Source organism: Phaenicophaeus curvirostris, chromosome 14 (genome assembly GCF_032191515.1).
Source record: "Phaenicophaeus curvirostris isolate KB17595 chromosome 14, BPBGC_Pcur_1.0, whole genome shotgun sequence".
Taxonomy (NCBI): Eukaryota; Metazoa; Chordata; class Aves; order Cuculiformes; family Cuculidae; genus Phaenicophaeus; species Phaenicophaeus curvirostris.
In genome coordinates this window covers 7,914,691-8,159,487 of record NC_091405.1, presented here as the reverse complement: position 1 = coordinate 8,159,487, position 244,797 = coordinate 7,914,691, and the positions used below count along the sequence as shown (strand labels likewise).

At 40.3% G+C, this 244,797-nt stretch overlaps 2 protein-coding genes across 5 annotated transcripts; one reads left to right on the top strand and one right to left on the bottom strand.

Annotated features, from left to right (window-relative positions):
- Positions 1–3,129: 3,129 nt before the first annotated feature.
- On the bottom strand, positions 3,130–27,188 carry CA5A (carbonic anhydrase 5A). Of its 2 annotated transcripts, none has more exons than XM_069868289.1 (7): positions 26,911–27,188; positions 17,388–17,585; positions 13,332–13,450; positions 12,494–12,589; positions 12,259–12,321; positions 10,297–10,452; positions 3,130–8,230 (listed from the first exon to the last, which is right to left on the bottom strand). In XM_069868289.1, the coding sequence occupies exons 1-7, from the start codon at positions 27,035–27,037 to the stop codon at positions 8,051–8,053; spliced, it is 939 nt and encodes a 312-aa protein (XP_069724390.1). In that variant the 5' UTR covers positions 27,038–27,188; the 3' UTR covers positions 3,130–8,050. The 2 variants fall into 2 exon arrangements, with proteins under 2 accessions (XP_069724390.1, XP_069724392.1); XM_069868291.1 differs by lacking the exon at positions 26,911–27,188 and adding an exon at positions 19,611–19,720 and having other exon boundaries at positions 3,131–8,230.
- A 6,784-nt stretch (positions 27,189–33,972) lies between these two features.
- On the top strand, positions 33,973–172,032 carry BANP (BTG3 associated nuclear protein). 3 transcript variants are annotated; one of them, XM_069868287.1, is made up of 13 exons: positions 33,973–34,087; positions 47,258–47,402; positions 48,848–48,942; positions 50,245–50,444; positions 67,686–67,808; positions 68,545–68,720; positions 78,439–78,678; positions 93,496–93,660; positions 103,172–103,305; positions 107,073–107,135; positions 109,187–109,231; positions 167,846–167,989; positions 171,247–172,032. In XM_069868287.1, exons 2-13 carry the CDS (start codon positions 47,333–47,335, stop codon positions 171,316–171,318), a joined length of 1,527 nt encoding a protein of 508 aa, XP_069724388.1. In that variant the 5' UTR covers positions 33,973–34,087; positions 47,258–47,332; the 3' UTR covers positions 171,319–172,032. The 3 variants fall into 3 exon arrangements, with proteins under 3 accessions (XP_069724388.1, XP_069724387.1, XP_069724389.1); XM_069868286.1 differs by having other exon boundaries at positions 107,064–107,135; XM_069868288.1 differs by lacking the exons at positions 47,258–47,402; positions 48,848–48,942; positions 50,245–50,444 and having other exon boundaries at positions 34,018–34,087; positions 107,064–107,135.
- The last annotated feature ends 72,765 nt before the right edge of the window (positions 172,033–244,797 follow it).

Genomic DNA, 244,797 nt, shown 5'->3' with positions numbered 1-244,797 from the left:
CACCTCGCTGCTCACCATTCATTCTTCTGCCCAGGCTGGAGGAGAAAAGTCTGTGTGTGTAAACCCAGTGTCTTTCCTGCACCCCAAAAAGACCAAGAAGAGGGAACAGAGGGGCCAAAGCAGCCTCCAGTGCCAGCCCTTGGGTGCAGCAGGGCTCCTCGCTGCCAGCTGCCACGAGGGGAGTTTGTCACCATTCATTCTCCTGCATAGACGGGAGGAACAAGTCTGCACGTGTAAATGTACATTTCGCAAAACTTGCACCCCAAAGAGACCAAAGCGGGGTAACAAGAGGGACCGAAGCAGATCCTAACCCTGGCCCTGGGATACAAGAGTGCTCCTCGCTGCTAGCTGCCACAAGCAGGGTTTGTCACCATTCATTTTCCTGCCCAGACTACAGGAGAATAAGTCCATGTGTGTAAACCTACGTTCTGCAAAATCTGCCCCTCCCAGTTCCCCCAGCCTCACCTGATTTAAGTGCACTTACCGTACTCTTCTGTTTGACACATTCATAAAATCATAGAATCTTTTGGTTGGAAAAGACCATTGAGATCATCAAGTCCAACCGTACCTGTCCACTACTAAACCTTTCACACCAAGGCCCCGTTGCTGCATCGCCTGCACTTCTGCAGAAGCACTGCAGAAATCTGCCTGTCATTTCAGACACCAGGAACGCCAAAAATACTTGTTTGCAAAACCAAAAATAATAACAAATCGCCAACCTGGCAAGCACGCAGGCAAAACAAGCACATTCTATTGCACTACCTCGATGCAGGCACAGGTTTTGCATCCAAAGAGACTTACTCAGATACTTCACAGCACTGCTCAAGAAAGCAATTCTTTAGCAAATTCAGATTTTCTCTTGTCCTTGTAGGATGAGCTCAGAGACAAAAGCCTGGAAGCCCTGATTCTCACCAACAGCCATTCCCATTGAGAGATGGAAGCGGTACCTTTGAGGAGATGTTTCTCAGCAAGCAGTTAGCTGGGGTTGCACAAGAAGTCTTGCCCAAGCTCTGAGACCCAAGGTCAGCATCCATCCTGCCGGGACCACCCTCCTCCTTGCAATGTTCAGGCGTGCTTCAGTACTGGCAGGACAGCAGGTCAGGAGGTTGTCTGTAATGTAGCTCAGAGAAACGCGAGATCTGCGTTCTGGGGAAAGGAATAACATTTTAGAGTGTTTTCAGGACCCTCACACTGCTAACTGGCATCATGAGCACTTCCAGCCATTACAGGAATCCTGAGCAACCCCTTGAAGCGCTGATCAGAACCTGACACCCAGTGGCCACCAGACACAACAGCCCAGAGGCTGAAAAAGCTGTTCATTTTTCCATTTATATAAGCATCCAAATTTGGAAAGAAAGATCAAACAAAAATTACCTTTGCATTGAGCATGTTCTTCTGGTTTTTGGAGAGAAATGAGGTCCTGAAATAGCTGCAAAGACTATGAAAATTAATTAAAAATAAACAGCAAAACGTATTTATCACACAATTTTCCTGAAGCCCCCAAAGCCTTCCGTTAGCTTTCTAGCTTAACGTCAGCCCCATCACAGAGGTTATGTAGCTGTAATCCAAACCAGTTATTTCTCAGTGAGATTTATGAACATTTACTTGTTTCTGTATTTCATAAACTGCACTAGGCAAAATGATCACAGGAACATAAAATCCAAAAAATGCAGGTACCTACAACATAGGGCATTGTCTCTCTGCTGGCCTCATTACATTGGGATCCAGCAGCCAGGACTAAAAATGAAATATGATGTATGCTTCGTATATTTTTAGATGAATGCTAAGATTCAGTTCTACAATTGTATGATCAAAATAATTCATAAATTAATTTCCTTCACCAGTACTCTAGGCTAAGTTCTTACCTTAAGGCAAATAAACTACCTGCTCGATGACCAGAATTTCACACTCAATATCAACCTAATTCACAGAAATTCCCATTAACTTCCGAAAGAATGGACTAAGTTATCTTCTCTCTCTGCACCCAATTCTTCAGAACAGTAATTTTTTTAATGGACTGATAGCTAAAAATTTGCTGACTCCAGTCTCAGTTTTGACACCATTTCCATTCGGAAACCCTGGGATCAAGAAACAGCAGAGCAGCAGCCATTGAACCCGATTTAAAGTCAACCACATACTTGACTGTCTCACAAATTAATCAGTCTGAGTTAATTCTGCATCTGTTTCTCCATTTGTATTGCTGAGAAAATACCTGCTTTGCAGTCATGGTGTTAGGGTGTGTTCATATAGTGCTTTGTATCTTCAAAGCACTTCACAAATGCTAAGTATTATTATCAGTTCTGACCACGAACATTAACTCTCTTCAGGCCCCCAAGTTATTCCGCAGAATCTTTGAAGACTATTTGATTATACAATCAGTTCTCCATATGCTAATACTCAGGCACTTCGAGTTTGTCACATCAAAAAGACAGATAGAAAGAATTATTTGTCAGAAAGAAATAATTACCAATATCAGAAGTAAATTGGCCATTTGTTAGAAGTAATGTGTATGTTCTTAACCATTTATCAGGAAAGCTGCCTTGATCAAAATAAGAGAGCCTGCAACCAAATAAGCCATTTCTTTAGCGAACACCTCAGCTATACTAATACAAGAGCTTCTAAGCTTTTTGTTGTTGTTGTTGGGTAAATGGACATGGTAGTGGCTTCTAGAACCCTTAAATAGTAATAATAGGGGAGCTGGCCCCCACTCGTAACCCATGCCACTCTTTCCTCATGCTGAAATGGCTTGCCAACCACAAAGTGCAACAAATAGCATGGTTTGGGAAGCTTTTATATATAAAAGTATTGATTACAATTATTTTTGAGGTGAATTCCTTAACCAGGAACATAATCTCCTACTTTACTCATCAAAAGAAGTGGAAACTTGTTTGAATGAAATCAGCTAAGCATAACATAGCTATATGATATGTAGACTCTAAGCATGGCTAAGCAGTGAGACTGAGAAAGTAATGCTTCTTTCACCTGATTAGCCAATTTTTATTGATAAAAGTGATTTATTTTACTCACAAGTCTTTTTGGGGGGGTTATTTGAGAAGATTGATGGAGCCACAACCACTAAAATGTGAAACTCCTGAGAGTTAACCCACACTCAGATCAATGCTCAGTTTTATCAAGACCAGTTCCACAACAGAAAAAGGAGCTTAGTAGACAGGTTGAGTTTCATGATCAGTGTCAAATGAAGTAGTTTAGCAACAATCCTCAAAATTTGGAATCTCAGTTTAGACAGCCTGTTGCATCTAGTTGAGTGTAACAAATAATTAGATGTCCTTCCATCAGTACAGAGGCAACAGAGAGGTCATTGTTCATTCTTTCCAATTATAATACAGTTCAGCAGAGTCTTTCATAGTTTTTCAGTATCACAGAATGTCTCACATCTGATTAGACTCTACTCGATGAACTGGTTCATTCTCAAGGAGGAACTGTATTATTTTCTAGATAGAAAAATCTTACATTTTAACTTGGAGAGCTTAATTACACAATGAGATACAGACACAGGCTTCTCTGTGTTTCTTTATTGCATAGTTGCACACTAATTTAACAGTTTAAAATACAGCAGCTAGAAGTTTCTCTACATCAGGTTAAAAAAATGAGGGAAAAGGCCTGCATCCTAGGAAAACAAAAGGCATTCCCTGTTACATATGCTGTGCGCAAAGGCAATTATTTCAGTAAATTATGATTAGGCAGATAACATACATTAAAATACACAATATAATTGCCAGAAAAACAAGGTGCACAAAGAAAAGAGTAAAGGAGTGCCAAGAAATACAAAATCAAGACATTCAAATTTTAAAGCAAATACTATTAACTATAAGTTGACCAGTAAAAGGGACCCTTCATCATAAGTAAGCACTGCAGAATACCAGTACTCTAAAACCTAAATTATCATGAGATCAAAGCAGTCTCCGTTTCTATAGATTTCAAAGCCAAAAGATGCAGTCCTCTCAGACTGGCAGTAAAAACACCAATGCAAGGCACTCATGACCACACACAACAACTGACTGGTCAGCATTATGTGGTGTTGGACACCTGAAGAGCACTGGTGTGAAAGTTCTAGAATGTAGGAACATGGATCAAACATTCAAATACCAAATGAAGTTGTTCCAACTAAGAAGTCACTGAGAACGAGACCTCTGATAAAAGTGATATCTAACAGAAATACTAAAAAGCAGCTGGAAGTCAGACCAACACAGATACAGACCTATGCTCAAAAACTTTCTACTCCCTTTAAAATAACCTGTCCTCAAAATTATTTCTATGAGTCTAATTCCTAGTACGCACTGCCACAGGAACTCCTCTCAGTACAGTATCAAGTAATGGAAGCATCTACTACACAGGGACAAATACAAATGTGTGCTTTGACCCTTTTGTATTGTACCATCCAGAAGAAGAGCCTAAGGATTCCTATACAGACACCTTCAAACAGAATTTAATTTAGTTGTGCAAAATCATTACAAATATTAGCTTGAGTCCAACAAATTGGTTTTCCACTCACACAACTGGTAGAATAAGGCAATAGAATCATCCTGATTTACATAAATGTGCAGGTAGACAGAACTGTTTTTCTGGACGTTAGTTTTTGCAAGGCCAATATGGTTCACTGTAACATAAAAGCTAAACACAAACACACAAAAATAACCCCCAAAAGCCTTTCTGTTCATTTCCAGCCTGCTAATTTCAACAATCCACCCCGCAACTGAGATACTGTCTACCTTAACCAGAGATGCTAAAACACCTATATGTAAATGCAAGATTCAAAAAACAGCAGCAGAACTGTAACAGAAAATCCCTGTAAAGCTTATTCTTGTAGCACAATAGAGTTAGGGTTTTTTTAATGTCAACTCTGTTTCTGCATACTTGAAAGTGTCAATGCTGACGCTGAATTTAATTAATTTTATGTTAAAATATTTAGATGTGATTTTATCTAAATATGTATAGAGTATACTTACTAACTCTAGGACTGGATAATATATTTATTCTCTTGCAAAACTTACATGACAATACTTTTAACAAGTAAACCTCTGTAAGAATTTTAAATAGATTCCTGAAAATAGAATATGTAACATCATGTCTGATAGATGCACGGTGGTGAGAGTGTTAAAGTTCGAGATTCACACAAACATGAAGAAAATTGGTTCAGTGGACCAAACCTAACTCATGAGAACTTAATTGGGCATGAGCATGCTATGGCATTATGAAACATCTGAAGATTAAAACACTTACACCACAGTAGTTCCCTAAGAAGAAAATGTGTATTCTCTATTTGCATATGCTAGGACAGCTCTATTATCTAGCGAAACAAGCCTCAGTGGATGACAGGAACACAAAAGCTTGGTGATAATTATCCAGGCAACTAAAAAAACTTTAACAAAAATTCCATGAAGCTTTTTAAAAGGCCCATTCACATATGATGGGACAGATGGTTTGCCTGGTTTTAAGAACTTAAGCTGATAGCCCCAAGAAAACACTGCCTTTTACATAAGAGATTATATACTAATTCAGAGATGCTGCCCTAACTTGCAACATTAAGCACATTAAATTTTCATGTACTTTTTTAGCTGGCAATTCAAACTAATGCAATTAAACAGGCAGTTCCCTTTATACGCTCAAAAGTTTTCCTCCATCAGTAAAGCAAATGGGTGTCTTTTCACTGATCTGACGGAGCCCGTTTCAGTTTACTGTACTGTACCCTACTCAGTATTAATAAGGCAGTAGTAATTTTAAGTATTTTAATGCAGACAAGCTACGTACAGCTAACTTCATCACCTGTAAAGGCAACATTAAGATGACTATATTACAGTTTTCCTAACTGCTATTAATGAGTAAAAAAATTTGAAAGATCAACAAGATATGTGCCAGTTCAGAATCACTGCCATCTTTTTGCAGGGTCCTCCTCAGAGAAGTGGTTGCAAGGACACCACTGAATGAAACTCTCAAGCTTAATTACTAGATCAACCAAAACCATACAACTTAATTGCTGGATAAAGTACGCAAAGGTAGAAAGTAAAAGAATTCTTTTCCTATGGCCAGAACTGCAGATGTCCCTACCAAAATTATGTTGGATCTCTTCCTTCTCTGGCAAAATCATCAGTGAAGTGATTCTGCAGATCAGGACCATAGTAAAAAGCCTTGTCTGATTATGCCAAACACTTTAGTTTGATTGAGATGGTAAGTTTAACTAAGCTGGTATAGTTCTACAGAGTTCAGCCAAGATGATAATGTTCAACCGATCAGTAAGGGCTTAGGAGAGGTAAGGAAACTGAAGATAACATACTGCCATGTTGAATATACTATACAGTACAAATTATTGTACTACACTGTGACAGAATAGAAATTTTCTGACATTTACCATGTAGAGTCACTCTAAGGTTACGTGGCCACACTTCAAATTGCCATGGGAGAAAGGCACAACTGTTGCAACATAGCAGCGTGAGGTAGAGCTACAAAGGAAGCAAAGGCAAGCCCTAGGCCCTTAAGTAGTTACACAAGAACATTCAAAAGCCTTAAAATCATCAGGGTTCACTAAAAAGTGTTGAAGTGCTTTTAAACTGAAAATTTGGCCTGTATAAGAATTAATCCCAAAGTTCTGAATTAAGCATTGACAAGCTACCGTCCTGTCACTGCTTGTGCTGAACCACACCAGCAACCAGTGACTTTGCTTACTGGCAGAAGCAGACCAAAATACCTTTCCTCCAAGACTCCTCAAATATAATCAATCAAGATCACATAATGAGTTTACAGATCTGCTCCTCATCGAAAAATCTGACCATACATTTGGTACGTTAACTTCATGCACAGGCACGCTCAAATACAGTAAAGTATAAAAAGACAGTGAGAAAGGTGCACAAGAGAAAATTATAGCTAGCAGTAGCATACTTCAGAGGTAGATAATACTTGTGGGAATTGGACCGTAACTCTAGGATAAGACTCCACAGCTGGCAGCTTAGAAGACAATTTTTTTCTGGTCCACACAAATAAATTGCAACCACCATCTAACTTTGTTTCTATAAGGTGCTATAAATACAATCTGGTCCCCAGCTCACCCAAAGCTAAAGAACTCTTCTTGTAAGAAAGTACATCCTAAGACAAAACTTTAAAGAGAGTGCACTGGTGCTCTGAGTTACTGAAAAAAAAATAAATCTTTCACATATCCACATGCCGCATTTTGTCCATACTCTCCTAGCACTGGATTAGGTTTCAGATTTTTTTTCCCCCAAAATCCCACTGGGAGAGTCAGCTAGAGCTTACCTAGTTTTGCTTCCCTTCGATGTGATCAACAACTGGACATTTTTGCCTAATTTGCTGTTCTTGACAGTCTTGAGATACTGGTGCATTCTCTTCTGCTCTCTCCTTCTGGCACATTATTAGTACAGAAGAGTAAGAAAGGCCAAAGCCAAAAGCTTCTACGTTTGTAGAAAAAGTCTTCTGGCTTGTGGTGCAGGCAGAAAGGACATTGTGCCATCCATATCAAACATGGATCATGCAGTTAATAGAATGTAAACAGGTTAGATTCTATAAATCATTTTTTCCCATCTCCTCTTGTCATCCTAAGCACCAAGAGAAAAAGGAAGAAGATAAAATGTCTCTGTCTATGTGAGCAAGAGAAGCCAGCTCTCCTCCCAAACCTTTGAAACACATCCACAAAAGGACCTAACAGATTTTAATACTTTTCACTTTTTCACACTTCCTGCTAGCTCACATGTTTTCAGATGGGATTATTAATTCATGCAAGACACCCAAAGAGCATCTGAAAAGACACAGAAAGATTCAGGAAAGAGTCAGGAAAAAGATCTCCTGCCATTATTTTTCCTTTAACTGTTGTGTTAAGTATTATTTACTTCTTTATAAAAGCAACACTAGAAACCTCCACAGCTTCTCTGCAGAAGGTTAAATGGCACTTAAAACTGAAATGGTGAACTGGCTGGCTGAAAACTGTATGGCATACACACACTACAGAAAAAGGAAAAAATAATAAAAATTAACGTCAGTTATATCCAGGTTTTGCAGTCTGGACTGACATTTCATTGGCCACCTATGGCCTGATCTGCTCAGCATGGTCCTTGGGTTGTACTTCAGTATTCAAGAGATGCCTGCTTTGGAAGGATGAACGGACGGTTCGATTCATTAACGGCTGAAGAGGGCGAAAGTTGTCTACCATTCTCTTTTCTTCTTCACCATCTGAAGTAAAGAGCAGCATCCGAAATGCCTCCAGCTGAGAATGAAAAACGTCCAATTTTGTGACTTTACTAACTGAAGAACTGTTTGAGTTCAAAACAAAACACAATCATTTGTGCTTAAAAAAAAATATCAAAGGTATTACTATGTTTGTATCCTGAGAAATTTTAGCACAAACTTCTGGCACTTCTTTGTCACTCCCTGGTAAAGATTATGCCATTATCCATAAAAATGCAGAGGATTAACTGTCACTCATCTGTAGTCATTAGTCAAACTAAAACTCAAATGTGGCATGTCCAAGATGGAATCGATTCCCATTCAAATACTAGAACATGTGCCATCTTTCCAACCTTAATTTACACCCTTCCTGGAATTTTGTTATCACAGAATCATAGAATCACCAGGTTGGAAGAGACCCATTGGATCATCGAGTGATTTGGGCTGGAAGGGACCTTAAAGATCATCCAGTTCCACCACCCTGCCATGAGCAGAGACACGTCTCACTGGATCAGACTGCTCAAAGCCCCATCCAACCTGGCCTTGAACACCTCCAGGGATGGAGCAGCCACCACTGCTCTGGGCAACTTGTGCCAGTGCCTCACCACCCTCACAGGAAAACATTTCTTCCTAATAACTAATCTAAATCTCCCCTCTTTCCGCTTAAAATTGTTACCCCTCATGCCATCCCTGCTCTCCCTGATAAAAAGCGCCTTTCCCAGCTTTCCTCTAGGCCTCCTTTCAGTACTGGAAGGCTGTTGTAAGGTCTCCCCAGTGCCTTCTCTTCTCCAAGCTGAACAATCCCAACTCTTGCAGCCTGTCCTTCTACGGGAGGTGCTCCAGGCCTCTGATCATCTTCATGGCCTCCTCTGGACTTGCTCTAATAGATCCATGTCCTTCCTGTGCCAAGGACTCCAGAACTGAATGGTTATCGTATACAGACATGCATTTGCTGGCACCAAGAAAGGTAGGAACCTCAACAACCAACCACCTACAAAGCTGTTGCTCTCAGTAGTTTATAACTGGGGATTAAAATAAAGTATGCAGCAGATCAGCTTTCAACGCTTGTGAGGCCATGACAACGTTAAGTAAACTGAACTTCTCTACACCATAAAAGAATGAGTGAAGAAGAGCCTGAGGGTGGAGGGAGAGAGGAGGTGGGAAAAAGTTTCAACTGGAAAGCAGAACAATACACTAAGCACTCAGTTCTCTCCTCTCTCCCAACAAAACACACAATCGAAGTACAATTCCTATGAGTCCTCCTTCTGACTGTTTTCTACTTGTCCTTAAGTCTACCAAGGAATAACATGGCATTGAAACACAAAGTACTAAAATTAAAAGCAGCAGAGGGCATATGGTTACAAGTTAGGGCAGGTGTCTGACCACAAACTCTTCCACTTGAAATAACTTCCGTGATACAAACATTTGCTGAAACCGTTGTTTGTCCTTTTTTAAAGAGAATTAAAAAAAAGGAATTCAAGGACAGTACAGGCAGATACAAAGTAAACATGCCTACAAAGGCAAAGGAGAAAACTCAGTAAGAACTCACTCTCTCACCATCAGAAGGGCATGTGAAGGACTCTGAGCCACCCACCATCCTTCAGAGTCCTCCCAGTGGAAGAACAGAGGACTAGCGGTTGCAGGTTGCAGCCTCTGCAAGATCTCTGTGCAAACGCACGTGGCTATCAAAACTATGCACAAAAGGTCAGAGTTTGGAATTTCACTAAACTTGCCCCTTCTCCTCCCTCCCATCCTCAAAATGGGGCTGCAGCCTGGTAAGGAGAGCAAAATTATGCAGTGCTGCAATAAATAATCTGAGGAGTTTTCAAGGGGCAGCTTCTAGCAGAAGGCATTGTTTACCACAGATCAAGATAAAACTCTATCACAGAGCTGGAGAAGCATCTTTAACTGCTTCATGAAGAGATCTCAGTTCTTTCAGTATCATCTGTTGTTAATGCCAAGATACCTCCCCAAATACTGGGTGTGAAGCAGCCAATGATCTCTGTGAATACTGGTACCAGTAAGCAATTACTTCTGTGCACCATTCCCTTCATGGCAGCAGGCAAAGAGGTATCATGTTATTTGAAATGTAAGCATGAGATTTACCTGATTCTCATCAACCTCTATCGGCTGCTTCTTAATAATCCACGTGACTGATTCAGTAAGTGGAGGAGTAGTCAAAGACCCCGCGTAGGTCCAATAATCGGGGCATGAAGGTAGCAAACAGGAGGGATCAAAGACATCAAACTCGATAACAGTGTCCTAAACATCAGAAAGAATTTATTTTAGAAAATCGTATTTTGAAAAAAAAACCCAGAATGACAGATGCTTTAAAAAAATCTTAACAATGTGATTAGATACTGTATGTGTTCTGTATGCCTATGCAAAATTAGGTACAGTGAATATTAATAATGACCTACAGAAAATAATAATTAAAAAACCCCCAAACTTGCAGAAAACTGGTAAGCTGGGTTAAACACAGAATAGGCAGTCAGTGAGCAGACAAAACTGAAATAATTGTGTTGTCCCCAGAAACCATTAGGAATTCATTGCAGAACAAACAAGGGGTACTAAAGAACAACTGATTATGTCTTTGTAGGAGCTAGAAGCAAACAGGAAAAAGAAAGCATAAGTGGTAGAGTAAGTTCAAGGAATTCTGCCAGATATACTTAGACAGCAAACAATAGTGATTTTAGGCAGTGGGGAGAGGGAAGACGACTAAAATTTTACTTAAATCACATCAAGTATTCATGCCTCCAGAATGTGCACTCCCACAAGTGAAAGAGATACCAGACAGCACGCAGGAGCTTCAGAGTCCGCTCCTACACAAGCGTTTTAATTCTGAGGGTGCTTCCAGGATATACTGGCAATGCCTAAAGGAACACCCTGTTTTCTCTCAGACAGGCTTTATCAGTTCCCCACTGAGAATGAGAAATGTTGCAGTTTTTTCAAAAATAGGGAGTTGGACAAGAGATTCTAGATGGAATCATGTGAGAGAAGAAGGTGCAAGGACATCAGAATGGGTATTCTTTGACCTTCCTCCTCCTCCTCACCAGGGCAATCTTTCTCCTGGTTTGGTGTTTAAGTCGGTGATAACGCTGGCAAAGCAACAGAAGTTTTCAAACATTTTAAACAGAGTGCTGATGGGTTGCTGGGTGACTGACATCCTTCGGAAATGAGATCACTTTCAGAGCAGCCCACACATGGCTCGATAAGACTAACATTTGATATGATTTTTAAACATCTGGACTTCAGTGTCTTCCAAATTTATGTGCCGTGAAATATTACGTTCTCATAATAGACGTGTATTTACAGATTTCTGTAGGTCTCTTTTTTTTACTGATCTGACTTTCTTGGCATTTATCTATCAGAGTTTTCACTGCTCTTCATAAATATTTTTATTTGGATAAAAAAAAATCCTTACTGTGATAAATAACAGCACGAGGACTTCAACTGGATGTGCTTACAAGACAGCAAAATTCGTGATAAGTATTTTTTGTTTGTACGGGCACTTGGAAGATCATGAGCTGCTTCTGAGCACTATCAGAGAGGCAGCACTCCCTCTCCTGGCAGAAGAGTCAAAAACCAGCTTTCCCTAGTAGATGATCTACAGTGTTGAAAAAGAGGCACAAAATAGCCTCCGCCTCAAAGATCTCACAAACATCAGCAATCCTTAATGACACAAGAAATAAACTACCACTTTACACAGCACAGAAAACTCCTTCCAGTTAAATAACATCAGAACATAATCCAGTGGTAATTGTTTTCATAGAAGAAGGGCAAGTGAGAGCAAACATTAAACATGTTCATAACTTTCTAAATGGATCTAATCAAGAGCATAATTAAATCGTGAGGTTTGGAAAGCTTGAAGTATATAATTACTCCTTAAAACTTAGCTCCCCATCAAGTCTAACCAAAAATTCATCCAAGGTGTCAATTGGGCCCCTTACTGACATTTAAGGAAGAAAGCTTTTATCACTGTTTTGGTATTCTCAAAGTAGTCTTTATGTTGAATGACTTCATTAGCTACGCTGAGTCATAACTTGCGGAACACTTAAAAATACGTACCTTGTGTTTAACTGCTGGCAAGGCATCAACCACTGCCTGCAGCCCTTCATGATGTGCTCCCAGCTGCAGAAGACAGGCAGGAGTTAGAGAACCATCAAGCTGACATTCTACATATCTACCTTAATCAGTATTTCTGGAAAACAACAACAATCTAGAGGTATTTTGTCCTAAATCAGTTTTAACAAAACGAAAATAAAAAGGCATCGTCACAGCTTATTACACAAAGAGAAATTACCTTTAAAAACACTCCAATAACAGCCAGGCCGTTACCTTCCATTACAGCTTCTTCAAAAGTTGGGTACACAACAGCATTCCAGTGCACTAAATGCAACTGAAATATAAATAAATGAGAAATCAACACATGCACAGAACACAGCCATTGTATCAAAAAAAATTACTTTTCAACTTTGGCTCTGGCATCAAATACACAAGACAGTTATTTCATACAGGGTAAGCAGGACCAGGCTTCTGGAGTTACAGGTATGGGTGTGAGAATTAAGTAATCTTCCATTTGCTCTTTAAATATTTTTTAAGAGTATGTAGCATGTGCTTTGTTTCTCTGCAAGCATTTAGTAATAATGAACAAAGTGACTTTAAAGCAGTAACGACTGGGAGATTTGGAGGTCCATTAGAGACAGCAGCTGAGATGTGGTGCATTCACCATACCCCCAAGAAAAGAGATCGTACACCTCATGTAAGCCCTTAACTTATTGTGGCTCAGAGGTAAAGCACTTAGAGTCTAATTGAGATCTGAGTTTGCACATTTACCTAATCTTTGTTGCCCACCTGATCAGCACCCCATTATCTGGGACCTGGGAGTTCATAAAGACCAGACTGCATGCCCTCAGTCTGTTTTGTCCCCTCATTTTGCCCTTTAAAAGGAGGAAAGACAAGCACAGTTTTGCCACTTCAGCTGGACAGAGCTGGAATAGCAATGATACTTCATTGTCTGCCACTGGCTTGTAAACTGCAATTCTTCAGACAGGGAGTTTTCTAACAGGCAATAAGAGTCACAGCCTGAGACCCAGCTGCCAGTCCCCACAAGTACCTGCATTGTGCATTTTATCTCATACCTCTGCTGGGTAAAATTTACTGTCAACTGTGTGCTCTGAACCCCACTCGTTTATAGCTCCCCAATGGAAGTGGAACTGCTTTAGCCTGTATTGGTTTTCCAGAGGACCACCAACGATTACTAGAAAACAAAATAAGATACACACATTAATAAATACGATTTAGAATTGTCCATACAAGTAACACAGCGAGATCCTTCTTGAAATAAATTTGGCCAGGAAAAAAAATCAGGTGGAGCAACCATCTTAACTGGAAGAGTTCCCTATTGCTTGGCCACTTTTGCAATTTACTTTGCTGTCACCAAATCGTACAAGCAAACACTATTTTTCCCTGCAGTCTGAATCAACTATATCAAACTGAAGCTAAGTTAAATAGTGTCTTCATCCATCTCCCCTCGAGGGAATTTGTTTTCCAATTCACATCAAGTCTGGCAGAGTCACGGTGATTACATATTACGTTCTATACTCTCCTCTTCAAGCAGGCATATGAGAACTGCTTTACCAGAAGAAACATGTGTGCTGACAAAGTGATGAATACATCTACTAAATGACATCCCCGTGAAGCCTCAACGTCTGTGAAAAATACTGGAATTCCCCATGGCAATACAAGACTATAAAAATTCAATTTTGCCAGAAAAATCAGTACATTGTGTCAAATGTTCAATTCTGCTTTTTTCAAGTTACAAAAGTCCAGATACACTATTCTGCTTCAACACAGCTTTCAGACTGCATAAGCAGCACTCCACAAGCATCTAAAAATTACAGTCTGCCTATGGACAAGACTCTGAGTTTCAGGGATCTTTAATGCACTTTTTAGCCATAAATAAAGATAAACCATGTCTGCTTTCTTGATTTCAGGAGGCCTCTCATCATTGTACAAATACATGAACGAAAAAGCCTATGCCCAGCTTTCCACCTACTGTTGGGTTTTACTTATTTCCTCCTAACTGAACCAGGAACATCCTGCCAAGTCTTCTTGCTAATTATTATATCACAGCACCTGGTAAATGAGAGACCATAATTACTTCCAAAGGGTCTACAACAAATATGTAGCTGTAGAGACCCATTTGCTCATTTATATTTAACTGTTTGCCATGGTTAAATTTTAGAGCAAACCACTGTATAAAGTACATAATCCCAACGTTACTTCTGAAACAAGTTAATCACTTTAAAGCTAAGGAGAAAACAACAAGAGGCATTAAGAGCTTTTCTTGTATTTTCTTTTCTCCCTGAAAGCCAGCCAGCAGTTTTGAAATTCTAACTAGATAGACCTGCTTGTGATAAAAAAGTAAGCCGAAACAAGCTATGCAAATTGACATGTGTTTTCATCCACTGCTGCCGAGCTCTTAGCATAAGTGCAATACTGACCATCAATGAAAAATCATGATGGAGAAAGAAAACTTCCAGGGATGGGATGAAGATGTAGTCCACGCTGCCAAGTCTTTCAGAATCAAAGTCTCTACACTAACCCTATCCATTCCTGATTATGTGATGATGCAAACCCACAAGCAACTACATTCATGTAAAAAAATCACATTCACTTGAACGTTTACTTCACGAGTAAAGTTAGGCATGGGTACACATATGCAGCAAATCAGGTTCCTACAGCAGATACTAGAAAGTGACAGGAAACAAAGAGGAACTTGCAGTCCCTTTACAAGCATTCTGCCACTTCATTTCCTCTCAGTTCCTCAGTGCTGATAATTTTGGAAGATAACAAGTTTAAAGGATCTCTAACAACAACCAGATGAAAGAATCACATCAGCCTTTTCTAGTTAGCCCTAGACCTTTTCCAGTCTCATTTCCTTGCAGCAGAGGGCATTCACGCACACAGACAGGACCACATTCTGTACATACCTTCCCCACACCCTCTTTCTTCTTCATCTTCCTGCTCTGCTCATAAGCAAACACCCCATGGCAGCACTAACTTCATCTTTGCCCATGTCTTGTTTTGCCTCATCTCAGGAGTTGAGGATTTTTGTCTATCCTGGATACATGTTTCATTTTGTCTTTTTCATCTTCTGTTTCAATTTTGCTGCTTTTTTTTGTTTGTTTGTTTATTCATAAGCTTCCTTCTCTGGGTTTCTATTATTGTTAGATAGAAGCTGGCAGAAGAAAAATCAGAAAAAGCAACAGTAAAGAGAAAAAAGGTGGAAAAGAGAGGTAAGCAGTTGAAAACCTGGCCATTTATACAGTCACATCCCACAATCCATTGTTTCTCTGTCATTTTGGAGTCCTGTCACTGATCATTTAATTCCATCCTCCACTAGCTGTCATCACCCTCCACTGAATTCAATTCATTTGAGGAAGATGATGATGATGATGAAAAGGCAGCCATCTAAAAAGAGGCAGAAAGAAGGCTCACACTTAAAAAGATTTACCTCAAGTGGTCAGTCTTGCAGATAAAGTGGATAAGATCTTTCAGAGCTGTGATGCTTTGAATAGCCAGCCTCTGAAAGACCAGTACCCTTCTAATTTACAGTCCTAATGGTTCCATGCATGCCTCTCTATCACGAAAACCGTCCCTATGTTTTTAAATGCTGCATATTTCTTAACCTTCTGCAGGCAATTCCCCTCCATTACATCAACCCTTTCAGAAAAAATGATTTTGTTATCCATTCAATTGCAAATCTTTTAAGGAACACATCCTCAACAGATTGTGGGGTATGGCTGTATGAAGTAAGAGACTGTTAAACTAGAAGCAAAACCAATCTAAAGTCAGTAAGTTGAAATCATCGATGAGCTAACAAACGATGTGTCCATCTTAGTCCCTCCCCTAACCTCACCTCAGTAACGCAATAGCAGTTTCTACAGTAAAAACAAAGGGGCAGGAAATCGGTTTCTTCATTACAATAACAAAGCTCTGAAACAAGCCAGGGCAAGAACGTTTCCTTGTGGGAAACTCAACATTCTGGGTAAACAGCTATAAAAACATCAAAACAAAAATAAACCCCAAACATCACACTTGTCCCTGAAAGCCTCACACGTTCCACCACCATTTTTGCTGTATTGGTTTATCAGCTTTTTTCCAAACATCAACCGAAAATACAGGTATCGGAGACAAAGCATTCCCAACAGCATTACTAAATCTCCTATGAGGGTCTAGTAACTCTCACGGTAAGGAGCTATCTTAAAAACATATTACTCTAACCAAACAGGTTTAACTTGCCCAGGGTCCCTTAGTTTCTCCCTCCAGGACAAGCTGAGTAATTGATGTGAACCATGCGCTTCACAATATTCCTGACCAACTGCTACCAGTTCACCTGCCTTTAGGAAATATCACCTTTATACATACCATCAATGTCCTCTCGTAAACTCAACTTTTAAAAGCAACAACACACAGGAAATCAGGAATTTGGTAGCAATATCTTGCTTTTAAGTCACTTGACTCTGTAGAGCATTGAAAAAATTTAGCTGCTCTGGTCAGTGTGCTTATTCACACCAAACCGCTGGAACAGGTAACTGGATTTTGCATGCATGGACTCCTGCTTATACTAAAACAACAGGACCCGATGCACCTGCTCCCTATGGCAGCAGCTCAGTATTGTTTAATTCTTCAAAAGCTTATAGAGATAAGTATGTATGCTTTCCAGCTGAAAGTAATTTTGCTGCTGATTATTTCAAATGCATTGAATATATCTGTTAATACCACAAAAGAGGTAAGTGGCAGATTACTTTATTAAAGAGTAATAATGGAGTCTCATTTAAAAGTAACTAGATACATGTCCGTATGACTGAAGATTGATTAATGTAAACAAAGCTGTGGTATTATATGACCTAATGAAAAAGGTAGGGCATTAAGGCTTGTGCAAGAAGAATAAGTTTCAACCTACAACAAAGGATTTGTGCATAATGTTCATGGTAAATACACAGTAAATACAAAGCCTACATAGAACTTCTGTATTACAATTCCCATCATTGTAAATCTGTGGTTAGCTAAAATATTCTTTCACTGTACATTTATTTTCAACACTCAACCTGAAATTTTACACCACGCAAATACTTCTCCTCTCTAAGCATTAGTAAGACATTAAATAGATTTTTCTGTGTTTTGCTTACTTGATCTATCAGTAGAGTCATCAAACTCAACCAGGAATGAATATCCATTGTTCCAGATGTGAAGACACGTTGTTGGGTCGTAGTTGATTCTCAGAGGCTTGAGAAAGGGGTCATAAACACTGTCCCTCCACTGGATATTGATAGGAGACTGTCGGGTGCCCCCAGGAACTGTAAGCGGACTCTGCCAAAGCGGATGCACTGAAAGATAATGAAGAGAGTCAGGCTCTAATGCCCAATAGAAAACTTCCAACTAAGTCCTTCAGAATTTTTGGCAAGAGAAGGTGTTTTGGCATATTGGCTCCAAAGGCTAATTCAAGTCAGCTGATGTGAAAAAAATGAAAAAAAGAAATAATACATTCCAGTTGCGTGACTCAAAGCCACACAGGGAAGTGCAGCAATTTGACTTACAACTGTATTGATACCTTTTTGCATTTGCAAAACACTCATCAAATAAGCCTGTCCCCTTATTTGCCATAAAACACTTTTTTTCTTTTATTGCCAACTGATTTCAAGGGGGCTTCTTTTCTACAGCTTTGCCAGAGTCTCAGCACACCACTTCAGCTCTCCTCATACCCCAGTACCATCAACTGACGGTGGATTGCATCAGACAAGGTTAACTCCCACTAGAAAGCAAAAATATTTTCTTGAAGGTGCCGGTCTTTTTCGTACATGTGCTCAAGGATTACACCACCACTGAGGGCGTAGTGCTCCTGAAGCACCCACACCAACATTGACCAAGACTACAAGATCTACAGCCATGGCAGGGGCAGTGGATTTAGATGATCTTTAGGGTCCCTTCCAACTCAAAGCATTCTATGATTCTGTGATACCCACGCCTGAAACATCCTATTTTGGAGGTCACCTTGTGCATCTCAAAGTGGTACGAGCAGGACAGACACATCAATAATTTCCAGGGGACTTTATTCTGCTTAAAGCCAGAGCTGAGATGCATATGGACTTGGGGAGCCCTGGTTCACCTGCTGTTCCCAACACCCACAACCCACAGACAAAGTATGTGCCCTGCCCGTGCACCCAGCCCAGAGCCTCTGCTGTGCTGCATCACTGCATGCCACTGCCTGTGGGCTTCCAAAAGGAGGAAAAAACCCACATAAATTAAAACTTATAACAACGAGGGACAGCTAAACAACCTCCCCTTGCAGTTTCCTCAACAAGGGGCAAACCTTATTGGCCAGTGGAGGGTCACCCCACCCAGGTAGCACAGAGAAAAATATTGTCCCCAAGTGCCACAGCTCCGTTACTGTCGCTGCCATTTCCTGATGGCAACGGGGCTGAACTTGGCATCCCCACCTCATCCACACGAACACTGGAGGCACCGGCTGCCCCTCTGCCCAGGGCGGGGGGGGCTGGAAGGGACAGAGGGACAAGGGCTCTGCCCCTGTGGGGGCGTCATCGCAAAGGGAGGAAGGGGTTCCCGTCCCGAGGGAAGGGAAGGAAGGAACTCTCTCCCCCTAAAGGGAAGGCGTTCTACCCCCCCAAAGCAAAGGAAGGAGTTCTCTCCCAATGGAAGGGGTTCTCCTCCGCCCCCGCCAAGGCGAAAGAAGGAGTTCTCCCACAAGGGAAGGGGTTCTCCACCAATCCCAGAGCAAAGGAAGGAGTTCTCCACCAAGAGAAGGGGTTCTCCTCCGCCCCTCCAAAGCGAAGGAAGGAGTTCTCCCCCAAGGGAAGGGGTTCTCCTACCCTCCTGAAACAAAGGAAGGAGTTCTCCTTACCCCCCCCCCCCACAAAGCGAAGGAAGGAGTTCTCCCCCAAGGGAAGGGGTTCTCCACCACTCCCAAAGCAAAGGAAGGAATTCTCCCCCAAGGCAAGGGGTTCTCCTACCCTCCTGAAACAAAGGAAGGAGTTCTCCCCCAAGAGAAGGGGTTCTTCTCCCCACCCTAAAGCAAAGGAAGTTCTCCACCAAGGGAAGGGGTTCTCCACCACTCCCGAAGCAAAGGAAAAAGTTCTCCCCCAAGGGAAGCGGTTCTCCTCCCCGCTCCTCAAAGCAAAAGAAGGAGTTCTCCCCCAAGAGAAGGGGTTCTCCTCCCCACCCTAACGCAAAGGAAGGAGTTTTCCCTCAAGGGAAGGAGTTTTCCCTCAAGGGAAGGAGTTCTCCCTCCCCTCCCCCAAAGCGAAGGAAGGGGATCCCCCTCAAGGGAAGGGAAGAGGTTCTCCCCCCACAAAGCGAAGGAAGGGGCTCCCCCCGAGGGCAGGGGCCGCACTCACGCGCGCCCCGCAGGCGGTAGGAGCAGCAGGCGCCCAGGCTGCAGGCCCGCGCCCCCCGCCCCGGGCCTGCCGCCCCCCAGGCTCGGCGCAGCAGCAGCGGCAGCATCGACCCGCGGAGCCGCCGAGCCGCAGCCCGGCCCGGCACGGCCCCTTCCGGCACGGCCCCCGGGCCGCCGCTCTGCCCGGCCGAGGCGGGGGCGGCGGGGCTCGCCCCTCAAGGGCTTTTCGCTTTCCCCAGCGCGTCAGCCCCGGCCCCGTGCCTGGAGGGGCTGGATGGGGCTTGGAGCCCCTGATGCCGGGGGAGGTGTCCCAGCCCGCCGCACTGGGGGGGGCTTTGAAGTCCCTTCCAACGCAAACCATTCTATTGGTACGAGGACTGGCTGTTATTCCAAAAAGCGGAATATTTTGATTTAAGCTGAAGTTTTATGTAAATAATTATATTTTTTAAAAAATTAGTATGTCCCTCTGACGGCACGTTTTATTTCAGTGTTTTCCCAGGCATTGTTCATTCTTCTGAGAGGAAAATGTGTTGCGTTCAGCATGATCTGTACTAAACAGATGTGTCTTTCTGTAATCACCTCTGTTTGGGGTCTTTCTCAGTCTCAACTGCAAGGTCAGGCAGAGCTGGCTAAGCCTTCTTCCAAGTGCAGTCCTTTTTTTTGCATAGCAGGATTCAATTGCAAACATAATTAATCCTTGTTCTGACTCTCAGTGGTTTCCAGAATGGCTAACCTTACTGTCCTCAACATATTCCCTCGTGTAACTTAAAAAAGAAGAGGTAGGTACTCAGTGAAATTTAGAACAATTGCTGCTCATAAACATAATTATTTATTTAAAGTTAATCCTTGTTTAAAAGCCTATTGGTCGTGGTCAGGCAACCGCTTGTAGCACAGGTCAGATGAGCCTGTTGCTGAAGTAACAGGGAGCTCCTGACCATGAGGACGGCCCATATGAGGTTCGTGTTTAGTTGAAGCAGGGAGCTGAGACATAGCCTCAGATATTTTAATATGGAGCATAAACAAGAGATACTGAAGGTTAAACTCGTTTACTAACAAAGCAAGGTTGTAATTCCTTCACATTCCATTCTTTTGTGACACGTCCTCTAAATGAAATTGATAACTTTGGGCAGCTTCAAAGTCACATCTACCAAATTAACTCACATAGGTATGCCCTGTATCATAGTATAGATGCTTACTGTTGCAGAGCACTACTTTGTTTCTGTACAACTATCACTTTTCTGTATGTTAAAAACAGTTGAAAAAAAAAAAAGCCTCAAGCTATGCTGCTTTACACTGTGGCATTAAGATGACCAAACTTCGTGAAGTTTTTTTAGGGATTTGATCCTGCAAGGTTTTGAAAATGTAAAGTTTATTATAGCGCTCCTAAGCTGAACAGAATGAGTCATTTCTTGTGGGCTGAACCAAAGAAAAGTTCTTATGGCTTACACTTTTGGAAATGATGGCTGTTTGTGTGTAAAACTGAAGAGGAATAACTTTGACCTACCACACTTTCGTTTCCTTTCTGAATCATTCATAGGATCTGCGTCCAGTTTTACGTGCACATGCTATTTGTTACTGAGCAGAAATTTCACTTTGTTTAATTGTATTGGAAGCTGCAAGCAGAAAAGCAAAAACTATCTGTGCAAAAGGCAACACAAACCCTAAACCTTGTTCCCAGCACTCAGCCAACGTTCAAAATCTTTTTTTTTCTGGACCATTGCAGAAATGGAGTCTCTCCTTGGCCACGTCCCACCCAGAGATGGTGGTATGCGCAAGACAGACATGGCTCTTAAGCAGTGAGCTGGTGAGAACAGCAGCCAGAAACAGTGTCTCCATTGTTCTCAGGTTTTTCCACAATTCCTCCATTTCTGGACCATTGCAGAAATGGAGTCTCTCCTTGGCCACGTCCCACCCAGAGATGGTGGTATGCGCAAGACAGACATGGCTCTTAAGCAGTGAGCTGGTGAGAACAGCAGCCAGAAACAGTGTCTCCATTGTTCTCAGGTTTTTCCACAATTCCTCCATTTCTGGACCATCTGGGAGGTTTTAGCTATGCTCTCTCTTGTTCCTGAACTGAGAGTCATTTCTGCATATAGGGAACACTGCGACCAGAAGTCTGGCAATTGGCCTGCTGAATAAGTTAGCGATACAGAATCTGTGTGGAACGGGAACGAGAAACCTCATCTGCTACATCTGTTTTCAAATGTGAAAACTAAGAATAAAAGTAAGAATTAAGGTAAAAATGCAGTTTGCACACTTTGCTTTCTGCAGCCCTCATTTAGACCGCTGAAGAAGAGTCTAGTCTATTATTTACCTTTGTTAAGTGTGTATCTATGGTATTGTCAGAATATTTATAGTAAATATTGTAATGAAACAAGCATGACCAACATGTGAGTCATCTGTGAAGGGAAATCCGCCACAAATGGGCCTAATCTGTACTTGATTTATTTTTTTAAAGCCTTCCAGACAGACACAGTGATGCTCCACTTATTTTTATAGTATTTAGAGGCTTCTTACACTTTCACTGTGGTGTTTTCCTACCTTTCCCAGCTGAAGCAGATATATAGAGACAATAAAGTAGTCCCTATCTTTTGAATTTCTATAATTAATTGCAGCTGTGGATGCTTTAACAGGTCTGTTTGGAGAAATTGTTAAAAATTTCATTTAGCATTGACACAAATATCCAAAGCTTTGGGGTTGGAGTCAAGATCCTGATGAGAATATAGGCTCTGTATATTAGAGGGTTATCGTAATTAATAAACACAATTTCCAAGAAAATACTTTGAAGGCTACAGTTTTATGGTACAAATCCAATATAAATTCAGTTAAACAAAAGGATTTACTACCAGTTTACACTGTTATAAATTTCATTTGAGGAGACAAAACATTTTTCAATGTTTCATTTTTAAATTCCCTTCAAGTATCTCTGAGAGGAGAGAGTTCTCATATATGGGTTACAAAATTAGGAGTATGAAAATTAATTCATGATATTGTCAAGTAAGAGTAACGGGTAAAATGACTCAGCGTCAGGAGATTTCAGTCTTGATGGTTTTAATCTCTTAAAAAAAATAAACCCTGTTGAATAAACCACTTTGATTTGTTTACACAAGGACTTTGAAACAAGCTTCACACAGCTCTGAAATGAAGCAGGGAGGATGGCACGGTGGGAACAGTTGAGAAACCCCACTCACTTAAAGGAAATACGTTTCTATCCTAAACTGAGCAGGGGTGCTTCCCATAGCAACACATTCTGGATTAGAAAAATAAGAACAAACATATTACTGAAACACAATTAACACCTTTTAAACTTTAAAGGACCGCAGCTCTGCTTCAGCCACTTGGATTTAATATTAGAGAGGAAGTCCAAGATAAGTTGATTTCTTTGAAGCTTTTTGGTATGAATCAAGATTTTGGAGGATAACGGTGGTTGGCTGAGCTCCATTGTGACAAGGTGTTGAAAGTTCTGCTGAGTTGATGTCAGATTTGGACTGTGATGTAGGCCGGTTTATTGATAAACAGCCCAGTGCTTTTTTATCAAACAAATGCAACTGACAGGGCACTCTAAGCTCAGCAGGAAAGCGGCAGCAGATTGTGAAATGCTGACCATTTCTCTGCTTCCAGAATGTTTGGCGGAGATAGGAGCCAGGATGAGAAGGCAGTGGCTGAGGCTAAGTCCAGATAAGGAGGAGGTAATTCCAGCTGGCAAGGTAAAGCAAACAGAGGCTTTATCTTTTCTGTATAAAAACATTTGCTACAATTATGCATGCAGGCTTTGTAACTGGGGATGGCAAGGGCTGAGAAGATACCTCACAAACTGTGCAGTTACTGCAATTGTATGTGCAGTCCTGGAGGTGGCACACCTGGATTGTGTGTCACTGCTGGACCTGTACAATTCTTAATAAAAACCTTGAAGGATTCTGCTTTTCTTGTAACTTCTAAAAGGATAAGAAAGAGAAAAGGCATTTAGGTCTGCTTTGCCAATACGTACTAGGGTAAGGGCATGCTCCATAAACTTAAAATCCCTATGAAGAGCATTTCCAGCAACATCCTCTCTATTGTATTAAAAGGTATTTGAAGGCCTTCATGTATTGTTACAAGATACCACAGAGCTTAGTACAGACACCACTGCGTTAGTCCATGTCACTAGAAATTTATACAACTCTGCCATGAATCTCAGCAATGTTTCTACAGTTCTTTCCCAGTGAAGTGTGGTAAAATACTTTCATCCTTGTAGGGGACACAAGGGGAACCCAGAAAAGGCACTAGAAAGTATCAGTCTTTGAATTGTTTAATCTATGCCCTCACAGCAAGTGTCCGAGTTAAGTCCTAAGTGAAAGCATCACCACCCAGCTTGGTAGGAGAGTTCTGTGAGTGGCAAGGGTGCAGGGAGAAAGATAAGAGATGAAGTTCAGGGGAAAAAAATGAACTTTACATTGAAAACCATTACTCAAGGGCTCAACAGTCCCATTCTACTATTTCTTTGATCAAGTTTTTGTCATTAAAGGCACTGTGTGTACCATCAGCTGCGAATTAGGAAATTTAATTGAATGTGCTTTTTGCTTGGAATGCCTGTTATGAGCAGAGTCTAGTCACCAGATGGAGGAACCCACAGGCTGGCTTATTCAGAGCTTGTCTCTATTCACTGGCAGCTGAAACCAGCCATTCCAAAGATAGTGTTTTCCTGAAACAGTTTGTTTTGGCATTTCCTGCATGGATGTCATGGAGCAGAGAAAGGTTTAAGTAATAAATAGCATCTGTCTTAAATAGTAAAAAGAAATGATAGTAAAAAAAAGTGATAGCAATTGTAGTTAATGTAATCAGTAACGGCCTTCCGATTGAACAGCCTTGTGTGACCTCTTCCTGGAACATTTGTTACCATGAAGTGTGTTTTGGTTTCTCAGTAAGTTCCCCATGGACAAGTATCCGCAGCAACCGAGGACCATGAGTAACCATATTGTTTCTCCAGTACATGTGGAGATGCAGAGATCTCGGCTTTCTCCAGTTTACCTCCCTACTCCATTGAAAAATTTCCAAATGTTTTCCTATAATAACACTTTCCCTGATGAAACGGAAATGTAATTCTTAATGGTAAAATGTTCCATCCCTGAAGTTTTAAATTCTACAGGCCATAAAATACTGAACGAGCAGAAGGATTAGGAATTGTGTAGAGGGATTCTGTGCTGCTGATTCATGGGTTTCATTACTTTTTTAATGAAGGATGTTGATTTATATTGTTTATGTGGCTTCCGAAATTGGAAGTCGTTGGACTGGCAATGACTATTCACATGCAATCTTAGCTAATGTCTTCAAATATGAAAATAACAAATAAATAATAATTACAGATTTTTAAACAGCAATTACAGTGGATTCTCTGGATTTCCCCTCTGAAGCGGTAGTTCGTGTCACTGCATATGATGACAAGGATCGCATGAGCCCAAGCATTACTCATACTGGCCCAGGTTTTGGTTTTAGCTGTTAGATCCCCAGCACAAGGTTGCTGATAAATTGCAGATAAAGAAGTGATATAGAGATTGCTCATGACTGTTAGAAAATATTTTCTCATATGCACACATCCTTGCGTGGAGTGAGTGTACATACAATTGTATAGACTAATTAACACACCTAATTAATATGAATCAATTAGAAAAGCTGCTATTGCTTGCACCTAATTAGTAAACATAATTAATATGAATTTGTTATAAAAGCTACTATTTTATAAGGCTGAATCATTGTTTTTGTAAACATTACTGTAATGCTTTTCTTTGAATAGATAAACAATGGGTTTTTTCCTTAATGTGAAAAATGAAATTTCTCAACATACTTGTAAAGAAAAAAGTGGTAGGGAAGGAAGTAAAAGTTTTAAGAGACTTGGGCTGTGCTAAGAAAGCTCTACACAAGTCATAAAAGAGAAAAATAATGCCATGGATGCAGATGTGACTCATTTTAATTCTGCGTTAGGAATTAACTTCTCCTTGTTGTTTCAAGAGTAAAATGATTCACAAGAATTAGGTATCTTCTATAGATTTAAAGGGCACCTTTTAGAAATGAAGGTGAAGTGCTGTATTAACAAGTTATACTACAGGATTAAAGTACTCACTCTGCTCTAAGCTTTGAGAACATGATTCACATCTTCTATTCTGAGTAGCAAAAAAGTGGAGAAAATTTAGATAGAGAACTCTGAAAAACATTGCAAATGCTGTATCTTTCTAAAAACTGCTCTGAATTATTTCTGATGTCCCAAGTGACAGGGAAGGTCATGTGCTGTATATAAAGCTTCCACGTCTTGGAATACATACAATTCATTGCACTCGGCAGCTGATCCACCAGGCTCTTTGAAGTGCTCATCACTCAGTGGCAGTATTTTGGTGTCATCTTCCAAAATGCATTTCAAACACTGAAAGTTACCGACTGTTTCTTCTAGTTTTCAATATAAATAAAGATTTGTGCTTGTCTCCATTCTGCTTTAGATTATATCTGTCAAAAAATCAGCTGTTTTCTCATCAGTTAAGTAAATACAAGATTTGTTGCTTGATAATTTAAATAGAAGGAAATGACATCTCCGTATTCAAGAAGGGATCTGGCTGTTCTTTGGGAAAAGTTAGAGAGCTAGATATATTTACAGAGAAAAAAAATGGGAAATATAAAAAATTACTCTTTACTTTTGCTCCAGCTGACATGATCTGCACGCAAGCGACCAGACAGGCAGTCTCTGGCTGCCTTCATCTTATTTATAGATAAGCTAATCAGTGTTTTAAGTAACTACATTTTGGACATCTCCCAGTAGTGTCTTGCACCTCAGGAAGTAATTTATTGTAGTTCTCCCATACACCACATTTGTAGCTTTTTGTGGTTTGTCCTTCTATTAGGCCTCATTTTCAAAATTAAACACTGCAGTGTCTGTTTAATTCAAAGTCACTCAATCAATTTGCATTAAATATTCTTTGAATTAGACTTATAGTTTTAATTGAGACCTCACAGGACAAAACACAAAATTAATTGCTGTATTGTCTGTTTCTTCATTGTAGTTACAAGTGAAAGTTGCAAACAACCCAGTAACACTGACACAGCAGAAATAACAATGTTCTAATCCTGCATACAGAGATAAATCATGCAATTCAATAAGACATGTGTGTCTCTAGTTTCTCCCATCCTAGTCACTATTTTTTCTTTAATCTTTCCAGTTTGGTTTGCTGAGAAATAAGAAAGAAGAGCAACGTTTAAGTACATTTGTTGTGTCTGTATCTCTGCATCTCTCTCATGCAGGTACCTAGTGCCATTTTGATAAAATGAAATACACTTACATGCATTGTTCCTGTTTTTACGAGTGCAGGCGGCCAGACTGCAGCGTTGTGCTGGCACTGCTGGACTCCAGACAGTTTTCAGCTGCTTGCATAAATGCACCAGGGTATTTGCTTTCACACTATTCATTGCTATCACCTTGGCACTTGAAATCTTCAGTTTGTCAAACAGCTAGAGGAGGTTTCCAAAGCCTAGCAGCCTGTCAAGAAAGTAGAGGAAAACAAATTCTGTGGATATACAGCTTCAAGATAACTGAGGGGTCTCCAGACTTATTTATAACAGATTTTGAGAGCACCCTTTCTTGACTGGAGAGGTGGAGCTAATCAAGTGGTTAATTTTCAACTTGTCCCTGGACTAGCTTCTTCATTGGCTCTGCATTTTCTTGGGAGGCTGGTTAGTTGATGATTATTCTATGTGTGCTTTCCAGGTTGTTTCTGATCTGGCTTCTAGAACACCAAGAGGTTATAGAAACCACTCTTTTGTATGCAATGAGAGGTTTCTTATCATTTCTTCTTGCATACATTTCTTGAATTTGAGTAGTTGCATATTTGAATACTGATAGCTAAGACTTGCCGTCATTTACAGCTCCAGTTCTGAGGACTGGTGACTACTCAAACTGAGGCAGTCACAGAAATGTAGTAGATAACAGAGCTTGCCCAGAAAAACAGGAAAGGGAGCAGCCTCCTGCAGAAGAGTATTTCAGTTCTGAGCACATTATAGAGTAAAAGTGCAGCCTCAAGGTAAGGAATTTGTTCTTCTGAACTATCAGGTGCTTAATAAAAGGAATAATTTTGTATAGACTAGACCTAGAGACAGACATAAGGAACCATCATTGCCACTCCCATCCAGTTCACACACCACTTTGACCCAGCTGAATTTTTTTTTTCTCCAGTGGGGTGAATGGATGGAGATGTCTTACTATTTCCATATGCAATTCCAAAGACTTCGTTATCTTATGTGAAAGAGCTGTATAGAAAGCCCATCCTTTACTCTGGGATGTTTGCTCTTTCTCCCATAGCTGCAATCTATGTAAATGGCCCAAACACCAGAGCTTCTGAGGCAGAGCTGTAGTTTCTCAGGCCAAGCACAGGGACACAGGCAAACAATTCATTCTCTATAGACTTCTCATAATGTTACGGATTGTAGTAGGCCAAATGGGAATGAATTATAGAATACCAGATTGGAAGGTACCTCGAGGATCATCTGATCCAACCTTTTAGGTAATATATAGTTTAAATGAGACAGCCCAGAAGGTGGAGAGCCATTTCAGAAGGGGACCTGGCTGTGCTAGGGAGTCAGCTACTCTCCGAGGACAGGGGAGCGGGGAGCCAAGGATGACCCCAGCACTGGCAGAGCCTTCACCAGCAAGATGCCACCCCCCAGAGGCACAGCAGGCAGCACTGATCAGTGGGAAAAGAGTCCATAGGCAGTTCCAAGCACTGCAAGTGTCAAACCAGGTCCGAGGTCCAACCAGAGAGACCAAACCATCAAAAGGACACAGAGCCAAAACCAAGTAACAACAGGGGTTCAAAGTCCTTCCTAGAGATAGGGCCAAAGACAAACCTGAAGACAAGTACCCTAATAACAGAGCCCTGGGCTTGAGCAGGTTTATGCCCCTTGGCTGGGGCTGTGGGTGGAAGCTGCAGATGAGGCTTTTCAAGGCCATTAAGACTTGTTAGTACTCTCAGCACCAAGACTGTACAAAAGCATTGAGGGGCTTTAGTAGTTCTTAAGTAAGTACTTGCAAAATTCATGTGATTATTTTCCTCCCTTATGTACCTAGGAGGGCATATTTTGAAAGCTACAGAATCTACTAATGACAGAGCGAGCAAAAATGACAACTATTAACATTCTGCCATTAAAAATCTCTCCTTTCTCATTCCATAAAATTAGCCATGAAATATTTTTCAATAGTTGTTTATTTTACTTAACAATTGTTGGTGTTTTGAATTAGAAATGCAGTTGCTTGATGATATTTTCATTAAACACATGCATGTCTGTCATCTCTTATCACACAGGGTATCAGTGCAAGGCTCAGGTTCAGGGAATCCTCTTTGGCACAGAGAAGCCTGCCACTTAAGGATAATACTTACTATTCCAAAACCTACTATTTAGGATAGTCTTTTGTAATGCTTGTCATTTTTTACCTCAGCTGCCTGCTCCAGAGTATCAAAAACCAGCCATTGTCAGCTAGGAGTTCTGCCCAAAGAGTTTTTGATAATCCTAGCGGTACCTGACTGAGTAAACATGGTCCGTGGCAGACCTGAACAAAGCCAGGCAAACTAGCAAATACTGGGCAGGGATACCAACTAGGTAACAGGGCAGCAGAAACAGCTGTGAGCGTGATCCTGGGAACATCACAGTTGAGTAAAGCAAATACAGAGCTTGTTAGAATGGTGGATTTCTGAGAAGGGGAATAGTCTCCTATCATTTTTTTCCATGGTATATAGGGGGAGATGGAACAGTATGTAAATAAACAAGAGAACTTTGAAATTATGCCTGACCCTTTTCACCTCATATCTCAGACTGGTAAAAATGACCTTACAAGACCATGAACTTTGGTCATCAGCCAGATGACCAAACATGTAATGATGTTTTTCTCTCTGCAGTGGGAATTCAAGGCTTTTTCTTCCATGCTTGTTCATGAAAATTAGGAGTATCTTCATTGAATGAAATTGAGTTTATTCAGAATAAGTCAGAAATGAGATCAGAGTTGGAATAGAAAATGTCTGTGTCTTGCCCTAAGTCATAAATCTAGCTGAAGCAGGATCAGGAGCAAAATCCACTTGATTCTGACCTGCTTAACATAATAAAATCAAAGAACTATTCTGAGAGAACTGAAAATGCACATGGTAACTGAAAAGTAAGTGATGAGGAAGTATGTATTTGGAAGAGCAAAACTGACAACAGATTTCAAAGGCAGAGAAGTTTGCCATTGATAGAAGGAAAAATCCTACAGCAATTTTACAACTAGCATTAATATTACTGTTGTTAAAAGTGTATTTTATATAACTTCTAATTAAGCATCACTGTATCACAAGACAGTGCATGCTGTGTTCGCAAGGATGTGTTTAGTCCCTCTGCAGTTATGAGAGTTGGTGTATACAAAATGAATAATGTAGCTCAAACAGAAAGTGAATAAACAGAGGAACTTCAAGTACTCTCTTTGTTTGTAATAGCAAAGGATGTGATCAAGGATTTATTCACGGGAAAGAAAAATATCCCTACGGTGTTCTTACAGCAAATACCCTGGAGTTACTTCTGTGTCCTGATCACATCTTCTGTGTTCTTCATGCCTTTGTTTCTATATTCTCATGCTCAGCTGTGAGTATAATTATGAATGCCCGTCACTTGTTTAAACAAATGCTTTGTTGGCAACCTTTGTCTTCCTGCTGCTGATGCAGCTGCAAAACTGTGTGCACAGTGTGTTAATTTTTTACCTTTGATGCTATGCTAAGTTTTTTTTCCTAACAAAAAAAGGAAACCAGTGAATGAGATACCAATCTCTCTTGATCCACACAAAACATGCGAAAGCAGCAACTTCCTTATGAAACAATAGTAAAAGAATGCTACAATATTATTTTACAATACAATGGTAAATAAGCTGGATATTTCCTGGAAACAAATGATTCTTCTTAATATGAGAGAGAAACGTTAGCAAGTACAGAAAATGCAAGAGGGAAAGAGACTAGATAAAGAGGATTAAAAAGGTGAAGAAATAAACCAACAAAGAAATATTTTGTTATTTTATTTGGGACAACAATCTAACAGGGCAACAGGATGCATTTTCTTCTATAAAATTAAAAAAAGAAACTGATATATTAGAATCATTAAATTCTTACTCATTTTTATAAGGAGGAAGGACAATAAGAATAGATTTGATGTAGGCATTTGAGCAAGTTACCACAGTTTAAATTGGAATATAACTTACAGTGTGTCAGCTCGTTCCTGGTGCTTGCTCATGGGCAGTCTCTTATCCCATGGTAAAGTGAACCCTTAATTTACTAAAGGAACACTGAATTTCATTACATTGTTGCAGAATACTCAGGTGAGCACATTTTTGAAAGCTTTTAAAGCTCAGGATATTGTGAAACACATGAAACAATTATCTTTGGGCAAGCCATTTGTGTGTTGGTGCTGTTAATTAAAGACTAAAAGCCAAATTTGGGCCTTCTGATTTAAGCACGAGGGAGGTCTCCACTCCTAGCTTGTGAAGCTACTTATTCTGCTTTTTACTTATGTTTTCTGTCATACTTTATGCTGTGTGAAGAGTATGTCAGATCTGGCTGTGTCAGTCTCAAGGGGAACAGAGGATAGGCTGTGATAGCAGAGTCTCTTCATGATTTATTGGTGTTATTCAACATGTTAAAAGGAAACGGCCCCTGCTTTGGAAGAAATGATAAGGAAAGAAATCTAAAATCATATCTCTGGCAAAGAGGGAAGAAAAACCTTACAAGAGGTAAGTTAATTATACATTCCAGATTGCTGTAATGATGAGAGCAGACTAACTCGCTTAGCAGAAGGAAACACTGCAGCCGTTCTCAGTTATCAAGTTCTATGGGGTTTTTTTTTATTATGTTCCTATATCTGATCAAAGATGCAGACATCATTTGGATCCTGCCAGTATTTCCTGCAGTTAATTTGACAACTGCAGGTGGATAGTATAATTGGTTTAGAACAATTAAAGTTTTTCTGTTTTGGGTTGTTTTAGCTGAAAAATTATTTATTGGCTATATGGAGAGGAGCGGATCTCATATCCTCAGCAGAATCTGAGTTAATAATCTCTGGGAGGGAATGTCCTAACAAGGAAACAGGACAGCTTTTGCATTGGATTTTGGTTTAAGATGGAGAAGGCTTTTACCAGTAACTTCTCACAGCAGGTAGTACTCTGATATTTATATCACTTTTTTTCTAGCTAGGACCTGGCAATTGCTTGAGTGCAGCAGAAACTGGCAAATCTGTTGCAGGGCAAATCTGTGCAGCAAAGCATGAAATAATCCTGTGTGAAAAGTCAGTTTATAAGTAGTTTAACCTTTGAACTCTCTAATCTGTTTGTGAAGGAAGAGAACACAAAAAATAAACCAACAGACTCAGCTGAACAGTTACGAATCTGGAAGCAGAAGGAGGGCTCATAACATTCCCAGGCTCATAACAACTGTTTATTACTGAATACACCAGCTTCAGAAGACACTATGAGCACTTCTGAAGAAAAACAAGGTGCACATGTCTGTGTTAGAGTAAATTTCCCTGCCCGAAACATAAAATCCCTCAAGTCCTGTTCTCCGATACCATAACTTCCAGACAGATGAGCAGGAGGAATTGCTGGTCCCCTGGGGTCTCAAACAGAGTAGAAACTGGAGCTTCTGTGACATGCACCATTTAATTTCATACAGGTACAAAAGTCCTGCCGGGGTTACCTCGAGTTTGAACCTGACAAAGCTAAAGACTCTGAGAACAGCATTTCAAACCACTAGCCCAACAGCCTCGGGCAAACCTGCATTCAGCCATCAGTCTGTAGATGTCAGGGTTGCCAATTACAGCTGAACCAGAGTGGATTGATTTGCATGTCATGACACTGCAGAACAGAATTAAGCATCTCATTCATGGAATATTTCTGAGGCAGAAGTCTGAAAGTCACTACTGCCTATGCTGAAGCTGGAAAATCAAATATGATGATGGCCTTGTACAGGCAATGCTGTGGTACATAAGGAGGTAGTAAAATAACCTAATATTTGTCTTCTTTCAGAGCTCTTAGCATACTTTCTCCACGCTTCCTTTTTGTGCTTTTGCTTCACGTGGTAACTCACATTCAGAACATCCCATTTCAGTGACACAAGTGCACAGGAGCCATTTGTGCACGGAGAAACTTAATGAGAGTTAGGAATGGGCAAAGGGAATGCATCGGTTTGCCCCAAGGTGCTGTGAGAGAAGGGATCGCAGAGCTGTGCCCATCAGGACATGATCGTAGGCTGCGGGACACCACTGCACAAACCATGTGGATGCATTGACCAAAATGCAGACACCATCCTGGGTCACATGGCAAAATCATAGAATAGTTTGAGTTGGAAGGGACCGTAAAAGATCATCCAGTTCCAACCCCCCTGCAGTGGGCAGGGACACCTCCCACTGGACCAGGCTGCTCAGAGCCCCATCCAGCCTGGCCTCGAACACCTCCAGGGATGGGGCAGTCACAAGTTCCCTGGGCAACCCATTCCAATGCCTCACCACCCTCACAGTGAAGAAATTCTTCCTTATATCTAGTCTAAATCCGCCTGTTTCCAGTTTATACCCATTTCTCCTTGTCCTATCTCTACAAACCTTTGTAAACAATCCCTTCCCAGCTTTCTTGTAGCCCTTTCAGGTAGCGGAAGGTTGCTATAAGGTCTCCTGGGAGCCTTCTCTTCTCCAAAACTTCAAACTTCCCCAGGTTTCTCAGCCTGCACTCGTATGGGAGGTGCTCTGATCATCTTCCATTCCAACAGCTCCATATCCTTATGTTCAGGATTCCAAAACTGGACAAAATACTCCAGATGAGATCGCACAAGAGAGGATCAGAGGGGCAGAACCCCCTCCCTTGCCCTGCTGCCACACTTCTTTTGACGCAGCCCAGCACACGGTTGGCCTTCTGGGCTGTGAGCACACACTGCTGGCTCATGTCGAGCTTCTCATCAATCAGCACCCCCAAATCCTTCTCAGCAGGGCTGCTCTCAATCACATCATCCCCCATCCTGTATTGAAACTGGGGATTGCCCCGACCCGGGTGCAGGAGCCTGCGCTCGGCCTTGTCGACCCTGGACTGGATGAGCCTCGCCGTCCCGCCCAGCCCAGGCCGCTCAAAGATCCTACAACACGGCGCGGGGGTGTCTCCCGGCGCGGACTACAACTCCCAGCATGCCCCGCGCCGGCCACGCGTGTACTACAGGTCCCGACCTGCTCGGCGGGGGCGGCGCCTCGGAGCCGCCGCGCTGCCCTCTGGGAATTGTAGTCCCCGCGGGCCGCCATCGGCTGAAGGGCGGCCGCCGGGGGGCCGCGCGCGGCGCGCGCGTGCGCGGGCGCCGGTGGGGGGGCGGGCGCGGCGCGGCAGCGCGTGCGCGTTGCGGGCGGGGGGCTCTCTCGCGAGGAAGGACGCCATTATCGCAGCCGCTCCACAAACACCACGAGAATTCGGCACCGCACACGGTAACCACGGCGCCCCGCGGCCGGATGGCTCGCGATGAGCTCCCGAGGGGGCCCCGGCTCCGGGCGGAGACACCGGGCCCTCGCAGCCTTCCCGCTCCTCACAAAACACCGCGGGACGCGGCGCGGCGGCTCCGGGGCGGGGCCGGGCTTTGGGGGGGGGGGGGAGGGGGGGCGCGCGCCCGCCCTCATCGGGGTTGGGGGCGGGGGGGCGAGCGGGGCCGCGCCGCCTCCTGCCGCCGCGGGGCCGCGCGCGCCCTGAGCCCCGGGGGCGGCTCCGAGAGCCCCGGGCCGGCCCTGGGCGGGCTGCGAGACCGTGATGGATCGGGGGGTGTGGGGAGGGTGGCTGATGTGACCCCCACCCCGGCCCCGTGCCGGCGCCGGGGGGCTGAGAGACCATGCTGGGTCTGCGGGGGCGAGGAGGGTAGCTAATGTGACCCCCGTGGTGGCCCCAGGTGGGCGCGGAGACACCGTGCTGGATCGGGGCGGGGGGCTCTGACACCCCAATAATGGTCCGGGGGGTGGGCCCCGGTTGGGGCTTAGACCCCGGTGCTGGATCGGGGTGGGGGCTCTGACACCCCTATAATGGCCTCGGTGGGTTGGGTGGTGGGCGCTGAGACCCCCGTGGTGGCTCTTCCCCGGCAAAGGGGCGAGTTAAGCTGGGGACGCCGGTTCTGCTGCTTCTTTTCCTCCCCACTGCTCGCAGGTAGCGGAGATGGAGAGGGGCTGCTGCTTTTCACGTTCCTACTGGCAGGGAAAAAGTCTCTTGAGGTGCCGTTTTGCCCCTGTGGTCATACAGTCATAGCCTGGGTTTTCCCCATCCCTGTCGGGGTTGGTGCTTCCTAGGCTCTTCATGTTAGTGACCAGCCTCACAACACCACACACTCCTCCCTTTTTCCTCGTTTGCAATTCAAGTGTTGCTTTTTAAAAATTTTATCTAAAAAAAAAAAAATCTCTGTAGCGTGAGAAATTGTGTGCTTAACCAAATATAGTGATTTTATCCTGCTGGGGGCATACAGTTTAGGTATCAGATTATTTTTAGAGCTCCCAAGGGAAGATTTTTTTTTCTTTAAGTAAACAAGTTTGGAGGGGTATTAGTGGTGGAGTGATTGCTTTGGTAGAAGCAGCTTTCAGATTGTTGTAAAATGATAGTTCAGAGCATTTTTTGGCAATTCTTTTTGCCTTCTCCGTTAGGTTACCTTAGGTGTAGTATCCTGTTGATATCAGTCTTGCAAGCAGCAAATATAACGTTTGTTGAATTTCAAGTACTCAGAGAAGATTTTGAAACAGACAAAGAACCCAGACAAAAATCTGCTTTTTTCCTTATAATTTTGTAGCAGTGTCTCTTGAAACAATGGATATTCTCTGTTACAAAGTAGTAATGTATGTCTGAAATGAATGCCCATAGAAATCAACCAGAATAACAAGAATTTCATTCTGTAGCTGCCTGAGTTTATTTGGTACATTAAATGACATCTTGGCAGTAGTTTCATTTTCAGTAACGCTTGGCAAGTTGTTACGAAGAAAGGCTACTTAATTTATTGAAGGGTGTGAAAAGATTGAGTTTAGATTTCAGAAATGTTCAGTCTTCAGAGGGATGCAAACATTTTGTAACGTTTGTCTTAATTATCCAGCCATGCTTAACTTGTTGTATGGTTACAGGGCAGGTTTTAAATTTTAGTGACTTTAAAGGAGTAATTGAATAATAACAGTGGGATTATGGCAGCAAACTGAGCGCTAATTATCAGTGTTCACAGCTGAAAGATTCCAGCAGCACATGTTCTTTCAAACATGTCTGAAAAAGTTTTGTTTCCTGCCTGTGCCATTTTTAAAACGGTACAATGTACATGTTTACTCTGTTTTGTACTGATAAGGTGAAGAAAGATGAGTTTACAGTCATAGCTCCATGTGAGAAGTGCTGCTTGTAGGTTCACCTTGATTTTTCAAGGAGATGTGCTGTGGGATTGGGACACACATTGATTACAGGCAATATGCTCACATGTGCAAGGGCCTGAGGTTGTCTTGGGTCTTTATTTTGAGCTTTTATATAAACTTTTAAAACATCATTTGTGCAGGAAGAACACATGTCTTTATTGTGTCAGAACCTTAACGTCTTCATGTCTTCCCTTGAAGAATACCTTGAGCTGGAATTGCTGTGATGCTTCTTAAAAAGTAAAGACTCTTGTTAACATTCATTTTGAAAGGAAGAGATGGGCATTTCTCTTTGCGCACAGAAGCCCTTGTCCCAGGGATCTACAGAAACTGTTCACGTGAATTGAGCAGAACCGCAAGAGCTACTTGTAGGTGGAGACAAAGCGAAGCTCGTGATTAGAATTAGAACAACAAAATGTCTGTGTATTCTGAACTTTGCCAATAAAATGTTTTGCACAGATTTGATTTCCTCTAGTTTGAAACTTGATATTTAGTCATTTACTATTGAAGTAGTTTTCTTTTTATGTTTTTTTTACATATTCATTAAAAGGCTAAATCATTTTTTTTTTCCAGGAGAAAATAAAATGTCTTTAATGTCATGTCAAACACTTGTTTCCTTGCAGTTTTAGGTTTTTAAAGCTACTGTTAAACGCTTAGTTTTGCTTACGGCTTGTTAGACTGCATGTTAAGATGTTAAGCAAAAGTACACAAAAGATTAACTTTATGAAATCCTCTGCATTTGGGACTTCAAATAAAACGATTTGTAATGTTGTCTTTTGAACAGAATTATTTTATCTTGTTTCGTGTTTGTAAAACCTGACTTAGACTACTTAAGGGAAAAATACATTGTTTAGATTTTGTTCTGAAAATTGGAGCACCTGTGTTTTATGATGAAAAAAGGATGCATCTATCCTACCCACAGAGTGAATTCATAGAAACTGAAGTTAAACACCCCTTCCTTCCCTGCTGCTTGGACACAAACGTGTCTGTTAATATACCAACTTATTTCTCTTTAACATCTTATGAATTATATAATCTTGCAAGTTTAAAACTGGAGTTACTTAATTTTTTTTCTAGGGGAGGGATGGGGAATGGTGAAACATGGTCAGACTGTGCTAATTAAAGTATTTCAGAATGGGAAGAACTAGCTCCATGTTTTTCTACTGAAATTATGCTCTTAATTTTATTCTCGTAAGCATTTTTGGTAAGAATTTAAAAATAGTGGTGTTATCCCTGTGTTTTAAAACAATGCTGAGGTCTGTTTCAGCAGCTTGAATGTAGCTACAGGAGGTAAATCTTAGATTAATTGTACGTTTCATGTTGGCCATCATGCTTTTTGATAGTAGAAGTCTGTGCTGATACTGGTGTCTGTCCTTGTTTCCTCCAGAATTGTTAAATCAGAAAGTTTTTCCAGTGTATGGAAGATTAGCAGTGCGCGTAATAAGAAAATATAAAAGGATAAAAATATATACATTGTATTATTCCCTTTTGTTGCAATAAATTCTGTTGTAGGTAAGTCAAACAGATAAGAATAAAGCATTTGCACAAATTTCCCTTAAACTGGTGCCAGGTGCTTGTCACAGTGCATACTGGTCCTGGGGTGTCTGCTGTGTTTAGGCTGAACAACTTCCCAAGGCAAAGCTTCTAAGTGATGTAGCAAAGCCTCTTTCCTGTAAAGAGGCCCTGGAAGGTTACAGTATTAGAAAGTGTTAATTCCTTCTGCTAATGAAAGACGTGCGCTAAGCAAGGGTGTCTTACCAAGCACACTGAAGGAGGTGAGAGTGAGGTCTATGTCTTATTCCCACAGCCTGCCTCTGCATTCATTTTTGTTCCTGTAGAGGAGCTAATTTTAGCATAGTGAGTGATGGTCAGAGTAAAACAGATTCTGGCCTAGTGTCTGCGCTTCAGTGCACAGACTTCACCAATGATGTGTCATGGGAGAGTGACTCGCAGCTACTTGGAGCTGAGGAGAGCAGCAGCTTTGGGCACAGAACAGTTTAGCCAGATGGAAGTGGTGTCTCAGCAATGCTGTTTTGTTGCAAGCCAGCATGGGGCAAGATGTTTTCCTCCCCATCTCTTCTGGTGGGAATTATACTGCTGAGCATTTTCATCATGCGTTTGTAGTCCTAGCATAGTGTGGTGTTGGCAAGGTGATGGTCATGGTGTGGGAGCTGTGTTTGTATTTCTCGGGGTGCACATAGGTCAAGAGTATAGCTGCAAGGTGCAAGGCTTAGTTGTGGTTGCTTTTGTTTTATCTAGACAGTGAAAAGTCATTTCTGCTGTGTGTCTACTTTCAGAAACACATGCTGTGAATTTAGGGATATCTTTAACTCTTCAGAACAAATAATAGTCTCCAACCTAAATCTGATGTTTATAGAAGTGAATAATTAGGCTTTCTTTAATTAAATAAAAAGGTCTAGCTTTGTCTACCATGATATAAATAATTATTTTTTTTTCACTTTTAATGCTCTTTCCTCACAAAACATGATTGTGGGTGTCTAGGCCCCCCTCCCCCCTTTTGGATAATTTCTAATAAAGAAGAAACTCCTTTAAAACACCCCTCCCCCATTATCATACAGCAACATATAAGTAATAATTTTCTATTTGCACTGAATTGCAGTGTTTGGTCTGTGAAGTGAAGTAATATTTGCTTTGGCAGAGTTAGTAATATAAGGTGTGTTCTAGGAATTCAGTAGGTCAATCCATCTGACAGAAGTCTTGGGTCAGCTTTTTTCTATATAGTATGTTTTCTTGCTTATTCTTCACTTGGCCATTCCTCTAGGTCTCTTTATAAACCTGGAAGAAATGCTGTTGGAGGGTTTGAAGAATCACAGGCTCTTCTGGTAGTGTAACTGTTGGCACATGGTCATTGATGCCAAAATTGGTGATAAGCCTTTCTGTGGAGTCAAGTCTCCTGTAATACTGGTGCACCTTTTCTCACTGAGGCCCAGCCCCACAGAAGGTTGGTTTTTGTTTTTTTTTTTAATTTTAGTCTCGCTATTGAGATTTCAAAATGTTGTAATATTGGTGTCCTTTTTTTTCCCTTCTCCCTATAAATGAGGAAACCCAAATTTGATAGAGAAAATATTCTCCAACTTTGCTCATGCAAGTCTAGGATCAAAGGGCTGGTGATAAACCTCGTCCCGGTCTACACATCCTTACTGGGGGAAAATGTGCTCCCTTGATCCCTCATGAAGTAACTTTTGTGCACATAATGCAGGTCCCTCTGTTGCAAAGGAGACTTGCCTGAAAAGGGTTATGTTCCCATGTCTGTAGAAGATACTGGTACTGCTCGTACCCTTCCTCCAAGTGTTTGATTCCTGGCACAGGGAGAAGACTTCACAGCTTCTCTCAGTCACCTTCTCTGCTGCTTCTGAGATCTTCTGAATAGCAGCAGTGAAGCTCATTTACCATCTTGCTTGTGAAAATCAGAGTGGTGCAAGAATTTTGGGGGATACTTGCCCTGAGTTGGTTGATTTCATAGCTGGTGATACTTCAGCTGCCAGTGTTTGCTGGAATATTTGCTTTCCAAAGACAGTTCCTTTCTTTTTCCCCTCACCTTAAATTGCTTCATAGTAAGGGCCCTATGAGATGTCTAAAAATCACTGTTGTTTCCTCTCTGCTTCTCCTGCAGGAGGAATGATACCACCTGTTTTAAAGTAACACTTTTTATTCAGGAGCCAGGCAGATACTGCACCTCTTTTATGGGGAGAAGCAGTTCCATTTTTTTTTCTTTCCCGGATGGGAAAAGTGAATCTTGAATAGTGTGTGTTCATTCCTTAGTGGACTAATGGCTCACACCGTACTGGACCTGTTGTTGCTGAAGTCTCTAGACTGTTGTGGTTTCTTTCACATGAGACACAGCAAAACGTTTTAATGTCCATTGAGTTTTGTGATGGAGAATAGGAAATGAAGCACTCCAAATTCAAATATTTAAGTACAGTGTTTTGACTGCTGTGTAATCCACTACACTTCAAGCAAAGTTTTGCTCTTTCCAGTATACTTGGTGTTCTGGTAAGCCTTTTCTGCTTATGGTCAGCATGGCAATGTTGTTGGCACAGTTGTATTTTTGTTCCATTCATTGTTCTTGTTTGCTCATGTTTCAGCTAGAAATAGCATTAGTGGAGTTTTTAGGTTTGATTTTACCTGCTAACCAGGAATGTCATTTTGCTAGGAACATGTGACAGTACTCCTGGATAGGAAAGTTACAGCAGTAAACTTACTTTCCCTGAGGAGAGCTTCTGGTGTAGGAATGGCCAAAGGTACAACCATCTCTGTGTAAAAACACAGGCGCCGTGGGTTATGTGTGACATTTTCAGGTATGCTTTGAATCTCACGATAATTGGAGTACAATCTGCAAGCATTCAAGTCATGCTGATAATCTCACTAAAAATACGTCTCTTCCCCCGTCTGTACAAATTTTTGAAGTTTATTAAGGCGCAAAAGAAAAATGTTTTTATCAGTGTTGCAGTTTTTGTAATTATCTAAGATGTGCCCCAAATAATACTGTTTGTGTTAGGCAGTGGTTTAAATTCCCAAAGTCGATATGAATTATCACAGAAAAATAGATTAAAAGGTTATTTAAGAAAAAAAAAAGTAATAACTTGCAACTTGAAATGGGGGCACAATTACCAGGACTACCTTTCTCAAAAACCCTCCAGTCATGGGTAGAAGTTCTTTAAAGTTGGGAGATGCTTTTATACAAATAATATGAAACTAGTTCTGGAAGTTTGTCCTTTGAATTAAGATACTTGCAGGGTTATTTTTGGAGTTATCGATGGAGATTCTCCATCTAGTGGATGAAGGCTATAAAGCAACATGACTATATCTGGTTCTGTGTGCTGCCCTTGCTGTCTGGGCAGTTCCCGTTTTGTATTTGGTGGTTTTCAGTCATGGAAATGACTGGCTTAATGATGTGGCTGGCTTAATGACCTAAGTCCTGAACAATTATACCACGATGCAGAAAACTCACCTCTGCCCTCAGGCACTGAATCAGCAAACACTTCTGTATATCCAGTCTGTATGGGAAGTCTTGGTGAGTTCAATGGGATTATGTATTTGTAAAATTACATTCTGACATTTTTACATGTCTAAATGCCTGAAAGTGTGGTTTTAATAGGTGTTAACATAGCCTTCCTAGTTCACTTGGGAATAATTACATCAAAGATGTGGCAGTGCAGGTGTTAGCCCATGACAGCCACAAGAGTGTTTATACAAGGTCTGCAGTGAATTTGTTCTTGAGTGGCTGGTGTACGTGGCCACACACTCAGCACTGTTGTTCCTTGGTCCACAGCATGTTAAGCTGGTGTGAGTACACTGGAAAGCAGGACAGTGGTATTTGTTTTGTTTATGTACATTGTGTTAGGATTGTGGCGAATGCCAGCCTTTTAAAGGAGGTAGAAAAAGACATCCAAGCAAAACAGTGACTTGAACCAGGTAGAATGAAAAAAAAGAGAGGAATGGTTCTAGAAGGAAAGCGACAAAACAACCATAATAATTTGAGCTTTCATAGTAATATTTGAGAATTTCTGCCTCCATGCAAGATTTTGTACTCAGAAGAAATTTTGAAATCCTTTATTCTTGGAGTAGCTGTTTCCTTTTTTTCTGTTGCTATCTGTATTTTAAGAACACGTACTGGAGCCCATCAGCATAGCATCTCTGTGAGTGATACTTATTTTATATATCTGTCGCCAGAATGTTATGGCTGGTGTCCGTGCTTTCACAGATAAGGAATGTGTCTGTTGTGTTTCAGGAGGATAGACTTATTTATCCCTGATCTTTGGCTGAACCAAAGATGCCTGTATATGGCTACGCTAATTTTTTAAATTCTTAGGCTGAAGTGCTTGTGTATTGCCTTTCAAGGTGGATTGAGAGTAGGGATGGAAGCTAAACAGATGCTGAGAAAGATAAGAGTCTTCTTTATAGTTTTTAGTAGTAACAAAAGAAGTGTAAATTGTGCACTTTTCCCTCTCCCATTCTCCCTCTGAAAATAACTTCCAACTTGGTGTTCTGACAGACTGCAGCTTCAGAGAGTTAAGGCATAAGAGAGGCTCTTGTATTTACACTGCATTTAACCCTGCGTGCTATTAAATTCTTGCTTTTTATTATGTTACTCTGCATCTGTTACAGTGCATGAATATTTACACTGATGTGGCTTGTTGAGGAGTTATTAATTAGCGTAGGAAGACTGTTCCAGCTGTCAACTAAAATGAAAAAGCCAGACCTGGGGATTATGAGAATGTTGCAAGTCACAGAGCAAGACTAGAAGAGCATTGTTGAGCTCTAGACCTTGTAATACCCACGAATAACTTCTTGTATCAAATTGTATGAAACTGTCCTCGTTCTTTCCATGGGACTCTAGAGATTTTCTGTGAAGACATGACAGACTTCTCAGTGCAGGAGATCTCTTGCCAGCTCATCTGGGGTTATAACCTGAACGTACTGGTTGTTCTTTGTTAAGTCTATCATTTGCAAAATTTTTTGTACTTGGAGTGCCTTTTGCTGGTTTTGCTTAATTTGCTTCTGTAGTGGATTAAATTGAATGGCACAAAGGCATTCCTTGCGTGAATTATTCTTTGCACAGAGGCTTAAGGCTCAGTGGTCCTTCTAGATGGTTTTCTTGAAGGGAAAAGAGCTTGGGGAACTTGAACTGACTTCGCTAAAGCAGTAGCGTTAATGAGCATTATGTCCCCTCTGGATCTTCATTATCTAAGTGAAGATGATCTTTATGCTATAATCCCTTTATGGCATAAGGTGATTTTACTTCTGCGCGATGTTGTCGTAGCAGAGAATTAATACACTTGCATGGATGTGTAAAATATATTCTTATCATTAGGTTTGCCTTTGTGTTCTAGCTGGTTTGCTGTTTTGGAAAACTTAAGTGTCAGCAAATCGGAGCACTTTGCAAGATAAAGACCTTTGTTTGTCCCATTCCTGGTAGATGTTAGGCTCAGAGAAATGGGCTGATTGGCTAACAGTGCTTGTGTAATGAAGAGTATATGTTTGTAACAGAAATGATGTATCTGAAAATCGTCCTTAACTGATTTAAAGGGAAAGTGAAGAAAATAAAAAAAAAATTTGAGGCTTTTAGCTTGGGCAAAGTAAAATGGCATCCTGCAGCTTGTTTTCACACAATCGGAAGTAAACTTTTGTCACAGTGCAAATTGAAGTACGAGTGAAGTTTTGTCATTTAACAATAGTGCTGAGAAATGGTAGCTAGGGTAGTGGTTAGTTAGTTAAAAACAGAGATGTTCAATTAAATGCTCTAAGTAGACTAAAGCTTTGGCAAATTTTTATTTTTAAATTAGTATTTACCTTCACTAATTAGTATGAGAGAGAAGGTTTGTTTTGTGTGTGTTTTTGTATGTTAACAAGGCATTGGATGTTTTTGATTGTACACCTTGGAATGATGCCCTGTGACTTTGTAAAGCCATCAGATATTTCAGTAAATAGGTTTGTTTACAAGGGATTGCTCAGAAGAATTATTCTGAATTAATGTTTTAAAATAGATTAATTAAATTCCATTAAACTTGTGTGTGGAAAAACTAATCTGGAATTCAGGTTAATTTAATTTAGCTGCTTACAAATACTAATTTACTTAATTAAACAAGGGCTACTTTAATTCTGTGTTAAGTTTATAAATTCTGAGTATCGGCAGAGATATTTAATGCACCTTATCTAACCTGCTTTAAATCTATACCTTTAGTTGTCTGTGGTTAGTTTTTCTGAGTGTTTCAGTACCTGAGCTGCCTCCTAGCAAGTGGTTGTAGGAACGTGCAAGCCCTTTTGCTCCCTGTTTTGGGTTTCTTTCTGAATATGAAAAGCCCAGAACAGGGAGGAGTGTTTGTCTTCACTTTCAACTCATCCTACATAAATTACTAGTTTTAAGTTTTGATGGGTGATGAAATAGACTTTATTTATTGTTCTGCTGCTCCATATTGATGCTTGTTCTGTCTTGGAATCTTAGGACTATTTTCTCAAGTTTTGAGAAAATATTTCTCCTTTGGGAAGCAAGAAGGAGCTAATGCCATGTGTTTGCTGTGTGATTACTTCCATTATTCACTGTGGTTAAGATGTGAGACAATTTTCAGTTTGTGCTGCTTTGTACAACAGGAATGGGTTTCTGGTGGGTTTGTTTGGCAAGGATTATTGAACTAGTGTCTAGCCTGGGGTGGGGAAAGGGTGGACGGTAAAAGCTGGTTAGGGAACTGGCTCTGTGATGCAAGAGGTCCAAAGAGGTAGAAACATTTGTGGTAACTGAGGTTTTGAATGTACCCAGGCCTGAAGTGGGAACGGAGGTGGGAGAAGTCGCTCTGATACACATTGTGACCTGTTTTTCAGTTTCTGAACTGAAACTGTTGCTTCCAACCCCAAAAAAAAGCTTTCTGGGAGAAGTGATGAGTGCGATGTAGATCCACCTAAATAGCTCAGCTGGAGTCAGTTTGAGTTTGGCTGGCCTAGGCCTCCTGTAGTCTGTGTGTTAATGAGATATTTTCCATTGTCTGGAATAAGCTGCCTTCCCATACCCCTCCTCCAGATAATGGCAAATTGACTATGAAATACTGCTCTGTTGATCCAACTTACACATGCTGCTTGGGAGAGAAAAAGTGGGTGCATTTCATATCTCTGTTGTAGTTTATCCTCTGCTTCCTGGATTTCTGTTAATATTTCTTTATTATAGCTTAATATTTGTTCCAGGTAATATTTCAGCAGTGGCTTCTTAATGCCAATGCACACATACTTAATTTAGAATTAATGAGGGCTAGGATTTCAGCCAGAAGAAGGAGAGGAGAAGAAAGAAAGCTGGAAACATACAGCACATTTCAAGAGAAGTGTCTTACTTGAGGAAATGCTAGTAAATACTTCACTGGGTAAAATGTGTGGAAACTGTATTGGCAAAGTTACTCTGAATTTGTTGACTGAGGCTTTTTAAAGCTGATAAACTAATCTAACTCTAATCCTGTTAAATTTTATCAGGCTTTTACCCTTGGTTCTGTGAGCAAGGTTAGTTCACTGCTAAAATTTCCTATTATGAATTGAAATTCTGAATTTGGAAGATGAGCATTTTATCAGGTTGTGATACTGTGTAGTTTACTTGAGCACTACCTTCCTAGTGTACACCTCTAGCATTAATAACAAATTTATTTATTTTCCTTTATGTTTTCATACCAGAGGTCACTGTGGCTGATGACAGCAGTTGTATACTTTGCCTGTTGAGAAGGCCAAAATGTGTTCCATCAGGATGTTGGCTAATTGCCTGTGAGCAGTGTCTGACTTACTGAAATTGTAATAAAGTGTGTTTAAATGGAAACAAATATTAATGTTAGGAAGCCACACTACTTTGTATATGTGGTAGCTGTTCTGCCAGTCAGAGCTGGGTTGTTATGCCCTTGTTTTGAGGCTCTGTGACAGAATATTTTGCTACTGCTTTCCTGATGTGAGGTTGAATTCTTTCAGACTATGACCCACGAGAAGTGGAGAACAGATATTAGAACTGTGAAATTATTTGTTGTTTGTGTTAGAGATTTAACTAATTTCTGTGATTTTTTTTTTAATCATGAATTTTAGAATGCTAGATATGTCCATCACATGAAGTATTAAAGTAGATTTAAACAAAATTCTTTGGAATGTTTTGTAAAATATTGATGGTTTGAATGCAAAACACAAAGTATCAGTGGAACCTTGAATCGTGTGAGTAGATGAAGTTTTAAACACTGGGTTTTGTTCTAGTTTGCCCTTTTTCAGTGTTTGGAGTCGGTGGATGCGTTCCTTTGAGTTGAGCGCAGGGTTCTTAATGTTACTAGCAGTATTCGGTGTTATGAAACCGTACAGCACAGCTGTTTTATTATGATGGGCCTGGCTGGTTAGCAGGATTTCTCAGAAATGGCAAATCAGATTTGCCAAAATGGCATCCATATGCACTAATGTATTGCCAGGTTTTGCGGGCGCACTGCCACGGTCTGTGCTGTCCCAACAGTCTTTCACCATCATCAGAATTTCAAATGACTCAGTATTGGCAGTGCTGTTTTTTTGAGTAAACAGTTCTGAGATGTGGGGAGTCCTTTTAAGATGGGCTTTCACAGCAAGCCGCAGTTCCTCAGGCCGGTCTCAAAATCCTCTGTAGGTCTTGTCACTCTCTTAAAAAATTTTTGTTCCACCTGCCTTGCTTAATGGCTTTCCCATGCTCAAGAGGAAGAGGGAAGGCAGAAAATGGATTTGATTCAGTGTCAGTGTTAAGGGATGAGTTACCATTTCCATTGGTAAACCTCAAATTATCTCTCTAGTGTTTTTTGCTTGGGGTTAAAAAGGGAAAAATGATGTGATCTCTTGATGTTCTTTGTCCATCTTTTGTAAACTGTGAGAAAGCCACAGGCATGAATGGTTCCAGTGGTTTTAATTCAGTTTTATAGGCTGAAGGTTTCTCTTAAAACTCGGAGAAGTAAACTTGACAGAAAATTCCAAGGGAGCAGGGCTGAGAAATATTTTGGCTTTAAAATCAAGACCATATTCTGAAAACAGTTTTGTAAGAATTGGTGGAGAAAAAACAGGCAAGTTGAATAGCCAAGAACAAGAGTCAAGTTTTGCTTGAAGTCTTGCTGTAATTAGCTGCGAGGAAGGTCCCTGTTCTCACTGTATGTTCACGCACTTTCTAAAGGCCTGTTAAATTCATGCACGTAAGAATCTTGTGTGCATATACTTCTGCACAGGATGCAGTAATTGCAGATCTAATATGGCTTGTGAGCTTTATGTGCTTTTGTGACATCAAGACTGAGTACTAAAATCTGCCCAATTCCAAGAGATAAGTAATAATTCGTAGATTAAGACTCTGCAGCTCCGGAAAGCTCTTGTATGCTCCTAAAACTGTTAAAACAAAACAAAAAAAATCAATTTAAAAGAAAACATTGTATTTTATACTGGTGAGCTGCCAAATCTCTGAGGCTAAATGTTCGCTTTATCCATTGGAAAAATGCAGAAAGATGGATCAGCAAGGAAAGTTTGAGATCTTGTCTTAGTCCTAGTATAGAAAGATTACTCATAGAGTGGTGCAGGTAGTTCAGTCCTTGGCTCTTTGAAGAGGCTACCAGATAGAGTAACAGTCGATAGCACTGAACGGTCACTCTGTAGGTTGGTCACTTCTGTTAGGAATTGCATCTCTTTTTATAAGAGGAAGAATGAACAAATAATTGCAGTACTGGTATCATGTATATCTGTATTAACACTCTTCTTGCTGCTGTTTTTCAGGATTGCATGACTTGTAAAATTACGTATTTGGGGGCCTGCAGTGGTGTTTGACTGGATATCGCTGCCTGGTTCTGAATGATGTCAGAACAGGATTTGGCAGATGTTGTTCAGATTGCTGTTGAAGATTTGACTTCAGATAACCCAGGTACAGTGGAGATAGTAGGGATGGCACTATGAAGGTCACTTATAGTCTTGCTCATTGACAAACTGGAAATTGCTCCTGAGTTTTTCTTAAAAATATAGAGTAGTGCTGCAGGTTTTTTTTTTCTGAGTGGTGCTTGTTAAGATTGCATACCAAATTTTCAATAACTTAACTTGTATATCTCCAATATCCTTTAGGTCAGGTTAATTTTTTATTTTATCTTTCTTTTTAAGGCTTTATTACCTGGGGCTTTTTGTGCAGAGATTGACTAGTGCCAAAAACTTGGAACGAAATATGGCCTCCTGCAATATTTTGGTTTTTTTCCAGACAAAATACATGTTTTAGGCTTTCCTTCAAATGAGAACAGTCACCCATCTATTGTGGATTGTTGTTTAACTTGTAAAATCGTTTCTCTCATACATTATTAAAATTCTTTGAATGCATAACAAAATGAAAGTAAAATTGAAAAACACTTCTGAAAGCAAATATTGCTATATCCCTTGCTTAGAACATGGCATACAAAGCAAAAATGTGTTGATCTGCTATAGACATTGATCCTGTCCTGCCACTACATATCCGTGAGTGAGCGAAAGAACAGAAACTACAGTTATGGAAAACAGAAACATATATAAAAAAACTTTTTTGATGCAGAGCAAAAAAGTTACTTAAGAAATGTTTCCAAAGAGTTGGAGGAGAAGCTGGGATCTGCATGTTTTAGGTTATCACCTATGGTATTGCAACCTCAAGCAAGTCTTCCATTGCTCAGTTTGGTAAAGAACTTTGAGCCTGGTCCTATCTCAGGTGATGCTCTGACTGTCAGGCTGTTCAGGGCTCTGCCTCTTGATTTTATCAGCCAGGCCTTCTAGTTCTAAATTCAGTTCTTTTTTGTTACCGTTTTCTTCAAAGCGTTTACCTTTAGATGGAAGGTTGTTAGAGCATACTGGTCTGCAGATGATTTTGGGTTTTGGTAGTATTTATTTTGGAAAGCTTGCAGGATTTTGTTCATCTGTAACAGGGAAAAATAACCTACTACTACACTGAGTAGTGGATGTAATCCTGTCTTTGTATGTTACTTCATTGGTGCTTCATTTGTTTTTGTATAAATGTGAGAGCATAGAAGCCTGTAGAATCTGTCAAAGCAGAACAGCTCATGCTGCAACGCTGCTACCTTGTGCTAAGTTCCTAAAGAAAAGAATCCAAAGGAATGCTTGAGTGTTGCATCCTTGCTGTGTTTGAAATGGAGTCTTAGATTTGGTTTAATATGTTTTGAGAAGCAGTAAACCATTGTCATATATTCAAGAGAGAACCCAACTGAGTGTGAAAGGATACATAAAATACGTTAACTAAATGTCGTTGGTATTTTTTTTGTTTATCCATTTAATATATTTTTAATTTGAGCCTTGTCCTCTTGTATTATAAACTATGGCCATGCTTATTTTTCTTCACAGTTGTGTTGGAGAACCATGAAGTGACAGATGATGATGTAGAGCCCACTCTGAAACGTCAGCGCATAGAAATTAACTGCCAGGATCCCTCTATTAAGGTTATGATAAAGACTTTTTCTGGTTTTATTTATAATACCAATTAAGTTAGCTTTCTTGGGGGAAATATATTAAAAGAATTTAAAATAAACTGTTTATACATGGTACTAGAATTACTCATAGCCTTCTTGTAAATATTAGTTCCTTTTTGTGCATTAATTTTAAAGCCTACATGATTTTGTAGTCTTCCAGAATAAAATCAGTAGTAAGAATTTTGTATGCAGTGTAAAATGCCATCAGAATTAATTCCAGTAACTCATATATCACTATTGCTACATTTTTTGATAAAGTGAATAAAGTTGACCTGAAAGATTAACTTGATCGTGTATTTGCATTCAAATTTGTAGATAATTTTAGCATGTTTTAAATTACTATTTTAGGTTAACAATTTTCTCCTAATAGTGGAGCCGTGTTTGTTTGGTCTCAGAGTTTTCTATATTTGCAGAACTTCCCCTGCTGTTCTCAGAAATGTGCTTTAGGTAATGGTTTTGTCTTAGAGCATAAATTTGAGTAGTATTTTACTGCCACACCTGTTAAATACGTTGTAATTCTTTATTTTTGAAGCAGTCATAGAAACTGAAACTCTCTATTGAAAGCACTGAGGGAGCAGCACTGTAACCCAGCTTGAAATTGGTGTGTTAGTTGTAATAGAGGGCCACAAGATGGCATCGTTGCTGTTTGCAAAGGAGAATGTGTGTAACGTTACCCTTTAATGGCCTATTATTTGCAAGAGAAACCAAGTTGACTATGCTTTCTTTTTGAATAAAATTGCTTAGGAAAACAGATTTTATTTATTTGCTTTTCTTGGTTTGCTGTTCAGGAGAAAACTGAAGTAAGCAGCATTAATTGTTTCTGAGGTTATTTGTGTTGATGTAATTTCCAGTGTAATCATCTGAATTTATCTGTGAGGGCAGGAAAAATTCTTGTTTTAACTTCATCCAGGACAATGCGTTCATAGATTTATAATCCTTTTGTTTTTACATGTATTGAGTGGAAGACTCTGGCATGTCATTTTAAATGACTTTGTGGTGTATGAAATCATACTAACAAAGTGCTTAGGTGAAAATGTGTTTGGCTTGGATGCTTTTGGCCTCTAAATAAGGATCTGGAAGAATTCGAGAACGCTAAAATGCTCCTGGATGTCATCAGTTTTGTACGTGGCTGAATTTTGTCACTAGCACATTGCTAATTCCTTTAGAATTGTTTTCCAGTCACGTTTATCTGTAGCTTCCTTATGTGTGCGCTGCCGAAGATAAATGTTTAAGTCTTTAAAATCAGTTTCTTTTGCATTCTCCCCTTTCTAGTCATTCCTGTATTCCATTAATCAGACAATATGCCTGCGGCTGGATAGCATTGAGGCAAAATTGCTGGCTCTAGAGGCTACCTGTAAATCATTGGAAGAGAAGTTGGATCTTGTCATGAACAAACAGCATAGCCCCATCCAAGTCCCCATGGTGGCAGGTTCTCCTCTTGGCGCTACACAGACGTGCAATAAAGTGCGATGGTAAGAAAAGAACAGATTTTTCATCAGTGTGCTTTTTAAAATAACGTAAATCCGTTTCTTTGGCATCAAGCTTTGCAGCTTTTTGTAGAGCTGTCAGAAGCTTGGTATGCTGTTTATGAATGTAGAATTAATTTATCTTGAAGGTAATTTTTATACCAGTTTCATGATGTTACTTAAAGTTAGAATGGGACGCTGGTCCATGGATAACTCGCAACTATTTCCACGTTTCATTTTGAGTTAAACCAGACTGATTCATCCGTCCTCTGGAAAAGTCATGTCAGCTATTTTAGACAGTTCTTCAGACTTCCTTTACCTTTATTTATGTGGCTGTTTTGAGTTAATGAGTTCATCCTCATTCTAATTACTTCTCATTTTACTTTTATTCACCAGAAATACAATGGATTTTGCTTTATGTGCTTGCTTTCTAAAAATTCTTGCCAGAATAATATCTGTGCTTATTTAGGGGTTAGAAGTTGGAGATGGAAAAACAGTTAAGTAATGTAACCTGCTTTGATCAAAGAGCAGGTTTGACCTGCAGTACCTTTATGTATGAGTTGGCTAATATGGTTTTAAGTTTATCTAAATCTTGATGTGCCTGTCATTTTAGCATGGAGATGATTCCAGCTGGAGAAATATGTTTATCAAAAGACTTGTTTGTCCAACAACTTTTCCCTCCTAATTTGTATTTTTATAGCTAGAAAAAGCTTTTCTAAATAATTACTTTTTTTTCTTTTCTCCACCGTGGAAGTGTATAGGCAACTTTCACATCATACCATTCTAGCAAAGATGTGCTACTTAATTAATCTTTTATGAACCTGTTTTTCTGCCCTCTCAGTTTTTCATTATTCTCTTTGAGCTTTGTCAATACCTGAAATCTATTTTGAATATATTTTTGGTATGCTGTTCTCAGTGCAGTGTTTCAGGTGTGCTACTTGAGCTCTGTAGAGAAAAATAGTCCCTTGCTTTATGTTGTGGTACTCATCCATGTGAGGTAAGGAAAAAACCCCAAACCCACCACAAATGTTACCCTTTTTCCACTAGGGCACTACTTGGTCCCTGTATTCTTTTTTTTCTTTTACTTTGACTATTGCTGTTTTTATAATAGATATTTTCAGTTAGAAAAAAGTATCTCAAGGTCATAATCACATTTTATTATGATATCTTTCAGTTCATGCTTTTATGAAAGCCTTGCTACCCTAAATGTTTGGAATAGAAGATTTTATGTCAGAGGGATGCACTTTGCTCACTCTTAACTGTGCCTGTTGCAGACCGTTAACTCATAAATGTTCACTGAGCCTGGTTATTTCTGATGAGTGTAGTCTAATCTTTTTAAAAATTATCTTATCTGTAAATAAAATTTATACAGAACCCAAAATGTTTCTTGATCTCTATTTTTAAAACTTCAAATTTCCTTTTTATTTTCAGCGTAGATTTGAGTACTCTGCTCCTTCTCCTGTAACCGTCACCTCTCCAGTTGGGAGCAGCCGATGTCCTTGAAACAACTATACTTTTTAGATGTCCAAATACAATGTTTGTCCCCAGTTCAGAGTTCTTTTATTGATCTTAGTTCCTGTGCTGCTGATGAATATCCTAACCCTTAGACATCCTCATTTTCCCTTTTACCATTTGATTTTACTTTAACATAGGTGCTGTGTCTACATTTACCTATGTTTTTGAAGGCTTCCCAGTTGTACATTGAAGAAGTCAATTATGGCTAAGTTCTATGTCAAAAGGAATACAAATAACATGGAATAACTATCTGGATTATAGAGCAAGTTACTAGAATATTACATAAACATTTTCACTAAATATTATTTTATCAATCAGTGTTTCTCAAGGAACCTTTTTTAAATCTGTTAATAACTTTTTTTAGTCATTATATTAGAGGTCTTTAGGTTCTTGGGCATAAGCTGAACTTCTTACTGAGGTTTGTGCACGAAAAGCTTGAAAAAACATTTTCAGAAATACATGGCTCCTTTGGGATTCTATTAATTCATGTTCCCTGAATGCTTTCCTCTGTAAATAGTACTATTTTGAGTTTCGTATGGGATTTGTCAGACTGAGGTGGTTATTTTTTTTAATCTCTGTAACCATTGGAAATCTGTCCTGTGGGTTAATGGTGAACTTGGTGTTAAATCTGTTGTTTTGGGTGTACGAAGTCACGGTGATGTCTTCTCAGATAGTCTGAATATAATTTAGATAGAAGTCTTGAAGACTGTAAGATTCTCTGCCCCAAATAATTGTTAGTGTTGGTATGAAGTTGCACATTATCAAATGCATCTTGCCAGTAAAGCACTGAGAGTTTTTATTTATGTTAGCAGTGTGTGGCCTATAGAACTCAAAAGAAAACAGTTCGGGGGGGTATGTGTTTAAATTGGCATTAGTTAACATTTCAATTTCACAGTGATAGAATATTTGACTGAATTCCCAGTCTCTCTTTCATTTAAAGCTTTATCACTTATCGATTATTTCCAGTTAAAACCTGCATGGACTGTTGTATCAACTCGGCATTGTTCCCTCTGCTCCTTACAGAATCACAGAATAACCAGGTTGGAAGAGACCCACCGGATCATCGAGTCCAACCAATTACAGATGGCAATTACAACCAATTACATTACAGATGGCAGTGGAAAGCTGCCAGCGAGAGTTTGTATTATTCTGAAAGAGATTCCTCAGCCTTTTCTTTCTGCCACTGCAATAATACCAGGTTTACCACTCAAACAAAACATAGTTAGCAAAAGTACGTCAACTGGGTGGTGCTATATTGCCAGGAAAGCAGAGTCATTCTTTTTCTGATAAATGCCATAGAGTTTGTGATGTTTTCTCTTCCACTATAGAGTGAATTTTGTTTGCAGTTTTTCTGGTGATTTAGTGTCTCGTGCAAGTTTGGTGCAAATTTAATAGGAACAAAATTTGTTTTACAGCAGTGCACACAGTAAAGTATATGAACTGTGCATGGTAAATTCACACAGTTTGGTTTGTGCTATTTGTGCTTTTAACATTAAATTAATTTTTGAAGGCTTGTCAGTTTGAAATAAGCTTAGGTCATCATGTGATGAAAACAGGGGCGTCTTGGACAGAGGAGCTTTCTTCTGTGCCATCTTGTCATGGAGTTCTGTAGTTACAGCACACCAGATGACTTCACAGCTATGCGCCATGATTGACCTTGACTCTGAACTAGAATTTTATGCTGTGTGCAGCACTGTACACTGTAAGATAGAGCAGTAAAGTATAATGTGTCTATAGAGCTGCATTAGGGAGGCAGGAGTCTCACTTTGCAGTAGTCAGACTAACATTCAATGACAAGTTGTCTTTCTAGTAAACTTAACACATTGATTTATTGGGATAACTCCTACCTCTTTTGAGCCAAACTGTTGTTTCCAAGTTTTAAAAATTCTTATTAGGGAAATGAAGCAGAAGTTTTCAAGGAGACTTGCAATAAATCAGAAATCACTCCATGTTATTAAGTCCCAAGATAGAAATGCAGAGCATTTTAGAGTAACCTTCTGCTTTCTGTGTCTGTATTAAACACATGAGGAAATCTTCCTACATCCTTTTCTGGCTATGTGATTTTTGAAGGCTTGCTCATGTTTTTGGAAGACTACAAAATGCTGAATTCAGAAATCACAGCACTGTGTACCATTCTTGATATTTTGTGTAAGCACATCTTCATGAAAGCTGGATTGTGTTCTCAGTTCTTCTGTTCTTATTGTTTACTCTGATGGACTGTTGTGGTACTTCATTATACACTAGCTAACTGCTGCACAGATAAGGAAGGAAATAAAGGGTACATGGTGCTGCGCAATGAGTAACTCGTATGAACAGTTGAGATACAGAGGAAAAATAGGTTAACTTTTAGATCTCCAATTAAGAAGTTTAAGGTAAAGCAAAAACTCACAGGCAAAAACTTCTTTTGAAAGGAAATCATTCTGAATTTGTAAGATGCCAGCTGTGTTGTGGGGAACAGCAATAGGCCTTAAACAAATGGAAAGACTCCTAGCTGTTTTATTTCAATAAATCATCACATGAAAAGCAGAACCAAACAAGCAGTTTCCTGTAGGTTTTTGTCCTATGTCCTCTACCTTTTCATCGGACAAGCCTTGTATTTCCTCTGTGGTCCATGATGCTCCCTGCTTTGGGATTTTGAAATCTTCCAAGCTGTTCCTGTGACAATAGCCTATGTGACTACCAGAGGTAGTCGTTGTGGGGTGTAGCCCTTGGGCTTGTCTTTACCCTAGCCACAGTTTTTAACACGTTTTTAAAATCTCTCAGACCTGTCTCTTTTTTTGCCAGGTTCATTCATAGACTGGAAAGTATTAGTTGGGATTGGAGAAACAGCTCATTGTTAAACCTCACTTTCACTGAGGTGCAAAAGACCCCTCAGTTTTAAAATGTACTTTCTCAATGTTTAGTGGCTGCTGCTTAAAAATACGTAGTTGTCAGATTTACCTTCAAAGTGATAGTTGTGTTTTTTATGTGTTTTTCTTGAAGAAAGGCTGTCAGAAGGTTTCAGAACTAGTGGAACGGATGGCAAAAATCCTTAGATGGCAGAGAGTTATGTTGAACTATACGGAACTTGAAAAGAGCTAAGAACAGTAGTAAAATAATGTAATAAGTTAGTAATGGGAGTATGTGTATTGTCCTGGTGTTCTGAGCTTTGTCCGGCTTTGTGTAGCATTAGTACAGCCCTGCTTTTCCATCCAGGAATTGATTGTCTCTTTTCTTCTGTCTGCAACATTTCCTGGCAGTATGGCTATTAAAAACCTCTAATTTCTTTTCTTTATGAGGTACCATGCTGGTAAAAAATTCCAGTAGCTGTTGAAAGCTTCTTGGATAGGAGAATTGGTGCAATGCCTGATGGCCTTGTCAGTATGGCAGACTCGAAGGATAAGTTTGAAATTTAGCTTGTGCCCAGGTCTCAAGATTCATAAATTGATGAACACATGGTGTGACAGCGCGACTGAAATATTTTATCTATGTCTTAAAGAATATATTTCATCTGAAAGATTTCAGTTCAGAAACAGTGCTATTTTTGTAAATGTCTTTCCATTAATCATTTTTCTGAGTGGATAAATCCAAGTACAAATGGTTAAGGTTGATTGCTTCAGATAACATAGGAATTTGTTTTGGTTTCACAGAACACTCCATCATGTGGGTTTTTTATGGGTGTTTTCTGCAAATACTGCTTTGTACAAATCTGTTACTTTGGAAATTTGTTTTGGGAAAACAAATGTAATTGAGAGCAGTTTTAAATAAGTATTAATTTGGGAGAGGATTTAAATTTAAAATTGGTTATTTTTTCCATACGTAGTAAGAAAAGGGCTTCTGCTGGAATATGGAAATTAGTAGGTAAATGGAGTTTTTCTTTTGTTCAGATATTTTCCTTGAGCCTTTGTTATGGAAAAGTTGAAATACAGACCATATTTATCTGGTTCTTCATCATATGCATTCATGGCATCTTGACGAAAGATGCTCATTGCTAAGCGTAGGGATGAAATTGCATATATTTTTGTCTTTAGTGGGGGCTGCGGAGTTAATGAAATTGCAGAGTTTAATGCCCTTGGTTATTGTGCAAAGACCTGTCATGGTGTCCTTGAACAAGACTTGTTAGAGGGTTAGACATCAGCTTGTTAAAGTGGAGCTGGTTCAGAAAGTCTCATCTGGAGTTACTTGTGGTGTTGGTAGGTTCATTCAGCTGGTTTTAAAACCAGCATTTGTCTTGTTTGGTCTTAAGATGCAAACCAAGTTTTTTTTATGTGCAGAAGAGAAGTCTTCATGCAGTTGTGTACCAGATGAGATGTATGAACTTGCTTTATTTTTGTAGGTGTAGATCATTAATGTGTTTGTTTTACCATTAAGTTTATTCAACAGTGTGTAATAGGCCTTGATGAACAGGATTTGTTCATCCACTCTGTGCTGTGCCAGTTGGCAACCCTTTTGGCTCCAGATTTCCCAAGTTCCAGATTTTTTTTCTGGTGTGTGATTGTTTCTGTGTTTACAAGTGGTTTTGTAGTCAAATAATGCAAAATTGAGAACTGAGGTGGTGTTAAATGAAGTTATAAAGCAGGGGGAAGGGGGTGGAAAGAACCGTACGATGTCAGTTCTTCTGGAGCTAGAAAAACTATTGTTGCTCCTACAGAAAGCCTTTAGGGAAAAAAAAAAACAAGCAAAACTAAAGGAATATTATGAAGGTATTGGTATAAAACACAAAATATCTAGAATTCAGGTTTTTGTAATTATATTTTTTCTGTGAGTTACAAGACTCTTGGCCCAACCTAATTTCATGTTATCAGGTGTTGAACAGCTATTTTTGTTGCATTTTTATGGATTGTAATAAACTATCTTACTATGCTCATCTAGGCTTTTAAAAAGAATAGTAATTCTTCAGTAAATAGTGGCAGTTGTTAATACTTTTAATTGAAGTTAAGAGCTAATTGTCCTTTCCTGGACACCCACCCTTTTCAGGTCTGAAGACCCTCAATTTGCAGGACCCTCAATTTTTTTTACCCAAGTAGCCAGTTTGAGACAAAGCACGTATTGAGGAACATAGTGTCCTGAAAGATGTATGGTATATAGTTTATTTTCAGGTTGCAGGTATGTTACTCTGCCTGCTGTGAGCAGTGAACTCTAGGCCTGAAAAAATATTTCACTGGAAGCAAATTCAGTCCTCTAGGCAGTTAAGCAAAAGATGTAAAATTAAGCCATGTTTTAGAAGGTGAGAGGGAGTGGAGTGTTACAGATGATGTCTTGAAAATACTGTCAGTGGTTTGGGGTGTTAATTGGAAGGTATTAGAAAGATTTTATTTGGAGAAGCTTTGGAGTTCATCAGGTTTTCAGAAATTCTCTTCAGTTTCTATAAGCAAGCCAGGTTTATTTATCCTACAGTACTAGGTTAGAGCCTCATCCAGCTCAGCCTTCAGTGCAAACCTCCAAGTCTGGGAGTGGCTGACAGAAACACAGATGAACTTTTGTCATTGTTTTGGACTGGACCCTGTGGTATCAATAAATTACCAGCCTTTCCCTGACACTTTCTGTCATCAGTCAATGGTGCTGTGTGCTAACATTTATTTTAAATTACCAGTTCAAGTGTCATGTCCATTGCTTCAGCCAATAAGAGTTCTGTTTAAAACTAAAGGGTTTGTTTTGTGAAGAATTGAGGGTGATTGTGCTGCCCTGTGTGAATAGCTCTTTCATGCAAGTCCAGTCTGTTTATGTCTGGGCATGGAAAGCACTGAAAGAAAATGGCACAATTATCTGTGATCTGTTTTCACCATGTTCATTTCAGGTACACTTACAGGTAGGGAACAAAGTCAATATTAACAAAATGTAAAGATCATAATTAAAAATTCATGGTTTTGGAGGATTTTACCCCTTTTTATGAATTTTAAAAGTTTATTTAGAATCTGAAGTTTTTTGAAGAAGCATGTAAGTACAAGCAAAGTGTCGATATTTTGATGAAAAGAATTCTGATAAAGTGGAAGTTTGACTAAGTGAGTTGGAATTTGAAATGCCACGTGTGATTGCATCGATTGGTCTCCACAGTGCTGTTACTTTTCATGTCTTTTGGGCCTTCTTTCTGTTCTTTTATCTCATTGTTTTTTAAAAGTAAAGCAAGTGATAAAGAAGCTTTACATATGCATTGTGTATAAACATGCACACACACACTTGTGCTCATTTTCAAGCTGAATGTGTGAAGTATGTTTTGTATGGGGTTTTTTTTTTTTTAAATGAAGGAAATGAGCTACTGTCGCCTTGTAATGCCAGCAGCTCATCAGCAGGATTTTAGTCTGGAAGAATTGTTGTGGCTTGAACTATATAAGTGGCTGGATGAAAAACCCAAATATGTTTATCTGAGAATTGTGGTTGTCTTGCATTCAAAAATTTAGTTTATGAAACTGAACTAATTAAATAAAGGAATTATTTGATTAGATGTCAGCCCCTTTTTTTTATTATCCAGAGCTGCACAGCATTAGTTTCTTTGGCTGCGGCATGAAAAAAGAAACCAGCTTGATTTTAGATTCCCTGGAAAACATGATGGTGCTTTCCAGAGTTTCCTAATTTGTCACAAGAACTTGTCAACCTCAACATCTTGAAATTCATTCTAGTCCTGCTTTAGCAGTAAGAATAATAATTTATATATTTTTAATTTACCTGCATTGAAACATGAATTTGCTGTAGAAGCACCTGCTACAAATTAGGTCGACTTCAGCAATTCCTCATACTCATACTTACGATCAATACAACTTTATATTGAAATAGATTAAGAACTCTCTTGACTGATTTTTATCATTATTTGCTGTATCCTGCAATATCTACAGCAGCAATGCAACAAACAGTGGCAGTTCATACTTTGGACATTTATGCTGGATACTTAAATATTTTGAAATTAAGCTTGCTGTGTTGGTTGTCTCTCTGGAGGTTTTGTTACAGACCTTCAGGAAATGAACATTTTTTTGTTACAAACCATCAATTTGTGAAGATGTAACATTTACTCCTTTCACTATTGTGAGTTAAAATTCACAGAAGACTAAGGAGAAATGGCATCTTGGGTTTAAGAAGCCTGTACTGCAGTGTTCTTACTGGAATTTTGCATTCCATTATTGTTGCACTAAGATATTGAGGAGCCAAGCATTTAGTAACTTGTTATTGGGATTTGATAAATTCAGAAACAATGTATAACTTCCAGATTACATTTAGGTTGAGAGTGCAAGGTCAGTTATGGAATTAAAATAGCAATTCAATACCAACATTTCATCTGTGTTTTGGAGGGTTCAATAAATTATGCATGGATAGGATGGAGCTTAATCTATAAAACTTTTCAAACTGACCAACATTTGAACTGTGTTGATTAATTCTCCCAAGTCTAATTTTTCTTAAGTTAATGGTTTCTGATGAAATATTGTTTATAATAGTGAAATAATTCAAATGAGAGCCTAGGAATTAGCAGTTGATAACTTACGCCTGAGAAATGGATACAAAATGTGAGGCTTGGATCTTTTTAATTGTGATGGTGTCTAAAATGTGCTTGTGACAAAACATTAGAAATGATCTTTCAGAAATATAAAGTTTTGAATTCTTAAATGTAATGCTGGCTACAAATTTCAGCAATATATGCTGAAAAGAAAGTCTTAGGTAATAAACTTCAAGATTTAGACAAGGCTTCAGTGTTGTAGATGAGTGACAAGGCTTATATTTTCTACTTGTCAGATAATTGTGTAGTAAGTTTTCTTAGTTGGTCCTCTTAGCCCATGACAAGAGTGGAAGCCTTTAAATTAGGAGGTTTAAAGTACTGGAAGTCATTTTTGCTTGCTGTGAACCACATGTGGGTAAACAGTTTATTTATTCCTGCTTAGCTAATACACAGGAACTTTGTTCTGTGTCTGAGATGTTAGTGAATCCTTTTATTTTCACTTTGTAAAAAAAAAAAAAAACAGAAACACAATTGTGTGAAGTCCCTTGTGGTGCGATAGATTGCCCTTAATAATAATCAAAAGAAACAAGAGAACTGAATGTGCACAGAATTTGCCTCTTGTGCAAGACGTCTTAGAAATCAACATCCTTTAATTGTAAGGGTCTCTGAGAATGAAAGAGAAAAGCGCACATGGGGATCAAAAAGGCTTTGAGTTATATACATAGATTATGTGGATGTTTACTAGTGTAGTTAGTGTCTAAGAAATTTTAAGACTGATTATAGTAGTATTAAAATGCAAGTTAACCTGCCCCCTTGCCAAATCCCATAAGGCTGTATTAGATGAATTTTGGGGAGGGCAGAACATTTACTTTAGTTCCATGGTTCCACGAGCACAGCCAGCTATTGCGTTCAAGAAATATATGTAAAAGGAGCATGACTTGAAATTTGGTTCAGGACAAATGCCTTTGTGTGGCTCATGCTCTTCTTTTTTCCTACAGCAACAATTGCAAAGAATTGCTGTTATTTAATGGAAGTGGACAGTTTTTACCTCTTGAATATTGTAATATGGATGATAGTGATTATTAGGATTATACTTTGATGAAACTCTAAAAATCACAATATATTTGAAGCAGTACACTGGATTGTGGAAGAATATGTTCGTACTGTGTATTTTAAGAAGTAATTTTTCAAGCATATAATAAACAGAAGGGGGCAGAAAAGCCTTGTATATTCTTTTGGATTCCAGTTTGGACAATTGAAGTATTTTTAAATGTTACAGTCTCTGGAAATGCTTGGGAGTTTGATAAATCCAGCAGTAAGAGCACTCCCTGAAAACTTTCCATATAAGTTGCAGTATTTAATTCTGTGACAAAATGAATGACCGAAGAGGAGAGGAGCTAATCAATTTGTGATTAAAGGGGGCAAGTTTTCATGTTCCATTGGAAATGATAGAAATTTAAGTTTGTGTTTGAAAACAATTTGCATACCACTTTACACCAGCATAAAATACCAGTAATAGTATTTTTCAAAGTTGCAAAACCAAATGGTCTCATTACTTATGGAAAATAATACATTGTAGTATAGTTCTAAAAGAAATGATCTACAGTGTTTTTGGAGAGCCCTCCTTTTACTTTTCAGCAAGGTGGAAGAGAGCTATGGATGGATTCAGAGCTTCAAAAGGATAAAACAGTGTAACATCTAGCAAGGTCTTGGTGAGTTTGGTGAGATGGCAAAGAGCCAGTCTTCCATCTGTTTTATTTGGCAGCAGATGCTATTTAACTGATACATTTCCAAACGTAAAACACACAGTTTGGAATCTGAATGTCTTTCCAAACAGAATTTTTCCTTTTTGCAGAACTGTACATTTTTGCATATCTTTAGTTCAGTCTCTTTGTTCCATATTGAAGGGTGGAGTATGAGACAGGAAATCTGCTCCTAATCACTTTTAAAATTGTGTTCTTTGTAAAAATTGAAGAGTGGTGTTCCTTTAACATCCCTTCAGGGTCTGTGGAAATTAAACGTTCAGCAGCTCTCAGAGCAGCAGCATCCTTGGACTTTGTATAAAAATGTATGTGTGGTGGCAAGTGTGTATGTATCTGGTTGGGTAGTTAGGAAAAGCAAGAAAACCTTGGATTAACCTGTTAATTATAAGTCATGATCTGTCCTAGTCTTGTCGTAATCCAGAGCGGAAGACTAATAACTAATGCTGTTTCTGTTAAAGTATTTTTCAGTCCTAGTTTTCTCTCTTGCACATGGCCTGGATATACTGGGTTTTGCTGGTTTTGTTTATCTGCTTAGGCCAAAAGGTTTTTTGAGACTGTGTTTCACTCTGTGTGCATTTAATTTTTGTGGAGTTTCAGTTGTGTTTGAAATAAGAGAAGTTGTTGGTTTTTTTTTTTCTAAAAAAACCCAAACAATACCCCAAACAAACACTGGGATGTGAAGTTGCTTGTGTACACATATAGGTGTTTTTAAACCCCCTGAAGTAACAAGCTTGAAGAGTCACTCTTTAATAAAGAGTCACTTCTAGCACCATCTGACTGTTGGTTAGTTGGTGAACTAGTTGGAAACTGGGATATTTTAGCCTGGAGAAGAGGAGGCTGAGGATGGGCTCTCTACAACTGCCTGAATGGAGGTTGTAGTGAGCTGGGTTCTAGTCTCATCTCCCAGGTAACAAGTGTTAGGATGAAAGGAAATGGCCTCAAATTGTGTCAGCGGGGTTTAGATTGGACAGGAGAAAAAATTTCTTTACTTGAAAGAATGGTGAAGCACTGGAAGAGATTGCCCAGGGCAGTGATGGAGTCATTATCTCTGGAGGTGTTAAAGAACTGTGTAGATGTGGTGCTTGGGGACATGGTTTAGTAGGCATGGTGGTGTTGTACTGATGATTGGACTTTTCTTAGAGATCTTTTCCAACCTCAGTGATTCTATGAATTATGTTTGATAGGTCTGTTTTTTTAATAGAAATAGTTGGAAACACATGTTGTCATGTATGAATGATTACACTAGGTTGTACAGGTGTTCAGGTTTTCTCAGAGTAGAATGATCCACAACAGATTTTAACAGCTTTTAAAACTGATTGATAAAATTGGTCTTAAAGCCAGTAATTCATGTCTTTCTGATTGTCAGCCAGTTCGGAGGCTCTCTCTGTAGGTAAGACTGAGTACAATAAACTCTACATGAATGTATTTTGTAACTTGGAATGTGTCTGGCTCTTGAGCTGAAAATTTGATGTTAAATATTCCTAAACTGTTAAATGCACCATTTATTAAAACATATTGTTACTTTATCTTTAATATAAATTGATTACAGCTTTCTCAGTGCTCAGATCTATGAATCTCGCTCCAGTGATGGCTGGTGTACTTTGGCTTGTCTTTTTACAGGACCTAATCATTAATGCTATCTTTATAATGTCTGCTCTTATGTGATGTTCCAGATGCAAGGAATCCAAAGATAATTTTTGATGACTGAACTCTTACTGAAAATGATGGATAACACTGCTGCTTTTCTGGCAATTGGCTGTGACTTGGCGAGTGCACAGTTTAAAGATGTTAAAACTTTAACTATTCAAGTGCCCATCCAGTGCTCTACCCTAAAGCAGGTGTCCTGCAGGTCTTTATCCTGGCAGGTAGTTTGGTTGTTGGCAAGTTTTTTCTCTCCTGTGAGAAGGAGCTGCATTAACTTTTTTTTTTATTTGTCATAAATCCAATGTAATTTCATGCATGCTTTGCCAGTTTGTGGGTTTGTTCATGTATACCCTAGTGTAAATGCAAAAGTAATTTTTTTTGTTCCTGTTTGGATAGGGAGTCTTAACTGCATGTGCAGAAGGCAAAGGAAGCAGGTGGTCATCGAGAGGAAGGAGCGTTTTATTGTTGTCTTCCTAAATAGTGATGAAAAGATCCAGAGTGTGTCTGTTCTTACAGATGAACACAAGTGTTTGTGAAAGATAAAAAAGAAGGGAAAAAAAAAAGTGAGGAAAACACCACACTTTTTCTGTATAATTTGAAAAACACTCTGATTTTCTTCATGGCAGGACTAATTGTAATAATGTTCTAGAGCCCCCACACATACATGAGTTATACATTGAAGCCCTCTGGTTAGCCCCCAGCAGTAAACTGGAAAATACTAGAGTTCAAGGCCTCTTTCCCAGACTTGCTTTCCTTAAGGCTATGTTTGGCAGGAGTTGGTTAGTACAAGCAGTCTGCCAGCTGTAACTCCCATCTCCTGCCTTCCTGATCTCTCTTTCTGCATCTCCTTCCAATATGTAAACTGGAGGAAGATGAGAATGGTATCCTCGGGAGCCCTGCCTCACAGATAAGCATCACACCCTGTGTGGGCATTGAAATGACCACACAGTATTATATTCTGTAGACAGGAAGCAACAGTGCACGTGGATGTGGCTGGCTGCCTGTCTCTAAGCTGAGTTCTGTCTCCCAGATCTTATTTACCTACTTGCAGTTCACATGTGCGAAGGATGCTCAGAAATGGTCTAAACAGAGGACTCTCTTCTTTCTTTTCTTTACCTTGTCGAGCACTGCTATAAATATTCCATTAACTCATCTATATTAGTGTGTCTAGGAAAACAAGAAGAAGAATAGCTTCTTGTCTGAAAATTTCAGTCTGAGTTTTTCCACAAGTAATTTTTATCCATTTGGAGAAATGCTTTTGATCTTGTACCTTGTAGAAAACAGAAATGTCAGTTAGTTCCTTTTGCTTTATTTTTCTCTCTTTCTAAATGAAAACCTCATCTGGGAAGGGGCGGAGATGGTGATCCTGGTATTGCCAAGTTCTTTTATGTCATTGGCTGCATTCTGAGTGATTGACGGGTTTCTGGCAATGAAAAACCAGCAGTTAAGACTAATGATCATATGTGACTCACACGTTTTCCACACTGAAAACTGCCTTTGGCAGCAATTTTCTTATGCAAAATATTAAACAACCTTTTATGTTAAAAAAAATGCAGAAGCTAAATTTATATGATTGAAGATCTTTATCTGGTATGTTTATTCTGTTAGAAATATTTTAACCTGTCATTTAACAGATTCTTTGGTAAGCTACATTTAAAAAAAAAATCCCTAAATTTAATATCTTTAGGTTGCCTGCATTTTAAATTTCTTACAAAGTTGAGGAGTCCAAGAATAGGCAAATGGCAGAGCCAGACTCTGCAAGTTCTAGTGCTTATGGGGAAAGGAATACGTGAACCCAAATGGAAAGTACTGTAGCCTGTACAATAACACTGCGTTTCTGACACTCCCCCTGACCCCTCTTACTATTTTCTTTCCATCTTCTTCATCAGCATAGCACTGGCAGTGCTTACAGAAAGAGCTGCTTCATTTGGGATCTGAATGAATACCGGAAGCTTTCCTCCTTCTTCGTGATTTTTTGTTTTCTCTGTTTTAGTGAATAAGTAATGTTTAAACTTGATTAATCTTCTCTATAAGATGTACAGACTGAAAAAAAAAATTAGAATGATCTGGTATAAGGATACACTGGGCTGTAAGAAGTTTTAATGATTTCATCTGATGGAATTTGTCAAGTTGGCCGACTATTTTGACTTTGCATAGATTTCCTTGTTTAATTTCATGTAAATTCAGCAATTTCTTACTGTTCTTTCTTCCTTCCAATCAATTCCTACTCAGGCAGGTTAATCACTAAGAAAGGTTAACTGGGGGTTGTATGTTTTGTTGTGCTGTGTTGAACACTTCCAAATGCTTATTTTGGCTGTTCTCTAATGCTGTGCTATCTGTGTGACAGTTTTCTCTCCAAACTGCTTTATAGATTGAATCTTTACAACTTGATAACAGTTCATATTAAAATGTAAAACAATCAATGAACAATTTGACAGGCTTTGTGGCTTCTTACAGAGGTTTCCCTGTGCTGTCTGGGTTTGCCTTCACACTATATAGCCTGGAAAATAAAATATGTGTCAATAAAATGGTAGCTTAGCTAGTGCTTAGTCAGTGGCTCCTCCCAAAACAATTGTGCAGGTAGATTTTTTCCTGTTGATAGTCTGCTTTGCTAACTGGGAAAAGTTAATTCTTAGAGAGGAGATGGTGTTTTTTTCATGGGTGTTTGTTTAGGGGTAAATTTGAAAAAAGAAGTGCATTGAAGTAAGGGATCTTGAATGTGCATTGATGCATTGAAGAGGGGATAAATCTGTGCTAGTGGGTTGTATTAAAGTATTTCCTTATTCTGAATTTGCTTAAATTAGCTATATGCCATCTGGCTTACTCTCCAGATTGTCTTCCTTAAAAATTAATACTCTTAAGAAAAAAGGCAGCAACCTCCCCCTCCCCCCAACCTCTTCCTTATTTTATGTCAATTTTTAGTGCTAAGACTCTTTTTCAAATATGAACTTAATAGGAGCAAAATCCTAAGGACTTTATAAATGTAATTTTATTGCATTTATCTCTACAGCTGAAATTAATTATTCAGAGTGTTCATTAAAAATAAGCTTTGGTAAGTGACATTTTAAACAGGGATTGAGAAGTGATTGCAAGAAACATGGTGATAAAGAACAATGCCTAAAAGGAAATGTAAAATTCCTGAATATTTTTAACTGGTCTGTAAAAGCCTCAACTGTAGCAATTTGGACAATTTGGGAAATGTAAGGAGAACACGTATTGCTACTAGGCTGGGGGGGATGACTGCCAACATCATCACGGACTGGTATTTTGGCAAGTATTTGGTGTGGTTTATTAAAAATTGCAGTGCATCGAGAAAATAGTGTTTTTCTTAAAAGATAAGAAATGTGTGTGGTTTTTTTCCTCTTAGTAATGGAGAAAATGTTGTAAAGGTGGTTATGAAAGCATCATAAACCCTTAAACTCTAGATAAAAACTAAAGAAAACCCAACAGCAACCCCCCATTTATTGCTCAATACAATTCAAACTTCACATACATATGAAAAAGCTGTAGTACACTCTGTACTTGTCTGTGATTAGAAAGACATCTTCCAGAGCTTCTCCAGGTTTGCAGTCCAATAGGTCATTGGTGGTCCATGAGGAATCCTAGCAACAGATGCAGTTACTGTAAGAGCAGGGCTGGGCATTAGGCCTTGGGGCTTTTTGTGTCCAAAAAAATTGTGGTCAACAGTTTTATCTGTGCCAAAGTTGAGATCCATTTATTGTTAGCTCTTAGGACAGCTTCTTGTCTTTTCTTTAGGTCTTAATGATGGATATTGTGATCCTTAAAGTCTTATGTAAACACATGAATATTCAAGCAAGCAGGCCCTCTGCTACAGCTGAAATAAACAGAGTTGCTGTCATCAGATTTGTTTAATTTGTGTTTCAACAATTAGCCAAAGAATACAGTTAAGAAAAATGAATGACCATGAGTTTTGTGTAAGATGTTGGACCAGTAAAAGCAATAATGGACCATTTACTGTGGGAAGAAAAGAGGAAGAAGAAAGCCTTCTCTGTCACTAAAATACGAATATTCTTCTAAGTTGCTTCCTTAAATTTACCAGGAACACAGTGGCAACAGTGTTAAATATCAACACCATGTCTCAGAAAATTGAGTAATATTGTGGGAATAATTGTAATAGACTGTGAAACCAAATAAGAGGATAAGCTGCATGCTGGAGACAATTATTTACTTCGGGTTTACTTTTGTGTTATAGGGCAGACTTGGTATGTTTTTCTCTGTGAGCTTGTGTGGTTATTCTCTTCTACACTGTCATTGTAGGTGACAGACAAGGCTTTCTGGTTTTTCACATGCTAAGTGACACAACAAATAGTTTACTCCTGTCGTTATTTAAATTTACAGTTAGTCCCTTTTCTGCTCCTATGCCCCTGGTAGCACTCATGCCTGCCTGCCCTCAGCCCTTGAAAACAGTACAGAGTTTTTAATTAAGCTCATCATCTAATTTTGCAATAAATATATCTATATTTTTTTCCCCTAGGAATTATCCTACTAAAAATGATGCATTACTGTGTAAGTTTGCTGTAGTATACTTAGAAATGCTCCCTCTCAGACTTCTCAAAACAAGAGTTTGGTGGCTCTTTGGAGCTGTGATTCTCAGACTTCCTCCTGTGTTTCTTGAGTTGATGAATTGTTTATTGCTTTGCCGGGGTCGTGGACTTTTATATAATTCCATTGAAGCCATCCATCCTCTGAAAGTATTTGAGTACTTGAAGTGGTACAGATGTCAAATTCGATGGATTACCAGCTTTAGCATTTGATACATAACCACAGTGCTGGGAGAGAGAGCAAAGCTTAGAGACAGTCTCTGGTTTTAAGTAGGCTATTTAAACTGTAGGACTGTGTTAATGTATTATTTATAAGGTTTACTCTTTTACATTCCACTTTCCTCTGATTTTTGTCTTGTAGCGTTGTCCCTCAGACCACAGTAATACTGAACAATGACCGTCAGAATTCAATTGTAGCCAAGATGGTTGGGCAGGAGGAGCCACTGAGCAGAGCAGCGGATTCTCTGGAAAATATCCTGAGCAAGTCAGTAGCAGTTGCAGGAATCCTCCCCCTTCCTTCCATCCTTTGACAGATCAGTATCAGTCTCTGCAGCAATTCAAAGTGCCAAATGAGGGTTGTTCTAGGTAGCACTGGGTTGGGGGGAACACCTAACAATTCTACTTAGGGAAACCTTGTATCTGCTATAAAGGTACAGAGAAATGCTTCACTCCTCATGGGAAGAGATCATCTAGAGCAGTCTGGGATTTGTTCAATGTTAGTTGACAGCTGGCAAGAAAGCATGCCCATAGCTACATATTTTTTACGTGGATGCATGATCACTTGGGAACATGACGAGAGCTTGTATTTAACCAGCAAAAGAAAGAACATGCAGCAGCCCAGTAAGGCTTGTTAGAATTGGTAATGTCTAAAGCAAACTTTAAATTATTTGGAACTGGAAATTCTGGGTAGAAAGTGTTCTTAAATAATATATTTTTATAAGTTACTGAACTTCTTTTGGTTTGCACCCTGGTTGTAGACTTAACTGTTGGTGCAAATTGAGAAAGTCAGCTTCTAAAATTTTTTATTTCTTCTCTTGTTTTCCTGCCATTTTATTTTGCTGGATGGCTCTGAGATATAAACAGGAGCAGGCTTGTGTAAAGGAGTATGCTTTTACAGTTTAGTTAATTTAGTCAATTAATGGTTTTGATTCCCTTATAACAATTCTGTTTCTGATGAAGACTTGTGTTTTCCTAAAGTTATGTACTTTTCTTCTCCATAGTGCTGTTCCTGGACGCAGGCAGAACACCATAGTGGTGAAAGTTCCAGGGCATGATGACAGTCACAATGAAGATGGAGAGAGTGGCTCTGAGGCCAGTGACTCAGTTTCCAACAGTGGACAAATAGGAAGCCAAAGTATTGGGAACAATGTCACGCTTATTACGCTGAACTCCGAAGGTATGGTAAGACTGTAAGGCTGCTTGAAAAAATTAAATGTAGTGATGGAATAAACCAAGATTCAACTGGAAGCTTTAGAGTTTATATCATGGATCCAATCTTGAATTGTTAGACGGTGCAGCAAGCATCAGATATGAGTGAATGAATTGGAATGAATTGTTTGGTTGCTTGGTTTGGGGGGTTGATTATTTATTTTAGCTATTTATTTACTTGTTTCACAGGCAGAACAGCTCATTTAAATGACTTGTAAAATTTAAAATGTTAGACCTACTATAACAGTGGAGCTTTGTAGTTTACACTATTTAAAGTACAACATGCAACCCGCTGGATTCCCTGTCACTAAGTTGAAGTATTGTTTCAGGAAAGTAAATAACTTCTTTGAGAAATAATATCTGCTAGTCCATCCCTTCTCTGATAGCATGCCAGCCTACTTGTGTAATTCTTAAAAATGTAAAATAGTTATTTAGCAATGTAAACAATTTTTATAAGGAAATTCATATTAAAACCAGACTGTTAATAGGTTAGTGTGTAGTGTCAATTTTTTCTGAAAATTCTTTAGATCTTGGGCAGAGAAATCAAAAGTGGTAAAATCTAAGTATCTTAGATTAGCATTATAAAGATAATCAGTATTTCCAAGTACATAACATAGAAATGAATGTTAGTTGCTAAATCTTAATCACAAACAAGATGATATAAGGGACACTGTGTTAGGTGAAAATAACATATAAATTATGTGTTATTGTTAGTTTGAAAGTATCAGTGGTTTTTGTTTTAATGCAAATGTAATTTGAATCCTAGACTTCAGTTTAATAGCTTTCCTAATTACTATAAAAATATATTTATTGAACATTTACTTTAGTGTTATTCTGGTTGTGGCAGTTACGTTCATGTACCAGAGAAGAATGGTTGCAGCAGAATGCACTTAAGAGATGACCTTTGTACTTAAGAGGTAATTGCGTTGTCTTTTTGATCTCTGACAATGAAACAGAAGGACTCTAATTCAGGAGTGATTTAGTTTCTTCTGCATGATTTCCAGCCATTGGTAAAAGCATGTTGAGTACGAACAGGTTAGGATACAGTTAGTGGTGAGGAATAATTCAAGATGGCCTGAAAGGGAGCTTTAAAGAGTGCACTCAAAGGTTGCATTCGAAGAGTGCATTCAGAATTGCTAACAATTCAACGAGATGCTTTAAAACTTTGATACTTAGAAAACTTCAGAAGTCAGTCTACTCAAAGTCTCATGTACCAAAGATTGTTTCTAAGGCACGTGAACCTAGGATTCTTTGGCTTTTATGGATACTCATGGAACATATGTATATAAGAAAGAGCTTTTGGGTTCTGTCCTGTATGTATGTTGTGACACAGAGTTGCTTCCAAAAGGTATTTCATTTTGAGCCAATGGGGAATTAAAGGAGACAGAGGCTGTCTGGGGAGTACCTCTCCAAAAATGATCGGATTGCAGAGAGCACTGATGTTTCCATGTGAAAATAGAAATAAAATATACTCTTTGTGGTGTCTATAATATTTCATACGGCTCTGCGTGAGCTCTGCCAACAATAAAGTTTCTAATATTAGGAAGTTATTTGTTGTATAATGCCCTTTTTGACTTGGTTGTTTGGCACAGATTTGCACAGACAAATGTGATGTTGGCCTTTTATGCCGTTGTTGTATATGTAAATTTTGAAGAAACAGCTAATCCATTAATGTCTTCAGATCTGATTTTCTTCAGACCTTTAGAACACTCATCCATTAAAAATCTTTCTGAGATTGATGAATGCTCTGAAAATCAGATTAGTAATCCCCCACACCTACCTCTGCCTGTCCTCATGGTGATGAGAGGACTGCTTGCACAGAAGGAATGCTAAGTGAACCAGGCTGCAGCATGTCACAGAAATTAAATTATTAATAAAGGAAGTGATGAAGAAGAATAGGTCTGTTGTGCAGGCTTGTTTTCTTCAGCAGTGAAAGGCAAGAGTTACAGCACCTATCAGCTTGCTTTCATCATTTGTATAAGAATTCTGAGTGACTTTGAGTTGCTCAAAGGAATTTCGATTGGTGGTAAAATAGAAGGGGTTGAGAATAGCATCCTTCAGCCCTTACAGACTGAGACTAAACAACAGGTTTCCAGTATGACCCCATCTGTCCTCTTGTGTCCTGAGAGCAAAACTAAACCATGTTTAAAATTGGACTTTAGCTGACTTTGGATTTGTCATTGACCTGTGGATATTTTCAGAAAAACAGATTTATACAAAGGAAGGCACCGTTGGCTCTCTGCTTGGCTGTTTTCAAGAGCATTTAATTGCATGTGGTGGTTTACAAAATAGTAGTGTTATTGCCTTTATAGTCCTGAAAAATAATTATACAGAAACATAGAGCCCAGTTCCTGGTTCCATTAATGCTCTGGAATAAGGGTGGGTTTTTACTATCTGTGACTTTATTCCATCTGCAATTGTATGTTCCTCTTTGTGCCTATGCAGCAAGGCCTCTTCTCTTTTCTTTGAGCAAGGGTTTGATCCTTTCTTTTGCTTTACAGAAAACTGAAAACACTCATCCGTGTTATAGGTACCATTAATGATCTGCTTGTTCCTAGTTACTGCAAATTTATTGCATTCTTTTGGATTTTGCCTTCCACAGCACAAAAAACCCCACACAAACTGTGAGGGACACTAGATCCATGCTAGTTTTGAATTACAGACATTTTAAACCTATGATACTAAGTACCTATATTGTTTTCTGACTTTAATGAATTCTCTAGTACTGGTATGTGACTCTAATCCTGTCACGGGTTGATTTTCAGTTGACTAAGCTACAACCTGGCAGCCGTATACACTTTAATGCTCACCACAAATCTGTTAAAAAATATTCTGACATTCTGAAATGTATTTGTCTGAACTTTTTAATGGAAGAGTTTTAGCATTAGCTGAAGAAAAGCAGGTTGCAGTAGCTGTGAACAAGTAAGTTTTGGGAAGAGTAGTGAGTAGGTTTTCAATTGATAACACTTAAGAGTAGCCTTTTATGTTCTTAATTGATAACATCTGAGTTTAAAATAACACTCTTCTTCAAGTTTCTGTTAAATTTGCTAATTGTTTTGATAAATAAGTTTTGCTCTGATCAGGCAGTTTTGTTTCTTCTGAAGGTGTTGAATTCTATTTTGAAAACATTTACAAGGACTCGCTCTTCAAATTTTCCTATTAGAGTATTTGTAGAACAGAATTTACTTTTTTATGCAGCTTATGTACAGAAAAAAATTAACTTAAACAGCTCTTTCAATTTAGCTCAACAACGCTCTGATGTTGAATACTCGCTGTTCAACTAAAGAAAAAGCTGTCTAGAGGTGCTATGATTATTCTATACTTGCACATCTCTCTAGAAGAGGTGTGGAGTGCATTATTTTGCTTAATATTAAGTGTTGCTTAAGATACAATGCGTTTCAATATGTAAGGAATAGTATAATAATACTGATATTAAAAATATTCAGTATATGGTAACATTTAAGATATTTAATCTGTGACTTGCTATACAAACAAGAGGAGCATCTGTTTCTAAAATATTACTGCATATTATGTTATCCTTTTAAACCTTTCACAATAGAGTTACTGTCCTATTTTTAATATGGAAGGGAAAAAAAACAGGGCCTCTCATCTTTGTGGTACAAGAATGTCCTGTTCAGCATTGCCCTGCTGCTTTAAAGGCAGATATTTTTAAAATGTCTATGTTTGAAATTTCTGAGAAAGAAACACACTGTCCTTAATATCGCCCAAGTATGTGAAATGCTCTTGAGCAGAGCTCCATGAAAGCTGTTTTTAAGTGGTATAAATAAAAAGGCGAGATCCATTGTTTTAGAATTTGGTTCAGTGAACTTTGCAGTTGATACACTGACATATGATGTTTGGCACCATATGTGATAGTTTTGTATCACATCTGTTTTCTCTGCATTCCTTTTACTGATTTTTAAGACTATCGGAAATACAGAATTTGAAATGTAAACATGCGTATTTTTTGAGAAGATAAGGGAAAACTGATCTACATAGTGTGTTAATTAAAGGATGGGTAATATTTTTCCGAAGAAAATTATGTAGGCACGTATTGTTTCTTCAATTTTGCATCTGAAACAGTCATTTGACAATAATAGTATTAAATGGTGCTCAGACTTGGCTTTCCAAATGTGAATCCAAGCAGCTATTTGTATGTGTCCCAGGCTTATCTGTCTGTAGGATTTTCCAGCTCACTGTACGATCAAGTCTCATGTTACGGGATCATTTACAGCACTTTGCTTTTCCTGCCAAGCTCCTTATGACCAGATAGAGACAGCAAGAATGAACTTTTAAATAGAAAACTTTTTGTGTCTTAAAACAATATATGTAGCTGATATGCAGACACTGATGAGACTTTGAGAGGTTCAGTGACTTATTAAAGCCAAAGAAAACTATCAAAGTTGAGTTGCTTTAATTTTTTTTTTCCCGTTTTTGATTATTGTGAGCAAAGAAATGAACAATGGTTTCTTCCAGCTATCTGGCACAGTGATGTCGGAATTAACAATCTGATCCACTGTGTGATGTTAAATATAACAAGGAGGCAATAAACAAGAAATTTGGCATAATCTAAATTAGAAATCTGATTTTTTTGACATGAAACACATTTTCTAAGGGTCTAAAAAGCCCTGTAAGTCCATGGATTTTCATAGTCTCAATTTTGTCTGAATTTTTCTTTTAGCTGTTCTTTTTAAATTACAGATGATCACATAATTCTCATTTCCTACTTCTGTTGAATAAATGTCCTGGCTTTCCATAATGCATAAAGTAAATGGATTTAACAGTTTACTGAAACTGAGCCCTTATTTTTAACAAACAACTGATGTCGCTGATGCTCTGGTGAGACTTCTGTGCAGACCAGAGCATTTGCTGAGACAAACATGCTTTGGTACTGCACGCTGTATGTTCTTCTGTGCTGAGTGTTGTCTGTTGGACAAGCGAAGAAACCTTGAGTGCAGGAGAGCGCAGGATGTATTTTCAAAATGTTTCGTAGCCCTGGTTCCCTAACCACAGGGGCTTTGGAGCTAACTGGAACTGTGTTTGTTAGCCAATTCCTTTGTGCCACACAGAAGACCATACTTGGAGCATGAGATTCTTCTGTCTATCTTTTATATTTATGTGGAAATGAAACCCTTTTTTCCTTATGAGAATAGTCAAGTGAAAAGCTCCAGTTCTTTGTCCGGGGACTCTGGTGTTTGTGGACATGTGGTACGCCTCCTTTTGCCGGATCTCTCAGGGTCTGGACTGCTTTTTGTGGTGAAAGGAGGTTTTGGTGAACATAAATTTAAAGCTATTTCTTTAACTTTTCTTTTAGCGCAAGCTTTAAATCAAATGGCTAGGTTTGTAGGTTAACGTATAGTGTGATTATTGCTGTGTTCCTTATATTTAGTGATTGTTGGTACAGGTTAGGGCTCTGTAGGCTGTCAGTCACTACCCCTGTGAACTCTTGCATGAGCAAAGAATTCCAGCTAATTGAGAGAAGTTTATTTAAAAAGATGATGCAGAATCTCCTACACGTTGGCCAAAATATTATTTAATTTCTTTGCAAATGGGGGTTTATTTTTCTAGGTTAGGAATTGGGGTTTCAGTTTTCTTTTTGAGGTTATTTCATCTTTTTGCCTTTGTGCTGCAGCTACCAGTCGTTTCCCTCTCCTACAGATGCCAGATTTACACCCAGCCTTTTTAGTAAAATAAACACAACTACTCTGAATAATGGAACGTGTTAATTCAAGTGTTTATGTGGGTGGGTGTTTCCTTTTGGTTTTCTTTGCTTTGAAGGAATGACTGACAGCACCTAGGGAGAGCAGGGAGCCCAGCTTTGCTTCTTGTCTTACTGCTAATGCTCACGTGTCAAATTAGGGTTGTGCAGCCCGATGGAAAGATGTGAGCAACAGTTAAGTGTCTGTCATCTCCCTGGGTGGGAAAACACATACACACACGTCGAGAACGAGTCTGAGAGGCGCAGTGACTCTTGTCTGTTTTTTGTTTTCTTGACATAGGTTTTCTTGATACTAACCGTAAAGCTTGCTCGTCCTGTTTCCATAGAAATGCTTGTTTGCGTAGCAGCCCCAGCTGCCTCTCATCTTCTCACACGTCCCTGCCGGAACGGAGGAATGGTCAGCTGTGTTGAGAGATAAAAGAAATGGACTTAATACAGTAAAAAAAGATTTAAAAACAGCATTGAAAAGCCAAACTAGTTCTGGATTCAGTAGAACTGAGATAAAGACAAATTTTCTGATCTCTAAAAAAACATTGAAGAGGAGCTAGAAATTAGTCTGTCATTGAAATGAGCTTCTGAGTGCAGAGAGGAAATCAGATTAAAATGTCAGGACTTTTAACACTGGAAGTAGAAATGATCAAGAGCCACTTCATTGGTGATAAAATATTTGGTTTAAAGAAACTCAGGGAATGCCTTTCCACATAGCACTCAAAATGCATTAAAAATGCAGCAAGGTCATCAGGAAAATTCAGGAAAGAAAAATACATTAGGGTAAAACAAAACGAAATGCATGATTAACTGAGTTACAGGTGAGTGTGGGCATTTATATTTCATTATTTTTAAGAAAAGTGTGTTCTTCCTGTATTGTTCTTCCCCAGCTTTTAGCATTATTTGTGTTTTGGTAGTCTTTAGGCACTGTAAGAAGTTGTGTTTAGTTGTACAGTGCCTAGTAGAGTCCTCATCAGTATTAGGCTATTGCAGTGTACGTACTAAATAACCTGACTCATCTAGATTCTGTCTAGATATTACATATAATACCTGATAGCACATGTAAAGAACCATTACAGTAAGTATAAAAGGATGTTTGAGTGCTAACAGCTTCAAACAATGTGGCTTTAATCAATACTATTTATGTACTTAATTGTTCATAGAGAACTTCCATCAAACTCCTAGTCTTTTTTTTTTCCTCTCTCCTTATTGAGTCTATTTCCCTTACCATACTGCTTGTTCAGAGCAGATCTGCCTCCCTCATAGCTGGCACTGTACTTCCTTTTTACACCATTTTTTTGGTGCTGATCTCATATTTACTTTGTTCAAAGTGCCAGATGTGTTGGCAGGCTGGTAGGAATTATTTATATGTACGATAAGGAATAGTTTAGCTTTTGTGCCCTCAAGTAGCTCCAGTGAAATAGTAGAGTCATGGTTAACTTTTGTCAGGCGAGTTCCACTTAATGCAAAATGATTATAAAGCAAATTCCCTTTCTTTTGATATTTTTCAAGCAGGAGGAAAACGCAAAAGGTGATTTAATGTGACCTTTATGTTCACAGGTCAGAATAACAAGATAGTGTCTTTTTTCCAGTCTGTTAGCAATAAAAGAACAGTTGCATGTGTTAAAAACAGTATGTTCTGGACTCTGTGCCAGTAAAAAAAAAAAAAAAAAAAGATTATTTTGCAGATTGAAAAAAATCTTTAGTTAATGTGGGTTGGAAGCATTTGTTAAATGTGTCTGCAGCTGAAGGGTGTTCCATACGTAGTAATAACTAATAATAATTCTGTGAACTGGTAAAGAAGTAAGATTTTGGTAGGATGCAGAATCATTTACTTAGGCTTCCTAGAATTTTTTTAAGAAACTTACACACATTTATCCAGAGATGTTTTTGCTTTGCCAGCTCTGCCCAAATTCTTATAAAACAGTTGATTTATCTTCAGGAACATACTGTTGTTTCCCCTGATAATGTTAACCAGACTTGTGGTGAGGCCAGACATGGTGGCATTCAAAACCAAGTCATAATTAATTTGAACCACCTTATTTTTCAGGTGGCACCTGGTACTGTGAGCAGAAAACAGCTAGCGTGCTCTACTGCATAGTGCAGGATAAAAAGTAAGGTTCAAATAAAATATGTATTAAAAAAAATTGTGAGTGTATAAAAATATTTAGAACAGAACAGGAAGTTCTGATTTAAACAGAAAAAAGCTTGAGAAACTAACTGCTACGTACATCAGCAATAAACATATTGTCCTTACAAATTATTACAGTTGATAATCTGATGTTTATAATGATATATTGGTGTTGCAAAATCTAACATTTGTTTCACACCGTCATTATTCATTGCAGTAAATTTGCATCTGACATGTGGTATGACTCAGCCCAGAGGTCATGCTGGAAAAGTGTTTTTTAGTGTTTGAGTTGCTTTTATGTTATATTTCATTGCATACTTTTGGCTTGTAGTCTAGTAAAGTGCTGGCTGCTTGACGTGTGCCAGTGCTTGGAAATAAAGATGCTGCTTGCTCAGAGGTCCTGTTCAGTGTGAAAGGGACATGCTCATCTGTCTGAACTCTGTCACCCTGCTTTGTCACTGGAAGGGTTGCAGAAATCATGAATTTGTGGCTTTGTATGTACCTCAAACCTCTACTTTAAAGATATTTAATGAAGAATAAATCATGTAATTGAATGACTTGTTCATGTTTTTACCACTCTGGAGGTGTGTGAAACAAGTGTGAAGTACTGTAAAGCTCTAGTATGGAAGGGCTGAGCGACTGTGAAGTCAGGGAGCTTTGTTTTACTCCACAAAGTTGAGCAAGCATTGAAATTGAATCCAAATGGTCTGTGTCAGTGAACACTGAAATAGTACTGGAATGTTATTCCATCCAATTCCTGTTAGCACTGTCAAGATTTGTACTGGAAATTTTGTTTTTATCTGGAATGAAAGTTTCATCCTAGTCCTGTGTTGCATCCCCCACTTCAGTAGGGATTGGTCATCCTTATGAACCCTGTTCTGCAGTCTTGAATCCACTAAGTTTTGGCATTATCTGCAAATGTTAATTTCAAGTGAGGACTCAGTATTCCTCTTAAAATAAATAGCTTATTTTTTCCTGCTGAACTGAGAGTCTAGGACAAAAAAAAGAAGTTCTTTATGTGTAAAATAGATGTGTGTTTACACGAGAACTGAGGTGTAGTTCTGTCAGTGGGTAACATTAAAATATATTCTGCTGCTAATGACCTTATACTTGAATGGAAGGAAAGATGCTTGTAGCACATGATTAGTGATTGATTCATTATTTTTGTGCTGAGCCTGTTCCTTGGTAAAGTGTGTGCGTGTGTTTAGGAAATAATGTAGACTACTGATCAGTAAATCTGAAGGAAGACCACAATTTTGATTTGGGTCTCTGACTGCATTTCGAATGATTGTCACTGCTTGGAATATTCTTTTTAAGTGATTAAACAAGTTACTGATTGCTATTGATTATAATTTCTTAATTTAATAATCTTGTTTAGACTCATTTTAATCTGATGCTTTTGGGGAAAAATGTGGTGAAAAGCTGTTAGTGCCTTGAAATTAGCTGTATTTTAAGACTGTTATGAGGTTGCAGTAATCTTCATTTTTAGGGGATGACTAACTTGATGAATGGGAACACTGTGAATAGAGTGTGCTCTTTCAGCTGTTGGCCTCTAGTATGAGAGACTTCAAAAAGTTATCTGAGAGCGAGTTAGACAGAGGGACAAATTCTACCAGTTCCTCGTGTAGGCCAGAACTTTAATGGCAGAGACTTTTGGTCTCCATTAGTGTGGATTTGACTCTATTAGTCAAATTGACTCTATTAGTCATGTCAAAGTTTAAAGAAGTTTGTGGAGGCTATGAAGAAAACTGGGAGAGCTCATGATAATTTAAGATATATTGACTGTAACTTGAACCTGACTGTTTCATTCTGTACCACAGTAAGAATTTCCACAATCTCTTTTTTTAGAGGATTACCCCAATGGGACATGGCTCGGAGACGAAAATAATCCTGAGATGCGGGTCCGTTGCCCCATCACCCCAGCTGACATGCTGCACATCAGCACAAACTGCCGCACAGCTGAGAAGATGGCACTGACGCTGCTTGATTATCTCTTCCACCGGGAAATTCAGGCCATCTCCAATCTTTCAGGTCAGGGGAAGCATGGGAAGAAGCAGCTCGATCCTCTCATGATTTATGGAATACGCTGTGAGTATAATACTGAAACTTCTGAATTTATACTGTGTATATAAGGCAGAAACTGTCTGCTACTTGCAGTTAAACTATATCCCATATAAAAATGGGGTATGTATTGTTGCCAAACAGATGTTTTGTTAGCTTTAGTTTATAGAGGAATGGGCTCGTTTGATTTAGCTTCTTGCATGTGTTCATCAGAAATTCCTCAATCTTGAAATCTGAATTCAGATTTCTAATAAAACAAACTATACATATTTAAATGTTGTTCAACTGTTCAAAACAGTGTGGTTCTTGAATCTTATTTTTATACTTCCTGCTTACATGTATTATTTCAAAAGACTTGCTGACATTGCGATGGAGGAAATTTGCTGTCTCTACAAAAGGAGAGATTAAGCATCATAAAGTCTGTGGATTCATAACAGGAATGCACGTGATGCTAATGTACTTCTGTCTGCTCCAGTGTGTATGAGTTTCTTGGTTATTAAAGCTATTATGCAGTAATGATTAGATATTATTTTTATTGAAGATGCAATTTTTGGCAATTTAAAGGGAATCAAATATGTTTTGCATATAGAATGTAGTAGGCATAGCCACTAGTTGTTAAGAATCTGGTTGCGTGCATCTTGCTATGATATGGTGCCTTCTAGTAGGGAATTACTCAGTGAATATATTGAAGACAGCCAAGTCTGTTCTGTGCTCTGTGGTGCAAATATTTTCTAGCAAAGGAGGTAGGTGACGGCCTCTCAGTCAGCCAAGCATCTGATACAAGTGTATGGCTCTCGTGTGCTACCTTTTCTCTGCGTGCAAAGAAAGAACAAATTTAAATGTTAGCGTGGAATTGAGAGAGAGTCTAAAAATTACCAACTTTACTAATCGAAATAGATTTCACTATACCAGTTGATCACACTGTTTAAAGGTTCTTTATAGTCACATCTTATGTAGGTCACCAGTGGATTAGTAGGGTGGGAATAATTTGTTGTACCGGAGTGTTTTGTATGCAGTTGCAGATTTGAAATGCCAATTAAGGCTTAAGAACATAGCCAGAGAGAGCTTATTTGGAATGGTGTTTGAAGAATTTGATGTTTTGTTTTTATGCTTCTGTTAGGGCAATGTGTTTGATAGTTACACGGAAGAAAACGTGAAAAATATTGATGATGAGACTGCTGTGCTTTCTTTACACTGAACTGAGCTGAGGAAACGCAGTCCTATTGACCTGCTTTTGTTCTTAGCAATTTGCTGGCTGTCTTGGGGAAACTGGCAGCCACAACGAAACCATTCAGTTTGCTGCATTAGGCCAGTTTTTGTCTCATAACATACCTGAAGGTGAACCCTTCAGGCTTCTACTGCAAATATGTGTTTTTAAAGGAGATTATCTTTCAAAGTAACTTTGATCTCCAAAGCCTTTTAATCTATCAATCTCATCAGTGTAAATTACCTTGTTCCATTGTGTTTTTAAACTTAAGATAGATTGTTATTGACAATAGGTTTTAGAAACATGAAGAAATTAATATACTTCTTCCCGTACTCCAGTGTCGAAGCATGTCACTAGCAACCCTCTTCCCCATCCCTTAAATCTATGAACACAAATCAAACGAGTGAATTTATAACTATTTGTGTAGGAAGAACCAGTTTTTTAAAACGTGAGGATGAGGAAGGAATGTTCCCCTGTGACTGAATGCTCAAGCTAGGGATTGTCATTTATATGAGGCATTCTGACTGTGAAGAAATTGGATTATAGACATGATGGAAAAGTTCTGCAATGGCAGAAACATAGCAGCAGCAGATCATAAGCAGCAGTATTCTGAGCAGTGGGTGCTGAAACCATTGTCTGTCTTTGATGATGTAAGCATGTTTTGGAAGGTCTGGGATCTAGGAATCTGAAGCACATCTTTATTCCTTCACATTGAATAGTGTGTTGCTTTCTTTAGGGAACCAGTCTATAACAAACTAGGGATTGTGTATGCCTTCTGGAAAAAATACACCCCATGTTAATCTGATCAACATATACTTTGTTGGGTAGCTGAATGGTTCTTAAGATTTCCTATCAGCAACTTCAAAAGAATCTTGTGGCAACAAATAATAAAAAAAATGGATGTAATCTTGATGAAGCAGCAAATTTAATAGTAACAACATTGGTCCAGAAATGATGATTTCAAGTAATAAATTAGTATGTCATCACTGTGAATAATTAAATTCAAATGAAATTTGATTTCAGTAGCCTGCTTATAAATTTGCTGTGATGTGAGTGAGCATGTGGCTGACTTGTAAGTTGTGAGAATAAGATTCCGGCTGTGTTGAGTTCAGTGGCAGAACTCCTGTTTAGTTCCGCTGTGCCATGATGTCATCCTTAAGATTTGTTGGAGAGGTTTTGGGAAGAGCCTCTCCATGCCATATCCGTTTTGCTTTACCAGGCCACAGACCATCTGGTTTTTATTGGTGAGGTGTTGTTCCATCATCCACCAAAAACTGAGTGCAGCACTAGCGTGGGAAATCAGTTAGGTTGTTGCCCTAAGTGTGGTTTGCTTCTGCTCTCATCAGCTATACTTGGATGCATTATTTTAAACTTAAAAGAAAAACCTAAAATTATCAGCCTCGTATTTGCCACTTATTGCTGAAAAAGCTCAAACCAAAATAAAGGATTTTATTTTTCCTTTTGTTTCAAGTTTCTTAAAGTTTGTAACTGGGAAAATGTTCCTTCTTTTTCTTCTAGAAAAAGAAAACACCAACCAAATCTGTATTTAATAGAGAGAATGTTTTGTATGATATGCAAGAACTATAGAAAATGGAGAGATGTACATTTATTAAAAATTCTTGATATGCTTCATAAGGTTTACCGCAGCAGAGATGAAAGTTTGTCTTTGGAAGAATAAATTTTCAGTTGTGGTATAAATCTGCTCGTGGAGTGGCAGTGGTATTGAAGAGAGTTTCGGGGCAGGAAACCAAAATGACTTAAACACACTGTGTGTCATTAAGTAGTTTATTACTTCAGCCCTACTAAAAATGTAGGTGAAAGATGATACAAGAGCATCTGCGGTTCTGATTTTCTTTGTGTAACAGAAAATACAGGTTTGGCTCTTCTGAGATTTTTGTAGCAGTTTCCCCAAGTGAGTTTGATGAAACAGATTTCCAAATCGAGAGTTTTACATTTATAAGAAACTTTATAACACAAAGGATGATTTTACATGTTTTCTTGGAAAAAACTCAAGGGGCATTTCTGAGGTTCATAAAAGAAAAGCTATCAGTAGTTTTTATTCTTTAAAATGATCTAAGTAATTAAATGAAAACAAAATAACCTAAGTAGTTTCCTGTGTGTGTAACTTCATTACAGTGTCATTTCTGTGACAGTGCTTACCTGAAAATACTTTTTGATCAAGTCTGATTTTTAACGATATGGTAAATAATATGTAATCAGCTTCAAATGTCATAGAATCACCAGGTTGGAAAAGACTCACCGGATCATCGAGTCCAACCATTCCTATCAAACACTAAACCATGCCCCTCAGCGGGGGCATGTTACTTACACAGATGCAACTAAAAATGTGGAATAGAATTCAGTGATCTAGGCTGGATGTTTCTATTATGTCATAATATTGCCCCCAGGAGGGATGGGACCACCTTTCTATTGTATTACTTGAAAGAGATATTAATATGCTTTGGTAGAAGAATGAAACATAGCTACCTTCTCTTCAGAGGGCTGTTCAAATAGAATTAAGCTTTATAGAATTCATTGACACAATACTACTTGAGAAGCAGGCCACCCACATTTGTTTTATAGGAAACACATTTGACTCCTGCTTGATTCTGTAATGTTTGTCAGTTAGATTGGTGTATGTATGTATATATTCATGCACATAACCCAAACAGAATGGAGGTTGGGCCAGTTGAAGCAACTTGTTACTCGTGTCATGTAAAATCTGCAAACTGCAGTCAGTCACTACTGTTTCAGCTTCTCATTTGCGTTCAATGAAGATTTTGATCTTAATAGCAATGCAGGATAAATAACAAATCTAGAATCATAGAATGGTTTGGGTTGGAAGTGACCTTTAACAGCCATTGAGTCCAACCCCCCTGCAGTGAGTAGGGACATCCTTGACTCGATAAGGTTGCTCAGAGCTCCATCTAGCCTGACCTTGAATGTTTCTAGGCATAGGGTATCCAGCACTTCTCTGCGCAACCTGTGTTTCCAACCCTTATTGTGAAAAATGCCTTCTTTATATCTAGTCCGAATCTCCCCTCTTCTAGTTTAAAACCAAAACTCCTTGTCCTAGCACAACAGGCCCTGCTAAAAAATCCTGCAGTAAGTTCTCCCTGGAGCTGAATGACCAGGTAGTAATGAAGGGTAGTAAGTTGCTTCTCATTGACAAACTGTTAGCTCTAATGTTTCTCACCAGTGGATTTGTTCTATAAGATACTGCAGACTGTTGCTATTTTACAGAATGTTTCTAAATAAATAAGCATGACAGTTACTGCAAGTGTACCCTATAAATACAGTATGTATTTAGTAGTTTGTGTTTTTTTCGTTCTTCCACTTTAAAAAAGCCTATTTTTTACTGCTGTATTTTTATAAGCTATATCCATTTTTCGCTTTTTTTTTTATTCCTTTCTAATCTTCGTATATGTTTCTGCACCCTCGCTGCCTTCCTTTCATTTCCTGTTGATGATTTTGGCCTTCTTGTGTCTCATTTCTGACTATTGTGCCAGTCACTAACTGTCAGTGTGCAGTATATATATACAATGGTTTAAAGCAATGTTTTCAGTCTTGGTTATCAGCAGTTGTAGACGTACATCTGGACCTTGGGTTCTATCAGGTGACTGCTCAAGAACTAAAGGAAGAGTTACTAGCTTTTTGAAATTGCCATTTTGCCCTCTCTCTTTAATATTTCATCAGCACTAGAAATAGATTAATTTCCATAACTTGGATTGCTGTGACAAATTGCTAATTGTCATTTCAATCCATCCCCTTGACAGACCAGCTAACGCAGGGATCAGTCATTCTCTGGGGTACTTGTGAGGTTTGGGGGGAAGAGGAGTGGGTTAGTGGCAGTGCTCAAGCTAGTAATTTGTTGAGGATCTCTGTTTTCTGTTTAACCCATGCTTCTGTTTCTTCATTATATAGGACATTAACTTCTGAGCTATAATAGTCTGAAAATAAGTTGTGTGGTTTGTATCCACATGGATGAGCTAATCTTGTGGTCCCTGGAAATATTTTAGCCAACATTTTCTTCTGCTAGTAATAAATACTATGAGCTGCAGCTCTTTGGAAATAAAAATATGCTTCAGCCTGTGTCTTTGAGGACTGTGGTGTTATCAGGTGCTGTAGTGCATCTCTCCTCAGCTGCCAGATCATGGCTTAGAGGTAGGACAAACTTCATATTACAGTTTGAAGGGGTTGGGTATAACCAGACAAGAATTTGTGCAATTCTGTGTCATCGTCCCTGTGGCAAATGGGGGAATTGAAGTGAGTTTGCCTGAGCACTGCGCTAATCAAAGCTGCTACTTTGAATCTACCCGGTGGACCCCCTCCATCTGACCATTTCAGCAAAGCTACCTTGTGTTTCATTCTGAAGTCCTGGAGTGTGGTGACTGTTGGTAGGGCAGACCTTGGGGAGAGAGGAGGGAGAATTTGCACAGGCGTTGAGCTGTCTCGTACTCAAGAAAAGAGTGAGAAGGGAAGTCTGAGACTTCAGTGCATCTTTAAATGGAAAAAAATGAAATAAAGTACTTCTGTTGTGCTTTCCTCATATCCTAAAAGCATTAGGTTTTTTTGGTGTAGCGCCCTGGGGAAAGGCCTTGTGATGCAGTGCTGCTATTTTCAAACATGTTGTCTTCCTCAGAGCTGCAAAAGTCTGGCATCAGTTCCAAATAGCTGCTTCTTTGTGAATCAATTAAATGCTGCCACATGGAGGGAAGTGATAACCTCTTTTGAGGCTAGGCAAGAAGATAATATGAGAACCCATTGAGTTTATCTCATCACTGCAGTTCTCATAAATGGCATCAGTGCTGGCACTTGCTTATTGACTTTATGTAAGCACTGTAATTTAATGCTGGCTGTTGTTTTCTTCTTTCCTGGGCACTTACATTTATTTCAATTACTTTTCTGGCTGGTTACTGTTTAATAAACTGAAATAAAGGCAGCAATTTTGGGAAATAAAATAAATTTTTGGCATTGTGATTTCCCCGTCCTTCTCACAGTTCTCTTGTTGTTCTTGCATTATACAAGCAATGAATTTAATTTTCCGTTCTTGAACATTAGCATCTGCTTAGCCTGTCAGTAGCAACTGTGACTGCATGTAACTTGATGGTGCATGATGTGCTGTCAAGCATTTGTGTGTTTGTAGGCTCTACAGAAAGAAGCAAACTAATGCATTGGGTCACTTGGACCATCTCTTTCCAGCCATGGCACAGTTATTCCACCCTGTCGATACTTTGCTGCTTTGGCCAGACTTACTTAGAGTATGAGCTGAAATGCACCGGTCCCTGCTTCTTAAGAGGTAGGATAAAACCATTTAGACAAGTCTGTGAGCATGAAAGCAGTTTTCTTAGTGACTTTAAATGTTGCTTCAGGAGTGTATAATGAAAAAAGGGTCAAGTTGTATTATTTGTAAGAAAGATGCGGTCATTGGGAAAGTGACTGCCACAAATATGATAACTTAGGTTGAAAGAGTGCTGTTGTTTTTTTTCCAATGAAAATCGAGGGAATCTTGCATGGATTTCGGAAGTCTTTACATATTCACATGGTAACAAGCCACAAACCCTGATATCAGCAAGAAGTATTGGACCATTTATAGTCAATGTGTTGAGTGCGATATCCAAGGATCATCTTTATCAATACTGAAGATCCATCCAAGCTACAAAGTTACAAGTGAAACGGAGGACTCTATCATGGTTGTACTAATCGCTGTTTTCTTTGGGCTGATTCCTTCACACATGGAACTTCTCCAGTGTTAGGAGTGCCTGCAGGGGAGTTAGGCTAGCGGGCAGTGATGTTGTCCTTCCAGGGCTTAATTCAGAAGGATGCGGAGTGTTGCTTTACTCTCACTGTCTGTACAGGAGGCTGCCAGTTGCCCAGTAATACTCAGGGACTGTCCCTGCGTAAGTATAGTATCCTAATGAACTTCCAATGGACTTTATGCAATAAATATTTTCTTTACCATCAAAGGCCTATTAAATGACAAAACTGAACTGTTATGGTGTGGTTTCAGAAGACACGAAGAGTCCAAGAAAGTACTTGATCCCTGGCATTTTGAGAGGAAAAGCAACTCAGCCACCAAACACAGATTGATCAGCACAAGAATAATGTACCTTTGTCTGGAAAAGTCATTGCTGCATTCAGGGAGATCTCTCAAAATCTCATAAACGGGATTCCAGAGAGTTGCATAGCTTTTCCTGGCCTTGAACTTACTTTCTCCATTTCACAAGGGTTAAAAAGTGAAGTGAGGAGATGCCTCAAGCTGACTGCAACTTAAATGTAAATAAATTCCTGCAGCATTCAGGTTTCTGTCCTGCCAGTCCTTTCCAAACCCACAAGCTCCTTCGGAAGGGGGGACATTTTTGTTGTTGATTCATAAGTGAGTTTTTCTTGGCGGCACGTGTGGTGCATTTGCCATCCAGATGGGCTCCCCAGGCACCGTGGTGAGGTCTTATGTAACGGGATGTCTCGGGAAGGGGGTGGTTAAAGCAACAACCCTCCTTTTCCCATCGGTTTTGCTGCTGGTTCTCTCAGATCACATTGTGCTGCTGTGTAAAACACAAAGAGCTATTTAATCAACTTCTCTGTAAAACCGTGGCTATCAAAAATGACCTGATGTGTGGTTATTGGCAACGGCTCCTTGAAAACAGAAGCATTTGTTTTAATCAAGAGTTATTGCTTCAATTTAGGTGATTCCATTTGTTTTGAGCATCAGACTTTGATTTCAGACAGTAAGTTGATCCTTTGGCAATAAACACATCATATATTTAGGTATGTTCCATTCCAAAACAGAATGACGTCTGATAAACCTTGTGGGCTTGTTTCTCCCAGTGAGTAAGAGAAATAGCAAGGTATTTGCTTGCTGACTGTGACCATAAATGAATGCTCTGATATTTTGAATGTGTGGAATTAAAAGGTAAAGTTAACTGAAGACTTAAAAGCTTAATTTCCTGTCTTTATGCAAAAAGAAGATAATTGCAATCATGAGCTCATTAGGTATTTTATTTGGAAGGAGATTATTAGTGGCTTGGCAAGTCAAACAAGCAGAGTCTTTAGGTTCTAATCTTCATGAAAAGGCATTTCCAATGAAAATGCATGTGCAGTCTGTATGGAATGCTGCCACTGCAATTTTTAGCTGTACAGCTATAGCTGTATGAAGTATGCAATTGTGCTTTCATACTGAGACCCAAATGTTGCATGAATATGTGCATTTTGGGAGGAAATGAGGCATAGATTTTTTCCAAGGAACCTTGTTTTGTTTGCTGTGTCTTTTTGCATTTCTACACTTTTAAATTTTTTTTTTTGAGCTTGCAATGTGTTTTCTTTTGAAAATGGGGAAAAAAATAGAAGCAGATGTAAGTCATCTGACCAATATCATCATATAGGGGTACAGCTCTTGTAATTTGTGAACTCAGGCAAGTCTGGAGTAAATGCCATGAAGACTTTCTGTTTTCAGATTACAAAACCTCTGATTTGGTCTAAAATAATTTTCTAGTGGGGTTGATTAATTCATTTAATGAGTTAGACGCTTCATGGTTTTGCTTATTACATTTATGCAGCTGTTGATATTCTGTCACCATCAGAGAAATGTGATCAAAAGATCCCTACTGCCACTACTGTAACACCCGACATGGAACTCACTTCAATCAAAGCGTGCAGCCAGGAACATCAAAAATACTCTATTTTTGTAGCGATTGATTCTCTCAGTTCCATTTCACAGCCTGTCTCCGGTTCTGCAGTCCCGCTAACCTTTTGTAGTACTTGGCGTGTGCTGCAAGGGAGGCAGAGACGGAGCGAATGTGCACATGCACAGAGAAAAATGCTGTTGTTTCTTGCCAGAACGGTAAATTTGGTGCTCCACTAGATGGCATTATGTGCATGCTTATGGGTGTCTCTGGAGGAGTCAAAATCAAACAGGTTCTGCTTTTGGTAAAATAGATTAAAATAGACTGGCTAGGTTTCCAGAAAGGTGGCATGGTGTGTCTGAATGTGGGAGAAGTTCTATTTTAGAAGAGGATACATTAGTGGAATTTGGAGATTCTAGATGCTAATTAATTTTATTTGATTTTGAAGCCTCTGGTAGGGTCCTGTAGACCCTGCGTGGGTCCTTTCAATTTGTAGAGCACTGGCATTTAAGATAATTTTTAATTTCATGTTTCCTCTGGTTATGTGATTTGTTAGAATATTTACCTGCATATTTTATTTTTAGGTAATACTAGTGAAACATTCAGACAAATTAAGTTTTAATAAAATAAAATCAGATGTAAAATATTCTCAGAATTGGAAGCTTTTCGCAGCTCCCCCAATCTCTTTTTGGATGTTGTGTAGCCTGTGTTATGGAAAGTGTGTATCTGGTGACATGAGTGACATTCACAAGCATGTGATGTTGGAGAAGCTGCCGTTCCACTGACAGTAACAGGGCGAGCTTTCTTTGAGTGAGGATGGTGTTGCCCTCCCTTCCTGCATCCCTTTGCCCAGCTCTAAATACTTCTGAGTTTTGGAGGAGGAATCTGCCTACCAGCTGTGGAGATCATACCTCCCCCCTTCCAGCTGTCAAATGAGTAAACAATTACTCTCTTTAAAATTGTTTCAGTATGGTCAATGTAGGACCATAATTATGTTTGAAAAATTGAAGCCTGAAGGCGCAAGAAGTAACTTCAGAGGTGCTTAATTTTTTCCTCTGCTGTTCCAATATTCAGTACAGCAAATTTTGTTGTCATACGCTATTCGTTTAATAAAAAGAACTCCAAATGTATGACCCATATGTGAAAAAATGCATTTTGTTAGCCAACCCCCCAAATAATCGCCCTTCTTCGTGAGTCTGTGCAGGCAGAATCTGAAGCCCTTGCTTTTCATAAAATCCATCATATTCTTGACAATTACAAAAAGATTCTGTTCATCGGTTTAATAATTGAATTTTGAATATGACTGCGTGTTGCTTGTTCTCTAGACTTTAGAAACGATATTGAATTTGAAAACGGCAGGAACAGTTAAGCAAATCTGTTTGGATTACACGTTTAATGTAAATACGCCTGTATTTTATCCATGTGGCTGTTGGATTCTCTGGGGGTAGCACTTTCCCTCATTTTTCGAAACTTAACAATAATAGAGAGAAAGTCTGTGCCATCTCAGAATAAAGGGAAGTTGCCAAGTCCATGGAAATAATGATTTAGCTTTTAATTTTCTAAAGAAACCTGGTGATCATGGAGAATCGGAAACAGTACAACCTAGCATTGCCTAAATGCAGGCAATTTACATGAAGTTTGTATTTGAGGAGACTGATTTTGAATGCGCTATCAAGATGGAATATTACATGTCTGGTTTTGATATTGCAGATGTCTCTTCTTCCTCAATTTGTTCTTAATTAAATTTCTTTACAATTTAATGTGGATTGTTTCGTCTGCTGACTGACTTCTGACCTTTAAGAAAGAGAGGATTACTTTCTTAGGAACATTGTTTTCATGGAGTTTGGTTTGTTTTTCGTTTTTTTTAATTAGACCTGTTTTTTTAAAAACCCAATCCCTACTACCCCTATTTTGGACATCAGATGTCCCAAAGTTTGTGAAAATATATATTATTTCACACACTACTGCTGAAATCATTGCGTTTGTGCCAGGTAACCTTTACTCATTTTCAAGCTTTTTTCCCCCCTCATTGAATCACAGAAAGATTTCTCTTGCAGTGCGCAAGAAGAATTCTAGGACTTATGTCAGTTGTCTTTTTAGTTTTATAGGAACTTTGGCAAAAATGTGCTGTTTCTCTAATCTAGGATCTGGAAAGCAGACCTCAGCGTGGTGCACCTGCTGGCTTTTAAGCTGATTTTTTAATTTTCCTGGTGCATACATGCCTTCCTCCTAAGCTTTTGATTGACAAGATTTGAAGGTTGGTTCTTACTTGCAAACTGAAGTGATTTCCTGTGTGTGTGTTTCAGAACAGCCCATGTTTCTCTAAATTCTCTGTGCAGACCTTTTTGTCTCTGAGGCTCTGCTAGTATGTATCTGCTCTATAGAAATTGCTCAAGCCTTCGCGATTTATTTAATAACTGGACTGTTTTAAGTCTCTGGTGTGTTTTCATAGAAAGCTTTGTTTAGGAAGTGAGGTTCCCAAAGCAAACTTTAGACCCTAAGCCTTTAAAAACAAGCACATCCTTTGTTTTGAATGTTACCAGCAACCATCCATTGTGCTAGAGAAAAAGATTGCTAAAAGCAGTCAGCCGTCCTTAGATCATCGAAATCCTTTACTTCACTCTCCTTGTATAAGTGCATCTGCCTTCCAAAATCCTGTCGTCTTTTTGCCAAAGTGCTGAATTCTATTGCTGAATGTATTTTTTTATGTCTTTTTAGCAGAATTATTGCGTGTCTTGCAGATATTGTGCTGCTCACAAATTACACCACGTCATGCTGCTATTGACTAACAAATGTTCTGAAAAAGTCAAATCCCTTCTAACTGAAGTATTGCTGTCTTTTCTAATATGGACTTTCCCAAGGTAAAAGTCTCATTTTTGCAGCACCTTGCTTTTGTGCTGGTTTTGTAACTTTTTTGGTATTTGACATAGTCTGAATGAGACAGCTGAGAGCTCTCCCGCATGTGATCATTCCTGGATAGAGAACAGAAAGTCAGCAAACTTCACTTTGCTTGTACACAGATGTTTATGTCATATATGCCTCTACTAGAGGTAAATCATATTTCTAATGTTATAGTGAACTTTTTATCTACTTAAAAATTACTCCACTGTTGTTAGCATTAGGATTTTCTTCTGTCATTGTTGGATTGTTATGAAATGTGGTTGCTAAAGACCTGTTCATAGAATAAGATCGTAATACTAACTGGATAGATTTATACATCTGAAATTCATTTAACCTTTATATCAACCATCTTTGTACTTAAGGGCAATTTTTCATGCCTAATTTGCGCGTGCAGTTACTATGACGGAGTGTGCAGTTATGGTACAGATCTGTGCAAACAGCACACGTTTTGTCTATACCAGTTTTATACCTTTGACCACTATAACCTCTAAGTAGGAATTTCATGAATAAGGGAAAAGAAATAATCGTGCCGGAGTGAAATTTTGTGCCTGATGTCTTAGGTCTCTAGCCTAAAATCTTCTCAGACTACCCTGTTTAGCTGGTTATCTATTTTCCATGTGTTCCTCTGTAGTTGTGCTCTCTGCATGAAGGTAGTGGTGTGTCTATCCAGTATTTCATGAATATTCCTTATTACATTGATCAAATGATGCCTTTTGTGATCAGTACGTAGAAGAGGATCTGTTCCTGTCTTCCCTCCATAGAGAAATTTCTGGGATGTTTTATGTCATAGCTTAGGCATTTATCATCTTTCTCAAGCTCTTGTCCTACATAGCTTGGGTCTTCTCATATGAACAGCTCACTGCACCTGAGACTCTCCTGTCCCAAATAATTTATATCAGTTTTGATTTTTCTTTGAATTAAGTGACATCCTGGACTATTCCTAGTTAGACTGCTTTTCTATGAGAATTTTCTCTGGCCTGTAGTTGATTCAATCACTTCTCTAAACAGAGCAGCATTCAGCATGAAAGTCATTAAAATGTATTTATGAATTAAATATGGACATGTTTTCAAAATAACCACAGCTCACATGACTGTGTTTTATGTGGGACTACACAAGCACTTTTGTATGCAATGACAGCTGAAGTCGTGTAAAGAGTTAAAGCACAACTATTTTTATTGGACATTGCTGCAAACATTTAGAAACCCATTTCTCTATTCAGTGCACATTAGTAATAGATTACAGTGAGAAATGTGGTCTCAGTATTTACAATACAGAATGTGCTTTCCTTTTGCTGACACCTATGGAAAGGAAACTGTTGCACAGCAGCAGATGATAATTTCAGTCAATTTTGCTTCTTTCCTACTCTCACTACATTTTCGGAGACAGAGTGTAAGGGTTGAAAAGCAATCTGTAAGTAACATGTTTGCTCTCACTTGTCAGTGAGAAATCTTGGGGCCTTTAAAGTGCTTTTCTGTTAGCTTTTTTGATGCTAGTGTTTTCCTCCTGTATGTTCTCTATTTCAAAGTGCTTTTTGAGCAGATCTATTAAAATATTTAAAGCATCGGAAAATAAATGTTCAAAAAATGATGACAAGAGATACAGTACTCCACTCAACACTGTTGAATCAGTAACCTGCAAATTTCAGTTTCTAAGGGCTCTTGGCTCATTTATAATACTAAGAAAAATATGACACAAAGCTCTTAGTTTGTACAAACCTGGAATTTTGCAGCTGTGGGCTTCAATTCATTTGTCTTGCAGGACCAGACCATATCCTGTCTGTAGAACTATACAACAGCTTAAGCAAGTACTTCACAGGATCGTGATCCTGTTGTGAGAGTAAGATTGGAAACCGAGTAGGCTGGAAAGATTATTTTACTTTGCAGGGTATCAACTGATACCAAAAGGAAAATAAGAATCTTAAAGAGATCCTTCAAGCATAGTCATATTGAGTAAAAACATATATTATAGCTTTGGACTGTTTAACTGCAGTATTGCACGTCTAAATCTATGAGGTTCAGAAGTACTGAAATTTTAGAGAATGTTAAATGTTTGGTTAGTTCTCTTTCAGTTCACCAGTTTTGAACCTTTGGGGTTTACTTTTTCAAGTTTTTTCTGCAGTCACGGGGTTTATAACTTTTTCTTTAGATAGAGTCAAATGCCCTCAGCTGTTGGTGCTTTAGGTAAAATATAAATCGCACTGAAGCTTACAATTAAATGGTGAAAGTATGTATTAACAGCAATATGAAGAGGACCTTGAAAGAGCTGACAATGCACATTTCCTTCTCAGTTTTAAAGTTATTTGTCCAGATACTGAAACAAATATTTCTTGTCATACCTGAAATGGTCTTTTTGCTCCCTCTGTTTCTTGTATAACGGGGCTTCCCCTTCAGTACAGAACTTGCACCTGATGATGAACCTGATTTGAGTTGGCAGCAGGACTCCCTCTGTAGAACCTTTGTTTCGAAATACTGAGTTCAACTCATGAGTCAATGTTGCATTTACAGAACAGTTAGGCAACTTAGCAGCAAATGCTGGGAACTGCCTAATGTGATTTTTTTAACTGACTTTATACAGGTAGTAATACTTTCAGAAGGTCGATTTTTGTATTGCATTTTTATTGGATTGTGATAAATTTTGAACTGAGCTTTAAAAAAGGGTTATTATATGGAGTTTTATATGGCTTCCTACTTATCAGACTTGTACATGGTGTGGCACTATCAGTGACAAATAAAGCTTTATCCAGCTTTGGCTTGGGAGTGCTGGTTCCTGCTGTTGGTCAGCATTGCACAGCTTGGATGCAGTAGTACAGTTTGCATGGATAGAGGTGTAGATTGGAAAATTTCATAGACTGCTAACGCTTTGGAATACATAACTGCATATGTATGATGGTGTAATTCTGTGAGTAGTTATTGAAATTGCATCACTTTCTAGCTTTGTTGTTTTTGTAATGTCATTGTCTTCCTTTAGGCAGCGTCAAGCATGAGGGCAGTTCTAAAATTTTCAGAGCTGCTTTGTTCTCCTTCTGTGTGTGAATGTGTGTGTCATCTATGCTTGTTCCTGAAAACACGCATTTATGCTGATTTTCACCCCTTTGCGTGTCTCTGTAATTACAGGTCACCTCTTTTACAAATTTGGAATCACAGAATCTGACTGGTACCGAATCAAGCAGAGCATAGACTCCAAATGCCGAACAGCTTGGAGGCGGAAACAGCGAGGGCAGAGTCTTGCTGTGAAAAGCTTTTCCAGGCGAACACCATCATCGTCTTACAGTGGTTCAGGTAAAAAAACCAAACAAACCCCATAAAACCTAACCAAACCCCAATGGAAACTTACCGTAATAGTGTCATTTGTTTTTCAATATACCTGCAAGTTATTTTGGTCTTAATTTATATTTTGATAGGAATGGTTGGACTCAATGATACGGTGGGCCTTTTCCAACCTGATAATTCTATGATTCTATATTTCCAACAGGTCTGTGTATTACCCACAGATACGCATTTTTGTGTAGGAAAGATAAATGGAGAAACATATATTTCTCACAATTGAATTTTTGGTGTGGATTTTATATTAATGCGTGTTTTATCTGAAGTACCATTCGTCATTGGCAGAGGCCTCTCTGTTACAGTGTACATATGTCTATGGTGCTCCTGAAGGAGTGTGTCTGTGTGCTAAATGAAGGCAAGCACTTGTAGTTAAATCATCATGCACCTTCAGTGCAAGCCAACCACCTCCTGGTACGTTCAGGGTCCTTCAGAGCCTCATGGGGCTCATACCAAAGTAGATCCCTGGTAGGATGAGCTTGTAATTGTTTCATCTCCAAACTGCAGTCACGTTTCTGGTTGCAATGCATTCATGATCCTAGAAGAAAGAGAGATACATGCGTTTGTTCACAAAGAGAAGAGGAGGAAAGGAGTCTCTATGAAACAGTAGTAAAATCCACATTTGCCAGAAGTGACAGTGTAATATATTCCAGTGTGTGAGAGAGATTGGCTTTGTTTGTTTGTACATTATCTGAATGCCTGGCTTCACTGAGGTGCTTGAGAACGTTCATCCACATGTGTTAACTGAAAAAATTCAGCATGTGCAGCTGAATTGTATGGGTTTTCAGTTTTTTGAGTAGGAGGTTAAAATGTTTCTGCAACTGATGTTTGTAAGAGGAGTCAAGAGAATAAATCTTTCTCGGTGTGTTCACACCATTTAGTGGGACGTGCTAAGTTTTGTTCCCAGTGTATTTTCCTCTGAAGAAGTTAAATATGTTGTAGGTGATTCTATATTTCCATATAGGTATGCAGGCATGAATAATAATAACAAATGAAAAATACTGACCTAAGAAGTGTTCTCATAGGACATTTCTGGCTCATGCTTTTAATATAAAGCAGTGTTACGGGACATTTGTACATCATATATTAAAAACAGTGTTTTGGAAGTGAGCCCAAAGAGAAGGAAGTAAGTTTATTTGCCTGCATAAAATTTTGGTTGCATGTTAACACTAACCACTGTATCTCATGCAAAGAATGCCAAAATCTGCTTTCAATGGAAAATTTTATGTGCTGGAACTAGGAATCATATCCAAATTCCCAAATTAAAACAACTAATCAACGTAATGATAACCATAAGCCAGATGTGTTGATGAGATTTTTATTTTCAGTCTCCTAGCAATCAGTGTTTTAGACTAAAATTGCAGTAGTAAGTGGATATTATGGGCCTGTGATCATCAGAATGTACTCTTTGACTGTTGTTGAGATTTATTAATAATAAATATTAATCTTTAATCCTCTGGTTTGGAGATGTGAGGAGACCAGTGTAGAGATGTAAAACACAGACTCGGGCTCAGTGGATTCTTGTCTTCAGAAGGCCATAAGAAAATAAGTTTTGGTGAGGTTTTTTTTTGTTGTGGTTAAGTTGAAAACTCATTGTTCCCCCCTGGTTCCACTGATTTGCGCATAAATTGTTCTGTAAGTACAGGGACACCTGAATTAACGCCTGGGATTTCAGCATCGTGCTAGCTGAGCGGGTGGGAGTAGCATGGTACAGACGCTCATGAGCTGGTTCTGCAAGAGCCACCTGGGTGTTCTGGGTTGTGTGCCCAGGGTAGCTCATGTAGCTGGAGTTGTATTGGTGGCCTTTGGTGCATCAGTCTTCAGGATGTTCTCAGGAGTTTTTATGCCACCTGGGTCTCCCACTGTACAGGCCACCTCATCTCCCAGTTCCCTTATATAGCAAGGAGGTGTCTACATGCCCTTATAAAGATGTCTTTGGTCCTGAAGATGATGAAGGTCAGCTGAGGCACCTTGGCATGTCATTGGCAGGACTTGTATAGACTGCAGCCAGAGCAGAGTACTGACAATAGCTTTAACAGCTGCCTTTGGTAACAGTATGTGAAAATGTTCCCATGGACTCAGTCTTTTGTTAATTTTGTTTAAAATATTACTCTCAGAAAGTCATTGGCATCATTTTCTGGGAAGCTTTAAAGATGTTAGATGAATTCACCACTACGTTTGCACCACTATGAAAAGTCTCTTAGAAATACAGACTGCTTTTCAGAATCAGGCGGTCCTTTGAAAAACTAATTTGCATTCCAAACTCAGGTGGGAGTGGTATTTCACTTGAAGAAAGGTGTATGAGGAAAAACAGGAGAGTGGGTTGAGAGGCTGAATGAGTGTATAGGGAAAAGAAAGACAAGGAAATATGCAAGGAAAAAGTGTAGATTCACACAAGTTTGGAAAGGTAACTTTTGCATGATAGGTCTGTAATTCCACCACTCTGTTCAGGTAACTTCCTGAACCGCTCAGGCTTTGCCTTTGTGGTTTGACATCCCTAGAACCCCTCAATGGAATTACAGCATCATAATTCACAGGCATCTGTTCCTTATTATGCACACTCTATGGTGGATATAGCAAAATTCCTGCTGCCAGCTAGCAGGAAAGAGAAGTAATATTTCACAGCTCTGAAGTAAAGGAGGTCTGTATTTCACAGTTATGACAACGTAGCTGTCAAATATGGCTTTTTAAAGTGTTACATATGAACCCAGACGGTTTTTATGGCAGCATTTGTTCCAGGGGGCAACTTAAGGTGAGCCTTGAACGGTCTGGAATTCAGCTACTTGAGAAACTGTCTTTCCCACTATTGTTAGTTACAGCTAATAAGATCAGCTTCTAGATGCTCTCTGTCAGGTCTCCACCCAGCTGTGGTTGCTGCCGTCGGCAGAGGAACGGAGTTTGGTTTCATCAAGTAATACCTTGCTCCATGCCAATTCACAGATAACAGGCATTTGAGTTGTTTCTGTTGAGCAGAATGTAGTAGCTGCATCTTACAAAAAATATAATGGAAAAAAAGGCTCTTACAGGATCATTAGTGGCTACTGTATTGTGCTTACACCGTGAAGGATGCAGGGTTATGCAGTGCAGTTTCTGTATAATATTCTCTTGAGCTGTTCTTAGAAGTGGGTTTGGCTCCAGTAGCTCAGCATAAGACTATATGACTCCTATTCAAAGAAGCTATAATTATTTAGTTTGATCAGGAAATTTAGAGCATGGTTCTGAGAGTAGTCAGGTTAGAAGATGCACTGTTGCTCTCAACAGATGCCTTCAGTAGACGCAAAGTATTGCAGCGTCTGCCATACAGCTAGGGTATTCTGAAAACATCATTAAGAGATTTAAATACTATTTCAGTGTCCTGGGCGTGAATGAATGAGCACCACGTTCCCCTTGTGAACTTTTTACAGAGTTTGTAAGGTTTTTCCACTTCTGAATTTGTGATTGTAGTGTTTCATATTAAAACTGTGACCAAGAGATGCTACAAAAAAAAAATGGCTCAAATCCAAACCTTTGTGTTTGATTGGCTTGAAGTAATATTATTTTTCATCAGTGGTCTCTAGGGGCTGATAACAGCAAGATAGCTTTGTTATGTCATAGTATAATAACACATGTTTCAATCAGCAGAAGTTTATTGGCATTTTATTCAAGTGTTGCAAGGGCGCACTGTTCTCTTTTGTGTTACAGAATATTTTCTTAAATGCTGGTATACTAAAAGTCTAGAAGAACTTAGTATTTTCTGTTTGGCAGTGAAAATTGTTGAACATCTATACATATCATTTAAAACAATATTTTTGTTACTCCTGAAATAGTCTCAAATCAGCACGGTCACCGCCCTGCTGGCCATCCTCCCCTGTGAATTAGGGGACTTGATTTTCCAAAGCTGTTTTTTAGCAGCAATTAATTTGCCTCATATTTTTTAGCAAAATAAATATAGCAGCCTGAAACTCACTTGCCTGTAACCTGATTTTGGTTTCTCTGGCTCCGAGAAATCTTGAGAGTGGCTGAACACAGTAACTGGCTGTTCAGAGAAGCTGCAGAGACATCATCCCTGGAGACAGTCAAAATCTACTTGGGCACAGTCTGAAGGAACCGTTTCTGGTTGCCCATGCTTTGAGGAAGGTCACTGGATTAGATGATCTCCAGAGGTCACTTCCAACCTCATCTGTTCTGTGGTTTTATGATATTTATGAGTTACTGCGCATGTACTAAATTATTCTGAATATTTATATTTAAAGAATATTGCTGTTTTTGAGCTTCATTCTTACGGACTTGTTGGACATGTCAAAACATTTAGACTTTTTCTGCCTGTTGTGCATAAATGTTTATGTAGCACATGGCTTTGATTTGAGTCATGCAGTTCAAAACGATAACAGATTTCTTGTCTGCTCTGTTTGTCGTACAGAAAAATTAGCTATGCAGATACCGTAGAAAAGCAGGAGGCTGAGCACATCGTCCTTACGTAGCCTTAGAAGGTCTTGGTATTGTATTTCTGCAATATTGTTGAAGTGTTAAGAGCTCAAGAGGAACTGGTCTGCAGGCAGAAACATGTCTAAGGAGAAGCTGGTAGGAGATTATGAATGAATATCTCTGTCATCCGTCCCTGAAGATATCAATTGAGATAGATCTACATTTAACTGACCGTGCAGCTTTACAGTAGCCAGAAGATTTATGGGTTGCATAAAGTTGTGGTAGAGACTCTTAGATATATGCAGGAGTTTGTTTTCCCTGTTTTATCTGACTCTTCTGTTTGAAGCTGTTGCCTTTTGTTGGAATTGAGGTATTAATTGCTGTGGTTTGCTCTGCTCTTCTCAGAGCCAACACTTCAGTCCTTAATGTGCATCTTCCTTTTCATTTTTTTCTGACAAAGAGTTGTACACATGGCTTCCGTGATAATTTAGATAGATACTCTTTTTGAAGACGTTAGCAGTCTGTGGAGGGAAGACTGTAGGAAATGAGGTTTTGGGGAGGAGGATTAATTGAAGAGTGCCTTCTCCCTTTCTTTTAATTTCTCTTAAGATTGTTAAAGCTGTTATCACAGTTTTCCATGGTGGAATTTTTAATTAGTTCTATGACTTTGGGATTTATATGTAGATTTGGGCTGAAGTGCTCAGCCTGTGCAGAGATGGCACACATGAAAATGGATGTGCAGCCAAATCTTCAAAGCTGTTCTGCAGAACTGGAGGTATTTAACACTGGATGAGTCAGGCTGAGATAATGGTTTTCTGTGTGCGGTTTTATTTCTATTAATTGTTCAGTAATGGGGGTTTTTCTTGCTTTTTTGTTTTTGAGGACTGCTTTGCTGCATCTGCCCATTAACCTTTCCTTGCTAGGACTGCACGGCAAGGAAGTGAGAAAATAACGTCCTTGTTTGGAAGCAGAAGGGAGAGGCTGGGAGGCCTGTGCACTAGGAAACCAACTTCAAATAACAACATACAACGAGACTAAGCTTGAATCCCCTCTGCTACAGCATCTGTACCCTCCTACGTTTCCTCCCAAAATGAGAAGCCAGATGCTCAACTGATACACATGAAGTATAATGAGAGTAGGAAAGAATTAGAAAATGCCAAAGGTTTTCCCTTTGAAGTGAGGGGGTGTAAAATTGATCTTAGTTGAGACTTAAACTCACATATTCTTGAAACAGTTACAAATTACATATGTCAGACAGATCTGATCTTGCTCGACCATGTCTGAGGAATATTTGCTTTGAGAGATGTGACAGAAGGAACTGCTTCACTGGGGTCATTTTGCTGGCTCTTGAACATGTGGCACAGGAGACAGGCTCGCCCAGGCTAAATTTTCTTTAAGTCATAAGCACATGCAATGAAGAAACAGAAAATGTTAAAAGGTCCAGTTTCAACCTGAGAAGAAGGAAATGTTCAGCAGTTGTGATACAGGGGGGAAAAAGCCCAACTTAATCACGTGCAGAAGGGTCCATGCAGCATCTTCTATTCGACCTGTGGCTCCAAAGCTGGTCTGTGTAGTGGAGGGTACTTTGGCAATGGCAAATGGATAATGTGCTCAGGAGTAGCGCTACATAATCTATTCAGTTCATGTCAAAGTACCCATTTATAAGTAGTACAATGGGAAATATCAAAGCAAGAGTTCAGCTGCAGAGCTTCTCAGTGCCAGGGATTCTCTAGTATATCAAAGTTGTAAATGTGAGGCTAGATGGTTTACATGATAGTGATTTATAACTGTTGACATATCCTCTATTCAAGCTGTGTGCTATTCATGTTTGTGTTTGTTTTTAATGGGCAATGTTTAAAAATGGATAAATATTACTTTTGTCTGGTCACAGATTTAGAGGGGAAAAACAATGCTTACAAAGGATGTTTTGTTTTTAGACACTGTTGAATCCTTTTTCTTCTTTCTTCCTAAAAAGAAAAAAACACCTCAAAAATCCAACAAAAAAAGAAAGAGGACCCAACTGTGGCAGTTGCAGTGGAGCCAAACTGAATCTATTTATAAGTGACCACGCGAGATGTACAGTGTAATTGTGCTCAGTCTGTGCTTCTCATTCCCACCTCTGAAAAAGCATAATAATTTCTAACATCTGTGCAGCAAAAGATGGCTTTTTGACTTCACAGTAAAAAATGCATTTCTATGTATGCATATAATATGTATGTAAATAAGCATTTTTATATGCTGCAGCTCATATGTGTTTGATACTCTTTTATTGCATAACTTTCTTCATCAGAAAATTAATACTCAGTATAAATGCATCTTCATGTTTTGTCACAAGTACAGCATTGCACTTTGTGTATCATTACTTGTCAGCTACAGGAAAAAGACTTCTAGAAGGTTGTTAAATCTGAAAGTGAAACACATCTTAACCTGGCGTGTGTCCCAAGCCCAGTTTTGCTGCTTGTGTATGTGTATTTCCATTTACACTATATATGTTTGAACATATGAAGTTAGGTATGTGTGCATATGAGTGTATACACACATCGAAGTGAAGGATTATGTGTTTTGACACTGTGGTTTGACCAGAAATTGAGTTGTAACTCAACTCAGCTGTTGAATTACATAGCAGGGAACTGGGAAGCATGATAGAAAGACAAGACCACAATGGAATGGAATAGTGGTAAACTATAAGAAGTGAGATGAATAACAACTGGCATTCTTAGCCATTTGGTATCCTAACAAAATGCTATTTGTAAAACAAAAAAACCACAGAAAATTAATTGCATAAAATATTATTAGGACTGAAGCAATGGAAATGAGAGGAAAAAGTGAAACACAAAGAGGCACAGGTAAACAATCTTTCTAGAATATCTGTTACTTTCAGTGACCGTGACAAAGCCACTGGCAATGGAAAGCATGATCTAGTATCAGAATTTGAGTAAAACGTATTTTTATTTGGTTGGTGCTGCAGTTCTCATACTAAATAATGGGCTTTGCCAATGGTGATTTGTTAATCCCATCCGGGATTCTGTACAGCAAAATTGCATTGTACAGGACTATGTGCAAGAAATTATAAATTTTCTGGAGTTATCTCCCGGTCCATGGAAGGTATTAATGATGTATAGCCAGGAGACAGCAAAAGCAGGAACTTGCTACATTTAAGTGTTCTGGTTGTAGTTAGGTATTTGCAGATTGTTTGCATAATTAGAGCTGTCTAGCTGCTTTGTTAAGCAGCTAAACTTTTCAACAAATTAGTAAATACTAGCTTAGTGGTTTTGAGCTAGTTTCAAGTTCCCATGTTTAGACTGAAAACTCAAAATTATCTTCTTCCACAAACATTTGTAGACAGGATGAAAAAGCCAAATGAATGATTTTATTAGAGAACATTTCCATTAAAATATGTGTGAGCGGATAAAGCTCATTCTTGCAAAATTCTCTTTTCAGTATAAATATTAAGAGTATTAAGTAGTGGTATTAAAATTGTATGAAACATGGCTTCCTGTTTTGTTGGTTCAAAAGAACCACCATCGTTTTAAAAATCAAAATATATCCACCATCGCTGATCTCTGAGCAGGGTGAGGCCCATCCAGTGCTTATTGAAACAATACATAAAATCTTGTAAGGAAATGATCTACAGTGGAAGTGCACTGCTCCTTAAATACTTTCATTATAGTTTCTAGTCCATGGACAGCTTGAAAGCCCCATAGTATTGAATGTTAATACACGTTACATGTTCATGTGTTTTGCGTTACCTTGTACCATGAAAGTCATTGTCAGAGCAATAAATGATTTAGAAAAATTGGAAAACAGTTAAGGCTTCAGAGGTTTCATTCAATGTATTTTTGTGGAATAGCAAAAGAAAAAATATTCAATGTTTTTACAGGAATACTGTGTGTAAAAAGTACTCCTTCAGATACACGATTCTGAGAGCGCTTTGTGAGAGTCCAGTTATCCAGAATGTCTCAAGTGAAAAGGAAGAAATCTAGGACTGGTGCTGGATCTTAGTAGGATACCAGGACATGAGGGTTTTTCCTTGCAGTGCTTACTTGAACTTGTCACATGTGCTGCAAAAGCGGCATTGGTCAATAGCCTTAGGTTTTGGTTCCTGATTCTTAAAAGGACGTATGGTATCTAGTGAAATATTCACCTGCTAGTGCTGTCTTAATCTGCAGGAAAGCCCATATGTACCATTAGTCTCTGGTCCATTGGATTCCACTTCACGCTTTCAGTACAGAATTACTGACATTGTCAGTCTTTCAGTATCACTTGCACCAAAAAAAAGTCATATATTTTTTAAAAAAAAGTATTTGAGTGGTTTTATGCTAAAAAAATTAATAATTTTGGCTTTTACCCTCCTTTTGCCTCTTACATTTATAAGAATCCTTTCCCTGCAGCTAGAAAGCCTAGAAGTGAATCAATGATAGGTGTATTGCTACTGCAAGTTGCTCTCCTCTTGCAGTCATGTGATGGCTTTTCTGGTGGCTGTCAGTGTTACCCGAAGATAACAGCCAGGTGTCTTCCATTTTTTAGAGGCATCCTTGGATGGCCTTACTTTGCAGTGTAAGGTTGTGATTAAATTCATCAAAGTCAAGAAATCAACCTGCCATTTTGAGGCTAACAAAAAATTGTTCCAGGCTTATGTGTGTCAATGGATCTTGAAAAACAACCGAGAGATGTCCTTAATTTATAAGGACAATTTACAGGATGGGTTTTCAGATGCACCCTCGCAGGGGTGGTGGCAGTAAGAATTCTCAGCTACAAAGAGTTGAACTGCTTAGGAAATGTACCTGGGTTTGCTGTGGTGTGACTTTTACAGCTGTGCAATCTTTAATGTGGATTCAAAAGTTGCATTTTAAAAGTGTGCTGGTCAGGGACAGAATGGCCTTTGGAACTCTTCTGGAACTTGTAGCAAGTCTACAGATGAGTCATAAGAACGTTGATGTGTAAATGATCTGCATCTACTTACTGACTGCATTTGTTTCCCACAGTTTTTAGGTATGCATTGTTGTGTGGCCACTGGCATGAGATATGCACGTATAATAAAGGTGGAATTTTGTCTCTCTTTCAGAGGGTTCGCAGAGTTCAGTTTCAGCTTCTAATGAGATCCAGCAGAACCACCAGCCCCAGGCACTACACTATGCACTAGCCAACGCTCAGCAGGTTCAGATCCACCAAATAGGAGAAGATGGACAAGTCCAAGTAGTATGTACTCAACTTTTTCTAAATTACTCAATTTAAACAATTGAGATGATTGCAAACTTTGCTTCAGTTGAAAGTATTTTTTTTCTTTATAAAAAAATGACCTGTCATCACTTATTCAGCGTGATCTTCAGAAAATAAACATTGAAGGCTTCTGAAAAAAATCTAGAGGTATTTGGCAAAAATCCGCAGGCAGGATTTTCTCACATAATTGTTGCAAATCAATGCATGTTCATTCCTGTGTATAGAATTCACTAGTATCTACCTGGCTGTTTGCGTGTGCTTGCTATAATAGCGATATTGGACCTACTAAGCACATGATTTATACTTCAGAAGTAGTTCTAGCTATCGTTTTCAAAACAAGAATACATTTATTTATTTTCATTAGAAAAAGCCACCATTCTCAGGCATTTTTTAACATCTGTTAGCGGAGTACTTAACATGTGCATTCATTTAGATGCGTGTATATAAGTAAAAGTTATAAATATTGACATTTTTTAAGCCTGAGGCTCCTACTATAACTCAGGCCATGATTATTTTTATATATGATTTTAGTGTACTCTGACAAAAGCTAACTTTGGCTTTAGTTCCTTGCCACAGATAGACTACAAGGATTGTTTTAAATTCAAATTTAAAAAAACAAAGTAGAAAAAAAGCCTGAAATAATGGATTGTGTGGCATTTCTGACATGTGGCACTTAAAAATGGCAAATTATATCTGCACACAAATTTTGTGGTAGAAACCTGAGAATCTAATATGTGAAATCTGTCTGTCATTAGTTTTCAAACACATCGGGCTTTGCAGTTTACAGTGTTTATGCATGGTTTTATAACATAGAGATTTATAACACAGCGATGGCGTTAGTGTTTTGAAGGTGCCTAGAAGTCTGAGTAGGGGACAGTGCTCAGCTGGGCCAGGCAGTATTGAAGCACGGAGCAGAAATAAATGTACACAGGCACGTCTGTACCCGTTCTGCATGATAATCACTGTACTCCCCTTTCTTTAGAAAACAGGCTGAAGAAACATATGGAAATGGGCAAACAAACAAGAATTCGTGAGAGATGTTAGTTAATATAGATTGTAGTACCCAGTGTCAGGCTGTTGGAAAGGTTTTAGTCAATGCCATTACAAAGAAGAATCTGAGGTAGGGTAATGAGGCCTCTTTAGTAGAACTTTATAGTACACTCTCCCCAGGTAAGAGAGGCAATTGTGCTCAATTGAATAATTCACACATAAAGAAAAAACTCTTTAAGCACAGGGATACTCAAGTCTGGGCGTTGAAAAGTGCAGGTAGCATGGAAGTGAAGTTGCTCAGAAAATAATGAAGAAAAAAGGGCCATGATGCTTTTTGGGATGTTATCAGAAATGTCTGTAAGAAGTGCTGAAGGTTTACTGGAGGAGCAGTAGAAGAATCGGAGAAATGTGTCATGGAACATGGGTGAACATTTCAACATGTGCGGCACAGTGTTGAAAGCAATGGACAGAGCTGTAAGCTTTGCTTAAAAGGAGGACTTGAATATCAGCCAGAATACTTTTTTAAGGAGTGTGTGGAAGTGGAAGGGGTTTGACATGGAAGTGATTGAGAAGAACTCCAGACAGCAACCATAAGGGTTGTGGAGAGGAAACTGCAGTGGAGAGCAGTTTTTTTCTAAAGTGGAAAAGGTTTCCTGTAAAGTAAGACAAAAGAAAGAGCTGGAGTGTGGATGTAAAGGATGCTAGGAGCCAGTAGCTGAGAGAGTCAGATAGGATAGGAAGGTCCAGGCTGCCCCTTTCGTTTTCGCAAACCTATCCTGCTGTGTACCTGGATACCATATGACTTCAATGACTAATTATGGAGAGTGATTGCTTAAAGGAACTAGATCTGAAGTACTTTGTATTACTGTTCTCAGACTTGGAAGAGGAATAAAGAGAAGTTCAATAAATTAACTTGCAAATGTTTTATTATCAACTTCTGTCAGTTGAGGCCATCCTCAGTGAAATAATGCTTTTGCTGCAGGAACTGGGTACAAAGGTTCCATTTCCATTTCACTTTTGCTGTAACTGCACAGTATTATCATGTGAATATCTTTGTGTTTTGGTTTCCCTACATATTCTAAAGAGCACATCTTCTTAGCTGCAGTATAGATCTTTCTATGAGATTTAATTGATGACTGAAAAGTATCTTTTAATTCTTGAAAGACAAAGTAGAATGGAAAATTATATTAAATACATAGATATAATAGACAAACCAGTTATGTTTATAGGTGTAAGTGATGAAAGTTTGCCTGATATTTAGCCCTGTCAAATATCCTTTAAATTGATTGTGGAACCTGAGAAAAATGCACGATGATCCACAAATTCTGTCTAGGTTGAAACAGATGAAAATGGTATTGCTTTTTCAGTTCTAGAGAATGATAGATATAGATCAGGCTGAAAGTCATTATTAAGGTAGTCGTTATTTATACTATATATGTTTAAGAAGATCAGTATCAAATTAAATTTGTGAACAGCCCAGCGATGTATCTGCAAAAGATGCGTAAGCAGTTCTTTTTTGGGATTCTGTGTGATACAAAGGTGCATAGAAGTCACCTTCTCCCCCCTCCCTTTAGTCAGAAAGGATTGCTTATATTTAAAAATACCATAAACAGATCTTTTAAATGCACCATGCTATTTCCTGGGAGCCCTGAGAGCTTCATGTTAAGGAGGGAAAGTGATTCTAATCTCAACACAGACTGGGCTGTGCTCTAATTTTATATACAGTCCTTATTGTCAGTGATAGTTTCACTATGTTTCTTTTCCCTATAAATGGACAGTTTCCTTCTAAAGGAAATGAAACTGTTTGAAATAGAGGGATCTGTGTTTCTTTGAAAACCACATGCAATTGTTCTTGTGTTATAAAATAAGAAGAGCCTTTGACAGAATTCCAAATGATTATCTTTAATCTCTGTCTCATGAAGGCATATTAAAATGAACACAAAGCCTTATAAACCCCCAAGTAGGTTATTTATCCAGTCTCCCTTCAGGTAAATCACAGTATCAAAGACTTTGCTGGGCTAGTCAGGATGCACAAGGAATTCCGTCCACTCTTATCCATGTTTTGATCAAATGGTAGACTTGATACCATTCTGAAGTGGTGGGTATGGTCAGCCATATGAAATATTAATGTTATTAAAATGGTTAGGGAAGATTTTCCACTAACATAAACCAGTGTAACTGCATTAAAGTTAATGACTTCATGCCAATTTATTGCAGCTAGAGAGATAGTCTTTAGTGTGGTACTGTACTTCACCATAACTATGTGAATGTACAAGAATGTATGGATACTTACAGATACCGTTTAAAACCTCACTCTTGGCAAGTAGTTAGTCTTGGTGCTTTTGTTCTAAAAACTGAATTTCCAAGGTCTTTACATGGGTTTAATGTTCCAGGCGCAATGCTGTTCTACCAAAGCAAGTTCATCCCCTGCTTTGTGTATCAGTCAAAAATGCAGGTACTTTGTCTGTAGAGAAATGCACTGCATAAATGTTATTTATTATTATGCCTATTTTATTTCCTTTTGTGTGACAATGAACCATTCTTTCTTCAGAGCCACTCTCTTTATACTTTGCATAAAAAAATGGGGAAATATGGCTGCAATTTATTTTGTTAAAGGTATCTTTAATGTTTTTCATTGAATAAGCATTTTGCTTTTGTATGTTAAGCTGTATTGAATCCAAGGTAATAGCTTCTTCCTCTAGTTATGATTTCCTTCTGATGCTCCTTCGTGTTTTCTTTTGTTGCGGATCCCACAGGGCCATCTCCACATAGCCCAGGTTCCTCAAGGCGAGCAAGTCCAAATCACGCAGGACTCTGAGGTGAGCCAGAAGTTTGACTGCTTGTGGAGCAGATTGTTGGCCAGAACTTGTGGCCCTGATTCTAGAACTGTATCTCTGAAACCTGCTACAATACACTACAGAGGCCAGTATAGGTAGACTTGAGAGCCTGTGGTGGAGCCAGGATGGGCTTTAAGGCAGTAAATGCAATATGCTGTTTCTGTGTCTGTGTTCTATCTTGTTTTCTTTGCCTTGACCAGCCAAGACAGCTCTGTGTGCGTGTTACACTGATGATTGTTGTCTATGGCTGAGGGGCTGTGTTGGAAATTTAGTACTTGGAGTATTATAAGAAGCCAGCTTAGGTTCTTGAACTGCCATTGAGAAATTAAATTATTTTAGTTAGAGTTATGAACTAAATGTCTCAGTGTCTTTAATTGTGAGAACTGTTGGACAGAAATTCGAGAAACCTTCAGATGCTGTCTGTTAAAGATACATTGCAAGCTGAAGTGAACTTACCTTCGTTACTGAGCAAGCAATCTGGCACTGCAGTATATACACTTCATAAGTTTTTCCATAAAAATAGTACAGTAGAGTGGAACTAGATCAATCCAGTACTGAACCCTCCTGTTTTGCCTTTTTTTTGCCCCTGCACTCAGGCAAAACAGCTTTTAAAGTCAGCTGAAGTTACCTGAATGAGAGTGCTTTAGTTATTTAAGAACGTGTAGAGACTACTGAGGCTGCTGTTAGTCTCTTGTGTGCTTAGTTTGTTTACATGAAGAAGCAATAGCAAAATAAGGTTAAACATAAATGCAGACTACAGTTTTGATCTGTATGATTTCCTTGTAGAGTTCTTTTACTCAGTGTTAAGCATATCTGCTTGTAGGTTAGTTTAATCATTTTCCAAAGTACCCTAAATCACATGTCATAAAGCCACTTTTAGCGTGGAGGAATACTGTTAACTCAGGGAGCTATTGTAGAATAAATATTATCATAAGTATTATCGTAAATATTATAGTCAAAGGCAGTCCCCTTTGAAAAGCTTGTCAGACCTAGAGAGAAATAAGAAAAGATCAAAATGTTCTGGGTCTAGCACAATGCATAGGGTGCTGCAATAAAGCTGGAACAGTTCTTGGGTAAAGAGCCACTGAAAAAAATACGATTCAGCAGATGCTGGGTATAACTGATCCTGAGGTTCAGGCACAGCCTGGTGTCCACTGGCTTCATCTGAAGTTCCTGTATGTAAGACTTTTCAGAACTGTGTTTGCCCCTTACAGAGGAAAACATCTGGTTTTAAATTTATTACAATGTACGCAGTTTCAAATAAGAGGAAGTGCTGCCAGCAAGAGAAAATGCAGAAAACATGCAAATCAAAGAATTGGTATTTTTTTCTCAAAGAAGTGTGCTATTTCACTGCAGGTCCCTGTGGCTGGGAAGCTGTTTGTTCTGAATCTAGTGTACGTTTTTGAAAAGACATCTCTCGGCAATTCATAAAAGCCTCATTTTGTAAAGATGCTGCTTTCCTTTTAGACTTCAAAGCTACAGTTTCCTTTAATATACTTTACAGCGTGGACAATTTTTTGTAATAAATGTAATTCCTGTCATAGCACTATGTTAGTCTTGAATATTGAATTTTGATAAAATAAAAAATTCTATTAGCACAGGCTAACAGAAACAACAAACAGTAAATACTACTCCATACATGTAGAAGTGTTTTACTGCTAATCTGAGTTTATTAAGGGTTTAACTCAAATTCGTGGTTTTATGTAAGTAAGGAAACCCAAAAATCTTACCTCAAAAACCATACAAACAAACTTTGCATAAAAATACTGTAGATTATACAGTAACTTTCAAAAAGCAAAACATAGTGGTGCTGAAAAACCTTCCCTTTCAGCCTGCTTATCCTCTGCAGTTAAAGTTCTGACCATTGAATTGTGGCTGGATTGCCAAAATAACCCTCAGCAGAATTTTCTAAATTAATAGATTTCCTTGATATTGAATTGTTTAATAATGAGATGAGAAACAGGCCTTTTCCAGGACAAAGCAACTTCTTAAATTCCAAAGTTGTGTTTATTGTCAATGCTCTTATTTTACAGGGAAACCTGCAGATACATCAAGTTCACGTGGGTCAAGATGGGCAGGTAGGAATAGAACTGAGTTATAAGCAGCATTTTGCTTTCATATTTAAAATTAATGTTGCGGTTAGAATGGTCTCACATTATTAGTGGCTGTTTTATAGGGCAAAATCTGTTCTGGCTGTTCTGTTTAAATAAACAACTTGGAAAATGATAAAAGTAAGCTAAGTATTTATCTGTGGACTCAAAGTGTTTGACCAAGCTTCTTTCATTACTCCTGCAAGATACTTTATCCTTGTGTTTCAGACCTTCTTGTCTTTGGCCTCTTCACTCTGACATTTACTCACTGGATTGATAATATTGTGTACAGTGTGTTCTTTTCTCTGTTATCAACTGTCGCTATGGCCAGATGTGGGCTGCAGTCTATGCAAACCTAAGAACATTTATTGCTGAGGTTTAAGCAGCTATTTTTTCATTATATGTCTGTCGTGGGAGAAACAGATCTTTCACATCTGCTTTTGTTCTTTTTGATAAGATGGCTTTATTAGGTACTTATGCATGCATGAGGTAAGAAAAAGAAGCTTTTACTTTGAGTGATGAGACAATAAGTGAGTAAATTAACAGAATTTCCGTGTCAGGTGTCAGCAAAATCACAAATAATTGATCTCTAACAAACTTTACTAAATGTTGACCTTTATTAAAATATCTGTAGCACAAAAATATCCCTGAAAGAAGCTTTGCAGCCAGGCCACTTGACTAAATGTGGTACGAATATTTTTTGTTCCTGTTGAATGTTAATAAGTTGAGACATATGGCTAGAACTTGAATGCTTCCCTGAATTGAAAAGGCTTGGATCATGAAGGGTCTTGAACAAAAAGGCCTTGAGAGGCTACTAGGACTCTGAACTTTTGACCACGTTCAGTATATGTATTTAGCAAATAAGAATGAAAAAACCACTTTAAGTGTTCTTTACTGAGACTTTATTCAGAAGTACTTCCACAGAAATGAGACTAGGAAAGGTGATTTTCTGGAGACATCTTAGAAGTTTTTTTCTTTGCTGTCCAAACTACATCATCTTTAAAGACTAAGGTTGGGCAGTGTTACATCTCTTCAAGAGTAGCATGTAGATTAAGTTGCATTTTTAATATGCATAGCCTAGTAGCATTATTTTCCTATACCTTTTCATAACATATATTCCAAAAATTGCATCTCTTTTTCTTAAATAGAACCCAAGAACATAGTTTAAATTGCTGTGAGTTCGTGCTGCTTTTAAGGGAAATGCCTGGATGACTGTATTTTGCTGAAACCCCCTATGTTAGGCAGGGGAAGGTGAGTCCTTTTATCCAACTTTAGCATTCAGTTGGGTCTTGTCCTAGAATAGTCATGAAACAGAAAACTGTGAAGTCTAGAGCAGTAAAAAACTTCCAGTCTCTGGATGCCCACAAGGAATCTTGCTGATTGTTCCATTAGTTCATGCGGAATGAGTCTATGCTGGAGGAAAGGTGTTCTAAAAGTATATGTAACTGTGCATATACATCTGTCTGTGCATATGTATGGATATTGGGTAGATGTTTGGTGAGGTGTGTGAGAGCGCACACAAGAGAGGGGAGAAAAGAATGATTTAATTGACTTTTTGTTGAAATCAACATCAGCTTATCTACATAAAGGCAGCATCACATTTGGGACAGTCTTCGTTCAGTTTTAGGCAGCTGTGGCTGAACATGTGTATGCAGGAAATCAGTTTTATGCATCCAGTTTTTGCTTTTATAATGAGCTGTACTCCGGGCCCTGCTTTTAAACTTTCCTTGGAAAAAAAAGTGAAATGCTGGCGGTTTTAATTTGCTGCTTAACTATTTTCCAGTGGACCAAAAAAATAAGAGCAAGCAAATATTTAGGGGATTTTTATCTCCATTCTGCATTAGAAGTTGAAGCCTTGATCAGCAGTTTAAGCCATGTGGGCTTGTTTTGCACTGGATGAGTAGAGCTCACATGATTCCTTGCAAAAATTCTCTGCGTGTGTGTTATGCGAGGGGGTAAAGGGGAGGCCTGTGGCTCTACTGCCTTCTGCTCATCAGCTGATCTGTGTTAAGTGATCATTTTTTGAGCTATTAGCTCATAAAAACAGTGGAGGAAAATGAGTTAAGCTGAACTGTGTTTGTGGTTTAAGAATGGAAGTTAAAACCAATACATTTTCCTTGGCACCTGTAGTGGGATAAGAGCACAAAAACCTGTCATACGATATGGTTCGGTGGTAACGTAGGTTATAACAGTACAGTAGCTTGCAATCATCTGTACATGACCTGTGATCAAAGAGAGTTCTGTAGTTGTCCCACTTGCCCATTACTTTTCAGGAAAGCAGCTTTTTCTTCTATGTTTTGAACTTCAATGCACTCTGCCAAGGGACACTGAAGAATATTGATGATAAGGAAAGTGAATAACATAGCACTTCTGAGACATTAGTTATTGAATACTTTTAGCCGACTAATACATACTTAGTAATGGTATTAGGCCTTAGCTTGACTGCTAAATATTCCCTTTGAAAATTCACCTCGTGCTGCTGTTTTCCATATGTTATTGTACGCTTTCCAGATGTTAGGTGTTCTCTCTCCTCAGATGAGGTTTAGCGCTGCCACCTGATGCAGGCTTTCCTTCAGAATCACAAATGAAAGGCTTACAAGAAGCTGGGACTGCAAAGCATGGAGTTATTAATTTCATATTAATTAAAGCAAAAAATGGTGTAAGTCTTCTGTGAATTTTTATCAGTAAAATTTCCAGGGTGATCGATAGGGTTTAAGCCATGTAATACAAGCGATAAATAAGAGCTTACCTGCATGACGCTGCCTGTTGTTGATTTTAACCCCTCCTTCCCTACCCCCCTCTTGAATTGCCTGTCCTGATTGTAGCACTGAACTCAGATCTTGTTTTTCTGGCATCATTGTTCATGGAATGAATGAAATCATGCTAAAAAGAATGCTTTCTACCTACAGATGTGTTCTATTAGCTGAAAGCTTCACATTTTGGTGCATGTTTAATAAAAATACCAAACTGCAAAAATAATTAGACTTAATATTAACAAACACTTGAAGTCTTGAGCCAGTGGGAATTTTTTTAGCCTTTACATTTTATACTTCTGAATTACCACATAGTTTTTAAACTGTCTCTTTCTTTACTCTGATTACCTGCCCTCCTTTCTTCCTTTGAACTTCAATGCTCTGCATCCCTGGATGTTCAGCGTGTGTCCTGCACAGGACATGCTGACACAGTGCCACAGTGTTCAGAAATATATACGGGGTGTAAAGAGGTAGAATGGGACAGTTCAGTAGTTTGACATTCCTTAATTCTGCATTTTAGAAATTCCATTTCATACATCCTCACAGCCAATGTTTCTCCAATTTAGAAATTAATTAAAATGACACCAGGCAAATGGTCTTCAACTAATAGCCTTAGTTCTTAAATTAAAAAGTTAATGCACTCTCAAATCTAAAATACGATCATATGTATTCCCGGACAGCTGACAATTTGTTCTGCTAAATGAACAAAAATTGGATAAAAGTTAGCAGCATTTAGTTCACTGACTATCGGTAGGTAAGTCAGAAGAAGCAGGAGAATCCAGGATAAAGATTGTCTATGACAGATTTGGCAGAAAAAACCTAGCCAGTGTGAATTGCTTTTGTAATATTGGGCTTCTTACTGTATGCGCATGAAATGAATGCACAAATTTGCTTCTGCTGCATTGCATTTTTTGAGAAACTTGGCATCTTATATAGTTGTAGACACTGCGTCTTCCAGATAAGCCTGTAATCGAAGTGGTGCAGTGAGACCCATACATAACTGTTGAGTTACATATACATAGAGAGCGAGGGGATCTCATTAATAACACATATTTCTGCTGTTCAATGAAGTATTTGTATGGAGAAGTGATTGCATTATCTTTTCCTGAACTTTTACTCTGACCTTGCTGTGGGCTTTATGGCAGCTCTGAGGTCCTGGAGAGTTCAGATACAAGGCTGGGGAGGTAGCACGCCGAGTAAGCTTTAGAAGAGCAACCTCATGTGTGTAATAATCATATGAGAGTATAGGGATCCGTGATCAGAAAAGAAGATTCTTGGAAAATTGCTGTAGTGATGGAGAAAATAAAGCAGAGTTCAGTGCTGCAAAGTAGCAGCTTGCTGCTGTTGGACCTGAAGGGTTAGAATATAGATGTATATGAGAAACGGATCGGTGCGAGTTTGTCTTTAATGCCCTCAGGAGGAGCATGAATCTGATGTCTCACTCAAGTCTGTTCAATACAGATGGTACATCCTGTAAGACTGGGGTAATGTAATAAGAAAGAGATATGACCTCATCACCTGTGTTTGAAACATCTGTCCTGTTTCTGTACTCTGCTGCAGTCTGAAGTGAAGGGCAGGCTGTTTAATCTTAGAGGAATGGAAAAGGAGGAGAAAAAGTTGCAAATGTTCAGTGGAGGGGCATGGAGGGGGGAGCTATTCTAGTAATTCCATGTAATATCCAGTAAATCTTACTTGTGACTGGATCAAACTGAAACGAAAATAGGTTTGTTTGTGAACGACGTTATTTACAAGCCTGTGGAACAGTCTTAAACCAACTCTTCTAACAGCTGGGTTTTGTGCCTCTATTTCCCTCCCTGATCATTACTGAAATACTCACACCTTGCTTCTCAGTGAGGGTACTACATTTTTTTTTTTATGGTCCAATTTAATTCATAACTCAAACATGTTTTTCAGTTATAGAAGTAAAAATGTGTTGACAGATTAACTTAGCTTCTGCTCACTTATATGTATTTTGCAGATTTCATTTTTATTGTGAAAGAGACTGCTTAATATATTTTCTAAATATGCATTTAAACTGCCTTGACTAAGCCTTTGAAATAGGCACTGCAGGTTCTATCAATACTCGCAACTTTAATAATAATAGCAGTAATAATAGTAATAATGATAAATCCAAAACAGAGGAAAGAACTATCTTACACAGGTCTTAAATTTCATATAACACATCTAATTAAAAAGTTCCAGAATTCTAGACACTAGACTTCTTTATTCAAGTTCCACAGTCAAGAATGAATGCGAGTTCTTTTGCTGCCCCTAACTTCTAAGCAGTAGAGGGCAGTAGTATTAAGATGATTGTCAGTTACTTTCTCTGTGAAAGCTTGAAGAAATGAGGAAATTTGAAGTGCAAGAAATGTGTTGCTCCGACATCAACCTTTTAAACTGTCATAGCGTGGGGACAGAGGCACATTCACAGCGTGAGTCTTTCTGCATGCATTGCTGCCATAGGGTCTGTGTGTGCACGCGTGTGTGCTTGTGTGCAGCCGAAAGCAAGGAAGACGACCTTAACTTCTGCACCAGCTGCTGTAGTAGATTGAAAAGATTTCTTTACTTGTTTCAGCACATCTGCTTTGAATAATATGCATGGAGAAACAAACAGGATTGTTAGAGGAAAAACAACAAAATTAAAACCCCAATATAGTACAGCTGGAACTTACAAACGCTTGCATGGTTTGGAAAAAAAAAAAATTATTTTTAGGTGATCCTTCTTCAGGACTCGGTTATACTAAAGTCTTGCAGGTCTCTATTTGCTCTATTTAGGAGCAAAAATAAAGAGAATAGTTTTGAAACAAAGTGTGCTTTATGTACATTTTGCATAGAAGCAGAATGTATTCATGGCTAAAGTAAGATTGGTTAAAATACTGAAATATGAGCATTTTAATGATGAGATTTTTCTTTTTGTTGGTTTTTTTTTGTTTTGTTTTGTTTTGCATGACAGTATTCCTTTGTGCACATGCACTTATTGATGCTGCATTCCATAGAGCAGGTGCTCTGCACTTTGACAGTTCCTCAAAGTAGATCATCAAACCTCCTCACTATACTTTTTAGTTTGGAAAACTTAGTTTGCTAGAGAAAGGAGTATTTTATCAAATCAAAGTTGAGAAATTTAATTTTAAAGTAGCTATGTGTATGAAAACTTCCAAATGTGTATGGATTTAAAAAAAAAAAGAAAAACCAAAAACCTGGGGAAACCTCATACTACTTAGGTCATCAGGAGATAAAATAGCTCTAGGAAAATTAATATTATAAGAAAAATCAGTAACTTTAGTTACTCATGCTTAACACCACAAATAAAGTAGCTGTAAATAAGCTGTGTTAGGTGTAGTTTAACTCCTGAATTTAAAATGCGCTTGTAGAAGATTTGCACCTTCTTTGTAATTGTAAAGCAGAGCACAGTGCTGTCCAGTGTGATTGTGACTGCTCTCCAGAGGTCCTTGCTGTCATCACTCTGTAGAAGATTGCTGAAACAAAACTATGCAAATTGTTTACTCCTGGTTATTATATTAGACGATAGAATAACAGAATTCTGCCCCAGTGTGAGGAGACCGTATTTGGGGAGAATGCAGTCTCCTTCACTGGGGGTCAACACCACACAGCCAAAAACCACGGAGGGGAACTGCTATGTAAGAGATGTCAATGGGGAAGTACATTTTGCATTCTATTAGTTACAGAATGCAAAACTAATTCTGATATTTAACTGACAACGCCATGTTTTTTTACTACATAACATTTATCCACTTTCAGGGAAAACGATAAGTGACTTAGAAGCTCATTGAAAGTCAGCAGGCTGTGCTCTGTAAATGAGTTAATGTTTTTGAGAAACACCTGCCTTGCAAATCCAGAGATTCTATATCATTTCATTAAGACTTGAATTCTAATGTAGTTACAGTGAGAGAATCATTTCTTTCCATGTCTGTGCCGCTGACCTGGGGGACCATTCTGCCTTTCAGCTGTCTGGGAGAGTCTGAAAGTGAATGCACTTTTTTATAACAATGAGAGTATGTACTGGTTCTGTGTGTCCAGTTGTAGTTCTGTCCCTGTTAACTATGCAGAATTTCAGAAATGAGGTTTTAGATGACTGAGGTCACTAATCTGTATAGAAAGCTGTATTGGATACATCCAGGATATTAGTATAGCACATTTGAGAGAATGTGAGAAAGCTTGCAGTTACCTTTCAAGTCAACTGTTGAGGAATCTTTTTCTTCATCTACTATATATCATTAATTACCATATATGATAGCTATGCAGTGTCTTGTTTTTTTCTTTTTTGTCGTTTCTGATTTGGGACCCAGCCTACCTTTGTAAGCTTAAAAAGAAAAAAAAATATATCTCTGTTGAAGGCAAAGCAAAGTTTCCAGCAGTAAAAACTCATATTAATGGCATTTTTTTGTCACTTCAGCTTTTGGCAAAGTGCAGCAGTATAGAAACGGCTTCCTGTTAATAACACAGGATTCAAATTTGACCCTGCATTCATGCTTCACTTTGGTGACGCAGGTAAAGATTTGTTTTGGGAGCAAACAGTAAGTTCCAGCAGATACTTGGCTGTAAGCACATAATATATGATGTCTGTGTTTAAAACACAGTGTTTTTCCTAGCACTTCTCAAGGTTTAGACATTATGTCACACAACTATTTTTGTCTTCTGTTCAGAAGTTCCAGTTCCCAATACTTTGTCTCTATCTGTGACCTGCAAGGCCTTGCACTGTTACCTTTGTCACATCACAAACTGGCTTGTTTTTCTTTGGCTTTCTGATCGAAAGTAGTGAAACATACAGAAACAGGTTAAAATCTTACATTACTTTTTTCCAGGTTATTTGTTTCCATTTGTAAAAACGTTCTGACTGATGGAAGGAATTAATCAAGATGATTTGTTAATCTCTCATAGATACTTTCTTTGATACAGTCCCTGAGCAACAGAGTCGAGAGAGTGATCTGTGGTGGTTATAAAGCAAGGCTGTTTAATGAAGGTTTTGGAAAAGGATAATATTTTCTGTCATCCTTTTTATTTTTCTCCTAAGAGGGTGGGTTGTTCCATTAAAATTCCATTCAAGCGGACTGGAGCATTTATAATGCTCCAAAGAATATGTTCTCTATTTTGGAGCATATTATGTTCTTTATTCACCCAAATCTTGTTTTAATATTGCTGTAAACTTAATAAGAAGAGATGAGATATGAAGTGATAATCTTTTAAATATAAGGAAAATAATTTTCTCCACCTTCATAGAAGGCATAGGTCTAAGCTGTCTCTTATTAGAGATTTTGGTAATAAAAATCTCTGCTTGTAGAATAGCAGTCTCACAAAGCTATCTTGCTCTGCTAATCTGGAGAAATCATTTCTTTTTTGTTTTGTTTGTTTTTTTAGTGCTCTTCATTTATGATTTTTCTCATCATGTGATATGAAGCGTCTTTATGCTGCAGATTTGCCCTTATCCCATCACTGATCCATTTGGTATGCTCTAACAGTTCCACGCTCTGTTATTTCGAGTATTAGGATGCCTCTAGCATCATGTGTGTTCAGAAATCACCGTCCCACATTCCAAATTCCAGCTCAGGAAGGATTTGGGGAATGGTTGGTACAATTGGACTGTCAATGCCCATGATGGGTTGTTACTGGATACATTATAATGCTGTATCCTTGACTGGATACCAACTGCTTGCTTGCTGCTAGCAGGCTCAGGTGCTTGCTGAGCTGTTCAGTGTGGAGAGATCCTGTTTCATCCTCATGAAATGCCAACTAAGTGTGTGCGAGTGTTGTCAGGTTACTAAATGGCAAGTATAGTGTTCAGGCCATTAGCAGAATTAATCTTCCCGCTATGTTAAGCGCAACAGTAAATGTTGATTACTTAAATCTGTTTCCAGATTCCCGCATTCTCTGCCTAGGTTAAACGATCAGTGGGGTTTTGTGGTACATCACAGTGGCAGTCCTGACTTTGGCAATCTTTGACTAATTTAAGGATGTGGAGGTGAGGAACGGCTTCCCTCTTTTGTGTCCTCTCCGTTAAAGCAATTGCTTTTTGCCAGCTTTGGTCGCAAAGCAAATCCTTTTTAAAAATTAAACCATGGTGGCTCAATTGCAAATGAAGAGTGAGCTGATCTTTTTAGAAGGAAACGTGCGTGGTTTATACAGAGATTTCAGCATTTTGACAGGATCAGGTTAAACATAGCAAGATTTGACCAGCTGATTGACTTTTTTGTCTGTCATTCCTGTATTTAATTCCTTCCATAGTTCAAATATATTTTTAGTCCTATTTTCCAGGATCCTTAAAATACTTCAACCAATCTGAGCAAACATCTAATAAATCAGAGAAAGGTGATCAAAGAGCATAATTGTGTGATTTGTATGCTGACTTGGAAAAACCTATAGGATACCGTGTAGTTCAGTGTATTTTTTAATAGTTAAAATGTGTTTCTATTTCAAGCACATACATTAAAAAACCTACAAGATGACCACTTTGTTGCTTATTTTAGACATTGAAATCCCACATCAACACTACAGTTTTCTGTTCTGATCTCAGATGCTATTTTAATTAGCTGAGATATAGCCACTTTATTCACAGTACATCTCTGTATTCTGTGAGTAACATTTGGAAAGTATGTTTGGAAAACCATCTGCTTTAGCTTGTCCTAGCCATTCCTTTAATGTTTTGTGATCGAAATTCTTCTTTGTGGAAGTACTTTAAATTATAAACTTGCTTCATTTTATTTGATCCAGTCTGCTGGGATTAATTGTTGTATACTGGCTCCATCAATTATTCAGCTATCAGTTCCTGACTGATCTGGATGCGAAAAGCAGCACTGCTTTACACGCAGATATTCTTTTTCTTTGATGGAAACTCTGGGCTTCAACCAGGACTGAGCTATGAATGAATCTGTTTTATAAATTGCTTAATTTTTATACAACTATTTTTATTCCTGAAGTATGTCATTCCATGCTTCTGGAATGTTGCTAAATATTTGTGTTAAAAAGCAGGAATGTTCCAGAGTTCACCAGGAGGAAATGTTAGAATTAGGTTATTTATCATGTTAGTGTGATTTTTCCATTTAACTGTTTTGTTAGAGGTGGCTTGTAATGACGCTGAAAATGAGATGTCTCACTGTGGTGACACGCAAGTAAAACTGTCCTTAAATCCGGCCCATCTTACATTTAGTATGCGTATGTTTTCCAAGACTCACTCTGATTTGCTTCTGAGTTGGTACTACAGTGTTGACTCTAAAACCAAACCTGGTGGAGATGCAAAGGGTCCAGAAGTTGCTGTAATGCATCAAATTCAGTCAGAGGCAAAATGTCAGTGGTGCCAGTCAGTAAGCAGATATCATAGTTAGCAATGAAAAAATACTGATCAGCATTTCTAAATTACAGAAATGTGACGTGAGATTTTGGGGTTTTGAGGTTTTCTTTACGGAGAAGATGGTATTACAGCATTTCTTATAAATAACAGTGGAAGAAAATATTGCATAATTCAAGGACAGGGCTTGTGCTGTGCTGTAAGAATGATCAAAAGAGAAGTCCATGTAGAGAGGAGAAAGCTGTAGGAAAGACCAAACCAGAAACGATGCTCTGAGAAATGAACAGGATTTTCAACAGCAGCACTGTGACTCTTGTTGTTGACTTTGGTGGGATCATGTTTTCCTTCAAGGAAGGTTTGTTTTATAATAGGTCCATATACAAAAAAGACCTTGTCAGATGGTAGAAAGTGGTACTAAGTCTTTAAAAAAGCAAACGTGTTGCAGGGTTGCACACAGAGGCATTTCAAAAGTCGGTAGTGAAGGTAAGTGTTTTGCCTATGATATTCCCTCTGCATGTGTCTGGCACAGCCACGTGCTACCGGGTTACATTTGAGTGTGAACCCAGGTTGTAAGTCTCCTGAAGGAATGACTGTTCTGTCTGTGTATCTGTGTGTTACCAGGGAACAGGATGCTGATCTTCAAAGGCACATGGTAAAATACCAAATGGCTTTACTGTTTGTTGTGTATTTTTCCTTGTCGATGGTGGTATGTCAGAGAGATGCTATCTGAAATCTGAAGAAAGAAGTGATCAGTGAATCATCTGTTCCGAATTAAACAAAATATGACTTAGACTTGCATAATGGGAATGGAGCTGTCAAAAGCATTTGTCATTGGCCTAATTCTATTCCAAGTGATGCTAACAGTTTTACATTATTTGGAGTCCGTTTAATTCAACACTGAATTCTTAACAACAACAAAAAATCGCTCATGAGTTTCGTGAGTGTATTGCACGAGTGTTTATGTAAGCGTGTACTTAAAAGCCCCAGACACAAGGAACAGATGCTTCTTCTTCCATGGAGATTTTCCAAATTAGGATGTTTCTCATTCAAGTCCACGTACGTTATTTGGAGTAGATATGAAGTAGCTGAGGAAATCCAAGATTCTAAATGGTTGACCTAGATGCAACTAGGGGGCACTTTATTCTGTTCTTATAAAAAATATCATCATATAGGACATTTATTAGGTATATTGGTTGCAAATGTCTTCAGTAGAAATGCTCTGTCCCTTTGGGAAAATTTCATGTAGGTAATTTGCTTTGAAGCATGAGTCTTGGCTTACCGATATCTATGACTTTCTGGAGTCACTTTATTGAAGATACCCTGATGCTTTAGTTTTCCATACATTGAATAGGGGATTTTTCATTATTATGGGAGGTAAGTGGAAGATATTTGGAGACTTCTGTCAAACTTGATTGTAGTCAAAATCTTTCACTGACCTTTAAAAGAACAGAATCATGGCTCACTTGTGATAGTGTAGATCGAGACTGACTCTGTTAATGAAAAAGGAATGACGCATTTCGAGTCAGAATGGCTGAAGTCTGAATAGGGCCCTCTTTTTCTGTGAATATATCTTTTTTTAGTAGCACAATGCATTTAGTAGCTTGCATCAGCGCTAGAAGCCACAGTTAAATACCGCTAAATTTTAAATGTCTTCCTTGCTGTACAATAATTCCAGAGCTTTTCTTGGAAGCTCTGATGAAAACTTGCAGCAAAGCTAATAGAGGAATAGAAGAATTCCTAGAATGTTGCAAAATAGTTGACCAAATGGCCGGTATTGCTGCTTTTGATAACATTGCCAGCAGCAGCATGAGTGCATTAATAGCAGGCTCTTGTTTCCTGCAGCACTTCTCAGCGTGCAGTCACGCTATAGCGAACCGTTAACGAAGTCCGAGCCTTGTTAGCTTTTGGTCAAGGCTGATGACAGCTGGGCTGTGCTACAAGTCAGTGCCTTACAGAGTGGAGTACTGATATGCTGTGTTTTTAACATGGTTTTAATATTATTTCCTGTTCCATTACATCAGACTAAGCCAGATTGTTTTATAAGTATTTACTGTTAGTTTTATAATTTTTCTCCTGCCTGGAATACTAAGCTTTTCCTTTCAGCCTCTATCTAAAATCTGTATAAACTGTAAAATCATAACAGTGCAATCCTGCTTCTCAGACTTTGTCAATACTGACTGAGAGAGATTTTGGCGTTCCTCATTGTTTCTCTCCGTAAATAACTGATATTTCCAAAGAAAATCTATAGTTATTTTTCTTCAGGATTTCCTGTAATGAAAAGCTCACATCCTTTTCACTGCAGACTAGTGCATAATTGTAAAAAAGGGGAATTATATTGCATAAAGACAATCAATTCTATTTAAATTATCTCCTGAAAGTGAATAGTATCTCTTTAAATCTGTTTTGCTTAGACTGGGAAAATACAACTGATAGGTTGGTGATTTTCCCCAGCTCCAATTCTGTAATGGCACATGGCATTCAGCAGCTCTTATTCCAAGCATTTGCAAACCCTAACGATCAAGAAAAGAACTTAAAAGTCACAGACTCCAGCCATTGCGGTTAATTGGTTTGTTTTCTATTAGTCAGACCTTGATGTCTGTACCAGAACTGACATTTATTTTGAATATTTTCTAAATTCATACAAATGCCATATTAATTCCAAATGTTAAATTTGTTGACAATTGTGTTCTCTATTTCAAGTAAAGCATTTAATTAAAATGATAAATTGATTTGTCATCTGTTTGCATTTTTACTGTAAGTATTATTCAAGGAGAAGTTGGTGCAAAATGTCTGAATGAAATAAAAATTCTTACTTTTTTCAACTCCACTGAATACAAAAATCAAAAGTTAAAAATTCCCAGACTACTACTTCCTGATTTGACAAGTTCTTTCTGTATTTGCTTCAGTGAGAAAAACGGCAATATAGCAAGCAGTAAAAGTGGGGAAAGAAACGCACTGGAAAATGTGGAAATAAAGCTATTTAGTTTTCTGTTGTTCAAACCAAACAATGTTGAAATGAAATGTTTCTGGGAGCGGGGGGAAATAAAAGTTAAAAAAAATTTTTAGTGTTAAAAAAACCAAATCCACTTTGCTTTAGAATCATCTTTTTGAGAACTGTAAACTTAGGCAGTAATAATAATGATAGCTGCCTCCTGTGAGGCTATGGTGTGTATGTACTTTTATGGCTTATTAAGTTTTATGGTTCATGTGACACTGTCTGCTTTGTTGCTGATTGCATCTTACTAGAAGGGATGATTTGTGCTGGGCTGTACAAGCAGCAAGAGCTTGTGTTTAATAGGCACTGTCTGTGTTACATTTTACTGACATATGTGGTCCTTATTCCTGTGAAATTAAGACCAGGTACGCCAGCAGATTGTCTCAGGCGTGTATCCTGTGTAGCTGTTCTGCAGGTGGAAGTTGAATTAAAGACAGAAGAGCGCAGCAGTTACTTCTTGGTTGTGACCAGGCTCAGCATGATGCTGTGGCATTGAGTTTTTCATACGTTCTGAGAGAAAATGACTTCAAAATTAGACTTTTTCCTTCATATCTGTAATTGTTAGGGACGGTATAAGCGTTTAAGTCTATAGCTTAGAGGAGAATCGTTTCGAGAAGAACAAGTTGGAAAAAAGAATAAATTTGGTGGAACATTTCCCACATGCCTCTCAGTGAAGCCTGTCACTGAACTGCTGTTGGGGAGTGATGGTGTCACAGCCAGTGCAGTAGTTACAAAATAAAAACAAACTTAGAATTCTTTTCTCTGAGCAGTAGGTGCTGTGAGGAATTAAAAGAACATTTTAAAGGCATAATTTGGTTGCTGTGGGCTTTCTCAGAAAGACTGAATGGACTAAAGGAGATGTACTGTTGAACAAACATATTTTGTATCAGTCCACAAAGTTCCCCAATCTCACGATTTTATTGTTAGGTTAGAAGAGCTATAGGGCAATGATGGCAACTGAGTGGTGTTCTGGAGTGTCTTAAGGCAGTTGCGTTCCTCAGCAACATAAATGAATCTGCCTGGGGCGGTTTTGAAACATGTTAACTGTGCGTCTTCAGTGTCGTTAGGAAACTTTCCTCTCAAATGTGAATGTGAGTCATATTTGAGACCAGTGCTTATTACTGATCAAAGGAAAATGTGTTCCCTCCATTAGAAAATACATAGTGAATATGTAACACACATGTATATGGGTATAAGAGAATTTGGTTGGATGAATTGCACTTATGCCATCTGGATAGCAAAGCAGTTTGTGATCACGTAGAAGTCAGTGGCATTATTTGTTTTGTTTTGATGCTAACCAGCACTTTGGTTACTGAGGCTTTTCATTGTTTCTGTCATTGTGGTATTTATTGGTGGACACTAGGTAACATTTCTTTGAAAATTTCTCTTTTAAATTGTGGAAGAGATGTAACGTGTCTTAAGGCGTGTATTCCATCGTAGCCTCAAATATAGAGGAGCTGAACAGAGGCTGGATTGGATGCATCCCCTCAGAAAAGCGTAAGCCTTATTTTTGTATTTTGGAATCAGTGTTGGTAGGGAGCTGGGAACATTTCTTTTTGGAAGTATGGGCTTGACTTGCACAGTTTTTACACAGACTTCCCTGGTAGTAGAACATTGTGTTATATATGAACTGTAAATTTGAAGTTACTTTAGAATTATTTTGTCTCTGGATTTTTTTTGCTGTGGGAAAACAGGCATGGATCTTCTGAGGACTACATAGCACTATCTTAAGAATTTGCTTAAATAAAAAACTTCATGTTTGTGCTGTTCTTTGAAGCCTTTTTAGTTCCTCTTTTGAGGTCAAAAAGTAGACTCTCAGTACTCCCCTACATTTTATTTACAATAGTCATCCATATGTCTAATCATGGGCTTGTTTCTCCCTCAGGATAGTCTTTGGCATCTTTTTTCTTTAGTTGCTCCAGGAAAACTTCGCCTCCCTAAGAACCTTCTTGTTTTGACTTTGCTTTGGTTTCCCCTTGTCTCTGTTCTCATAGCCCCATCAAAGGCTGCCTTCCTGGCTCCTGGCTGTCCTGAGATTCCTTCTTGGTTGTGCTTTTTTGCTGAAGCTTCATGAATATGCTGCACTAGTGCTTTTGAAGTTCCCCCATGCCACTTTTCTGTAACAAGTTTCAAAGACCTAGCAGCCTTTCTCAAATTCAGAGTGTTTTGGGCAACTTGGTCCCTTGGGTTCCTTAGTGACTGCCAGGTAAACTTCAGCAGCTTGATCGCTGTCAGGCTTCCAGATCTTTTATCCAGTGTGGGCAGGAGCACAAAGGATCTGGCACAACACCATAAATGTGATCTCAAATTATGACTTCATGCAACAATCACAACATTTGAGTGTGAGCGGTGACTGAGATCAGAAAATACAAGGGAGTGCCACTTCCCCCTCCCCCTCATTTTCTGTACGGTGGTTTGATATTTCTGTGTTGGTGTCATTTCAGCTGAGTTGCTCTGGACTGCTTTCATCATCAATATCATATTTGTCATTAGAAATCTATCTCATCAGTGTTGTGTTATGTTATGTAGTCGGTCCTTCCTCTACAGCCTTTCTTGGTAGCAGAATGAAATACTAAAATATTATTACAGGAAAAAACTTACTTGTGCTGGGTCATCCTGCAATGACCAGCGCAATGTTAGGTACAGCTCCTTGGAAAGCTGAGTTTTTAAAACAAAATGTAACCAGCAGGTCAAGGGAGGTGATTATGCCCCTCTGCTCCAGTCTTGGGAGACCTCACTTGGATTCCTGCATTTGGTTCTGGAGTCTTCAGGAACAGGAAGGACATGGATCTATTGGAGAGAGTCCAGAGTTGGCCACAAAGGTGATCCGAGGGCTGGAGCGCTTGCCGTACAAGGACAGGCTGAGAGAGTTGGGCTTGTTCAGCCTGGAGAAGAGAAGGCACCGGGGAGACGTTAGAGCAGCTGTCCGTACTGAAACGGGCTCCAGGAAAGCTAGAGAGGGGCTCTTGATCATGGAGTGCAGGGACAGGATGAGGATAATGGTTTTAAACTGAAAGAGGGGAGATTTAGATGAGATATTAGGAAGAAATGTTTTCCTGTGGGGCTGATGAGGAACTGGCCTAGGTTGCTCAGAAAAGTCATCAATGCCCCATCCCTGGAGGTGTTCAAAGCAAGGTTGGATGGGGCTTTGAGCACCCTGATCCAGTGGGAGGTGTCTCTGCCCATGGCAGGGGTGGTTGGAACTGGGTGATCATTCAGGTCCCTTCCAACACAAACCATTCTGTGATTCTATAAAAAAGGCTGTAGAGATTTGTGAAGGTTTGTGGTTATTTTGCACAGCCAACTTGGAACAGGATGTAGAATTTAAAAAACCCAACACAAATGCACACTTGCAGTCTTTCAGAAATCTCATTTTCTTTCAGAAATCTCACTCAGCTCCGTGTGGTACAAAGCATAAAAAGAAGATATCCTCGGTGGGAGAATGGAGGATATAAAACACGTGTTGGAGTGGAAATTTGCTAGGTGTACAGGAAAGTTTAAACAAGAACTGAGTAGAGCAAAAAGAGCTGTGGTTGAACAGAAATAGCTGGTTCTGACACACTTGAGACACTTAGTTTTCTTTCAACTCTGAAAGAGGAAAGTAACTCCAAAATTGGATCTTAGAAATTGGAAGAGTGCTGCATTCCAGTAAGATCTGAAACACAGGGAAGAGATGCATTTTTACCTTGTAAGAGAGAAAGTGCTAAAAGTTGTTGAAATTATAGAAAATCCTGGGAGTAATCAACGTCTCAAGAACCATTTATTCAATTTTGAAGGATTTTTAAATTTTCTGTGCAATCAGATTGTGATAGCAATCTGAGCCTCACAAGCAAAATGCTTTCTAAAGCAGTTGAATTTGTCCATCAATGCAAGCCACTTGATTTGTGTTAAAAACTTTGGATACGACTCTGCTGCTGTGAGTGTGAGGACGAATACAAAATACTGCAGAAGAACAGACCTGCAGCCACAAATCATGTGGATCACAGAGCTGAAGTCCAGCAGAAATGTGTGTTAAATGTTTCATTTTGTTTAATCCAGCAGCTCTGCCTCCTCATGAGGAAAGGAGGCCATAACAAGAGCCCATAAAAATCATAATTATATTTGTATTTGCATTTTAATCTTTTCAAAAGAAACAGTTTTCTCAAGATTACCATTTGAGCTCAGCTCAACACCAGAGATGCTCTGTTTAAATGTACAACATAGTTTTGATAGCATGGAGCAGTGATGGCCAATGGACAGCCCAGGGGGACAATTTGGCCTGCCAGAAATATTTATTGACTGGACACATGGTCCTTGCAACAGTCTCGTCTGTATTCATGCACTAGAAAAATCTGTTTTGAGCCTCAACAGTGCTGTCAGTATATTTTATGTACTCAGCTGGGATGAAAGGCAATAAATAACGTACTGGAGTTAGTCTGATTTATGGCCAGAGAGCTTGCGTACTGGAAAGGGCCCCATGGAGAAGGCAGAAGATGGCGTGTGGCTTGAAGCTAAGGGGTTCAGGTTGTGAGTCGATTTGTGCACTGGGGAAGGACTGATTGCAGAAGAGGAGAAGGTAACACCTGGTGGTGGGGTGAGCCTGGGAGCAGAAGAAAGAGCGAGAGCCGGGAGGAAGAATGACAGGGCACTGCTCTTCTGTGGTTTCACAGCATGTGGTGTGGTTTGGCTTGGATGGATCCAGGACCGGTAACTGTGGGAGGAGAGGAGCTGCATTTGAGTGTCTGGAGTAGTGGGTGTTGGAATAAGCAGTATAGCTGAATTTAAAGTTTAAAAAGAGATGAGAAAGAAATATCAGCATAAAGGGTCAAACTCATGTAATGTCTGTAACTTATTCAGAGAAGCGCCGGAGCGTGCAGAAGGGTCACGCTAGAGATGTAGCTATTACTACTGTGCTGTCTAGATGGACTAGGAAGAGATGCAGAAGAGATTCCTATGTGAGATGTTGTCTGAATCAGCAGCCTAAGATTGCTGATGGGTAAAGATTGCTTATGAACTCGATTGTAAATCCACAAATTTACAGGGGACAGGACAAGAGGGAATGGCCTCAAGCTCCACCAGGGGAGATTTAGGCTGGACATGAGGAAAAAATTTTTCACAGAAAGGGTCATTCGGCACTGGAACAGGCTACCCAGGGAGGGGGTTGAGTCACCTTCCCTGGAGGTGTTTAAGGCACGGATGGACGAGGTGCTAAGGGGCATGGTTTAGTGTTTGATAGGAATGGTTGGACTCGATGATCCGGTGGGTCTCTTCCAACCTGGTTATTCTATGAAATCCCCTCCTTTCTCCATGCAAAAAACCCCAAAACACCAACCAACCCCCAACAAAGGAAGCCCCAGGACTCTGTCATTACTGAAATTACTTCAGCTTTCTGCCTTTGTCCACTTCTTTTACCTCTATGTAATCAGAACTGAAGCTCAGGAACTGGTGTGTGTAGTTGCTAAAAAAATAATTATGCCCTGGTGCAGTCCAAAAAAGGAGGAGGTTTTGGCTTTGGTACAGCTGTGTGAAAAGCTTTCATGATTTGTCTTTGGGAGGCCAGCTGACCATCAGCCACGATCTGGTATTGCCAAATAGAGCAAATGGGTGATATCCCACTAGAATATAAAGATTTCCCTTTTGACTGCACATATACAATTAGCCAATGAAATACTAAACTATTAGACATCTTCTGTTTGCAGACATTTTTTCTAGAGCTTTTGCCAAAAGCACAGTGGAACAAAGACCGGAGTTAAATTTAGTACATGTCAACCTGATCAAACCCAACTATACACAAACGCAGCCTGTCCAGACTCAGACACAATGCAGCCTGTACTTGCCAGAGCTACCACAGAGGTTGGGATCTTGAAGAAAATACTTAGAACTGTTACAGCAGGAGGCTTGAGGGCGCCTATCTCCAGTGTCAGAGTGTGAATTCAGGAGGCTTTTAATGACTAGAAGAGATTTTATTTAAAGCGGCAAACCAGGATTTTCATTGTTTTGTTAGAACTGAGTGCTTAAAAAGATACACTATGACTGTTCAGTCTTATTTATTTGTTTCAATCCAAAAGTTTTGGGTAGCCTCAGATCCATTAAAACCCTTGCAAGCCAATCCGTACTGTATGTGGTTAAATTGTGGAATAAAAGGAATGAAGCACTGAGAATCACCTTTTGACTTTTTATCCAATGGAAGAATGAAAGTGGGGATGCCTGCACTGCATTGGAGTTCTCTGAAAGATTTAGACAGAAAGATCTCATGAGGCTAACATAATGTTTTTGGGTTTGTCTTCTGAAAATGATACTGTGTGGGTCTGCAGTGGGAAGGAATGGTTACACGGAGCGGGAATTTCTCATGAGCTTGTCCTGTGGTTCTGTGTGAGAGTCAACCCGAACAGACACAGTAACAGAAGATGGATGCACAAATTCTGGGAGGAAAGAAGTTGATTTTGCCAGAAAACATTTTAAACAGGCAGAGGTGATAGGATGAGACTATGAATGCCAAGCCAGGGGACCAGTAAGCAAGCCCCATTACCTTAGCAGTACCAGGACTTTTGAAAGAGCCCAGGAGGTTCAAGCACTGGCACAGAAAGCATTTTCCTAACTGAACAATAAATTACTTAACCACAAGGTTGACTGTAAATATTTCATGTTATGTTAATGTTGGTCTTTAAATCTTTTAATGTGTTTCTAAGATCTAACTTGGAAGAGACGTGATGTTAGGGACTTTTAACAGCTGAGCTTCCCTGGCCTGGAGTCTGGGCAAGGTGTTGTGAAACACTTTCTGCCTGTATGCAGCCAATTGGAAAGAAAGAGTGAAGCCATAATCCAGCAAGTGTTTCAGCACTGAGTGAGCGCAAAAGCACCACACGAGACCAGCTTGTTCCAGCTCCTTAAATTTTCCTCTTGAGCTGATCTTTTAATTTAGGAAAAATAAACTCTTCCAGCTGTACAGAACAAATTGTGTTATCTTGTCACCTTTCCCTTTGAGTGCTTCCTGTCTGTATCTCATCGGCAGGGGAAAATGATGATCACTGAGTTCTCACAGCTTTCATGTCTTCCTTCTGAAGAGATAGATCTGTTGATAAACGTTTTCACTTGTTTTGTGTCAATTAACACTATGAGATTGTTCTTAGGGTAACTTCAGACACCTTTATCTTTTACATCTTTATGGTAGTGTTTGTGTATTAGTGTTTACAGGGAATTGTCTTCACAACAGTCTGTATTATCTCTAAAGCAGATTTTATTCATTAAGCCTCTCTCAGCCACAGAAGTGATCAGAATATGAAGTATTTCACAACAGAGTAAACAAAGGCAAGTTTGCGGTCACAAGTATCTGACATGTTCTCCCAGAGAGGCTGGGAAGCATTGGTTTCACGTTCTTGTCATTGCTGTGGCTTTTCATTCCCATTGCTTGCAGGCTCATTGGAGCAGGCAGGGTGAGGATGGAAGATACCATAAATTTCTTAGCATTTAAACTTGGGAAGTGTGAATCATTTCTTTCTTGGAATAACTTTAATAGAAAAGTAGGACCAACCTGATGAGAAAAACGTGCAGAACCTTTTCTTCCTTTTTATTCCTATTTAAATGTTTTTTTTTTCAGACTATTTTTATCATGAAAACATGAGCAGTTTGAGAAACCTAAGAAGCTTTGAGTTGTAGCACTTATAGAATTAGAGCACTTTAAATTGTTTTGTTAGGAGTTTTATTTAAGGAGCAATAGGGTTCCAGCCAATTAGAGAAGAAAATTATTTGTGTCAGGGATAGTTTGCATTAAGTTTAAAACAGTTTCTGCAGCCTATGGAAGGTTAGAAATTGGTTGGATTTCCTTCTGAAGAGATGTAACATCATTTCTAATATATTTTACAGCAACATCAGATGTCAAAAGCATGAGAGAGCTTGTATCTCAAGGGGGCAATGCCAGAAGTATAGTGATGCATTTAGTAATTCCCTGGTTTTACAAGAAGCAGTGGATTATGTTCACTTGAACCTTATTCACTGACTCCGTCATTCTTTGGACATTTTATCTTGCTGATTTTGAAATACTGAACAAGTGAAAACCATAACCAGCTCAGTGAAGATCAATTTAGTGGCTGCCGTTCCTAAAAGAAATATTGACATACTTTGTTGTTTTAGGACTTGAATTTATGGTTCTTTGGGATGTAGTCCATTCTTTCATGTCATGTAATCTATGCTGAACAGAAAGCCAAGACTGCTGCTTCTCAAATCCTGGGCCTGCTGTAGCTAAGTGTAGCTTTAGGAAAAAGTACCTTCACTGTTGGTATGAAGGAGTACAGCCACTGATAGTGTTTGTGAAAGTTGGGAGGCTACTACTGCATTACAAAGCTTCTTAATATGTACTGTTTTATTGTCATAAGAACTGAGCCAGTCCAAAAAGTTTGCACACAAAACATGAAATTGTCCAATGTGGGGTGTGTCCCAGCACAGAGTAAGGATATGTACCTGCACTCTTTGTGCAGCTGCAGATTCTAAGCCTTCCTTCTCCCCCTCTGTTGTGTGAAAAGGAGATAATAAAGGGTACCTTGAATCTGGCTTAATGATTCTGAAATTGTAGTCTTACAAATGATTACCATGTTATAAGTTATTAATGTGTGACTACTTGCATTCAGTTTGCCAGGTGGGATTCATTCTGACAAGTGGAATGAATTGAGGGCAAACTATATTCCTTTCTAAAAACTTGAAGTGTTACATGACTCTTTGGCTCCTCCACCCAAAATCTCTGGGCTTCCTTGGCACTTGTAGCTTTGGTGAATTGACAGATTGGCAATTAATAATCAGGAAATTGTACATCATCTTTTTGGATGCTTTTTAAATCATCTCTCAAAGTGTCCAGCATTGCTTTTTAACTCCACAGGATCATCCAGTGGTTCTGATGCCCAATACAGAAACCACTGTTACAACACAGCTTGGCAGAAGCAGATGTGTCATCCCTGCACCATTCCATTTTTGGGGCACTTTGAGCTGAGCAGGAAAGGTTGGAAAATGGTTTATGTAGGAATTAATAAAGACCAAAGAAAATGGAACAAAAATTCTGTTTGATTTACAGATTTACCGTGAGTTTCCACATGATCTTTTACTCCTCAGTGACAGACACTTGAGACAAAAATCTCATCTTTGCTGATAAGACTTGGATAAATGTCAGTTGGGAAACATTTGTATTTATCCATTCAGGAAGGAACTTGTAAAACTTTGGTGAAGAAATTTATTTTTAGATAACTATTTTCTTTAAAGTAAGTGAATATGTTTACAGAGCCAAGCTCTAGTTGTTATAACATCTTTGACTTTTGCTTCTTATTTAAGATCCTTTAAGATCTTTAGCAATTAAGCTATACTGATAAAGCTATTTGTTCTTATCTTGTCTCTTCTCTTAGCTTAGAGGAAATAATTTGTGCTTTATATCAGGGATAAGAGCTAGAAAATGTGAAATCTGATCCCACTTCTGCCACTTGGTGACCCATAGGAAATTAGTTCACCACATCAGTTTTCTTGTCTGTGTGATAGGTAAATTCAAGTCTCATCTGTCTTCCAAGGTATTCCGCAGCTCTTGACGTATTTAAAACCACTACCAAACCATTTAATAAGCTCCTCTATGTATCATTTTTATTGAAGTAAAGTAAAAATGAGGTTATCTGGAGCTTACAATAACTGAATTTCAGATTAACTGTGAAATCTTTTTGCTTGAAATCAGTGTATCCCACTTGCTTGGAAAGATTTTCTATTCCATTATTCATTACAGGGGCCTTAAAATTATACTCCAGTGACAAAGCCTCTGTTTATTTTTAGACAATTGGCATCCACTTCTGGCTGACCTAGAATGTTTCTTTGATGACAGTGTCTGTGATCCAGCTGGGTTTGCTGAATGGTTGAATAAACAAAGACAGATAGTAAAATGTGGGAAAGAAAAGGCCGTTTTTATTATATTAGAGAATCTCTCCAGCCAACCCCAGGCCTGATTCTAAATGTCATATCAGTAACAGCACACTTCAGTGAGGTGCCCTTGTGGTGTCCATAATATCTCTGGAATTTTATCATTATTGGATTTCAAGGTTATGAGAAGGCTAAGATCAAGAAGTTCAGAATGAAGGTGATTCACAAAAAAAGGCAATCCATTTGTTATCCGGCCTCTTCCTTCCTGAAGTATGTAGGTTAAGTACATAGAAATGAGAGGATAAGTCTAAGCTTGTTGGTTTCTCCCTTACCATTTTTTGTTGTTATTTAGTTTGCTGGTCATTTATGTTTTATTTCAACAGTGAACTTAATTTTTGGCTGCTAGTGCTGCCTGTAGGCAAAGAACTGCAGGTAGTAGAATAAACACAAGTCTCTTGGTTAAAATCAGAAGGGCGTTTCACTATACAGCACCATGATTTGAATGTCTCTTTCTTGTTCAAACAGAAGAGCCTGAAACATTTATTAACTATCATGATAGAAGATGTCAGGAGCAAAATTTGGCTGTGATTCAAATCTCACTGTAAATTTAGGGGAAGTTGATCCATTATGTCAGACTTAAGACCAAGTAGCAAATAACTTTCTTCAATATGTTTAAATTTAGTTTCTACATTCCATTAGATAATAATGAAAAGACAGTCCTGCTATTCTAGTTCTGACAGTTGTCAGTTATAGCCTTTGCGCTAAATGCAGCTCACAGCAACTTCAAATTCTTGCTAGAGCTGCCGGCAGAGAAGGAGACCCAGCAAACCCCGTAAGTCTGCAGGGTGTAGTAGCAGCTTAGGCCAATAAAAACCATTACTTACACTGTAAAAAGCAACGGCACGGCTCAAGAGTTCCAGCATGAATATTGTCAAAATATTTTAACAGGAAAAATAGTTGGTTTGACAATTTTTTTTTTAGTGGTCATTGCATGTCTGAACAAGAAGCCATTTTTAGTATGTGTAAAGTAACCAGATGTACTCTGGCTTCTAACTACGGCTGCTGTCCTATCAGCAGAGAGGTTATTTCTACCACATGAAGCAATTAGAGTACCCGACAAACGCTCTGCAGGAGTCTTCTACAATCATAATCATCGTGTTTGTCTTGGATTAGAAGCTTTAAAGGATTTATTTAGAAGCAGTTCTGTTTATCTGTTTCCAGAATGTAAAAAATGGTCTTTCACATATAATGCGCTAAGCTTGATGGCTTCCGTGTAATTTTCCATGGTTCATACTTTCTGCAGTAATAAATAAAATGTAATAAGGATAAATTATAAATATTTATAAGACTATTTTTGTCTTTTATTAGGTTCTTATGATTTAGAATTTAATATCCCAGCCAAAGCTTCAGTCAGAGCTCTTCTCTCTAACATCAAAATGACTGCTCAGAATTTTACAGTTGAAGTCTGATCTAGTTGACTGCAAAATCCTCACCTGTACCTGTGCCAAGGAAAGCATCCGGTGCGATAGACCAAACAAAGTCAGCAAACCTTAGACATCCATATCGGGGTTAGGAAGTTCATATGACCCAAGCACATTCCAGCTCCCATCCTTGTGCCCTGTTTCTCGATTAGTCACTCTTATGGACTTGGTTGCCTGCCAGGTGTGCCAGATAATGGTTTTTTGTTATTTTTGAAAAATATGTAAAAACAAAAAGAAAGCAAGAATTTTTAGGATTCCAGAAGAGTTGCTTTTTATAAATGAGTAACTTTCTATGCTTAAATTTGTATCACAAATAATTCTAGGTGATTTGCTTTAACAAATGTTTTCTAAAGATTTTTCTTGTACAATTTGGACTTAATTTAGATGGAAAAGAATGTGGTTAGTGGTGCTAGAAAAGAAACAAACACAGCCATCATTTAGTTTCTGGATAATATTTAGTTCCTCTTGTTTTGTGCCCAGACTTGAAACCGAAATATCTCCTTAATTTGGCTTACGTTGACGTACAACAGTTTTGTTTTTCTTTTCCCTTGTTAAACATGTTGTTCTCAGTGTCATGAAAACCAATCCATATGTACGTTCCCCTGTGGTCATTCATATACCTCACACTCCCCAACTGGGAGTTGTATTTTCTATCAGTTCTGTTGCTAGATGTGCTGTGCTGAGGGTTTAAAGGGCAACGTCTGCTTGTTTTCACCCTTCATAGGAAGACAGAGCATACCGAGATTTTCCTGCAGTTTGCACCACTTCTTGATTTAGGTACTTTAACCTATCGGGGCAATGAAATTAGATTTTCCAGTTGTCACAGACAACCTCTAAGATTCTTTTAAAGCAGTGAAAAAAAAAAATTCTTGTGCCTGCAATGGCTTCCCTGTTGTCTCATGGATTCGTATTTCTGCTTTAAACATGAAAAAGCCAAGGAATAGATAAAAGGCTGTGAATATTTTTACTCATCTGGAGACAGCATCATATCTCAGGAAGACCTGTATCTGCAGATATTTCACTTGCCAAACATGCAGCGACAAGATGGTAGACTAGTAAGTGTCTGTTTTGAACTAGTCAATGATCTTAACTTCAAAGTAAGAAAGCAGCAAAATGTTGAGTTAGGAGATCAATGAGTACAAGACTGCAAACTCCATCTGCTTTCTCCCTTGTTTTTATCCATCCCTTGGCAGTTCAAGAGCACCAGTGCTATTCTGCTCTAATGAGTCATCCTTGACTACATATGATGCTAGGGCAGAGTAAAGCGACAAAGAGTTTGTAACAGGCTTGGAGAAGCTACAAGTTTATACTGCACAAACTTGGTTGGCCGTAGTTGCTGAAAACCTAAAAATCTCAGCATCTTTCAAAAAATTTCCCAGTCAATCCTGCTGTCAGGATTGTTTGTTACTACCAATGGTTATAATGTATTTGCTGTTACCTGCCTCTTCATCGGTGAACGTCTTCTGATAACGTTTAGATCATTGAATGAATCCTCAGGTTTCTTCTCAGGTGTTTTTCAAAGTAAAAACAGTTTCACCCCAAGGGAGACACTTGGATAGAACTAAATTTTCAGCGTGTTCTGCCACTTGGGATTGAGTTGGCCTCGGGTCTTAGTAGCAGTTGTAACAATGAAGCTGGATCGTAAAACATGAAAGCAATTCTGTTCCAAGACTGCCAGCAGCCCTCAACAGTTTGTGTGTGGTGACTGTCCCACTACAAGCCCAAGATTCAGAATATGCAGCTGGACAGATAAAGAAATATTCACATATTTTTACCTTCTTTCTTTTTCCCCTGCAATGAGTTGGAGGAAGCAGGAGTTGCTCTGCACATCCCAGAGCTGTCAGAGTATCAAGATGTTCTGCAGAAGCAAAGTATGGATAGCTCACATCTGTCCTTTAGACTGTAACTGAAGGACTTGGTCCTTCTAGCTCTTCTCTTGAACGAGTTGATCACACTAAATTCAAACTCAGAAGACTGGATCAATTAGGTAATAAGCATATGATTTTCCGCCAGTCGTTTAAGGTCAGTAATGGCTAAGGCTTTTGTTAAAATATGTAGCAAACTTGCAAGCAACTCTTTCTCTTTATAGGCAAATTATTCCCTGGTGTTGGGGAGGAGCTGTTTTGCTGCTGTTGTTACATCAGTTTGCCCATTGGCCTATGTGTGTTCACTGTGGCGGTCACATCACGGTCAGTCCTGCTGCTTGCTTCAAGCTTTTCCATTGAAAAATAAGTACCGTGAACCTCCTGTCTCAGATGTCCAGCTCTCTAGAGTTGCCCCACTGTGGTTTGTTACCTAGAAGGCCTTTAGGTGACTCTTGTTGGCAAGGCTGTTTATGGTCTGGTGAAATTGTTTACTCAATTCCTAAAGTAAACTCTTAATTAACAATGGGCTTTTCTGTCAGCTCAAAGCATCTGCTTTGCTGAAAAGCTCATCCAATTCAACACGTGTTGGGCTGTACTCAGTAAATTGGACCTAGAATTGATTTTGGTTTGTTTTTCTTAAATTCCAAGAACTGAAGTCCAAACATTACTGCTGTTGACAGCTCTTGCATCATTACTGCAGCAAAAGAACTTACCTTGCAGTTCTTAGGGTAATTTAGGATATGTTGCTGGTGTGCATGTTCCATAGCCTATGCTCTTCTGGCTGACCTGGGGATTTGAGGGATGATGAAACCCTGCAATGATCAGTGCTCCCTGCCTTTTGTGGTTCATGTGGATCAGTAAACCCTGCCTGGAGCTTGCAGGGTATGTGGGCACCGTTAGTCAGGTGTTGGATGAGGCTTGGAGCAACCTGATCCAGAGGAAGGTGACCCTGCCCCTGGCAGGGGGGTTGGAACTAGATGGGTTTTGAAGTCCCTTCCAACCCAAACCTCTGTATGAATCTGTATGTGTGAATTTCTATACAATTAAAATACCCTGCTGCAGAGGAGAGTCTTGTATTTCAGAAATTTTCTGGCAAAAGATATATAATTACAAACAAAATCAAAGAAAATGTTTAGTTTTGCATGTTAACTATCCATTGTATTGGGAAAATAATATCCTACAGCCTAAGTGGAAAGAAGGAATACTTGGTAACAGTCAAGCTGATTTTTGCAAAGCTTTAACACATTCCTGCTGAACAAAAGAACAGGTTGGATGTTTTTTTTTTTTATTAAAAAATGATAGAATAACAAACATTTTTCCTATCCCTTAAGTCATTGATTCCCTGGACAACATTCTTCATAGATAGCATACTTTTTTTTATTCTGAAAAGTGAGCCAAAACCTGTCCAGAAGATAATGGATTAAAGGAAATATTGCAAAAATACCCTACTGCATGTGTGCTTTCTGTTAGTATTTTACTATTTATTAATATCCTGCATAAAAATTTTTAAACCCTTATGGGTGGAGGTGGGATTTTTCTGTATTGGTAAAATACATGGGCTTACATAAACATACTCCCTAATTTACTACCACTTTTTTTACTGCTGTGTCTAGGCAGAAGGATTTTGAAAGAGAAATCCTATTTTCTTGATGTCAAATAGATGTGTTAAAAAAAAAAAATCAACCCAAAACCCCCAAAACCAAACTGATTTTTTTATTTCTATTATTATTTTCTACAGATTTTACTGTTAGAGGGGGAATTTATTTTTTCAGGGACTGCTGTAGTGCTTTTGTCTGGTATTTGATGTTTGTAGAATATGCAAGTTATGGGGTTTTGAAGAAGTACTCTTTGGAGGGTTTGTGTAAAAATTTATAATGCATATATAGGAAGAATGAAATAAGTGTGTTTTTTGTTAAACTGAAAAGATGAAAGTTTTCTACACTTTTTGTATTTTAGAGTGATTAGAAAAGAACGTTTTCTTCTGTACCTGTTTGGCAAGGAGAGCCCTATTAATGTAATAAGAATTTTGCATGCTGAAAGTTTGAGTATATAACGTTGTCGTTCTGTTTGAGCTACATTTCCAGCTGTTTCTGCTTTATTTCAGTTGACAGCGTTTAACTCGGTTCAGTAAAGTAGTAAGAAATATGTATTTGGAATGAACATCCTGAAAATTTTAGCTAGCAGATAGTGAATTACCGTAAAGAGAGTGCTCACATTGCAGGATGAGCCGTTTCAGAGGGGAGGAATTCTTCCTGACACTTAGTTTAGATTCTGCATCGCACCCTGAGGTAATGAAGAGTGTGAAATTGGTAAGAACTTACTTTTCTGCTAACTAACACTTGTCTTTTAGTTTCATAGTTTACCCAATTGTTATTTTTTAGAGGATGCAGTAAATTCTTCTGTCAGGCTGTGAAATTTGTATCAGCAGTTTTTAAATGGTCTCACTATTGATAAAAATTAACAAATATTGTTATTACTCACTCAGCTATTAATATCCATTTCCTAAAGCTATGCTGTGCTCCGTAGTATCAGTTTCAGTAGTTTTGTCACATACAAATACAACATTAGGTTACAGCACTTTACATGCAGTTTTAAATTCTATCATTAAATCTTTTGTTTCAAAAAAAGTCTTTCTGCTGCTCAAATTCAGTTTGGGATTTTACTTGATTTGTAACAGCAATGGAGAAAATAAATTGACTGTTCTGGAAGCCTTTTCTATCCATTTCAAATATGGCTTCACTTAAAGAATATTCCACTCTTTTTATCCAAATATTTCCCACTCAGTACTGTTGTCCTCTTTATCCTCAGCTCACCCTGCTATGCTTAGGTGTTTCAGCAGTGGTTTCTAACGCTGTTTGCATAGCGAGAAGACTCGAGCAACACGTCAGCGTGGTAGAGTGAGCTGAAGAGCACAAGATCTGTGCTTACGTATGGGTCGCGCGTCTCAGCGTCGTTGAAATTAATCTTTGATAACTGGAACTGATGTTATTGGATACATAAAACAGACGTGCTACACAAGCTGAAATAACTGTCACTTTGCATTTGAAAACTACTTAAAATGCTGGGAAAACGCAAAGCTGAAGAGCATTTCATGACGCTGAACTAAAAATCATACAGTGTGAAGAGATATTTTTATTCAGGGCCACAGCGCAGCAAGTACAGCCTTATTGTGCCTATTTGTCTTAGTAATCATTAAACTTTCCAACCCCTCTTCTACATGAAAAAACTTTTAGGTCTCCGATATAATTTACTGCTTTTCCCTGGGCCACTTTCTACGTTTTCTTTTTGGTTTGTTTCTAAGATTGAGAAGCTAAAATTGAACGCGTACTTAAAGGCATAGCACTAAGTACCGTTTTACAAAACGACTTAACAGTTTTTATCTCCTTGAGTCCCGTGCCTTTCACATCTGTTTAACTTGACATTACAACCTCAGTTTAACTGCATTTCCTTTTAGTGAACATACATACTTAATTTGTCGGTCTGTGGCAGTACCTTGCACCTGTTGGGGATGAATTTCACCTGCCACTATGCTGCATTTCTGTATTGCTAAGTTGGTTTGGATTCTCTTGCAGAATATTGTCATCAGAATGGTTCATCACTTCCCAGGTTGTGCAAATTGCACTGTCATCTGCCTTTGCGAATGTTGTGGCTAAGGAAATATTCCTGACAGTTTAAAAATCCCATAGTGTTTCTCCTGTTATTAGGAAATTGGTACAGAGTTCTCAACTAAAGATTTGCCTTTTCACTAAGCTGACTAGCTACCATTCTCCACCAGGAGTTGTAGTTACACTGTTATTAAAGTGCATTTAAGAAGAAATGAATTCTATAAGCAGTATATTCTGAATAAAAATATATGAACTACTTAAACAATTTTTTTTTTTTCACTGGTAGGTATGACTACAGCTGAAACAAGGACTGTTTTCCACTTTTAAGTTGTTTACAGATACGGTCTGTTACTGCTGAGTTGTGTGTGAGTTCTAGATTTCTGGCATTTCTCTTTTTGGTGGGGGGAAGTCATTCAAAATACTCATGAGGAATTAAATTCATTTGTAAAATCACTTGAGGGGAATTAGATACATCTGCTTAAATAGTTCAGTCTTCCTAAATTGTATTAAAAGCTTTCAAACAAGAAACACTCAACATCCCGCTGCCTTGGGCAGGATGTGGAGGGTAAAGCTGTGTGTTTTTAAGCAGACACCCAAGGTCTCTCTTGATTTGGTTAGTAATGTTTTGTGCAACAACTTAATTTACTAACAACACATGGCAGCTCAGTGCTCAGATCTTCATTTTTATGGTAAATGTGTTATCGCAGACCTCAGGCAGACAATAATGAGCTTGTGAGCCAGCCTGTGGGTAGCCAAACTTGCTTTTACAAACTAGGGGTAAATTTTGACTGAAAGAATGCTCCGACTGTAAACTTCCCTCCTCCTATTTTCACATACAGAAGAAAAGAAAGAGAAGTAATTGTTTTAAATGAGGAGATGCTTGTTCTGTGTGGTGGCGTGTGTTTTCGTAGCACTAGCTGCTAGGCTTTGGAGGAAGAGAATTTTTTCTGTAAGTGTCGTTTATCTCTGCGGATAGAAATAGGGTATCAACACGTTTTCAATTATGTATGGATAGTGATGCGTGCAGTTATGTACAGAATATAAACATGCTAATAAATGAAGGCACAGAATTCAAAGTAAGGAGGCTTAAGTTCTGCTTGTGTCTGTAATTATTCCCGTACTCTTACTAAAAGAGGTATAAAAAAAATACAGACACTATGTGCCTAATCCAGTTTATATAATACATACAGTTGAGGCAAAATTTAATCTCTTAAGCCATGGCTGTCCCTGTGAGTCCTTGCTCTGCTCTGTGATGCTGTACAGATTGCAAATGCTAGGAGGGAATTTTTTTTTTTCTAACACAGGAATTCAATCGGCAATTACCGTGGCTCTAACTAGATGGCTTGGAGGGAGGGATTCTTGTCTCAAACACAGGCAGTAGTCCCCTGGCTTTCCCCAAGCAATCCCGCTTCTAAATCTTGCTGCATATGCACTGCTGAGCCCCTGGTCTGTGCGCGCCCGTGTGTGGCTGCACTGTATGTGCACGGTCTTGGATTTACAGGTGGGAGGAGAGGATATAAGGAGAGTTTGGACCATATCTTGAACCCTTAGTTCCCTAAGAACAACAATTGGGTCATTTCTCTGCTTCCTAAACCCCTCAAGCTGTACTTGAGCTCTGACAAGAGAGTAGGATTCAGGGAGTTAAAGGTTCCCTTGGGCTGAAGCCCCATCCTGTGAGTCTTTCCTGTTCAAAAATTTGCATTTTCAACACGATACAATTTCAACTCAAATGAAGTTACCAATTAAATCACTGTTTGCTTGAAACAGCACTGCAGAAATGCAATGAAAACTGATCCAAAAATGTAGTGGTTTCATGTCCAAATTTTAAGGCCTAATTAACTAATGTCTGCAAGGGTTTTAAGATTCTTTGCAGCTGGGTTTAGAAGGGCAAAAAGAACAGTAGCAGGGTGCTAAAAAACTGCTAAAGAATATCTTTGGCATTGTGTCTCTTCTTTTTCGATTTGACAGTTCACAACTTGGTGTTCAATGAAAAGATAAGCTTTGGACCATATCCAGAGTCACCAAAGTCACTGGGTTCAGGCTTTGAAGAAGGTTGAATTCAAGTACCTCCTCAGAGATACTTTTTAAAAAGGGCTACATAGGAACTAAGGGGGTTTAATTTATCTGTGGCAGCCTTTTTTTTTTTTTTTTTTAATTTTCTGGTTTTAAAACTGTTGACCAATTTTTTTTCTATGTGTAGACTTGCATACTGTTATCTTTGTTTTCAGTTTGTGCCTTTTTTATGGGAAAAAAAGTCACATATGTAAGGCTTTTTCCTGTGAAAACATTTGCCAAACAAATCCTTATTACAGCTATCCAAACGCAAGGCCATTTTTCCAGAGAGACTTCTCTATATATATTGTCAGACGACTTGCAAAGAGCCAGCCAACAATAGCAGGGGCATTTTTCAACTTTAACCTTGTGTTCTTTCAAATTTTTTTAACGAACAAAAAAAGAAATTCTAAGAACTTCTATTTTTTTTCTGTGAAGTGATTGTTTTGAAAACTCATATAACAAAAGACTTGGGAGAAAAGCAAATGTTCAAGTTTTTATCTTGTATGCATGAGAAAAATCCTAGAGCAAAAACATTTTTTTAACTTCAGTAGTATTTGACCATCGGTAATATTTTGCTATACAAACTAGAACGATACCAACTCAGTGTACAGGGGAATTTGTTATTTTTCTTATAATGACAGCGTTCCTCTTAGGCAAAAATGTTCTCATTTTGCGTGCTAAAACAGAAGCAGAAATCTTGGAGAGCCTAGGTTGCACAGGGAATGAAGCCCTTATGGGAAACCCATCCCTACTGGAATTAGTGGAAAATAAAATTGAAGCCATAATGAGTCGAGGTTTGGTGTTTACTCGTTTCAAGAAACACCCTAGTAAAGTCTCAGAAACAACTGTACATCAGTTGTGAGTCTGGCAAAGGTGAAGTGTGGCCAAAAGAGGCCCAGGACAGCACAGCAGGACAAACATCCTCTCTCGGAATGATCTCAGCAGGCGATTGTGTTTGTCTGTCCTGCCTTTTTCTGAGTACTGGACGTGGAATTTTTCTCATCGCTTTTGCACTTATAATCTTTCGATATGTAAAAATCATGTTAATACGTCATCCTTAAAAACTATTAGCAACTATATTGAAAGTTTTGATTAAAAGGTGAAGGTTAATTCCAAATTTGAGGTTGTGCCTGGAAAGGCAACTGACCCTGTCACAGCTACAGTGCAAATGTTCATGAGAGAAAGATAGATAAGTGCCTCGGCTCTCAGTGTGGAACTTCAAGGGATTTGCTACCTTTTGTAAATGTAGTGCCAATCCCCAAGACACAGTTATCAAAGTAAGCACAGGGATATATAACCTGCTCCTGTTTTTATACCCATGTGACTTTAATTGGAGTGTATTTGTGTAGGTTGATGCATTAAAATTGTAGTAGGTTTTGTTCCAATTTCTGCGTAACAGTGTGTGTGAAATGAAACCATAATGTATTTGAATGAAGCTTTCCCGGTGTAGATTTTTTGTGGAGTTATTTCCTGCTGCTGTTAGCTACAAGTGTTTGAAACTAGAAACAGAGCCCAGGAATCTCTTAGAAAATAATTCTTCATCATGGACAGGCATCAACTTCCTCAGAGACAAGGAAACCTTGAACATTTAATGACTCTATTAGTTAAATTTTCCGTAATATCTCAAAACTTTTGGAAGTGTGTAGATGTGCTTGGTGGATATGTTAGGTTATTCACTGCAGGAGGCTTCTAGGTAAGTGAGAGGTGGTTTAGATTTTGCTTTGGCAGTGTTTCAAAAGGGATTGTAAGGAGATAAATGGAAAACGCGTGCAGCGTTCACAAAATGCGCGTGTAGGTTACGCTCATACACGAGATCTATGTTCTGTTGGCTTTCTTTCCTTTTAACATATGGAAAGCTGCACTGTGCTTCAGGTTGTAGTATTTAAATAGTAGAATTGTGATCTGTGGGTTTATATTGCGTTCCTGTTTGTTGTCATATAAGTGAGAAGCTGTGCACCCCTGTCATGTGGTGATTTATAGAGCAGAGTGTGGCTCAGCATTTGGCCACACCCTGCATGTTACTGGAGTAGTTAAAAGGTAGCATCAAAATTGTAAGTTATCGTTTGAGTGCTACTTTTTCAGAATCCCTGTCTCTGCCTATACTCTTTTTATTGAACCTCAGATGTTGGAGGTGTGAAAGATGGAGGAAAAAAGCAGCGTGTCCCCTGTGGGTTCTGGGGTTCCTACACCTGTGGTATGAGCTCAGAAGCAGTTTCAATCTATTTCTCATAAAGCAGAGGGTGCTGGTTCTCACTCCAGATCTGGACTTGGCTTTGGCATCAGTTCCCACATTCCAGGAACATTTGCCTCCCAGAGCTCGGGGAATACCCAGAGAGATTTGTTTGGATGGAGGTAATACACAGCACTAGCACAGTTATAGCTGGAACTGGCTGGCCTCCGAAACATCAGAGCATAACATGGTCCAGGCATTATTACAAAAGGCTGGTGATGGGAGGGAGTCCCTTTAAATGGCAGTCTCGGAGAGGGGCAGGGTGAAAGAAGGTTGTAGTCAATGCACAGGGTGTTACTATATACAGTAAATAAACTTTCTAGTAAAAAGGGAAATGTTGCATTAGAAAAATGTGTATTGTAGACATTGATTAGAATAATCTTTAAGATCATGTTTTAGAAGATCAGATTTATTACAAAAAAAAAGTACATTTCCAATGTGATTTTAATGAAATTTGGCACTGCTTTGCTGACTCAGGAGACTGAGTAATAGCAAGGCAAGTGTTCGATTAATTGCATGCAATGAAGATCGCTTGCACAGGTGTTACATCCAGAGTGCCCGCAACAAATATTTAATAAACAATGCCAACAGTAAGCACAAAGCTATAGCAGGTGATTGTTGTGTTCACCAGTCTGCATGAAAAATGTGAGCAGATTACTTTTCATATTATGTTTTAAAAGCATAATCAAAATTTGTGTACAAGAATACCTTTGATAATTTTACTGAACTCATCCTTTAGAGAGAACCTGTGTTCTTTGGCCTTCTCTGTACAAGAATACTTTCAAAAGCTTATCTAAATTAACCAAAGATATGTATTTAGTGGATTATTTTAAACCATAATAAGCCCCTGTGTGGATACTCTTTGACAAAATTCAAGCGGATTTAATTCATATATCTGAATTCACTTTTGAGTCTAATTAGATTGAATTTAATGAAAGTAACTTGAATTATGAATGAGAATGCTGAGGGTTTTAATGTAGTTTAGCTTATCCATTATTCTTAATATGTTCCGTTATAGACAGGCATATGTTTACCTATAACAGGACAGTCTGCTCTGCGTGGTAAGAAGAGACTTCTTTGAGCCACGAGTGTGTAATTCCAACTGATCAAAAGTACCACACAATTTTCTTTGTCTGTATAGTCAATGCAAAAGCAACAAAATAGTCGATATATACTCACTATTTGCAGGTTGTCTTACGCTGTAGTTGAAAAAGGAAGTTTTTTCCAACTTTTTGTCGGTATATGCACACGCGTTAGTTCTTATATTTTATCTTGACTCAGCTGTGGCTGTAGCTTTCCTGATGTTATCTGAAGATGGGGAATCAGGAGGCAGAGTGGAAGTATTACAGGAAAAATATACAGTTACACACTTGCAGAAAAAGCTGTTCTGGCTTTGGACAGGGCACAGCTCACTGTATTTACCTTAATGCTAGAGGTTACATCACACTACCACAGCTTTTGGGGAGGGCATCTAGGGTTTCCTCAGCTGATCTCAAGTGTTGCAGCTCATGTGTCCGTTACTCATAGTCTCAGGTGATTTTTTTTTTTTCTGAGTGAATATTGATTATTCGTGCTTTTGTTTCATGCTGTTCCATTTCAAGCTTTTGGGAATTTTGCCATTGATTTGACAAGACCTGGGTCAGACGTTTTCAGCTTCAGCTATGAAAAGTCCCATTATTTCAGTTGCTTACTCTTCTCTGCCTTTGTAGGCTCAATAGTCGTTAATAGTTGAATCCAGCACGTAGTTGCTGCCTGTCCCTGTGTTACGTGTCACCTTAGGGCTGCATTTTACTTAGATACATATGACAGGGACTTGTTTCACTGAAACTTCTGTACTGCACTGGAAGCACTGCAAATCTTACTTCAGTGAGATTAGATGTGGATTACCTTTTTCTGTTTCCCTCTGCGATTGACAAAATCCTGTAGTCACGCTCCTGGCTGGTTTCTTTCTGCCTTATCAGTTCAAAGATTAAGCATTCCCAAATATTATCCAAAAACCCTTTTACAGTCCCTTTTATTTCCTCTCAGGATCCAGGTCCAGGAATGAAATATGTGTGAAGTGTCCTCTGGGTTTTGGGAGGAGGTAGAAATTGGTTCAAATTGGCAAAATGTGCATGTCTGACAACACAAGGATTTAAATGTTTTTTAAATAGAAATTAAGGGCATATTGAACCACTTTTCCTAATTGGCCAAGCTAGTGAAATATTTATGTATGCATATATATACATATGCTGTATAAACGCCCTGAATATTGGAAATACTTTCATGCTATGACAGATGTAACCATTTGTTAATAATTTTTCATAGGTTGGAGCTATGCTGAACCGTGCTCCAAGCTGGGAGAGTGGAGGGGAGGGGGAGAGGAGTGGGGCTTGTGGTCATGGAAAGATCATCTCTGACTGGATTTTTGACCTTCTATTTGCTGTTCTTGCAAATCAGCTATGAAAAGGAAAACGATATCCATGAGGTAAATCAAGCAACGGATAAAATCCCTTTATTCCTACAAGGGTTTTTGACGTGTAATGCTGTTGAACATATAAGAACGGGATGTTGGCTAGAACAAACGCTTTATAAACCTTGGTATATTTGCTCTTGGAGAGGTGTTGTGGAGACATTTTAACAGTGGGAAAATGATACAGAAGGTTAAACAAAGTAAAGATGATGAGAATAATTATTTGTACATACAAGGTGTTGTGAATAGAGCAGACAAAAAAATGTAGACCACAAGACACACTAAATGAAGCAGATTCCACAAACAGAATCATAGAATCACTAGGTTGGAAAAGACCCACTGGATCGTTTGATTTCCTTGTCACGTTTCAGATGAATGAATTCTCCTTTGTTAGGCTGCAAATGCAGTCATTTCAGGAAACTTTTAATTGAGTTGACAAAGTAAAGTGACTTGTTTATTCTAAATTATGTGTATATATACACATACATACATATATATATAAATAAACATATCTAAGAAACAAGGGTTGAAAGGTTAGGAAGTGCCAATTTCATGCTTGTGCCTGTTAATACAGAACTGCCCGGGCAGGCTGCGGGCTGTAGAATCGGTATGTGGCTGGGGAGAAGGGTTGCAAACTGTTTATCCCCCAGAGTCCCCATCTCATTCATTTAATAGAATGAGCGTCCACGAAGGCAGGATTTAACACTGCACTTGTGATGGTAAATTTGCTGCTGTATGATTTCTATGTGTTTGATTTACAGTTGGAATAATCTGCTGTTTATGTTGCTGTGTACTATTTGCTATACAAGTTTTCAGTATTGGATTTTGATGTGCATATGCCTTAAAAGAAAGATTCTAGAAAAGGTACTTAGGTCTGTACAGTGCATCCGTGCCTCCTCAAGAAGAACTGTTTGTAAGCAACTGAAGTCCGAAGTAATTTAGTAATACGTCATAGATTCTTTACATCCTTTCTGAAGCATTAACTAAACCTTAGCAGAAATAGCCTGAGGTCAGCTTCTAATGTCTGTTACTGAGTTTGTATTTAATATTAACATCTGTACTAGAAATATTTCCTTCCTCTTAGGTAGCTGCAGAATGTTTCATTCATCTAGCAGTTGCCTACAGCTGTATGTGTAAGTAGTAAAGGAACTTAGAGGCATTCATTTTCAGCTAAAATAAATACTCATTTTCAAAATGTTTTTATTAAAAAATATCCATGACAGCTTTGGAATATCTTCATCCTTGCTTTTCATTCACTCATTCACATCATTAATTTACAAGCTAATGAAGAGGTTATGATCACAATAAAACAACACAGAGCAATAAATTATTAAGTCCATACTTGGCATTATTTAGGCAGTGAGATAGGCAGTGAGATGATGTTATATTCCGTTCTGAAAAAAGTGTGTAGGAATAGGGTACCCACTTGGAGTTTAAGTTTCAGGTCCCCAGAGGTCTGTGTTAAACCGATCTCTGTGTGCCGAGGTTAAGTAAACTCAAATTGCTGGATTGGGGTGAAACAGAGCTTGTTGCTTCTTGACAGTAAACTTCACCTTAGTGCTTTGCAAGTGGAAGATGCAACTTAGTGAAGCGTTAGATTTCCTGCTAATGCAAGGGATAGTAACATTTTTTCTTCAGTTGTAAAGGTAAATACTGGCAAAACCCGTTCTTGTAGCTGGGGACTTCATGTAAGCCAGAGGTGTTTCATACATAATTTTAATTTTGAAGATTTTCCCTGCTTTTGGAGGCAAAAGTGACTTGTTCTTCCTTCACTTTTGCCTTTAAGCAATACTGGGAATCGGGTTCAGCGGTCTGTGCTTCCTGGTCAAGGCTTTTACACTGACCTCTCATTACATTTGTTTAGTATTTTGCATTATTGCTGTGCCTGTAATGCTTTCTTGGGTTACAACAGAATTCTTTACTTTGATAGGAGTGCTCTATAGAAGAAAAGATGATAACACGATTTAGGCATCTCTTTCGATTTGAAACGCGATGTGTTTTGTATAGAAAAATTCAGGTGGTTTCATTATATAACAAATCTTTTGTAGCCTTTGAACATTCCTTCAGTTCAGCCAGTCCCACAGGAGTCCTTCCACAAGTCCTTCCTCTGCATTGTGTTTCCAAAAACACGCAGCTCGTCCTGAGCCAGTTTCCAGTCTTGGACACTTTGTTGAGAACATTCTGTATCTGGGCAGTTCCTATTTACCTGGGAATACAGTGACTTTGGTCATCCAGTTACTTGACAATTATTCATTCATTAGCCAGATATTTCAAAATCCTTAAGTTTTTTCAAATAAATTTTTGGTCATAGTGCCACCCCATAAATCAAAAAAGAAACTGTAGACGTTAAATAAACCCCCATAAATATTCTTCATTTAAAATTCTTGGCGTTTTATAAAAATAGACAATGATGCTGTTAAAGAAATTTAAAGCAGAACTTTCAAAGTCAGAAGAATGTGTCTAGTTCCCCAAAATGGTTCATCTGATGCTTTTAGCAGTGTTAGTCATAGACGACCAATAGAAACTATAGTCTATTAAAGACATTTTGGGTCCATTCACTTTTGGTACCATTGACTGAGTATAAATTTTGAGGAGATCAGCAGCTTATTACTCATTTTTTGGTTGTGCTTTTGAGCTCTGCAATAGATTTTTATTTAATTAAATTTTGAAGCAAAGTCTTCATCCCTTTCATTTTTTTTTCAAATATAATCAGTTGTCTTTCCAGGTTCCCTGGCATGTTTTGTAAATCAACTTTATGAAAGTTTCATTGCTTTTTTTTTTAAGATCAGTGCACACTTTTCTTTTTCTCAATCTTCTCTCGCCCAGTATGCATGGCAGGTGTGCGAAGTAGTTAAAATCCTATGTTATCCTCCCAGGAATGGTGATGGTTTCCAACTTCAGGTGCTTGTCCACAAGTGATCTGCTGAAGAGAGATGGGGGAGGGTGCGTCCCAAGCGGAAGGGGGATGATGGAGACCTGGAGCCCTGCATCCACACGGCATTTCTGGGCCTGGCTACACTAGCTCGGTGGCCAAAATCTGCTAGTACTTCAGTGCGAAGCAGCTGCGCCCAGAGGAGGATTGAGGCCAGAAACATTTAGAATATTGGATAAGCGTGAGAAATTTTTGGTTTGTAAAGCTCAGAGCTGTCTCTTTATTAGCACGCAATTTAACATGATTTGTATCCTTAATCTCACATAGACTGAATCCTCTCTCACCCTTTGGTTTGTTAGGTTGGGTTCATTACTTTATTTTCCTTGGATGGAAACTTTCCCCAGTTATCAACCAGTGAACAAACATATTTAGACATAAGGCCAAGTATTGTTTGTCCTTTCCTTTCAGTCTGAAATCTAATTTCCAGCCACAGTAAAAACAATAAAACTGATGTTTGCTTTTCCCCTTTTTTTCTCCAGTGATAAATATGATGTGTTTTGAGTTTTATCTGTATATCTAAAATATTCCATTGGAAGCTTTTGAAAGATAGCATTGCTTTTACTGCATAGTTGGCTCCAGGTCAAGTGGTTTAAGCTCTATGCACGAATAGAAACTTCTGTTGTTTACAGTAAGTACATCCCTGGCTGATGTATTTTGTAACTCACGTTTAGAACTAAGAGCAATTTCTCAGTTTTTAACTATTTCAAACTATTTGTAACTATTATTGTTTCTCAGTACAGAACTTGTCCCCCCCCCAATATTTTTTTTGTGCATCTAGCACAACAAAACTTAATTGCAATTCTACCTGCTGTTAAATTATCTTAGAATCTAATATTACCTCAACATAACATGTAGAGACTTTCTCAGCTATTTATCAAGATATAAATCCTATCCAGTGTGCCCTGGATTTATCTTAACATATACAGTGATACATTTTTACCCTGTGGTTTTTTTAACTAAAGTCACAGCAGGGCTTGGCAGGATTTTGTTTTTGTTTTTTTTTTTTTTTTTTTGCTTTGAATGCCATTGATATTCCACCGTAATTTTTATCCTGGAGGTAGTGTGTTGAGAGCCAAATAGATGAGGGTGCTTTGAACTTTCCGTTTTCTTTCTTAATCTTTTTGGTGGAATTTCTGTTTCTCTTTGCATACTTACTCTCAGATTCTTCGCACAGATAAAACGTGTAGAAGTGCTGAGCTATACTTTTCATTCATGATGTACGTATACATTTTTAGATTCATTCTTGTGTTGTTACTGAAGTTTTGTCCAGATTGAGTATTTTCATGGGCATCTTTATCCCCCTCAGTACAGAGCCATTTTGTTATTTCCAGTGTCCAAGTACCTACAAACTTTCCTTGCTAGTAGCGCATTAAGACATTTCATACTTTTTTTTGCAATGTAATTTTAAATTTTGCAATGTAACCTTTGCCTTCATGAAGCTTAGCTTTACTTGTCTGAAGAAGTAATGTTTATCAGTAGTAACATTGATAAGCTCTCTGATATATAGTTTTGCTCATTATGGAAAGATACCAATGGATGCACAAACTCAGATGTAGATTTGTTCCTTTGCAACACAGCATCGTGTAGTGCACAAGCTAAGTGGCAATTCTGCTCTGTTTCTGTAGGTGGCTGCTATGTTCTGGTCTCTTGCTTGTTAGAGACCCCGAAAAGCCCAAGCGGGACTGTATAATCTGTTTCCCTGTGCCCTAATGCATTAGAAAGTCATTTGTGAATGTCAGCAACTGCAGCTATGTTTCATGTAATGAGATCTGTAATGGTTTAAAGACGTGCATCAATCTATATGGAGCTGGCGCATACCCTCAATGGAGCTCTTTGTACATGAAGCAGTAATAGCTCTAGGACTGGCCTGTGTGGGTCTCTGAAAAGACCACAGTAAATGTCACCAGTAGCCTGGTTCAAGATGACAATACATTTTTACAGTGGTAGAAATTAGCGCTGTAACAAGTTTTGAACCAAGTGAAGAAATATCAAAGGTTGTCAAAGGTTCAAATTATAGTATTTCAATTGTAAATGTTACTTATGACTAACCTTATCTCACCAAAAAAAAAAGTTGACTTTTTCTCCTTGAGCTGCCTCTTGACATTTTGGAACGTACAGTATTCAGCAGAAATTCTGGTGTGAACCCAGCAATGGAGCAGGTCATTAGCCAGAACAATGCTTGTATTTGCCACTGCTGTTCAGTGGACACAGAGGATTTCAGAAGGGAAGAACAGTTGAAAAATCTGCAAATCTGATGCAGTTCAAAGGAGCGAACCAGGAGTGTATGTGTTTTGAACTGACAAAATGCAGCAGAATTCACCCTTCAGTTCAGGTTTCTTCTCCAGGAGCGCAGAGAAGCAAAGTATCAAATTGCTGAGCCCTAATAATAAAAATGTTGAGATTGCAGGCTGAGGAGGATCATCCCTGGACAATGCGAAAATTCGATTCCCCAGAACTACCGGTGCACAGGACTTGAGTGTGATCTGCGTGCAGCAAAAGCGGAGGCATAAGCTGCCGTGCGTTCGCTGTGCGTGGCTCATGCACTCAAGGGTGGGACAAGATTTCCTACTCTTCTTCATCTCATTATTTCCAGCTGTCTGTCTGGACACTTAGGCAATTAAATTAACCCCTGATCAGTCACATATAGGATGTTGTCATTGTTACAAAAAATTGCTGTAAACTTTCATTTCCATGTATTTTGAAGTTTATATTGTTCACACAGCATAGACTCTCAAGCCTATTAGGAAAGTTTACTTGTTCAGTGTTTGCCTGCCAGATTCTGTCTATCATCATTTAAACTTTAAAATCTAATTATTAACTACTAATGCTTTTTTTAATAACACTAGCTAATAGTGCTCTGTGATGTGCAGTGGGTTATTATTTATCTCAAATGCTAGGGTGGATAATTACTGAAGATTTTTTTATCTGATTGTGGTTGAAAGGGGAAAAAAATAATCTTTTCCAATGCCATTTCATTACTTATCTCCTCCATGGCTTATTTACTATACAGTGGGTATCTCTGTGCTTTATGTGATCTAATATCCCATATATGTGGGAAAAAGCAGTATGTACATTGATAGGTAAATAAAAGCAAAGTATCTGAGGGAATACTTGGTAAGCTGTAAATCTTCCGCACCCTTGGGAGTCTGTTTTACCCCTTTCTTCTTTCTGTGCTTTTAACTTCTTGCTATCACAAATAAACACTTATGTACCATTTCTTACCTCTTTCCCCTTAAATCCCATTTTCTCCCTTGTCTCCAAAAATCATCTGAATATGTGAAACTTGGATTTAATGGAGGCTGTGAAATAACTTTTGTAGTGTGCAGTTTGGAGTCCTTGCGCTGTGGCTGTTACAATGACAAGATTTTTCTAGAGGGAAGTGTTGGTACCAGGAGGAGAATAGATTTCTAAGAATACCTTGGTGTTCAGAAAGCTTATAAATGTAAGAGGAAATATTTCCACGCTACCTTTATTAACTGTGAATGAGTTGGCCTGTGTTACTCAGCTGGAGTCGTTTGGGGGGTGTAAATAGTGTCGTGGTTGGTAAGTACTCTCACTGGTTGGTGCGCTGTGGCAAGGTCAGACAGGGTGCCTGTCTTAATGATGTTGTTTTGCTGAGCTTTTAAAGAAAGAAAAAAAAAAAAGGCATGTTCTGTATTAGATATGAAAAAAGTTTTTCATGAGCACATGCTATATGGAATCTTTATATTAATAGCATCTTGGCATTTTACACTCCCAAGGCAGTCTCAGAAACCATGTGAGGGCTGCAAATCTGGCTTGGAAGTGCTGTAATTTGTGTCAGGACCAGCATTGATCAAGTCCAAATGTTTTTTCTTCTAAATGCATTTTAAGCCTTTATTCATCTCTATAGGAACAGCCAGCTCTATAGAATCAGACTCGGACTGTAGGATGTAAAGTTATCATGTGAATAAAAGTCTGGTAATCTAAGTCAAAATAATTCATGCGTTAATGGGCTGGAAGGAGGAATAACTTTTACTGACAATTCCTTAAACTCCTTTAGTACCATTTTACAAATTGCTTTCAAACTAAGCTCAGTGTGGTCCTTGCTTCGTGCTCACCTCTTAGCAGCCTTCAGAATAGCATTATCGGGTTGTCACTTTTATCGCTGCACTGCTTTTGATTTATGTTTTTGCTATCAGAGTTGCAAAAAGATGATCATTTTACATACAAGACTATTCTGTAAGTTCAGCTTTCTTTGTTCGACAGTTTCCTCTAGCTGCTGCAATAGCCTCAGTTCCTAAGAATTAAAATTTCCTTACCAGACATTTGTACTTCACACGGACTATGAAGAGGAACGTTTTGAGTTGGTAAGGGAAAAGATTGTCAGCAGCCTGGGGAACATTCCTGCAACACGCTAGCCTTAGACGCTTTGATAATTCCTTTCTGATGCTTTGAGAAAAACACATTTTAAATGTCTTTGCTTTAAAAATTTGTGTTTTGATTGTAAAAATAAGTAATTTTAACCTTTTAAAAGCAAGATCTTATGCCATTCTAGTGAGCTTTAGTTCAAGTTTCCAATTGCGTGGCCACATGCATGCATGGTGCCTGGTTTGGGGGGTGATTTTTTTTTTCTCCTCTTCCCCTGTCATTGATACAGACTTTGGTATGTGGGTAGAACATTAGTCAAGTTGAACTTAATGCATACAAGTATTACTGCACTAAAATATGTGCTTCTAGCATTTATTTTAGGCTATATACTAGTTTTACATTATCCCAGCTGGGTATTAAACTGAGTTACAGAACTGGCGGTATGTTGGGGAAAACCAGATGTGTACTCTAAGAAAACAATAGGTTTGGATCTAGAGCTTTCATTGAAGTCTGCTTCAAATTGACACTCCATTTTCCTCTCCCTTCCACCCCCCCTACCCCCAAAAAAATAAAAAATTGAGAGTTGCTCAAAAATGCATTTTAAAATCTCCAAATGATGATCGGAAAGTTTAACATGTATGCAAATGCTATCTGGATAGGACTCCAGATAGTAAAGACCTTTGGCTGGCCCTAAGGCTCAGCTGGTAGCAAAATATATTGCTGTGCAGGAGACCCTGATGTCAGTTCAGCTCCAGGCCACGGGGTTCTGGAAGCTCCACATAGGTGAAACCTACAGCTCTAGAGCAAAGTACCAGAGGATTCGGGGACTGCGTTACTGATGGATGGTTCCTGTAATTACATCCCAGAGTAATCGTCTGCCACAGGTTGCACTGAAGTGGGAAATGAACACAAATGGTAAACGAATGGGCGAGTAAATGACAGCGCACAAAACCTTGGAGAAGCACCGAGACTCGTGCTCTCGAGGGGTAAAATCACCCTGACAGTAGACAGATGGTTGAAGTTTAATTCATAAGGGAGAACAGGCACTCAAGTCCTGTGCCAGTTGTTTTCCATCCCTAAACCAATGAGATTTTAATGATTTATAGCAGAACAGGGTGTATGTGTTACCTAATGTGTTTAGAATGACTTGATACAGTTTTGTAAGCAATGCAGGAAGTGGAGTGGATAGACAATCCCTTCTTAATCTTCTTTACTCAGAATTTAAACAGCAGAGTTTAGGTTATCATCTGTAATATTAGTTTCTCTGGAAATGTTTTCCCAGGCAGCCGTGCGTGTCACAGGCCAATACATGCAAGTAGAAAATAAATGTTGGGAATAACTACCAGAAAAAATGATTTTACTTGTGTTCTCAGATGTGGAATGTAACCGGTAATTCACATTTTTAAAGAATTAATATAATTCTTAAATGTCAGGTTACTGGCTCTGACTTGACAAAAATATATAAAAGAGGAAAGTAATTCAGTAACCAAGAATTCATTTGCAAAATTGGGAAAGTATAATCTGTTGTACTGTGACATACCATGCACGAATTAGTCAAACAAATTACATTCTGTTAGGATACTTTTTCATTTTATGACTTTAAATTAGAAAAAAGCACATTTGCAGCATTGCAAAGGCTAGTGCAAAAGGAGCACCCAGTTCCCAAGCTCTTCTCCGGGGTATTGGAACCATTTGTCTGCTAAGTGCGTTCATTGAAGTGAAAGCACTCGGGAAGTTACTTTAAGCAGGATTCTGCTGGAGAAGCTAAGCAGGAGCGATCTGGCTTCGTGTGAAAAGAAATGTATGTATAACTGATGCCTTATCTGTGAACTGTGATGGAAATCAGAGGATGGTGATTTGTGTTAGAGTAACGTTATTAAATCTGTCAAAAAGCTGATAGCTTTAAAAATGACAGTGGGTACATGTAAGAATACCCACTTTTAGGAAAGAAATCAATCATTTTTCCTAATTGTCTGAAAATGGTTTTGACATGAAACATAAGATTTTCTAAGGCGGAACGTGATATGTAGCTTATAATACACGTTATGTCTGCTTTTACTTTTTGCCCTCATCGGAACACACTAAGGAGTTTACAGCAACACTGGCTTTTTCAGTGTGAATAATTTAAATGAAGTAGATAAAGCTTCTATTATTTTGGATTGTTTCTATATGAACTTTACTAGTAGATAAAAACCAAGATTAGAGACACGATTGGGTATTTTAATTCTCTTCTTCCTGATATCCTTTGTGGTCTTTTGTATGGGTATTTTGAGGAGTCCAGGTGTTCGTGTCGTATGGTTTTGATTCTGAAAACCAGCCATTTCATGTGTTTATTTCTATATTAAATTCTGGAGTACATATTCCCCTTTTATCATTCCTGTCTGTTTTGAGATTTGCATGGAAAAGCAGAACCAAAGGCGACAGAGGCGATTTCTAGTTCTGGATTCCTTTGTGAATCAGAGAGTATCTTCCTTCCCTTAGGTCACGGGTTTGTAAAGGGGAAAGCCCTGAGTATTGAACCTGCTCTTTAACTTGCGTCAAGGTCACACTTTTTCTTGCCCTCAGTGGGATTTTTTTCTTGAATTATGCCTGCAGTGTTATTTTTTATGTGAGTTTCTGTAAGAAACTTACTAGTGTAATTCAGGTGACTCTCCGGAGCGCTGCCTGCTCATTGACGGATCCTTTAATTGACGAACACTGGCTTAGAACTTTCTCCAGCTTCTGATTTATGGTTCAGGCACAGCTACAGTGAACTCACTGTGGTTGTTCTTACCATTTTTCATCTGCTTTTCTTTTGAAACCATTATGCATTTCTGATACTGATTGATATAAATCGAGCTGATTACCTCATTTCATAATTAAAGTGCAGGAGGTAGCATATCAATTTTCTTGTCTTCAGGACTTTTCCTGAACACTGCAATACTAGAACTTTTCTTTTCCTCTGTGTATAAGAGGCTCATGCTTTTGTCACATGTGCCTTTTTTCCCATCCGTATTTCTCCAGCTTAATAGGATTCTGCAGTGTACAGTAGGAACAGTGTTTTGTTACCCTAGCTACAAAAGCCAAACTTTCAGATGTTATTTTGCTAGTATTAAAAAAAAAAAAAATTACTGCCAGTTATGATGTAAACATTTGCAGTTTCCCCTGAATGTCTTTTCTTTCTGGAATCAAAGTAAAACCACTGTTCTGAGGGGAGACTGAGAAATTGTTTTAGACGTTTTTAAGCAAAATAACAGATGTATGTGATTGTGGTAGATCCTCAGTGATCTGGTCTTACTATTTTTAAGTGGCATGTTTACTACTGGCCTTATCGAAGGAGATGTACCCTCTCAGCAGCACTCAGAGTCCAAATTCTAGCTTTAAATTATTTATGAAAGGATTGAGCACCGTTTCTGCTGAAAGTGGCTGAAGACTTTAGCAGAATTTCATAGTAAATGCTGAAAGTACTTCAAGCATTTAACTTGACCTTTTGTTTTAAGCTTAACTAATCCCATCAGGAATTTGAGACTGGAGAATGGGACCAGCATGGTGACATTTAAAGCCATGTTTACATTTATTGGACTCACTGGGGCTTGTCACATAAAAATGTAAAGGGAGACAGTCTTTTAGGACTGAGTTATCCTCTCCCTTTTGGCTAGGTTATGTCACAACACAATATTTCCCACCAGCCAGATGCTGTGTGAGTCACCAATTATTATTGACTTGAATAACCTTTATCAGTGCTGGTCAGTCGGAGGGAGTCTGGGTCACTCGTGTATGACTTATTTCTTGAGCTTTTGCACTCAGCAGCTACAGTTTACTAAGATTTCTTTGACACTGTAGTATTTTTCGCTGTACTATCCAGCCATTTCTTAATAGCACTCAGTTGTATGTTGAATAAAGCCCAAAAATAACATTCTGCTGGAAAAAGAACATTTAAGCCAAAGGCTTCTCTAGTATTGCTCAAAATAATGAATTATCGTAGGGAGATTTAATTGTCCACTCTTGAAACCCTTTCTTTTGGAAGCAGTGCCATCAATTTTATTGTACTTACTGCGAACAGTGAGTCGTTTCATCACAAAATGTTGCAATTGCATAGATTTGAATAATTTTCACCATTCTTAGATTGAATTTACTTAAAAGATTTCGCAGGCTATAACACAATGTCAAAGGCTGAGCTGAGCTGAGAAGCTTAGTTATGTATTTCTGACTGTTTTTTTCCTTTCTTGATAAATGGTTGTTGGAATATATGAAATAACTTTTGGTGGATTCATTACCTGGCAGTCACATCTCCAAACACGTGCACGTAGCTCATGTGATGTAAAACCATAAAAGAGATACAGAAAAGAGATGGGTTAACCCGAGCCTTGCCTTCAGAGGAGAAGGTGGGTGTGAAATACTAAAACTACCTCATTTAGGGAACTCTGGCAGGAGCAGGTACCTCTAACTACCTTTGTGGAACAGCTGAAATTAAACTGCAGGTTACTGTTTGGGAAGTGCAATATCTGAAAAGAGCTGTCAGTTAACCACAAAATTGTTATGAGAAGTTTCCCGTGGTGGGCGATTTACTAAGAGTATCTTCATACAAAAGATGAGTCAGATGTACGATTTCCTTACAAGCCTCATGCTTCCAAATAGCCTGTTTAATTCAATACCGTGACTTTTGATGAGGTAACTCTTCTTTCCATAACCGACTAATTTTTACTGAAATTACATCTGCAGCTGAACTGCCAATTAATTATAATTGAGTTTTGCAAATGTGATAGTTTAAAGTGTATTTTCAGTGATAGTCAGTGTTTCCTTTTGGTGTGTTTTACATAATTTTATAGGGCCTGAGCCCATCTCTGCTTTAAGTCAAGAGAAGGCCACCACTTGGCTTCAATGGGATGTGACCCCAAAGGATCTTGAGACAATATCTGTACCTCTATCCGTGCTTCATTGATGCGGGCAGATGCATTGTTGTCCATCTACCTGTGATACTGACTTATTAAAAATACCGCTGGTGTGAATGTGTGCTACTTATATGTAGTACTATGCATAATCTCATTGTATTTAGATTACATGATATAAAGCTTGATTTTGGTTCTTTTTTCTTAGTAATTAACTTTGCATCTCTTTCAGCCAGCATAACAGTTCACAGATAAAGTTTTAATTACACTGATTACCCTTTTATGTTCAATACCAAGCACTTCTCAGAGGAGCTGCTGGTCTCTTGAGGGACCCTCAGCTTGTAATTTAAGCACGTGTGTGTTGACCCAGTGAAAGCGTGAGGAACATTTAACAACTGCACCTTTGTCTTTAGGTGGTCATTTAAATTTAGGCAGGATGCATTTCACCCAGGCAGAGATTGAGAGCCTCATGGGTTTTTCATACGTTTTTAAATACTGAATGCAGAAAAAAATGGGTCAGATTCATTATTTCAGTTGGACCGTACTCAGGAGAGGGTCAGAGAGATGGTGAGAGCAGGTGATTTATTAAAAAAGGGCAACAAGAACTGTATTAAATTGATCTTTTTGCGTGCTTAATGTTTTTCCAGTTTATTTACTAAATTAGATGTGGACATTTTTTGAAGACCCCAGAATATTTATTTGCAAGTATATGTTGTTATCTTGTTTTGTTTTTTTTTTTTTTAAAAAAAAGCTTGTTCAGGGAATGTTAATAATGATAAAGAACCTCTGCCACGTTTTCCCTGCCAAAACGTTACACGGTTCTGTGTATCTCATTTTGCTTTGCTCAGGGCCTATTACAACATTTCACTGGTAGCTGTTGCTTTCCGTAAAATCACAGTGTTGGAAAGTGGTGATGGCTTTACTGACTGGTCTTGAGAGGCAGAGGTTTGCTCCTGGGCTCGCTGAGCCCTGCTCTCCTTGGGGATCGCTGAACCCAAGATCTTAGGAAGCAAGGTGGTGAGTTGTGAAGGGGCTTGTGGAGGTGCAGATGGCTTCAATACGCTAAGCCACGCTTTGCCATCACTTATCTAGCTCAGCCCAACCGCAGTAGCCAGAAAGATGGACAGTTTTATAAAGTTTGTTTAAGTAACCACAATAGCTGCAGTTTGTGTCCATGCGTTTCTCCAGGATTTGCACAGACGCATTAAGGGAATCTCAAGAGGAGACATTACTGCGTAGAGCTTCGCTGTGTTATAGACTCAAAGTGAAAGCAGATGAGATGGTTTATTATTTGTTATGCAAGGAAATAATGCCGCTGATAAAAATGTACTCTGGAATTATTCTTTTCAGTTTTCTGCACTCGGTGAAGCTGAAATCAGTTTCACTTTTCATGCCTTTTAGTTTGGGGAATTTAAAGGAGGTGCTCTGAGTTATATGACTCTGTAGGGGTGTTAGTTAATGAAGTTTTGACAGATTTAAGGTCACATTTTGCATGGTTCAATTCAGCACACTTAGAAATACGCAGCAGGGAGAGTTCCTCTCTCTGTGAACTGGTATACGTTAGACTTTTATATAAGCTGAATTTATTTTTATGTTGGCACATTTTATGTAAGGAATAAATAGCACATTTAGGTATAGGTTGTTGGTGGAGTAAGGGCAGGCTCTAAGTAAGGCTTTATGAACTAGATCTTTAACTTCAAAATGATAACCTGATCCTTAAGGGCATGGAATCCTATTTATATTGTTCCCAGTTACCTTAGATCCAACATACTATTATTTTAAGAGAAACGTATTGGGACATTAATGGGAATATATTACTCTAACATTACTAGAGTTTTTGCTGTGAGATTTGCTGCCAGACCCTTATCGTGCAACACTTCAGTATTTGAGGACAAATGAGTGAAGCAGTTTGATTTTTGGGTGAAGGAACATAATGGCAAGTTAATGTGAATCAACATTGTTTTATCAAAAATTAGCTTGGTTTTGTGAGCCTGATTGGCAGTACAGTGATTCACTGTAGAGTTCCACCATGCTCTGCTCTTTTGAAAATGCTCCCCTACAGCAAACGATTGAAGCCCGTGTTAAATTTATTAAAAGGAATTTAGTTGATACATTGAAAAGAGTAATTTTAAGCCTTCCAATTTGTATTTTCTAGTGTTTTCCCACAAATATCTTTGACTAATGCTATTCAATATTTTAATCAAAGATATGGAAGGAAATGAATAATTAGTGATATGTAGATGGCAGTGTAATTAAATGCTAAGTAATGAAAGTAAAAGGTCATTTTTACACCCTGACCTAGATTACTAGATACGATTGACTCAAGCCGCCTTTTAATAAAGCGAGATGCAAAGTAATATATTTTTCTAAGAACAATTATTCCAGAATTATTTTTTTTTATACTGGTGAACGCTTAGTGGCCTCTCTGGTCAGATAAAAGATGGTCTTTCACCTTCCAAACATCCTGCAGGGATTAATGAGAAGACATGGGTGATGGGGCAGTATGTTAGATGCTCCATGATATTCTGTCAACTGAAGTATTTAGAATAAAGAGGGGCTGATCATGAAATGATAATCAGAACAAGTTTAGCTTGAAATATAAGAGGTTATGATATATACTTGTTTTGGAAATAAGTGTGAGTGGTCTATATCTTGGCCTTTTGCTTTATGTTGTTGCAGTCTTTGTAGTTTGAAGTCGAACATATAGCAGCCATAAAAACGCATCTTAAAAAGAACAGAGGCCTCATAGTTTGAGGGCTTCTGCTTAAAAAAGGGTTTCCAATAAATGGTCTAAAGGATGGGTTACATCTTCCACATGCTAGCTCGCACCCCTGTGCTTCTCAGCACTCATTACTGCCAGAGAAAAGCTGCAGATACTCTCTACAAGTCTGTGAGCCATCTGTCTTCTTTATCTTTTTTTGGAAAAGGAATTTCCAGTCTTTTATTGCTGTCAATATTTCCAAAAGTTTGGAAGATAAACCTTAGTCCTTAAAACTGTCTTGTAATTCTATCAGAACACTTACTGTTTAATTTTAAGCACAGCATAGAAAGTATGTGGCAGGGTGTAGTGATCCGTGGTCCATGTTGTCAGCTCTGTGTTTGGCAAGTTGAATGTGAATTTGTTTCTCCAGAAAGATAACACGTCATCAGGCTATATGCATTCTGACTTCACACACATGTGGGATAGGTAAAAATAGTGCAAGGGTTACACTGGTTTTCAGTGAATGCTGCCTGATCTTAGCATGAAGAGGACTGCTTCTTTGAGAACAGTTAGGTCAGTCTGTCCTTTGCTGCCTCTCCTTTGTGTCATGTTTGTACTTTAGTTTTATTGGAACTGGACTGTAAAATCACCTAAATAACTTTGTATCAGCCACTGTCAGGTGTGAGCTTTTCTATGTACTTGACCTTGGTTAAATCCAACAGTCGGCTTAAAGAAGAAGGAGTATAAAATGGAGCATGTTACTGATTTTCCTATATATTTTAGTATCCTTCATACTGTACTTATTTCCTAGAGTGTTGGTACTTGTTCTGTTCTGTTAAGTGATATTAAGAACTAGAAAGAATAGTCTTATGGAAGAAAATCTTGCAGTTTTTTTCACTCAGCTCCATTTTTTTGGCATTCTTCATTGCCTGTTCCAGACTCGTTAGTATATGCTAAAGTGATGGAGACCTTGATTAGTCTTAACCTCTGATGTTTTCAAGGAACTCTTAATTTCTAACACTAAAAACTTTTTGGGTTCTGCGCCTAAAAATATAGAGTCGATTTGCCCCAGGTGAACTCCTCTGTAAGCCTGTAAATCCACTAAATGTGTTTTGTTGCCACTAAATACAGTGAATGTTTTTAGTTTTAAGGCTCCGAGAAGCAAACTTTGAGATTGAAAAGGCTCAGCTAGAGGGAGTTACCTTATTTAAGTGAACATGCTTATCATCAGAGCTTCTTATCATTAGAAGGAGCTGTGTTTGCTGTTCGAATGTGTTCCTGTCGTTCTGCCATCAATGATGTAGGAGGATGATAGTCAGGAATTGTCTTAATTTTTGTTTTCTAAGAAGTATCTAGACCCATAACCACTTTTTGGGCCCAACTGCCATTTTATCAATGTTTTAGCTAGAGCCGTCACCGAGCTCTTTCCTTTATCCTGTGCACAACTCATTTCTTTCATGCAATGTGCTGAAATGGTTACTTGCTGGCTATAAGCACTGCAGGATTTTCCAGTGTGAACCTTCTATAAACAACCACTTTCAGTGATTCAAACCCTCATTTTTTAAAAAAATGTCATCTTTTATTGCATTCCTGCTAGAAATGGGAAGAAACGATGGAAAAAAGACACCAAGATCCCAATGTGTCTTGGTTTTGAGCTTTTTATAGGTAGGCAAACATACGTGCTTGCCTAAAGTAATAAAAAAAGCTCACAACAACAGTAGCAAGAATTGAATTTAGAAGGCTCAGTCTGGCAAGGACCAAACTAAGGAATGGGCTTTTGGTAAACAAACTTCAGCTACCCCAGAACAAACAAACTTCAGCTACCTGTTTTTGAAAGTTGGGGTCTGGAGAAAAGTTTTGAATTACGGCCTTCTACAAGAATAATTCTCAGTGATAAGTGAAATCAGCAGAGGAAGTGATATGGTTTGAACCATGGTTGGAAACTATGCTTGAATAATATTGGAAGAAATAGAAGGAAAACCTATTACATTTTAATCTTTTCTAAAAAATTTTGTTTCCTGCCCTGGCAGTCACATGTTAAATGGGAACTATTAGTTATGGGATAAAGTGGTCTTTAAATGGAAAGGAAGGGAACAGAGAAAGTAGCTGTTTTTCATTATTATAACTAATTTTATTATTACATTTTATATGGCAACCATCTTGCTGAAGAAGGGATGAAAATATGAAAACCATGACCTTCAGACTGAATAGCTTGCATGTCCCAAATCGTTGAGACTGTGAAGAGGGAATGATAGAGGAAAAAAGTGGACAGGGGAGGAAAACAAACCGAAGAGAAAAGCAGAGATTCAGGTCAGTGGGATACCACTGCGAGGCTCTGTGCTGCTGCTGCAATTCCTTCTGGTCAGGAAGCCTGGGTTTGTTTTAATGTTGCTGTGAGGAGGAAGGGATAACGTACACATGGGCACAATCTGCTTTGCATGGGTAGGAGGGAGCCGTCTGCCCCTTAACTCATTTTATCAAATCTGTCAGCTCTTGTGTTTCTCACTGAAAGCTTATAGAGCTTTAAGGAAAAGGAAGGTTTGGTCAAAGAAACTATGGTTCTGTGATCACTGGCAGTGCCAAGAGTTCACACTTCATTTTAAACATCCGAACCAATTGCTGTTCCTTCTAGTGTTTCAAGGACCATTTAAAATCAGAACTAATAGAAATGCATTTGTATTTCTGTCTGAAGGTGTTAGGGAATGTTTTCTTATTCTGAGAAGTGATGGGAATAGTGAGGAAAGGCGCTGTTTCATGGTTGCTTTTTAATTTAGGCAAGTTGTCTTCACCAGGCTCACCATGCAATATTGTGACTTTGAGGCAAGAAGGTTTGGTAATGAAGGGTTGCAAAGGTTGAGCCAGTTCACAAAATGTGCTTGAGGGTATTGGAAGCTTCAAAGCATTGTCAAAGACACGTATCTCAAAGGATTCTGATTTTTCTTGATACACATTTTTCACTTGGTTTTCTGCGTTTGTGTGGCAAGCTGAAAAAAACCAGAAGAGCTTAGCGAGCTGCTCTGTTCAAGCTGTGCCATTGCTTATGCTTGCAGTGGAAATAATTGTGAAATGTAAAGGGTGTGCTGCAGCTCCGCGAGAGCTGAAGATCTTGTCACTGTCAAGACAACTTTGTACCACTGACAGCAGGCAATAATAGATGAGCAAATGTATTTTTCCTAAATAGCCCAGTGAATTTTTTCACAAAATCCTTTTTTGGTTTGCTTCTTCATTTTAAAGGCAGTCATTTGTAGGGTTGTTTTCAGCATTCACTTGAACTCTCACTAGTTTGAGTTAGCTTAAGCAACATGCCATGTCAGATACTCCTGTGCATTTGTGCCTAAGTAAGGTGACCAAACTTCTTTTCTGTATGTGTTTAGAGCATGAATTAATCAAATTTTTAGAAGTGAAGTTTATTATTTTTTAGATTAACCATCCTCTGTTACCTGATTTGGACCAGTAAGGCAGGATGTTAGAGAAGCACAGCAGAACTGAGAAGTTCATTTTCAGGAGGAATTGTTTATTTTTTGGTACAATTCCTTTCTTTTAAGGTCAAGGGCAGGTAAGAATTATGAAGTTAATGTCTTGGTTTGGAAGTCAAGTGAGCAGCCAAAAGAAAAACCATGTACTTGCACCTGCCTTGCACCTTGTGAAAGGCTCTTCTGCCCAGCTCCTCCACGAATCTCATGCTACATAAAGCTGTTTGTCCCTTTATGCCTTTATGTTTTGCAGCCTTGCTATAGTTTCATGTAAAGCTTGACATTTTTGAACAGAACAAAACTTTTGGATGAGGCTGATTGAAGTTAGAGGGCTGAAGTAAAATCCTGGTTTTATCTGGGGAAGCTTGGTCACGCTGATGAGAGAGTCTGTTCAATGAACTTGAATCCGCTCTGTGGATTCTGTCCTTTATTATGTATGTTTGTTTGTATCTGTCTGTCTTTCAATCAACATATATTTTGAGATAATTTCTTCCCCTGTGTTAAAGGAAATGGGGATATCTGTTTTAATAAGGCACTGTCATTACTGTGGAAGAAAAAGGTTTTGCAAATGCCAGCACAATCCAAGGACCATAACCAAACTTGCTGCTTTATTTACCCAAGCTGAGCTTTTTCTGAACATAATATTTATCGTTACTGCTATTTGTGAGAAGAAAGGATGACATCAGTCATAGTTCTTCAGCATAAAAAAAAATAGTGTATTTTTAAGCTTATATAATAAGTTTCTCATTTCCACTCATGCCTAGAGGAAATGTAATTTATTACTGTTTTATGTCAATTCAATTGTATTTTCCTATCTGGATACGCCTGAGATTCATGATAAATTGCATTATCTTATGAATACAGCATGATTGGTTAAGCGATATCTTCAGTGAGCTGCAGGTCACAATCGTGTCACATTTGACAGAAGTGTTCGGGCATACGAAGTGGGATCAAACATTCCAGGCTGAGCCTGAGACTGAATTGATCCTCTCTCTGGCTCAGCAGATTAAACTCAAGGTACTATGCCATTGAGAGCATAGAAACAGCTTTATTTCCAAATCCCTTTCAGAAAAAAACCCAAAAGGCAAAGATGGCAGCTCTGCCCAGCTGCTCTCATCCATTTGTATCTCAGTCTCAGAAACTGTCCAATGATTCAAACAGAAACTGCAAAATAATAGTTTTGTTCAGGGTGCTGTTCATAAACTTTGCAGACATTAAGAAGAACTTGTTGCTCATTCCTTCATTTAAACTTAAGTCAGACGGTTTAATTTAAGACTGGAATCTTTTCCCTGTTCTTGCTTTTATTCTCATTTTTCAGTGACTGATCAGACAGCCAGTTACGCCACAACAAGAAGCTAGACAATATTTAATGACATCTCAGACAGCTGTTAATGTGGAAAACAATAAGAAGTTTTTTCCAACATTGGATCTTCTTTGAGTTTTCAAAGTCCAGATAGATTCTTTTTTTTTTTAAGTGATTTTAAAAGAGCATTAAGATGGCTGTGCATGATGGGCAAGCAGATAAAGGGAAGCCTTAAGAAGCAAAATGGTTCATAGTTTTGAAAAATAGCCTAAAAATTTACAAAGGCAGCAATTGATAGAGAATAAACAAATCAATGTAATGTTGAATTTAGAGCCAGTCACCTGGTTTGCAAAACTGAAATAGTTTGACATAGCGCTAGTGGAAATGAATCTGCTTTGTATAGTCACACACCTTCCGTTATTGAATACTGAAGCCTGCAGTCCTTGGGATCTGTGCAAACAGGACACAATAAGGATGGAAAATCTGTACTAATTGTGATTTTCATTATGTTTGATGTCTTATGTCTCTCCAGTTTATCAGTCGGGGTTTTTCAAACTGTACACCTGGAAACCAAGCACAGCGTATGTAGCTGCCGCTGCTGTAGTCTGGATTTGGGATTGGACCATACTTAATCTTAACTGAGTTGGCTTTAATCTGGCTAGCTGGGGGACTGGAGCAGCAACGATCAAACCCTGACCTCATCAATGCAAATTCATAAATGCATGGGTTTATCAACCCCTACTGATGTTGGTGTGTTGTCCATTTTACCTCTGCGAAAACAGGTTCAGCCTCATCATTATATCCTATAAAAATGCTTCCCATTTCTTTGTGAATGAAAGCGTAATTGCAAATAGTTTATCCAGCAGGAAGATGCAGTAGGAAAAGCATGTAACCATTTGCCTGAAACCAACAGGGATGTATAATTTGATAGTAAAAAGTATTTTGTGCAAGTATTGCTGTCTTTTTTTGTGTTTGTAGGCAGGATGGTAAAGGTAGGTTATGACTAGGAATCTAATCTATTTGGTATAAGATAACATTTAACAGAGTTATTTGGTCTCCTCATGAGTAGGTGCTATAAAAAGGAGTTTTGAAATGCGCTGGAAGGTGTGCAGTTGAGGACCTGGAATAAAACAAGGAAGCTGGTACTATTAAAAAGCTTCAGGCTTCTTTGTTGTAAAACAGTTTGTATGTGAGAATGAGGGCTGGTTCAGTTGCTCACTGAACTCATTCTGAAGTTTGTAGTTCAGAAATAAATTAGAAAAAACACACTGAAGACCTGCAGACAGGCTGTGATGTGGTTCAGGCAATGTGTATTGTATAGTTCCAAAACAAATACTGTAGGATAAGACTACTTTGCTTACTCCTGTAAAAACAAAATGTAGCATCCTTTCGCAGTTGGATGCTGACTGTATCTCAGAACACCCAAGATCCCTATAAAATCCTGACAACACCCCCGAAGGTCATTTATGGAGGTCACCTCTCTGCCTCCCACACTCCCCAGAGAAATTCTGGTCTACCCACTCCTTCATGGCCACCCACCTGCAGATCAGCTGAGAAATCATACTTTGTTAAGAAAATCCTTTGTTAAGAATGTTATTTTTGCTCTTTGTTCTCTTTCCTTCATTTGAAAGATGTCTTGTGTTCACTGTGGTTCAAATGCCATACTTTAACAGTACATTACTCACGGCATATAGAAGTTAAAACTGAATATGTATATTTTAGCTCAATTAAAATAATGAGATTGAGGACTTGTCATTGTTTATATATATGTATTTTATTCTCATTTGTGTTTCAAGAAGTGAATTACAATTAGTCTAATCTCAAGAACATTCTAAAGCAAGCACTTCTGGATGGATCAACCATTCGTTGGTTTTGGAAGTCGGTAGGGGGCTTAGTCTTCCACCAGTCAAATGCAGATGTGTTTAGAGTAAGCATTAAATAGCAGTAATTCTTAAATCTACACCTTCATATGTGATACGAATATAAACATTACTGTAATAAATTTTCCAAAGTTGAATGCCTTTGGCTGTGAGGACGAGGATCTTGGATCTGTGTCTGTTTATGTAACGGGGAAAACATTACCCAGTGATATTGATGTGTATTATTGACACTATCAACCTGTGCAGTCTGTCCTGCTTAGTATTTGCAATAATCATTAACAGAATTATGAATCTCATAAGGCAAAATGTGATGAGCATTTAGTATGGGAATCTTTCCATATGTGTACCACGACCTCTTGGAAACCCAGATGATTTAAAGCAACTGTTACTGATAGACAAGATTTCTTGTGTTTCTTTTGAATGGTCTTTGGTTTTGCATCTGTTTTAAGTTAGGTGGTTCATAATGCATTTCTGATTGTGCTTGTTTACAAGGTCCTTTCTCCGTTGCTTTCCCTGCAGGTGTTGCAGGGTGCTCAGCTGATAGCTGTTGCTTCTGCTGAGCCTGCATCAGGGGGTGTTGATGGATCCCCACTCCAAGGGAGTGATATCCAAGTCCAATATGTGCAGCTGACACCAGTGACAGACCACTCTGCGACTAATCAAGTATGTATATAATCTTTTTGCCATTTGAACGTGCTTGATTGAAACATCTGTCAGATGAACTCTATACCTATCTACAAATACTGCAGTCCAAATGAGTTTATGATCCTGTTTCCAAACCGTAAAAAAGAAAAGAAATCCTCTGTAAAAAGAAACATTGTTTTGTTAAAGGTATAAATGGTCTTTGACTATCCCTGTTTCTCTGTTTCTTCTCAGTGCCTCTAGAGAATAGTTATTTTGGTCGTCATTGTTTTTCTGCATCCTCGAAGGCTGACAGCCGTATTAAAGGACAGGGCAAAAAACTGGCTGGAATCTACCCAAAAAGTATTTTTCAGACTGAGGTTTCTTTTAGAAATGTTATTCTCTTTCTGACAGCAGTCTTCCAGTTATTTTGATCAACAGCCTGGATTTCCTGCAGGAGTCGCAGTGTTAGCAATTGTAAGTGAACAGTTGATCCTCTCAGTTATGGTGGAGGAATTACTTTTTTTTCTTCTTAAATCAGATCGAGCAGTCATGGATCTGAGTCTAAAAAGAGTTTTTCATAGTCTTGAAGCTGTGACTGATGAAAACACAAGAATGTTGACTTAGAACATTTATCAGAATTTTTTCTGAAGGTGGTTCCATGTTTGTCCACGAATCCCACCGTCGTTGACTGCTTTTGTAGAGAGTGCCAAGTAGTTTGTGAAAGTCAATATTATTGTGGGATTTCATTTGATACATACCCAGTTTTGGAGAGGACTCTGACCTGGATACAAACATTTGGATATAGAGTGTTGTGAAGGAAAGAAACCACCCATAAGAAATCAAGGGAATCTTGTCCAAACTTCGCATGCATAGAATTTAAGTGCTTTGTGCTGCTTCCATGGGCAAGGCAATCTGCAGATCGGTTTGACACATGAAGTTAGAGCATGTTGGTTATCCCAGTGGCAAAGAAGGCCACATGCAAAAGATGGAGCAGCTTCACGTATTGCTCAAGTGCCATGTGTGCTGGCTGGTGCTGGTGGGGACGCCAGAGCTCTGAACTCCCTTAGCTGCTCTGGTCCGCCCTGGCTCCCCACCTGGATGCCACAAGGTGCTTTTCAGAAAAATTATGCTCCCTGTCAAAAAGGATCATCCTGTCTGGCATGTGAGAAAGCTGTAAGGTTACAATCAAGTTTTCTGTACGCTGATCTTCCCGTGCGGATGGACAGTAGGAGTGTTCCAGGGATCATGCCTTATTTCTTATGAATCTCCAGGTACTGCTAGTCCCATGCAAGTCTTAAAGTATATAGGTAGTGAGAGACGTTTCTTGTGCTGCTGTCCTCACTCCAGTTTGGAGTTTCCAAATTTACCTCCTACAGATTTTCTCCTGGGTCTGTTCCCTCCTGCCTGTCCTCCCTTCTCAGCCACCACCTCTGTAGGGAGTGCAGCTCTAAACATCGACGTCCATCTCCCATACAACTGGCAGCCACGAGAGGAGATACTTTTTTCTTCGGGGACACTTTGCACCGTGTTAGGTTTTAATATTGTGGTTAACCACAGAGATTTATACAAAGCTGAAGAGAAGCAGACGAGGAATGTGAAATAAGAAGAGTAGCAAAGGAAAAACAGACAAGACTAAAAATAAGTTTGCCATAAATATTTCCTCAGTTTACTCAAACTAAACACTAAGGATCTGTTGATGAATTGGAGAAGCTGACTTGTTATTGGCATTACTGAGTTACATGGGTAGTCCAATAGCTCTTTTGGGTGGGACGGTCACTTGAGAACTTACCTGCTAACAAACTCAGCAATCTGATAGAACTATTCACCACTTTGGCACTAATTTATTGAACATTTAAGTAAACACCAAATTACCTATAAAGATGAACAGGAAAAAAATCTTGTACCTGTGTGCAGTTACTGACAACAAGGCAGGGAAATGAAAAGAAATAACTTGACAACAAAACCTTAATTTAGGAGCAATGCTTTATATTTTCTTTTGAATAAATTAAGTGACAATTGTGTATGTAAAGGATGGGAAATCCAGTTGAGTTTCCACTCTCGTGTCTTTGTGGATCATCTTGCAAGATATTAGGCTGAAAGCGCAAAGCAGGGCTTCAAGTGAGACTTTTTCATAACAGAAGTACTGTCGTGGGAATAATTCTGTATCCAGGGCATTACATAAAGCATCTATTAGATGAATTTATAGAGAGAAAATCCATCAAGGGCAGATCTTTGGAATTGGTGGGAGTGTACAGGAAAATATCATTAAATGCTTGCCCTTTTCTAGTAGTTTATCTATGTTTGTGATATTGGCTGCTATCAGGGGAAGGCTTATTGGGTGTGATGGACTTTATCCAAGCCAATACAGCTGTTCTTAAATTCTATTCATCTTATAGCTCAAAAGATGGAGTTTGTTTCATAATCTAGTTTTTCTTACTCCATCTAACTTGGCTAAAAAGACTGTTTGCTGTGGGATTATCCTTTCGCAGCATTGTCAGGCTACTGGTAGGCAGTAATTTGATTTTTAAAGGGACTTCTTTTGAGAGCTCAAGTCAGTTGTGTTTAAATTCTTTCGTGGAGGAGTGCTTTTGCTTGGAAAGCAAGTGGAATCAGGCCTGTAGGGAGAATTTTATTTCAGATAAAAGTTCCCTATAGTAGCACTATTCTCATTTTACACAAAATAGAGAAAGACTGCAGTGGGTAAAGTCAGCAGTTTCAAACCATAACCTGCACCCACGGGGGAAATTCCAAGCACAGGGCAACAGGTAATTTTACTGTCCTTACCTACAATAGTTTTGTCACTCCGGGACCTCCTACTGTCTTTTGTATGGTCACCCTTGGTTGGAATTCCCTTCCATAACCCTGTTCAGCCCTGTACCCTCAAGCCTTTGTATGTACATCATGCTGCAGCAAGTCCTTTCACAGCTTTAGCACAAGTTGTGCCAGACATCGGTTTTATTTTGTCTCTTTTTAGAGGTGGTTCTTTTTTGGGAAGAGAGAGGGAATAATTGTTTTCTGTTTGCTTTCTTCATGCCACTCATGATTTTATAGATCCTTATCATGATTTCATTATTTCAGCCTTCTCTTTGCAGCCTAAAGAGTGTTAGTCTACTTAGCCTTCTTGTGGACCCTGTGTGGGATTTTGGGTGCCATTGTAAATGTATTTCCTTTTCAACTCTGCCACAGAGCTGATATCCATGCAGATTTTGCACTGGTTTGGATGTTCGCATTCCCGTGGCAACACCAATGGAAAGCACTTTTGTATTGATTTACTGATTTCATGTCTTCTTTTGCAGGGCAGTGATAACCTTCAATCGGCAATCCAACCAGAAATGCAGATAGAACATGGAGCAATCCAAATTCAATAAGAGCATAGTGAAAAGACATGTCAACTGAGATGCCAGCAAGTCACGGTCAGAAGTTAAGTGCTGTAGTCTTCATGCAACAACAGGAGAATGAAAATGCTTGTTAGACTAATGGTCACACCTCGAACATCTGCAGATAGCAGAGTCCTGATGATCTGGTTGTCCTCACCTGGAACAAATCAGACCTATTTACTTAAATTGGAGCTACATCACTACACCAGTTAAGGATCTGGCCTTCAGAAAAAGTAAATGACTGGCCCATAGGTACACTTAAAGAGGAAAAAGATTTTTTTTCAGAAAGAGGTCTAATAAATCAAAACTGTGAGACTGAATTTATGTTTCATCCTGTTCATTTCTTCTGTGAAATATGCCATTTGAATGTCTGCAGATAACCTAGGAAACGTATTGCTGCTTCGCAATACTTGCTTTACCACATATAGAGGATCAAGAGCTCAAATATTTTTCACTGTTTAAACAGCTCTTTTTTTATTTGCTATGGTGTTTATAACAAAAATGGAAAATATTTAAAAAAAGAAGAATTGCATAACTGCAAGTATTAGCCTTTTGCTGGTGTTTTCTGTTCAGTGTCATGAAAACCTTATTTGCAGAAGACTTAATTTTGTTTGTACTGTTGCTTAACTACTTTTCTAGGGGAAAATGCTTTTAAATGCTGTAATTAAGCATTTCTAATGAGAAATAAATGTGTATTTATGAATAGCGCAGCTGTATGTTGCTCTCTGCCTTAGGGTTGAACGCGGTTTGACTGGACTGTGCTGTAACAGTGTAGTTCTGGAGTGTTCGAAGACAGATGCTCTCTGGCAAGCTCTGCTGTCAAATGGAGAAGTAAGATTAAGTCTATAAGGAAGATATGAATCTTAGATCATGTTATTATCTAAATTTTCAGTGCAAGAAAAATTTGATTGTTAAGCTTTTGAGTGTCCAAATCCTATTTAATGCAATGAATTTCTGAAATAATTTTTTAAAAATGGGAACGATTCTTCTATGCTCTCTCCCTTTTAGTTCCTCCAGCCTCCCTTATCCAGTGGCTTGTGACATAACCTCAGTTTGGGATTCGTCCATAAAAAGCTGGGTTGCAAAACTCTTGTACCTATCTTGTTATCCAGCCTGCAGCAGCACAGTGAAATACTCTCTCCACTGAAACTTGGGAAATTTTATACCAATTTCCTTACAACTGCATTTTCCTGTTTGCTAAACTTGAGTGGAAAGGGTAAATGTTTGTTATAACCTGATTATCTTAATGATGCAAGTTTTAGAAGAATGTAGAATTTCCTGGGGGAGGTGTTGCTTTGTATTTGGTTTTCAGCTGAGTTGCTGTATGCTTATTGCCAATATATGGCTCATAATGCATTAATGTATTAATGAATGGGGGACAGACACAAATTCTACACGGTTGAATTCAGGATAATATTATTTTTTTCTAATGAAAGGAAGGGTTAAGCACACCCAGTTTCTGGGAGTGTTGTCCCTGGTAAGTATTAAACTTTATGTAAATTCCTACTTCTCTTTAGGATATTTCTTGACGCACAAGTACAATACAAACTGAACCACAGCTTATTGAATACAATGTTTGCAACAAGCCAAGTATTTGGCTTCTCCTCAGTTTCTTTTTTTAATAGTGTTTCTCAGACTGGGTGATGTTTAAAGAGCTTGGCATCCAACTAGAAGCCTAAAAATAAAGCAAGGCCTGTACATTTTAGCATGGCTGTTGAATAGTAATTTATCCCTTGGAAGTGGTGGTGAGAAAGCTGGGATGGCAAAGCTGCTACATGCTGCCGCATACCACTCTCTTGTTATTATTCATCTTGGTCACGGCAGATTTCTGGTCTTTTTCAGAAAGCTTTACTCTTACCCAGCTTTCCTTCTGCATCCTGGGCATCTTCTGCCTTTGAGGGTAACGCACATTCAGCTAAACTGTAGGGTATTTATCTTGGTTATATGGTGCAATTCAGAATTCTGTTCTCTTTGCTCAGGTACGAGATGAAATTGGGTTCAGGAGAGGTTTCCTTTAGCGACTAGAATGCAGCATGCTCAAGTCTCTTCTGCTAAAAGTGATTGTCAAGGTGTATGAAGCAGTGTCATAGCATTCACTAGATTTCAAGAGAAAGAAATCTACTTCACCAGTGTGACATGGAGAGCGTACAAATCGACTGAAATAAATAGGTAAGGAGAGCAGCTTATTAAGGCCCTCCTGTGCATTCAGATGTTAAGACTGTACGTTCCCCTAGATGTGTATTTTTCTCCATGTTATGTCAATGTTTACATTAGTCTAGGCTGTGTCACACTATGTTTATACTTCAAAGAAAAGAAGCTTCAACGTTGAGCCAGGTGTTCCTGTGAGTAATCCCTGTCCCTGTTCCCCTTCTGTACATTTTATGTCCTTTAAGGTTTTATGTTCTTGTCCAGGGAGGAAATATCTGCTCTTCAAGAATGTTTTATCTGTTTTCTAGACATCACAGGGTGTGTCATGTACAAATAAGTAATTCCCGAGAAGAGTAATTCAGGAATGAATTCCTTTCTAGGAAATGCTTGTGACTGTGAGGCATCTGTGAGATTCTATGCAAGTGTTAAGAGCGTGTTCACACAAAGATTGTCGTAATGATAACATAACTGTTAAGAAATCTTGAACGTAGTACAAGATAACTCAAAGAATTAAAATCTTGCAGGCATACTGAGGATTTTGCCTGGCTTTGTGTTGAAATGCACAGTGAAGCACCACCAACCTGTATAGTTCTGCCCTTGAAGACTGTTAGACCATTTCAGCAGGTCAACTAGAAGTGACTTCTCATTATGTCTCCTTTTGTTATTCACAGCTACTGCTTTTTTAATAGTAAGTTTTTTTCCCGTCAGCAGGCCTTCTGACATCCTCATTTTTAACTATTTTTTTTCTCCTCATGCTGCTTTCTCCAAGTTCAGAGATTGAGAACATATGACCATGATTTTAACTATTCTTTTTCTGCTCATGCTGCTTTGTCCAAGAGGCAGAGATTGAGAACATATGACCAACAGTCTTCAGGGGCACATTTCTTGTAAGGTTCGACTAGGATCAGCTGCATATGTTATTTCCAATTAATCTTACGACCTGCAGAACACTGTTTTAATGGGTTTGATTTTGTTTTGTGGAATACTGTTTAGGCATCTAGGCTTTGGGGGAGGAAAGCCTCTGGTTACCCTGCACGGCCCCATTGGTTATTTTTGATATTAAGTTCACTATAGACAAGTCCTCACCATTTATCTTGATATTATACTGAAATTCTTCACATGTAGTTATGGCTGCACATATAGTACAGTAGCATTATAATGACTTTTCAGATCAGTTCATCTTGAATCCTACCTGAAAGAGCATCCATCTCATCAATTCTTAAGAGCTCCTGTGGCCCTTATGTAAAAATTAATCAAAGCTTTCTGGTTTGATGGATTGTACAACTAGAAACTGGTATAAAAAAAAGTGAAGGATGTGGGTTACTTCTTTTCTGTATTCCTTTTTCTTTTTTTCATTCCTTTTTAGTTTTATGTATTTTTTCCTTGCAAAACAAAACTATAAAAATTAGCTCCCTTCTGTGACTCAAACTCGAATGCCTTCATTAGCTGCGTTTTTAAGCATTTCGGTATTGACAGTTTGCCTATAAAGCAAGAAGTGCTGGCCAAAATTTTTTTCTAGAGCTTGTCTCTGTCACATAAAATCCTGGTGTGCGTAGGAGTGTGCTCTTGCAACCCTGTACTTCATTATCCGCTTCACAGAGCTGCTGTGGAGTTCCATGTTAGAAAACACAGTGGGAAAACTGGTATCTAACCCGCCCGCCCCCAAATCAGAGAAGAACTCTGCACAAACTTCTGCTGGCAATCAGTAGTATTCCTTTGGAATTCCTAATTGTCTAAGTACTGGCAATTTAGAGACATAACTATAATTCAACAAAAACTGTTTCCCATTATCAGAAATAAGAATGGTCCTTTGATTCATGGTGATCCCAAAGCAATTCCATAAGCTTTAGTGATTTAGGTGAGTGCTGAGCAGTCAAACCTCATTTCCTCGAATGAAGCTGGGAATAAGAAAGTCATTCAGTTAGAGTGGTGGCTAGGGTAAACCGAGATTGCTTTTTTAATGCACTGGTACAAACTGACATGCCTGATTTCTCTGCTGAGCAAGATTTGACATATTTACGAGTTGTTTTATATCCCACAAAAATAGGAGTAACTAATGGTGCAGCAAGTGGAGGAAAGAGGAGTCGGGCAGATCTGGAGGTAGAGCTGAAGTGTGTGGGGTGCAATGGTTCACGTACAGTGTGGCTGGCGCAAAGGGTTAATGCTCCTCCTCTTTTAAAAGGTGCCAGGTGATTTTTAAGCATACCTTGTGATAAATTGGATGGGTGAAAACCTGTTTTTAAATTATCTACAAATTCACGTTTAATTCAAGAGCAAATGTCTCCTTTGTTGGACGTTTTAGCCTTTTTTTTAAACTCAAGTGAATTCTACTTTTGCAAGCTCTTTCATGTTTCCCATTCAGTTTTTTAGAGTAGATATTTTTGCAAAGGAAGAATGTCTCCTAATGATATTTAATATAATTTTATATTCTGGGCAGAAAATTATATTTTTAGGATTTTGTTCATCAGTATGGATGTATGTAATTGACCGGTAGAGTGGGAAAACTGTTGTTCTTTTGGTCCCTTGGGTTAATCTGTGTATTTAACTGTTTAAGTAAACTGTCTGGTTTCATCTCTGTCCATCAGCTTGGGTTAAGCATGAGTTTATATATTCTATGTACTCTTCCAGTAAATATTTTATCTCAGATGTTTCATGGGTAGTTAATCTGGTTGTGAAACAGATCAGCAAAAGCCTGCATGGAAAGCTGAGTTTGGCCTGACAGCTCTCCATGCTACGCTGTGATGCCAGCTGTAAGGACAGACTATTCATTGTCCCTCCCCATGCATGATCTAGACATTTATGGTATTTAATTTGAGAATAGTAAATATCCTTGTTTTCCACACGTATTCCCTGCTTTTCTTAAGGAATCCTTGGGATTTCCAGTTTCAAGATGCGCTGTGGTTAGCTTGTCAAGCTGTTGAGTGCATCATATCAGGATCTGAATTGAAGCAACTACACTGAAATCGAAGGAACTTTACCCTTTTGTTATTACCACAGGAAAAAAAGTCTCCTTCATATTTAAAATTATTTCATTTTTAATTGATGTGCTATATATAAAACTTACCGTTGGCTTTCTGAGTAAAGCAGAAGACACCCCAGGAGCTGGCCAGCACCATTTGATTCACTGGAAAGGGCACTTTAGCTTGCTCTGCCTGTGTGTACACACACATATATATATTTATATATGGCTATCTTGTTGCATAAGTTTGTACGGGGTTGACTCACTTACTACTTTGGTCTTAGAAGTCACCTCTCCCCTCTTCTCACTTCCTTTTGGTATGTTTTTTAACTCTGCTATAGCATTTTAAGCTTAGGAAAAACCGAGATCCGTTTTGCTTCTTTGATCTTACCACCTCTAATTGAAAAGAAATAAACCATAAACTCCTGGTCTGCTGGATTCTGAATTGCATTTGACAGAAAAAAAAAAAAAAAACAAACAGTTACAGACATTACTTGGTACGCAGGACAGTAGCTCTCTTACTTGGCTTTTTTAACAGTTACAAAATTTGCCGCAGTTAGAGATGAGGTGTCTGCCATTAGTAACATTTTCGGTTTAGTAAAGAGATTTTCTCCTGCTGTTCCCATGTGGTAGCAAAATTAAACCTTTGCAAGCAGCCAGGTGAGCGCACAAGTAGCTGGTACAGTGCATCGCACTGAGACTTCCAGTCTAACAACAGCTAAACTTGTCATTGCTGCCTTTCCTCCCCAAAGTGCCTGCCTCCATCTCCCTGGAGTCATAACCCTCTGAGGGCAGCCCTCCTCTAGCAATCACAAATTGCTATGATTTAATCAGGCACAAATGCTGGGTTCGTTCTAAAGCGGAGTGCGCTCAGTTCTGCGTCCCATCCCAGCGCATGTGGAACACTGTGCTCTCTCCTTGGGGCCATCTGCCTTGCATAATTGCTGTTATTTAAGAGCAATTTTATTACTCAATCTTACTTCAACTCTCTTAATCTCCTGGCTCTCTCCAGCAAAACCAGAGGAGAAACAAAAAAAGCCGAAATGTTCAGAAAACGGAGGCGGGAAGAATAAGGGAAAAGACGAGAAACAGTTTGTTGATTTGTTTTGAATCTTTCCCTCCCTTTTCATTCATTCAGGTTCCCTTTTGCTCCTCTCTGTAGTTGAACGTACAGTCCAGGGCGGTGGTTGGTGGTTTGTATCGAGAAGTTCTTCATTTTCCAAAATACAATAGTGACAAAAATATACGACTTTTATCCGAGAAACAGCCCCTTTGGAGGTTGGCAGGGCCAAGGAGGAGGATAGAGGTTTGGATTTTTCTTTCTTTTTTCCTTTTTTTTCCCTTTTTTTTTCAATTTTTTTTTTAATTTTGTTTATACCTTACCATGCTTTTAACTACTTTGTAGGCATCTGTGGGGGGGATAACATCTGGTTTGGGTTCTGCCTGAAATTCCTCTGAGTAGTGTTAAATTGACCATTATAATAGAACTGGGATCTTCTCTGGCTTGTTCTGTCTCAAAATTTAGCTCATCTCCACACTTTCCACCTCTGACATTTTCCTACCTTCTCATGGACATTTTCTTACGTGACAAAAGGCTGAATGTGCCTTAATGTCAGTGAAAACTATTTTTTCATTTTGTCTTACTTATGGTAAAAGGTGGAAGGATTTAATCTTTTCAGCCAGAAAATCCACTTTTGTTGTAATATTCCCACAAGAAACTTTGACCTCTATGAATTTGCACGGATTGGTGTTGTTTTCCATGTTGATTCCTTTCTTTAACTAAATGCAACACGCCTGGCACTGATAAAGCTTCATAGTGGTTGAGTATTTTGAGAAAGGTTATTTTGTGGGGGTTTTGCTTTTATTTTGTTTTTACCTGGGTAATTTCACTGATCCGATTCCGAGTCTGGAGCTCTGTGTGCTGTACAGAAATGAGCCTGGCAGAGAAGTGTCTACTTGGATTTCCCCTCATGGCTACAGGCTCCAACTCCCTCTAAATCTTTGGAGCTTTAATCAATGTGTGGATTTGGGCAAAGAGACAGTAAGATTTAAAACCCCTTGACAAAAGTCTTGCTTTTGGGAAGAAGACACTGATTAGTGCAGAACTCTTCAGTTTGGGCAGGGAGGGAATTGTAAGAACCATAAGCCAGCCACTCTCAGGTGGGGAATGAGACAATGTTTGACAGTGTGTGTGAAGGAAGATTAATAACTGAACAAACTGTTGAGAGAGGTGGATTCCTCATCTTCAGGTACCTTCTACTCTTGATTATCTGCCACTGGCAAGACTGTCTCCAAAGACAGCCCCACGGTTTGATAGTAATGGGAGCGTGTCTTGATCTATGGCAGCTTGGCAGTCTGTGATAAGAATAAAAGGGAGCCAGGGAGTGTCCCCTGCCACTTGAGGATGTTCTTTCACCCTAGGTTTTCAAAATCCCTGTGGTTACTTGGAAGAAAAACTGAAATCAGATGCCTACATGGAAATACCAAATATACATAGCAAAGCATGCCAGTGACTGACACCATTGTCTATCACTTGCTTAAATGTTGTGAGGAAGGATGGGAAGGAAACATTATGTTGCCTAAGTTACTATTTATTCTGTCTAGAGTAGTCAGCCTTCCTTATCTTAATAGCTGCATACCAGAGTTTTCATGTGTCTGAGAGACACAAGGCAGGTATCTTCATAATTACTGATGGTGAAATTCTGGAGTAGTTCGTAGCCTGGAAATGGCAATAGCTCCCACTGCACCAGCACGGCCAGAGGTGACCGTGTGCGTTGGCCCCAGCAGCACCCGCCAGCTGCCTTTCTGTGGCCACTGGGTCTAAGTTACCAGCAGCTCCCATTTCATCACAGGCACGGTGAATAGCTTTGGGGTTTTCATTCTCACTTTGTGTCCTTTGCTTTGTCCAGAGAGATACACGATGGCAGTAGAGTCTGAGGCATCAGGTGCTGACTCTGGTGAGTGAGTGGAAGCTGTCGTGTGGATGTTTTTACCGTAATGCCAGTGTGCACCTATGTGTGCCAGGTTTGGTCAAAACCTCCTGAGCTATCTGAGCTCTGCTCTAAGGGCTGTTCCTGTTGGTCTGCACAGGTCTGAGCAAGACCACAGAGAATGGGTAGCAGCAGAATTGCCTGGCTGAGTGATGGGACTGTCGCATAGGAAGCCTTTGGCTCAGAAGTCAGGTGACAATCATAGAATCATAGAATCACCAGGTTGGAAAAGACCCATCAGATCATTGAGTCCAACCATTCCTATCAAATACTAAACCAAGTCCCTCAGCACCTCGTCCACCCGTCCCTTAAACAATGGCAGATATTTCATCCTGCACAACCCTCCGTGCAGGGGGATGCACGTTTTCTTGTCTGCTTTGCAGTTCTCGATGTGCGAGGGCTGAGTTGGGCTGGAAGTGCATTATACTGAGTTATGACCAGTGAAACAGAGAAGGGGTAGGGTCTTGTGCACAGATGATTGTAGCCAAAAACAAAAGTCTTCCACATTAACAATGCTGCTGTCCGTAGGTGGTCTGGGAACCGAGGGAGGAGGGGTGGGCTGATAAAGATCATAAGAAAAAAGAATTCAAGACAGAAACAATTTTGGGGAAAAAAACCACAACAGACTTGAAATCTCTAATCCTTTGGGAATGGTTGGTTTCTAAGGGTCCGTAGTTAAAAATATCATAATTAAAAAGAGCTTTCTTATAGCACAGAGTTAATAAGGAGGGAGCATCTAAACCCCCTCTTTTTCCCCTCTTAAAATGCTGCATTCCCACTTCCTGCTTCTCTGCAGTCTTTTGTACCTAAGAGGTTTTGTGGGTGTTTACTAGGCACTTCCAGCAGAAGGAGGGTTAAGTACATGAGAAGGGGGTGGAGAGGGAATCCCAGCTTGGAACTTGAGACTTTCCAGCTGAGAAAGATTCAGAGATGCAGACGTAATCATACAGCTCTGCAATCAACTCCTGTGTCAAAAGAAGTCAGGAAAAGCACATAAATAACTCCACAGCCACATTTAATGTAGTGCAGGACATATTTCAATAATGCCACCACTTCCTCCAGGGTGAGTATAGAAAAGCTTCCTGTCTCAATGCTTGCAAAATGGTTTAAATACTTTGAAATGGTTTGGTGTAAACTTAAGAAATTGAGGTATCTTTGAATTCAAATTATTTGGTACCAGGTCAAATAGATACTCTCTTATCTTATTGCAAGTTTCAGGTTTCCTTGCAAATGGTCTCAAGAAGTAAATTGTGGTTGTCTGAAGCATAATCTATGTTGTTTCCTGCTGTAAATTCAAAACTTCAAATGAGCTGCCAAGGACTGAAAAGCACACTCATTTAGCAGGAATGCGAATTTGTCTGTATTCTTTAATACACAGATTTTAACATTTTGATTTTAATGGCTTAACTCCTTCCAGCTAATTGCTTGAGCTGTTCTTGTTATCTGCCTGCTTCAGTGGAATAAGCTGAACGTTTTCAGGTAATCCATGTGTTTAGGATGGGCTTTCCTGAAGCTGTCACTTGGAAGCGGATTTGAAACGTCCTTAGTGATTCTGGTGTAGCTCTACATTTTGTTTGCTGCCTGTGTCATGTACAACAGCTTCTGTAAGGACTGGGAGTGTTTGTGGTCAGTCTGCTGGTCTGAAGGAGCTGAAGTCTTTTTGATTGATACAGACAGAATGAAGGATGGAAGAGGAAAGAGATGCTACTGCCTTGCTTCTCAGTGGGGTGCTTTCTCCCCTGCCAGGTGGATGGTGATGTGAGGTTACGGATAGTCTGTGATTTATTACATTTTTCTGATTATTACCAGTCTTTATGGAATGGTTCTTGGTTAATGTGCTCGAGTTCATAAACTGTTTCATGCTGGGCTTTGTGTGTGTTTGTAAAATGCCTGTTTTCCATTACAAAACTGGAGATAAACGAAGATGACAGTCACATTTTCCTAACGTAAATTTCTCCCTTTCTCAATCCTCCTTGGAAACCATAAATTTCAGTAGTGTGTCTGTGTGCTCCAGACATCAAAAAGCCACATTCAGAAAGACAGATTTACAAGCCCTCATGTTTTCCTTGGTCAAGTCCTTTTAGAAGAAAAGGTGGACATCCAAATGATAACAGAAAGCTGGGAAGGGAAGCAGAGTTAAAGGAGGAAGTTGTACAATGTGGCAGGGGAAGGAAATTCTCCTGGGAGGGCTTGTCTCAGCTGATACAGTTCAGGTGGTGGATAGAGATTTTCCTTCTATTTCTGGCCAATAAACATCATCTTGTTTTCTCATTCCTGCACTAAGTGTTTTCAGCCCTAATTGTTCAACCTTTTCTTTCTCACAGCTAATACTCTCGTCCAAGTTGTATCTCATCATGTCTCAATTAATGCAACATCCTTTTCTCTTGGCCTTGATGAACACTGACTTTTGCCCAAATAATTTCCATTCAGAAATTTCCTCTCATTTGGCTTTTTCTTCTCTATAACATCAAGTACTTGTCTGTACTTTTGCAGTCCTTCTTGGCATGTCCTCATCTTATATCCTGTTTCTCATTTAAGTTCTGTTCCTTCCCCCATGCTGCCCCTTGCATTTGACAGGAACAAAATCTCACGTACAAACAACCTTTACTTCTTGCCCTTTAGTCCTCTCTTGTGGTGTGTTGTTTTCCATGCCTACCGTGAAAATCTTGATTGTTTGTGTTGCTGGCATGCTAAGACTATTTCCTATTAGGACTAAATATTATGTTAATATTGTGCCTAAATATTATGTTATTTGTCTGCCCTGCATGGCCTGTCTTTATGGGCCTTCTGTCTCTTTGAGGCTTGCATCATCCTTTCTTCCTTGCGCAGCACCTAGCACCGCTTTGTAGGTTACCAGCAGTAGTTCAATCACAAGTTTTGCTTGTCACCAGTTCAGTGGTTTTGGTCATTAATGCATAAACAAATAGAATTTATCTTTTTAAAATTACTATTTTGCATGCTATGATTAAGCATAATTAGCTTGGAGTTAGCACACATTAAGAAAACCAAGACTCAAGGTTGCAGTTCGAAACTTTTTTCTGCTTTTTAGTCTGCTTTAAAAACTTTACCCTGCCCTGCAGAGCAGATAGAACTTGCTGATCTCTTGAAATAAATCCTCTCTTGCAACTTCAGTCTGTTGGGTCCTTATCAACAAAATATTTGGGAGGTGCCACAGATCCATCACTGTAATTGCTTTCCTGGACAGCAGGGTCTCCGCAGATTTCCTGGCATGGGTGTGTGGTCACGCCACTCCCCACCAACACCCACACATTGGCATCGGGCTCTGTTTACTGGATCTTACAGAACTGCTCTTCTTACCAGGTTGTTCCTGGGGGTTATCATTTCTAGCCTTTGACTTTAAGTGGCTCCATCAGAATGAGGAGCTGATCTGCTCAGTAATGACTCAGAGCCACAGCTTTTAGCAGAGACCTGTACCATTCAGGGATTCGATCTGCATTGTTGTAACGTGAGTGCCTGGGCAGCACCGCAGCCGCATCCAACTGCTTCTTGAAAGTGCCTCTGAAAGGTGTCCCTGCTCACATCCATCTTCACTTGCCAAACATAACAATAGTAGTAACAAAATAGAAACATTTAAATGAGAGTCTGAGTCTATAGCTTTTTTTAGTAGGTCTTTCACTGTTTTGGCAATTAACACCAACCCATTGCGCTGGTGATAATATGAGAGAGTCGGAAAGGAAATTCCAGATCCTGATTTTACCACAGATGGCCAAGGCCATCGACAAGGGCTGTTAATTTTGCACGCCATGTTTAGCAAAAATTAGCTTGATCTTGCCATATTATCCACCAAGGTGTATCATGGAAAGAGATTTAATAACCCAGGTCACCCACTATTTTCTTAATGCAAATATACTTGCATTGTTCTGATGGAAAGGTTTTTAGACCTCTTATTTTTGTCCTTTTTGGCTGGCTTTACCGTAAGTGACAATCCTGAGCTACGACTTCCATCTGATTGTTTATTTCAGCCAGCATAAGACGTTTCTCTCTCTTATCCCAGTGCTTTTAAACAGAATCTCATCACCAACCCAAATGATTATATCGAGGTTACAGATGTGGTAGGAGTACATTAGCTTGGCCCAGAGCCAGTGCCTACCTGTGAGATCTCGTCTTTCACAATAGGTCTGGCCTTTGCAATCTGTGTTTTTTCCAAGAATATATACAGACTGGTTTGTGATGGTTTGTAAATATTTAGGCTGTGAAGTTTATCCAGTTTATTTTGACAAATTTTCTAGAGATCCCCGAATGTGGTAGGTCTGTTTCTGGTAATGTGGGTGCTGGGTGGGCAGGTTCTTCTGGAGGTCAGCTGGGGCAGGGTGTTGCTCTGAGGTCCTTCCTGGGGCCAGAGGAGATAGCAACCCACCTCTTAAGTCAGGAGGTCTCTAAGCACAGACTGTGGTGGTGCTGCTGCTAACACAGCATGTAAAGCTGTCGTCGGCATCACCAGAGCAATAAATGAGGGAGTGTAGAGTGTGTATCTGCAACCAAGACATTTTTATCTGGTGTGTGAATCGTATGTTCATAGCTGAAAGGAGATCCGTGTTCTCAAGGAGTGGCTCGTCAGCATGTTTTTAGCAGCTGTGGTGGTCACATTCATGGATCCCAATCGTGTTCGTGGGTTGTGGTTGTTTGCAGGTAACACCTCTCTTCTTCAAGGGAGGACTTCTGTTTTTAAACACATAATCACCAACCGTGGCGAAGACCTCCATCCCTTTTGAGCACGCTAGTTCTGTGAACACCTAGGCATGCATGGCACAGGTCTTGATTTTGACAGAGACTCTACTAATGTTTTCTGTTAACGTCAGCATCCTTCATTCCCGGGACAGCTTTTTGTGCAGTAGTGCACTCAGGTTGCTAATTCGAACAGCTGAAGTAGGGCGGCTTTTTTTGCACATCATCATTCCAGGAAATCCTTGAGTCTCCCTGTCTGTTGTGGCAGCCTGGTACATCTTGCCAAACTCTTCTCTGCCTGATAATCTTTCTTTTATCTCCAGTACATGGAATTCAAGTTAAGCCTAGCAGCTCCAGCTCTTTCCAAAGCGAGTTGGAGCTTTCTGTCACGTCTTTCCTGCAGATTTTCCCCAGATGTAAGCATCAGCTCTGTAGCCTTTGGAACCCTCCTGGATACACCAAGAAAAATATGTTGTATTTTCCAGTGAAACACCACTGATGCTGAACCCATCCCAAGCGACAGGCTGAGGAAAGCGTCTCTCGAAGAGGGTGTTGAATGCCCACAAACATGCACTTTATTTTTCTAAGGGCACCGGCCAGAACACTGCTGATGCATCAAGCATGGAAATATATTTGGTATTAGATGTCTCTCCAAAAATGTCTCACTTTGTAGGTAATGGAAAATGTTTCTTTTTAACGTGTTCTTCTAATAATTTTGTCTACATGATTTTTTTTTCTTGCAGTAACCTGCGAATATCACAAACTGTTGATTCTTTTCTGTGATTCGTGATAATTACGTTTTTTCTTTGGGTCCCATTCGTAAGACTAAGCTTTCTGCTTCAAACCTTGAGTTTTACCTCTTTACTTTATGCTCAGTGCTCCTGTTGCTGGCTCTGTACTGCTTTAAACCTTTGCTTTAAAATCTGCTGTTTCTATTGAACCTTCCCTGAACTAATGCTATTGTCCTTTATTTTCATCAGCTTTGCACTTGATTCACCTCTAGTGGATTTTGACTCTGGTGTGAGGCTTTTCACTACTCAGTTTTCCTCAGGACAGCCTTTTACTCTTGCTAAAGTAGTTTCTCTGAACCAAGAAACTGAAAAAAACCCCAAAATCCCAGAACCAAAGATGCATCAAAGCTACCAAGGCCAGGAGGCACTGCCTTGTTTTTGCAGCACTTGTGCATACTGCTCTTATAAATCTTCCTGCTTTTTGGAGTTGTTTAGCATAAGGCCTCCTTCTGGCACACCAACTTGTTCCACATAGTCTGTGCATGACCTTCTTAGAGCATGGCTTATGCAGGGAGCAGCTGTAGACAGCTGCTGGGCTTTGCTTGGGATCACAGGCACCCCAGGAGTCCCATGTATTTTTTGTAGGGAAAACCCAGAGCTCCTTTAGCTGCATTTTATGAAGTTTAGTTTTATGGATAATGAGTCCTTTTGCAAGCAGGCTGTAGCTGAGGGCTTCCTGTGGGTTCAGGAAGTATCTCTGTGCTTGGCTCAGTTTTGGTGTGCAAGAGCAGCTGTCTTTTCTGTCACTGATGTTTTCTTGGATCTGGGGAAGAACTAATCCTCTAGGTAAGTCAGCCATGGTCCCACATGGACTAAAGGAACTTGGAAGTAGGAGATTGTTGCTGTATTGATTGTGGAAGGGGCACAGTTCTTGGAATAAAAGCAAGGAGAGCTGTCAGTGTGCAAGAAAGCTCGCAGAGGAGAAGCCTGGACTCAGACCAGTGTGATCACCATCACTGGGCAACAAGTCAACCTGTCCTGACTTTTGTCCTTGCCTAGGTTATTAGTTCTGTGGGGCTGTACATCAAGCAGAGGCTGCCCCTGTGGCAGATGAGCTCTCAGTTTATACAGCTACATGATTCCTGGCTAAGGGAACAGGCAATCTGCAGTAACCAGCACCCTGTTGCGGTGTATGGAATAAACCAACCTGCAGTATGTAAACATGCCTAGCTTCTCCCTTTCTTCCATCATTGTAGTTCTTAAGATTTGCCAGAAGTAAGGTCAGTTTCTAAGCAATAATACTAATAATAAAACCTGATGGTAGTTTTATATCGTGGGGCGATGTCTATCCACTTAGTCTGAGCTCTTGTCCTCATGTGTCTGGAAAAATTCTATTTATACGCAATGTACAGATGCTTTTTCCAGTTTCAAGGTGGGAATTTGCTGAAGGCGTAATCTAGGTCGTAGTGAAAACTACTGGGATAATCTGACTCACTCTTCTGCTATAAACAGCTAATGTACATAAACTTTCTATTTCTTTTGCACTTGTTGCAACCTCTTTTTATCCTGTGTCTTAAATTCACTTGGTTTTATGACGAGGACACGAAGCCAAGACCGGCTATGCTCATTTACCTTCTCCACTGTTTCAAGCCTAGTCCGCTGGCTGGGTCAAGCTCTATCTCACCTTGTGCACTCTTCAGCAGGACAAGGGAATAAATGCAGGTCTCCTAATTCACTGACCAGCAGCTTCATTATATGATTATTTTGTCTCTTCTCATCATTAATAGATCACCTAGGTCTGATCTACTCCATTCTCTCCTTAGTATTGAGTTGCTTTCTGCAATCCACTTTTGGTTTGGTTTTTTCTTGTTTTCATTTAGTTTCATGTGTTCCCAGACTTTTCACTTTGAGTTGGACTCGATGATCCTGGAAGTCTTTTCCAACCTAGTGATTCTGTGATTCAAGCTGTGAAAGCTTCCACTCAATTAAAAAGCTGGATTAATTCAGATGAATTCCCTTTTTATCTTCATTCCACGATCCTGTTTTATTCATTAATAAAATAGAATGTATTGCAGATATTGTCGTAATTTGCTCACACCATGGTCTGGATTTAAACTACAGCTGAAGATCCTTTTCTGTCAGGAAGGACAACGTGCCTTTGGTGGAACATCACACGCACAGAGCTGTCCTGTGGCGACACGTCCTTCCCAGAGCTCGTGATGTTAATGTCTGCATTCCTCACCTTCACAAAGCACAGAATTCACCCCTATGCAGCAATGCGAGGACCGCTGAAAGCATTGTCCCTTCCACATGCAATGTGGTTCCCAGAACTTCTATCTTCTCTCTCCTGTCCAGCTTGTATGATGCATACAGTAAGACTTTGCTGTTTAAAGGTGTGGCGCTTACAGATACAGGAATGTCGGCATCTTCAGGTGTCAATCTTCTGTCCAGTTCAGGGTTGGGCAGCATCCTAGAGGAGTCAGGGTTTCCTTTCTGCCACAGGGATAGCTCTTGCCTCACAGGTAGGAGAACTGACTCACAGCTGTGGATTTGCTAAGATCCTGAACTGCTGTGCAGATCCACACCCTGAATCTTGGAGATGTGTAATAGATCCCTTCCCTGTCCTGTGCAGACCGGGAACAGACCAGAGTCTGGTGTCATGCTAGTCCATCGCAGTACTTCTCAGTGCAGCGAATTTGAACCAAGTTGATTTTTCTCCTAGAAAAGGTGAAATTTGAACAAGTGAAAGGGGACTGTGCCAGGGTTACCTCTTTCACAGAGCTTATAGGACCAGTGGGCAGCGTGGGAACTTGGGGATAAGCTGCAAGACACAACGGTGAGGATCTTAGATGTGTAGGCAACTGCCTCTTTATCACAGAGACCTTGGAAGGAGCTGGATCTGCCAGTGACAGCTCTTACTTTTCCTAGAAGGAACCTAATTGCTGCTGCAGGATTCATGCCAGACTGAGACCAAAGCAGAACGCCCGGGGCAGGAGGAGCTGGTTTCTTTTAGTTTTTGGAACTTTGTTTGGGAGCCCTGGAGAGAGGGGAAGTGCTTTTGGGTAAAAGTAACCTTCAGCAGAGAAGCGGGGTGGCCTGGCAGCCTGGAGTGACCATCTGCTTTCATTTTAGGGACCAGGCTGGAACTGTGCTTCACCCACTCCACTGCAGCTGACTGGAAACAAAGCTTTACTGGTCCAGCAAGTGCTCACTCTGTGCAGCAAGGAAAGGGGCTCAAGCCGTGGGATGTGAGTCTGATTGCAAGGCAAATACTCTGACATGAGGTTTTAACTATTAAGTAACTGTTTGGCACTAGTGAATTGGTAGAGATAAAACCAACTTGTGTCATTAAAAAAAAAAATCAGTCATCCATAGCTGGCTAAGCTGCCTCTCTTCCTCCAAGCCAAAGTCCTCCCCCTTTCCTCCCTGTTGTTGCTTTATGGTATATTTGCCTTTGGAAGCTACTAAAGCAATTCCAAGCCAGGGGATTTGCTGCTGCTGCTGTAGCTGGTCTTTAACCGACGGGTGGGTAGTTCCTGCATGAGCATTGTCTTTCACCTGTAGCCTGACTTCTCTGAGGTTGCAAAGGTCGCCAGATCTGTCCAAGGGCAACAGAGAGAAACCTTCAGCATTGTCTCTGTTCTGGTTTCAGATTTGTTGCTCCGTAGATTTGGTTTCTGGACTTGCACTTGCTTGCTCACGAGCACACACACATACATGGTGTGAGCAGTTGTCTGAAAAGGACGAGCTGTTTGCTAGGGCTTATAGGGGTGGCTGTCGCCTGTAGAATACAGCAAAGAAGAACAGAAGAAAGTACATGTTTCTTCGTGCCGATGGCTTTGCACGGTGTTTGGGATGGATGCACATGGGGGATCTGCTGAGTCTCTTACAACTGCACCAAAGTCATGCCTGGCAGAAATTTGACGTTGATAGATGTGAGTGAATCCTAGTCAAGATAAACAGCAGGTTTTAAATGCTTTTAGCCACCTGAGAAGCTGCAGGTTCACACCACAGCAGGCCCTTTGTACAAAGGGATACAGTTGCAATGGCCACCAAACATCTGGTACTGTGGCTTCTTCCAGGTCAAGCTTAGATTTGCACCTGTGATGTTTGTGGGATGGTACTGGAGTAAAGCCTTTCTTCTACTGTATCTGGCAAAGATCATTTGGTATAAAAGCATCAGCTCCAAATCCCCTCTTTCTGGTCTGGCTCTCTTACTAACAGTGGCACCTTGTCCTGTTGGCCAGTTGATTGCTGTCCTCTGCCACCGTGGTGACTGTATTTCATAGCTTGAGCATTGTATGGAAAATGATTGTGATCCATTTGGGGACAAAAGCCACTGGAAACTATAAGGGACTCCAGCCATGATGGCACCTCACCTTTTACAGAAAGACCCAAGATAGGTTATTCTTTGTTCAGAAACTTTTTTTTTCACCCATGAGCTCTTTTATTTGATTTCCTCTCTAAAACTCTGTGAAAGAGCTGAGTTCCTCCTAACCCTCACAGCACAAATGCTTTGTTGACTTGCTTCCGCACAGAAGCCAGATTCAACATGCGTTCTTTTTCTCAATTACCTGTTTTTCTATTTACTCATTGATGTGCACCTTCCCTTGTTGCTCTGCATCTGATACCCATGTGGGAGAGACGCCTGCTCTGTTGCACTCAGACTATGACTCAGGGTTCTCATGCCTTGTTTACGCTGTGGTGCTCAGTGCTGATCTTACCGAGGCTGGATTGTGACCTCACTTAAGGAACTGTCTGGTTTTTCTGTCTGCCAAGAACTGCAGAGCAACTCTTAACTGCAGAAGTCGTATGTATCGTGGTAGCGTCTGACCTTTGCAGTTTGCTGTTGAGAAAAGGGAGACAAAAAGGCAAGAAAGAGAGCAAAGCAAACAAAACAAGGAAGAGTTCTTGAAGTGCCAGAAGCAAAAGTCATTTGAGATAGCAATTTTTTTTCCTTCTATTTTTAATCCACTAACTTTCATTTTTCTCTGGAACTCATGGAAAGAACAAGCTTCTGGATAAAGAAAAGAAACTGAACTTCTGCTTAGACATAAATAAACTTTTTAATCAGCAATGCAGGGAAAGGAGACAGAACACTGTGTGACAATTGAGCTGAAGTTTGGTCAAATCCCTCTTTGTTTGAGACAGTTTGCCTGATTTTGCCAAGAGCTGTCTCCAAACCAGAATCCAATATAAGTTCAATGTTATTAAAATAATTCATCTTTTAAACCTCAGTAGATTTTGTTTGGATTGTTAATTTCCTCAAGGCCTCAGGCCGCTGTATATGTTGAGGTAGATAAAATTCATTGGTTAGCCTACAAGGTATCAAACTGCACGGTCTCTCAGGGGTAGGAAATCACTTTACGAGCGGGCTTAATAGTCCTAGTGTGTAGAAATTGTTATTGGTGATTACACAGTAAAAAAATAAATGATGAAAGCAGATACCATACAGTGATGTAGGTGCTGAAAGAAAAGGAAAATGAGTGGGAGAGGTGGGAGATAGAGCGTCCTTGCCAGTTTTGCCTTTTTATTCCCCTAGTTTGTCCCTGGGCACATCAGTGGCTACGAAACTTAGTGTCAGCAAAGGTTGTTATGAGTAAACGCTTGCAATCACCAGAATGGGGGAGTTATATGTGCCTTTTGTGCAGTTCTTCTCCAGCTTTCTGGAAGCCTTGATATGATGGAAACCAGTTCATTTTCAACCTGTGCTTGTGTACTTCAGACTGAGTCCTCAGGTCTTAAATTTGACTTCTTGAACAAAAGGGGCTGTGGAAGTGGCTTCTACTGTCAATTCTGCTTATACCCTCCAGACACTGGACTTGGTGACACTGCTTCTCCTCCACCCCTGAGGTCATGGTGAGGGGCCTTCTCCAGCCATACTTCATGCAAAAAGGTGTGTGTGTGTGAAGATACAGCAAGAAGCAACCTGGGCTAACTCTGACTTCCACAGCATTCTGTGGATTCCATTTTTTGTAATCTTCAGAAGCATAGAAAAGAAAGGAAAATACTACTTTGGCTACTAAAAAATGTGGGGTTTTGTCCACACAGTCTCCTGCAGTTCCAGCCCTGGCTTTCCCTGGCAGCTCTTGGTGCCCCCTAGTAGAGGTTTCTGTTTTCCCAAAACGCACCTTGGTTGCACTGTATAGTTTACCTAGTTTAGCTGTCATCGTGGAGGCTGCATTTGGCAGCAGATCCTCCTCCAGCTCCCCGGGCTGCAGTGTTGTGGCAGCTGAGGATTTTGCCCTCTGTCCGGGGGGCTCTGCTGCTTCCCTCGAGAACCAGCTTCCCTGAGATGGGCTGCAGGCTGGGCTTCTTGCCTTTTCCCTCCCTCTTACCTTACCAAAGTCATAAGCATCCTGGTAAATAAACACTTTACCACTTTCCAGCTGTTTTGGTGGCCACAGGCCAGGAAGCAAGGCTGAGTCACTCCTCTGTAACAGTTTGTGCTGTCGCTGGGGTCTGTGTCAGGACCCTGTGAAGTTTGCTCCCCTCTCTGCTTCAAAAGGTTTGCGAGTAAAAGAGGTGAGTGGCATGTGAGAGGAGGAGGATAGTAGGGCAGTGATCTTGGGGGAATTCATCATTTCCTCCCTAGGAAATGTTGTTAATTGTTATTGCCAGATGAGACAGGGACCTTATACTTAGCTGTTGGCTAGTAACAAAGCAAATCCTTCCCTTTATTCCATACAGAAAAAGAGGAAAGCCACACAGCATCCTTTCCAGACAGCAGCAAAGTGCCTGTGGTCATTTTTACTCAACTGAGAGATTGACTAGATTGTATAAATAAAGGAGAAGGTGTGAGATGGGGAATAATCCCAGTGTCAAAGCGTTCGTGGAGGAACGTGTTTCCTGTTACAGCCTGGTGGCTGGGCATGGTTCCAGAGTCTTGGCTCAAGGAAAATCGCACCTCTAGAGCAGAATACTACCCCTGAAGAATTGTTGGGGACTGTTGGGACAGTTCCTGTGTTCTGGTGTGTCCCTGGCACCTTAGGGACATTTTGTCTTAGTCCTAGCAACACCCACGTGCTTTCTCTGGATGGACAGGTTGAACCTGAGACAGTGACCAATGAATTTTGTCTCTGTTATTCTTGCTATTGTGCTTCTTACAGCATTAAAATGATCCAATAGTTTAAGGTTTTTTTCATGACAAACTTAGGCACCGCAAGAAGCAGCTGACTTTTCCCCCTTTTTAGATAGGCTTCCTTTGCAGGCTTAGCTAGAAACATCTCTAAAGTGTTAGTACAAACACAGCTGATAAGTGCTGCAATAAATGCCTGTCTGGATGTTTTCCACGGGCTGTCTTTAAAACATCCCAAATATTGTTTCAGTTTGAACATACAAGCTGGCAGGCGTGACTTAAGCCTGGTTTCATCAGCCACCCTGGCTGTTGTAGGTGGTTCAGCACCTTTTCCTCATCTGTTAACTGGCTTTTACCAATCTCACCTTTTCCTCACAAGTAAAAGCCATGTTGGAATTGTTTCCTTTCCCTGCCTATCCACTGCCTTTCTGTGACTGCCCCAGCTGGATGTGATGAATTTGTTTTCAAGTGTGGCTGACTGCGGTGCATCAGGCTGAAGGTTTCCTTTTGCTGGGCAGATTCTTTTGCAGCTATTTTCCTAACCTAGAGTGCTCCTACATTTATGCCCCAAACGAAAGTGGCTTTTCACTCAGGTGAGACATCAGCAGCCGATTAGAACAAGGACTGTATGGAAAATATTATTATTCTCCTTTTTATTTTTTTACAAATGTGGCTTCTCTATAGATTTATTTACACCAGGGTTTATGGGTTTTCTGTAGGGTTTTAAACAAATTGAACATAAGCCCAAAATCACCAGCTATAACCTCTTAGTCTACCTTTCTGCCTTGTACAGAGTGATTTTCCTTAAGATCTGACGTTTCAGAGGAGTGTTGTAAACCTGCTTAGACACATCCATGAGAACATGAAGTTTGCATCCTCTCATGCTGTGTGTCCTGGATAGACCTGATGCTCACGTATGTTTTCTATACACAACTGTAGATCTGTCTGCCGGCAGTGGGCTTTGAGGTGTTTATGGGTTGTTATCACAGGGTCTGTGAAAGTAACTGAGAAAAGGAACCTCTTGTGTGCTCTGCAGCAATCCACAGATGTGACTTTTCTAAAAGGAATGGCATCTTCCCTGGAAAACCTCTTTGTTTTGATAAATGCCAAAAGCTGAAAAACAATCATGTGTAGATAACGAAGAGTTTGCACATGTGATTTATTAAAGGAGGGGCACCTGCGTGTCTGAACTCATCAGATGGGACACATCTTGAAAACAGCGGCACAGGAAAAATCCTGTAGAAGTTTGCTAGAAAACAACTGTTTCAAATTGTTTCTTAACCCCCTTTATTTGTTTTATTTTCATGTCTGAGGTGGAGCTGTGTCCCAGAAAAAGCATGTTACTGTATAAACTGATTCTGATCCTTCTCACCAGGCGATTTTGTTCTTCCACTGGAAAAAAAGGTTTCCTTCATGAATGAGAGATCTGCGAGTGACCTGTGCCCTCAGCCCACAGAAGTTCAAGGTTAGTTGATTTATGTCACAGCCTTTTAAAAAACATTGGAACTGCAACAACATATGAAATTATGTGTTGGAGAAGAAGCATCACCTGCAAGTAAGTGTTCACAGGGATATATAGAAGTGTTTCAGAAACACAAGGTAAGCAGAAGAATTTCTTCCTGCCTTGTTTACTGCCTCTCTGCCATTTTAAATGGAAGATGTGCGCTTGTTTTCATCTTACAAGATAAGTAATGGGTGCTCTGTACATGGTTGGGATTTGCATGAGTTGGCCATATCATCAAGAAAGGGTGAAAGAGAAACACCAGTGAAAGCGTTGAAGGAGCTGGTGTTAATTATTCTTCTGGTAAGGTTTGGCATTTGGCTTCTTACATTTAATGATGCTGCATCTAATAATGGCAGGTTTCTGCTATGACAGGAATGAGTTAATATGCTAAGTCTCTTCATCATGCTCTGTTTTCCTTATGCTCCAGGACTACAGTCAGATAATAAGAGCTTGGATTTTCTCTTCTTTTCTGTTTTAGGGAAAATTTTATCAAATGCAATGCAAAAAAAAAAAAAAGTTGTAATTCATGCAAATACAGATGAGGAGGTGAGGGGGTAAAATTCCAACCCCTTTTGCTGAGGCTCTGGGAACTCCCTGTTTCCCTTCCCAGCCTTTGCAGACAAGAAAGTGAGAACAAGCAGAAACAGAAAATGTGAGTCAGTTGTCAGTGGCAGGGAAGCCTTGTGTGGACACCCCTTCCCATCGTATGCCCAGCCCCCCACCCCTCCACTCTTTCGCAACATCTCACACTCCAGGATAGGAAAAACATAAGAGGTCAAGAAACGGTGAGAACAGAATTAGATTTTAATTTGCTTTCACCATTTTTTAATAATCCCTGATGCTCTTAATAATACAGAAGTTATATTCCTCTGAAGAATAAAACTAATAAACTTCCTTTCTTTTAAATTAATGCTTGTTCAGGGTGTTAAACCTCCTCCCAGGTGCTAGTCCAAAAAACAGCAGCTGTTTAAACCTCAATAATTTTAGTCTACAGGACAAAAAAAGACTTATTTGAAGGTTGTATAGGTCTGTTTTTACGGTGTGTATATCCTCCCCTCCAGATAACACTTCAGACATTTTGAAGGAAACCTTGAACCAGATTTTACAGCAAAGCACATGCAAAAGTGCTTATGCAATTGCCATGTTATAAATGAACTAAAATGTCATGCAAAAGTCAGTTTTGTGACACATGTAAGGAGGATGAGGTTATCAGACTGGTCTCATGATGTGGTGGGTGCTGGAACTGGTATGTTTATGGGCTTGAACTCTGTGGCTGATGTTGGTGGTGAGAGGGAGCAGCAGCCCCTGGTGCAGATGCCTGCCCTCCCTTACCGAGTTATGGGAAGCTCTCTTGTGGTTTTGGCAAAGAAATCATAGAATCATACTGGTGACAAAGTTGATCTGATGCTTTTCACCAGAGGACAGTGATGCGAATAAGCGCTCACCAGCTGGCTCCTGCATAAGGAATGTCAGAAGAGAAGAGGGGTCTTGGCTTGTTATGTCACCCTTTGCTGTTTCCTTTTGGAAGTTTTAAATGCTAGGCACATTGTAGCATCCCTGAGTCTGTCATCAGCTAAAAAATTATGGCTTTGGAGAGACACTTATCTGGTTCCTTTGGTTTGGGTTTGGTTTTTTTTGTTGTTTTACTTGTAACTGGGATGTAGCCATGAAAATTTGGATTTAAACCCGGTGACGTCCTTGAAGTAGTGTTTTCTCCATCTCTGTGAATATCATTTCAGGTTGGGCAGAAGGAAAGGTAAGCAGATATGCTGCTCCTGGAATTATTGTGTCCAGATTAAATCAATGCCATTGAAAAAAATTAAAGCCTTCGCTTCTAGCTGGTTACATCTATGTTGTCTGCTCTGCTTTGGAAGATTTCCCTGGCTTACAGAGAGCTGAGGAGGATGTGTTGGAGGGGGTTAATCACCAGCTTCTCTCTTCTGGAGACCTTTGTTAAAATTCAGCCTGAGCCACAGAGGTCTCAGTGGCCTCTTGGCTTTTTGATGTGTCTTTGCCCATGTAGCTGCGCAGCCCAGGACCCAGGGCCAGGGAGAAGGATGAGCTGGGCCAGCTTCACAGTGCTTTGTGGGGCCAATTTTGAACGTCAGGACAGGTACACTGAGTGTCTGGTCTGAGCACAGAGGTGGCAGCAGTGGCTGTGTCAGAATGGCAGTACCACGTCGAGCTTCAGCAGAGCCTGTGAGTGAAAAGCCACAAAGCATGTACAGTTGCCTAAGTTTTGGCCATAAAAATCCCTGTTGAGTCCCCTGTCATAGAATCATAGAATCACCAGGTTGGAAAAGATCCATCGGATCATCGAGTCCAACCATTCCTATCAAATACTAAACCATGTCCCTCAGCACCTTGTCCACCCATCCCTTAAACCCCTCCAGGGAAGGTGACTCAACCACCTCCCTGGGCAGCCTGTTCCAGCACCCAATGACCCTTTCTGTGAAAAATTTTTTCCTAATGTCCAGCCTGAACCTCCCCTGGCGGAGCTTGAAGCCATTCCCTCTCGTCCTGTCACTTGGGAGTAGAGCCCAGCTCCCTCCTCTCCACAACCTCCTTTCAGGTAGTTGTAGAAAGCAATGAGGTCTCCCCTCAGCCTCCTCTTCTCCAGGCTAAACACCCCCAGCTCTCTCAGCTGTTCCTCATAAGGCCCTCTGTCCATCTTCTGCACTGTTTTCATGGGGATTGCCATGCTGTGCTGCAGCAGACGTGTCTTCTCGTTGGGCAGAGGTCTCCCTAGAGAGGGACCATCACCAACCGTGACACCTTCACCGTGGTGTCAGTGAGGGAGCCTGTGCTGCAGGGGTGCAGGGCTGGCTCACCAGCTGGTGAGACTCGCATTCTGTACTGCGAGGAGTTACCATGTTCACCCATTTACTGAAAAACAAACAAAGAACCAACACAAAAAGTAAAAGCAGAGGAACTAGAGTTGAAGTTTTGGCTTTGGCCCAGTCTAATGGATATTCAGCTCTGGCCCAAAGACTCTGAGATTAGCAGATATTTGTTTTCCTGAGGGATTGAGGAAATCTCCAGATTGGCTTTTACAAGGGCTGGTTTTTCCCTTGTCTTGTGACAGGGGTTCATCCTGTGGACACACGTTAGCAAGAAGCAGATGATAAATCAGTCGCCTTCTGAGATTTTTACTTTCCCACACACACACTTTTTTTTTCCTTTTCACGCAATGGCACCAGGGCCTTCCAAAGGGAGTTTATAGTTGGCTGTGGGCTTCCTAACAAAAATGACTCCATGATGCAGCGTTAATCAGAGACAGCTGTTACCCACAGCACTGCCGGCCTCACCTCTTCAGCATCAGATTAAAAATCATTAATAACAATCAGTGTGAAGCCATGGAGGTCACTGGTGAACTCCTGCCTTGCAGTGATAGCCCAGGGTGGGCACGAGCTCTCGTGGGACAGGCGAGTGGCAGCCAGCGGTGAGTCAGGATGACTGTGAAGCGTGGGTGTGAGCACACACAGATCTCGCAGCTTTGGGGCACTGTAAGGCAAGAGCATGAAGTGAGCAATCTTTTGGAAAAATGTAAATGAGGATGTGAGTGCGGAGCTTCGCACAGGGATGGTCTTGGCTTTGGATTTTGTTTTCTTACCAAGAGGGAGCTGGATTTGAACAACACAACTGGCAGCTGAGTGAGCCTTCTCTCTCTGTTTTAGTTTTCTGTGCTTTTTATATCAACCTCTTTGGTGCTGTCTGGAAAACCACTTGCTCAGTGTGAGTGGAAGCGTGGGTAAGATTTATTTGATAAAATGGGGCACGCTGGGACAACGTGACAGATGGATTCAGTTTGTGAAGCAGCCTCGTGTTTTGCACATGCTCCTATTCTGTGTCGGGAAGAAGAGTAACCTGGGGAAGGACTGAGGCTCAGAAGACAAGGGGACAGACCTGGGGTGTGATATAAACCTCATTTCACTGAGTCATCGAGGCCTGTTTCTTAAAAGCATCCACGTGCTGACCTTTAAAGCCATCTTTTCACTCCCTGCTGCAAGCGCTGGGTCATACCTGTGACCTGTGGGGCTCAGTTCCCCCTGGTGCGAGTACTGCACTGCTGGACTCCAGCCCTGCACTGGGAAAAACCCCTGCATTTCTGCCCTGGACTTCTTAATATCCAGAGACAGACCCTGTGGGGGTGTTGCAGCACTCGGCGTGAGCTGGGGAAAGACTGCTGAGCAGACACCTATGTGATGCTGACATAATCAATAAAGCTCGGCGAGCTTTCTCCAACTGCTGGGCTCAGTGCTTGGATTTAATTAGCTCCAGAGATCCAGCAGCACCCTGCTGCATTTCTCGAGCTCCCAGAGGCATGGAGAATGAAGGTTTTCTTTCAACACCCCAGAAAAACCATGAAAAACAGTCTCCAAAACATCTAGAGCCCACCCTGGCTTCCACCCATGGTTATTGCCTCTAAGTGTTTGCCGATGGTCTGCCAGGAACCTCCTGGAGGAAAAAAAAAATCCAGGGCTGCTGAGCAGGCTTTGGACAATTTGGGATGGATGAATCACTCGTCTCTTTGGCCTTCAGCGGCTGTGGGTTCAGAGACGAGCCTGGTCGCAGCGGTGGCAGCTGCCAATTATATCATACCTTACCACAGCCTGCCCCACTCTCTGGATGGTGCATTAGCCATGAATTGCCTTGATGCTGCTCAGTCTGCATGATGTGTGGGCTGTGTCATGGCAATAGTTTTGAGCATGGGGAGGGCTGGGACAAGGGAGGGGCTCAGGCTGCTCTACAGCCCTGTGGTTTTTCCCTTGGACTGCAGGCAGGTGCCTTAGTTTTGTCTCTTTCCCACTTCTGGGTCACAGTGCCACTTCTCTGCTATGTTGCTGTGGGTTCTACTTCTGTCCTGTTAATTCCTAGCAAAATAAAACCCAACCAACTCCAAACGGAGGTAGATAGCACGTGCCAGCATTACTTCTTCGCTGCTCTTGCCATCTACAGCAGCATCTGCCTTAATCTCCCTATTTCTTTCCAGATCTCAGCTGAAAACATGCCTGTTCTTCTTTGCCTGCACCTCTTAATTTCTTTCTGCTTCTGCTACTCTTTATGACTTAAATCTGTTGCTGTAATCACTCTGGTATATCCAGATGCCCTGTTTCTCTAGCAGTGGTGGCTAAAATGAAGCCAGGTTAATATTCCCTCGTGGAACTGTGCATGGAGAGTTCCTCCAGCTCGGTGGCAGTATTGCTAAGTCTTTTACGTGCTTTTACCATTTTCAGTATGTTAGTGTTTGACAGGCAGCGCTTTCACCCACGTTGCCCTGAACCCATGAGCGTGTTGAGGGAGCAAGCTGTGCAAATGGATTGCTGACTGTACGCTAAGGCACAGAGAGCTGATGCCACCTCCGTCCCCTCTTCCTCTGCCCTTGTGATGGTGGCGATACTGGAGATGATAAGGGAGAGTTTCGGACTCACCAGCATCCTCTCCAGCCCATCTCAGCAGTGAACACCTCCCAGGGATTTGCTCACAAAGGATTATACTCCAGCATTTTGCCTGGTTTTAAAACAATAAAATACCCCTAAGTCACTTAGTCTCAGATGCACCAAATCTAAGCTTATTCAACCCATAGTTCCTTGTACGAGTGCCCTATCTACCATTTCTCCTGAGCAGACAGAGAGTCAAAGTCCTTGCTGCCTTACACAGCTGTAGAAAGCACAGAGGTGACAGCCAGAACAGCGCTTGCGTTTGTGGGAAGGACAGTTTTCCGTACATAAAGGCCTGGACCTTTCCCCCTTGCTCTGTTGGGATCACTTCATTCACAGTGGATGAATGATTTGTTTGTAGCCAAATTAAGGACCAAGCTGGTCCTTTGGCTTTGCTTGTCCATTCAGCAGAGTTTTGCTTGTGTCTGGCCAGAAAGTGACTCAGTCTAACCATGACCGAGGGGCATGGATGTTTCTAAAGCAAGGCAGTGAGAGGAATTAATCCTTCAACAAATAGAAGCTGATATCTTGATTCAGTACCAAGGTTATGAAGTAGAGGAAACCACAGGCAGTGAGATTTGAATCAAGAGGCAATCCATGGGGACAAAATTGTTAGAAAAGGACAGGGTGTGCTGATATAACACCCAGGATAAGGACTTGACTAGGGTCCAGTACTCCTTTGAGAGCTCTGTGAGCTACCAGGCAGTTTTTCAGCTGGGTAGGATCCAGATGAAGAAGCCAATGGGAGCCAAACTCATGCGTGGGTTGCTGAGGATGTCTTTCCATTCCTATGACTCCATCTTGAATCACAGTAATAGTTTTTGTGTTGTAGTAAAAAAAAATTACTTCTTCACTCTCACAATAGCATGGGTCCAGAGTTGAATCATTTTGAGGCTCCATAATAAACTTGGGGCAGCTTAGGGACTGGTAATGAATGATGCAAAAGCGTCCCCTGCAAGGTGGCAATGGGGTAAATTAAATTGGCTGCTGTAGGAGGGACAGATGCTGCATGTCTGCATGGGAGAGCAGGCTCCCTGCTGCAAGCCTTGTGAGTAAAAGAAGCAGGAAAATGGGGACAGAATCTGAGCAGGGACTTCTGCAAAGTCCCCTGAGGGACCCTGGTGCTGTGACTCAAAACTTAAAGGGCCTCATAGGAAATCTTCTTTGCTCAGCTGCCTGTAGCAACAGCTTCCAAGAACCCCCACCCTTTCTCCCACTCGTAATAGCTTGGGGTGCATAAAACAATTTCTCATTAACTATAAAACACCCAAACCTCAGCAGAATTACAAACAGATGAGTAAACAACCCAAAATTTCAAACGTGAGAAAAGCCCTAAGAAGGAAAAGCAAGGCAGGGTCCTGCCCAGCCCCTAGAGAGGCAGCTCCCACTCCTCAGCCTTGGCATCCTGTTGTCAGAGACCAGGTGGTGGAAAGGTTTGTGCACACTCCTTGGTTGTCTTTGTATTATATAAGTTATATATAAGAGATTGGAATTGTTTGTTGCAGGATTAGGCTTGGTCTGAGCTGATAATTCAAATGCGGGGTGCAACGGGGTATCAGTGACCACGCTGACCCAAAAAAGAAGGCATGGCTTTATTCTTTTTCTCAGACATTAAGTTCTTGGGGCAAGGAGGGGGTAAATGTGTCTTCTGTTCTTGGGAAGTGGCTGCTGAGAGCAAACACAGAAGAGAGGAAGGCTAAGATTTGCTGCAACAAAGCCCTAAATGTGGGCACTGATGAACCCAGCCCTGAGCCCCGGGGAAGCTGCAGGTGACCCCTGGCCAGCAGATGCAGTGGGATGGGCAGATACCATGAGTGTCATGGAGATGGACTGGAGTTGCTGGTGGTGCTGTTGAGGTTGGGCATTGTAGTGTGAATAAGGGTTTTTTTTTTTTTAAGATAAAGATTTTTTGGCTAATTTTTATGCAAAGTTACTTGATTTAGTTCATGTCTGCAGGGCAGACTTGATAGTGCTTGCTTCGATGATCATACATTTGCAGAAACCTTTGTAAGGAATAGAAGGTCTAAAGCGTCACTTCACTTTTTACCTCCAGCACACCTAAAAGAACACTGGAGAACAGCCAGTGGGACGTGCTGCATGTTCCCTATCTGCAGAGGAGCTGCATCTCTTGGCTTTGCCATTTCTGAGCAGTATCATGGTGCTAACCCACACCCCTAAGTCTCTTCTCTACCCCTGTGATGATTGTTCTCCCTATTCTTCTCTGTTTCTTAGAAACGTGCATCATAATTTCCTGCTGTACTAATGGGTGAAGATTTTACCATGAAAGGATGTGGATTTTGTTCCCACTGTGAATTTCTGAAAAATAACATTAAAATTCACAGCAGCTCCACATAAAGCATAGCAGGGCTGCTGCTCCCTGGAGCGTTCACGAAATCTATATCCTGCATCTGGCTGGGCCAGCAAGTTGTGATCACAGCTCCTTACTCAGAGCCACTGTGCATCCTGGTAAACCTTCTCCCTCAGCTTTCCCCACTAATGCTGGGCAAACGCCTACCAGGAATGCAGCTGGCATAAAGAACTGACTCCAATATCTCCAATATCTTCTGTCTGATGGGAAATAGCGGTGCCTGCCCACATAACTTGCCTCTTTGCAAGATCAAGAGAGGGGACCTCTGGTTCTCCGAGGTCTCCCTGTCCCACAGCCAGAAGTCTCATCCTGTGTAATTGCAGTCACCATCAATCATTTTTTGCCTTTTCCTTCTTTTAGTTAGGCTTCTGCAATACTGGGTGGCAGCTGCAGCCTTTTATATGGCGGTTGTTTTGTCTTGTTGATCTTTTATTTCAGGGACGCAGCTAATTTCTTCCCTCTGTGCAGACCTGCCCATGGGAGCCCCTACAAAAGTCAAAACACTGGCTGGCTTGAAGGAATTTTCATGGGGTTGAAGTCAGGGGCTGGAACGTGAGTTGTTGGTGTGAAAGTTGTTTGAGGTTCATAAGCAGGCAGAGTGGGAAGGGAAAGCACTTGAACAAAAGTGAGCTGAGCTTGTTGGTGCTGGTAGAACCTTTGGCTTTTTGCTACAACAGCTCATAAGGGACCAAACATTAGAAAAAGACTGCAGGATCAGAGAGAGGATCCGAAACCAGGAGAGCTGGAGTCTGGTCTTGGCTCTGTGACGAACTCTCTGCGTTGCATGGAGTGTGTCATTTAAGGTCACCTCCTTAAAAGAAACAGCTTCTTATTTGGGGAATTAGGTGAGGCTCTAACTGTGATTTTCAGAGGCAGTGAACTCCCACTGCATGGAGCTGGCTACTTGGAAACATTTTAAAGGGTAAGCCTTCAAGTTGTGACTTTAATGGCCCCTACACTAGACGCTGCTCATGGACAATTTTTGTATCGCAGCTTCACCTGGTGAAAGATGTGGCTAGTGATGGTTACTTTCAAAGGATGGTGGTGTATGAACCCATATTCCTGATTGCCTGAAGTTCTGCATGAAGCCTGGACTCTTTGGATCATTACTAGACTTAAGCTTGGTGGGAGGTGCATGGTAGCTCACAATAGTAAGGAACAGCATCTCGCAGCTGGGATTTTCTGTGGAGCTTGAGTTGTTTGTGCATTTAACTACCATCACAATTTATGAGCATTTGGTGCCTGCTCCTCTTCAGGCCTTTGGAAAACTGTTGCCAAAATCCACCAACTGAATTTTCTGTGAGCAAAATGCATCTGCCACTGTAAATGCAGCCAGTTTACCATGGTGAGGAGTGCGTTAAGAAAAACCCCATGGAGTGAACTGATCTCTTGGATCAATTCTGCATATGTTGATTTAATTGTAGAGAAAATTAAGAAGCTTCTCTGTTAAGCAGGGAAGAGCTCTCTCACTGTGAGGCCTCATGGATGACTGGATTTGGAGGCTGAACTTAGCCAAAGGCAACAACACATTGGTGCTGCTGAGCTACACATGCTAAATCTCCAGGTGCCTCTCCACACTCAGTGCAGGCAGATCTGGCTGGTGGGGTGTTCGGTCCACGTCACTGCACCTGCCATTGGGATAATCCCAGCCCCAGGCTCCTCCACTGCTCAGCTGTTTCTGTTCAATGTGAAATAATGTGCTTGGAAGCTTCTCTTGAATGTCTTTTTACAACCAGGCTGGCCCTCTCAATTGATTCCTTGTGAATTGGTTTCACCACCTCCTAGGACCTGTTTTGCACAGTGCTCGCAAGATTGCTCTGTGTCTTGGCCTCTGCAGAATCTGTCTGGCTGTTTGATCTCGGTGCGATGGGTTCGGAGCATAGTCTGTGGTGAGCATATCGGCTCAAGGGAACCATAAAGAAGGAGCTAAGAGTTCAAGCAAACAAAACCTGGAAGCTTTGATAGAGTAAGGTCAGTGGAGACACCCTTTCCATGGCAGGACACTGTGTTTTTTGAGACTGGGCTGCTTTGCCTGGCTGGAGATCTTTGGCACATCACGGAGTTTGCAGTGGACTCCTTTGTTGAGCTGGGTGTTGAGTCTGTTCCTGCTTTGGGAAGCAGCTTAGATTCTGGGTAAACCAGAAAGAGGTATTTGATGCAAATATATTTGTTAACCAATGCACAATGCATGGGGAGCACATCATATGTCTCTTATCTTTATGGACCAATGCTTCCTCCCTCTTTGCACAGAATCCAGCCTGTGCAGGGCACGGGAGGATGAAGGGTTTCCTAGTGAAACTGTAATGTGTACAAAACCAGGATCACCATCTTGGGCAGGGACTTTTAATTGATTCTTTTGCTGTTCCTGGAGCAGCTGCTGCACTTATTCCACAAATGGGGAGATTACAGCTCTGTCTGAATCTCGACTTGGGTCACATTGTCCCAGCCGATAGATGTATCTTGACCTCACGATGCCCAGCGTGGGATTTGTTTGCTTCCCTCATTGCTCAGTTTGGGACTGATTCTGGCAGCTCAGGGTTGCCAGAAACCCAGTGGAAGTGAGGTTTCTAAAACCCCTCTTGCCCTTCAGCACACGAACAGGCCTGAGGCTTTAGATACCTGCTCCACCACTGCGGTGGCATTTCTTCGTCTTGAGCAGGGCACTGTATGGCAGAGGAGCCTATGCAGAAGAGCCTGGTTTACCAGGTCAAATACTGGACTGTGAACAATTCCTCCACTTGTGAAGTGGGACAAATAGCCTTTCATCTCCTTCCTAAAACCCTGCAAGACCCGCCGGCACACAATGCTACTGCGAGCAAACCCTTGCTGTTAACATTTAGCATGTCCAAATATTATTTCATCCCTGTACCGCAGCCCAGCCGGCACGGAAGCCAACAGAAACGTGGCTACAGGACAGCCACAGCGGCACGGGGAGGGTGGGGGGCTGCTGGGATGAGGCAGGCCTGCAGTCCCCGTCTCACAAACATCACGATTGCAGCTCTCAAGGTCTGCACTCTGCGTGTATGACTTGGCCCTGCTTAGTCTCCCGCAAGCCCCAGCGTGTTGAACGGTCTTGGTGCACCACGTGCAAAGGGACAAACTGGAAACAAACGCTAACCTCTAAGGCTTCACCCCCTGAATGCGCCAGCTCAAACAATCCAGGCCCTCCTGGGTCTCTTGGCTTTTTAATTTGTCTTCTTGCTCGCAAACCAAGTTGATTTCTGTCAGAGAAGATAAATGTTGTCTACAAAGCTCAGATAAGAATGATGAAATCCGTCCTTTTCTGAGGGCTTTGCAGTGGTTTTGGGGGATGCAGTTGTAAAGTTGGAACTAGACTTGCCAAGAACACGGAGGCTGAAGTGATCAAGTACACATTAAAGGGGGTTGCATTGGTTGGGGAAAATGGATGAGAAACCCTTTATTTCTAGGTCATTTGCTCATTTCCATCCCAGTTTGATTGCGGTTGAGCAGTGTGATCAGTTAAATACAGGCTGTGCTGATATACTCTGGCGATAGAAGAGTTTGAAATGCAAGGACAGATCTACAAAGGTCTTTCCTGGCTAACGGGAAGCTGCGTGTGCTGGCCTCCATCCAGTTAAGATGGAGCTAGCATCCATTGCATGAAACCCCACCAAAGCCATCAGTGCTGAGGCTGAAAGCCACAGAAAAGAGGCCAAGGTATATCTGACTATGAAGTCTGACCTGAGGACTTAGCAGGAGTGGAGTTTCCCCCAGAAACAGGATTTAGCGTAGGGGTAGACAGATGCAGAGTCAACACTGGGATTTTCTTGCAAGTAGGGGAATGCCTGTGCTATATCTTGTCTGAAAACATGGACGTTAGATTTCCTGAGCTGTTAGGATGCAGGAAGAGAAGTATCGTGCTGCCCTATGGGGCTGTTGCTCTCCTCTTAGCTGTGCCATGTTAGGAACATACTCAGTGTCTAGTGGGTTGGAGGCTGTGGCAGCTCTGCACCTCACTCGTTGCTGTACCTAGCCTAGATGCACCCTGTTTGCCAGCAATAAATTTGCTTAAAACTCTCAAGGAGCCCTGCTTGGTGAGTGTGGATGGCACAAAACATGAAATATCCCCCAATAAGCTGCAAAATACTGTGTGGCAGCTGCAGTTCCCCTGGTTTCTTTAGAAGCACAGCTCTTTATTTATCTGCTGGAAAAGTTTCTGAAAGATGCTGTTTGAAGTCTCTGCCTTTTTATGTATTATGCAGGAATTTGGCTACAGGAAGCCTTAGTTCTTTCACGTATTTTTATCAAAATCCTTTTATACACCAAATAATTACTTTTCTGTGGCAGAGAGACTATGACCCATACGCAGTGAGACAGATTGCTCCAACCTGTTGATGCTGCTGAAAGGAACTGAAAAGTCTGTAGCTTTTCTATTAAATCCTCAGGCTTCTACGATTTTTCAGGGACATTTTTCAGAGGAGAGGAGTCAGCTTTTAGCAAAACTTTCTCCTTCCTCTCTGGCATGCTGGCTTCACCCATCCCAGAGCATCATCAAGGTGTTCAGCAGTCACAGCATTGAGTCTCTGGCCCTGTAGTCACCTTCACTGATACTTAAGGGAAAGACTTGCAAAAATTCCTGTGGTTTCTGAACTCAGCCTCTTAGGGAGATTTCCACCTGCAACAAGTCTGTTTGCTCCATGCTTAAAAGCAGACCTCACATCTGCAGTGGGTAAATCGACCCTTCAGCGCCAGCAGCTGCTGGTGTTCCTATCCAGCCCAAGACAGGCTGATAACCAGCTTGGTGAGTGTGTTATCATCACACCCATTGACATCAGAGCGATGGCGATGAGTGCTCAGGCTGCAGGAGAGACCAAGAGAAAGGGAGCCTCTCGTCCTCTGTGTGGTGCACATGGGCTTGACTAGGTATGTGCTCACTGGGGTGTTGCTGGAATGGGACATCCCCCATGCAGGCAACCACAAGCTGCAGATGCTGCCCTCCCTGCAGCAACTAAGGTGCCAAAAGGAGTGAGGGCAAAGGTAATTAGTTGCAGGGAGACAGGATGACAAGGGGGTGGAAGATAACAACACATTTTTAATTTCAACATCGCATTAAACAGAAGGGGAAATGTTCCTGTCTCGGCAGCTTGTTCACAGTTCCGCGTTGTGCTATTGCTGTCGGGTTCTGCAGAGGCCAGAAGGGCCCCAGATGTCTCTGGGAGTGAAATCCCAGAGCAGCTCTGCCTCTTTAAGGGACTGCAAATCCCAGCTGCCTTCATCATCTGGGCCTGCATGGTCATTTATGATTAGTGGAAAAGATGGCGAGTCACAATGTGGCTTTGCAGGGCTGGAAAATCAGGAGAAGGCAAGTTCCTGACTGCCTGTTCACAGGGACGGCTTGGCTCTTTCAGCACTGGGCTTTGGGAGGCTGTGAGTTTGTTGGGCCACGGGCTCTGGTATAAGAGTGAGAAGTTGCTGTCTCAAAGGGAGCAGACAGAAATAAAACACACTGTGATGACATTTAGTTAAGTGGCAAGGAATGCACGGGCATCTCTCTGCATCAGTGTTGCTCTGGGTTTCCCATGGGGATGGCTCTATTGAAAGTCTCTTTGCCTGTGTCCCTCAGGAGACACGTAGCTTGTGGGGTGGAGGAATCGGAGCGAGCTGGTCATCCCTGGATCCAGTAGCCTCTGCCCAGCCACAATCGCTGCAAGGCTTTGCAAGTGAAAGCATTACATTCATTTTATCCTTTGCCCATTCCACAGGGGCACCTGACCAATAGTGTGGTTAAGCACATAACCCTAGCTGCTGAAAAGGAAAATCCCTCTAAGGCCAGCCTTTGGTGTGCCAGGTTCGGTTTGCAGAATTAAGCATCTGTCTTTTCTGCTGCAGACAGCTTGCAGCTTTTCAAATCAGAGCCCTGGCTATGAGGATTTTGAACGTGCACTTGGAAAAACTGCAGAAACATTGTCCTGTACCAAAAGAATCATAGAATCCTAGAATCATAGAATAACCAGATTGGAAGACACCCACCGGATCATCGAGTCCAACCATTCCTATCAGAAGAAGACATTGTGTCTCTCTGAATCCAGCAATTACTTTTTCCACCCTTCAAATCTTTCATGCTTGATAGCTGATTGCAAACAATCAAAGCACTACAGGCGAGTTGCTGCCTGTCAGCTGGGCTGTAGACCGCTTGCGTGCTGCTGCACGGTGCTTCTTTCCTCTTACAGTGGCTCAGGAGGATGTGTCCAGCCTGTTACCGCAGCTCAGCTGATGGATGAGAACTGATTAAATCATAGTCCCAGGACTCTGGTAATTCGTGTGTCTCCAGAGACAGATTTCAGAAACTGCTGGACAGACTTGCCACCCTGTTTCCATTAGAGACGAAAGGCTTTAGGCTCCATGCGGACTTAATTTTATATTTTACAAACACTACAAAATTTACTCCCTTGACCAATATGTGTCATTACCGAGACCTGATGCAGGGAGCCAGGTTCAGTTTTTCTTGAACTGTCAGAGCTCTTGGAAAGCCAGGACTTTCAGCCTGCACCTCTATCTGCTGACCTTCATCATGCGCTAACATGTGCTGAGCAGATCTGCAGCCTCACCCGCACAAAGTGCATCGTGACCTCAGTTAAGAAAACACTTGCTGTAATCACCTCCAGATCTGCCGCTGTCTTTGATCAATTTGAATATCGGTTTATCTTATGATATAAATATGTAAAACATCCATTTGTTTTCGTGCAGGATGCAAATAAATCATTGTGTAAGTTTATACATGAGCTAGGAAGTCGGGGGGAGGGAGGTAGCGATGGGTTCATAACTCGTAAGTCTCCACCTCTTTGAAGGTCATTACTTCATAAACATACCATTTCTCTTCTCAGCAAGGCCCCTATTTTGCATTATTCAAATGGTCTGTGCCATCTATGGACAGCTCTGCTGTGCTGTGTTGGAGGAGCATATTTCCAGGGGAGCGGTGATGCTTGTGTGTGTGTGATGGTGCCTCTGCCCTCTCCTGGGTGCAGGGCTCAGCCACCTGCTCTGCTCCCACCAGGCTCTCCCCACCAATTCAAAAAAACACTTCAAACTCCTCCTGAGACCACGTGTAGAGACTCAGCAGTGGTCTGGTGGTCATCTCCCAGTCCTGCCACAGCCCCACTGGCTCAGCCTTGGCTATATTCAGCTCATTTCCTCCCCTTTACTCGTGTCCACATGTGTGCACCAGGAATTATTAATTAGATTGCAGCCTCAGGACTGCGAAGGATTTATATTATTCTCTTAATCCTATGGGTGTTTTCCGGTGTTTCCCTGCAGAATATACCCATCCTGGACCCTAATCTTCTCCCGTGTGCTGTGGTCCTGGCAGGGTGTAGCCCTCTAACCCACAGCCGCTGCTCACGGGCTTCGCACGGAGGTGACCCTGCAGCGTGGACCCGCTTCCCCAGGGACAGCCACATGTGATGCTGCTCTTCAGCTGGAGGATACACTTAAGCTCCTCCAACAACAATTCCCACATGTTGTAAGATCAGCTTTCCAGCAGGGAAGTCGTTTAAAATGTTGTTAGTGGGATGGTGTTACAAAGATTAAGCTGAGTCTAGAGCTCTCCTTTGTTTCAGGCTTTATGTAACACTAAGTTGGTGTCAGCTGGGCTTCTGCTGCTGGATCAAGCTCTGCTGCTGATGGTCTTTTGATGGGAAATAGAAACTTGGGCTTTCTTCTTCTGAGATTCCTAAAAATCAGCTTTATCTGCTTGTTCTCAACTCAGGCATAAACACACCCTATAGCTGACGCGTCAGAGAATGGACTCGCTTGCCAAGACATTCGGTAAAAATTATAAAAGCACATAATGATGATAGGGGAACCTTGTCCACTGAGACATAAAATATGCAAATGAACATTCACATTTCTTCCATATCTAATGAAGAATCAGGGTCTCACACCAGTCATATTCTCCAAAGGTCCCCAAGATCGAAGGGATTTTGTGTTGTTCTTCTGTCTTAATTGCTACTTATGCCCTTATATTCCATCTTCCTTAAGGCCTTATATTTTTTCTCATTAGAGGATTTTCCATTTTTTATTCTAAATGCTCTGCTGGTGAACAGATCTCCCCCGGGAGGTGGCTGCATTTTGGGACAAAGTAATGGCTGTGTTCACATCTTCCTAAGTAATAAAGCAATTTCAGTGAAGAACATCAGTATATAATAATATTAATCAGTATTTTACTGCTGTCACTTCTGCTCACAGATGTCCTGTAAAAGAGAGTATAGAGAGCAATCAAAAGATAAGATATGGTGCATAAAACAGTGCAACATGATTAATGAACCTTTTGTCCCGGTGGGTGAGATAAAATATCTAGTGCTACTGCCCCATGCTTGCAGCATTTATATCACATTTTAAATATTTTTCTTATTTCAGAGGTATTTCACTATCTGTCTTTGTTCAAGGGCAGATGAGAACGGGGTGATGCAAACACTGAAATTTGAAATCTTCCCCAGCTTAATTTTATTCTTAGATCACAGAGATCCTTTCTTTGCTGCTTGTTTGTTTGTTCCGTTTTCTCACCTTTGCAGACTCCAGAGTTGCAAGAAATTCACATCAATTACTGACCCCCCTCCTTCTCCACCTCACCAAACCTCCCACATCTCAAGCAATGCATCTTATCTCCTGGCTGCCATGGCTGACAGGGCTGGAGGCTGCTCCTGAGGCCACAGGCAGCACCGCTCTGCCAGGCGACCGGGAGGGAGGGAGAGTTGGACCCCTGCTAGAGTTTTGTAGCACCACAAAATGAATTTCAGCTGGAATGTAGAAGGGAATGAGGCAGAGCAACCAGGGCATCTCCCAGGTCATTGAAACTGGTGATGGGGTAGGAGGGTGAGAGAGCGAGTCCTGAGAAGAGCAACGAAGCTGGTGAGGGGGCTGGAGAACAGGCCTTATGAGGAGCGGCTGAGAGAGCTGTGGGTGTTTAACCTGGAGAAGAGGAGACTGAGGGAGACCTCATTGCTCTCTCCAACTACCTGAAAGGAGGTTGTGGAGAGGAGGGAGCTGGGCTCTTCTCCCAAGGGACAGGGGACAGGACGAGAGGGAATGGCCTCAAGCTCCACCAGGGGAGGTTTGGGCTGAACATTAGGAAAAGATTTTTCATGGCAAGGGTCATTGGGCACTGGAACAGCTGCCCAGGGAGAGGATTGAGTCACCTTCCCTGGAGGTGTTTAAGGGACGGGTGGATGAGGCACTGAGGGACATAGTTTAGTGTTTGATAGGAATGGTTGGACTCGATGATCCTGTGGATTTTTTCCAACCTGGTGATTCTATGATTCTATGATTCAGTTCAACTTTCTCGTCTCATTCTTTCCTTCCAGTTTTACCTCAGCTCATCCAAGGGAAACCCTAGCAAGTATGTGAGACACATCAGGCCAGTGCTGGGATTGCTGCTTCTGGGACAAGAAATCCCCAGGGGAGACAGCAGACACAGGGCTGGGAGTCTTGGGGCACTGCTTAAGAGATACAAGAGCCCCAGCTGAACTGGGCTTTGGCAGAGGGCACTGTTCCTGCAGCTGTGGATCCCCTGAAGTAAACACGGTGATAAGGATAGACAGGGGAGAGGTGCAAAATAGTGGGCAGCATCACCTCCTGCAAGTAGCATCCCTGCTTCCAGTGGCCGTATGACAGATGAAGCTTTCTGGGAGACACTTTTCTCATCTTTTAACGTACAGAGTCTTGCATTTATATAGAAAGTTACACACTGATGCTGTCTGGAAAGCCTGCCTGTGCTGTGTGAGCAATGCTGAGCAGCCTCACCACAGAGCAGTTCCCTGCGCAGGAGCTTGAACCGGCCTGATTTCCACTGCCAGTTGCAAAACTGTGGTGTAAGAAAAATCTGATGACACCAGCATTATGTTCCTCCCGTAAAGACTGGTTTGCACGATGTCCAAAATGAAATGAAATACAGTGCTGCAGTGGTACTGTGTGACCTTTCCCATTTTCTAGGTATTGAGTTTTATTTGAATTTCAACCTTTCCCCTACGATTTCTTGGCTCTCTTTTCAGCAAGCTGACAGATATTTGCTCTGCGTGGAAATCCACCCCACCTCAGGTGCTCCCTGCTGCTGTTGAACTGAGCAGGAGCTGCTGCCTTTGCTTCACATCTGCTCATAAGAGTTTTAAGCTGAAAAAGGGAAGATTTAAATGAGATCATAGGAAGAAATTATTTACTGTGAGGGTGGTGAGGCCCTGGCACAAGTTGCCCAGAGAAGTGGTGGCTACCCCATCCCTGGAGGGGTTCAAGGCCACATTGGATGGGGCTTGGAGCCCCTGATGCAGAGGGAGGTGTCCCTACGCATGACAGGGATGGGACTGGATGGGCTATAATGTCCCTTCCAACCCAACCCAAACCATTCTATGATTCCTGATACCACTGCAGATGTGATTCTTGCAGAGGGCTGCATCCTGCCCCTTCAGAGGATTTCGGATGCTGCAAACCTCCATGATACTGGCTTTTTCACTTCGAATTCACTGAATTCTTGTCAGGCAATTATCATAAATCTGTGGCACTCTCCCTGCAAGGTGAAGCTGTTTGCCTATCAGAGACAAAAATGTTATATTTCCTATGTCTGAAGCACTTTCTCCAAACTGTAATGTTGTAGAGCAAGATGTATTTTTAAACTATGCCCACAGACTTTTCTAATAAACAATCAGACCTGGCTGGTTGACTGCAAATGCCATTTCCTTCAGTTTTGGCAGATTTTACAAAGTCAAATCAGCCTCCAAGCACATAAGGGATGAGCTTAGCTTCTTCTCTGTAAGGTTAAGACTAAAACTGGAAAAATTTATTGCAACATTTCATGCTGGGGAGAGTGGTGCTACTTTTACACCCATTCAATACTTCTTGGACTTCAGGGAGTTTACTCCCAAATTACTCTGTGCTGTGCAAGGTCAGAGTCAGGCCACTAAAGGAAGATAAATATCTTTAAAAATGTCTGCTGCCTGCTTTGATGAAAGGAATGTGATGGCTAAAAATTAGTCTGAACTTGAAAAAATAAGACTATTTTTGGAGAGGTGGAAAGGACACAACAAAGCCAAGGACAAAGTCATTATCTGTCTGCCAGCAGAGGAAAGCAAGGTGACAGTGACGTCTGTGATGAAAAAAATGGTGATTTGATAGATGAGAAGCAGGAATCTGCGGTAGCCCATGGCTTGTGGAGTAGGTACATTAGCAGATTGCCAGGGGTTTTGGCTGAAAGTTGCCCATTGCTGGTCTTTGCCAGGGACTAACTTCTAATAATCTCCCCTGTACTGTGCCTGGGGATTTGCCTGGCATGTGTGCAGCTGATTTTGGAACCAGCTGTCCATCTGTCATCTCAATTCAGGGTAACCACGATCAGCATCCTGCAGCTTTATGGCCCAAGCCACTCTTCTATTATTGCTTTCCATCCAGTGGATGGCAAAACGTTGTTTTAGGTGGCTAATTAAAATGCACCGATTTATACCTGGTGCTCCTCTTGTGCAAAGCAAGACAGAGAAAATATTCTTAGCCAGTGTTGCCAGGCTGGCCAGGGTCTGTCTTGTGGTTGAACTGACGTGGATCTTGGGAACTCACAGCAACCGCCTTCCTGCTGTCTGTCCTCCCTAGCCCCCTCCTCTCTCTTTTTTTTTTCATTACATGGCATTTCACACGCTTTGTGCAAGAGTTCTGCTTTATTTTAGATGTGAGACTGTACAACGTACCTGCAAACTCAACAGGATTCCTATAATTGCAGCGGAGTTGCATTGCTGCCATACTACTCTGGGACTCTACAGCTGTCCTGATTGATGTCCACTCTCCCATGCAATATGTATTTGTATTTAGTCGTGGTTTAGCATGCACTCTGTTCTTCTGAGTCAGAAGTAGTTTGGGATAGCTGGGATCATCTTGCCAGTGCTGCTTTTATCACCTATAGCTTGTCTCTGCCTCCCTCTGCCCAAACAGTGGCCTTTAACAGTGCAAAAATACCACCCACATGGGCAAAAGTAGTTAAAATATTGGATTGGATGTTAGCACTGAAGTTTATCCTCATAAAAGGCACAGTCCTTAAAATCATCTGGAAAAGAGGAGCGGTGCAAAAGATCCCCTCTGCGCGGGAGAGGCATAACGGACTTCATAGGCGGGGATGGCGTTAAACGTAACCTAGTAATTGTTGCAGCAAGTAGAAAAGATCCCTGTATTACAAATCCTCCTGTCAGAATGCAAACCCGGCATCCTTTTCACAAGAAAAATGGCTGGGAACCCTGTTTGCTACCTCTGAGAGGAGAAAAGGCAGGCAAAATGCCGTGCTGATTCCCAAACCTGCCGTTTGAAAATGTCTAAAGGGTGAGGAATGTGGCTTCTAGCAACCTGCAGGAATTTGTGCTCCCAGAATCCCTGAGCGAGTTTGAAAATCTGCTCTCCACAACGACTGAGCCTGAAATGGTTGGGAAATTCAATTAATACTTGCACAGATAGCTGTTCTTGAGTATTTACACAGTACACCTATCTCGGTGGTATGTAAACACTCTGCAGGGTTTAGCAGCATGATTGTGGCTGACCTGCCAAGGGCAGTCATTCCCTTTACTATTTTCCTGTAGACTGAGCCCAGGCTATTGAATCTGAGCCCGTTTTCTGCAAGGTTTCATTCGAAATTCAGAGTACGGTCCTGCTCTGCCTGACCAGATAGGTGGGGGACAAAATTTCAGGATATAACCTGTCAAGATGTGACTTTTGGGCAGTGTCTTGTGCTGAGAATTAATTTTTACTCTAGCTGATTTATAACCCCATGAAAATGGGCTTCGGTCTCGGAAAAAAATGCATACTCTGCAAATACCAGAGCTGTGCTATCCAGTTTCCATACAGCCCTCCAGCATTCATATAGAGCATGTTTTTAGGGGTGTCACAGCTGGCTTTCTCTTGGCCATATTTTTTCTGGGGAACGAGGAATCTTGGCAATTCTGAATTTTGTTGCTCTTCCAAAAGCAGAGTCGACACCGTTTCTGTGTGGTGAAAGGTTTCTCCATAGGAACTGCATCTCATAAGTCAGTCTGCAAATGCAAGGGTGGGGACAAGCGGTCGTTTGCTACCTTCCAGAAATAGCATTTCCTTGTGTGATTGCTTAGGGTCCTGCTTCTGCACTTTCCACGCGTCCGCAAAATTCCTGAGGACAGCGTACGAGGTTCAGGAAGAGCACGGTGTGATGGAGGCAGGCAGAGCAGGCTGGTCACCTGGTTGCATTAAAGCTTTGCAATGAAACCTCTTGTATTAAGTTTTAAAGTCAAATTGAGCCAACTCTCAGAGTCCTGCAGTTGTATAAATACCTTCTTAAATACACGTGTAGGGACTGGCTCACCTCTGGGTCACAGTAAAGTTCAGTTCAAAAGTCATAGATCCAGCTATAGTGGCTGCATTTCTTTAAAGCAAGACTGCAATTCCTGTAAGGCATCCTGGTACTGATGTGATTCAGGGACTTGATGAATAGTTGTAGGGGCTTGGGAGCAGCATGAGCAGGTCCTTGGCTTAGCAAGGCGGGAGCCGGGGGTAACCCAAACTCTGGAGCTGCTTCCACTACTTGGATTTCAGTTTGCTTAGGAGTAAAGAGGGGCTTTGAGATGCAACCCAGGCTGAAAGGCTGTTTGATAACCTCCATCCTCTGCTGTCAGGACCTGAGCTCAATGTGCTCAGTTAGCAACACTCACCTCGCCACAACGCAGAATACAGGCAGCTGTTTTAACACTTATTCTGAGAGAAGATGAAGAAGCATAGGTGAAAGGAAGATAGAAGAGAAACGTGCCTATTCCCCACGCAGTAGTTTGGCAGAGAGAGGACCTGCTTTGGCTGCAGCAGCAGTGCACTCACAGCTGCTGATCATAAAGGATTTTACAACTGATAGGTAGTGAAATTGCTTGTTGCCCATAGAGTGGAACATGTTTGCACCAAGGCACAGGGTAATTATGCATGGTAACAGCTCCAGAAGGAACTGTATAAAGTGCCTTTATAGTGTGAGGATGTGCTCCATCTGTGGCATAAATCCCAGCAATTTCATGAGTTACCAGTTCAGGTGGGTAATGGTGCTTGTCCTTTCTCTGCAGAAAAGCAGTGTCTGAGCTCCTCCAGCACCAAGTGGTTGCTGCTAGGAAACGATTCAGATACAATTCTCTTGTCACTCACAAATGATCAGCCCTCCTTCCTCCCCCTTTTCGGAGGGAAACAAAATAAAACAAAACCAGAAAACTGGAAAATTTTGGTTTGCAGGGGCCACAGCCTGGTGCTGTAGGAGGAGATGTTTGCAAGCGCAATCTCTTGTGCAGGCTGAGCTCAGCACTGAGGCAGGACCAACACATCCCTTGAGCAAGACTTTAACCAGCACCCTTCTTTGGTCTAAAGAAAAAATGTGGCTTATTCAGGCTGCAAGCAGATGGAAGTTTTGATCATTGGCAGTCATTTAGACTCACCTCTATGGTCTGTGCATGCAGATGGGTGTAGCGTCTGGCCTCACTTTTAGCATGAAAGCTAAATAAATAATAAAGTGAAGGATTTAACACAACCACATCCAGTAGCTCACTACATTTCACTTTCTATATCGCATGTTGTTTGCTCACACTCACAGTAATGCTGGCCCTTGCTTTTAATAAGTTGTGACTTGGCTGCCATCCTTACAAGGCTGGTTTCAAAATTATGAGGTCTCATATGTCTCATAAATTTGGGGTTCTTTTCCTCTACCTCCTCCTGTTGTTGTTTTTGCTGTCATTTTGAACTTCTCTCTGCAACCCTATGCATTAAAAACTTAAATCCTGGATTTTAAGCAGTAATTGCTAGAAGTTAATCATGTATTCCTGTGATTCAAAGCACTTGGACTTGGGGAGAAGCACTGATAGCACAGGATATGCAGTAACGCAGTGAGAGCTGCCAGCGCTGCCTTTCTATACATTCCGATGTCTGAACTTTCCTCTCCCTTTTCCAGTGGAAACTTAACCTTCATCTTCTCAACTCTGCACACTTTTTTGTTATTGAGACACTGCCACGTTCTTGAAAGTCCGTGCTCTCCACCCTCCCTCCATCCCCCAGATCAGCTGCTGCTTTGGGGCAGATTAACGCAGGTGGACGTGGAGGTGGGATTAGGATCAGGTTTTTCTTTCTCTGTTGGGTGCCTTCTTGCACCATCCTAACACACTGATGCTTGCTGTAAATCTGGCTGTGGAGTCAAAAGTGCTGCCTCTGTCCTGCTTTCCTTCAGCCCACAACTGAAGGGCCAAGCATAGCTCTGTGCTTCTTGCATCCTGGTCTGTTGTTGGGGTCAGTATATGAATGCGCACGCTCCCACAGCAAGCTCTGGAAGGTCTATCCGAGCTTCTAGTAGCATGTGTGGTGGAAATAACCACCCCTCCGGGTTTGTAGAAGTGTTTGGAAGAGCTCCTTGCACCTTGCTTGTGTGGCATGCAAGGGACTTCAGGAGCTGCTCTGACGTTGCTTTGGCTCCCAGAGTAAAGCAGATATGATGGGGGAGGAAATCATCCATATAAAGAATAGAGAGTGAGCTTGAAATTACCCGTAAGTCCTGCATCCCCTGCTTTCTGAGGCTAAGGTGCATTTCTGAGAAAGGTGCTGTCTGGAATTGTGGTGTTATTTCTCATTTAACAGCTTGCTAAGGATTGTAAGGGAGTTGTGGGGGCAAGTGGTGAACTTCCCTTTCCTGGGAGGCTGCGCAGGTCTTCCTCGCCTCCTGGATTTTGGGTTACAAGGTGGTATATTTGGCCTGGTGCTGACCTTGGAAGTCTTGCCATTTCTTCTGGGATCTGAGCAGAGCCCTGGGCATCTTCCAGTGTTGTCCTTTCCTTCCTGAGCATTAGCCTTTGAGCTCAGCAGGTTAGTGAGGTGTCTCTCTCCTCTGTGTCCCTGAATTGCCTTTATTTGATTTTAATGGTTTGTGATTTACTGGTGTGTGTGTTTGTGGGTGGGAGGCTGAGCTGTGGTTTGGTTTAGCTCCCTCTTGGTTTAGTTATGCTACTGTGCTGCCTGCTCCGAGTTAGGAGAGATTATAGCTGTCTCAGATGCAAAGCTCATCTTGTTCCTTCCCCGTCTTGTTTTGAGCAATATTTGGTACCAGTCTTTCAGCCCTGGGGCTGTGAAGTCTCAGAATATAGAAACTGTTCCATTTTCAGAGGGCTGTTCCCTAGTCGTAAAATAGCTCTCAGTATTCCTCTCTGTTTCACCCAACGCCTCATCCCTCTTGGTCCTGTCCTCTTCAATGTCATCAAAAGGTATGTTTGCACATTATTTCTTGCTAGCCCCTTTTTATAGCTTTCAAATGGTGGCAGGTGGAAGTACCAAGTGTCTTGCTTTTATTTTGCTAGATGATGTTGTTATACTCTTCTGGTTTTTTCTTCGTGAACCTGCAAGCCTGACTGAGGGCAACACCCTCCCTGCAATCTTAAATAATTGTGTGATATCTGTGGTGTGCACTATGTTACCTTCTGCTTCTCTGCTTTCACTTGGAGAGTGCCAACTTTGTTCCACTAAAAGTTGTCCTTTGTGCATTGCAATAAGAAAAGAAGCGCAAACCCTTTTACTGCTCTTTGTGAGAAGGATCCGTTTGGTTTGATGTCTCTCCTCCACCCTGCTGGATCTTTTGTGGGGAGATGGAGTGACCCCATACCAGGCTCTGTCACTGCGACCTGCTCTGCATCAGCTTTCTCTGTTCCTTGGTCTCCACATCTGGAAAGTGGGAACAAAAAGGCTTTTTGTTCTGTCTGTAGTAAAGTCATTGTGAAACGTGGATGAAAAGCAGCTTCTGGATCTGATCCAAAATCTTTGGAAGCTGTCTGAACGACTTCCATGGATTTAATGGTCTTTGGAGTAGATGCTGTGATGTTTGCCTCACTTTTATTTAAAAAGTCTCTCTTGCCTTCCCTGCCCAGCTGAGTGTCTTCTTGTTGCAGCTGCAATCACTTGAGAGCATCACCATCAAACAGCTCATAGGCAATTGAGTAATAATCTGCCTTGGGCTGTGTGCTAAACAGATGCTTTCACCTTTTTGTTCTAATGAGAAAAAAAATGCCACATGCCTTTTCAGATGGGCTTGTTATTGGAATGTCCTAAATCTTGACTTTCTCTTCCGAAGTGAATCTTTCCAGCACTTAATAAAAAGAAGGAAAAAAGGAATCAAGGCAGGGGAAGGGGACATGGACATGACCAGACCCTAAACCCATACTTGTCTGTGAGTTCATATGTCTTTAATCCTTGGCAAGAGGGCACGGGGCTCTGCAGCCAAGTGAAACCCAGGTCCTGATCCGCTGGGTATCTCCTATAAAGTATTATCATATCGTTGTGACTTGATTAAGCCTAGAAATAGGTACCAAGTTGCAGAGTTCTCCCAAGTAAAATTCATCCTGCCTGACTGGAAGTGGAATATTGGATGCTTGGAAATCTTTAAAGTTGCTTTAAGTGTCTGTAGAGCCTAAATGTTTCTGTGCTAGAAACTGGTAGCAGCTGAGCTGTGACTTTTTTTCTTTTTTTTTGGGAGTCTCTCTGGGTATTTATTGTAGGGTTTGACTTCACCTGTTAGGTGTTTGAAGAGCTTTGAACGCATGATTTGGGATTCCTGCTATTTCTGATTGCATTCTTAAGTCTTTGCAGCAAGCGCTTCTATCTGTGCTTGGGTATATTTTTCTAGGAAAAAAGCTGTCTCCTCAGGAGTCATTAAGCACCACATGCCAGCAAAAGCTGTTCCCTGTTCCTTTAGTGGTTGCCTCAGAGTAGGAGGCAGGTGGGCACTGGCTGTAGGAGTTGGTGGTTGGACAGTACTGAACTGGTGGGACTCTAATAGGGAGCTGCTGGTTTTCATGGGATCTGTGGGAAGGGGAAGTGTGAACTGTGCTGCAGTCCATGTTTGCATTTGAGCTCTGTGGCACAGTTGTCCTCTGAAAGTCCTTTTTGAAGACAAGAATGACTGGTTTGTCTTTTTATTTTTGCCTTGGGTGTTTTTTAGCTAGAAAAAGAATTGCTAAACCTAGCCTATTTTATCTGCAGGGCACACATTTCCTTCACAGCAGCTCTGGCTAAGCATGAAACAATCTTCCAGCAAAAAACCTCAGAACTATCTTTGATCAAGAACTTTGCTGCTGGCCTTGGAGAGTTGATAGACTTGGCTAGTGATTGTGGCTGGGTGCTGAAACTTCTTGGTACCAGTCCTGTCTCTGAGGCAATGGTCAGGCTCATTGTAATGTCTGTAGGGCCAATTTCATTGCTTGGTTCAGTGTTAAGGAGCAAAACATTACTGTAGTGGAGGCTTTTTAATATTATCCTAGTCTGAAGTGCGTGTGATGGTGCATACATGATGCATTGGCACTCAAGAGCTTTACTTATTAATGCTTGAAGATCTTTAAGTGAAAAATAGAAGTGCAGGGTAACAGCTGGGAAAGAAAATAGGATGGATCTGTGGACCAGGCTGTGGCAGCGTGTCTGATCCTGTGTGGTGTAAAATCCTGGCGGCCTCTAAAAATGGATGTTGAGCTGTTTCTCTCTGCTGAGATCCAGTTGCCCAAAGGATGTGCAGGAGCATTTGCCAAAAAGCCCAGGCTGTCTCTCTGGGGCAGGTGGGAGAGTGGGGGCACTTGCCAGGCTTCCCACCAAAGGGATGCAGGAGCAGGGTGCATCTGCAGCACATCTGCCCTCCCAGCATCTTGCACTACCAGGGAGACCTGGTGTAAGTTGTTGGGGTGGAGAAAATGCACAGTCTACTTCTAAATGGGACTGCAGCACAGTCCTAGTAAATTAGCATCCCATTTTATATATAGGAACGTAATCTCGATGGGAGATGGAGGTATCAGTATATCTCTTTAATGGACTTGTACTGAGAAATACTATGATCTTGTTGAAATGTGATTTTAATAGTTTCTCTGTTTTTCCTGATTCTCCCTGAAAAGCCTTTTCAGCTGTGAAGGATGCAGTGGATAGCTTGAATACTGATTTTTTGTGGGCAGCCTAGTTAAAATATAATTATACTGTTTATCATTCAGTAAAAGCCTGTCTGCGAGAGGAATCCTTTCAGGAAAGGAAAGTGGTTTTGTCCTTCTGTTTGTTAGAGCAGAACTGAAATGGAACACTTGATACTGTAAGCAGCTCTCTATTCACCCCTCTTCTGCCGTGCTAGCAGAAGAAAAAAAGAAAATAATAAGAGAACAGTTGATGCTTCCTCTAATGCCAAGAACTACAAAGAAGGTCATTTTAAGTTTTACTGGCTTGTTAATTCAAGCTGTTAACTTACAGTGCATCTTTCCCATGCAATGGCACAGCCTAAAAATGTTTTTTTTTACTTGAGTTTTGAGATAAATAGCTCATACAGTGAGATTGCAGACTCTGGAGAAGATGGTGGGTCAGAAGAATGAAGGAAATGTGTAATAAAACCAGTGGCGTGGACATAAAACTGATGCAAATGGAAAAAACAAGCCCTTTGCTAGACACAGGATGGGAAATCGGATTCAACCACTTCATTGTTGCTTTTGGTGTGCAGAGTGGCTTGGTGGGGGATGGTACCCCTTCAGGACTTTGTTCCTTGTTTATTTCTAAGGTAGCAGATCACAGGATGATTAAGGTGGTAAAGATCCCTAAGACCATCGTGTCCAACCGCCAGCCCAACACCACCAGTGCTGAATAGAGTTGTGACTCTCCACCTCCTGTGTCTCCTGATGCTGATGCTGTGGCTGTGTGGAGCAGCGCCTGTATCCTTCAAAACCTGAGCAATGTTGGGCACCTGTGGAGACAGCACAGCCAATTTTATAATGAAACGCTGTTATTTTATTTTCTTAAATGGCTGTAATAAGAAATGCAGAACTGAGGTGGTGCTGTTTGCAGTTCTTCCATTGTTTCTCTGGTGAGCACTCCTGTCTCATTGCTGTGCAGGTAAGAAACACGCTGTGAGGGTTTCTTTCTGAAAGGAGTTTTATAGAGCTCCAGTGGCTCCCATCTCTGTGGTTTGGGCATTGGGTGTACACTGAAGGAAACTTGTTTTAGCTGTTCCTTAGCACTTGAAAAGCAAGTGCTGGGCAAGGAAACCCTTGGAAGGTGTTGGCATCGCCTAAAGCAGAATTCAGGTATGGATGTGAAGGGCACATGCGACTGGACCGTGTGGCAGGAGAGTGCAGTTCAGGCCTGGGAAGGCAGAGCTTGTCCCCCAAATCTGCACACCCAGCTGCTGTGAAATTGCTCAGACTGAATGGTGCTGTCATCCTTTTCCCCCGATGCCCGGTTTCTTCACTTCCTCTGACCTAAGTCTTATAGCTGCTGTGCAGAAGCTCAGCCAGAGTCAAAACCTGCACCTTAACGGGACAAAATGTTTTGGGGCTGGATTTAGGGGAGAGAGAGGAGGTTAAAAAACTTAGGTGTGTTGGGGCTGAATCCTGACTTGGAAGGTGAGGCCATGAGGAGAGAGGAAAGGTTATCCTTCAGATTTGTTTTTCCTTTTTATAGAGGCAAAATAAATAAATAAATACAGAATTCTTTATAGTAAGAGCTCTTTATGTCCTTGTGGAAACCCCTTTTGGCTGGATGGCTAGTGAGAAATGGCATTCCCGACTCTGGGCTCCCTTGCAGTGGCTTCCAGCACGCTGGGGACTCCCCTTGATGTCCTGTTCTGTGGTGTCACTTGTAGTTCAGCAGTGGCAGCTGATGATAGACTGAAAGTTATAAATGACCAGACAACAAAGTTCTGCTTTGTACAAACACAGAGGTTTAAAATGTGGTTTATTTCCACAAAGGAATGAAAACAAGGTCTTTTAGATTGAGGTTTTTTAATTTTTCTTCTGTATGGAACAGAGACAAAACATTTGGGTTTGGACAGAAAAGGCTCCCCCTCCCACCAGTTTGCCTGCCTCCATCTCTCTGGAGGCAACAAGTGGCTCACACTGGACTTTGGATTCTTTTCCACCAAATATTGTCATAACTAATACACGTCTCTGGACTCTTTGGGCAGAAAATCTTAAGTTCCTTCGATGCAGCCAAGAGGAACTGTATCCTGAGTCCTAGTCTGAAAACTGGGATGAGAAACTTCATTTGCAGCCAGCAAAGATGGTCCCGCTTAAATCGAATGCCACAGAAAACTTCCTGTTACTTGTTCCCGTTTTAAATAGTGGTGCAAACCGGGGATCCCTGCAGCCTGGGGCAGAGATGGGAGTCCTAGTACAGCAGCTGCACTCCTGGATCTGCGACCACTTGCTGCAGGAGCTTAGGCAAATGGATTGTCCTCACCTGCAAGGAGAGGACACTTCTCTCCTGGGAAGTGCGGGGTAGGAAGTGCTGTGTCGGTGCTGCTGTTACCAGAGCACAGCGTAATCCCTTTTATTTTGAATAAGGGCAGAGAAAACCTTGTTTTTCCAGCCGGCTTAAAAGCACTTTTTGAGTGTAACTTTTGGCTCTTTGAGCCTTTGAGAGAGTATTGAGTTGCAAAAGGTGGTGGCTGCCAGTTCCTATATAAAAACACTGCATTAGTCAAAAACCCCTTTGGAAGCGCCACTGATTAATATATCTGTTCCTATGAGAGCACGCTGACCTAGATTTTGCTTTAGCTGTTTAGGTGGAGACTCAACTACAGTGTGGCTTTTATCTGTTCGCAGAATGGATTTGGAGGATGTGGAGTCTACAGAGAGCTTTTATTTCCTTTTAAAACCATTGTGTTTGAATGTGCTACCATATGTTGTTTTTTATTTTTAAATCTTACTTGCTGATTGTTTTGAGGGTTTAGAAGGTCAGTGGTGCTGAGAAGCTTATCAACCACCTAAGAATGGTTGGGGAATCCATTAATTTGCACATGTTTCACGGCATAAGTTGATTATCAGACACCTGAAAGACACTGGAGGTAGGGGCTGTAGCAAATATTTGCTGGGATGAGCAGTTTTTCTCTTTGAAGTTCGGTTGTGTTAGAAGTATGATCATAATGCTCGTAGGCAGGCATTTCTTATTTGGCTTATTTTTGCTGGGCGAATATAATACAATGTGAAAAGTGTTTATATGGAATTTCTGGAATAGTGTTTTACAGGGTGGGAAAAGCAGGATGTCTGTGAGAGAGCCCAGCCTGTGAATTTGCAGCAAGAGCTGACTGGAAAGGAGCTGAGACTTGGTGCTGCTTTGCAGTTGTAACTCTTGCCCTGCAGAATCTCCAGGTGCTTTCAGAGCATTGAGAGAATTGGTGTTCTAATACCTCTGGCCTCTTCATCCTTAAACTGAGATTAAAAGCAAGGCATGGGAGTTATTGCGATCTTGTGGATTGGAAGAGAGGGGATCCCTGATTGCTGAACGCAGGAAGATTTCCTCGGCTTGACTGCTGTAGTCTCTGTGGTTGTGATCTCACATTCCTGAAAGGGCTCTCCTCCACATCTGCAGCTTGGGCAGCATCCAAACCAGGGGAATGGAGTAGAAATGAATGCTCCCTTCATTGGGATTGGCCACAGTTCAGGTGTTCATCTGTGCCGATAACAGCACACCTTGTCACTGCTGACCAAGTGATCTCAAGGAGGAGGGAATGGTTAGCATGGCCGGTTTACTATTTCTCGATTAAAAGATTCCACTATCTGCCTTTGATTTACCACGTGTACTCTCTGCCATTGAGACAGTCTATAAACTATTTCTTTGAATAGCAGTATTTACACTGAAGTCTTACTCATTTTGGGTACAGGACAGACCAAGCCCATTTCTGAAGTCTTGATTTCATTAGCACAGTGCTGCAGTTCATCAAACCCCATAAATATTTATCTTTTCAGCATTTTTTGTAAGATTCCAAAACATTGGCTGTACTTTAATGGGACATTTCATGTTGTTTATTGTGCAACAGCTTTGCCATAGATACGCTGACAAAGAAATCTCTGATGGCTATAATGAATGGGGAGGCACGTTCTCTTCGAGACAGGATTATGAACCTGGTAAAAGCCACCTTTGCATCAGCACTCCCCCAGTGGGTGGGGAACGAAGGCCGGTTGGGGATTCCCCCACAAATGCAATGAGTCAAAAGGATTTGCATCTCTGCCAGCCCTGCACGCTTATAAATCATGAGTCGGTTGCTAAAAATTATGAGATTTATTATACATAAATGAATGGAGGGGTGTATCGGCTTGCTTTCTAACAGCTGTGGTTCTGGGTAAAACCAATACTTGTGTTCTGGATTTCTCTGCAACCCCGGTGGCTTGGGATTTATTGTTTAAATTTAATGGCATATTTGAAGTATTTGTAGCCACAGAAGATCTTGGGTGTCAAGACTTTTAAAATACGCATCAAGCGTTTGGAGACTTTTGTGGGTAAAGTACACTGTGGCCATGTGGGCTTCAGGGAGCAGTGATGGGGTAAGCACACCTTTTCCCGGTGATGGCTGGAGACTCCCCCGGGGAGGCTATCGCTTGTGTCTGCTCACTTTAGAGGCAAGAAAAGACAGTGTTGTCTCGTCTCAAGTGTATAAGGACCTTACTTGGCTTTTAGTGGCGTTTGGATTTTGAACATTGTTCTTGCTGCTCTAATCGCAGAATCACTAGGTTGGAAAAGACCTCCAGGATCATTGAATCCAACCATAATGAGACTGTTGATTTTTAAGCCACTTAATGCTTTTGGAGGACACTGCTAATGGCAATCAAAACTATGGCCCTGAAGTTTTAGGTGTCTGATTAAATGTACGATTTCTTTTTTTAAATGCTGAGATAATTAAAAAGAAGTGGCCTTTCATGAAGGTTTCTGCAAAGTTCTGTGGAGGGAATGGGCTGTATAGTCATTGCTAACATTTGTACTACCAAGAAGCTCCCTGATAAGCTTCACACTGATGTGAAGGAACCAGCTGCTCTAGAAACCTGTGCATGAAACTTTCACATTGTAAGTTTTGGGGTTTTTTTAAGACTATTTCATATTTTTCTTCCAAGCATTTTATTTGTTAGAACAAAATATTCTTGTAGAATGAAAGGAAGCTGAATAATTATTATAAACCTTAGTAACTGTTCCATTATAGGACAGAAAAAAGTTCACGGTGTAAAGAAAAAACAAGCTCTATGTCTTTACTTATTAAATATGCTTAATGAGTATTGGAAGTTTTATCGAGTAAGATGGCCTTTATTTTGTTCAGCTATGGAAGATCTTTATTTTAAATTCTGCAAAAGTATCAATTAATTTTTCCTCCTTCTTTCCAGGCAGGATTATTGATTCGACGTGCTGATTCTGTCCTGTGTGAACTCACCTCCTGCACCAGGTACTACTTTTCTTTCATTGTGCTGTCTCTACTGCCTTCCTGTTTAAGGGCACTTCAGAAAGGTCTTTCTGCTCTCACAGATAATGTGTTTGGATTGCAATCATGCTTTTAGGAGACTAGGCTCCATATTTTGCCTTCCTCCCCCTGGTGTCCCAAATCTTTTTTAGTAGCAAGAAGATGCTTCTGCTCATGAAACTTGGGGTTGATGGGGCCATTTGAAACAGGGACTGGATATTGATGTTCAGAATGAATTGAACGATCATAGAGGCTTTGCAAAAAACAGAGTCTTTATTTTCCGTTGCTTGAAGAGCACGCGATGAGGTCTGGATAAAGCACCTCGGTGTCCCTGCTGATTTCAGTTGCGATCTCGCAACCCACAAGTACAATGCCTGTGAAAAGCAATTGACTCCCCAGCTGTTTCTTATCACAGATGTAGAACATCAGGAGGAAAAGCTCCATGTGTGCCCTGAGACATCCTGCATTTCTGAAGTATCTGAAATACTTTAATACTTTTGTCAAATTGATCCCCAGTCTCTTTTCATCACACTGAAGTTATGGCATGCTCTGATGACCATAGAGCCCGAGGCAATGCTGAGTTCTGGCTTCACGATTAAACTGCGTGAAGTAGTTCACCCGTTTGTATGATAGTTTTCATATGTTCCCTTATTGTTATTCACTACTATATGTTACCTCTACTTCCACTCATAAATGAGTGTGCGGCTGCAAAAGTAGGGGAGAAGAAAATGAGTCAAGTTTGCCCTCTTGCCCTACACAGGGAAGATGATGTAGTGCACAGGCACCAAGCCATTCCTCGTCACACAATTGGGATCATCCTCCATGAATATTTTTCCATCTAGAATTTGCTGATCTGCTTTGCTGGTATTTTTTGACCACACTTCTTTGTTTATTCCCCAACCGCTTCAGATGAGCAAAAATTGCGTTGGCAAGAACATTTGTGGGAAAGCAACATCACGTTGCGTACTTGTGCGAATAAATATTCACAAGAGAATCCACATTGAGAGCGCTTGCGTGGCTGCTTGTGAATTCTCTTCCCATTACTCACCAAAAAGACTTGTTGAATGTTTACAGCTATTTGGTGGGCAACTGGCAAACAAGTTGGGAAGACTTATAATTTGTCTAAGCCTTTGATCATCAAGTCTGGGGTAGAAATCAAATCATCTGGTATGGGTTGACTGAGTGGCAGTGTTAGCCCAGACTCATAGCAACTCATTTCTCTCTGTAGCAACTCCAGTTTGTCTGCTTAGGCTGTTCATTAGAGCTAAAGGCTGGAGAAGTTTGTGGAAGAATTGCACTCTTGTTTATAGATTGTTTTTTCTTAAACTAAGAGCTGGATTTGCTGGATAATTGAACAGAGCATTATTTGACCAAGATTAGGGAAATGTGAAGGCTCTATTTGCCTTTCAGTTTTGAGTGTTCTTGAAGCAATTGTACCAGTTAATGCCTGTGCTTCTGGAGGGCTTACACTGAATGACGATGATCTCTTGGGAGCCCCATATTCTCTGCTTAGAGTGCCCTGCACTGATGGATGCTTTTATCTGGTTTTCCACTTCTCTTCTTGCAAAGTACTGGAAAAAGCAGCTGTTGCCTTTGATAATTGGATAAATTGGGCTTTGCAACTGAGTAAACTATCAGTGCTTGATTGTTTGTTCTGTTTCCCTGTCAGTTTTCCTGTAGTGGAGAAGAAAGCACTAATAAACTGTTCCAGTTGTGGTTCTGTAGACATATGTGGGTTTTGGTGGACACTTTTTAAAGGGAGGTCACCTGTCAAACCAAAGTTGCCTCATCTTTTAAGGATCTGGTTGACAGGGGTAGCTGAAATAAAGTTGGATCTTCTTCTGAAGTGCTGGATGTGTATCTGAAGAAAGCAATTAGCGTTTTACAGCATAAAGCGCACACACACCAAATGGATTAAGAATTGGCTGATACATCTGAAAAAAAGTCATCATCGGGGAGCCCTTGTGGAACGAGAGGTTGCTTGTTGGGCTTTGTGGAGCTTGGAGCGGTGTTATTCCATCATCTCATCAGCGACCTAAAGTCATGATAAAATTACTGCTGATGAAGCTTTTGTACAGCTCATGCTTTGGCTGGGAAGTGCATAGTGGTGACTAAAGAAGTAGTGCCGTGTGGTCTGGAAGGCTTGGTAAGTTCAGCCCACGGAAATAAAACATGCTTTGATGCAGATGTAGCTCTACATCTGGGAACAAAGAAGGCAGGCAGTACCGATGGTGCTGCCGGCTGTGCCGCAGTAATAAATGCCTTTGTGAAGGGCAGAACGATCTCCCAGTGCACCAGGCTCCCCCCTCCCAAAAAAAAGGGCCAGTGTGATGCTGGGCTGTGTGTACAGGAGAACCTTGTGCTCCCACACCAAATTGAGTGGATTTGGCTTTTCCTTTTCAAAAGGACATCAACAAATAAAAGCGAGTATGGAAAAGGGCTAGAAAAATTATTTGAATGGGGAAAGCAGGATATTTCAAAGCTCTTAATCCACTGAATTTATAAAAATAAAAGAAGTGGTGACTTGGTATTTATGCACTGGGATCATTTTGAGACACACAAATTTGGAAACAAAAGGAACATATATAGTGAGAATTCTATGCGGATGCTAAAACCCAACACTTTCAAATTTGGATGCAAAGCATGTGTTTCTGAGTATGAATGCCACAGAGGATTTACTGTCTCTTGGTGCTTTTCCAATCCAGCTTGTCTGTGCAGGGAGGCAGCTTTAACCAGCACCCAAATGAAACTTTAATTGTACGGCTTTAGTTCTTGGGCTTTATGCAAGCCAGGTGAAATGTGATGGTCAGGGTGATGCAGGAGGTCAGAACAGATGATATTGTGGTCCCTTCAGGACTCAAAGCTTTATGAATTTGAAAATCCTGTTATATTCTAGTGAATAGGACTAGTGTTCTTTGAGATTAAAAGGAACCATGATGGTATCCTTGTCAGCTGGAGTGTTGCAACAGGCAAGGCTGGCTCAACCCACTTTGTCTCCAATCTCCTTAGTACGTTCATCAAAGGAGCTGAAGCACTTGAGGTGAATGTTCTGTACAGCTTTGGAGTTTTCTCCCATTACAGATGACAGAAAATAATATTTAGATAAAAGATTAGACAGGTAAAATGGTTATTAGATATTTTTAGGTGTCTTTACAGAATGAATTTTCTATATCCAGGGCCATTTTGTAGCTGGCTCCTGGAGCACCGAAACACAGGCAAACTGCTTGTTAAGGCATGGGAAACTCCAAGTATATTTTTCCTTCCTTTCATATTGGTCTGATCCATAAGATGTCTTGGTAGGTACCATTCTTTTTGTCATCTTTCTCAGTGTATCGTCAGAAGAGATAGCTCTGAGGCAGGGAGCAATAATAAATCCCCCACCCATCAAACCTGTTTATTAACTTACCAAAAAGAAAGACTTTATTTTGGGAAAGCAAATATTTTGGGCAAGCAAATATTTTGGGCTTCATTCAGCAAAAATGGAAAAGTATTTTCAGGTCGGATATGTGAATTTCGATGACTTCTTGCTCTAACCCAGTGGTGCCCTATATTGTGATGAAGCTGGGGGATTGGTCCCAGTGATGCTTTCCCTAGAGTTGCTGAAAATAGAGAAATATTTATTTATTTTCCAGGCTGCAAGGCACCAATCTTGCCTCAATCAAAATCTACCTTGCTTCTATTAGCATGCATTTGAGTCAGCAAGCTTAATTAGTTATGTTGTGTTAAATGGCTTCCAAATTGAAGGTAGGTGCCTCTAAGCAATAGGTAAAATTGCATTATCCCATCGGCATCCCTCTGGAATATGGATGAAGTGTGCCGTGTATTTGTTGTGCGATGTTTTTACCTCTGTATCTTATGCGGCCTGGAGACAGTGGGCTCAGAGTCCGCGACTCATGACTAGGGGTTTTGGTGGTGTTCTCTCTTTTTTGTTGTTGTTTGGCTGCAGCTGGAGAGGAAATACCTTAGCGTTGTCAGCTGAAATGTAAACAGAATGTCCATCATCGATCAGGAGTCATTGAGGTTGATCTGCTCTTGCGTTCTCGTAGCCACGGGAGAAGCAGATTAATGTGAAAAATAGCGGTGCGTGCATGTGGTTTTGTGCATTTAAAGCTAACCAGATGTTTGAAACATCTTTCTGAAATACAGATGATGATATAATGACTCCATAGTAATACAGAGCATTGGCAAGGGAGGGATGAATATCCCTCAGTGTGGCACGTAGAGATGAACTCCCAGTCTGTAGGCTTGGATGAGTTCAGGAAGTTCACAGGGTACCTAAGGACAAAAGATTTTTGTTCCAATTGTGCGCTCTGTCCTTGATAATCCACAGCGCTGCTGGGCTGAGAACATCTTCAGGTTATTTAATTTAAGAAAAGCATCCACTTAATGATCAACTTGGCGCTCCCAGGGTGCCTCTAATCCAGAGGCTTTATACAACATTTATTTTGCTGTGAAGTCCCTTTGGTGGTAAATGGGTCAGAGGGTGTGTTGAGCTGCCTGTGGTCCCCAGGATGGCAGAGAGCAGCAATTGTGAGGGTGGCAGTGGCAGGTTGTGCCCCTCACCGCAGCGGTGGGGCTGAGATGCCCAACTCCGAGTGCATCACTGTCTGTATGACACGGTGCTTGCTTGATCTAGTGTAGAAAGAGGAAAAAACACACAAAAGCCAGACATGATGACTAGACTGATATGGGGTTTGGCCGCTTACCTATAGGATTTTGAAAGCTAAAATGTGAATGAGGGGGGAAATAAAATGCTCTGGGGTACGAGTAAACTGATACAGAGGCATTGGTCCCAGTTCCTCAGTAGGAACATTATTGTCTTCAGTAGAGCTGTGCATACGTTTCTTTTTATACCAAACGAACAGATAGCAATTTCCTGCTGTGCTTATATTTCAAGGCCATAGTCTGTCTCTGTCATTCCCCCGTTACAGAAATTCACGGCAGTATGAGGAATGTGGCATCTGTCAACACCTCCTGCAAGAGAAATACAGAAGGCTAAAATGGGGAGTTGAGAGGAGGTGGATGCTTGTGTTTTAAATAATAAAGTATCCTTTCCTGTTAATTTAGTTTGAGTGAGTTTCAGGAGGAGGAGGGGAAGAAGGCTGTAACGAATGCCATGCCGTTGTGCTCAGATGGTAGAGAACGTGTAACCAATGCAGCAGGTAATGAAAGCCTGGGGGACAAAAGCAAGACATGTGCAAGGTAAATCTGGAATGATTTTGCTAAAATGGATAAACCTCACCAGCATTTAGTTTTGAGCAACCATAGCTCTGTGTGCTTTCTAACTTTCCTTCCACCTGCCTGCTAGTTTGCCTTTTTGGCTAGAACACTGCTTCAGTCTCTTCTGCATTCACTTTGTAGTAGATCAAATACCTGAAGTGTTGGCAGCTGTTTACTCCCTCGTGTGTGAGTTTGAGGCACCTTAGTGTCCCTCTGATTCCTAACCTGTTACTTAACCACTAGATTTAATCAGAGAGGTTTTGGATCTATTTGCTTAAACCTCAGCTCAATTTAAATGGCTTATCCTGCCTTGGGTGGACCTGTAAGTCTTCTGAAGGTCCTTACACCACGTGTAGTCTGTCACCTGTGGCTTCTCAGCAGCAAAAAGCTGTTGTCCTCTGTTGGGTCAGCTCTAGTCTTGTAGTGTCTGAAAAATGATAATGTTGACAGTTCTGGTAAGATAAATGGCTTGATTTTTCTGGGTACTGCTGGTCACTGAAGTAAAGGATCACTTAAGGTGTTTGAAGATGTGGATTTAATTGACAGGTTTGCTCCCAGCTACACAGTTAATTCTCCAGAGAAGCTCTAATTGCTTGGCGCTAACACAACAATTTTCATCTGCAGCACATGATTAATTTGTGCTGCTTTATCCCCTGAGCCTACAGAACAGTGCCCTCTCGTGTGCAGCACAGATGAGCTGGAAATGATAAATCCTTTTGCAAACTAGACATCGTTTTTGGAATGTCAGTAAGAAATTAAGAATGACCAATCACCACATATTGCTTTGCTCTTTTTTCCTCCTAGTGTTCTATGTGACATGAGGGCTGTAAAGACTTTTGTGTACTGATATTTCAGAACATGAGTGTGAATGAGCACTTTTTTTTGTACTTCATAGTGCAATACACTGAATTTCTTCATTCTAGTAGGGGGAGAAAGCCTAAAGGTTCTTCCTGTTTTCCCAACTCTCGTGCTGTAGCAAGCATAGATCCTAGTGATTAACACGCAGTTGGAAGCCACTGGGCTCATGTGACAGAAACTGGAGATAAGCTGTCGAACACAATTTCAGAGCAGTCCCAAAAGAAAAGATTCAGTGTTAATTTGTGTATTACACATTGCTGGTGGGTTTTGATGTGTTTCTAATCATTGCTTGTCCCTGTAGTGGGACTGTTCCAAGTGCGGAGAGAAGTTGAAGTGCTTGGTTTGCCACAGACTCTACAGATGAGAGAAATCTGTGTGCTCTCTCCTGTTCTGCACTTTTAGCAAGATCTTCCTTCCAGTCCTGGCCTGTTGGTATGCAAAAACCCCAAGTATTTTGCTGACTGGGCTCTATATGATAAACTGCAGCATCCGTATGGCAGTGATGGTTCTTGTGTCCTTCTGGCTACTCATTTGATTAGCTAACAGTTTGTCCTCTCTTTCTAGGGGTTCTTATTTGAGTAAAGTTAACTGGCCTAAAGCTCTTAGGTGCTATATAGAGAGATGTTTTGGGGTTTTTTTTATATATGGCTAGATATGAACAAATTAACTTCACTGCAGACTGGTATGTATAATGCTGGCATGTAGATTAGATGTCCTGTAGTGCTTTTTTTGCCCAGCACTGTAATAGACACACCTAAAAATTAATGCCCTTAAGACATGATGAATTGGAGGTGACCATGCATGGTGGGTGCTTTGGTTACATCATACTGCAAAGGGCAGAGAGCTGTTGTAGAAGAACCTCTGCTGTGAATCAGGTTGGGTTAGGCAGGGTGTTTGTGATCTGGATGTATTAAGAAATAATTAATCTAGAGGTAAGACTTAAATAATTTATAAGGCTTATAGCCCTGCTTCTCTGGTGCCTCTAAACTTTTTTTGCTGTAGAAGGAGGGAGTACAGTCTGTCTTTTTTTTTTTCCCCACTCTGTTGTGGGAGTAATTGTCTAGCTTGATGTATTTAATCTCTTATGAGGTGGAGGAATGAATGTTAAATAAACATTAACTTTGGGCATTCTCTAGAATTGGGTGTGTTTGCCTGGTTTTTAGGAAGGGTGATTTGTATTTTGCAGTTGGGTTCCTTTTTGAGCTTACTCCAGTGGCTGAGATTTGATGTTCAGATCCAGGATGCTGCATTCAGTCAAGGGTAGTCATAAGGGGAGTGGAGTTGCATAAGGCAGAGACGTTGTCCACATGGGTGAGCCTCTGGAGTGCAGGGTTCCGTTCAGCAGGGCTGTGTGAGGTGCAGTGTTTGCCCTTTAAGATCTCGCTGTTGAGCTGAGTTGCAGTTGATGGCATTGCCCTGTGCTTGGTCCCATTTGGTTTCCAGTAGATCTCTAGCATCGGTCACTGCTTATGAGCTTGGAGGTTCCAGAGTAGACCTTGGTTGGTAGCTCCTCACTCACAGCACCAGCTTGGTGGGAGGAACAATCAAGCTTCTTTTTCGCCAAGATAACTGGAGCAGTAGAAATCTGCTGTTTAAAGCACTGGTCTTGCAGAAGACCTGCAACAAAACTCACTTGAGGTAATTTAAAGGGTTTTCCCAAGGAGTGGCTGCAAGTACAGGGCTGGAACCCCTAACTGGCTCGTGGATGTGTGCATGTGTCAGAAGTGGCAAATCACCCAGGAAAAATCCACAGAAGTGATGGTGCTGTGCCCCAAGAAGAGGCCAAGAGCATGAGAGGTTTCTCAGGCAGAGTTTTGGCTATGAAGGTAGGCTTGGAAATGTCCATGAGGAAATTCTCCTTCTGTTCCTACTTTGAGTCTGGGGAAAAATGATTTTGTGTGCACACTCTTCAGTTGAACAGGAAGCTACTTGACTCTTGCTCTTGGAAACCAGTCAAGATGATCTGTGGGGTATTGGGTAGCCAAGCAAGTTGAAAGGGCCAGTACTGCACCTCTGATTCTTCTGCCTCTTACTTGACTAGCGGAGCCTTTGCTCTGAGCCTGTGTTTGAATCCAAAGCAGAAAAGCAGCATTAATCCCACTGTGCAGGCCAAGGCTCTGTGTACACTAGAGGTGGAGCAGAGATGTTTGGATGGAAGCAGTGTAGTTGAACGATGCCCCACTGTCCTCGCTGGGAGGCCAGGCTCATGCCACTGAGGTCTGGGCTGGTCCATGGTGGTCTGGGCTGGTCCATGGTGGTCTGAGCTGGTCCATGGTGGTCTGGGCTGGTCCAACAGCGTGCGGGTGGCTGCTGAGGGCTCAGAGCTCCGTATTTCCTACCTGTTATGAGTGGAACACCAAAGCTGTCTCCTCTAACATTACATTTGCCCGCAAAGGCTATGACAACAATTCTGGTTTTTATAATCCTTCTGCTCTGATAAAAATCATATCTTAACAAATGTGAACACATGAGGACTAAGCACTTCTATATGATATCTTTTTAATTATCAAGGTGGGGAATCACATTTTACGAACTACAATAAAATGAGTTTTATTATGGCGTGTGTGAGGACTTAGTAGATTACACTAGACGCTAACAAAATTCTTTTTCTTTAAGTTTTATTTGTCGCTTGTTGAACTCTAGAAAAATGAGCTGTGGATTGAACGGAGGGTTACAGATATAGCCCAAATGATGGTTTATATTTATGGTTTAGATCGTCCTAGTTTAACTCCAGATTCTGAACACTCTTAACATCTGTGAAATCCAAACCAGGCAGTTATGCTTTATTAAGATCTTGCTTCTACTGTTTTCAATAGGTAATTTGTGAAGTCTCAAATACTGAAGAATGGCTGTTTGTTTTGGAAGGAGCCTCACTTATTTTTCTCTTGTCTGTACTCATTGGTAATCCTGGTGTTATGATAACTTAGGGCTTCTGTGGGGCCTGCTGCCATTGGCAGATATGGGGAGAGGACAGGTTTGGTAACGAGGAACATCCACCCTGCACTAGCAACCACTAAGATATTGCACCTCCTTATCAGGGCTTGTCTGATTGTGGGTCCTTGTTACATTCTCCTGATGAGCAGCAGCTCTGTTCTCTTATGATTTGTCTTTTGTTATGGAGACCATGAGCTCATTGGGTGACCCACTGAAAGCCTATTTTCAAGTTCATAGCTTTTTCTTACTCTTTTGTTTGATGTTTATTCTTTCATGTTGAACCCCCTGAAGAAGTTCCAAGGTCTCTCTTTGCCAGCATGAAAGATGCTTTGCACTGACATGCTTAGGTAGAGATAAGGCACTGTTGAGTAGCTAAGAAGGTAGAGAGGACCCACCTAAAGGAATGGAGACTACCTGAAGCTCAACAGATGATAATTTCTTATGTGGACCGTTCATGAGACTTTGGTATGGCCTTAAAAAAAAAGACTGTGTCTTAAAAGAAAATGGAGATAGGACCAAATGAAAGTTTGGAATGTAAGTAAAAGGATATCCTCGGAGATCAAAGCCATCTCAAGACTAAGGGAGAAAAGGGTGAAATTCATCTTCATAGCAGTAATACAATAGTCAGCAGGACTCTGTTCTGCAAAGATGCAGAGAAGTTGAACCTGACTTCCTACTGATGGAGGATAGATTTGGTCTGGACCAGAGCAGCCCCTTCATGTGAAGCAGCTGCCAGACTTCATTGTTTTTGATAAACATGTTTGTAGAAGTTTTTAACAGTTTATTCAGCTCTTGGTTATGAGAAGTTCCCCTCTAAGACTTAGGAGTGGTGGTGTCTTGCAAATAACTGATTTGTCCCCTGACCCTGAACAGCTTACAGTCAGTGTAGGAAGACTTAGGTAAAACAACTTTGAAGATACAGTGGAGTGCCAATATGATCAGGGCTATACTTCCATTTTATTTCGATTCCCTAGGAAAGCTTTGGAAAAGAAAAGAAATCCAATAAACTATGAAGAAGGGCAGATGTCTTCTGGCCTAACGGCTACAGCAAGCGTACATGTTTAAGGGATTATTTTCCTATGCATGTAGTCATCTTAGAATTCTGGAAGGGAACAGTTTGTGATTTATAATAAATTATTCATCCTTTTTTATTACCATAATAATCGCTTTTTATGGTTACCCAAGTGAATGCTATTATGAAAGCACAGAAAAATCTATCAATTATTTTCCAGGCTTTTTTGCAGTATTTAGTTTTTTTCCTAGAGTTTTCCCATTCTGTAGATTTTTTGATGTTATCAGAAACTAAAGCATTTATTATTTTCGAAGATAAAAGTCTCTAAGCACGCTTATTTTGCAGATTGTGCAACAACACTGCCTTTTGCAGAGCTAGAACATGAGAACAGCTTGGGGAAAGTGCCAGTCTCTGCAGTGATCGCTGGATGCCTCTTCCTGACCTTTTGGTCCCAGAAGCAGTACGGTTTCTGGGTGTGTTTCCATTAGCATCACAGAGGTACATAATTGATTTGGATAAATATCTCAAACAAGGGTTGGGTACTTAAAAATAACAGACACTGACTTGTGCCAGGAACAAGTGGAAGTAAATTGGAATGGTGGATTTTTTGCCTTTGATAGCGGGAGGTTCTAGTGCTGTTTGGTAGGATCCATCAGAACCCAAACTCATGATAATTTTAACGCGGAGGCTGCACTAAACTTAACCAGGTTGTAAATGGTTTCTTATATCTGGGATACTGAAGGACTGGATCCATTGCTGAACCTGTGTGGTGTATGTTTGTTTATTTTCAAAATAAGTAATTATTTCACAGATCAGCAGCTCCCAGCTCTTTAATGCCTTATGTTTAGGGAGTTACTCTGCCTTCACAGCTCAGAGAGTGTGATCTGAGTTATTGCATTAGGGTGCAACTGGGATATTTAATAGTTCTGGATTTGGAATGAAAAGCCTTATGAAATGTCATTGGATTGGTATATGCCTGCTGGTATTAGAGACTAAGAGAATATGAAAAGGATACATAGATCTTTCTTCTTGACTCTATTTTTGATAGGCTGAATCTTATTTAATGCAATCCACTGTTCCATGTAGTGCTAAATTGGTCTGTATCTAATGTTCAGTGTGTGCAGTGCTGATATTTGCAGTGGTGTGGGACTAAACAGAGGGGAATCTGAAGTAATTAAGCTAGTAATAACAACCTTGGATCTCTTCAATGCTTACAGGTTAGGCTGAATAAAGTTCTGGAGCTTGCTGCTTCTATTCTATGCAAAACCAGTGCTTAAGATAATTGGTTACTACTTTTTGCACATTTGAGTCTCCTTAAGGTGACCCTTCTGGATGCATGTGCATGGTTCCTGTATGTCACCATACAGTGATGAGATGTTAGAGTATAAAATGATAATAAACACCCGGCACAGCAGGGAGTTTGGATCTTGGTTCATCCAGTGTCTCTGACTCACTGGTCTCCCCTGCTGCAAGCACGGGTTTTGACCCAGTGTTAATCCAAGAGATCACAGTTCAGCAGTGTAACTAAGAACATTCCTAGGTTAAGGCATGGGACTAACCTCGTTGTGTCCAGTGAGACTAGTCTCATGCTGAAATAACATGCTGAACTGCAGCCTAAATACCTAAGAAGAAATATATTCCGAGAAACCTTTCCTTTGGAGCTTGTTTTCTACTGTACATCTATTTGGTCTCCAAGTGCTTGTAAGGGTTGGGAACATGTCATCTTCTGGGGGTTGTGCAGAGCCAGATAATTGCTTAGCACAGCCATAATCCTGTCATCTCGAGTTTAGATCATGAGCAATTCAGAGAGGGAGCTCCTCTTTCTTTTCAGTATTAGCAAAGCATCAGGAGTCCTGTCAATGCTCAGTAAATCCAAGAGCTTCTTGGGAGTTGGCCTTTCTACTAAAGTGCTTTTCTGCTTTACAAATGATGGAAGAATGGCAATTAATAGCAAAAAGGAGAAGTGTACAAGAACAATGAAGTATCTTTTTGTTATGTAGTATGTGGGGCAAATAAATAGCACAGAAGATCAATTTAAAAGGCTTTGCTTGGGTGAGGTTTGAAAGAGACTTGCTGGCAAGCTTTGAAGACATGGGACCAGTCAGGTGAAGAAACCTAAAATTCCTTTTGATTTGGAGGTGATGTAAAGGAGGAAGCTCTTTTGCCAGGAAAGAGGATTGCAGGGGATGAGGGGTGGGGGAAGAACTCAAAGCTGAATATAGTGTAAGAAGAGGGAAGGATGGCCAAAACAGTAATGATGGAACATGTCCAGAGAGAGTTGAAGAGAAATAATCCAAGAATGAGGTAGGAAACATGACCCTTCTACCCATGTTTCTCAGCTGCAAGATGCAGTATTTGCACTTGGAATTGGCACATGGTGGGGCAGAAAATCACATCTTGGCATGAAGGAGACTTATCTTTCAGTAGAAGCTGTGGGAGTTTTGCAGACTGCCAGTGAGCAACACGTTGAAATCTTGACAGAGTGTGCTTATGATCTGGGCTAATTATTGACTTTATGCCAGTCTATCTGTGTGTCCTTCCAAGAAATAGTGTCCAAGAAACGTTGGCACTGAAACGACAGCTGCAGCCTTTAACAGGTTTTACACCAAGTGTGATATTAATCTGTCTATCTGAGATTGGTCTAGCCACACAGCTTAGTTTGGTTGGAGCAGTCTGGGTAATTGCGTTTACCTGTTGAGATTATCCTACTATTTTCCGGCGTAGGTAAATGTGAGATTGAGACCACTTCCTTTCTCCAGCACCAACAGACGATAAAGCCACATGTGGTACACCCGTAGTCAAATAGCTTGGGGTTTTTTGCCTAAACCAGGCCATGGAGGACATGCCATAGCTTCAAAATGTTAATTCTAAATAGTAATCAGCATTTGTTAAAAATCAGTGAGCTGCTGGCTAGAATTGAAAGAAACCTTTTGGGTAACGTAGCTCATAGTTTGGAAGATACAACTTTGCTAAGGCTAAGCCGGTCTGTGCTTGTAGGAATCTACTTGCATTACACAACACACATGCACACACGCATCTGCCTTTCTTGATGCTCCTCTCTGTGTGAATGATTAAGCATTGCCTTTTCCTCCTGGTATGCTTTACCTTTCTAAAGGCTGCCTTGGGTGTGTGATTTGAACCTGGACTTCCATCAGCCAATTAAATGGCCACCTCATGAGCTGGTCCAAAGTGGTCTGGCTTTTTTTGATTTTGTGGAAATACTTGAAAGATCTTGAGTTCCTCCTCATAAGGAGGGGAGAATTTCAGAACGATTCTAGTACCTCTGCATTCATAACATTGCTGGTGAATGTGCTTGTAGACCAAGGCTTCACTTCTCAAAAAACCCCCCGAAACCTGATAACGTGAAATACTGTGTGCATACAGAGTCTCCTTCCCATGGTGTTTACTCCCTATCTCACTCCCAGCAAATCCTGGATAAGTGCACTGCATGCTATTTTTTGATGCTTTGAACTGGGCCATTCACTTCCTTGTTGGTCCTGCCTCCATCAGAAGATGAGCAGGACTGGAAGCTGCAGTAGCCCTTTGGCCATCTGGTTTCAGTGTTGGCTTATTTTCAACTTTGACGTGGCACTGGAAGTGAACACTGCTTGGGTTCTAGGAGGAAGCTGAAAGAAGCTAGTGAGAGATGAATTCTTTACTGACAAATGCCAAGTAAGCCACAGCAGAATAAATAATTGGAGCTGCTCCTACAATTTTTCTGTTCTAAGTTTATTGTATTAATCGAGAAGAAGTACTTAAACTTCTTTGTGGTTGCTCAATGTAGCCTTTGGCACCATACACAACAGTGGTTGAAAAAAGCAAACAGAAGTGTTAAGAGGCATACAAAACACATGGAAAAATATCTTGCCATTACATAAAGCTGCTACGTGCCTTTGCCTGAAATGTTGTTTTCCATTCTAGTAAATTTATCTTGTAAAGGAGATAGCAAATAAAAAGGGATTCAGAGACAGGACAAGTGAAAAGGGTTAGGACTTCAATATTTTGGAGCTGTTTCACCGTAGTGAGTATTAAAATCACTGGAAGGAGTATAAAGCAAGGAGATGAGTAGATGTTCTGAGAATGTGCAACAGAAGAGGTGCTTGGTTATACAGAAAAATAATCAGCAAGCTGGATTGTCAGATGTTATATTTTGCAGAATCACATAGTGACCATGAGCTCCAAAGTTTGACACTGAGTTTAACAAGACTCAAACCTCCACAAAAAAAACCCAAAAAAACCCCAAAAGAAGCCCACAACCAAAAAAAATACCCCAATATCTAGGACTAAAACTACTAAGGCAACGGGGATTCAGCAGATAAAGAAGAACACTAGGATGTATAAATAGGCAAATGAGGTGGGGGGGAAATTGTTGCTTACTGTCGCAATCTGGAGTTAATTCTTCCTCTTTACATTGTGAGTGGAAGTAGAGATACACGGTGCGCATAGGTGAAGCCATACAAAAGAGATGGTGGTAACTCTGGCATATCCTAGCAGTTTCAGGAAAGAAATAGTTTTACCTTTGCAATCTCTTCTGTGAACCAGAGTTTTGAGCACAGGGCAGACTTAAGGCTTTTGGGGTGAAGAATCCCATAAGCTGTGGGCACTCAATGCAACCTCCTCTCTCCATCCTTCAAGGCACATGCTGCCTCTTATCTGTCTGCTCTTATCCATTTTTCTCTTTCCATCATCTTTCATCTGCCCTTAATTAGCTTTTCCCATTCCACTGAACGTACGTACTCCCAAGATTAACGTAAGACGGAGTACAAAGTTCTAAGAGAATTGAAAATCAATTTCTCTGTCTTCGTGTACCTGTCAAGGATTGAGTGCCACGGGTGGAATTTGTCCTCCGATAGCTGATGGTATCGCTTCCACCTAAATCACCTTTCTAGCACTGCTTAAGATATATTAGCCATAGCCCCCCAGCTGCAATCCAGTTCACGTACAGAGCATTTGGTGAAATAGGAAATCTCTGTCTGTCTGTGAGAGTGGAAGAGCTGAAGTCAATGCTCAGTTTTCCATGTCTGGCAAAAATGTGGTTATGGAGCGAGAGGAAACAATCAATGGTCAAAAATCCTGGGTCCTCATCTCTGACAAAAGCTAAATGCTGGTATTTATAAGAAGGATTGAGCATCAGGGCCCTTGAGTGAGACTTATTCTGCTGCTGGTCTATGGGAATGAGCATAGTGGTGTCTGTTTCCTCATCTAATCACTTGCAGGCATATGATTACAACATTTAATGATCGTGGACTAGGTCAGTTCTTAATTAGCTGAGCCACATGATAGGCTTTTGCAGTGCCAGCAAACTCTTTCCTTGTTGATGTCTAGTCTGATGTTACAAAATAGCAGCTGTGCCAGTGAAATCATAGATTTATGGGTTAAGTCACGTTGTGTAGCAGATAGTATTTCCTAATCCCAAGCTATTTAGCTCTGATCTGGATGGGATGGACATGGTGGGTCTAAAATTCAGCATGCAGCAAGTCTCTCTTTTCATACGATGTGTTGTGTAGCATGCAATAAATAAGAACATTTGTTTTCTTATTTAAGCAGAGGGATTGGAACTGGATGATCTTTATGGTTCCATCCAACCCAAACCTTTCTGTGATTCTATGAAAATGCTTCGAAATGCTTGGGAAGTTAGAAACTGGGAACCGTGGCCATTCTAAGGACTCACATGATGCTGTGGTGTGGTGGAATCAAATATTAAGGCTGATCGAATCACATGTTTTGTACTAGTAACAACAAATAACACCCCTTTCCTCCCTAAAAGGACTAAATATAGTCCTGAGAAACTCCAAGCAGTGAGAACTGGCACCAGATTGTGACTTTTCCACAGTCCCTGTGTAATGGCCAGTATGCAATCGTGCTGTTCCATGAGCAGATTGCAGAGCAGGCTGTGTCTTTCTGAGTCAACTTGCCCTTTTACCCTTCCCTGCAAGGAGGGGTGTATCCTGCACTGGCTTTACATATCATTTTGCATCCATCATCTTGCATTGGAAAGTGGAAACGTATGACTCTGGTTTTCCTGGCCCACACGTGGAAGATAAGCCCCTCTATTTCCCTCCCTGTTGTGCGATGGGGGTGCAGGAGATGGTCCCCCAGTGATTAGATGAGCCACAACCTTTCCAACTTAAATGCACTAATCTGTTTTCCTAAACGTACATCTTGACACTCATGCACTGTGCACGTGCTCTGCCCTTGACCCCTGTTGCATGCTAACAATAAAAGCTTTCCATTTGTTTCCTGGAGGTCTGGAGATTTCAAGCGATGCTGTCCCTTTGAGCCATCCAGCTCTGGAGTGTATTTAAGTGCCGAAGTATAGCCAAGTTTGAATAGACTGAGATCTCTGAAAAACATGCACGTGAGCAAATCTTTCCTTATCGTACTCCTCTGCTGAGCCAAGGAGCAAGTCCCTGGTGATGCTGATCTCGAAGCCGGGGCACATTCTGGGGAGGGTTTAATTTCCCCTGAAAGTCTGGTGCCGACCACTTCAAAAGTCAGGGCTTCCAACCTGTTGTGCTTTCTATGGTTCCCAAATTCATCAGATTTTGGACTCGGAGACCGCTAGGCAGGATTTTTTAATGTTCCCCCTATAATACAGGCAGTTGAATTATGGCTCTTCAGCTGTTACACTTCATATATGCTTTTTTCCTCACTTCTGTAATTAGATTTGCCATAGTACGTTTATGCCTTACTTTCTGCCAGCCTGGAAGCTCATTTGATTAAAGCTGACCTGGAGCCAGGGCCACGTTGTCTGACTGTGAACTTGGACACCTTCCTGCCCTAATAAGGAAGGGAGGAATGTAGGGCAGAGCGTTTACCCCCTACTATTGCCAGTTAGTGACATCCAGTGTTACCTTTTCAAAGCTGCTAACCAAAGAATCTCTGCATTGCTCTCTTGAGGTCATTAGCTCATCTGCAATTTCAATTTGAGCTTCTCGAGATCCGAGATTCTCAGAAAGGTTAACCACTTGTATATGGAAATTTGTCCCCTATCTCTGTTAATTTAATTGTTGAGGTTTTTTCCCCATAGAAGCTTTGTTTTATGCAAAGTTGAGTTATACTGCCTAAGACTCAGTAGCTGACTTTAATCCTTAAGTTGAGTTTTATGATCCTGAGGTTGAGCAAGGTTTTGTCCTCTGAACCTGCTTTGGAATTGAAATTCTTGGGGAAGTTGTTGGAAGAAAGAAAGAGACAGGAACTGTAGGTTTATCTCTCAATTTTCCTTTATTATCTCCTATTTGTTGTCACCCAAGAGATGCCTGTGGTGCTCCACAAGGATAAAAGGTTGGCCAGTGATCTAGCTGGGTACCAGAAACAGTTTGGCTGTATTAGCTGTACTGATTAGCAGATCTAATTAGCCGATGTGGAGTTCTGTGCTACTGCAATCTGCTGCCTCTGGTCTGCTCCTATCTAGTCCAAGTGTGTGTGCCTTGTGCTAGGTGCCTTCAGCACCTTGATGGCAATGAAGGAGAGCTGAGGGAGTGTTGCTTGGCTGTAAAAGACTTCGTTCTCGCTGTTTGCTTTCTGAAGATTTGAAGTTCCAACTGTTGCCTTTGCCCTTTCAGTTACATCCCTGGATAAATGGAACCTGCTTGTCAGCTTGCTTTGGGGATGTATTTTTGCAGAAAAACTGTATGTGGCTCTGTGCAGGGTGGCGCGCTTAGTGTGTGCAAACTCTGTAGATGAGTATTCTCTGTCCAGGATAACAAAACCTCACTTTTATCCCATTTAGCTCTAGACCCTCTGTAATCAATGAGAGGAGACGGGCATCTCCAAATCCTGATTTCAGCCCAAGTAAGGTCTGCATTTATTTTTTTTCAATAATTACAAAAAAGAGATAGTGAGTTGCTAAGAGCAATTGGATGCCTAATTTAGATACTGCTGGGGGTTAGGTGTGGAGACCTCTTCGTTATTCCAGGGGTCCATTCATCTGTGTTACTGAGCCTGGAGTGTGGAGCATGGTGTGATCATGGGTAGGAGTCTATAGTTGCAGATGTTTTCCCAGAGGTGGCTTTTCAGCAGTTATTTTTTGAAAAGCACAGTGTGTGTGGATGTACATTGGTATGTCACTGGGGATTATACAGACTGTGTGGCAGCTGGAGGATAAATAACAAAAGATGTGTGGTCAAAATAGCTGGTTGCATGCCCATGCAGTGCAGTTTTTAGAAAGCCATCAATTCTGGGCTTACCTCCTAGTGACACTGGCACTGTCACTTGCAGAAATCAGCTTATTGCTTAAGCTTGTCTGAGCTGGGACTGACAGCATGGTCTGATACTTGCTGCAACTTTCCAAGGGTGGAGCAACCTTATTATATCCGGTTATGGACGTCTGTAGGCAGGTAGATGCTCCTACTGGATTGTCTGTAGGTCTGCTGGAGGAGGCTCCATTATAGGAGGACCTGGGCAGAAGTCAGCTCGTGGTGCTTCCCAGAGAGAGGTGGCTTATTGTTTTAGAAAGTAGGGTTTGAGATATGTAGATTCTGAACACCCAAGGGTTGTCCAGTACCTCAGTACCTGTTTGAATTACTGGAGCAACAACAGGCTAAGGCAAGGGCTCCATTCTAGGTGCTCAACATACTTGGGGTAGGAGATGTTCTTGCTTTCCTCTTAGCAGAGAGGGAAACTGGAACAGCAGGAAAATCTGCTGCAAAGCTATGAAGTAAACCTAGATTTTGCAAGTTCTATTGCTTTGGTGTTTTCTGTTTAATGAGCTTAATGGCTCTTAAAATTACACTGTATTCCAATAAAGATTGGAGTCTGTGATTATGTGAGGCACTAGTGGACCTCAGAATGATTTCTTAGTATGTGTAGTGTAAGCTGGTTTATCAAAACAGCAGCTTGTGAGATGGGTAACTCTGAGGTACTACCGTGACTTCTCTCATCTTTGCTTGCAATACAGTTGACTGGTAGGTAGCCAGCTACCTCCTTGCTTCCCCTACTCGGCAGTTCTGGACACCATTGCCTTTACTTCAGAGATAGGAGGATGCTATAAGTATAGCTAGCAGCTTTGATAGGACAGCTGCTTGTTGAACTGAGTGTAAAAATAACAGATAGTTTCGTGCTGGTAAGTTGACGTGGGAGGTTCTTGGCTGATAAGGAGTAGCATAAACATGAGAAGGTTCCTACAGAGGAAATAATATAAAACCGATCGTAGAGCTACGTTGACAAAGTGCAGGCACCGGCATTCTCCTCCCCACGTTTTTGTTGGTATAGGCACTGGTGTGATCAAAGTGTACTTGGTTTTCCTTGTAGGGATGAATGGAGAGCAGCACTTGGGAGAAATTTTGGTGATTTTTTTTTTTCCTAATAGACTTGGGATTAGCCTTTGATGTTAATGGTTGTTTGCTG

Excerpts from the sequence above, each read along its gene's own strand:
- BANP (XM_069868286.1), top strand. The coding sequence starts at position 47,333 with ATGATGTCAGAACAGGATTTGGCAGATGTTGTTCAGATTGCTGTTGAA. Across the intron at positions 47,403-48,847 it reads TTTGACTTCAGATAACCCAG|TTGTGTTGGAGAACCATGAA; the intron begins GTACAGTGGAGA and ends TTTTCTTCACAG. Across the intron at positions 107,136-109,186 it reads AAATCACGCAGGACTCTGAG|GGAAACCTGCAGATACATCA; the intron begins GTGAGCCAGAAG and ends CTTATTTTACAG.
- CA5A (XM_069868289.1), bottom strand. The coding sequence starts at position 27,037 with ATGAATAGTGTGAAAGCAAATACCCTGGTGCATTTATGCAAGCAGCTG. Across the intron at positions 17,586-26,910 it reads TAAAAACAGGAACAATGCAT|TGCATCCGCTTTGGCAGAGT; the intron begins GTAAGTGTATTT and ends ATTATCTTTCAG. Across the intron at positions 8,231-10,296 it reads TAGAGGTTGATGAGAATCAG|CTGGAGGCATTTCGGATGCT; the intron begins GTAAATCTCATG and ends TTTCATTCTCAG.